At 44.0% G+C, this 223137-nt stretch overlaps 3 protein-coding genes across 4 annotated transcripts; all 3 read right to left on the bottom strand.

The window, feature by feature from the left end:
• Positions 1 to 3597: 3597 nt before the first annotated feature.
• si:dkeyp-114g9.1 (uncharacterized protein LOC555399 homolog) lies at positions 3598 to 17724 on the bottom strand. Its single transcript, XM_045210049.1, is given in 13 exon segments — positions 3598 to 3676; positions 3678 to 3748; positions 5332 to 5523; positions 7837 to 7889; positions 7892 to 7997; positions 12283 to 12392; positions 12830 to 12873; positions 12875 to 13101; positions 14347 to 14386; positions 14388 to 14442; positions 17052 to 17188; positions 17190 to 17326; positions 17458 to 17724. Coding segments are annotated over 13 exon segments (1518 nt in total).
• A 2433-nt stretch (positions 17725 to 20157) lies between these two features.
• Positions 20158 to 168974, bottom strand: slc35f1 (solute carrier family 35 member F1). 2 transcript variants are annotated; one of them, XM_041861148.2, is made up of 8 exons: positions 168529 to 168974; positions 103780 to 103955; positions 59162 to 59289; positions 54629 to 54788; positions 53238 to 53394; positions 51061 to 51113; positions 39704 to 39858; positions 20158 to 21017 (listed from the first exon to the last, which is right to left on the bottom strand). In XM_041861148.2, exons 1-8 carry the CDS (start codon positions 168636 to 168638, stop codon positions 20793 to 20795), a joined length of 1164 nt encoding a protein of 387 aa, XP_041717082.1. In that variant the 5' UTR covers positions 168639 to 168974; the 3' UTR covers positions 20158 to 20792. The 2 variants fall into 2 exon arrangements, with proteins under 2 accessions (XP_041717082.1, XP_041717083.1); XM_041861149.2 differs by lacking the exon at positions 20158 to 21017 and adding an exon at positions 21130 to 21171.
• Positions 168975 to 179218: 10244 nt separating this feature from the next.
• nus1 (NUS1 dehydrodolichyl diphosphate synthase subunit) lies at positions 179219 to 196986 on the bottom strand. Its single transcript, XM_041860626.2, has 5 exons — positions 196256 to 196986; positions 195023 to 195157; positions 183710 to 183862; positions 181108 to 181207; positions 179219 to 180230 (listed from the first exon to the last, which is right to left on the bottom strand). Exons 1-5 carry the CDS (start codon positions 196620 to 196622, stop codon positions 180140 to 180142), a joined length of 846 nt encoding a protein of 281 aa, XP_041716560.1. The 5' UTR covers positions 196623 to 196986; the 3' UTR covers positions 179219 to 180139.
• Positions 196987 to 223137: the final 26151 nt, after the last annotated feature.

Genomic DNA, 223137 nt, shown 5'->3' with positions numbered 1-223137 from the left:
TGTATGGGGCTTTGGAGACAAAACGGATGGCACTGTGATAGACTACATCCAATTTGCTGAGTAGAGTGTTGGAGGCTATTTTATAAATGACATCGCCGAAGTCAAGGATCGGTAGGATAGTCAGTTTTACGAGGGCATGTTTGGCAGCATGAGTGAAGGAGGCTTTGTTGTGAAATAGGAAGCCGATTCTAGATTTAACTTTGGATTGGAGATTCTTTATGTGAGTCTGGAAGTTGAGTTTACAGTCTAACCAGACACCTAGATATTTGTAGTTGTCCACATACTCTAGGTCAGACCCGTCGAGAGTGGTGATTCTAGTCGGGTGGGCGGGTGCTAGCAGCGTTCGATTGAAAAGCATGCATTTAGTTTTACTAGTGTTTAAGAGCAGTTGAAGGCTACTGAAGGATTGTTGTATGGCATTGAAGCTCGTTTGGAGGTTTGTTAACACAGTGTCCAATGAAGGGCCAGATGTATACAAAATGGTGTCGTCTGCGTAGAGGTGGATCTGAGAGTCACCAGCAGCAAGAGCGACATCATTGATATACACGGAGAAAAGTGTCGGCCCAAGAATTGAACCCTGTGGCACCCCCATAGAGACTGCCATAGGTCCAGACAACAGGCCCTCCGATTTGACACACTGAACTCTATCTGAGAAGTAGTTGGTGAACCAGGCGAGGCAGTCATTTGAGAAACCAAGGCTATTTAGTCTGCCAATAAGAATGCGGTGGTTGACAGAGTCGAAAGCCTTGGCCAGGTCGATGAAGACGGCTGCACAGTACTGTCTATTATCAATCGCGGTTATAATATCGTTTAGGACCTTGAGCGTGGCTGAAGTGCACCCGTGACCAGCTCGGAAACCGGATTGCATAGCGGAGAAGGTACGGTGGTATTCGAAATGGTCGATGATCTGTTTATTAACTTGGCTTTCAAATACTTTCGAAAGGCAGGGCAGGATGGATATAGGTCTGTAGCAGTTTGGATCTAGAGTGTCACCCCCTTTGAAGAGGGGGATGACCGCGGCAGCTTTCCAATCTCTGGGGATCTCAGACGTTATGAAAGAGAGGTTGAACAGACTAGTAATAGGGGGTTGCGACAATTTCGACGGCTAGTTTTAGGAAGAAAGGGTCCAGATTGTCTAGCCCAGCTGATTTGTAGGGGTCCAGATTTTGCAGCGCTTTCAAAACATCAGCTGTCTGAATTTGTGTGAAGGAGAAGCGGGGGGGGCATGGGCAAGTTGCAGCAGAGGGTGCAGAGTTGGTGGCCGGGTTAGTGGTAGCCAGATGGAAAGCATGGCCAGCTGTAGCAAAATGCTTGTTGAAATTCTCGATTATTGTAGATTTATCGGTGGAGATAGTGTTTCCTAGCCTCAGTGCAGTGGGCAGCTGGGAGGAAGTGCTCTTATTCTCCATGGACTTTACAGTGTCCCAAAACTTTTTGGAGTTAGTGCTACAGGATGCAAATTTCTGTTTGAAAAAGTTAGCCTTTGCTTTCCTGACTGCTTGTGTATATTGGTTCCTAACTTCCCTGAAAAGTTGCATATCGCGGGGGCTTTTTGATGCTAATGCTGTACGCCACAGGATGTTTTTGTGCTGGTCAAGGGCAGTCAAGTCTGAGGAGAACCAGGGGCTATATCGGTTCTTAGTTCTGTATTTTTGAATGGGGCATGTTTATTTAAGATTGAGAGGAAATTACTTTTAAGGAACAACCAGGCATCCTCTACTGACGGAATGAGATCTATATCCATCCAGGATACCTGGGCCAGGTCAATTAGGAAGGCCTCCTCGCTAAAGTGTTTTAGGGAGCGTTTGACAGTGATGAGGGGTGGTTGTTTGACCGCGGACCCGTTACGGACGCAGGCAATAAGGCAGTGATCGCTGAGATCCTGGTTGAAGACAGCTGTGGTGTATTTAGAGGGTATGTTAGTCAGGATGATATCTATGAGGGTACCCATGTTTAAGGATTTAGGGTTGTACCTGGTAGGTTCGTTGATAATTTGCGTGAGGTTGAGGGCATCTAGCTTGGATTGTAGGATGGCTGGGGTATTAAGCATATCCCAATTTAGGTCACCAAGCAGTACAAACTCAGAGGATAAATGGGGGGCAATCAATTCACATATGGGGGCCTTCCTCTGACACTGCCTGGTATAGAGGTCCTTGATGGCAGGAAGCTTGGCCCCAGTGATGTACTGGGCTGTACGCACTACCCTCTGTAGTGCCTTGCGGTCGGAGGCCGAGCAGTTGCCATACCAGGCGGTGATGCAACCAGTCAGGATGCTCTCGATGGTGCAGCTGTAGAATTTTTGAGGATCTGAGGACCCATGCCAAATCTTTTCAGTCTCCTGAGGGGGAATAGGCTTTGTCGTGCCCTCTTCACGACTGTCTTGGTGTGTTTGGACCATGATAGTTTGTTGGTGATGTGGACACCAAGGAACTTGAAGCTCTCAACCTGTTCCACTACAGCCCCGTCGATGTAGATGTAGTTCACTCCATCTGTTGGCTAAACCATAATTATTATTATTATTTTTGTTATCTTGAATGTTAAAACATACAATCTACCTGCAGTGAAGCCGCTCAACATTTACATTACATTCAGTCATCTAACAGACTCTCACCCAGAGCGGCCCACAGACACAACCAGGGTCAACGCCCTGCCCGAGGGCACGTCAACAGATCTCCCACCAAGTCAAAACGGGGACCTGAACCAGCGACCTATCGGCCACCGGCCCAAGCTCCCAACCGCCAGGCCACCAACCCTCCAAGATCCCCCCACAGTTCCCAAGAGCTGCCCCTCAACCATCCGAGACCCACCCCCTCCAAAAATAAATGAAACCTCACCCTCTATTCCCCACCCCCGAACCCAAAAAAATTAAAACAGCAAGACCAACTGAATACATTTGAGTGCATGTGTGGCACTATTTACGTGTGTGTGTGTGCACATGTGTGCGTTTGAATGCGAGTGTGTGTCTATGCATGTGTACACACGTACAAGCACCTGCACGGCATCAGCCTCAGGCAAACAGACATGGGATGTAACAGCATTGCCCCTCAGTGTCATTCAAACTTACTTTTTTGTTTTGTTTCATAAAACTTAATTTTTACTTTTATCTTTGACCGTCATTCTATCCCCCGCCCAGCAACTCCACTCCCACTTGTCTCCAGTTCCACATCCCAACCCTCAGCTTCCCATAATTGCCCATCAGCTGATGTATGAGGCATAAATTGACACGACAGCATAGGACTCTACAATCTAGGTTTCTACAAAGTACATGAATCAATCAATAGCCTACATTTCATAGGCCAACGTGTGAAATCAGAATAATGATTGATATTGATTTTAAAAAAGCACTATTGCCCATTTAGAAATTCGTCATGATTACAAAGTTAAAATAATACATTTTTAAAAAAGTGATCAATTGCACCTTAGCAGCTCTAGCTAAAATCTGAGGGGACATAAAATACAAGAAAAATATCTGTGATCTAAAAAGCTCAGTGGACACCGGATCTAGGTTAAATAAAAAAAAGGAGAGGAACTGTGTACAGCCATCTCTAAAACATCTCCAGAGTGGTCTGGGGGTCAGTCAGTCAGTGTGTTAGCCAGCTAGTGGAGATGGAGCTGCATGGGGAGCCCAGGGCCAGGGGAGAGTCTGCAGTAGTGACCCAGACTGGCCTGAGCACACTACCTCTAGGTAGAGCTTCTGTCCAGAGTGGAGGTACAGCCAGATCACCCTGCTCAGCTGGGCTGGCATGGAGTACAGACCACACCACAACCGTGAAGCACATCAGACAATGAGGGGATTCGATTAAGATGGACCGGATTTTGCACCGGTCTATGGCCCGTCACGTGACTGGGTGAAGCCGGTGCAAAGTGAGGGAGGCACGCCCTGCTCGAATCGAACAGTATTCTGCCTCGCTCAGTCATGTTGTCAACAAGGCAGCATGATGCTTTGTTCAGAAACATACATCTATTTTCCATAAAATATACACTACCGTTCAAAAGTTAGAAATGTCCTTGTTTTTTAAAGAAAAGCCATTTTTTTGTCCAATAAAATAAGATCAAATTGATCAGAAATACAGTGTAGAAAGTGTTAATGTTGTAAATGGCTATTGTAGCTGGAAATGGCTGATTTTTTATGGAATATCTACATAGGCGTGCAGAGGGTCATTATCAGCAATCATCAGTACAGTTTATCCTTTTAAAAGGCTAATTGATCATTAGAAAACCCTTTTGCAATTATGTTAGCACAGCTGAAAACTGTTGTGGTGATTAAAGAAGCAATAAAACTGGCCTTCTTGAGACTAGTTGAGTATCTGGAGCATCAGCAATTGTGGGTTCGATTACAGGCTCAAAATGTCTAGAAACAAATAACTTTATTCTGAAACTCGTCAGTCTATTCTTGTTCTGAGAAATGAAGGCTATTCCATGCGAGAAATTGCCAAGAAACTGAAGATCTTGTACAACGTTGTGTACTACTCCCTTCACAGAACAGCGCAAACTGGCTCTAACCAGAATAGAAAGAGGAGTGGGAGGCCCCGGTGCACAACTGAGAAAGAGGACAAATACATAAGAGTGTCTAGTTTGAGAAACAGACGCCTCACAGGTCCTCAACTGGCAGCTTCATTAAATAGTACCCGCAAAACACCAGTCTCAACGTCAACAGTGAAGAGGCAACTCCGGGATGCTGACCTTCTAGGCAGAGTTGCAAAGAAAAAGTATAGTGTATGTGTTCTTTTGCCCATCTTAATCTTTTATTTTTATTGGCCAGTCTGAGATATGGCTTTTTCTTTGCAACTCTGCTTAGGTCAGCATCCCAGAGTCGCCTCTTCACTGTTGACGTTGAGACTGGTGTTTTGCGGGTACTATTTAATTAAGCTGTATGTGTATTGATAGCACTACAGTTGCAGCAGAAGGAACACAGACCTGCAAAGCCATAATTTGAGGCTTGTAAACAAGACAAATGGCCCCTTTGGTTGTGTCCATCTATGACCATGGGTCAGTCAGCCATGGGCAGGCCCAGGTACTAAATCCAAATGTAAAAAATGTACAGCATGTTGACAACCTGTCATGGCTGGGGCCAGTGATGGATGGCTGTAGCACAGCTCAGGGTAAATTATGTCAAACCACTTATATACTCAATACCTCCCACCCTGGCTGCATGGAGGAGGGGATTTTCCCCTGTTAAATATTGACTACGATCAATATCATCATGGTATCATGGTAGTGCATTAGCACTACAAGTAAAACTAGTAAGAACCTAAATGAGAAAGGACAACATTGAAGAAATCAATAGAAGGAAAATCTTAAGAGAACCTGTAGCTGATAGGGTGGGTACATACTGGAGAACAGAGGTTCTACTGTACCTTGGGAGATCTTGGTGTCAAACTCCAGCAGAGGGTAAAGGTTGTCAGGCAGCACCCGTCTGACCCAGGAGTTCTGCTCCAGGAAGATCCAGTGATGGACCAGCCTCTTCCTTTGGAGGAAGCCCTGCATGCGCCCTAGGTACACCGCATTGCCTGACACTATGTACTGCCTGGGGGATGACCAGAAAGTTAAACTTCTGACATTTCTAATGGCCATCTGGCTAATATGAATGAATGACAGAAAATGCATGACAAAAATGTTTTATGAATTCCAAAATAGTCATGTTCCTGATACAAAAAAAGGAGCAATCTGTGTTTGCAACATCCATGTTTGGACTTTTAAATTAATTAAATGTCTCAAGAATTTAGTTCAACTGTCTAACCCCATCAGAACCCAAAATAAGCATTCACCTTTGTTTAAATTACATTGTTTACAAACACTGTATAATTACAAAACATGGTTTAAACTATAATTTTGATCTCATGGATTGTCCTTGCATTCATAGCTCTGTAGAGCTATGGTTACATTTCTCCATCCCCAGCCCTCAGCTGTTTGCCGAATCTGGCAGGGTGACCGGTTTGTTGTGGTTTGAACTGCACTTTAAGAAGGCAGGGGAAAAACACAATGAGCCTGGAAAAATGTCATTCAATTCTGGGGTAAAAGATTCAGGCTCTGAGTTTGAGTTATGTGCTTCTGTTGAACTCCTCTGTATAGGTTGAGGGGATGAGCAGTCTTGAAGTTCAAACATATCATCGACTGACAGTGGATAGCGCTGGGTGCTGCTCTGCAGGCAATGTCTTTGAAGCTACCAGCGGTGCGCCGATACACACTGCTCTCTCCACAGGCTTCAAAGCATATCTAACAAGTTTTTAACCAACTGACAGTATAGTTCCATATTCCCACTCAATATGATCTGAAACGCATAAGGGTCCATTCACCAATTTACCGCCTGGTGACGTCACTAGACAGGCCAAAACTCCATCCCACCAAAACAGGCAGAAATTTCAGGTGTTCTTTTCTAACACACTAAAAGGGCTTTATCATTTTCACAGTATTATTCCAACCTTATTTATTACTTGTTTCCCTCATTAAAATGCAAATCAATTTATAACATTTTTGACATGCGTTTTTCTGGATTTTTTTGTTGTTATTCTGTCTCTCACTGTTCAAATAAACCTATCATTAAAATTATAGACTGATCATGTCTTTGTCCGTGGGCAAACGTACAAAATCAGCAGGGGATCAAATACTTTTTTCCCTCACTGTATATGGAACAAAAATATAAACGCAACATGTAAAGTGTTGGTGCCATGTTTCATGAGCTGAAATAAAAGATCCCAGAAATGTTCCATACGCACAAGAAGCTTATTTTTCTAAAATGTTGTGCACAAATTTGTTTACATCCCTGTTGGTGAGCATTTCTCCTTTGCCAAGATAATCCATCCACCTGACAGGTGTGGCATATCAAGAAGCTGATTAAACAGCATGGTCATTACACAGGTGCACCTTGTGCTGGGGACAATAAAAGGCCACTCAAATGTGCACATAACACAATGTTACAGATCTCAAGTTTTGAGGGAGCGTGCAATTGGCAAGCTGTCCACCAGAGCTGTTGTCAGAGAATTTAATGATAATTTCTCTACCATAAGCCGCCTCCATCATTTTAGAGAATTTGGCAGTACGTCCAACCGGCCTCACAACCACAGGCAACGTGTAACAACGCCAGTCTAGGACCTCCACATCCAGCTTCTTCACCTGCGGGATTGTCTGAGACCAGCCACCCGGACAGCTGATGAAACTGTGAATTTCTGCACAAACTGTCAGAAACCGTCTCAGGGAAGCTCATCTGTGTGCTCATCGACCTCACCAGGGTCTTGACCTGACTGCAGTTTGGCGTCGTAACTGACTTCTGTAGGCAAATGCTCACCTTCAAATGCCACTGGCACGCTGGAGAAGTGTGCTCTTCACGGATGAATCCCTGTTTCAACTGTGACGAGCAGATGGCAGAGTGGATTGCTGATGACAACGTTGTGAACAGTGCTCCATGGTGGAGGTGGGGTTATGGTATGGGCAGGCATAAGCTACGGACAACGAACAGAATTGCATTTTATCTATGGCAATTTGAATGCACAGAGATACCGTGACGAGATCCTGAGGCCCATTGTCGTGCAATTCATCCGCCGCCATCACCTCATGTTTCAGCATGATAATGCACGGCCCCATGTTGCAAGGATCTGTACACAATTACTGGAAGCTGAAAATGTCCCAGTTCTTCCATGGCCTGCCTACTCAGACATGTCACCCATTGAGCATGTTTGGGATGCTCTGGATGGACTTGTACGACAGCGTGTTCCAGTTCCCGCCAATATCCAGCAACTTTATTTCAATTGACGGATTTCCTTAAATCAACTGTAACTCAGTAAAATCTTTCAAATTGTTGCATGTTGCATTTATATTTTTGTTCAGTGTAATAATCACATACTTGTAGTAGGGCAGTGTCTCGATTATCTTCCAGTTGATGGCAGTCTCTTTAGGGTGCACACTCGGGCAATCTGGACCTTGGCTACCTGCCAGAACCACTTGTGCTCCACAAGGGTCTCCTGCAGCAGGTACACGCCCTGCAGGGTGTCCTCGTACACCTGCACTCAGTCAATCACTAATCCATCAGACAATCATACAGTAGAATTTAGGAACATCAAACACTACAGCAGCTTATATACTATTGTCATCCAAGCTAATTCCTCATGCCAAAGTTAACAAGTGCTTTTCCAATTCTATACATCAAGTAAACTAGCTGAGAAAAACAATTCCATCCATAATTTCTTATACAAACCACTAATGTGCCAAAAGCCAATATGATTTTATCAATTTTCTTGGTAACACTGTCCTTGATTGTATTTCTGGCTATTGCTATAGAGTACAAGGCTGCAGCTAGCCTGTATTCACACATGAAGTGTAATTGAGTGGGACATGCATTGATACGTCTATAATCCATTTAGCAGTCCATTACATGGGACTATGCGCTTCCTGCAGCCTGCTCAAGCTGTGACCTGTGAAATCACCAGCACAGAGCTAATGATCTGGAGATGCTTAATGGAAGAAGATGCACACTGATGGAATACTAAAGACACCACTGAATCGATGCCAGAAATTCATTTGTATACAAGCAGTTTGGCAAAGGAAATGATCATTGTCCTCCATAATGTTGAAAAGTCAGGCATCTCTCATATTTTTTCCAATACAAGTCAAGTGTTGACAAAAACATAATTGTGCTGTCATTTAGGTAGGTACACTGCACATTACACTCCACTCATTTTGCCTGAAATGTAGTCATTTAAAGAGTGACTGCCCCTAAAAACCAACTAATCCCTTTGAAAACGACCTGTGCCATCGAGTCAGAAACATTTATTCTAGCGTCAAAATTGACTACAAAGTGTAAATAGGATAAATTTGGTCAAAGTCAGTCTAGTCTAAAACTGAGTTTGAAACCTCAGTGCGTCACAACGAGTAAATGAAGGTTGGGTTTGGATTACAATTAGCCCCCTTTTGCCAAGCTCCATGTGCAAATCACATGTCCGCCGACTTCGCTTCCCTTCATTAAATGGGGCTCTGTTGTTTCATCACCCCCAACCAACGTGTTCAAAGGATCACAGCCGTTTGAGACTGAAAAGCCCTATTTGGATTGACCATGCAATGCATGCTTCCAGCAGGATACACCAGCCTGGTCTCATAGACTAGTAAGATGGTGCCGACGGAGATGGCGGCCTCGCGACTAGCTCTTAGGAAACTTTGTGTATTTTTATTTTTATTTTTTTAAACTTTATTCGCTCAGGAAATATTTTGTGTCATTACATACAGCCGGGAAAAACTATTGGATATTAGAGCGGCGGTAATTCACCAGAACTACCAGCATTATGACCAGGAATACGACTTCCCCGAAGCAGATCCTTTGTTCGCTCTCCCAAGAGCAATTGAACTGATTCCAGAGGCCGACCCAAACATCGCCGGCAGAGGAGAGGCACTTGATGCGGCCTGCTGGTTCGACTTAGGAGGCGCGTACACCACCCACCGCTTACGAGTATATTACTCGCTAATGTTCAGTCTTTGGATAACAAAGTTGATGAGCTCAGGGCAAGGATTTCTTTCCAGAGAGACATCAGGGCCTGTAACATACTTTGTTTCACGGAAACATGGCTCTCTCGGGATACTCGGAAACGGTCCAGCCAGAGGGATTCTCAGTTCATCGCGCAGATAGGAATAAATATCTGTTCACCCCACTATCATCCAGAAGGCGAGGTCAGTACAGTTGCATCAAAGCTGGGACCGAGAGACTGAAAAGGCCATCAGACTGTTAAACAGCCATCACTAGCACATTAGAGGCTGCTGCCTATAGACTTAGACTATAAATCACTGGCCACTTTAAGAAATGGAACACTAGCACTTTAATCATGTTTACATATCTTGCATTACTCATCTCATATGTATATACTGTATTCTATACTATTCTACGGTATCTTAGTCCATGCAGCTCTGACATCGCTTGTTCATATATCTATATGTTCTTAATTAATTCCTTACTAAGATTTGTGTGTATTGGGTATTTGTTGTGAAATTGTTAGTTATTACTTGTTAGATATTACTGCACGGTTGGAGCTAGAAGCACAAGCATTTCGCTACACCCGCAATAACACCTGCTAAACATGTGTATGTGACCAATAACATATTATTTGATTTGATATAGTACATTTTAATTTGGGACACTAAAATTAGTATGATATGCTACATTTGGTTACTTAAGGCCACAACGAAAGTAAGGGGTTGGTCGGGGTGGATGGGTGGGCGTATATTGCGAACGTCTAGCAACCCAAATGTTGCGTGTTTGAAATCTCATCACGGACAACTTTAGCATTTTAGCAACTTAATACTTTTTAGCTACTTTGCGTGTTAGCTAACCCTAACCTTAACCCCTAGCCTAGCTAACGTCATCCACCTTGCTAGCGTTAGCCACCCTACCTAGCGTTAGCCTACCTCAATAAAACTCGGATTTGGCTTAGAAACACGATAACATTTAAAAAGGTAAATCATTTGTAGGAAAACCTTTTGTCATGATTGTGATGTGGCCAGATTGACTTTAGATACAGTAGCTATAACCTTAGCCAGCTAACTACGATAGAGGGGACCACCGTATTTTAGCTAGCTAACATTAGCATTGCTAGCTATTTGACAAACTTTGCTAGTAACAGCAATGGCAACATCGAAAGTAAATTTGACAACATAATATAGCAATTATTTCCATTCCACTCCAAGTTAGTAATTGTAATCTAGACGAAACAGTCACAGTGTACTAACTAGCAGCAGCAAACTCAAACCAACCCAGGACCATAGCAAAACATGTCACAGTTGGTTGCATAGTGTAACAGCGTCACTGGCCTGAATCTAATCCAATCTGTAAAGCATAGAATTAGCTTCCAAACGAGATCTCAAGCAATGTTTATAATTGAGGGATGATGACAATCGTTTAACCTGTTTTTCTGTTAGACAAAGTGGACAGTTGGGTGCCAGTCTGATCCCCTGGTCATGAACGGATGCTGGGACCTAACAGAAGCAGCAAAGGTGGGTATCATAACACGTCCAGCAATGTGATTGCAATGGTTTAGCAACCTCAAAATCATTTCATTCACTGTTCACTTACCATTTTCACAGCCTGTCAGGCAAGACCTCAGAATGAAAGTGTGTCATGCGACACAAGTACCCTTGTGACACCACCTCCCTCAACTCCTATGAAAAGGACACATCGTCATAAGGCCTCTGATAGTGACCAGAGTTACTGCCTTCATCAACAACAGATAGTGTGTTATGTGAAAAGTTGTATTCAAAAATACAATACCCAGCTTGATAAAATAATAGGCCAATTCCCCAGCCAAGCAGATACAACTAGTAGAGTCATTTTGGTTGTGAAGTGCATTAGTGTCGTCCTTTCTTTAGACCCAAAATGCAATTTACCACTTAGCTGTCTATTATAAATCACCCTGTCACAGGCCCTCCCAGTCAACACCACCTCATAAGATTGCCTGTTGCAGTTGTTCAAGAGATGTCCAGTTTGAGCAGAACATGAAGCATAGAGAAGACCAGCAAGGGGGCCCTCATCAGCATCATGCAGACATGCCCTCGCTGTGTGCATTCCTATGAATGTTGGCAAGTATCCGGCCAACGGCAACAGCTTTCACAGGCTCATCATTTGTAGAAATACAGAAGGTAAACCACTTCATTACTTTGATACATTTGAAAACCCAATTGTGAAACAATTGATGTAAACTGACATTTGTTGCTTATTTTCTACTTCTTGGATTCATATAATGTCAAGGGCATAACCTAGTCTGGCAGAACCAACCTGATCGCTGTGTTCACCATTCTATTTCACTGCACATTTATGATAACAAAGGTGAACGCAGCGATCAGGTTGGTTCCCCCAGGCTAATCATAACCACCAATGATAATGTAAATCAGTGTTCTGCCTGTCTGTCTGTCTGAGTGTCTGTCTGTCTGAGTGTCTGTCTGAGTGTCTGTGTAGTATCTTTGAAGAGGGGCAAGGAGCTGATCTATGCTGCTATAGCCATCACTGGGGCTCTGGCAAAGACCTAACCTCCAGCCTCAACTCTTGCCTGCTCACCAACGGTCGTCAAAGTCCAGACTGACAGACGGGCTTGATACCGATGTCTCTGAATGAACATAGACTTGGCATCACATTTTTACTAGACAACTTTTATTTAGTCTTTTTTTATTATTGAATTGAGTGGTATCAGTTAATATGGGGAGGGACAAACCCTGTGTATTCTGCACCAGGATCAGGGAACTCCTGTTGTATATGGGACACCACACAGGAAGGTATGACCACTGGCATGTTTGCCAAGGTAGCCCCATTACCACCAGACAAAATGCCGATAGGCACAGTATCTGTATCAGCGGGAATGCACTTAAAATTAAGGCCACCATTGATTTGCACATGGAGAAATAGTTCTCCACCGTCTGAATTCCTGGGAGGAAGGAGAATAGACACTTGGCATGAAAGCCAGTGGCCTTTGTTCAAAACCTCTTATAGTACAACAGACAGCAGAGCTGAACACAGGGTAATGCTCCATAGAAGAGCCTCAGTGTCGAGGGAGAGGCTTATTAATTTCCCTACTCACTGCATCCAATTAATAATGTATAAAGAAATGCTACCATTAACAGTCATTAGTCAAGGTGGTATGATATTATTCTTGTGGCATAGAAAATTAATATAACCATAATGAGTGAAGTGTATTTATGAGCACCCAAGAGTGGGCACCATTCTAAAACAAATCCAGAGTAAGCACAAGGTTTGATACACTCAGCGCAGTCAATTGAATCAGAGTGCCATGACTGTGCATAACATTAACACAAAGTAGAATAAAAGTATAGGGTGGGCGCAACATCTCAAAGCGTTACTCACCCACAGTCCCGTCACCCCGGGCCAGCTTGCCCTTCCAGTAGTCGGTGGTGGAGCGAGGCCAGGTAGCGGACGTCACACAGTGTGCCTCCCCAGGATGCCACCGTCCTCTTACTGTGCTTCCATCACTGTAGGTAGATGGCCCTGAGCTGCCTGTCGAAGGATGACGGCTGGCAGAACAGCCAGTAGGTAAAGAGCCACAGGAACCGATACTGGGTGTACTGACTGAACCTGGTCTCCAGCTCGCAGTGGTCTGGTAGAGGCAGGGAGAAAGGCTTCAGGGTAGAAACCTTTAGCACAAGTGGATGCACTGCATGTCAAGGGTGAAATTGCATTGATGCTCCAATACATGGATAACGCCACAACAGTCCCCATCTAAATCTAGTGGAGTCCAAAATATACGGGGAAAACTGGACTAATTTTTAAATGTACACAGATCGATTCATGTCACTTACAGAAGTTTGTAAAATGTATTTTGGGATCATGAAATGGAACATACAGTATATGAATAAGGGAGGCCTATAGGCCATTAGCTGCCATAAACATTGCCCTGCCTGTAGGCCTATGCAGTTGATTTCAGATGGTGTATAAAGGGTAGGACTAGTGCTCCAGTTCAGAGGGTATAACATGACTCATAATCCGGAGGGAGACAGCTCGGAAACTGAAACTATTTGTGTCTAAGTTTCCGCTCCCCATATCACCAGCCGATAAAAACACTTTGAAGCAACTCAGCAGTGCAAAAAATTGGATAACCTTTTTTACCTCGATGGCTTCAATCATAGACAGACTGTCTGTAATAAACCAGAATCCTGCAAGGGGATACAGCTCAAAGGTTTTCCAGAGTAAAATGCCAATGTCGTGCTTCCCAGTACAGCATTCGAAAGATTGGGTATGATGAGTCAGATGAGGGCTCTGCTTTGAGGATTAAATAAAGTCATTGCTTACAGGTGTTTTCTTTATCCATTGGGAACAGCCATGTTTCTGGCCAGTATTCACACATAACTTGGCCATTGCCACAGCACAACAGTCAAGAGCCTTCATCTGCACTGCCAAAAAGTCCATCTGTATAACAAATACGGCATCCAGCTCATAGCAGGCAATAAAGGACATTACCACCTTTGAATCCCATTGCGTTCACAGTGAAGAGACTAATTATAATTCATAACTGGCTGTGGAGAGCAGACTAGTCCTAAAATTGATCCCAGCAAAAGTAAAAAAAATAAAAAATGGTATGCCCCATATGACCTTGCCTAATAAATCAGACTGATACCAATTCACAGTCCAAGCCAGAATGTTGAATAAAATTACATTTGAAATTACTCTACCGGTTGTCTGCAGTTGGTCCGTCAGTATGTCAAAATTAGAGAGAAAATATCCACAGGAAAGTATAATTTACCTGAATGTTTTTAGAGCACCGGTACTGCTGTTGACATTTCTAGCACCTGGCACATGCCCAAAACCATGTGAACACCTGCAAAACTTTGTTAGTATGCATGCATCGCATGTAGTTGCTTGAGAACATGCTGGAAAACATTGGCAATACTTCCAGGATGCTCAAGAGGCATACAGCTTCTTCCATTCAAACTTCAGCATGTTGCCCTCATCATCATCATCATCTTTGTCTACCAAAGAAGAACAAAACACGGTTGCAATATTCAAGTGACAAACATTCTTCCACTACCTGCCAAACTTTCATTCAGGACAATATGTGTGGCAGCAGGGGCGTAGGCCTCTAGGGAGGCAAGCCCAGCCAATCAGATTGCTTTTACTTGTCAGTGTTCCAAACAGGACATTATACTTTTTACCTAAACATGCAAACACCATCAGATAGAATTCGTAGCAAGCAGTGCACTGGTTTAGTCAGATTAGATTAAATATAACAGAACAGATTAACATTCACTCTCACAGGATGGGTTGCCAAAAGTAACTAACTGAAAACCACATACAGTGCATTCGGAAAGTATTCAGACCCCTTGACTTTTTCCACATTTTGTTACGTTACAGCCTTATTCTAAAATTGATTAAATAATTTTTTCCCCTCATCAATCTACACCCAATACCCCATAATGACAAAGCAAAAACAGGTTTTTAGAAATGTTTGCAAATGTATAAAATAAAATGAAACATCACATTTACATAAGTATTCAGACCCTTTACTCAGTACTTTGTTGAAGCACCTTTGGCAGCGATTACAGCCTTGAGTCTTCTTGGGTATGACACTACAAGCTTGGCACACCTGTATTTGGGGAGTTTCTCCCATTCTTCTGTGCAGATCCTCTCAAGCTCTGTCAGGTTGGATGGGGAGCGTCGCTGCACAGCTATTTTCAGGTCTCTCCAGAGATGTTCAATTGGGTTCAAGTCCAGGCTCCGGCTGGGCCACTCAAGGACATTCAGAGACTTGTCCTGAAGCCACTGCTGCGTTGTCTTGGCTGTGTGCTTAGTGTCGTTGTCCTGTTGGAAGGTGAACCTTCGTCCCAGTCTGAGGTCCGGAGTGCTCTGGAGCAGGTTTTCATCAAGGATCTCTCTGTACTTTGCGCCGTTCATCTTTCCCTAGATCCTGACTGTCATGTGCCTTTTACTGAGGAGTGGCTTCCGTCTGGCCACTCTACCATAAAGGCCTGATTGGTGGAGTGCTGCAGAGATGGTTGTCCTTCTGGAAGGTTCTCCCATCTCCACAGAGGAACTCTGGAGCTCTGTCAGAGTGACTATTGATTTCTTGGTCACATCCCTGACCAAGGTCCTTTTCCCCCGATTGCTCAGTTTGGCCGGGCGGCCAGCTCTAGGAAGAGTCTTGGTGGTTCCAAACTTCTTCCATTTAAGAATGATGAAGGCCACTGTGTTCTTGAGGATCTTCAATGCTGCAGAAATGTTTTGGTACCCTTCCCCAGATCTGTGCCTTGACACAATCCTGTCTCGGAGCTCTACGGACAATTCCTTCGTCCTCATGGCTTGGTTTTTGCTCTGACATGCACTGTCAACTGTGGGACCTTATATAGACAGGTGTGTGCCTTTCCAAATCATGTCCAATCAATTAAATTGACCACAGGTGGACTCCAATCAAGTTGTAGAAACATCTCAAAGATGATCAATGGAAACAGGACGCACCTGAGCTCAATTTCGAGTCTCATAACAAAGGGTCTAAATACTTATGTAATTAAGGTATATCTGTTTTTGAAAAATTTCTAAAAACCTGTTTTCACTTTGTCATTATGGGATATTGTATGTAGATCGATGAGGGAAATGTTTTATTTAATCAATTTTAGAATAAGGCTGTAACGTAACAAAATATGGAAATAAGTCAAGGGGTCTGAATACTTTCCGAATGCACTGTATGTCACTGTCCTTCAATGGCTATATGTACCATGCCACTGCCTATTTCATTTGTTCATTTAGCAAACAAGATATCTCATAATCCAGTGCATTTTATCACAGTCAACACACCTGTATTTCAGCTTTAAAAATGCTAAATTTTCTCTCTGCCCCATGGCAAAATGTGTACTATTGCATTTGAGGATGTACATTTTGCCCACTAACATTTTTTTAAATTTAAAAAAAAATTTTTTTTGTCATTTAGCAGACGCTCTTATCCAGAGCGACTTACAGTTAGTGAGTGCATACATTATTATTTTTTCATACTGGCCCCCCGTGGGAATCGAACCCACAACCCTGGCGTTGCAAACGCCATGCTCTACCAATTGAGCTACATCCTTGCCGGCCATTCCCTCCCCTACCCTGGACGACGCTGGGCCAATTGTGCGCCGCCCCAACATGGGTGAACAGCTGCGATGATTGTTCTCTATCCAATAGCATAAACAGCGAGACAGACATGCCCAGCAGCCCGATTTTGTTTACATAAGACAACACATCGCAAATTTTTTTAACTTGAGAAATACTGCACCAAACACCTTAGATGTAAAATTGTGCAACTAAAATATACTTGGCAAAAATGTTAAATTTATTACAGATTTCTTAAGTTCTTAGATTCATTCTGGTGATTTTGAGGAAGTGAACTAGGCTTCCACATCTACAGTATCTCATGGGGGACAAACATTAACCAAAGAGGAAACACCTCCAAGACTAAAATCTTGTTTTTCTAATGAGCAACAAAAAAACATGTGCCAATCGGTGTGTTCAGTGGCTCTTTAACACAAGGGGTGGCATCTCTTCGGAGCCAAACTGCCAATTTAAATATAACTTTACAACTTCCAAAAAGAACTGAACTCACCTTGGACTGGACCTGCCAACACATCCTTCTCAATTCCCCATAAGCTCTCTATGTCAGCGCAGGGCAGCCTCACTGAGGGCAGAGGAACATTCTCCTCCAGAACCAGCCACTGGGTCCAGTACTTGTGTGGTGGGAATCTCTGCAAACAGCTTCTCCTAGAGTGACCGGTTACAGTGCAGATTTCTGAAGAGAGTTCTCCACATGAAGATCAAACAGAAGGCACTCTTGGCTGTGATGGAGCAGTTGGCGGTGGCAAACGGGACTCCAAACGACATCTGTGTAGAGAGGAGAAGCCTACAAGTGATGAACGTGAACTTTATTCATTCACAAAAAAGGATCAGCAAATCTCGGGTCCATCAAAAAAAAGTCTAAAACTACTAATAAAAAAACATATGTTTTACATTACCTGTAAGTGTCTTGTCCAGAGTGAGTTGCAGGAACAAACTCAAAACAAGGTTCGGCAGGTGCTCCCAACCCTCAAGAGAGACGTGGGATCCAGCTGCCATAAGTTGAGAATAAAGACTTCGTCAATCAAGTCTAGTATCCCCGTGTTTGAGCTTTCAAGTGTGTACTCCCATTGCCTGCTTTCTTCTTTGACCTCAAACGAGGTCGTGGATAAAAGAGAGCACTGTCCCTGCAACTCATTCTCTCAACTCCCGTCGTGCAGTGCCATGTTTGCCACCTGCCATAGTCAGCCATTCTTGAGACGGATTTAACATTGAAGAACGTACCATTGTTGCAGTCAAAGGGGAAGTAACCTGGGAATGTCACACCTGGGCACGAGGAACGCTTGATTGAGTTTGCCCGGCATGCCATGAGCTACACTACATGATCAAAAGTATGTGGACACCTGCTCGAACATCTAATTTCAAAATCATGGGCATTAATATGGAGTTGGTCCCCCCTTTGCTGCTATAACAGTCTTCACTCTTCTGGGAAGGCTTTCCACTAGATGTTGGAACATTGCTGCGGGGACTTGCTTCCATTCAGCCACAAGAGCATTGGTGAGGTCAGGCACTGATGTTGGGCGATTAGGCCAGGCTCGCAGTCGGTGTTCCAATTAATCCCAAAGGTGTTCGATGGGGTTGAGGTCAGGGCTCTGTGCAGGCCAGTTCTTCCACACCGATCTCGACAAACCATTTTTACGTGCTACACGCTTCAGCACTCGGCGGTCCCGTTCTGTGAGCTTGTGTGGCCTACCACTTCGTGGCTGAGCTGTTGTTGCCCCTAGACGTTTCCACTTCACAATAACAGCACTTATAGTTGACCGGGGAAGCTCTAGCAGGGCAGAAATTTGACGATCTGACTTGTTGGAAAGGTGGCATCCAATGACAGTGCCACGTTGAAAGTCACTGAGCTCTTCAGTAAGGCCATTCTCCTGCCAATGTTTGTCTATGGAGATTGCATTGCTGTGTGCTCGATTTTATACACCTGTCAGCAACGGGTGTGGCTGAAATAGCCGAATACACTAATTTGAAGGGGTGTCCACATACTTTTGTATATATAGTGTACCAAAAGATGAATAGGCTATTCCAAAAATCCTAACTGACCCGGGCCGGTCTAAATCAAGGGCAGCTGTTCAGGCTGTACCATTAGGCTCTGTTAGTTAAAACAATTTTCAACAAATTACGTGGTGATCATCATCATCAGGATGAAGCTTGTATAAATCACATAATTCTCTCAATACCTGTTTGACAAAGTATTTTATTTGAAAACAATTTACAGTTAATAGACATTACCACAGCCAATCCATTTAGAACATGCAAATATCAAAATGGTAATTTAACTGCAGATCTTTCTCTGTTTACATCATATGCCACTGCTCTATGAGGACTTAAGTTTCAGTTGAAGGTTTAGGCCTACCCATTGGGTACAATATATAATCAGTATGCTACTATTTTAATTAATCTAGGTGATTTAAACAAATTACAGCCTAAGTACCAACACATCTAAAGAATATTGATAGCACATATAGGCCTTACACAAGACAGCAACCTTTCCTTTAAACTTTTGGCAATGTTAAGGTTGTGACTTGTATTTGAAATGCAATGCGGTATGCTTAGTAAGAGATGCATGTGTTCCCTCTGATATATAGGTTGATTTTGGTATAACATCCTGCTGCATACTATATGTGCAGACCCACTTTACCATATCATATAACGTTTAGAAAAAAACCTATGAAATAAGATATTGCAATCTGGTCCCCTATGACCAAAGTACATTTGCTGAGTCTGGCAAAATGAACGTTACACGTTCCAGAATATAATGAAAATGAACAAGTAACTGTTTCAACATGACCTGCTCTTTTAGTGTTGTAGGTGTGGACCTGCACTCAGTAATGAATTGTGGATGTGGTTATCTGAGCAAGTGATAATATATGCATCTGCACAACCATTCTCTCACCAATCTTCAGTTGCAAATAGTGCTCATGTTTCTGTGTGTTTATTTTCTACAAATCTTCACCATGTTTTGAGTGTTGTGATATTTCTTAGAACCCATTCTCTGCGTTCCAGACAAAGATACTTTATTTTAAGCAACATTTCTGACAGCAAGAGCTCCAATACACCAACATCAAATAGAATACAAAAAACAGAGGATAATATTACTTTGAAAGAAATATGTTCCAAATCATTTCATTAATGTACTTTGGATGAAATCCAGCAGGGAATAAAAAGCAACACTTAAAATACAATCCAACAGCTGGGCAATCAATAAAACAGAACATCACAATTCTGGAATGACAAGTGCATTGTAATCATCACATTTTTTTCTTCTTCTATCAACTAGAGTTCAGTGTACTTATGAACAATGAAACAAATGTACAATAATCACTTCATTAGGAACCCTGATATATTTGTCTTTATACCCATTGGCCTCAGGAGATAATGTCTCCAACATGGAAAGTTGGATATATCTGTGGGTTAGTAAGTAGTTGTAAGGGCAGACTAAATGTAATGCAGAGAACATTTACATTTTAGTCATTTAGCAGACGCTCTTATCCAGAGCGACTTACAGTTAGTGAATACATATTTTTTTTATACTGGCCCCCCGTGGGAATCGAACCCACAACCCTGGCGTTGCAAATGCCATGCTCTATCAACTGAGCTACATCCCTGCCGGCCATTCCCTCCCCTACCCTGGACGACGCTGGGCCAATTGTGCGCCGCCCATGAGTCTCCCGAGCAATCCACAGTGTTCTAAATAGTTTATTAATATAAATTGAGGGGCCACATGAGTATCCAATGTCCACAGACAATTCTGGGCTTACAGGGAAGGGGCCATTTATAATGTGCAGCTCTAACACACAACAGTAATACATAGTAAGGCGCTGACTCATGGTAAGTCTGTGTATTACTTGAGCTTATCTCTAAGGGAACAATACAACACTGGAATAAAGTAAATGGGAGAGCTAGACCCACAGCTCAAATCTTAAAATCCAATAAAGATTTGTGCTGATGTAAAAAAGAAACAGTCACCATTTACACAAGTCTTTAACACAAAACCTTTTTAAACATGTCAAATGTACAGTAAGAGGGAACGTGATGGGGTATATTTCTATACATGAAACAAATCCTCAAAATCTGAAATAGTCACTGTTATCTATTCACAGTTTGTGATCACAGTGTACTTTTGCTTGTTTGCTACATGTTTTCGATTATATCTTTATCATTCAGTGATCATTATCATTCTCTCTGTACAGAATCTGGGAGGCGGGGCAGTGGCTCATTAGGCTCCACCCCCTCAGGCCACCCTGATGCGAGGCTCCTCCTCTATCTCCTGCCTCAGGCTAGTATAGGTCACCGAGGGTTCCAGGGGCCCCAGAGTGGGCGTGTCCGTAATGGGGTGGCCGGCGTTGCGGAACTGCTTGTAGATGCGCGGGTCCTGGGCCACGTAGGTAGAGGAAGAGGTGTAGAGGACCAGACCCAATACGATGATGACGAAGGACAGGAGGTAGAGCCCTGAAAACTGGAGCAGACACATACAAACACACTTAGTCAGGACAGGAGGTAGAGCCCTGAAAACTGGAGCAGACACATACAAACACACTCAGTCAGGACAGGAAAACTGGAGCAGACACATAAAACACACTTAGTCAGGACAGGAGGTAGAGCCCTGAAAACTGGAGCAGACACATACAAACACACTCAGTCAGGACAGCAGGTAGAGTCCTGAAAACTGGAGCAGACACATACACACTCAGTCAACTGAGAAATGGAAATGTGTTTTTACATATCCAACTCACCCTGAGACACCATCGGCAACCCTAGAGCAATTAGTGTTAAGTGACTTGCTCAAGGGCACCAACAGATTTTTCACCTTGTAGGCTTGGAGATTCGAACTAGCGACCTTTCAGTTACTGGCCCAACACTCTAACCGCTAGGCTACCTGCTGCCCCCAACAAACAAACCTCAATAATCTCTTTCTGATGAGATGAAACACATTGAGGCCGTTGTAATAGTAGTGTTCTGAGTTTCCAACAGGCTGCCTTGAGGGCTGCTCATGGCACAATTCTAATGACAGATATCATGGTACAAAAGCAAAGGCACATATTCCCCCAAGATGTACACTGAACAAAAATATAAACGCAACATGTAAAGTGTTGGTCCCATGTTTCATGAGCTGAAATAAAAGTTCCCAGAAATGATTCATATGCACAAAATTTGTTTTCATCCCTGTTAGTGAGCATTTCTCCTTTGCCAAGATAATCCATCCACCTGTCAGGTGAGCATATCAAGAAGCTGATTAAATAGCATGATGATTACACAGGTGCACCTGTGTGCAGTTTTGTCACACAACACAATGCCATAGATGTCTCAGGTTTTGAGGGAGCGTCCAATTGGCAGGCTGACAACAGGAATGTCCACCACGGGCCTCCCGAGTGGCGCAGCATCGCAGTGCTAGAGGTGTCACTACAGACCCGGGTTCTATACCAGGCTGTGTCACAGCCGGCCGCGACCGGGAGACCCATGAGGCGGCGCACAATTGGCCCAGCATCGTGAGGGTTTGGCCGGCCGGTATGTCCTTGTCCCACCGCGCTTTAGCGACTCCTTGTGGCTGGCCGGGCGCATGCACGCTGACTTCGGTTACCAGCTGTATGGTGTTTCCTCCGACACATTGGTGTGGCTGGCTTCCGGGTTAAGCGAGCAGTGCGGCTTGGCGGGGTTGTGTTTTGGCTCTTGACCTTCGCCTCTCCCGAGTCCGTAAGGGAGTTGCAGCGATGGGACAAGACTGTAACTACCAATTGGGGGGTAAAATTTTTTTATAATAAAGGAATGTCCACCTGAGCTGTTGCCAGAGAATTGAATGTTAATTTCTCTACCATAAGCTGCCTCCAACGTCATTTTAGAGAATTTGGCAGTACTTCCAACCGGCCTCACAACCGCAGATCACGTGTATGGTGTCGTGTGGGCGAGCAGTTTGCTGATGTCAACGTTATGAACAGAGTGCCCCATGGTAGCGGTGGGGTTATGGTATGAGCAGGCAGAAGCTACGGACAACGAACACAATTGCATTTTATCTATGGCCATTTCAATGCACAGAGATACCGTGACGAGGTCCTGAGGCCCATTGTCGTGCCATTCATCCGCCGCCATCACCTAATTTTCAGCATGATAATGCAAGGCCCCATGTCGCAAGGATCTGTACACCATTCCTGGAAGCTGAAAATGTCCCAGTTCTTCCATGGCCTGCATACTCACCAGACATTGAGCCTGTTTGGGATACTCTGGATAGCGTGTTCCAGTTCCCGCCAATATCCAGCAACTTTGTACATCCATTGAAGAGGAGTGGGACAACATTCCACAGGCCACAATCAACAGCCTGATCAACTCTATGCGAAGGAGATGTGTCACGCTGCATGAGGCAAATGATGGTCACACCAGATACTGACAGGTTTTCTGATCCACGTCCCTACCTTTTTTTTAAGGTATCGGTGACCAACAGGTGCATATCTGTATTCTCAGTCATGTGAAATCCATAGATTAGGGCCTAATTAATTTATTTCAATTGACTGATTTCCTTATATGAACTGTAACTCAGTAAAATCTTTGAAATTGTTGCATGTTGCGTTTATATTTTTGTTCAGTATAATTGGAGCACTGAGATTGTACAGTGATAACTACAGTATGTCTAGAAACTCAAGTTAAGAATTAGGAAAATAATGAAATGCACTTGGCAGAGGATGAGGTAATGAGCAGAACTGTACACTCGTCTATTTCTATTCTTAGTGAACATCTATTAAGAGTCACACTGGCATCACATCCTAGACGGGAACCTGTCACGTGACAATCAAAAAATAGAATCCCAAAAGACAGGGTGGTAATACCATCTCAAATCAAATCAAATTGTATTTTCCATATGCACCGAATACAACAGGTGTAGGCCTTACAGTGAAATGCTTACTTACAAGCCCTTAACCAACAATGCAGTTTTAAGAAAAAAAAGTGTTAAGTAAAAAATAGATAAGTAAAAAAAGATATATATATACAATTAACGAGCAGCAGTAAAATAAAATAACAGTAGGGAGGCTATATACAGGGGGTACCGGTACAGAGTCAATGTGTGGGGACACTGGTTAGTCGAGGTAATTGAGGTAATATGTACATGTGGGTAGAGTTAAAGTGACTATGCATAGATTATAAACAGAGTAGCAGCAGGGTAATAGAGGGGGTTGGGGTGGGGTGGGGGGAGACAATGCAAATAGTCCGGGTGGCTATGATTAGCTGTTCAGGAGTCTTATGGCTTGGGGGTAGAAGCTGTTAAGAAGCCTTTTGGACCTAGACTTACCGCTTGCCGTGCGGTAGCAGATAGAACAGTCTATGACTACAATTGGCTGGAGTCTTTGACAATTTTTAGGGCCTTCCTCTGACACCGCCTGGTGTAGAGGTCCTGGATGGCAGGAAGCTTGGCCCCAGTGATGTACTGGGCCGTATGCACTACCCTCTGTAGTGCCTTGCAGTTGAACGCCGAGCTCTCGATAGTGCAGCTGTAGAACTTTGAGGATCTGAGGACCCATGCCAAATCTTTTCAGTCTCCTGAAGCTTTGTCGTGCCCTCTTCACGACTGTCTTGGTGTGTTTGGACCATGATAATTTGTTGGTGATGTGGACACCAAGGAACTTGAAGCTCTCAACCTGTTCCACTACAGCCCCGTCGATAAGAATGGGGGCGTGCTCAGTCCTCTTTTTTTTCCTGTAGTCCACAATCATCTCCTTTGTCTTGATCACGTTGAGGGAGAGGTTGTTATCCTGGCACCACACGGCCAGGTCTCTGACCTCCTCCCTATAGGCTGTCTCATCATTGTCGGTGATCAGGCCTACCACTGTTGTGTCGTCGGAGAACCTAATGATGGTGTTGGAGTCGTGCCTGGCCATGCATTCATGGCTGAACAGGGAGTACAGGAGGGGACTGAGCATGCACCCTTGAGGGGCCCCCGTGTTGAGGATCAGCGTGGCAGATGTGTTGTTACCTACCCTTATCACCTGGGGGCGGCCCGTCAGGAAGTCCAGGATCCAGTTGCAGAGGGAGGTGTTTAGTCCCAGGGTCCTTAGCTTAATGATGAGCTTTGAGGGCAGTATGGTGTTGAACGCTGAGCTGTAGTCAATGAATAGCCTTCTCATGTACAGTGAGGGAAAAAAGTATTTGATCCCCTGCTGATTTTGTACGTTTGCCCACTGACCAAGAAATGATCAGTCTATAATTATAATGGTAGGTTTATTTGAACAGTGAGAGACAGAATAATAACAAAAAAATCCAGAAAAACGCATGACAAAAATGTTATAAATTGATTTGCATTTTAATGAGGGAAATAAGGATTTGACCCCTCTGCAAAACATGACTTAGTACTTGGTGGCAAAACCCTTGTTGGCAATCACAGAGGTCAGACGTTTCTTGTAGTTGGCCACCAGGTTTGCACACATCTCAGGAGGGATTTTGTCCCACTCCTCTTTGCAGATCTTCTCCAAGTCATTAAGGTTTCGAGGCTGACGTTTGGCAACTCGAACCTTCAGCTCCCTCCACAGATTTTCTATGGGATTAAGGTCTGGAGACTGGCTAGGCCACTCCAGGACCTTAATGTGCTTCTTCTTGAGCCACTCCTTTGTTGCCTTGGCCGTGTGTTTTGGGTCATTGTCATGCTGGAATACCCATCCACGACCCATTTTCAATGCCCTGGCTGAGGGAAGGAGGTTCTCACCCAAGATTTGACAGGACATGGCCCGTCCATCGTCCCTTTGATGCGGTGAAGTTGTCCTGTCCCCTTAGCAGAAAAACACCCCCAAAGCATAATGTTTCCACCTCCATGTTTGACGGTGGGGATGGTGTTCTTGGGTTCATAGGCAGCATTCCTCCTCCTCCAAACACGGCGAGTTGAGTTGATGCCAAAGAGCTCCATTTTGGTCTCATCTGACCACAACACTTTCACCCAGTTCTCCTCTGAATCATTCAGATGTTTATTGGCAAACTTCAGACGGGAATGTATATGTGATTTTTTGAGCAGGGGGACCTTGCGGGCGCTGCAGGATTTCAGTTCTTCACGGCGTAGTGTGTTACCAATTGTTTTCTTGGTGACTATGGTCCCAGCTGCCTTGAGATCATTGACAAGATCATCCCGTGTAGTTCTGGACTGATTCCTCACCGTTCTCATGATCATTGACTCGGTTAATAAGGAAGTGGTCAGATGACGCAGATGCTAAGCTACAGGACTGTTTTGCTAGCACAGACTGGAATATGTTCAGGGATTCTTCCGATGTCATTGAGGAGTACACCACATCAGTCACTGGCTTCATCAATAAGTGCATCGATGATATCGTCCCCACAGTGACCGTACGTACATACCCAACCAGAAGCCATGGATTACAGGCAACATCCGCACTGAGCTAAAGGGTAGAGCTGTCGCTTTCAAGGAGCGGGACTCTAACCTGGACGCTTATAAGAAATCCCGCTATGCCCTCCGACGAACCATCAAACTGGCAAAGAGTCAATACAGGACTAAGATTGAATCGTACTACACCGGCTCCGACGCTCATCGGATATGGCAGGGCTTGCAAACTATTACAGACTACAAAGGGAAGCACAGCCGCGAGCTGCCCAGTGACACGAGCCTACCAGACGAGCTAAATCACTTCTATGCTCGTTTCGTGGCAAGCAACACTGAAGCATGCATGAGAGCATCAGCTGTTCCGGATGACTATGTGATCACGCTCTCCGTAGCCGATGTGAGTAAGACTTTTAGGCAGGTCAACATTCACAAGGCCGTAGGGGCAGACGGATTACCAGGACGTGTACTCCGAACATGCGCTGACTAACTGGCAAGTGTCTTCACTGACATTTTCAACATGTTCCTGACTGAGTCTGTAATACCAACATGTTTCAAGCAGACCACCATAGTCCCTGTGCCCAAGAACACTAAGATAACCTGCCTAAATGACTACCGACCCGTAGCACTCACGTCTGTAGCCATGTAGTGCTTTGAAAGGCTGGTCATGGCTCACATCAACACCATTATTCCAGAAACCCTAGACCCACTCCAATTTGCATACCGCCCCAACAGATCCACAGATGATGCAGTCTCTATTGCACTCCACACTGCCCTTTCCCACCTGGACAAAAGGAACACCTATAGTGAGGGAACAAGTATTTTATCCCCTGCTGATTTTGTACGTTTGCCCACTGACAAAAAAATGATCAGTCTATAATTTTAATGGTAAGTTTATTTGAACAGTGAGAGACAGAATAACAACAACAAAAATCCAGAAAAACGCATGTCAAAAATGTTATAAATTGATTTGCATTTTAATGAGGGAAATAAGTATTTGACCCCCTCTCAATCAGAAAGATTTCTGGCTCCCAGGTGTCTTTTATACAGGTAACGAGCTGAGATTAGGAGCACACTCTTAAAGGGAGTGCTCCTAATCTCAGTTTGTTACCTGTATAAAAGACACCTGTCCACAGAAGCAATCAATCAATCAGATTCCAAACTCTCCACCATGGCCAAGACCAAAGAGCTCTCCAAGGATGTCAGGGACAAGATTGTAGACCTACACAAGGCTGGAATGGGCTATAAGACCATCGCCAAGCAGCTTGGTGAGAAGGTGACAACAGTTGGTGCGATTATTTGCAAATGGAAGAAACACAAAAGAACTGTCAATCTCCCTCGGCCTGGGGCTCCATGCAAGACCTTGTGGAGTTGCAATGATCATGAGAACGGTGAGGAATCAGCCCAGAACTACACGGGAGGATCTTGTCAATGATCTCAAGGCAACTGGGACCATAGTCACCAAGAAAACAATTGGTAACACACTACGCCGTGAAGGACTGAAATCCTGCAGCGCCCGCAAGGTCCCCCTGCTCAAGAAACCACATATACATGCACGTCTGAAGTTTGCCAATGAACATCTGAATGATTCAGAGGAGAACTGTGTGAAAGTGTTGTGGTCAGATGAGACCAAAATTGAGCTCTTTGGCATCAACTCAACTCGCCGTGTTTGGAGGAGGAGGAATGCTGCCTATGACCCCAAGAACACCATCCCCACCGTCAAACATGGAGGTGGAAACATTATGCTTTGGGGGTGTTTTTCTGCTAAGGGGAGAGGACAACTTCACCGCATCAAAGGGACGATGGACGGCGCCATGTACCGTCAAATCTTGGGTGAGAACCTCCTTCCCTCAGCCACGACATTGAAAATGGGTCGTGAATGGGTATTCCAGCATGACAATGACCCAAAACTCACAGCCAAGGCAACAAAGGAGTGGCTCAAGAAGAAGCACATTAAGGTCCTGGAGTGGCCTAGCCAGTCTCCAGACCTTAATCCCATAGAAAATCTGTGGAGGGAGCTGAAGGTTCGAGTTGCCAAACGTCAGGCTCGAAATCTGAATGACTTGGAGAATATCTGCAAAGAGGAGTGGGACAAAATCCGTCCTGAGATGTGTGCAAACCTGGTGGCCAACTACAAGAAACGTCTGACCTCTGTGATTGCCAAAAAGGGTTTTGCCTCCAAGTACTAAGTCATATTTTGCAGAGGGGTCAAATCCTTATTTCCCTCATTAAAATGCAAATACATTTATTTTTCTGGATTTTTTTTTGATATTCTGTCTCTCACTGTTCAAATAAACCTAGCATTAAAATTATAGACTGATCATGTCTTTGTCAGTGGGCAAACGTACAAAATCAGCAGGGGATCAAATACTTTTTTCCCTCACTGTACATGGCTACTGACCCTAATTAGAAGTTGTGAGAGACAGAAAGTGACACTCAAGTACAAACCAGTCAGTTGTGTTGACACAGCAGTACACAGTGAATACTAAAATAGGACAAATGCACACGGTGCATCTAAAAATGTAAAGGCCAGAAGCTCCAATGAGAACGTTACATTACACAGTCTGCATGTCAATGGAGCTTTATGCAATTTATCCATCAATAATATTACAACTACAAATTCACTATAGGGCCCCGTGTAGCTCAGTTGGTAGAGCATGGCGCTTGCAACGCCAGGGTTGTGGGTTCGTTTCCCACGGGGGGCCAGTATGAAACATGTATGCACTCGCTAACTGTAAGTCGCTCTGGATAAGAGCGTCTGCTAAATGACTAAAATGTAAAATGTATCCCAAACATTAGGAACACCTTGCTAATATTGAGTTGCACCCCCCCCTTTTGCCTTCAGAACAGCCTCAATTCGTAGGGGCATGGACTCTATAAGGTGTCGAAAGCGTTCCACAGGGATGTTGGCCCATGTTGACTCCAATGCTTCCCACAGTTGTGTCAAGTTGGCTGGATGTCCTTTGGTGGTGGACCATTCTTGATACACACGGGAAACTGTTGAGCGTGAAAAACCCTGCAGTGTTTGCAGTTCTTGACACACACCGGTGCGGCTGGCACATACTACCATACCCTGTTCAAAGGCACTTAAATCTATTGTCTTGCCCATTCACCCTCTCAATGGCACACATACACAATCTGTGTCTCAATTGTCTCATGGCTTAAAAACAGCTAAACCTGCTGCAGTGCAATAATGAACATTAGCAGGATGCAACATTATACATCTAAAACTTCCTCACTGTAAACATTCTTTGAAAATCATAAGAGGAACCTGCTAACATCAAAAAGTAAGACACTAGTTTACAATGCAATGCCTCTGGGATAATTTGATGCAATTTGGGATCAGTTTTATGTTCGGCCCCAGGGGCTGAATATGGGGCCTTCTTAAATATGCTAAGAGGCTGGGCCTCATGGGAGTAGCAGAAATAACATCCCCAGTCCCTCTGGTCATAACAGCCTTGTTATCACTATCAGTCTTCTGATCTCAAAACAAACACAGATATTATGTATTATTAAACATCTGTTTAAGATTTACATTCAGACCGCTGCATAGATACAGAACAGAGATATGGTAGATTCCTTTCCTCTCAGGGCTGCCGAAGCACCGTGTCAGTCTCCAGAGTCTGGGCGTTCATAGTGCCCATGTCGGTCCCCCTCTCTGGGCAGCGTGCAGTGGGCGGCAGCCCCTTCCCTGGGTTAACACGATAACCACACCATACAGTGCATTCGGAAAGTATTCAGACCCCTTGACTTTCTCCACATTTTGTTACGTTACAGCCTTATTCTAAAATGGATAAAAAAATAAATACATCTCATCAATCTACACACAGTACCCCATAATGACAAAGTGAAAACAGGTTTAGAAATGTTTGCAAATGTTTGCAAATGTATTAAAAATAAAAAACAGACCCTATGCTATGAGACTCGAAATTGAGCTCAGGTGCATCCTGTTTCCATTGATCATCCTTGAGATGTTTCTACAATTTGATTGGAGTCCACCTGTGGTAAATTCAATTGATTGGACATGATTTGGAAAGGCACACATCTGTCTATATAAGGTTGGCACAGTTGGCAGTGCAAGTCAGAGCAAAAACCAAGCCGTGAGGTCGAAGGAATTGTCCGTAGAGCTCCGAGACAGGATTGTGTCGAGGCACAGATCTGGGGAAGGGTACCAAAACATTTCTGTAGCATTGAAGGTCCCCAAGAACACAGTGGCCTCCATCATTCTTAAATGGAAGAAGTTTGGAACCGCCATGTTTCTTCCTAGAGCTGGCCGCCCGGCCAAACTGAACAATCGGGGGAGAAGGGCCTTGGTCAGGGAGGTGACCAAGAACCCGATGGTCACTCTGACAGAGCACCAGAGTTCCTCTGTTGAGATGGGAGAACCTTCCAGAAGGACAACCATCTCTGCAGCACTCCAACAATCAGGCCTTTATGGTAGAGTGGCCAAACAGAAGCCACTCCTCAGTAAAAGGCACATGACAGCCTGCTTGGAGTTTGCCAAAAGGCACCTAAAGGACTCTCAGACCATGAGAAACAAGATTCGCTGGTCTGATGAAACCAGGATTTAATTATTTGGCCTGAATGCCAAGCGTCACGTCTGGAGGAAACCTGGCACCATCCCTACGGTGAAGCATGGTGGTGGCAGCATCATGCTGTGGGGATGTTTTTAAGAGGCAGGGACTGGGAGACTAGTCAGGATCGAGGGAACGATGAACGTAGCAAAGTACAGAGAGATCCTCGATGAAAACCTGGTTCACCTTCCAACAGGACAACAACCCTAAGCACACAGCCAAGACAATGCAGGAGTGGCTTCAGGACAAGTCTCTGAATGTCCTTGAGTGGCCCAGCCAGAGCCCGGACTTGAACCCGATCGAATATCTCTGGAGAGACCTGAAAATAACTGTGCAGCGACGCTTCCCATCCAACCTGACAGAACTTGAGAGGATCTGCAGAGAAGAATAGGAGAAACTCCCCAAATACAGGTGTGCCAAGCTTGTAGCGTCATACCCAAGAAGACTCGAGGCTGTAATCGCTGCCAAAGGTGCTTCAACAAAGTACTGAGTAAAGGGTCTGAATACTTACATGTATGTAAATGTGATATTTCAGGTGTTTTTTTTTATGTTTGCAAAAATTTCTAAAAACAGTTTTTTGCTTTGTCATTATGTGGTATTGTGTAATAAGGCTGTAACGTAACAAAATGTGGAAATAGTCAAGGGGTCCGAATACTTTCCGAAGGCACTCTACACAATTATTCGGGCCCCTGGGTGTTGGAGCTGGCAGCCCTCAGTTATGTTGTGGTGGGGAGCAGGAAGGGAATGCTCCCCTTACCGGTGGGCTGAGCCACAGCTGCACGCCCCCAGAGACTGTGCCCCTGTGACTATCTACAGTTGAAGTTGGATGTTTACATACACCTTAGCCAAATACATTTAAACTCAGTTTTTCACAATTCCTGACATTTAATCCTAGTAAAAATTCCCTGTCTTAAGGCAGTTAGGATCACCACTTTATTTTAAGAATGTGAAATGTCAGAATAATAGTAGAGAGAATGATTTATTCCAGCTTTTATTTCTTTCATCACATTCCCAGTGGGTCAGAAGTTTACATACACTCAATTAGTATTTGGTAGCATTGCCTTTAAATTGTTTAACTTGGGTCAAATGTTTCAGGTAACCTTCCACAAGCTTCCCACAATAAGTTGGGTGAATGTTGGCCCATTCCTCCTGACAGAGCTTGTGTATCTGAGTCAGGTTTGTAGGCCTCCTTGCTCGCACATGCTTTTTCAGTTCTGCCCACAGATTTTCTATAGGATTGAGGTCAGGGCTTTGTGATGGCCACTCCAATACCTTAACTTTGTTGTCCTTAAGCCATTTTGCCACAACTTTGGAAGTATGCTTGGGGTCATTGTCCATTTGGAAGACCCATTTGCGACCAAGCTTTAACTTCCTGACTGATGTCTTGAGATGTTGCTTCAATATATCCACATCATTTTCCTTCCTCATGATACCATCTATTTTGTGAAGTGCACCAGTCCCTCCTGCAGCAAAGCACCCCCACAGCATGATGCTGCCACCCCCGTGCTTCACGGTTGGGATGGTGTTCTTCGGCTTGCAAGCCCCCCCTTTTCCTCCAAACATAACGATGGTCATTATGGCCAAACAGTTCTATTTTTGTTTCATCAGACCAGAGGACATTTCTCCAAAAAGTACGATCTTTGTCCCCATGTGCAGTTGCAAACCGTAGTCTGGCTTTTTTATGGCGGTTTTGGAGCAGTGGCTTCTTCCTTGCTGAGCGGCCTTTCAGGTTATGTCGATATAGGACTCATTTTACTGTGGATATAGATACTTTTGTACCTGTTTCCTCCAGCATCTTCACAAGGTCCTTTGCTGTTGTTCTGGAATTGATTTGCACTTTTTGCACCAGGTTGAGTGATAAAGAGAGAGGGAGAGAAGCATAGAGTGCTGAAGAGAGAAGCACACACACAGACATACAGACAGACGGACACCACCATTACCATGTGTCACAAGCTTTTGAGGAATGTGGATTAATGAGTAAAGCCAATGCTTTTATCTAGCCGCTCTGTTGCCTTTGGCCTGAGATAGTGTCTAGATGTGCCTTATGCTGCAGCAATATGTAGCAATCCTCTAGAAACCAGAAAAAAATAACAAACTAGAAAAGATACACAACCAAGGAACAAAACAGATGAATACCATACAATTAATAGAATACTGTCTCGGAACAATAACAGCCATACACAAAATAGAGTAGATATAAATAATACTTAGGAGAGGAGGAGGTTGTCGGGTGAGGTCGTCGGGTAAGCTTGGCTTAATACATAGTTTGGGCTTTGTCGAGTAAAGCTTAAACTATGTATTTAGATTGTAGTTAGGTATTGTAGGTAGTTATCGTGGGTTGTTGTATGTAATTATTGTAGGTTAGTATTGTATTCGGCTGAGCCCGGTGAAGCACGAAGCTAGCTAGCTAACCCACTACCTGGACTAGCTGGCGGGTAGCTACTGGCAACTATTAGCAACGGTATAGTTGTTTCACGCCTGAGAGTGCCTGTAATTACGCCAGCTGGCTGCCTACAATAATTACATACAATAATGCCTACCATTCAGCTGTTTTCTAACCTCATTGTCTGAACCGTTAACGTTAGGTAGTAAGTGGCTACTGTGCTTGAAATTTAGCTAGCTTGTTGCTACCTGGATAGCTACTAGTAAACAATAGCTGGAATGACCTAGCAAACAGACGCAAACTGGCTGAGTCAATTCAGTGGCTAGCTTTGCACCTGGCTAGCTAACAGTAGCTGCTAGGGGTAAGTCATAACCTACATTTGTGTTTTGTTTTTACATATTGGTAGCCAGAGTCGTTCAAGGAATTCGGGACTTGGGTGACTAGTTAACGTTAGCTTGGCTCTCTCTATGTGTTCGTGCCGTGAAAGGAGGGGTTTCTTCTTTGTCTGAAAGCAATGGCTAGCTAGTATGCTAACTATTCTAGCTAACTAACTGGCTGAATAAGTTGACGACGGACTCGCTCAAGCTGTCGGGACTAACCCACAACGTTAGACACGGACACGAACGATCTGCTTGGCGTGTTGACACTCTGGTGGTTTGTTGTGGCGGAGTATTGGTGCTAAACCGTGTTGTTGGAGTCCGGCATGCTAGCTGGCTGTGGCGTCTTATGACTAGGTGCCCTGGACGGTTTTCACGGAAGAATATTGTACCAAGTTAGCTAGCTGAATAAACTAAGTTAGTCTATTCCTAGAAAACATTGAACCGCTGTAGTTTACAACAATTATAGTTTCTGAGGTGGAAGTTGGGAGAGTTATATTTGGGAGTTCATCCTTGACCGCTGGCTATGTCCCTTCCGTCTTCAAGAGAGCGAGAGTTGCACCCCTTCTCAAAAAACCAACACTCGATCCCTCTGATGTCAACAACTACAGACCAGTATCCCTTCTTTCTTTTCTCTCCAAAACTATTGAGCGTGCCGTCTTTAGCCAACTCTCTTGCTATCTCTCTCAGAATGACCTTCTTGATCCAAACCAGTCAGGTTTCAAGACTGGTCATTCAACTGAGACTGCTCTTCTCTGTGTCACGGAGGCTCTCCGCACTGCTAAAGCTAACTCTCTCTCCTCTGCTCTTGTCCTTCTAGACCTGTCTGCTGCCTTTGATACTGTGAACCATCAGATCCTCCTCTCCACCCTCTCCGAGCTGGGCATCTCCGGCGCGGCTCACTCTTGGATTGCGTCCTACCTGACCAGTCGCTCCTACCAAGTGGCGTGGCGAGAAGCTGTCTCCGCACCACGTGCTCTCACCACTGGTGTCCCCCAGGGCTCAGTTCTAGGCCCTCTCCTATTCTCGCTATACACCAAGTCACTTGGCTCTGTCATATCCTCACATGGTCTCTCCTATCATTGCTACGCAGACGACACACAACTAATCTTCTCCTTTCCCCCTTCTGATAACCAGGTGGCGAATCGTATCTCTGCATGTCTGGCAGACATATCAGTATGGATTACGGATCACCACCTCAAGCTGAACCTTGGCAAGACGGAGCTGCTCTTCATCCCGGGGAAGGACTGCCCGTTCCATGATCTCGCCATCACGGTTGACAACTCCGTTGTGTCCTCCTCCCAGAGTGCGAAGAGCCTTGGCGTGACCCTGGACAACACCCTGTCGTTCTCCGCTAACATCAAGGCGGTGACCCGATCCTGTAGGTTCATGCTCTACAACATTCAGAGAGTACGACCCTGCCTTACACAGGAAGCGGCACAGGTCCTAATCCAGGCACTTGTCATCTCCCGTCTGGATTACTGCAACTCGCTGTTGGCTGGGCTCCCTGCCTGTGCCATTAAACCCCTACAACTCATCCAGAATGCCGCAGCCCGTCTGGTGTTCAACCTACCCAAGTTCTCTCACGTCACCCCGCTCCTCCGCACACTCCACTGGCTTCCAGTTGAAGCTCGCATCTGCTACAAGACCATGGTGCTTGCCTACGGAGCTGTGAGGGGAACGGCACCTCCGTACCTTCAGGCTCTGATCAGTCCCTACACTCAAACGAGGGCATTGCGTTCATCCACCACTGGCCTGCTGGCTCCACTACCTCTGCGGAAGCACAGTTCCCGCTCAGCCCAGTCAAAACTGTTCACTGCTCTGGCACCCCAATGGTGGAACAAGCTCCCTCACGACGCCAGGTCAGCGGAGTCACTCACCACCTTCCGGAGACATTTGAAACCCCACCTCTTTAAGGAATACCTGGGATAGGATAAAGTAATCCTTCTACCCCCCCCTTTCACAAAAACATTGTAAAGTGGTTGTCCCACTGGCTATAAGGTGAATGCACCAATTTGTAAGTCGCTCTGGATAAGAGCGTCTGCTAAATGAAGTAAATGTAAATGTGAATGTACTTCATTTTGACCATACATTTACAGAAACAACACCAAATACATGACACGACACATGAACGTCACATGTACGTCACTGTCACAGGAGCAGGCAGAGAGGGATTCATCACAAATACCGGACATAAATAATCCTTCCCATTTCGTGCCACTGAAATATGAATCATTACCCTGACAACCAGGTATTCTCTCTCTCTGGAGGCACACACACATCCCCCTATTGCAGCGCAGCTATACCTCACCTGCAGGGTTTCAATTTAGCATTTGCATATCAATGTAGACCAATTTAGCAAAACAATATCAATGTAGACCATGGGAAACAAATTAGGTAGATGGCTCTGTCAAGACTTTTATTAACATGTGGAGTAACAAACATGGAGACAGTGCTTTTGCAGGGAGGGAGAATATATGAGAGGAGAAAGCCATGAGGAATACTGAGAGGAATACATTCTACTTAGCATGGTGACATCTCCACATACGCTAATTTACATGTATCAACTGGAGCCACAGCTACAGCCCTGTAAACCGTAATAGAAACTCAGCCGTCTCAGAAGCGAGTACAAAAGGAGAAAGACTTTCACCACCACTGTTCCTCATCTAATGTAGTAAGTCACTTGGGGAGAATTAAAATATAGCTCTTTTCCTTTAAGCAGATTGTGTGTTATTGTTGGTTGCCCTTAGCCTCTACCTTTCCCTTTTGCTCTGTTCTGGGATTATGACTTGTGATTTGCATGAGAGTTTAGAGATTAGATTCCCATCAGGCCAAGGTTTTCTCCTACTGTGGTCACAGCAGGTAGAGATAGCATGTCATTACATCAGCCACAGCTCATTTGAATGCATCACAGTTAGTTATACTGTGAGGACAAGAGCCATTTAGAGAATATTAATCAAATATGACTGTCTGAGGATAGAGGTAAAGGATCTTGGTTTTATGCTCCTGCTGCTCAGAGCACAGTTAAACCAAACCATTAGCACTGCATGCTCAGTATTAGGACATCTTCATGATTGATGATTTCAACCCAAGGACAAACATATATTTTCTAAAAGTAATTCCGGATACCACTATCATTTCAACATTGGACAGCATGCTCTCCTGAGAATTGTATTGTACCATAAAGAACATATTGTATTGTGAACCTCTGACACAAGCATTCCATCACACCGATGCATTCATTCCTCATACTAGTCTGGTTGGAGGCAAAGATTACAGTTGTGGTCAAAGTGGTCAGGGGGCTGAGACAAAGTCCAAAGCCAAATCAATAAACGCTGCCTCAACTTCCCTGTTCCCACACCTTTCCCAGCAGTCGATTTACAGTACAACACTAATAAACCAACAATTACATATAGTATTGTTGTTGCTAATATCTTAAGAGAGAAGGATAGGGCATTTTCATTTAAATTGGCTCAGCTAAATGCTGCAAAGGTTTTAGCCAAAATACCAGTGTCTATCTATCACAGCCAAGGCATTGTGTCAGACCTTAATTCAGAATATTCCATCAATACTGAAACTAATTAGAGACCTTTACATTCTCCACTACCCTCCTGATGCTCTACAGTATAATGCTATTAATATTCATTCATCCTCCACTGTCAATAAATAGCACACAAGTCCCTACGGCTCCCCTTAGGAGTTCAAAAGCAATTTGTTCTGGCGAGGAACATGGATGCTTGTGTTGTTCCTAGGCAATTTGATTTGAACAAGATTTAATGTTGACTTAACGTTGACTGTAGCTGCAATAAGGGCATCAGACGACTACCAAAATGAGAGAATAAATAAATAAAAAGAAACTGCTATGATTAATCTTTGAATGATTCAGTCAGATACAGTAGCATTGTCCTATAGTAGAAACTCCAAAGGACAGATATGTCTCAGGTATTGAATGGAATCCTTTCTTCTCTACTAAGACTGGCAATTTGAATGACTTTGCTACCTTACTGTTTCAGTGTAGAAAAGACAGACATATTATCCAAAGTATAACTCAATCCCTTTCTGGTTCTTTGTGGATTGCTTCTCTCTGAGTCTGGTCAGTAATAGCTCTTGCCTTCAAAGCAGCAGAGACGCTGTAGAAATGCATCTAGGGGCCATGACAATATTGAGTTCACTTCTCTCTTTCTTCCCACACTGACTGCCTGCAATGGCCTCCAATGGATTACAGGTGCAGAAGAAGTCATTCATATTCCACACAGTGGGTAGGGGAACATGCATTATAGAGAGGGATCAGCGCTGGGCTGATTGGGGTGGTGGTCTGCAGTAGACGTGGCTATTTGTCAATGCAGGACCACCTTGAGGAAGCAGGGAGGGAGAGAGAGAGAGAGAGAGAGAGAGAGAGACAGAGAGAGAGAGAGAGAGATAGAGAGAGACAGAGAGAGAGAGAGAGACAGAGAGAGAGAAACACAAAAATACTGTTTATCTGTTCTCTTTCTCTGCATGTAGCCACAAAGGTAAAGTACAAGTGGCCTGTGGACTGCATATCCTTATCCGCTCTCCATTGCACTGGCTGCTGCTGGCCCAACATAACAAATGAGACAAGGTAGAGAAGGCCTAATCATATATTAGGAAAGGTTAATTTCATGGACAGACCGCAATGGATACTTCCTGAATTCTGCTACCGCTCGTACCATTTGGTAATAATCTCTCTAGCCTTTCTGAGCACGGCACAATGAAGTTGTTTTCCCCCAAACAAGGACAAGAATATAATGAATTACTCTCAACGTCGGTAATACCCCAGAGAATCTGGCATGGGGGCAAGCTAATACAAATGAACTGACAACAGAATATACTAGAGGTTTATGCTCCAGTTGTACAATTAAAATGATTGGGGTGAATGATTTAGTGAAGTACACCACAAAACCTTCCATTGAATGCTCTAACGTTATCCTCTTGGATTTGTGACCTATACAACAATACCCCAAATACCCGTTTTATTACAATTTCCCAATAAATTGCAAAAACAAAAAAGCCTCTCTCTGCCCTGTGATTTTATTGTGCCTGTATTACAATACTGCAAGGTCGACTCACTCTTGGCTTACCACCTCCAGACTGCTGATGCAAGGATCAGTTCTTATCAGAAGCTACCCTGCTCGTACTCAAGTGAGTGAGTGTGGGCCACCTTATCAACAGACAGCATCTCTTGACTGTGATTGGGGCAAAGTGATTGCGGTGAGGAAACGATGCCCCTTAGTGACAGCTCAAGGACCTTATTACAACGGTTAGAGAGATGGAAGGAACAGCCTTGAACTGCTGGGAGTGTGGTAGCTACTAGCTAGACCCTTCGCTCCACTTCACACTCTCCAATCACAGGGTAGGCTGGAAACATTGACACAGACCTCAGGACTTAATGGCATTTCTGTGCTGAAAGAGGCTGTCGCAGACATTGTACTGTATTTATTAAGGGGCCTGCCAACCCAAGAAGCACAGTAAAAATAAAACCAGTGGTGGGTGTTCTTTGATAAAGTGAAAGCACTCTATTCAGAGTGGTATCTGACTCACTTCCAGGTTACATACAGTACTTACATGTACTGTATATACAGTAGTCACCGTACAATACAGTGCAATCTGCCAGCCATTGTTGATGCTTTTATAGGCCATGGTTGACTTTGAAAAAGCTGCATTTTAAAGGTAACATAAAGAGAGGGAAATATCAGCCACTTTTAGAGTTAACACAGCAAAGGTTTGCTGGGGTGGAAGAGAGAGTGCAGAGACAAGATTACACGGCATAAAGCCACCCATTTTAATCTCTCTTTCTTTGTCTCTCACTTTAGCAGTGGGCAGTAATCAGCACTACATGAGTCAGAGCTGGGAAAGCGATTAGAGGGCTTTATTTATTGTAAGGCGTGACGAATGGCCAGTGTTTTGGTGGTCTAGCTGCTTTAACAGTAATGATGGCGATCAGCCCACCCGGCCGGACGGGACGTAGGAAGATGAAGGCCCACATTGTAGCCCAACCACCCTGGCACGCTGCCCTCGCTGACTCTCATCGTCCTCCTTTTCATCTTCCCAAATGACATCGATGCTCTGCAGAAATACACGCTGGTCCTCTCTGATGAACTGAATAGCCTTTCAGTGCAGCGTGAAAGCTGTGATCGATCACTAGCTCACAGCACGGAGAGAAAAAGCAAACCAAGAAAATGTCCAAACGATTGGCGAAAAACCGAAGGCAATATGTGGAATAGGATTGTCTAAGATAATAGCGATGCACAATCCCTTACAATCTGAATAATTATGATAGATGAAATACTTTGAGGGCAAATCATTTATATTTGTTCTACCACACAATTAAAAGAGAGAAGGCTTACTTAACATTCTCTCACAGTAAACTCTGCTTCACCTAAATCTCATTTTATCAGAGCTGCAGCAGTAAGAGATGATTATCTGCACAGGAGAATGGATGCTGGAGGCTTGTGGAAAAGGTGTGTGTGTGTGTGTAGCACTCACCTTGTACTGGAACAGTAAGAGGCCACAGAACAGACTATAGAGGTCAGCGGTCAGCAGAGAGAGGTTGACCGACGCGGCGCTGCTCCTTTTGATAACCACGGGCATGAAGCTGTACAGGCCAAACATGCAGGCACTGAAGCCGATGTAGAGCAACCCTGGGGAAGGCCACACACACACAGACACACAGAACATGATGAGTGACAGAGCCGCAGGGACAGAGACTGGACTATAATAATTAACTGTACAGTGCTCTCTAGAATACCAACTAGCCAGCTAGATATCATTCACCTGTCTGTCTATCAAGGGTTGCATAGAAGTGTTTTCTCCTTGTGATCATGCAAGGACAGAAGGACCTTTATGACAGAGTAGAGAGGGGCTCATCTTCCCCATTCATCTTCCCCATTTCCATATTACACGTGCAGTGATTTGTCCAATTATCTAACATTTTGTTGGATCCTGTGACATTCTTCCTGCATACCAAACAGATTAATCTCTCGTGGGCAGATTCTGCTTGTAGACCGAAGAATCTGTCGGGATTGAATGGGCTGCGCGCGGTAACGAGCAGCATTTGTTCAGTTTTGGGGGGCTTTGGCTAAGAGTTTCCTTTTGCGAGGGTGGAGACTTTGTTTTTGCCGGAACTCTCATTTCCTAACACGTATAGACACAGAAGTTAATCACGCAGCTGACCAAATTACGCAAGATTTTACTGCTGTTTTAACCAAGATTACAAACTGATATAAATGGGAATTTAGTCATGTCAGCATTTCCTCATTTACCAATCTTTCACCAAAAACATATATTATTATTATATATTATTAAGGGGAAGGAGAATACCGTTAAATATATATGTCAGGTCACTGTGAAGGTCAATAACAGTGAAACGACAGACATTAAGGAAGAAGTGGGCATCTGAGACAGAAGATGTCGACACAATGACCGACATATCAGAGAGAAGGTGGTCATATAGCGGACGAAGGACATTCTGATAATCTTTTGTCCTGCAGAAACACGGTAATAGGATTTAGTGTTGAAATATAATTACATTCTCATCTAGTTTCAGGATCGGCTTTTTGAAATGCATTCATGAAAGACAACTTTTACTGCCTCAGATGAAATGACAACACAGACAGGCAACGGTAATTTGTCTCAAAACTAAACGTAAATAGCATTTATCTGTCAGATTCTGCTCTCAGGCCTTTGCTGAGACCTGTACGCTCTTGTTGATTGGCTCAAACGCTTCCGCATTGTCTCCGTGCTGCTGTGCTGTTTGCTGCTACTTGGCTACCTGCCAAACTATTCACGTTTTACTTTTAATAAACGTTTAATCAATCTCTGTGTTCAACAAATTTACCAACTTTTTAGTTTTGTCCTCACTCATCTTTTTTCGTTAAACTTTTTCACCCCGGACGTTTTATCCCGAGACAGAAGAGTCATTTTCCTGTGCGTTTTTGCTGCCAACTTTACTTTATTTTCCTTTTTCCATCGCAACTTTTTTCCCTCATTCAACTTTTTCACTCCGGACGCTTTATCTGGACATGGTTCGTCAACATCTTCAACAGCCGAAGCTAAGTAGTAACATTAACATGATGTCTTCTAAATGCAGTCGCTGTACTCATAATATACAGGAGAACGATCGCCTTACGGCGAGAATAGCTGTGCTACAAGCCCAGCTTCAGACGCAATCGTTAGGCAAGGGTAATTTCAGTGTAGGAAAGGAAGAAACAGCGTCTGTGCCACCAGTAAGTACAGATAGTAACGTTAGTATAAATCCCCCCGCACAGTCCCCGCAGCCGGACAACTTTCTCATGGCTTCTGGAGGGAAATACTGTTGGAATGATCAACCGGTGTCGCTCATTCAGCCGACAGAAACTTTCAACCGGTTTTCCCCATTATGTAGCGAGTCGGAGTCTGAGTCTGAGTCTTCTCTTGTCTCTACTCCTCCCGTTACGGGGGTCTGAGACGCCGAAGGCTCCCACCATTAGCTCTGACAAATTGAAAACCCTAGTCATTGGCGACTCCATTACCCGCAGTATTAGACTTAAAACGAATCACCCAGCGATCATACACTGTTTACCAGGGGGCAGGGCTACCGACGTTAAGGCTAATCTAAAGATGGTGCTGGCTAAAGCTAAAACTGGCGAGTGTAGAGAGTATAGAGATATTGTTATCCACGTCGGCACCAACGATGTTAGGATGAAACAGTCAGAGGTCACCAAGTGCAACATAGCTTCAGCGTGTAAATTAGCTAGAAAGATGTGTCGGCATCGAGTAATTGTCTCTGGCCCCCTCCCAGTTAGGGGGAGTGACGAGCTCTACAGCAGAGTCTCAGCACTCAATCGCTGGTTGAAAACTGTTTTCTGCCCCTCCCAAAAGATAGAATTTGTAGATAATTGGCCCTCTTTCTGGGACTCACCCACAAACAGGACCAAGCCTGACCTGCTGATGAGGGACGGACTCCATCCTAGCTGGAGGGGTGCTCTCATCTTATCTACCAACATAGATAGGGCTCTAACTCCTCTAGCCCCACAGTGAAATAGGGTGCAGGCCAGGCAGCAGGCTGTTAGCCAACCTGCCAGCTTAGTGGAGTCTGCCAATAGCACAGTCAGTGTAGTCAGCTCAGCCATACCCATTGAGACTGTGTCTGTGCCTCGACCTAGGTTGGGCAAAACTAAACATGGCGGTGTTCACCTTAGCAATCTTATTAGGATAAAGACCTCCTCCATTCCTGCCATTATTGAAAGAGATCGTGATACCTCACATCTCAAAATAGGGTTACTTAATGTTAGATCCCTCACTTCAAAGGCAGTCATAGTCAATGAACTAATCACTGATCATAATCTTGATGTGATTGGCCTGACTGAAACATGGCTTAAGCCTGATGAATTTGCTGTGTTAAATGAGGCCTCACCTCCTGGTTACACTAGTGACCATATTCCCCGTGCATCCCGCAAAGGCGGAGGTGTTGCTAACATTTACGATAGCAAATTTCAATTTACAAAAAAAAAATGGCGTTTTCGTCTTTTGAGCTTCTAGTCATGAAATCTATGCAGCCTACTCAATCACTTTTTATAGCTACTGTTTACAGGCCTCCTGGGCCATATACAGCGTTCCTCTCTGAGTTTCCTGAATTCCTATCAGACCTTGTAGTCATAGCAGATCATATTCTAATTTTTGGTGATTTTAATATTCACATGGAGAAGTCCACAGACCCACTCCAAAAGTCTTTCGGAGCCATCATCGACTCAGTGGGTTTTGTCCAACATGTCTCTGGACCTACTCACTGCCACAGTCATACTCTGGACCTAGTTTTGTCCCATGGAATAAATGTTGTAGATCTTAATGTTTTTCCACAAAATCCTGGACTATCGGACCACCATTTTATTACGTTTGCAATCGCAACAAATAATCTGCTCAGACCCCAACCAAGGAGCATCAAAAGTCGTGCTATAAATTCTCAGACAACACAAAAATTCCTTGATGCCCTTCCAGACTCCTTCTGCCTACCCAAGGACGTCAGAGGACAAAAATCAGTTAACCACTTAACTGAGGAACTCAATTTAACCTTGCGCAATACCCTAGATGCAGTTGCACCCCTAAAAACGAAAAACATTTGTCATAAGAAACTAGCTCCCTGGTATACAGAAAATACCCGAGCTTTGAAGCAAGCTTCCAGGAAATTGGAACGGAAATGGCGCCACACCAAACTGGAAGTCTTCCGACTAGCTTGGAAAGACAGTACCGTGCAGTACCGAAGAGCCCTCACTGCTGCTCGATCATCCTACTTTTCCAACTTAATCGAGGAAAATAAGAACAATCCAAAATTTCTTTTTGATACTGTTGCAAAGCTAACTAAAAAGCAGCATTCCCCAAGAGAGGATGGCTTTCACTTCAGCAGTAATAAATTCATGAACTTCTTTGAGGAAAAGATCATGACCATTAGAAAGCAAATTACGGACTCCTCTTTGAATCTGCGTATTCCTCCAGGGCTTAGCTGTCCTGGATCTGCACAGCTCTGCGAGGGCCTGGGATCGGGAGAGACACTTAAGTGTTTTAGTACTATATCTCTTGACACAATGATGAAAATAATCATGGCCTCTAAACCTTCAAGCTGCATACTGGATCCTATTCCTACTAAACTGCTGAAGGAGCTGCTTCCTGTGCTTGGCCCTCCTATGTTGAACATAATAAACAGCTCTCTATCCACCGGATGTGTACCAAAATCACTAAAAGTGGCAGTGATAAAGCCTCTCTTGAAAAAGCCAAACCTTGACCCGGAAAATATAAAAAACTATCGGCCTATATCGAATCTTCCATTCCTCTCAAAAATTTTAGAAAAAGCTGTTGCGCAGCAACTCACTGCCTTTCTGAAGACAAACAATGTATACGAAATGCTTCAGTCTGGTTTTAGACCCCATCATAGCACTGAGACTGCACTTGTGAAGGTGGTAAATGACCTTTTAATGGCGTCAGACCGAGGCTCTGCATCTGTCCTCGTGCTACTAGACCTTAGTGCTGCCTTTGACACTATCGATCACCACATTCTTTTGGAGAGACTGGAAACCCAAATTGGTCTACACGGACAAGTTCTGGCCTGGTTTAGATCTTACCTGTCGGAAAGATATCAGTTTGTCTCTGTGAATGGTCTGTCCTCCGACAAATCAACTGTACATTTCGGTGTTCCTCAAGGTTCCGTTTTAGGACCACTATTGTTTTCACTATATATTTTACCTCTTGGGGATGTTATTCGAAAACATAATGTTAACTTTCACTGCTATGCGGATGACACACAGCTGTACATTTCAATGAAACATGGTGAAGCCCCAAAATTGCCCTCGCTAGAAGCCTGTGTTTCAGACATAAGGAAGTGGATGGCTGAAAACTTTCTACTTTTAAACTCGGACAAAACAGAGATGCTTGTTCTAGGTCCCAAGAAACAAAGAGATCTTCTGTTAAATCTGACAATTCATCTTGATGGTTGTAAAGTCGTCTCAAATAAAACTGTGAAGGACCTCGGCGTTACTCTTGACCCTGATCTCTCTTTTGACGAACATATCAAGACTGTTTCAAGGACAGCTTTTTTCCATCTACGTAACATTGCAAAAATCAGAAATTTTCTGTCCAAAAATGATGCAGAAAAATTAATCCATGCATTTGTTACTTCTAGGTTAGACTACTGCAATGCTCTACTTTCCGGCTACCCGGATAAAGCACTAAATAAACTTCAGTTAGTGCTAAATACGGCTGCTAGAATCCTGACTAGAACCAAGAAATTTGATCATATTACTCCAGTGCTAGCTTCCCTACACTGGCTTCCTGTTAAGGCAAGGGCTGATTTCAAGGTTTTACTGTTAACCTATAAAGCATTACATGGGCTTGCTCCTACCTATCTTTCCGAGTTGGTCCTGCCGTACATACCAATACGTACGCTACGGTCACAAGACGCAGGCCTCCTAATTGTCCCTAGAATTTCTAAGCAAACAGCGGGAGGCAGGGCTTTCTCCTATAGATCTCCATTTTTATGGAACAGTTTGCCTACCCATGTGAGAGACGCAGACTCGGTCTCAACCTTTAAGTCTTTACTGAAGACTTATCTCTTCAGTAGGTCATATGATTGAGTGTAGTCTGGCCCAGGAGTGTGAAGGTGAACGGAAAGGCTCTGGAGCAACGAACAGCCCTTGCTGTCTCTGCCAGGCCGGTTCCCCTCTCTCCACTGGGGTTCTCTGCCTCTAACCCTGTTACAGGGGCTGAGTCACTGGCTTGCTGGTGCTCTTTCATGCCGTCCCTAGGAGGGGTGCGTCACTTGAGTGGGTTGAGTTACTGACGTGATCTTCCTGTCTGGGTTGGCGCCCCCCTTGGTTTGTGCTGTGGTGGAGACCTCTGTGGGCTATACTCGGCCTTGTCTCAGGATTGTAAGTTGGTGGTTGAGGATATCCCTCTGGTGGTGCGGGGCTGTGCTTTGGCAGAGTGGGTGGGGTTATATCCTTCCTGTTTGGCCCTGTCCGGGGTTTCTTCGGATGGGGCCACAGTGTCTCCGGACCGCTCCTGTCTCAGCCTCCAGTATTTATGCTGCAGTAGTTTATGTGTCGGGGGGCTGGGGTTAGTTGGTTATACCTGGAGTACTTCTCCTGTCTTATCCAGTGTCCTGTGTGAATTTAAGTATGCTCTCTCTAATTCTCTCGTTCTCTCTTTCTCTCTGAGAACCTGAGCCCTAGGACCATACGTCAGGACTACCGGGCATGCTGACACCTTGCTGTCCCCAGTCCGCCTGGCCTTGCTGCTATTCCAGTTTCAACTGTTCTGCCTGCGGTTCACGAAACCCCTACCTGTCCCAGACCTGCTGTTTTCAACTCTTAATGATCGGCTATGAAAAGCCAACTGAGAGACCTGAGCCCTAGGACCATACGTCGGGACTACCGGCCGAGGTGACTCCTTGCTGTCCCCAGTCCGCCTGGCCTTGCTGCTATTCCAGTTTCAACTGTTCTGCCTGCGGTTATGGAACCCCTACCTGTCCCAGACCTGCTGTTTTCAACTCTTAATGATCGGCTATGAAAAGCCAACTGAGATTTATTCCTGATTATTATTTGACCATGCTTGTCACTTATGAACATTTTTGAACATCTTGGCATGGTTCTGTTATAATCTCCACCCGGCACAGCCAGAAGAGGACTGGCCACCCCTCATAGCCTGGTTCCTCTCTAGGTTTCTTCCTAGGTTTTGGCCTTTCTAGGGAGTTTTTCCTAGCCACCGTGCTTCTACACCTGCATTACTAGCTGTTTGGGGTTTTAGGCTGGGTTTCTGTACAGCACTTCTGTCACGATCGTCGGAAGGAGCGGACCAATACGCAGCGCGTGGAGTGAACATGATGACTTTATCTATAAAGCAACCACGAAAAAACAACAAAAGACGATAGTGACGTCCTACAGTGACAATATACTGAACTTGGAACAATAACCCACAAAACAAAGGTGAAAACTGACAGTTTAAATATGGCTCCCAATCAGAGATAACGAGCCGACAGCTGACACTCGTTACCTCCGATTGGGAGTCATTGACTACAACATACAACACCTAGAAAAACAACCCACAGACCTGCAAACATAGAAATACACCCGACAGAACTACCAACATAGAAAAACACCCAAATCCCCAACAAAACAACATACACTCTAGCTCACATACAAAAGTCCTAGAGCCAGAGTGTCACAGTACCCCTCTAAAGGTGCACACTCCGGGCGCACCAGCATACGCTCTAGGGGAGGGTCTGGGTGGGCGTCTGTCCACGGTGGTGGCTCTGGCCCCGGTCGTGATCCCCACCCCACCACAGTCACAAACTGCTTAGTAGGCAGTACCGGTCTAAGGGACAGCACCTGACTAAGGGGCAGCACCGGACTAAGTGGCAGCACCGGACTAAGGGGCAGCACCGGACCAAGGGGCAGCACCGGGCTAAGGGGCAGCACCTGACTAAAGGGCAGCACCGGACTGAGGGGCAGATCCTGGCTGGCTGGCTCAGGCGGATCCTGGCTGGACGGCTCTGGCGGATCCTGGCTGGCGGAAGGCTCTGGCTGATCCTGTCTGGCAGAAGGCTCTGGCTGATCCTGTCTGGCAGAAGGCTCTGGCTGATCCTGTCTGGCAGAAGGCTCTGGCTGATCCTGTCTGGCAGAAGGCTCTGGCTGATCCTGTCTGGCAGAAGGCTCTGGCTGATCCTGTCTGGCAGAAGGCTCTGGCTGATCCTGTCTGGCGGAAGGCTCTGGCTGATCCTGTCTGGCGGAAGGCTCTGGCTGATCCTGTCTGGCAGAAGGCTCTGGCTGATCCTGTCTGGCGGAAGGCTCTGACGGCGTTGGGCAGACGGGCAGTTCAGACGGGCGTTGGGCAGACGGACAGTTCAGGCCCCGTTGGGCAGACGGGCAGTTCAGACGGCGTTGGGCAGATGGACAGTTCAGACGGCGTTGGGCAGACGGACAGTTCAGGCCCCGTTGGGCAGACGGCAGACTCTGGCCGTCTGAGGCGCATCGTAGGCCTGGTGCGTGGTGCCGGAACAGGAGGTACCGGGCTGAGGACACGCATCTCAGGGCTAGTGCGGAGAGAAGCAACAGGGCTTGCTGGACCCTGGGAACGCACATGACGCCTAGTGCGGGGAGCCGGAACAGGGCATGCTGGACCCTGGGGACTCCCATAACGCCTAGTGCGGGGAGCCGGAACAGGGCATGCTGGACCCTGGGGACTCACATACCGCCTAGTGCGGGGAGCAGCAACAGGACGCACAGGACTCGGGGAACACACAGGAGGCTTGGTGCGTGGTGTAGGCACTGGTGGTACTGGGCTGGAGCGAGGAGGTGGCGCCGGAAATACCGGACCGTGCAGGCGTACTGGCTCCCTTGAGCACTGAGCCTGCCCAACCTTACCTGGTTGTATACTCCCCGTCGCCCCGACCAGTACGGGAAGGAGGAATAACCCGCACCGGCCTATGTGGGCGAACCGGGAACACCATGCTTAAGGCAGGTGCCATGTAAGCCGGCCCGAGGAGACGCCCTGGTGGCTTGATGCGTAGGGCCGGCTTCATGACCTCCGGCTCAATGCTCAACCTAGCCCGGCCGATACGTGGAGCTGGAATGTACCTTACCGGGCTATGCCTGCGTACAGGAGACACCATGCGCTCTACTGCGTAACACGGTGTCTGCCCGTACTCTCGCTCTCCACGGTCAGTCCAGGGAGTAGGCGCAGGTCTCCTACCTGACTTCGCCATACTCCCTTCTAGCCCCCCCCCAAGAAATTTTTGGGTAATCCTCTCGGGCTTCCAGCCTCGACTCCGTGCTGCCTCCTCATACCACCTCCTCTCGGCTTTAGCTGCCTCCAGCTCTTCACGAGGGCGGTGATATTCCTCCGGTTGTGCCCAAGGACCCTTACCATCCAGAATCTCCTCCCAAGTCCATGAATCCTTAGGAGGTGTCCACAAATCCTGTCTAGGTAGGTCCTGTTGCCGCTTGTTACGCTGCTTGGTCCTTTTACGGTGGGTTATTCTGTCACGATCGTCGGAAGGAGCGGACCAATACGCAGCGCGTGGAGTGAACATGATGACTTTATCTATAAAGCAACCACGAAAAAACAACAAAAGACGATAGTGACGTCCTACAGTGACAATATACTGAACTTGGAACAATAACCCACAAAACAAAGGTGAAAACTGACAGTTTAAATATGGCTCCCAATCAGAGATAACGAGCCGACAGCTGACACTCGTTACCTCCGATTGGGAGTCATTGACTACAACATACAACACCTAGAAAAACAACCCACAGACCTGCAAACATAGAAATACACCCGACAGAACTACCAACATAGAAAAACACCCAAATCCCCAACAAAACAACATACACTCTAGCTCACATACAAAAGTCCTAGAGCCAGAGTGTCACAACTTCGAGATATTAGCTGATGTAAGAAGGGCTATATAAAATAAAATTGATTGATTGATTGATTGCTGCAAAGGTCATTTCCAACTACCTCATTCCACTAAAATAAATCAGGATCCTATTCAATCGCTTTTCATTGTCATAGAGTCATTACATATCAGGAGATTTGTCCTCAGGAGAGACAACAAAAATATCCACTTGTTTATCTGTAGAGAGAAAGTACTGAAGGACAGCTGACTACTGATCAGGTGGGCATTGGATACATTTAAACACTGTTTAAATGCAGTGAAGATTACTAGTCCTAATCTGCATGCTCTGGTTTAGTGCATGAATTCATGACCGTCCCAAGCAACTGCATGTAACAGGATAAGACTATTTTTACCAAAACAAAGGTCTCCATTGAAGACCAGGAATTCTCACTGTATTCAGCATTATTTTTATTCCGATCCACTCAAAAAGACGTATGCCATTTTCTGTAAGGCCAAGCACAGAGACTTCCTAACCCTGTAAGTTTGATTTGACTTGACTTCCTCACAGGCTCACATGGTTTTCTCCAGGCTCTGTTGGTAGTTGGTGGAATAGCTGAACAGAAGGCCTCATGAGTTATTCAAATGCCTTGTTTACTTTGTCTGGCAGCATACCAGAGAGCAATATGGCCGGCACCTGCTTTCCTTAACTAAGTTGAAGTGTATCTCTGGGCTAAGTTTTAATGGTGTAGTAGTATGAGACTCTGCTTTTAGAAACACATCTGAATGCCATGAATATTCAAATCCCTGTTATTAGGAAGGATGAACTACTGTATATTTGTATGAGAGTTAATGACTACCACCCGAAGAGCATCTTTGAACTATTTTATGCCTTTGTTTTTGGCTTTCCTATGATCAATAACTGGTTATTAAGAGTAGAAAAAAACTGTGGTAAGCTTGAGGATGGAAGAAACAACAATTGATCCCACTAAGTCTTTGGAGGACGCTCACAATCCTACATTTTACATGACCAAGTCCTCATTATTTTTCTAGGGCAAAGCAATCTTGGCTGAGGAGATCCCTCCTTCTGGCGCCCGCTGTGTTGCTCGCCATGGCAGTGACAGATAATGGCGTGCCCCTCAAGCCACCGCAGACTGGCTAATGCCTGTGACAAGCCAAAATCTCCTGGGACGCTACCCAAACCCCGCTATTGGCACCACACGTCCTCGCTTGCTCAATCAAAAGAAAGTGGGTAAATCCAAGTGGATTAAGGACCTAGTCACTTGCTTTGGCTTTGGAGAGCGGCGAATTGCACGTCACAAATTGGGCTCCTGTATCAGTGTAAATGAAAATCGGGCATCTTCATGGGCTACTATATATCATGCTGTCTTGATCGTTTATCGTATTTGAAATATTCAGTGACCAGTTAATTGAAAATCAGTCACCTTAATGGGCTACTACATACTGTAATGTAGCACCCTCTCTGGCTTGTTTGTTGCAAATGAAATATTAAGTGAACCGTCCTTGTTTTAAGCAAATAAAGTGCATCCATATATCAGTTAGAGGACACCTTCATCTCCTACCTGTAATTCATGCGGCACAACAAAATGTTCGTAAAAGTTGACACCATGCCTTAGCCGGCATGTACATTTTGACTATACAGCGACGGCCCATCCATCTTAGCTCAGGGCCCCATCTCCTCGCCCCCCCTACTTCATTTGCAGAGTGATCTTCCAGTGACACCCCTTACAGCCTAACTGATTGTGTGAGCAGGATCTGACACAGCAGGGGAGGGGAGGAGGAGGTGTGGGAGGGCATCTCTGCTAGACAGGGCAATCAATTCCCACTCTGCCATTGTTTAATCATCCCTGTATCACCCGCTGCCTTCCTGCCAATCCCCCACACACACACACACAAACACGGGCTGCTAACCAACGGTGTGAGAGAGAGCAGCATGTAAATCCCAGTAACAGTAGCTTACCTATCTGCCAGTCCCAGGGCACCCTTAACAACTCCTTGTGTTCCATGATGGCCCTGGAACAGAAAGAAAAAAAACGATTCCCGTCAGCCAGAGGTGAGCTTTGTGAGATAGGGAATACAACAGAGTGACTGTTGGAGGGAGGAAAGTAAGACAGGAGGATCATAAGCAAGTCTCTTGACAGAAAAGCTCGGTTTTGACAGCTGAGCACCTGTGGTTCTGATGAGTCAGTGACAAATCAATCCAAGCAGAGCGAGGGGGGGTTTAACTCTCTGACCCTACAGAATAGATCCTGGGAATTCTATTGACGGAATCCTCTGACTCCAGAGGGGCACTAACAATAGAAACAACATGGTAGACCATTTTCCCTCCATCACCCCCCCTCCGTTCCAGACAAGAGGAATGGAAAACAATCCACCCAGGTCTCACTCTGTGACATCTCTGTGAAAAGCATCATTGACAAGGCGGTGCTGACGTGTTACCAAGGTTACGGTCTCGTCTGGTGCTCCCGTGTTTAAAATTAACATCAGCGAGAGACAGAAACAGAGACAGGTCCCCACGCTCCCACTGTCTTCCCCGGTCGGGATAATTTCATACATAACAAGTGGATAAATAAGTGGAGGGAAGACAGGCGATGTCTCATAACTAGGGTATTTTATCATTCCTCTTTAAGCCTCAGAATGAGCTCATTAAAAAGTAGTTAAACTGAACAAAAATATAAACGCAACATGCAACAATTTCAAAGATTTTATTGAGTTACAGTTTATATTAGGAAATCAGTCAATTGAAATAAATTCATTAGGCCCTAATCTATGAATTTAACATGACTGGGAATACAGATATGCATCTGTGGGTCACAGACACCTTTAAAGAAAGGTAAGGGCGTGGATCAGAAAACAGGTGAGTATCTGGTGTGACCACCATTGCAGCGCGACATCTCCTTCGCATGGAGTTGATCAGGCTTGTGGCCTGTGGAACGTTGTCCCACTCCTCTTCAATGGCTTCAATCTTGGCAAAGGAGAAATGCTCACTAACAGGGATGCAAACACATTTGTGCACAAAATTTGAGAGAAATAAGCTTTTTGCGCGTACAGAACATTTCTGGGATCTTTTATTTCAGTTCATGAAACATAGGACCAATACTTCACGTTGCGTTTATATTTTTATTCAGTACAGTATTTATTATGTTGTCTGTGTAGAGTTTGTGTATTAGAGTGTGTGTATGTTTTATCTGTTTGTTTTTTATCTGATTTTACAGCTCGCTTGAGTTACTTGATTTGGAAGAGAGTTCCATGTAGTCATGGCCCTATGTAGTACTGTGCGTTTCCCAGAGTCTGTTTTGGACTTAGGGACTGTAAAGAGACCCCTGGTGGCATGTCTTGTGGGGTATGTATGGGTGTCTGAACTGAGTGTTAGCTGTTTGAACAGACAGTTTTGTGCTTTCAACATGTCAATACCTCTCACAAAGACAAGTAGTGATGCAGTCAATCTCTCCTCTAGTTTGAGCCAGGAGAGATTGACATGCATGTTACTGATATTAGCCTTCCATGTACATTTAAGGGCTAGCCATGCTGCTCTGTTCTGGGCCAACTGTAATTTGCCTATGTCCTTCTTAATGGCACTAGAAGCGCTGTAGAAAGAAAAGTAGATAATATGACTGCATGGGGCTGCTAGCGAAGCCATCATCTGATCTGGAGAGAGAAAGGCTGAATACTATAGAGCATGCTGGTGGGTGTAAATGTTAAATATGGGGCATGTCTTTTGAGATATACTGTAATTAGCTGGCACCAATGGCTGTATCAGCTGGCAAATGCCACATAACGTATAAACGAGGTTCACTTTAGGTTTCCAGCTGGCTAATGTGCTGTATATGTTAGTGTGTTGGAGCAAACATAATGTAGCATCACAGTTCTCAGTTCCAACTGGCTGCTCCTGTGGTGTTGGTAGAAAGGGATACTGTCTTCAGTATAGTATAGATGAGGCTGGACACACCAGACCTGAGTTCAAATATTATTTGCTTTAGCCTGCCTGGAGTGCCTGATTGGCTGGGTGTGCCATTATGGGACTATTCTATTGGTTCCATTTAGCCAGACAAGCTCAATGAAGCACAGCTTAAGTATTTGAAATCATTTCCAATATACATTTTAACCCAGGTCTGACACACACACACAAACACTCACAGTTGAATGCCGCTGAAGAAGGAGCCAAACAGTCCCATCATACCCAGGAACTCCACCCTACTCATGTTCTTAACGATGAACTCCTCACACACATTAGAGATGCCGTACAGCGTGGCCCCTCCCAGCACCAGCAGGTCCCCCAGGAGCTTATGGTCCCCTATAGAGAGAGAGAGAGAGAGAGCGAGAGAGAGAGAGAGAGAGAGAGAGAGAGAGGGGGGTTGGGGGGATTAGAAGAGCACAATGTTCCAATATCCTGTCATACATTTACATTTACGTCATTTAGCAGACGCTCTTATCCAGAGCGACTTACTGTATGAAAGAGCCATTAGTTATCCATGACAAATAGATTATCCTATGAAACCCTCACCAGTAATATCAGACTAAGTGGCTATCCTATGAGAAAAAATATATATGACAATGAGGCAGTGAAAGACATTTGGTGTTTAAGAGGTACAGAAAGCAACTGGGCTTGAGTTAATATATTGAGTAAATTTAGGATTTTTACATTTTAACAGAAGAAAGAGTTTCATTGATTAATTAATCTTCTTACTGTTCACTTTACTGTGTTTAAAATAACTATTTTCACTATTTTAAGCAACATTATTGTGTAGCTGGTAAGACAAATAGGCATTATTGATTGGAACCTGACACCAAACAATTGCATTGTTCCTTTATTCCTACATGCTTAGTGCATACTGTATGCTGCAATGGGTTTCAGTAAGGTATGGATAAACTGTACCCAATCAAACAAAGATCTTACAGATGCTTAGCACATGCTTGAAGATTTTAAAATAATCTCACTATAATGTAACTATTCTGTCAATCATGAGACAGAAACACAACTACAGCCGTGTGTTTTCAACGAAACTCTAAACTCTTCGGATCCAGAACACGTAATATGATTTGGATCGTAACATTTATTATTCATATCGAACCAAAATGCAATATATCTATCTAAATCTTGTTGAGCTGGGGAAATCAAGGGGTACTTAATGCAATAGTGAGAGGGGGAGGCTGTCCATGGATGTGTAAGGCAAACCACACCAGGGACTAACACCGGGGATCTGACTCGGTTATTACTGAAGGTACTGTGAGGTGTGAACACAATGAGACCGTGATGGTGAACTGCACAGTGAGAACACTGTCTGTGTGTTGGAGGAGATGAGGGTGTTTGTGTGAAGGACACAGCAGACTCCACAATAGCAATCAAAATATGTTTAAAGCTAAAGCTCTTCAATGAGTCAGAGCTGTACACATTTGAGTCTTTGTAAAAGCTCAATTAATGTAGGAATTCAGATAATTCAATAACACTGTGTTAATGACCCATGGGGAAGTAAGGGTATTCTGTGTGTGTGTGTGTGTGTTTGTGTGTGTATGTGTGTGTGTGTTACCTAGGCCCTGTTGTCTTCCCACCAGGACGTCTGTCCCCACCATTAAGCCAATGCCCAGCAGACACACCCCGACGCCCACAAAGTGCACGGCCTTGTACCTCACCAGCAGGAAGAACCAGGACAGCAGCAGCACCACAGGGATGGTGAAACAGTCTAAGAGCTGACGGACAGAGCGGAGAGATACAGGGTTAGAACGGACACACTGAACTCTAGTTCATAGAGACACACAGAGAAAATAGTTGAAATGAAGTTCTAAGATACTGTACACCACATAGACAAAAGACACACCTAGATACCAGAGATGGTATCACAGCACCCACCACAGTCCTGGGGTGACACATAGGACAGCGGGGACACACGGTACTATAGAGGACGAGGTCAGAGGACAGTCCAACACTAATGGTGATGAGAGAGAATGAAAATGGCGAATTAGGGGTGATGGAGGGTGGCGTGTCAGGGAGGAGAAGGGGCCATGCGGGAGGGAGGAGAGGAAGGTTTATGATCGCCTAGGGGACCATCAGGCCTCCATTCCGGGAAGCCTCTCTGGCACTTAGTGGTAGCACTATGGGCTCACCCTCTGGGAAAGGTAGTGCACAGGAGAATGAGGGGCTAACTGCAGGACAGCAAAATGGCCCCCCATTACTGCTCACAGTGGCTCTCCTGGCAGCTCACAACATCGATGTATGCAATGAATGTTCTGACACCTAAGACAACCCTGGCATAATAATGTGTGGTTTTATCGATGTGTAAACGACAGCCCAGTATGTCTCACTCTCTCCTCTCTCATCAGGCCAGTGTGTTTCTGCCTAATGGAAGGCTTTTTCACCGCTTGGTTATATAAACCTGTCTGTTACTGTAGTGTAGCGTGCCCTTGAGCGAGAGAGAGTGGAGAGAGAGAAAGAGGAGGGAGGGAACGAGAGGGAAAATCACAGAGAGCAGGAGAGAGAAAAATAATGAAAGAGAGGGGAGAAGGAAGAGAGGAAAAGGAGCAAGAGAGAGAGAGAGAGCAAGAGGTGGTCCTCTGTAGCTCAGCTGGTAGAGCACGGCGCTTGTAACGCCAAGGTAGTGGGTTCGATCCCCGGGACCACCCATACACAAAAAAAAAAAAAAAACTTATGCACGCATGACTGTAAGTCGCTTTGGATAAAAGCGTCTGCTAAATGGCATATTATTATTATATTATAAGAGAGAGAGAAAGAGGGAAGTGGAGCAAGATAAATAAATAAACAGTGTGGAGTAACGATAACCCTGAAAGTGAGTGAGTGATTGAGGTTGAGTTCTGTGTTCACTCTCACCTGTTCTCTCAGTGCTATCTGGGGAACAGCTCTGGCATTAAGCTGACAACATTTACAGTGAATTACTGGCAAAATAATAGACCTGACATACCAGCAAACTAATGAAACCAATACAATTATCACAGGTCCTATGAGGTTTAGCCAAGTGAGGAGAAAGAATTATTCGATTTATTCAGTCCTAATAAGACTCTGCTTAACTCTGCCGAATAAATCTTCAACTAATTCCTTCGTTTTACAGTGGTTTGTCCCCAGGATCGCGGCTGGCTACCTGCATATCTTGAAATGGAGGACTGTGAGTAGCACACCCACAAGTGCTATCTATACCCATTATCACAACTTTGCTAAATGACTAAAATGTAAAATGTAGCAATTGAGATAATGTCCATTCAGATGTAGGATCTTAATTTGATCACTCTTTTGGCTAGCAGGAAATGCAAACGTAGTGTATTTGAGGTTTAAAAAGGCTTTTTAATTTCCACTTGGAAATGTCATACTTGATTTGCCCACATAATAATTCACATTTCCTGTTGCTGCAGGATTCTTTTCCTGCTGTAGCAAACTGGCTCAAATAAAGATCCTACATCTGTAGCTGCCTGTTGTAACGAGTTGATGAAGAGGAGCTTTCCCCGGATGTGCCCAGCCAGACACCATGACCATTCATAACAACTAATAATTTCCCCTTAATTGGAAAGTATTTTATAGCACCAATTGAGCCCTGTGTAGCTCAGTTGGTAGAGCATGGCGCTTGCAACGCCAGGGTTGTGGGTTCGATTCCCATGGGGGGCCAGTATGAAAAAAAAAAAAAAAATGTATGCGCTTACTAACTGGATAAGAGCGTCTGCTAAAATGACTAAAATGTAAAACAAATCTTATGCCCAGTTCTCTTCGTGCCTGCATATTAATATTGATGAGGCATTGTCTAACCTCGTTATAGTTTACATAAAACTGTTGAGAATTGGTATGCCTATTTCTCTCCTCCACCCTCCCAAAGGAATCAGTCAGTGAAAGCCAATTCAACTAAATAGCAACATCCCCTGCACAGAGGAACAAGAGGAGAATATGACTTGGCCTTAGAGTGAGAGAGTCCATTGATCAAGTCTCCAACTAACAACCAAACTTACTTCATTTGAGTTCACTTGACCTGAGCTGCTCTCTAAATATCATACAAACTTGCACAGCAGACCTCGAGAAATATCAATTTATTTTCAGAAATTACTGAGGAGTCCCAGTTTGAGTTATAGCTGTTTACTGAGTCAATATTTACTGTGATTCAATGAGCACCCCTTCCTCTGAATGTTTAATCACCTCGCCATATGCTCAGGCTGGGTTTACTTTGGAGAGAGAGCTGCTGCTGTACAATGCTACTCTCAAATATCTCTGTCTCAGCAATGTGGAAGAGAGTCACCCTATCACTCTCGTCACCGCCCGACCTAGTCACTCAGTGACAGTCACACCATGTAGATAGATCCATCGCTGTGTAAACAGTAGCTGCAGGCCACTTGTGTGCTTGTCACATCAGTGCGTTGGGCTGACTCTGGGTCAGCAGGGCATGGAGGTACTGATCAACTCGTCACTGCGTCATCCAGCCTGTCTGTCTGTCTGTCTGCCTGTCTGTCTGTCTGTCTGTCTGTCTGTCTGTCACAGGGCCAGACCACAGGGGAATGAGGTCTGTCTGTCTGTCACAGGGCCAGACCACAGGGGAATGAGGTCTGTCTGTATTTCTGTCACAGGGCCAGACCACAGGGGAATGAGGTATGTCTGTCTGTCACAGGGCCAGACCACAGGGGAATGAGGTATGTCTGTCTGTCTGTCACAGGGCCAGACCACAGGGGAATGGGAATGAGGTCTGTCTGTCTGTCACAGGGCCAGACGACAGGGGAATGAGGTCTGTCTGTCTGTCAGTCACAGGGCCAGACCACAGGGGAACGAGGTCTGTCTGTCAGTCACAGGGCCAGACCACAGGGGAATGAGGTCTGTCTGTCAGTCACAGGGCCAGACCACAGGGGAATGGGGTCTGTCTGTCTGTCTGTCACAGGGCCAGACCACAGGGGAATGAGGGGATTCTGGTACCTTTTACACTTCCCCTACTTTATTTCAACAGAACAGTCAGCCCTCCACCCCACTGGCCCTGACACTCCCACTCCCCCTGCTTCAGCCCAGAGCAGGACTCAGGCCCAGGCCATGGATTATCTCTCTCTGCCGTGAGACAGCGGTGCCGTGCCGGTCATCGATTCCACTTCCTGAAATAACGGTGAGGCGGAACAGTCTCGAGTGGCGGCCGGGGGATGATGTGAGCTGAGCGTTATCTGACGGATATATACCCTGACACTCCATCTGTTTTCTGTCTGGCTGAGTAGAGGCAGAGGCCCACGAGCCGACAGTAGGCACATTTACATGGTTCCCTCCCTACTTGCAAATGGAAAACGACAAATCTCCACTATGATCTGAAGAGGGAATTGATCTATTTGTTGCTGATACCTCATATTCTCAGGCTATCATACACTTGACGAATGAAAATGACACTGCAACAAGCTGTATAGACTACTGTGAAACTACTCAACTAATATGGTTGCAGTACAGCATGACACCACAAGTGCTATCTATACCCATTATCACAACTTTGTTTATCACAACTTTGCAGTTGGCACTGATCTAATTTCTCCTCTCTAATTCTCTCTGAGTGTGAGAGGCCTGTATGTTGGAGGAACTAGAAGTGTCCTGGTTAGCTAGTGGAGTGTTAATGGTACCGTCTGTTCCTGTTCAGCCCTAACTGACTACACTGAGAGGAGAGAGTTTAGGGGCCTGATTTATTACTAGAGAGGGGATACCGACACACTCCACACCATCTGTTTCCCCAAATCTCTGCAGCCACGGGGCCCCTGGAATTGATCCTGAGTCCTACCTGGGCTCTGGAGGAGTGGAGGAAAATGCCAGATTCAGGTGAGACTAGAGGAAATGGAGAGGATCTGAGTGGATCTGAGTAAGGCTCCTTTGGCACTAAGCACATTTGAATGAAGATGAACTGACACATGGGATGAGAGTCAGCCAGTGTACCTTTAATTAGCCATCTTATTATGTAGACTCAACAAAGGCCACTGCTGTATTACTGTCTTATGCCTGTTCAGTGGCCAGTCAAGGGAACGTCTAGGGACAGGCTTGTACCTACACATGCACCCATGCACCCCTGCGCACATACACGCACACCTATGGGTCACGTGATAAATGAAAACAGACTCACCTGTACGCTGGTTAGTGTGGTGTATTGGTAGGCTTTGATAACCAGGTAGTTAGCCTCGATGTCTATCAATCCCAGAATCATGTACTTCCACCATCGCCTTTTCAGTATTGCCAGTAAATTCTCCTCACCTGTGAAGAAAATAAGAGAGTTAGTTCTAAAAACGTCTGTTCCCACAGGAAATATAACTGTGCTCATGAGATGTTGTGGGTGGATATAATTGTCATTGTCTAGGGATAAGTGCGTATAAGCTCCTTATAAGCCTTAACATAATGAAAGTACCGTATATAAGATTTCCCTTTCAGCTTCAGTGTGTGGCTAACATTTCAAATTAATTAGAAGACAGATACAAAGAGGGAAGCAATTAACATGACAAAACAAACAGATAAACAAAACCACACATGAGAGAAGTCAGCCTTTCCCAGAGGATCATGGGAGGAAAAAACATTTCTGCAATCTCAAGAGAACAATGCAGTCACCGGCTAGCTAGTTATTTGTTTTCAATTAAACCCAGTTTCTATACAGCTAGCATTATGTGCAGTAATCTCTTAGCACAACAAGCCCAACATGAGAGTGTTCTAAAATGGCCGCCTTTCTTTATGACCATAATTGGCGAAAGAAAGCTCTCTAGGATCAGAGTGTGGGTAGAGAGAGAAAGAAAGTAAGGCAGGAGAGGAGGAATAATTGGAGACAACAAAGAAGTGCGTGCAGACTTTCAGCCCAACATTTCAAGAGGAGCGCGTGGGAGGCGTTCAAAAGGTAATTATTTTCAGCCTCAAAAACATCAAACTGTCAAACACAGGTTGGTGGGGTTATTACTATGGCAGCTATAGTGTTGTACACTGATACCTTTAGAACAATGATACATCTAAGCTAACTCTCTGTCTTTGTAAAACAAATTGAAATAATTCCCATACTCGAATAATTACAAAAACATGTAACAGATGCACTGAAGGAAATTGTCTAATTACCCTGCATTTGCCTATTGACAGTCTTTCTAAGCACACAAAAATACGCCACCAGTTGTGCAGCTGCCTAGAGTGAACACAAGTGTAGGACGAACAGAAACATTTGTAGGGAAATTGTTCGAAATGGCTTCCATTTCTTGACTGGAGGAAGTTTAGTATTAAGTATTTTATTAGGATCCCCATTAGCAGCAGCTACTCTTCCTATGGTCCACAGGAGTGCAGAGTGCAGTGCATTGATGGGGAGCCGTTTCCTTTCCCAGACTCTGATGGTTCTGTGCTCTACTAGCTAACAACCATATTCACTGATTTCCACTGGGACGTGTTCTAGCTAAAAAAAAAAAACACTGGGTACGGGTCACACAGCACAGCAAACATTACCCACCCAGCCTGCCTGCCAGCCAGCCAGCCAGCCAGCCAGCCAGCCAGCCAGCTAGCCTGCTAGCCTGCCACTGTTCACAGAGAAAGGTAAATATTTCCTAAAGATACAGTTGTATTTACTTAGCTATATGTCTGTGTCTAAGCGTCCATCTCCAAGAGCAGGTTATCTGTTAGGTTAAACAGGCATGTCATTGTATGGTCTTTCTCTATCAATCTCCTTATACCTAGACAGTGTAAAGTCAGTGAGGAATAGGTTTATCTTTTACCATTCCTCTCTACGACAAAGCTATAAAGATAAACAATCTACATATATTCTAAAGCATTACTGTTACTGTACCTCACATATCTACAGTAAGGATCCAAGTTCACATGTTGAGCTCAGATTCACTCAAGCAGCAGCATCATGAAAAAGCTTGTCCTCCCCGCAGCCGGCCGAAAACATAATCAACAGGAGGAAAAATCCATTAAAAAAGCAATCAAACACCTCTTATTAGAGCCAAGTGTCTCTAAGCATGGTATTATCACAGCTTGCCTGGCCCTCACACACTTTATTTGCTCGTTGGGTCAGTATTCCACTGCCATTTCCTTCATTTCAGACACCGAAAAGCAATTTAAATGTTTCCGAGGAAATCATAAAAACTCTCCAGACCTGGTTAGAGATGCAGAGGAGACGTGATGAGTATGGGATCAGGATATGTAGCAGGCAGCAGCTTTTAATAAGGCCGGAATAAGAGAACATTAACCTGTCTGGGTAGTGACAGTGAAAATGAAGCTAGCTAGCTAGCACAGGTGCCCTGGCACTCCTCTGGGTACACACACTGATTGGCCATGTAAAAACAATTAAACAATGCTACTATAGGAATAGATCCTTCAGAGCTCTGCATTTCAATTACTCTACCAATTAAAGCACTACTAGTCCTATAACTGGATCAGGAATAACAAGACCATTGGATGGTAATGGTTCCTTAGCAACCTCATTGTCCAAACAATTCTAAACACTGAGGTCTTTATACTGAAATCATTGCACATTTACAAGACTGCACAATGAGATATGAAATATGTGCATAAAATAAATGCACCTAAATGATCCAAAACATTCACTTACTCTACAACCAAAATTTCATTTTTAGAATCCTTGACATCTATCTTTTTCATTGCAGGTTACAGTCCCCAATTATCTCTTTTGGCCTGCTGCACCTGTAAATGTTAATGCGTGTGTCATTATAGTGACATTTACTAGATGACCAGGGGCCTGGGACGGAGCAGAGAGGTGTCACTACGGAGCTTGTTAAGAGAACTGATAAGGGCTAACAAGCTAATCACACTAGGCTGCAGCACAGACAACCACCTTTCAATATAGGGTTGTCTCCTCTGGCAAAGGATACATTCCTGTCACATACAACAGATCCCAGACCTGCTGAAGACATTATATGCATATGATCTGCATATGAAATCCATTTTGCATACAGTACAATGCTGATTTTGCATACATGTGGCCAGCTATTTCTGGAACAGAAAGCCCAGCAGCACATGGCAGATGACAGAGTTGTGCCAGGGAACAGTAACAGCAACAGCAGTAGACAAAGGAGACAGACACTGTGTCCATTCCAGCCCACCTCATCAAGCTCCGTGGCCAATGCCGGTGTCTGGGGACTCAGTGTGCAGGCTAATGATTGATCCTAGGTGCTTTATCAGTGCTCATCTACCAGACAGGCCTATCTCTCTCCCTCAGACACTAATTGGGATGCTTCTAAATCTGCTCTAATTTGGACTCAGGACTTTTCTCTCCTCCCCCTGTGCCTCTGCCAAGGGTACTTAGAGGGAACTTCTAGTACCTAGCTAAAATAAAAAAATAAAAAAGGTTAATCATTGTTGAAAATCAACGTTAAAATCACACCTTGCTTACTTGTCAACTTCAACATCAGCCAAGGTTAGAGAGGCGTCTTACTGCTTAGTGTTATAGTGTGAGTTATCGTCGTGAAGAAGGTTTCCCCGGTGAACCGCTGACTGTCTCAAACAGAGGAGGGAGATTGGGCCGCCCACGCCGTCGTTTCAAACACTGGAAGTCCCTTTTAATCAACGCACCGTTATTCGCCGAGGTGTGCAAATACGCTCTATCATTGTTTACACACAGATAACCACAAGAGAGCCCATCACTAAGTCACACAGATCATTGGAGCCCAATCACCTGGCCTTCTGTTTGCATTGTGTCTGATGTGATGCTTGTTGTCTCTAGTCTAGTCTAACAGACAGAGATCAGAAGCTCAGTGAAGGATGGAGGGGCAAGAGGCTGTAAGAGGGAGGGAGAGAGGGTGAAGGCTCTCTCACACACGCCAGGGTTGGGCTCAATGCAGAATTTTGGAATTCACTCCTATTCCGTGTAGCTCAGTTGGTAGAGCATAGCGCTTGCAACGGCAGGGTTGTGGGTTCGATTCCCACGGGGGGCCAGTACGAAAAATGTATGCACTCACTAACTGTAAGTCGCTCTGGATAAGAGCGTCTGCTAAATGACGTACATGTAAATATTCAACTCATGAGTTGAAATTCAAATTAAATTGGCCACACCCCACAGGATGTAGAATTTGAATTTTAGGTTAAATCAGTGTAATTCAAAGGAATTCCACTGTAGGCCGTCATTGTAAATAAGAATTTGTTCTTAACTGATTCTATTATTGACTTACCTTTTATCTAGAATCTCCAGTTGAAACTAGCTAGAAAGCTAACTAGCTACTTGCTATTAGCCACCGTTAGCGGTTTTCACCCAGAACATCAGATTTTCTGCCGGAATAACTGAATTCCACTGGACATTAACACCGGATCGCAACTAGCTAGCCGCAACCGGATGGATGTTGCTGTTGGCTAATCACCGCTGCCCCCGAAGCAAGCACCAGTTAGCCTCGAGCTAGCCTCGAGCCAGGCCTGTATCCCGGCTATCTAACTCTCTGTCTACCCGGACGGGAGTAGCCAGCTAACTAGCTACTTGCTATTAGCCACCGTAGCGGTTTTTTCACCATTGTCCGTGGCCTGCACTACCTACCAGCCAGCTCTAGCCTGGACTATTATCGGCCAGTCTGCACTGTCTGCACAGCGCGTTATCGACCCAGAACATATCGGTTTTTCTGCCGGAATCACTGAATCACTGGACCTTTAATACCGGATCATCGCAACTAGCTAGCTGCAACCAAATGGATGTAGTTGTTGGATAATCAGCCCTGAGCTAGCCTCGAGCCAGGCCCATCTCCCGGCTATCTACCTCTCTGTCAACCAGAAGGGACCTCCTAGTGTTGACACGGAGCCCCGCCGATCCAACACGACTGGTCTGCCGACGAAATCGTCTGATGTGGTTTCAACAGGCTTCCCGTTACGACGTCGACCACAAAGATCCATCTGCTAGCACACGCAAGCCGTGGCCTCTTGCTCGCCAGATCGGTAGAAGCCCTCGAACTACCTCCGAACTCTCCTATTGCTGTTCACCGGACCTTATGATAACTCAGCTATACAGCTGATGCCTGCTGGACTGTTCCTTTATACGGTACCGCATCCTGTTTATGTTTAGCCTCAGCCCAAACTTTGTCGCCATTACCAGCTGTTGTCTTAGTTCTCTCGAATAACACCTGTGATTGCTTTATGCCTCTCTCCCATGTCAATATGCCTTGCTTATTGCTGTTTCGGTTATTTCTTATTGTACTATTTCACTGTAGATCCCCCAGCCCAGCTCAACCTTCCTTAGATAGCTCCTTTGTCCCACCCTCCATACACGCGGAGACCGACTCAATCGGTGCCTCCAGTGATGCTATCTCTTTCATCGTTACCCAACGCTTAGGTTTACCTCCACTGTACTCATATCCTTCCATATCCTTGTCTGTACATAATGCCCTGAATCTATTCTACAACGCCCGGAAATCTGCCCCTTTTTTTCTCTGTACCCAACGCACTAGAAGACCAGTACTTAAAGCCTTTAGCCGTATCCTTATTCTACTCCTCCTCTGTTCCTCTGGTGATGTAGAGGTTAACCCAGGCCCTGTAGCCCCCAGTATCACTCCTACTCCCCAGGCGTTATCATTTGTTGACTTCTGTAACCGTAAAAGCCTTGGTTTCTTGCACGTTAACATCCGAAGCCTCCTCCCTAAGTTTGAGTTATTCACTGCGTTAGCACACTCCACCAACCCTGATGTTCTAGCAGTGTCTGAATCCTGGCTTAGGAAGGTCACCAAAAATTCAGAAATGTCCATCCCCAACTACAATATTTTCAGTCTCGAAAGAACTGCCAATGGGGGTACGGTTGCAATCTACTGTAGAGATAGCCTGCAGAGCTCTATCGTACTATCCAGGTCTGTGCCCAAACAGTTTGAGCTTCTACTTCTAAAAATCCACCTTTCCAGAAATAAGTCTCTCACTGTTGCCACTTGCTACCGACCCCCCCTCAGCCCCGAGGCTGTGCCCTGGACACCATATGTGAACTGAGTTCGTACTGCTTGGTGACCTAAACTGGGATATGCTTAACACCCCGGCCAACCTACAATCTAAACTAGATGCCCTCAATCTCACACAAATTATCAACGAACCTACCAGGTACAACCCTAAATCTGTAAACATGGGCACCCTCATAGATATTATCCTGACAAATTTACCCTCTAAATACTCTGCTGTCTTCAACCAGGATCTCAGCGATCACTGCCTTATTGTCTGCGTCCATAATGGGTCCGCGGTCAAACGACCACCCCTCATCACTGTCAAACGCTCCCTAAAACACTTTAGCGAGCAGGCTTTTCTAAATGACCTGGCCCGGGTATCCTGGATGGATATTGACCTCATTCCATCAGTAGAGGATGCCTGGTTGTTCTTTAAATGTACTTTCCTCTCAATCTTAAATAAGCATGCCCCATTCAAAAAATTCAGAACTAAGAACAGATATAGCCCCTGGTTCTCCACAGACTTGACTGCCCTTGACCAGCACAAAAACATCCCGTGGCGTACTGCATTAGCATCGAACCGCCCCCACGATATGCAACTTTTCAGGGAAGTCAGGAACCAATATACACAATCAGTTAGGAAAGCAAAGGCTAGCTTTTTCAAACAGAAATTTGCATCATGTAGCATTAACTCCAAAAGGTTTTAGGACACTGTAAAGTCCATGGAAAATAAGAGAACCTCCTCCCAACTGCCCACTGCACTGAGGCTAGGAAACACTGTCACCACCGATAAATCTACAATAATCGAGAATTTCAACAAGCATTTTGCTATGGCTGGCCATGCTTTCCACCTGGCTACCACTACCCCGGCCACCAGCTCTGCACCCTCCGCTGCAACTTGCCCATGCCCCCCCTGCTTCTCCTTCACACAAATTCAGACAGCTGATGTTCTGAAAGAGCTGAAAAATCTGGACCCCTACAAATCAGCTGGGCTATACCAACCAAAATTTCATTTTTAGAATCCTTGACATCTATCTTTTTCATTGCAGGTTACAGTCCCCAATTATCTCTTTTGGCCTGCTGCACCTGTAAATGTTAATGCGTGTGTCATTATAGTGACATTTACTAGATGACCAGGGGCCTGGGACGGAGCAGAGAGGTGTCACTACGGAGCTTGTTAAGAGAACTGATAAGAGCTAACAAGCTAATCACACTAGGCTGCAGCACAGACAACCACCTTTCAATATAGGGTTGTCTCCTCTGGCAAAGGATACATTCCTGTCACATACAACATATCCCAGACCTGCTGAAGACATTATATGCATATGATCTGCATATGAAATCCATTTTGCATACAGTACAATGCTGATTTTGCATACATGTGGCCAGCTATTTCTGGAACAGAAAGCCCAGCAGCACATGGCAGATGACAGAGTTGTGCCAGGGAACAGTAACAGCAACAGCAGTAGACAAAGGAGACAGACACTGTGTCCATTCCAGCCCACCTCATCAAGCTCCGTGGCCAATGGCGGTGTCTGGGGACTCAGTGTGCAGGCTAATGATTGATCCTAGGTGCTTTATCAGTGCTCATCTACCAGACAGGCCTATCTCTCTCCCTCAGACACTAATTGGGATGCTTCTAAATCTGCTCTAATTTGGACACAGGACTTTTCTCTCCTCCCCCTGTGCCTCTGCCAAGGGTACTTAGAGGGAACTTCTAGTACCTAGCTAAAATAAAAAAGGTTAATCATTGTTGAAAATCAACGTTAAAATCACACCTTGCTTACTTGTCAACATCAGCCAAGATTAGAGAGGCGTCTTCCTGCTTAGTGTTATAGTGTGAGTTATCGTCGTGAAGAAGGTTTCCCCGGTGAACCGCTGACTGTCTCAAACAGAGGAGGGAGATTGGGCCGCCCACGCCGTCGTTTCAAACACTGGAAGTCCCTTTTAATCAACGCACCGTTATTCGCCGAGGTGTGCAAATACGCTCTATCATTGTTTACACACAGATAACCACAAGAGAGCCCATCACTAAGTCACACAGATCATTGGAGCCCAATCACCTGGCCTTCTGTTTGCATTGTGTCTGATGTGATGCTTGTTGTCTCTAGTCTAGTCTAACAGACAGAGATCAGAAGCTCAGTGAAGGATGGAGGGGCAAGAGGCTGTAAGAGGGAGGGAGAGAGGGTGAAGGCTCTTTCACACACGCCAGGGTTGGGCTCAATGCAGAATTTTGGAATTCACTCCTATTCCGTGTAGCTCAGTTGGTAGAGCATAGCGCTTGCAATGCCAGGGTTGTGGGTTCGATTCCCACGGGGGGCCAGTACGAAAAATGTATGCACTCACTAACTGTAAGTCGCTCTGGATAAGAGCGTCTGCTAAATGACGTACATGTAAATATTCAACTCATGAGTTGAAATTCAAATTAAATTGGCCACACCCCACAGGATGTAGAATTTGAATTTTAGGTTAAATCAGTGTAATTCAAAGGAATTCCACTGTAGGCCGTCATTGTAAATAAGAATTTGTTCTTAACTGATTCTATTATTGACTTACCTTTTATCTAGAATCTCCAGTTGAAACTAGCTAGCCAGCTAACTAGCTACTTGCTATTAGCCACCGTTAGCGGTTTTCACCCAGAACATCAGATTTTCTGCCGGAATAACTGAATCACTGGACATTAACACCGGATCGCAACTAGCTAGCCGCAACCGGATGGATGTTGCTGTTGGCTAATCACCGCTGCCCCCGAAGCAAGCACCAGTTAGCCTCGAGCTAGCCTCGAGCCAGGCCTGTATCCCGGCTATCTAACTCTCTGTCTACCGGACGGGAGTAGCCAGCTAACTAGCTACTTGCTATTAGCCACCGTTAGCGGTTTTTCACCATTGTCCGTGGCCTGCACTACCTACCAGCCAGCTCTAGCCTGGACTATTATCGGCCAGTCTGCACTGTCTGCACAGCGCGTTATCGACCCAGAACATATCGGTTTTTCTGCCGGAATCACTGAATCACTGGACCTTTAATACCGGATTATCGCAACTAGCTAGCTGCAACCAAATGGATGTAGTTGTTGGATAATCAGCCCTGAGCTAGCCTCGAGCCAGGCCCATCTCCCGGCTATCTACCTCTCTGTCAACCAGACGGGACCTCCTAGTGTTGACACGGAGCCCCGCCGATCCAACACGACTGGTCTGCCGACGAAATCGTCTGATGTGGTTTCAACAGGCTTCCCGTTACGACGTCGCGCACGAAGATCCATCTGCTAGCCCCGGCCCGCTAGCACACGCAAGCCGTGGCCTCTTGCTCGCCAGTTCGGTAGAAGCCCTCGAACTACCTCCGAACTCTCCTATTGCTGTTCACCGGACCTTATGATAACTCAGCTATACAGCTGATGCCTGCTGGACTGTTCCTTTATACGGTACCGCATCCTGTTTATGTTTAGCCTCAGCCCAAACTTTGTCGCCATTACCAGCTGTTGTCTTAGTTCTCTCGAATAACACCTGTGATTGCTTTATGCCTCTCTCCCATGTCAATATGCCTTGCTTATTGCTGTTTCGGTTATTTCTTATTGTACTATTTCACTGTAGAGCCCCCAGTCCAGCTCTACCTTCCTTAGATAGCTCCTTTGTCCCACCCCCCCATACACGCGGAGACCGACTCAATCGGTGCCTCCAGTGATGCTATCTCTTTCATCGTTACCCAACGCTTAGGTTTACCTCCACTGTACTCATATCCTTCCATATCCTTGTCTGTACATAATGCCCTGAATCTATTCTACAACGCCCGGAAATCTGCCCCTTTTTTCTCTGTACCCAACGCACTAGAAGACCAGTACTTAAAGCCTTTAGCCGTATCCTTATTCTACTCCTCCTCTGTTCCTCTGGTGATGTAGAGGTTAACCCAGGCCCTGTAACCCCCAGTATCACTCCTACTCCCCAGGCGTTATCATTTGTTGACTTCTGTAACCGTAAAAGCCTTGGTTTCTTGCACGTTAACATCCGAAGCCTCCTCCCTAAGTTTGAGTTATTCACTGCGTTAGCACACTCCGCCAACCCTGATGTTCTAGCAGTGTCACCAAAAATTCAGAAATGTCCATCCCCAACTACAATATTTTCCGTCTCGAAAGAACTGCCAATGGGGTACGGTTGCAATCTACTGTAGAGATAGCCTGCAGAGCTCTATCGTACTATCCAGGTCTGTGCCCAAACAGTTTGAGCTTCTACTTCTAAAAATCCACCTTTCCAGAAATAAGTCTCTCACTGTTGCCACTTGCTACCGACCCCCCTCAGCCCCGAGCTGTGCCCTGGACACCATATGTGAACTGAGTTCGTACTGCTTGGTGACCTAAACTGGGATATGCTTAACACCCCGGCCAACCTACAATCTAAACTAGATGCCCTCAATCTCACACAAATTATCAACGAACCTACCAGGTACAACCCTAAATCTGTAAACATGGGCACCCTCATAGATATTATCCTGACAAATTTACCCTCTAAATACTCTGCTGTCTTCAACCAGGATCTCAGCGATCACTGCCTTATTGTCTGCGTCCGTAATGGGTCCGCGGTCAAACGACCACCCCTCATCACTGTCAAACGCTCCCTAAAACACTTTAGCGAGCAGGCTTTTCTAAATGACCTGGCCCGGGTATCCTGGATGGATATTGACCTCATTCCATCAGTAGAGGATGCCTGGTTGTTCTTTAAAAGTGCTTTCCTCTCAATCTTAAATAAGCATGCCCCATTCAAAAAATGCAGAACTAAGAACAGATATAGCCCCTGGTTCTCCACAGACTTGACTGCCCTTGACCAGCACAAAAACATCCTGTGGCGTACTGCATTAGCATCGAACAGCCCCCACGATATGCAACTTTTCAGGGAAGTCAGGAACCAATATACACAATCAGTTAGGAAAGCAAAGGCTAGCTTTTTCAAACAGAAATTTGCATCATGTAGCATTAACTCCAAAAGGTTTTAGGACACTGTAAAGTCCATGGAAAATAAGAGAACCTCCTCCCAACTGCCCACTGCACTGAGGCTAGGAAACACTGTCACCACCGATAAATCTACAATAATCGAGAATTTCAACAAGCATTTTGCTATGGCTGGCCATGCTTTCCACCTGGCTACCACTACCCCGGCCACCAGCTCTGCACCCTCCGCTGCAACTTGCCCATGCCCCCCCTGCTTCTCCTTCACACAAATTCAGACAGCTGATGTTCTGAAAGAGCTGAAAAATCTGGACCCCTACAAATCAGCTGGGCTAGACAATCTGGACCCTTTCTTTCTAAAATTAGCCGCCGAAATTGTCGCAACCCCTATTACTAGCCTGTTCAACCTCTCTTTCGTAACGTCTGAGATCCCCAGAGATTGGAAAGCTGTCGCGGTCATCCCCCTCTTCAAAGGGGGTGACACTCTAGATCCAAACTGTTACAGACCCAAGTTAACAAACAGATCACCGACCATTTCGAATCCCACCGTACCTTCTCCGCTATGCAATCCGGTTTTCGAGCTGGTCATGGGTGCACCTCATCCACGCTCAAGGTCCTAAACGATATTATAACCGCGATCGATAAAAGACAGTACTGTGCAGCCGTCTTCATCGACCTGGCCAAGGCTTTCGACTCTGTCAATCACTGCATTCTTATTGGCAGACTAAATAGCCTTGGTTTCTCAAATGACTGCCTCGCCTGGTTCACCAACTACTTCTCAGATAGAGTTGAATGTGTCAAATCGGAGGGCCTGTTGTCTGGACCTCTGGCAGTCTCTATGGGGGTACCACAGGGTTCAATTCTTGGGCCGACTCTATTCTCTGTGTATATCAATGATGTCGCTCTTGTTGCTGGTGACGCTCGGATCCACCTCTATGCGGACGACACCATTTTGTATACATCTGGCCCTTCATTGGACACTGTGTTAACAAAACTCCAAACGAGCTTCAACGCCATACAACACTCCTTCCGTAGCCTCCAACTGCTCTTAAACACTAGTAAAACTAGATGCATGCTTTTCAACCGAACGCTGCTTGCACCCGCCCACCCGACTAGAATCACTACTCTCGGCGGGTCTGACCTAGAGTATGTGGACAACTACAAATACATAGGTGTCTGGTTAGACTGTAAACTCTCCTTCCAGACTCACATTAAGCATCTCCAATCAAAAGTTAGATCTAGAATCGGCTTCCTATTTCGCAACAAAGCCTCCTTCACTCATGCTGCCAAACATGCCCTCGTAAAACTGATTATCCTACCGATCCTTGACTTCGGCGATGTCATTTACAAAATAGCCTCCAACACTCTACTCAGCAAATTGGATGTAGTCTATCACAGTGCCATCCGTTTTGTCACCAAAGCCCCATATATTACCCACCATTGTGACCTGTACGCTCTTGTTGGCTGGCCCTCACTACATATTCGTCACCAAACCCACTGGCTCCAGGTCATCTATAAATCACTTCTAGGCAAATTCCCGGTTTATCTTAGTTCATTGGTCACCATAGCAACACCCACCCGTAGTATGCGCTCCAGCAGGTATATCTCACTGGTCATCCCCAAAGCCAACACCTCCTTTGGCCGCCATTCCTTCCAGTTCTCTGCTACCAATGACTGGAACGAACTGCAAAAATCTCTGAAGCTGGAGACTCTTATCTCCCTCACTATATATATATATATATATATATATATATTGTGATGTCACGAGAGGCTGTGTCCTGGAGGGACGTTACATCCCCCTGAGGTGGCTGCAAACCCAGACAGCTATGGCTCCATCTGCTGGTATGGTCGGGAACTCCACCCCTCTATGGCCAATCTTCCCACGCAGCTGAAACAAATGAGGAGCTGATGAGCTGAAGGTTTGGGAAGGGAAGAGACACAGTCTCCAACCTGGGCTCTCTGGAGGACAAGAGTGCTGCACGTCCACTTCCAGGAGGAATATAAGGATTTGGAGATACTTACCTTTGGGGAAATACTCACCTTTGGATATATGCACCGGTGGAAATACGTGTGGGACATTTGGAAGGACGTTTTGCTGGGTTGGCCACTAGCTGCAACGTGGAAGACAGTAAGACTGGGGAAAAGTTATTTGAGCGAGGGAGAGCTACGATTTTGGATGTGGAAGAGACATCCCTGAACTGTTAACCCTTAAGAGCCACCAGAGAACAGTATTGTGTTATACTTTCGTTAGTTTCCCAAGACCTTTAATAAAATCCTTGTTTTGGTTGAACCTGGTCTCCTTGCACTACTTGAGCAATCCCGCTGAAAGCTGTGTAGCCTCTCGTGACATCACAGATGGTGGAGAATACAGGCACGCTCAAGCGTTAATAGTGCATGTCAGAGGAGGATACCGAAGGTTTGATCACCCAGTTTTCCAAGTTGGCCGTAGGCTCCCCGCCGACTGAAATGGAGGACATATTGAAAGCCCTTGTTGCTGGCCAGCAAGCCCAGATGCAAGCAAACGTGGCTCTCTTGGAGGAGCAAAAGAAAGCCAACCTTCTGAAGGCAGAGGAATTGCAGTTGCAGAGACAGAGGGTGGTCCAAAATACCCGCCCAATAAAGGCAAGTGACTTTATATCTAAGATGGGAGCTACCGATGACATTGAGGCATACCTGCATGCATTTGAGGCCACGGCCACTAGGGGAAGCCTGGCCCAAGCAACAGTGGGTTGGTCTGTTAGCCCCCTTTCTAACCGGGGAATCACTGAATGCTGTCCGGGACCTGGGCCCTGACCAGGTTACTGACTATGATGCCCTGAAGTCTGAGATCCTCAGCAGATATGGACTCACAAAGTTTGGTATGGCCCAGCGCTTTCACAGCTGGACCTTCCAACCAGACCAACCTCCTCGGGCGCAGATGCATGAACTTGTCCGAATCGCAAGGAAATGGCTGGATCCGCAGAGGAATACAGCAGCGGCGGTGGTGGAGGCCGTTGTGGTGGATCGTTACCTACGCGCCCTGCCTTATGAGGCAAAAACGGTTCATCAGTCAACAGGCCTTGACCACGGCTGATCTGACCGTGGAAGCTGTGGAAAAGTACCAGGCCACAGCGGAGATGCTGAATGCTTCCCGAAAAGACCCCAGGAGTGCGGCCCCACCACAAATGGGAAGAACCCGTCCAAAGGACCCCAAGGTCTCGAACCCAGCCACGTCAGGACTTATCCCGGCTCCAGGGGGAGCCAGAAACCAGGCGGGTCCAAGAAGAGTACACCAGGAGGGGGGAAACTCGACAGTGTTACCGGTGTGGGGAGATGGGACATATCTCCTGGCAGTGTGGGAAACCAGCCGATGAACCTATGCCCACTGCGGAGTCCTCCCGCTCAGCACCCACACACCGTTTTGCCTCACTCTTGGGAGTCGTAGATGGCGGCCCAGATCGACCCCCACCTGCCCGGTAACTGTGAATCACCATGATGTGGAGGCCTTACTGGATTCTGGTAGCCGGGCCACCCTGGTGCGTAAGGATTTGGTGGGCCCAACGTGTCTGACCCCGGGGAAAGTCCTCCCAGTTTCCTGTGTCCATGGAGACACCAGAGAATACCCCATTACTGAACTTACAATGACCAGCACACGGGGAACCATACACACGACGGCGGGGGGTGGTTGATTCCCTCCCCGTCCCTGTCCTAATTGGACGAGACTGCCCAGCCTTTTACCCACTCTGGAGAGAGTCTCAGGAGAGGATAACCCGAGTACCTCGGAAACGGAGAGGCAAGACTCATCCTGGGAAGGCTCCGGTGCAATCCTCCGAATTACTCACTCCCGCCCGGGCTCTGATAGGGGTGGCAGGTGCCCAGACCGACACAGAGACGGAGCTACAGAATCTGGACAAAGAACTGTCTGGTCTGAAGGGGACCGCTGAGAGGTATCGTTTGTTAAAGCAACAGTTAGACATGAAGACAGAAGAGTTAGATATCCTCCAGGCTAAACTCCAACAGAGCTCCTTCCATAAGCAACAGGAGGAGCTGGAGAGGCTGCGCAGGACCATCGAGGAGTGTGAGGAGACCCTGCGCAGTAGTAAGGAGGTCCAGAAGAAGGCAGAGGAGAAGTACAAGGTGTTGGAGAACAAGATGAAGAATGCGGAGGCAGAGAGAGAGAAGGAACTGAAAGCTGCTCAACAGAAGCTAAACTCTGCTAAAACCAAGGCTGATGCGTTCAGTAAGAAACTCAAGGAGAGACAACAGGAGGCTGAGTCCCTGGTCCTAGAGGTGGAGGAGTTGAAGAGAGAGCAGGCTGGCAAGCACCACGGCAATGCGGACGCCCTCTCCCGGCGTGATGCCTTCTTCGCTGCCTTTACCCCGACGAGGACGTCGGTCCCGAGGAGGGGGATGTGTGATGTCACGAGAGGCTGTGTCCTGGAGGGACGTTACATCCCCCTGAGGTGGCTGCAAACCCAGACAGCTATGGCTCCATCTGCTGGTATGGTCGGGAACTCCACCCCTCTATGGCCAATCTTCCCACGCAGCTGAAACAAATGAGGAGCTGATGAGCTGAAGGTTTGGGAAGGGAAGAGACACAGTCTCCAACCTGGGCTCTCTGGAGGACAAGAGTGCTGCACGTCCACTTCCAGGAGGAATATAAGGATTTGGAGATACTTACCTTTGGGGAAATACTCACCTTTGGATATATGCACCGGTGGAAATACGTGTGGGACATTTGGAAGGACGTTTTGCTGGGTTGGCCACTAGCTGCAACGTGGAAGACAGTAAGACTGGGGAAAAGTTATTTGAGCGAGGGAGAGTTACGATTTTGGATGTGGAAGAGACATCCCTGAACTGTTAACCCTTAAGAGCCACCAGAGAACAGTATTGTGTTATACTTTCGTTAGTTTCCCAAGACCTTTAATAAAATCCTTGTTTTGGTTGAACCTGGTCTCCTTGCACTACTTGAGCAATCCCGCTGAAAGCTGTGTAGCCTCTCGTGACATCACAATATATACAGGTAAAAGTCAGTAAATTAGAATATTTTGAAAAACTTGATTTATTTCAGTAATTGCATTCAAAAGGTGTAACTTGTACATTATATTTATTCATTGCACACAGACTGATGCATTCAAATGTTTATTTCATTTAATTTTGATGATTTGAAGTGGCAACAAATGAAAATCCAAAATTCCGTGTGTCACAAAATTAGAATATTACTTAAGGCTAATACAAAAAAGGGATTTTTTAGAAATGTTGGCCAACTGAAAAGTATGAAAATGAAAAATATGAGCATGTACAATACTCAATACTTGGTTGGAGCTCCTTTTGCCTCAATTACTGCATTAATGCGGCGTGGCATGGAGTCGATGAGTTTCTGGCACTGCTCAGGTGTTATGAGAGCCCAGGTTGCTCTGATAGTGGCCTTCAACTCTTCTGCGTTGTTGGGTCTGGCATTCTGCATCTTCCTTTTCACAATACCCCACAGATTTTCTATGGGGCTAAGGTCAGGGGAGTTGGCTGGCCAATTTAGAACAGAAATACCATGGTCCGTAAACCAGGCACGGGTAGATTTTGCGCTGTGTGCAGGCGCCAAGTCCTGTTGGAACCTGAAATCTCCATCTCCATAGAGCAGGTCAGCAGCAGGAAGCATGAAGTGCTCTAAAACTTGCTGGTAGACGGCTGCGTTGACCCTGGATCTCAGGAAACAGAGTGGACCGACACCAGCAGATGACATGGCACCCCAAACCATCACTGATGGTGGAAACTTTACACTAGACTTCAGGCAACGTGGATCCTGTGCCTCTCCTGTCTTCCTCCAGACTCTGGGACCTCGATTTCCAAAGGAAATGCAAAATTTGCTTTCGTCAGAAAACATGACTTTAGACCACTCAGCAGCAGTCCAGCTCTTTTTTTCCTTAGCCCAGGTGAGACGCTTTTCGCGCTGTTTCTTGGTCAACAGTGGCTTGACACGAGGTATGCGGCAGTTGAAACCCATGTCTTTCAAGCGTCTCTTGGTGGTGGATCTTGAAGCCCTGACTCCAGCAGCTGTCCACTCCTTGTGAATCTCCCCCACATTTTTGAATGGTTTTTTTTTCACAATCTTGACTAGGGCGCGGTGATCCCTATCGCTTGTACACTTTTTCTGACCACAGTTTTTCCTTCCCTTTGCCTCTCTATTAATGTGTTTGGACACAGAGCTCTGAGAACAGCCAGCCTCTTCTGCAATAACCTTTTGTGTCTTTCCCTCCTTGTGCAATGTGTCGATGGTCGCCTTTTGGACAGCTGTCAAATCTGAAGTCTTCCCCATGTTTGTGTAGGCTTCAGAACTGGACTGAGAGACCATTTAAAGCCCTTTGCAGGTGTTTTGAGTTAATCAGCTGATTAGTTTGTGGCACCAGGTGTCTTCAAAATGTAACCCTTACACAATATTCTAATTTTGTGACACACGGAATTTTGGATTTTCATTTGTTGCCACTTCAAATCATCAAAATTAAATGAAATAAACATTTGAATGCATCAGTCTGTGTGCAATGAATAAATATAATGTACAAGTTACACCTTTTGAATGCAATTACTGAAATAAATCAAGTTTTTCAAAATATTCTAATTTACTGACTTTTACCTGTATATATATATATATATATATACACAGTGGGGAGAACAAGTATTTGATACACTGCCGATTTTGCAGGTTTTCCTACTTACAAAGCATGTAGAGGTCTGTAATTTTTATCATAGGTACATTTCAACTGTGAGAGACGGAATCTAAAAGAAATCCAGAAAATCACATTGTATGGTTTTTAAGTAATTAATTTGCATTTTATTGCATGACATAAGTATTTGATACATCAGAAAAGCAGAACTTAATATTTGGTACAGAAACCTTTGTTTGCAATTACAGAGATCATACGTTTCCTGTAGGTCTTGACCAGGTTTGCACACACTGCAGCAGGGATTTTGGCCCACTCCTCCATACAGACCTTCTCCAGATCCTTCAGGTTTCGGGGCTGTCGCTGGGCAATACGGACTTTCAGCTCCCTCCAAGGTCTGGAGACTGGCTAGGCCACTCCAGGACCTTGAGATGCTTCTTACGGAGCCACTTAGTGTTGCCCTGGCTGTGTGTTTCGGGGCGTTGTCTTGCTGGAAGACCCAGCCACGACCCATCTTCAATGCTCTTACTGAGGTAAGGAGGTTGTTGGCCAAGATCTCGCGATACATGGCCCCATCCATCCTCCCCTCAATACAGTGCAGTCGTCCTGTCCCCTTTGCAGAAAAGCATCCCCAAAGAATGATGTTTCCACCTCCATGCTTCACGGTTGGGATGGTGTTCTTGGGGTTGTACTCATCCTTCTTCTTCCTCCAAACACGGCAAGTGGAGTTTAGACCAAAAAGCTATATTTTTGTCTCATCAGACCACATGACCTTCTCCCATTCCTCCTCTGGATCATCCAGATGGTCATTGGCAAACTTCAGACGGGCCTGGACATGCGCTGGCTTGAGCAGGGGGACCTTGCGTGCGCTGCAGGATTTTAATCCATGACGGCGTAGTGTGTTACTAATGGTTTTCTTTGAGACTGTGGTCCCAGCTCTCTTCAGGTCATTGACCAGGTCCTGCCGTGTAGTTCTGGGCTGATCCCTCACCTTCCTCATGATCATTGATGCCCCACAAGGTGAGATCTTGCATGGAGCCCCAGACTGAGGGTGATTGACCGTCATCTTGAACTTCTTCCATTTTCTAATAATTGCGCCAACAGTTGTTGCCTTTTCACCAAGCTGCTTGCCTATTGTCCTGTAGCCCATCCCAGCCTTGTGCAGGTCTACAATTTTAACCCTGATGTCCTTACACAGCTCTCTGGTCTTGGCCATTGTGGAGAGGTTGGAGTCTGTTTGATTGAGTGTGTGGACAGGTGTCTTTTATACAGGTAACGAGTTCAAACAGGTGCAGTTAATACAGGTAATGAGTGGAGAACAGGAGGGCTTCTTAAAGAAAAACTAACAGGTCTGTGAGACCCGGAATTCTTACTGGTTGGTAGGTGATCAAATACTTATGTCATGCAATAAAATGCAAATTAATTACTTAAAAATCATACAATGTGATTTACTGGATTTTTGTTTTAGATTCCGTCTCTCACAGTTGAAGTGTACCTATGATAAAAATTACAGACCTCTACATGCTTTGTAAGTAGGAAAACCTGCAAAATCGGCAGTGTATCAAATACTTGTTCTCCCCACTGTATATACTTTTTGGTTTTTTTCCTGGGGGTAGATCAGCTTAATATTGCAGATAGATTGTAACTTCAATCAATGTAATTGTCTGCATCACTTCCAATCCCCCATGTTTTTTATATATATACTCCCCTTTATTACTTTTCAACCCCGCCATCCTTTCCCTACTTCGGGTAAATTAGTGAACAACAATGCCCAGGCCTCTACTTCCAGCCTATACTTACTATCTACACCTTATGGACACAGTCAATTTTACAATAATTCTATTATATTTGTTTTTGCTCCTGAACTTCTTCTACTCTCAACCTCTCCGATCATTTTCATGATGTCCATCCGGTTTGCTTCTATATGCCATATCTTTCTAACTGTGCTCTTTCCCAAAAGCTCCCAACATACAACCTATATACTTATTATGGACACAGTATGCTTACATTATTAGTTATCTTGTTACCTCCATAACTTACTACATTCGCACACACTGTATATATATTTTCTGTTGTATTTTTGACTTTATGTTTTGTTTACCCCATATGTAACTCTGTGTTGTTGTTTTTATCGCACTGCTTTGCTTTATCTTGGCCAGGTCGCAGTTGTAAATGACAACTTGTTCTCAACTGGCTTACCTGGTTAAATAAAGGTGAAATAAAATAAAAATAAAATAAAAAAGTTGTAGTATATGAGAGTTTCATTGAATCGGAAAGATCACACTTCCAGATACCAAAGAATATATCACTTTTCTCTGGAAACAACGTTCATATACTCGTTTAACCATAGTGCTAAGAATAGCCAATTATATTTCCACCAAAGCCAAAGGGTCAACTTGAGTGTAAAACTAATGCATTCTGAGAAATGTTCCCCCTATATTGAACAAAATGTCAGTGATTCATGAAATATAAGAGTTTGTATGCATGTACAGTCGTGGTCAAAAGTTTTGGGAATGACACAAGTATTGGTCTTCACAAAGTTTGCTGCTTCAGTGTTTTTAGATATTTTTGTCAGATGTTACTATGGTATACGAAGTATAATTACAAGCATTCCATAAGTGCAAAGGCTTTTATTGACAATTACATTAAGTTTATGCAAAGAGTCAATATTTGCGGTGTTGACCCTTCTTTTTCAAGACTTCTGCAATCCGCCCTGGCATGCTGTCAATTAACTTCTGGGCCACATCCTGACTGATGGCGGCCCATTCTTGCATAATCAATGCTTGGAGTTTGTCAGAATTTGTGGGGTTTTATTTGTCCACCCGCCTCTTGAGGATTGACCACAAGTTCTCAATGGGATTAAGGTCTGGGGAGTTTCCTGGCCATGGACCCAAAATTTAGAATGTTTTGTTCCCGAGCCACTTAGTTATCACTTTTGCCTTATGGCAAGGTGCTCCATCATGCTGGAAAAGGCATTGTTCGTCACCAAACTGTTCTTGGATGGTTGGGAGAAGTTGCTCTCGGAGGATGTGTTGGTACCATTCTTTATTCATGGCTGTGTTCTTAGGCAAAATTGTGAGTGAACCCACTCCCTTGGCTGAGAAGCAACCCCACACATGAATGGTCTCAGGATGCTTTACTGTTGGCATGTCACAGGACTGATGGTAGTGCTCACATTGTCTTCTCAGGACAAGCTTTTTTCCGGATGCCCCAAACAATCGGAAAGGGGTTTCATCAGAGAAAAGGACTTTACCCCAGTCCTCAGCAGTCCAATCCCTGTACCTTTTGCCGAATATCAGTCTGTCCCTGATGTTTTTCCTGGAGAGAAGTGGTTTCCTCGCTGCCCTTCTTGACACCAGGCCATCCTCCAAAAGTCTTCGCCTCACTGTGCCTGCAGATGCACTCATACCTGCCTGCTACCATTCCTGAGCAAGCTCTGCACTGGTGGTGCCCCGATCCCACAGCTGAATCAACTTTAGGAGACGGTCCTGGTGCTTGCTGGACTTTCTTGGGCGCCCTGAAGCCTTCTTCACAACAATTGAACCTCTCTCCTTGAAGTTCTTGATGATCCGATAAATGGTTGATTTAGGTGCAATCTTACTAGCAGCAATATCCTTGCCTGTGAAGCCCTTTTTGTGCAAAGCAATGCTGACGGCACGTGTTTCCTTGCAGGTAACCATGGTTAACAGAGGAAGAACAATGATTTCAAGCACCACCCTCCTTTTAAAGCTTCCAGTCTGTTATTCTAACTCAATCAGCATGACAGAGTGATCTCCAGCCTTGTCCTCGTCAACACTCTCACCTGTGTTAACAAGAGAATCACTGACATAATGTCAGCTGGTCCTTTTGTGGCAGGGCTGAAATGCAGTGGAAATATTTTTGGGGGATTAAGTTCATTTTCATGGCAAAGAGGGACTTTGCAATTAACTGCAATTCATCTGATCACTCTTCATAACATTCTGGAGTATATGCAAATTGCCATCATAAAAACTGAGGCAGCAGACTTTGTGAAAATTAATATTTGTGTCATTCTCAAAACCTTTGACCACGACTGTATATAACAACATGTTTGATGTTTTATATACAGTATGTACACTGAACAAAAATGTAACGCAACATGTAAAGTTGTATGAGCTGAAATAAAAGATCCCAGAAATGTTCCATACGCACAAAAAGCGTATTTCTCTCAAATTTTGTGCACACATTTGTTTACATCCCTGTTAGTAAGCAATCCTGCTTTGACAAGATAATCCATCCACCTGACAGATGTGGCATATCAAGAAGCTGATTAAACAGCATGATCATTACACAGGTGCGCCTTGTGCAGGGGGACAATAAAAGGCCACTCTAAAATGTGGAGTTTTGTCACACAACACAATGCCACAGATGTCTCAAGTTTTGAGGTAGCGTGCAATTGGCATGCTGAGTGCAGGAATGTCCACCAGAGCTGTTGCCAGAGAATTTAATGTTCATTTCTCTACCATATGCTGCCTCTCCAATGTCGTTTTAGAGAATTTGGCAGTACGTCAAACCGGCCTCACAACCATGCCAGCCCAGGACCTCCACATCCAGCTTCTTCCCCTGTGGGACTGCCTGAGACCAGCCACCCGGACAGTTGATGAAACTGTGGGTTTGCACAACTAAAACTGTGGGTTTGCACAACAAAAACTGTGGGTTTGCACAACTGTCAGAAACTCTCAGGGAAGCTCATCTGCGTGCTCCTCTTCTTCACCAGGATCTTGACCTGACTGCAGTTCGGCGTCGTAACCGACTTCAGTGGGCAAATGCTCACCTTCGATGGTCTCAACTGTACCGGGCAGATGGCAGACAGCTTGTATGCGTCGTGTGGGTGAGTGGTATGCTGATGTCAACGTTGTGAACAGAGTGCCCCATGGTGGCAGTGGGGTTATGGTATGGGCAGGCATAAGCTACAGAGATACCGTGACGAGATCCTGAGGCCCATTGTCGTGCCATTCATCCGCCGCCATCATCTCATGTTCCAGCATGATAATGCACGGACCCATGTCACAAGGATCTGTACACAATTCCTGGAAGCTGAAAATGTCCCAGTTCTTCCATGGCCTGCATACTCACCAGACATGTCACCCATTGAGCATGTTTGGGATGCTCTGTATGGACGTGTATGACAGCGTTTTCCAGTTCCCGCCAATATCCAGCAACTTCGCGCAGCCATTGAAGAGGAGTGGGACAACATTCCACAGACACAATCAACAGCCTGATCAACTCTATGTGAAGGAGATGTGTTGCGTTGCATGAGTCAAATGGTGGTCACACCAGATACTGACTGGTTTTCTGAATCCACGCCCCTACCTTTTTTAAAAAGGTATAGTGGGGAGAACAAGTAGTTGATACACTGCCGATTTTGCAGGTTTTCCTACTTACAAAGCATGTAGAGGTCTGTAATTTTTTATCATAGGTACACTTCAACTGTGAGAGACGGAATCTAAAACAAAAATCCATAAAATAACATTGTATGATTTTTAAGTAATTAATTTGCATTTTATTGCATGACATAAGTATTTGATACATCAGAAAAGCAGAACTTAATATTTGGTACAGAAACCTTTGTTTGCAATTACAGAGATCATACGTTTCCTGTAGGTCTTGACCAGGTTTGCACACACTGCAGCAGGGATTTTGGCCCACTCCTCCATACAGACCTTCTCCAGATCCTTCAGGTTTCGGGGCTGTCGCTGGGCAATACAGACTTTCAGCTCCCTCCAAAGATTTTCTATTGAGTTCAGGTCTGGAGACTGGCTAGGCCACTCCAGGACCTTGAGATGCTTCTTACGGAGCCACTCCAGTTGCCCTGGCTGTGTGTTTCGGGTCGTTGTCATGCTGGAAGACACAGCCACGACCCATCTTCAATGCTCTTACTGAGGGAAGGAGGTTGTTGGCCAAGATCTCGCGATACATGGCCCCTTCCATCCTCCCCTCAATACGGTGAAGTCGTCCTGTCCCCTTTGCAGAAAAGCATCCCCAAAGAATGATGTTTCCACCTCCATGCTTCACGGTTGGGATGGTGTTCTTGGGGTTGTACTCATCCTTCTTCTTCCTCCAAACACGGCGAGTGGAGTTTAGACCAAAAAGCTCTATTTTTGTCTCATCACACCACATGACCTTCTCCCATTCCTCCTCTGGATCATCCAGATGGTCATTGGCAAACTTCAGACGGGCCTGGACATGCGCTGGCTTGAGCAGGGGGACCTTAGCGTGCGCTGCAGGATTTTAATCCATGATGGCGTAGTGTGTTACTAATGGTTTTCTTTGAGACTGTGGTCCCAGCTCTCTTCAGGTCATTGACCAGGTCCTGCCGTGTAGTTCTGGGCTGATCCCTCACCTTCCTCATGATCATTGATGCCCCCACGAGGTGAGATCTTGCATGGAGCCCCCAGACCGAGGGTGATTGACCGTCATCTTGAACTTCTTCCATTTTCTAATAATTGCGCCAACAGTTGTTGCCTTCTCACCAAGCTGCTTGCCTATTGTCCTGTAGCCCATCCCAGCCTTGTGCAGGTCTACAATTTTATCCCTGATGTCCTTACACAGCTCTCTGGTCTTGGCCATTGTGGAGAGGTTGGAGTCTGTTTGATTGAGTGTGTGGACAGGTTTCTTTTATACAGGTAACGAGTTCAAACAGGTGCAGTTAACAGGTAATGAGTGGAGAACAGGAGGGCTTCTTAAAGAAAAACTAACAGGTCTGTGAGACCCGGAATTCTTACTGGTTGGTAGGTGATCAAATACTTATGTCATGCAATAAAAAGCAAATGAATTACTTAAAAATCATACAATGTGATTTTCTGGATTTTTGTTTTAGATTCCGTCTCTCACAGTTGAAGTGTACCTATGATAAAAAAATGACAGACCTCTACATGCTTTGTAAGTAGGAAAACCTGCAGTGTATCAAATACTTGTTCTCCTATCTGTGACCAACAGATGCATATCTGTATTCCCAGTCATATGAAATCTATGGATTAGGGCCTAATTTATTTATTTCTATTGACTGATTTCCTTATATGAACTGTAACTCAGTAAATCTTAGAAATTGTTGCATATTGCGTTTATATTTCTGTTCAGTGTATAATAGGTAGAATACACGTAATATAGAAGAGGTATTTGAATTTAATTGAATTTAACTGAATTCAATTATATTTCCTTTCATTCAAATTTGAATTGCAATTCTGTGTCCTGTTTACTACTTCAATTCAAATTCAAGAATTGAATTGGAATTGATAAGGCATTCTCAATTCAATTCTAAATTGAGCCCAACCCTGACACACACAAACACACACACACACACACACACACACACACACACACACACACACACACACACACACACACACACACACACACACACACAGTGCCCTTGAGAAGGCCCACTTCACCTGGGCTACCTCAGTTACAACACACAGTCACACAGTGTGCGAGACACTAAAGGAAAGTGAACGTTAAAAAGAGGTATCGGCAAGCTAACAAAATATGACAAGATTATGACACCCCGCCCGTTGAGTGGTAGCACACCCACCTAGGGTGAAATAACACCTTGTGGGACTCCGAGAGGGCATACTGAGGCCATTCAGAGGAGTACTCAGAAAGATGGAGAGACTGAGAGAGGTACAAAACACACAGCCCTCTATAGCCATTGTATTCTACATAATCAACATGCTCTATGTATGCTGATGTTTTATAACACCTACTACCAGACAATACCATCACACCGTTCATTCAATACCAATCCATCCAGACTCAATGGAATGATAGATTTCATTGGCTTAGGGGCTGAGTGGATATCTCACAATGGAACAGTGGTGATTTTAGCATGTAAATCTTGGTGGGGCAAAAAAATAAAATGTTGATGCATGCCAGCAAAGCCATTACACAACACAACACAACACTAAACAATACATTAATTGCACTATAACGGTGACAAACGGTGCCCACAAACTGTTAGGGCCTACATAAAGCTGTCCCAACAGCAGAGCTTTCTTTTCAGCACCATGGAGTGAATCCTTACCACCACTACACCTGGCTATCAGCGGAGCCTTGTCTGGCAGCAAATCAGTTCATTCAGCCTTATTTACTGCCTTTTAAAAAACATAGCTGGTATGGGTGACTTGCTTAAACAAATGTGGTTTCTACTGACTATGGCACAAGGGGACAATGAGCGGATAAAGGGCAATCCGTAATTTAGATTAAGACATTAATGAGCGAGCTAGGACGGACGTAGTCAATATAACTATTTGTTCAGCACTTTCGAAATGTACAGCGACAGAATTCAGAACATGGGCCGTTCTTACAGTATTCTCCCTGTACACCAAGTCAGAACCGTAGGGTAAATAAAGGGGGCATATAAGCAGACAATGAAAGCTCTTACAATATTTGATGATTACATTTCTCTAAAACAGGCTATAGGTTACCAAGTCAGAACAGTAGGCTAAGTTATGAGGGGGAAAGGGACCAAATTATTGGGGTGAGGCACATGGGCTACTAACAGCTTACTACACAACATACACTTAGTATTACTTTCTTAGCTACAGTTTACATATCTCCCTGGCATATTACATAATTTATGAAGCAGCATACAATACATTTTTGGACTCACCGTTGTGCTGTGCTTGCCGATGAGCACTGATACGTTTTATCTATAATTTCTCATCATATGACATGGATTGAATAGGATTTGCCAGTAGATTGTCGACGTGATTCATGATGACTGCTTGTCTAGCTTGCTAGCTAAGATTTTGAAAGTATGATGTTGACTTGATCAGTCCAATCAAAGCTAAGGTAGATATAACGTCATTTGACGTCATTTTATCTGTGGCCATTGACCTTGAGCCTTCTTGGATGTGCACTTCTAATGTAAATCTATGGCAGCACCCAAGGTGGATTGAACTTTCTAGCTCTCCCTGTAGATTTTGCGGTGACGTAGTGTCCCCATGAGTGACAGAACACTGAGCCAATCACTGCGCCACTAGAGAGGATTACCAACCCCTAAGCTCTGTATTTTCTGCTGGCTGCCCCTCTACCACAGAAAGCACTGAGCTAGGCTGAAACACCTGCATTTTGGAGATGCCTTACTCAAGAAAGCAAAAAAGAGACCATGTTTGTATTTGGCTTTATTAATTCAATAACAATTGTTTTACATTGTTTGCAAACTGATATGTGACATGTATTAATACCAAAATAACATGCAAAACAGGCAACAACTGTAGCGGGTGAGTCGGACGGAGTCAGGCGCAGGAGGTGTGAATCACAGAATATGGTTTAGTCGTCCAATACAGCAGTTAGCAGCAATGCGTAAACCAAATGCAGTGCGCTTTCAATGCGTACTGGGAAAACAAAAACACATGGGTGAATATCCCGGCAACAACAGTACATAATGCTAAACCGAGCTAGCGACACCTCCACATGGAAACAACAACACACAAAAACATGGGGAGCAGAGGGAATACTTCTACAGCTTCGGAGGAAGTCATGACAGTACCCCCCCCCCCCCTCCCCTTGACCCGCAGCTCCAGCAGAATGCTGGCACCGGCCTCGGGGACAACCAGGAGGACACGGAGCAGGGCGATCCGGATGGCGACGGTGGAAATCCCGCAACAGGGAGGGATTGAGGACATCCTTCACTCCACAAGGTACTGAACGCCCCCCACCCAACTCCTAGAATCCAAGATGGAATGGACGGAGTAAGCCGGGGCCCCCTCGATGTCCAGAGGGGGTGGAGAGACCTCCCACACCTCAGACTCCTGGAGCGGACCAGCCACCACTGGCCTGAGGAGAGACACGTGAAACGAGGGGTTAATAAGGTAATCAGGAGAGAGCAGCAACCTATACGTAACCTCGTTTACTCTCCTCAGGACTTTGAACGGCCCCACAAACCGCAGGCTCAGCTTCCGGCAGGGCAGGCGGAGGGGCAGGTTCCGGGTCGAGAGCCAGACCCGATCACCCGGTTCAAAGACCGGGGCCTCACTGCGGTGGCGGTCAGCGTTGGCCTTCTGGCGACGCAAGGCGTGCTGGAGGTAGACGTGGGCGGCGTTCCACGTCTCCTCCGCGCGCCGAAATCAGTCGTCCACCGCAGGAGCTTCAGTCTGGCTCTGATGCCACAGTGCCAGGACCGGCTGATACCCTAAAACACATTGAAATGGTGACAGGTTAGTGGAGGAGTGGCGGAGAGAGTTCTGGGCATATTCGGCCCATGGCAAGAACACCGACCACTCCCCCGGCCGGTCCTGGCAGTAGGACCGCAGGAACGTACCCACATCCTGATTCACCCGTTCCACTTGCCCATTACATTCGGGGTGAAACCCAGAGGTAAGGCTGACTGAGACCCCCAGACGTTCCATGAACGCCTTCCAGACCCTAGACGTAATCTGGGGACCCCGGTCAGACACTATGTCCTCTGGCACCCCGTAGTGCCTGAAGACGTGAGTAAACAGGGCTTCCGCAGTTTGCAGGGCCGTGGGGAGAACGGGCAGAGGAAGGAGGCGGCAGGCTTTAGAGAAGTGGTCCACAACGACCAGGATGGTGGTGTTACCCTGAGAAGGGAAGATCAGGTAGGAAATCGATCGATAAGTGGGACCATGGCCGTTGTGGAACTGGTAAGGGATGTAACTTACCCGCTGGAAGGTGCCTAGGTGCCTTACTCTGGGTGCACACCGAGCAGGAGGAGACATACACCCTCACGTCCTTAGCCAAGGTAGGCCACCAGTACTTCCCGGTCAGGCAGCGCACTGTACGGCCGATGCCTGGGTGACCAGAGGTGTGTGCCCAATAGATAAGACGATCACGGACACTAGACGGCACGTACCGAAGCCCGGCTGGGCACTGAGGTGGAGATGGCTCTGTGCGTAACGCCCGCTCTATGTCCGCGTCCACTGCCCACACCACCGGTGCCACAATGCAGGAGGCCGGGAGTATGGGGGTGTTGATGAGGGCGGACACCTTCTCCCGATCTGATGGAGCAGGGCTGATGGTGTTGAAATAGAGGTCCAGCTGCAGGAGGAAACCCTGGCAGCGGGCAGCTGTCCCGTCGTATTCGTTCGGTCGAGACAGCTGAATACCACTGGGTGCTGGTATGTGGGTGGCTGGATCCGGTCGCTCAGCTGGTTCCGCAGGATCGGGTCCTCTCCTCTCCAGGCGCTGGACGGCCTGGAGAACCCGATCCATCGCTTCGCCCAAGCTGGCTAACATATTGGAATGCTCCCGGACCCACTCAAAGACTCCAGGAAGATTCCCTGCTCCTGCTGACTCCATTCTGTTGGGTGTGTTATTCTGTAGCGGGTGATTAGGACGGAGTCTGGCGCAGGAGGTGTGAATCACAGAATATGGTTTATTCGTCCAATACAGCAGTTAGCAGCAATGCGTAAACCAAATACAGTGTGCCTTCAATGCATACTGGGAAAACAAAAACACACGGGTGAATATCCCAGCAACAAACGTACATAATGCTCAACCGAGCTAGCGACACCTCCACATGGAAACAATAACACACAAAGACAAGGGGAGCAGAGGGAATACTTATACAGAGACTGATGAGGGGATATGAACCAGGTGTTTGGGAAAAACAAGACAAAACAAACGGAATGATGAAAAGAGGAGCGGCAGTGGCTAGAAGGCCGGTGACGACGAACGCCGAAGCCTGCCCGAACAAGGAGAGGAGGCAGCTTCGGAGGAAGTTGTGACAACAACAACCAAAAAATATATATATACACTACCGGTCAAAGGTTTTAGAACACCTACTCATTCAAGGGTTTTTCTTTATTTTTACTATTTTCTACATTGTAGAATAATAGTGAAGACATCAAAATTATGAAATAACACATATGGAATCAAGTAGTAACCAAAAAAGTGTTAAACAAATCCAAATATATTTCATATTTGAGATTCTTCAAATAGCCCTACCTTGTATACCCCTACCTTGTCACAACACAACTGATTGTCTCAAACGCATTAAGAAGGAAAGAAATTCCACAAATTAACTTTTAAGAAGGCACACCTGTTAATTGAAATTCATTCCAGGTGACTACATCATGAAGCTGGTTGAGAGAATGCCAAGAATGTGCAAAGCTGTCATCAAGGCAAAGGGTGGCTATTTGAAGAATCTCAAATATAAACTATATATTGATTTATTTAACACTTTCTTGGTTACTATATGATTCCATATGTGTTATTTCATACTTTTGATGTCTTCACTATTATTCTACAATGTAGAAAATAGTAAAAATAAAGAAAAACCCTTGAATGAGTAGGTGTTCTAAAACTTTTGACCGGTAGTGTATATATCATAAATTTTTTTGCTAAACAGGTGGGGCTCAAAACGCCCTGAATGACAGGTCGTCACTGCTATGAATATGGATGAACCTTTCTACATAGGCCTCATTCTTAATCAAGTCTTTTTAAACTCTATAATAAAATTATTAAAACACTCTTAGTAGGGCAAAGTGTGCGGTTAGATAAGCAAGCGTAGGCTTCTTAGTACCTCCTCTCTCCTCCTTCTACCCCCAATCCTGATATAGACATACGTTATTACATTATTGATTATGTGCTTATGGGAACAAAAGCACAATCAGCGGTGCATATTCTGCTGTGATTGTCCCTGCAGCAAGACCCCGTTGCTTAGTGGGTCTCCTCTGCTGTCAATAGGCTGGGATGGGCAGAACCTCTCTCCTAAAAAGCTATATAAGAGCTAGCTCTCAGAGGCAATCACCTACTGGGTGGACACAGGCATTGACCTGACCAAGTACCTGCAGGCTCCTGAAGGAAGATACCACGGGAGGTAATGAAGAGTACTGACTCAAGATAACTCCACCAAACTCTCCCCAAAACACACAGAGGCAGAGGCGCACCTCAGACACATACACACTGACTAGGGTACACAAATTGACTGACTGAGAGACACACATACACATACACACACACACAATATCTTATGGACACACACTCGCACACCACACTGAAGAGATAACTGGAGCATTCACCCACACATTTCTATTCAGTCCAATTCAATACAACTAAAAGCACTGAAATATAAAATGACTGATAAAATGAATGACAAAAACCTGAGTCGACAGTCCAGGGAGATAAAGAGATCATTGATTGAACATCCCATAGAGAAGTTAAAATATTGATGAAAAAAACAGAGGTAGGCTGTGGGTATTGCTACATTGTAATATACTGTAAGTGCATTAAGTCATTGCAAGTGCATTGCATCATTCAGCCTGCAATGTCAGGGCTGTTTTCCTTGAGGGCTAACACTTATTACGGTACACACTGAGAGAATGCTGCTGTGTTAAGCCTATTTCTGAAGAGAATGTTATTATAGTCCCTCTGTCTATGAAGATTTGGCAACTGGATAGGTGTTAGAGTATAGGCTTACACCACATATAACTACAGTGTACTATCACCTTGTCAGTCACCATATGCAGTATACTGTGGTATATTATGGTCACATGGTGTGAATCCATTACGGCCTTGACATTTATTCTCTGTCTGCATTTCTCTAGTAGAGACCAATAGTGGAGGCTTTCCCAGCTTTTTAGCCTTCATGACAGATACATCTCTTTACTTATGGTTTCCTGGCAGTTTTCTTCTGAGTACCAGTTCAGCACAGATGGACGAGACAGTTAGTGCAACAAAAATAGAAAGTGTTTCTGCACATTTCTCCCCACATCCTAAACTCACCCACAGGTTCTCCACCCTGCAACTGTTCTGAGCTTTTCAGAGATTTTAACCGTTATGGCTATTCAGTCATTTCTCTTGGACGGGCTCCACCTGGCAAAAGCCAGTCCCGCTCTCCGCTCTGACAGATTGGTAAAGAAGAATGCTGGCAGCCATTCCCATTAATCTGTTAATCCTGAAAAACAATGGCTGAGCCTGCTGGGCCATAAGCTTGGGCGCTGTTGTTGTGTCAGAGAAGAGAGGGCCTGCCAGGCATGTTGGTCCCTATGGTGGCAGATGAGAGATTCTGACACAAGGTGGCATTTGCTGTTTTGGGTGTCTGTATGAGTCACATTAGCACACATGGAGGCAGTGGAGGGATGGATCCCTCAGATATTAGATCATTCTGTCACCTACTGTGCCACGCCAAGACCTGTTCTGTTTTCATTAACAGTGGGCACAAAACATATCTCTACAACAGTAAAATATCTCATTTTAAAATCGATTTGACATTGGATGACATTTCAAAAACGTATCATCTAGATCGTCGTCAGTTACTCGAGTTAATAAAAATGCTAAACGCATTCTTTGGCACATTAAAACTAGCTCTGTCTGTCTGTATTTAATATCAGTGGGGCTCAGTGCTTGGTAATTGCTGTAATATGAATGTGGTTTAATAGGGAGAGGCAGCCACCACTGATGGTGCAGCCTGAGAAAAGCCCTGCTATCAGCCATCAGCATGAACCCAATGTAATTAATAATCGTCTCAGCGTATTAATGTGAATAATCACCTCGCCTCTCTTCCTGTGATAAGTCATGCACTTCTGAGAGAGGGAGGAGAAAGAGAGAGAGAGTGGGGGAGGAGAGAGAGAGGAGGGGATAGAGAGAGAGGGAGAGAGAGAAAAAGAGAGAGAGATGAAGAGAGAGAGAGATGAAGAGAGAGAGCGAGAGAGAGGAAGAGCGAGAGAGAGACGCCTTGGGGGAGTGCCAGCTCGGCCCTCTCCTGCTCTTCTCCTCCTGCTGACCCCAATTCATCTGGGCCACAGTATAAATCGAATTTGAGTGGGGACGAGCGGGTCAGGAAGCCCAATGGGGAGCAGAGAGGAAGGAGAAGGAGGGAGAGGAACTGAGCCCTAATTCATTTCAGTCAGGAACAACAGAGTAGAAGTGCTGCTGCTTACACTTACAGTAGGTGGTGTTCAGAGCCCAAGGCTAGGAGGAAATCTGTGGACTAGTGGATAGTGAATTCTGCTAATCCCAAACAAACCAGTGGGACGGTGTGGTGAAAGCACTTCAAGGTCAAAGTAACTAATGTGGTTGTACTTTAAAGGCCCAGTGCAGTCAAAAACGTGATTTTTCTGTGTTTTATATATATTTTCACACTATGAGGTTGGAATAATACTGTGAAATTGTGAAAATGATGATAATGCCCTTTTAGTGTAAGAGCTGTTTGAAAAGACCGCCTGAAATTTCTGCCGGTTTTGGTGGGATGGAGTTTTGGCCTGCCTGGTGATGTCTGACATCACCAGGCAGTAAATTAGTTAATCGACCAATAAGAAAGAGAGTTCCAAACCTCTCTGTCAATAACTGCTAGTTTTCCGTTTTCACCCTCCCCACTCAGACCACTCCCAGACAGTTCTAGCAAAATTCTTGCTTGAGAAATTGCTAAGAAGCTATTTTTGTTTCTTTTTGACCATTTTAATTGAAAACATTCACAGTAAGGTACTTAAGTATTACCCAGAAATTATTTGATATTGAGATAAAAACAGCTTCATTGGACCTTTAAGCACTGTTGGGTAGTCTATATGTTTGTTGTTGATGTTTTGGTTTTCAGTGCAGCTCAGAATAAACTGGTGGCTTGATCAAAAAATACACTGAGTGTACAAAACATTATGAACTTTTTCCATGACATAGACTGACCAGGTGAATCCAGGTGAATGCTATGATACCTTATTGATGTCACTTGTTAGGAACTCAATAGGAAGGTGTTCTTAATGTTTTGTACACTCAGTGTATAGTTGGTTATGAGAGGGTTATGAATTTATTCATAGCTGTTGATCTGTTACTGTACTCCATTCCAACTTTAGCTACAAGTGAATGGGACAACAGAACTGTTGGGCTGTTGGCTGCAGAGCCGGGGTGGGCAGCTGCTCCTGTTGTACTTCCTTCCAGTAAGGCACTCAATTATCACTATTCATTCTGTGCATGGTCATGCTCTCCACTACAGCCAGACCCTGCCTTACACAACACAGAATGGGACCAATTTGGCCAGGAGCCTCTTGGACAAGTAGCCACACTGTCTAACAGAGTACAGCTTGCTTTGAAATAATGAGTTTGCTTGTCTGTTAACAGCCTACATTCTAATTTGAGAGGATGACAGTTTTGTCTAATCAAAACATGGGTCATGCTCTAGTCTAACCCCTCAACATAGCCAATCCTGACCCAGGTATATTTGGGATCAAGTATTACTATACTATACTGAACAAATATATAAACGCAACATGCAACAATTTCAACGATTTTACTGAGTTTCAGTTCATATAAGGAAATCAGTCAATTTAAATAAATTCATTAGGCCCTAATCTATGGATTTCACATGACTGGGCAGGGGCAGAGCCATGGGTAGGCCTGGAAGGGCATAGGAGCCAGGCCCAGCCAATCAGAATGAGTTTTTTCCCACAAAAGGCCTTTATTACAGACAGAAATAATTTTCAGTTTCATCAACTAGAAGCCTGATGTGGAGGTCCTGGGCTGGCATGGTTACACATGGTCTGCGGTTGTGAGGTCAGTTGGATGTACTGCCAAATTATCTAAAACGACGTTGGAGGCGGCTTATGGTTGAGAAATGAACATTCAAGTCTCTGGCAACAGCTCTGGTGGACATTCCTGCAGTCAGCATGCCAATTGCACGCTCCCTCAAAACTTTAGACATCTGTGGCATTGTGTTGTGTGACAAAACTTTTTAGAGTGGCCTTTTATTGTCCCCAGTACAAGGTGCACCTGTGTAATGATCATGCTGTTTAATCAGCTCATGAAACATGGGACCAACACTTTACATACTGCGTTTATATTTTTGTTCAGTATATAATACGAATGACACCTGCATGTATGCTGGTCACGCAAAGAGAATACTCACAAATTGTTTGAACAACAGCTACCATTCCTATAAATTTTTAATGACACCTGTATGTTTCCAGTGCATTGCATCTGCTTCTTGTCAAGAACGAATCACCAGAGACAGAGCAGATCCTTCAAAGTGCCAAGCTAGCATAACCCAGAATATTCAGCCTTCAGTGATTCTGGCTGTAACAGACCTACATGAACAGAGTGATTGAAGCCAACACAGAGATAATTCAGAGAGGAATATTCAGAGAGGAATATACAGTGAGCTCCATAATTCATTGGACAGTGACCATTTTTTTGTTATTTTGGTTCTGTACTCTAGCACTTTGAGTTTGAAAGGATACAATGACAATGAGGGTGAAGTGCAGACTGTCAGCTTTAATTTGAGGGTATTTTCATACATATCGGATGAACCGTTTACGAATTATAGAAGCTTTTGTACATGGTCCCCCCCCATTTTCGGGCATCAAAAATCATTGGACAGTTTAACATAATGTAGAATAAAGTAATCATTGTTAATATTTGGTCGCATATCCTTTGCATGCAATGACTGCTTGAAGTCTGCGATGCATTGACATCACCAGACGCTGGGTATCTTCCCTGGTGATGCTCTGCCAGGCCTGTACTGCAGCCATCTTCAGTTCCTGCTTATTTTGGGGACTTATTGCCTTCAGTCTCCTCTTCAGCATGTAAAATGCATGTTCAATTGGATTCAGATCCGGTGATTGACTCGGCCAGTCAAGGATTTTCCACTTTTTGGCCATCAAAAACCCCTTTGTTGCTCTAGCAGTATGTTTAGGGTCATTGTCTTGTTGCATGATGAAGTGCCGTCCAATGAGTTTGGAGGCATTTGGTTTTATCTGAGCAGATAAAATATTTCTATAGACTTCAGAATTCATTGTTCTACTTCTGTCTGCAGTCACATCATCGATGAAGACAAGTGAGCCTGTTCCACTGGCAGCCATACAGGCCCAAGCCATAACACCCCCTCCACCATGTTTCACGGATGAGGTGGTATGCTTTGGATCATGGGCATTTCTTTTTTTTCTCCACACTTTCCTCTTTCCATCACTCTGGTACATGTTAATCTTTGTCTCATCTGTCCACAATACTTTTTTCCAGAACTCTTGGGGCTCTTTTTAGGTGCTTTTTAGCAAACTGTAATCTCGCCTTTCTGTTCTTCAGGCTTATCAGTGGTTTGCATCTTGTAGTGTACCCTCTGTAGTCCTGCTGGTGTAGTCTTCTACGTATGGTAGACTTTGACACATCTACACCTGCATCCAGGAGAGTGTTTTTGATCTGTTGGGCTGTTGTCAGGGGGTTTTTCTTCACCATAGAGAGTATTCTCCGGTCATCCACTACAGTGGTCTTCCTCGGTCTACCGGGTCTTTTGACATAATTGAGTTCACCGGTTGTTTTTTTCTTGTTAATGATGAACCAAACTGTTGACTTGGGCATGGCCAGGGTTTTTGCAATGTTCCTGATTGATTGATTTTCATTTCGGAGCCTTATGACGGCCAGCTTCATTTACATCGACACTGCTGTCTTCCTCATGTTGTCACACCACAACAACAACCTCCAAAGGCAATAGCAAAGTCTAGAATCAATGCTATTCATCAACAGCTCTCCTGCATTCACTAACGACACAAATGAATACACCTGCCTAACAACACACATCTGTGAAGCCAATTTAACAAATACTTGTAGTACCTTAAAATGGGGGGACCATGTATAAAAGGTGCTATCATTTCTAAACAGTTCATCCGATATATATGAAAATACCCTCAAATTAAAGCTGACAGTCTGCACTTCACCCTCATTGTCATTGTATCCTTTCAAACTCAAAGTGCTAGAGTACAGAACCAAAATAACAAAAAAATTGTCACTGTCCAATGAATTATGGAGCTCACTGTATATGTAATGCTACTGCTATTCAGCTCTACTATTAGATAACAAAACTACATTTGTCTCTCTCTGAGACCCTTACATGTTTGTTCTATTCTAGGATGTGTGAGTTGCAAATCCAAGCAAGGAAGCCTAGGAGATAAGGTGTGTAGAAAGATGGTGTGTGAGTGAGGTGAGGCCTGGCAAAGGTTTCACTATCTGCTTGTGGCAGGTTTTCCCATGCAGCATTGATACTCATATCTCACCCTCCACGCACCTCTACCTCAACATCCATGTCACTCTGAATCATAAATGTCAACAGAAAACTGAGGCTAATGATGACAACTTTAACACTAAAGCTGATACCTTTTACCATACTGAGGATACATCAAAGTAATGTTCATGGCAGAGCATATGAGCGGAGTGGAGCGGTGAGAATCTCAGCTCCTCGCTCACGGAGTTGTTCACCCCTCCGCTCCCCCCGCTCAAAGCCACATCAGGCCAGTCCGCTCATTATCGCTCAGCGCTCAACGCAGTTTGCATCGCGCTCCACTCAAATCGCCCCCGCTCACTCCAAAAAAGGAACGAAATCTGCATGTATTTCACTTTTAGCTTAAACCACAGCCTTACTTTATCTCCCGAATTTCTTGCATACAGACTCATCTCGGATTATCCATTCTGTCTTGAACGGGGATCTAACACTGACGCTAAAATGAGATGTTAATCAGTATAGTATATTCCATAGCGAATTGACACGTTGTTTGCCAATGTTTCTGCAAAAGCAGCGATGCCCATTGGAAGTGCAGCGTGAGTGTAATCGGTGAGCAGGGATTTGATTTCTGTGACAGCAGGGAGGATCATCCCCAGGTTCCCCAGCTCCTTCTGCATTTTGTCTGTGAGGTCTGCTAGTGGTGTCAGCACACGGACAAGGTGCGTCAGCTGCGGTACTTGATTCAGGGTGATGTTAGCAACATTAGACTTGAGTTTGTTTTGCCATAACGGGTCTTTTTGGAACAACCGGATGAACGACTGAATCATCCGCAGCTGGCTGCTCCATCGAATGGCGCAGGCATTTGTGGGGCGGACACCTAATTGGTCGGTTTCCTCTGTGCTCTTGCGTACACTTTTCACCAGGTGCCCGACTTTCACTAACAGCCTATTAATGTTGTCGTGCTCGTTAACGGCGTTTTTGATCGCCAGCTGAAGCATGTGAATGGGGCATCTCAGATGTAAATTTGACAAAGTAAAGTACTGATTTATCATCGTTTCTTGGGGGGGTGTAGCCCGGTTGAGCTGGCGAAGTGTTGCATCCCTTCGCGTTCTCCTTTACTCAGCGGTTCATAGTCCATGAAAATCATTTTTAAAAATGCTACATCCAGCTCTCTTTTTCTCTCCCTTGTTATGGTTGGGCCTTTGCCTGCAGTGAATAAACTTTTGAATTCCTCAACGCTTTTCTCTTGTTGCTGCTGCTGCTCCTCGCTCTATAAAATACAAATTCTTGGACGACACAAATTAAATTAAACAGATGGATTCTGGGTCAGGCTTGAGCATGCTTCAGACTCTTGGTGTGAGCGAGCGAAATTGGAGCGGGACATAGGGCGACGCTCCGTCCTTTTAAAAATGCCGCTCTGCGCTCTGTTCAAAATCCGTCCGCTCACGCTCCACGCTCGCTCCCGCTCCACGCTCGCTCACGCTCCCGCTCCACGCTCGCTCACGCTCCATGCTCGCTCCCGCTCCACTCCGCTCATATGCTCTGGTTCATGGGATAATAATAAAACTTCCTACACAGCATGAAACTGCAATGATGACAAAAAACACTTCAGTGTAGAGGGCTGCGGGTCCCGACAGAGATCATTGTGGCGCGGTCAGAATTTTTAATGCTGCGGTTCGGAGAGGAACTTTGGGATTCAAATATTTTGGTTCTCCTGCAAATTATTTGGAAACGGTCGTCTTTCTGCTTGGTATGCGTCAGCCTACCTGTTGTATTAAAAACACATCTTTGTCACATTATTCACACTCAGAATTCTCTGCTTCAAGTTAAGTTAACCTCTCCTCTCCTAGTTGGGCATGCGAGATCATAGCATGATAGCAAGATGGAGCCAACTGACATGGTCCCCCTGTTCATGGCTCCTAAGCAACTTTGCAGTATTTCGTTTTTTTGGTGTTATTTCTCATAGGTCAGAATGTCCTTTGCATTATTACATACAGCCAAAAATGATTTTTGGATATTAGAGAGAGAAATACGACTTTCCTGAATTGGATCCTTTGTTCGTACCCCCCAAGGCAATTCCACTTATCCCAGAGACTGCTCCAAGATGCCGCCAGCGGAGAAGAGGTATTGAGAGTGGACTTTTGGTCCGACTCAGGAGGCATGCATACCACCCATCGCTTCCGAGTATATTACTCGCTAATGTTCAGTCCCTGGACAATAAAATAGACGAGCTCAGGGCGAGGACCTCCTTCCAGAGAAACATCAGGGACTGTAACATACTCTGTTTCACGGAATCATACCTCACAATCAAATGCCGACTGCATTTCCTTCCGAGAGAATTCTCTTCGGTCATGGTCACAGCCGTGCATATTCCCCCTCAAGCCAATACCATGTACGGCTCTCAAGGAACTACACTGGACTTTGTGCAAACTGGAAACCGCATATCCTGAGGCCGCATTAAGTGTAGCTGGGGACTTCAATAAAGCAAATCTGAGGAAAATGCTACCAAAGTTTTATCAACACATCGCACTCTCGATCAACACTCTCGACCATTGCTACTCTCCCCTTCCGGGACGGCTACAATGCCCTCCCCCTCCCGCCCTTCGGCAAATCAGATCACGCCTCCATCCTGCTCCTCCCTTCCTATAGACAGAAACTCAAACAGGAAGTACCGGTGGTAAGGACTGTTCAACGCTGGTCTGACCAATCGGAATCCATGCTTCAAGATTATTTTGATAACCCGGACTGGGATATGTTCCAGGTTGCCTCTGAGAATAACATCAACGTATACATTGACACGGTGACTGAGTTCATCAGGAAATGTATAGGGGATGTTGTTCCCACTGTGACCATTAAAACCTATCCAAATCAAAAACGTGGATAGATGCTAGCATTCACGCAAAACAGAACCAGCGCATTTAACCACGTCAAGGTGACTGGGAATATGGTTGAGTACAAAGAGTCCAGTTATACCCTCCGTAAGGCAATCAAACAGGCAAAACGTAAGTACAGAGACAAAGTGGAGTCGCAATTCAACGGCTCAGACACAAGACATATGTGGCAGGGACTCCAGACAATCACGGATTATAAAGGGAAAAACAGCCACGTCGCGGACACAGACGTCTTGCCCCGGACAAGCTAAACACCTTCTTCACTCACTTCGAGGGAAACACAGTGCCACCGACGTGGGCCACCACCGCTCCCGTGGACTGTGAGGTCTCGTTCTCCGTGGCCGATGTGAGTAAGACATTTAAGTATGTTAACCCTCGCAAGGTTGCCGGCCCAGACGGCATCCCTAGCCAGAGTCCTCAGAGCATGCGCAGATCAGCTGGCTGGAGTGTTTACAGACATATTCAATCGCTCCATATCCCAGTCTGTTGTCCCCGCTTGCTTCAAGATGTCCACCATTGTTCCTGTACCCAAGAAAGTGAAGGTAACTGAACTAAATAACTATCGCCCCGTAACATTCACTTCTTTCATTATGAAGTGCTTTGAGAGGCTAGTTTAGGATCATATCACCTCCACCTTACCCGACACCCTAGACCCACTGCAATTTGCATACCACCCCAATAGATCCACGCATGACGCAATCGCCATCGCACTGCACACTGCCCAATCCCATCTGGACAAGAGGAATACCTATGTAAGAATGCTGTTTATTGACTACAGCTCAGCCTTCAACATCATAGTACCCTCCAAGCTCATCATTAAGCTCGGGGCCCTGGGTCTGAACCCCACCCTGTGCAACTGGGTCCTGGACTTCCTGATGGGCCGCCCCCAAAGGTGGTGAAGGTAGGCAACAACACCTCCACTACGCTGATCCTCAACACAGGAGCCCCACAAAGGTGCGTACTCAGCCCACTCCTGTACTCCCTGTTCACCCATGACTGTGTGGTCACACATGTCTCCAACTCAATCATGAAGTTTGCAGATGACACACAGTGGTAGGCCTGATTATCAACAACGGCGAGACAGCCAACAGGGAGGAGGTGAGGGCCCTGGCGGAGTGGTACCAGGAAAATCTCCCTCAACGTCAACAAAATGAAGGAGCTGATCGTGGACTTCAGGAGACAGCTGAGGGAGCACGCCCCTATCCACATCAACGGGGCTGCAGTGTAGAAGATGAAAAGCTTCAAGTTCCTCGGCGTACACATCACTGACAATCTGAGATAGTCCATCCACACGACAGTGTAGTGAAGAAGGCGCAACAGCGCCTCTTCAACCTCAGGAGGATGAAGAAATTTGGCTTGGCTCATAAGACCCTCACAAACCTTTACCGATGCACCATTGAGAGCATCCTGTCGGGCTGTATCACAGCCTGGTACGGCAACTGCACCGTCCGCAACCGCAGGGCTCTCCAGAGGGTGGTGCGGTCTGCCCAACAAATCACAGGGGGCACACTGCCTGCCCTCCAGGACATATACAGCACCCTGTGTTACAGGAAGGCCAAGAAGATCATCAAGGACCTCAGCCACCCGAGCCACGGCCTGTTCACCCCGCTACCATCCAGAAGGCGAGGTCAGTACAGGTGCATCAAAGCTGGGACCAAGACACTGAAAAACAGCTTCTATCTCAAGGCCATCAGACTGTTAAATAGTCACCACTAGCTGGCCCCCGCCCAGTACCCTGCCCTGAACTTTAGTCACTGTCACTAGACGGCAACCACCCGGTTACTCTACCATGCACCTTAGAGGCTGGTGCCCTATGTACATAGTCATGGAACACTGGTCACTTTAATAATGGAGCACTGGCCACTTTAAATTATGTTTACATTCTGTTTTACCCACTTCATATGTATATGTATTCTAGTCAAGGCCTATCCTATTTAACTATTGCCATACATATTCTTCAGATATACTACATATTCTATCCATATACTGTCCATATTGTCTACACATCCAATCACATACAGTGAGGGAAAAAAGCATTTGATCCCCTGCTGATTTTGTACGTTTGCCCACTGACAAAGAAATGATCAGTCTATAATTTTAATAGTAGGTTTATTTGAACAGTGAGAGACAGTATAACAACAACAAAAATGTTAGAAATTGATTAGCATTTTAATGAGGGAAATAAGTATTTGATCCCCTCTCAATCAGAAAGATTTCTGCCTCCCAGGTGTCTTTTATACAGGTAACGAGCTGAGATTAGGAGAACAGTCTTAAAGGGAGTGCTCCAAATCTCAGTTTGTTACCTGTATAAAAGAGACCTATCCACAGAAGCAATCAATCAATCAGATTCCAAACTCTCCACCATGGCCAAGACCAAAGAGCTCTCCAAGGATGTCAGGGACAAGATTGTAGACCTACACAAGGCTGGAATGGGCTACAAGACCATCGCCAAGCAGCTTGGTGAGAAGGTGACAACAGTTGGTGCGATTATTTGCAAATGGAAGAAACACAAAAGAACTGTCAATCTCCCTCGGCCTGGGGCTCCATGCAAGACCTCGTGGAGTTGCAATGATCATGAGAACGGTGAGGAATCAGCCCAGAACTACACGGGAGGATCTTGTCAATGATCTCAAGGCAGCTGGGACCATAGTCACCAAGAAAACAATTGGTAACACACTACGCCGTGAAGGACTGAAATCCTGCAGCGCCCGCAAGGTCCCCCTGCTCAAGAAACCACATATACATGCACGTCTGAAGTTTGCCAATGAACATCTGAATGATTCAGAGGAGAACTGGGTGAAAGTGTTGTGGTGAGATGAGGCCAAAATCAAGCTCTTTGGCGTCAACTCAACTCGCCGTGTTTGGAGGAGGAGGAATGCTGCCTATGACCCCAAGAACACCATCCCCACCGTCAAACATGGAGGTGGAAACATTATGCTTTGGGGGTGTTTTTCTGCTAAGGGGACAGGACAACTTCACCGCATCAAAGGGACGATGGACGGGGCCATGTACCGTCAAATCTTGGGTGAGAACCTCCTTCTCTCAGCCAGGGCATTGAAAATGGGTCGTGGATGGGTATTCCAGCATGACAATGACCCAAAACACACGGCCAAGGCAACAAAGGAGTGGCTCAAGAAGAAGCACATTAAGGTCCTGGAGTGGCCTAGCCAGTCTCCAGACCTTAATCCCATAGAAAATATGTGGAGGGAGCTGAAGGTTTGAGTTGCCAAACGTCAGCCTCGAAACCTTAATGACTTGGAGAAGATCTGCAAAGAGGAGTGGGACAAAATCCCTCCTGAGATGTGTGCAAACCTGGTGGCCAACTACAAGAAACGTCTGACCTCTGTGATTGCCAACAAGGGTTTTGCCACCAAGTACTAAGTAATGTTTTGCAGAGGGGTCAAATACTTATTTCCCTCATTAAAATGCAAATCAATTTATAACATTTTTGACATGCGTTTTTCTGGATTTTTTTGTTGTTATTCTGTCTCTCACTGTTCAAATAAACCTACCATTAAAATTATAGACTGATCATGTCTTTGTCAGTGGGCAAATGTACAAAATCAGCAGGGGATCAAATACTTTTTTCCCTCAGTATATATACACTACCGGTCAAAAGTTTTAGAACACCTACTCATTCAAGGGTTTTTCTTTATTTTCACTATTTTCTACATTGTAGAATAATAGTGAAGACATCAAATCTATGAAATAACACATATGGAATCATGTAGTAACCAAAAAAGTGTTAAACAAATCAAAATATATTATATATTTGAGATTCTTCAAATAGCCACCCTTTGCTATGATGACAGCTTTGCACACTCTTGGCATTCACTCAACCAGCTTCAACTGGAATGCTTTTCCAACAGTCTTGAAGGAGTTCCCACATATGCTGAGCACTTGTTGGCTGCTTTTCCTTCACTCTGCGGTCCGACTCATCCCAAACCATCTCAATTTGGTTGAGGTCGGGGGATTGTGGAGGCCAGGTCATCTGATGCAGCACTCCATCACTCTCCTTCTTGGTAAAATAGCCCTTACACAGCCTGGTGGTGTGTTGGGTCATTGTCCTGTTGAAAAACAAATGATAGTCCCACTAAGCCCAGGTAACTGGTAACTCTAATGAACTTATCCTCTGCAGCAGAGGTAACTCTGGGTCTTCCATTCCTGTGGCGGTCCTCATGAGAGCCAGTTTCATCATAGCGCTTGATGGTTTTTGCGACTAAGTTCTTGAAATGTTCCGTATTGACTGACCTTCATGTCTTAAACTAATGATGGACTGTGGTTTCTCTTTGCTTATTTGAGCTGTTCTTGCCATAATATGGACTTGGTCTTTTACCAAATAGGGCTATCTTCTTTATACCCCCCCCCCCTACCTTGTCACAACACAACTGATTGGCTCAAACGCATTAAGAAGGAAATAAATTCCACAAATTAACTTTTAAGAAGGCACACCTGTTAATTGAAATGCATTCCAGGTGAATAAAGAAAACCCATTGAATGAGTAGGTGTGTCCAAACTTTTGACTGGTACTGTATATTGCTGGGATCATGGCTGGCAAGTGAGCTGCGTCACATACGCCTAAAATAGCATTTGGGGACTGCGGTTGGGTTTGGGGCCAGTTCTTGCGGTAGCTGGTGGGAGTTGGACAGAAAGCCAGCAGGTGTGGGTGGGTGCGGTATGAAAAGCTGCGGGTGCGGGCGGGAGAGGGATGAATAAATCAGTCCCACGCAGACCTCTACTTCAGTGCTACGATAGTCAATTCAACTCCAAATCAGAGTATGTTTAACTTCTCCATAGGATGCCTCTTCCTCTGTGCAGTCTGTTGTCTAAAACCAAATCAGCTCACTGTTCTTCATCTGGAGTCTACAATCTACAGTTGTTAGGATAAACATTGTGACAACATGCTATGCTGAGAGTAAGTTAGCGAGTAAGGTAGCACTGACACCCCCCGCAGGTGTTCCACTCAGACGGCCTTTCAGTGTGCTCCACACACACACACACACACCATACACTCTTACACAACACACACAGGGATCATTTTTCACACAGCAACCTGCTGCTTGTTTTGAAATGTTCCCTGTAAGTACTCCGAGAGGTCACCCAGAAGGTCAGTAGAGAACAAGAGCTCCTCCATGTTTTCTTTCTTCAAACATAACATTAAGAACAAATATGTTTTTATACAATCCCAGCTGCAAACTGTCTCTAGTTTATACAGGTCCTATTCCATTCATCTCCAGCTCCAATGCCATAAAGCACAGCAAATGTATTACATTATGCAATATAGCTTGATTAGATTCAACGAGAGGACAGGGGCTTTTACCTTTCCCATCTCGTTGAGAAAGTGATGAGTACACAATATAATATTCACCTAGTAGGATTCAAACTAATCCTGTTTTAGTCTCTATTTGCACTCAGGTGTGACCTGAGCAACTGATGCCTGTTGTGTCCAGTTGCGTGCATGTGTGTGTGAGTGCGTGAGGGAGTGCATGTGTGTCCATTGTCGTACCTTGCCTGACGGCGAGCGTGGTGGTGTAGACCAGGAACAGTAGGATGTAGTTGAGAAAGCTCTGGAACACGGGCGTGTTGGCGTGGTAGTCATCAGCCAGGTACTTGCTGGTCAGCCCGATGCCACAGATGAGCAGAGACAGGACCTGGCCCAGAGCCAGCGTTACTAGAAGTTCCCTGGAGAGGAGAGGCAGGGAAGAAGACATTCTTACTACACACTGGTATTACAGCACAGATACTAAACCACTGACCGGAAAGGGCATTGGAACACAGCTAGTGTACTACAGTACAATACATTCGCAGCACTGTATGGCCAGAGAACAGAAGGTCACATGGTCATGTAAAACTCCTGTCCCTAGCTACAACAGCAGATCAACAGGTGTCCCCATCACCCACAGACCTATCTCTGCATCCCACTGACTCCCACAGAGTTGTCACCTTCTGAACTCATTATCCTCCAGTCTCTCTAGCAGTGTGAGACACGTCAAGGGCTTCCAGTCTGATTTATATTAGGACAGGATTTACAAACACCCTCCATCAGCCATTGTGATACTTGGCCTTGGCTCCTCTCATTCATCAACATGTGGTTAAGGACACTGAGCTTCCTCACTGGGCTTACTGTACAGTGCTGTACAGAGGATGTGTCTCAAATGACACCCCATTCTCCATAAAGTGCCCTATTTCTGGTCAATGACATCCTCCTTTATTCCCATATGGTGCTCTACTTTTTGCTATAAAACCCTATTCCCTAAGGAGCACTTTTTTTGGCCCAGTCCTGAACACACCCAACCTCTCAAGCCACCTGTGGAATCTGTCTCTTTGATTGTGTCTGTAGTAAAATACAATAGTGGGTGCTGTCAGTTCTGCCTCAGCTGGAAGAAAAAGCTGTCAATCAAGTCTAAACACACACACAACCCTCTCCCCCCCAGAGAAAGCACATACCAAATCAGCCCCATTCAATGCTCCCTCTACACCTATACAGAGGCACAGCGACAGGGGAGAACGCGCATGGGTATCTGCATATTCAGTACAGAGCTGTAGTAAAGGACCAACAAACAGGCATACACTCGAGCAAGTCAAGAGACATTCATATTCGTTCTGTTTACGCTCAGTTCATCTAAAATCTCATTAGGAATGCCTGGGAAATAATAGGAAGTGTGTGTGTGTCCATATAGAGGATAAGGTCAAAGGCCAGCATTTGAAACGAGGTACACAATAATATGACACAAGCACAAACATGAAGAGGTAAACCAGACAGATGCATGGCAAGCTCAGGGAAACCAATTAGATCCACTGTTACCCCTGGAGCCTGGACTGATCTTTCAGCTGGAGGGAATTACTATGCAAAGCTTTCAGTGGCACAGACAAGTTATTAACAAACTTCTGACCCACTGGAATTGTGATACAGTGAATTATATGTGAAATAATCTGTCTGTAAACAATTGTTGGAAAAATTACTTGTGTCATGCACAAAGTAGATGTCCTCACCGACAAGAAATGTGTGGAGTGGTTGAAAAACAAGTTTTAATGACTCCAACCTAAGTGTATGTAAACTTCCGACTTCAACTGTATACAAATGATAAACTGTCTGACACAAAAAGAGGGGCTGATTTCTCTCATACGGAAGATGGAGCCGGGGGACCCAGTCTCCCCAAAAAATGTATTGCTCATAGAATTAAAAATATTTTACTGGACATTCTCCATCATGATCAGACAGCATTCTAAAAAGGAAGATATATTGGAGATAACAATAGACAATTATTATAAATAATTGAAAACTACGAGAATGCAGGGAAACCAGGCATAATCTTTATAGCAGATCTTGAGAAAGCCTAAGATAAAGTACGGCTAAAATGTATTTATAAGTGTCTGGATTATTTCAACCTTGGAAAATCTCTTATGAGATGGATAAAAGTATGTATAACACACCTCCTATATGCAAAATTATATATAATGATCTTCCTCTGAAAATGTTTAATTGTCAAGAGGTATAAAACAAGGTTGCCCTCTATCACCATACTTACTTGTTATGGCCATTGAATTGTTAGCTATAAAAATCTGATCCAATAATAAAATTAAGGTGTTAGAAATTAATTGGTTAGAAACAAAGGTATCAATGTATGCTGATGATTCAAGTTCTCAAGTCCACAATCTTCAACCCTGAACGGTCTTATTGAAGACTTGGATAATTTCTCCAGTTTATCTGGATTAAAACCCAACTATCCTGAACAAAAATAAAAACCCATGTTTCATGAGCTGAAATAAAAGATCCCCGAAATGTTCCATATGCACAAAAAGTGTATTTCTCTAAAATGTTGTGCAAAAATGTATTTACATCCCTATTAGTGAGCATTTCTCCTTTGCTAAAATAATCCATCCACCTGACAGGTGTGGCATATCAAGAAGCTGATTAAACAGCATGATCATTACACAGGTGCACCTTGTGCTGGGGACAATAAAAGGCCACTCTAAAATGTGCAGTTTTGTCACACAACACAATGCCACAGATGTCTCAAGTTTTGATGTAACGTGCAATTGGCATGCTGACTGCAGGAATGTCCACCAGAGCTGTTGACAGAGAATGTAATGTTAATATCTCTACCATAAGCTGCCTCTCCAATGTCATTTTAGAGAATTTGGCAGTACGTCAAACCGGCCTCACAATCCCAGGATCTCCACACCTGGCTTCTTCACCTGTGGGATGGTCTGAGACCAGCCACCCAGACAGCTGATGAAACTGTGGATTTGCAGAACCGAATAATTTCTGCACAAACTGTCAGAAACCGTTTCAGGGAAGCTCATCTGCGTGCTCGTCGTCCTCACCAGGTTTTTGACCTGACTGCAGTTCGGCGTCGTAAGCAACTTCAGTGGGCAAATACTCACCTTCGATGGCCACTGGCACGCTGGAGAAGTGTGCGCTTCACGAATGAATCCCGGTTTCAACTGTACCGCGCAGATGGTAGACAGTGTGTATGGTGGCGGTGGGGTTATGGTATGGGCAGGCATAAACTACGGACAACGCACACAATGGCATTTTATCGATGGCAATTTGAATGCACAGAGATAGCGTGACGAGATCCTGAGGCCTATTGTCGTGGAATTTATCCGCCGCCATCACCTCATGTTTCAGCATGATAATGCACGGCCCCATGTCGCAAGGATCTGTACACAATTTCTGGAAGCTGAAAATGTTCCAGTTCTTCCATGGCCTGCATACTCAGACATGTCACCCATTGAGCATGTTTGGGATGCTCTGGATCGACGTGTACGACAGCGTGTTCCAGTTCCCGCCAATATCCAGCAACTTCGCACAGCCATTGAAGAGGAGTGGGACAACATTCCACAGGCCACAATCAACAGCCTGATCAACTCTATGCGAAGGAGATGTGTCGCGCTGCATGAGGCAAATGGTGGTCACACCAGATACTGACTGGTTTTCTGATCCACGCCCCTACCTTTTTATTTAAGGTATCTGTGACCAACAGATGCATATCTGTATTCCCAGTCATGTGAAATCCATAGATTAGGGCCTAATGAATGTATTTCAATTGACTGATTTCCTTATATGAACTGTAACTCAGTAATATCTTTGAAATTGTTGCATGTTTATATTTTTGTTCAGTGTATGAAGTGTACTATATCAAAAGACACAAACTTTAAATTGCTATGTGGTCTCCCGATTAAATGCACGGTTGGTGCAGTTGGTGTGCTTGGTGTACACATCCTGGAAAAGTTTTATGATCTTGCGACTATCAATTTTGAAAGAAAACTTTGCAAAATAGATAGGATCTTGAAACCATAGAAAGGGAAACATCTGTCCATCTATGGTAAAATTACCCTGATTAAATTCTCTAGTGATATCGCAGTTTACATATCTATTCATGGCTCTACCAACTCGAGGATAATATTATTTCAAGTTACGTGAGCAAAAAATTGCAAGCGCCATGCTCTATCAACTGAGCTACATGGGACCACTGGAATGGAAAAGCAAGTAAAGTTAAACGGGAATATTTATATAATGTATATGAGTTCGGAGGGCTAAAACTATTAAATATCAAAGCATTAAACCTCTCTCTTAAAGCTTCTACTATACCGAAACTGTATCTAAATCCAAACTGTTTTTCCATTAGTGTCACGGATTCAGCCGAAGCTGTTCCTCCTCCTTGCTCGGGCAGGCTTTAGCGTTCGTCGTCACCGGAGTACTAGCTGCTACCGATCCATGTTTCTATGTTCTACTGGTTTTGTCTGTATTGGTCTCACCTGTTTCCCATTATGTAATTATGTCTTCCCTATTTAACCCTCTGGCTCACACTGTGTGTTGTGTGTGTTTGTTCATGTTTTGGTTGTCGTATGTGAGCGGGTTTGTTCCTCCCTGCGTGGAGGTATGTTCATTAAGTTACCTACGAGTAAAGTATGTTTTTTGATTAGCTCTGTGTCCTGCGCCTGACTTCGTCCTACCGCATTACACTGACGCCTTGACAAGTAGGCTACTAAGATAGGCACATCCAATGGTTAAAAGGGAGCTCTTTGATGTCATACAGATTAAAACTATTAATTTCCGGTGGATTGACAATGGAACCCTGTTTAAAGTATCTTCATTTTTAAATGAAGCTATACAGAGTTGGCTACAATTCCAATTTTATCCTCCAGAAGAGGCAGAACACACACTACATGACCAAAAGTATGTGGACACCTGCTCATCGAACATCTCATTCCAAAATCATGGGCATTAATATGGAGTTGGTCTCTCCTTTGTTGCTATAACAGCCTCCACTCTTCTGGGAAGGCGTTCCCCTAGATGTTGGAACATTGCTGCAGGGACTTGCTTCCATTCAGCCCCAAGAGCATTAGTGAGGTCGGGCACTGTTGTTGGGCGAGTATGGTGTTCGATGGGGTTGAGGTCAGGGTTCTCTCAACAAACCACTTCTGTATGGACCTCGCTTTGTGCACGGGGCATTGTCATGCTGAAACAGGAAAGGGCCTTCCCCAAACTGTTGCCACAAAGTTGGAAGCACAGAATCATCTAGAATGTCATTGTATGCTGTAGTGTTAAGATTTCCCTTCACTGGAACTAAGGGGCCTAGCCCAAACCATGAAAAACAGCACCAGACCATTATTCCTCATCCACCAAACTTTACAGTTGGCACTATGCATTGTGGCAGGTAGCGTTCTCCTGGCATCCGCTAAACCCAGATTTGTCCATCGGACTGCCAGATGGTGAAGCGTGATTCATTTCCACTGCTCCAGAGTCCAATGGCGGCGAGCTTTACACCACTCCAGCCAACTCTTGGCATTGCGCATGGTGATCTTAGGCTTGTGTGGGGCTGCTCGGCAATGGAAACCCATTTCATGAAGCTCTCTACGAACAGTTATTGTGCTGACGTTACTTCCAGAGGCAGTTTGAAACTCGGTAGTGAGTGTTGCAACTAAGGACAGATTATTTTTACCCGCTGCGCGCTTCAGCACTCGGCGGTCCCGTTCTGTGAGCAGTTGTTGCTCCTAGATGTTTCCACTTCACAATAACAGCACTTACAGTTGACCTGGGCAGCTCTAGCAGGGCAGAAATTTGACAAACTGACTTGTTGGAAAGGTAGCATCCTATGACGGTGCCACGTTGAAAGTCAGTGAGCTCTTCAGTAAGGCCACTTTACTGCCAATGTTTGAATATGGAGATTGCATGGCTGTGTGCTCAATTTTATACCCCTGTCCGCAACGGGTGTGGCTGAAACAGCCAAATCCACTAATTTGAAGGGGTGACCACATACGTTTGTATATATAGTGTATATTACAGCAAATAATATGGCTAAACTCCAATGTACTGATAGTGGATAAACCAACTTTCTTGGAGAGAAAGAAGGTATCATGTTTATGAATCACATTATAAACAACGACGGTAGAATTATGTCACACAAGCAATTAATCACAGTATATGGAGATGTATGCATAATACAAAATTATAACCAATTCATCGCAGCAATTAGTTATTTTCAATTTAAGCTATTATATGCAATTCTAGCTACAAAAAGAATGCTCAGTATTTGGGGCATTGAACAGTCATACCAGTGCAGACTCAGAATCAATAGAGCATCTCTTTTGGTACTGTCCATTGGTGGCTTGTTTTTGGAGTCAGGTCCAGGAATGGTTGTTATGTCATAATATCAGGGTGCGGTTGGACCTGCAAACTGTATTGTTGGGGGATTTGAAGGACCAAAATCAAATCAAATCAAATCAAATCAAATTGTATTTGTCACATACACGTGTTTAGCAGATGTTATAGGGTGTGTAGTGAAATGCTTGTGCTTCTAGCTCCAACAGTGCAGTAATATCTAACAAGTAATATCTAACAATTTCACAACATATACCTAATACACACAACACTAGTAAGGAATGGAATTTAAGAAAATATGCATATATGGACAAGCAATGACAATGACAGAGCGGCATGGACTAAGATACAGTAGAATATTATAGAATAGAATGCAGTATATACATATGAGATGAGTAGTGCAAGATATGTAAACATTATTAAAGTGACTATAAACATTATTAAAGTGACTAGTGTTCAATTTCTTAAAGTGGCCAGTGATTTCAATAGGCAGCAGCAGCCTCTAATGTGCTAGTGATGGCTATTTAACAGTCTGATGGCCTTGCGATAGAAGGTGTTTTTCATTCTCTCGGTCCCAGCTATGATGCACCTGTACTGACCTCGCCTTCTGGATGATAGCGGGGTGAACAAGCAGTGGCTTGGGTGGTTGATGTCCTTGATGATCTTTTTGGCCTTCCTGTGACACAGGGTGCTGTATGTGTCTTGGAGGGCGGGTAGTTTGCCCCCGATAATGCGTTCGGCAGACCGCACCACCCTCTGGAGAGCCCTGCGGTTGTGGGCGGTGCAGTTGCCGTACCAGGTGGTGATACAGCCCGACAGGATGCTCTCAATTGTGCATCTGTAAAAGTTTGTGAGGGTTTTAGGTGCCAAGACGAATTTCTTCAGCCTCCTGAAGTTGAAGAGGCTCTGTTGTGCCTTCTTCACTACACTGTCTGCATGGGTGGACCATTTCAGTTTGTCGGTGATGTGTACGCCAAGGAACTTGAAGCTTTCCACCTTCTCCACTACGGTCACGTCGAAGTGGATAGAGGGGTGCACCCTCTGCTGTTTCCTGAAGTCCACGATCATCTCCTTTGTTTTGTTGACGTTGAGTGAGAGGTTATTTTCCTTGCACCACACTCCCAGAGCCCTCACCTCCTCCCTGTAGGCGGTCTCATCATTGTTGGTAACATTTTTTAATTTTAAAATTTTTAGTCATTTAGCAGACGCTTTTATCCAGAGTGACTTACAGTTAGTGAGTGCATACATTTTCATACTGGCCCCCCGTGGGAAACGAACCCACAACCCTGGCATTGCAAGCGCCATGCTCTACCAACTGATCTACACGGGGCCAGTAATCAAGCCTAGTACTGTTGTGTCGTCTGCAAACTTGATGATTGAGTTGGAGGCGTGCTTGGCCACGCAGTCATGTGTGAACAGTGAGTACAGGAGGGGGCTGAGCACGCACCCTTGTTATTTAGTTCAGTTATCTTTGCTTTCTTGGGTACAGGAACAATGGTGGCCATCTTGAAGCATGTGGGAACAGCAGACTGGGAAAGGGAGATATTGAATATGTCCATAAACACACCAGCCAGCTGGTCTGCGCATGCTTTGAGGACGTGGCTAGGGATGCCGTCTGGGCCGGCAGCCTTGCGGGGTTAACATGCTTAAATGTCTTAATCACGTCGGCAATGGGAAGGAGAGGCCACAGTGGCACTGTGTTATCCTCAAAGCGGGCGAAGAAGGTGTTTAGCTTGTCTGGAAGCGAGACGTCGGTGTCGGCGACGTGGCTGGTTTTCCTTTTGTAGTCCGTGATTGTCTGTAGACCCTGCCACAAACGTCTTGTGTCTGAGCCGTTGAATTGCGACTCCACTTTGTCTCTATACTGATGTTTTGCCAGTTTAATTGCCTTGCGGAGTGAGTAGCTACACTGTTTGTATTCTGCCATATTCCCAGTCACCTTGCCATGGTTGAAATGCAGTGGTTCGTGCTTTCAGATTGGCACGAATGCTGCCATCTATCCACAGTTTCTGGTTAGGGTAGGTTTTAATAGTCACAGTGGGCACAACATCACCTATACACTTCCTGATAAACTCAGTCACCGTTTCAGTGTATTCGTCTAAATTATTTTGGGAAGCTACCTGGAACATATCCCAGTCCGCGTGATCAAAACAATCTTGAAGCGTGGATTCCTATTGGTCAGACCAGCGTTGACTTGTCCTTAGCACGGGTATTTCCTGTTTGAGTTTCTGCCTATAGGAAGGGTGGAGCAAAATGGAGTCGTGGTCAGATTTGCCGAAAGGAGGGCGGGGGAGGGCCTTATAACCATCCCGGAAGTTCGAATAGCAATGGTTGAGGATTTTGGCAGCGCGAGTACAACAGTCGATATGTTGTACTCGCGCTGCCAAAATCCTCGATCACAGATAGTCATTAGGAAATATCATTGTGCTATTGGGTCAAATGTTTATTTTTGGGGCAATTTCTACAGGAATGTTGCAGATGGGGAGGTACAAGTCCCTAGTGAGACACCATGGTATAATGGAGGGATGTCTTGCAAGAGGAAATGGTAGAATTATGATTTACTGGGAAAGATGGGTTGATCTGCGGCTGTCTGAAGGTTGGAATGAATGAGTGTTGGAATAAATACATACACACATGCACAGTATAAATGTTTGAGGTCCTCCAATCAGGGGTGAGTGTGGGGATGTGACTGTATGTTTTTCGTTTAGTTATTTATGTTTAGTGTTGTGGTTTCACGCTGTGAACGGTGTGTGTGCTGGCCCTGGTGGTTATGGGTGCGCTCGCTTCCATGACTGCCCGGGCTTCGGATGGGGCTTGGTCCTTCCCGCCCTTGGAAAATACCTTTTGGCCAGAACTTTGCCCTGCCGGCATCTCGGGCGAGCGCACCCACTGACCAGAGCAAGTAAAAAATACTTTACTACTCTGCTAATGACACAACATGTACAGTTGAAGTCGTAAGTTTACATACACTTAGGTTGGAGTCATTAAAACTTGTTTTTCAACCACTCCACAAATTTCTTGTTAACAAACTATAGTTTTGGCAAGTCGGTTAGGATATCTAATTTGTGCATGACACGAGTAATTTTTCCAACAATTGTTTACAGATAGATTATTTCACTTATAATTCACTGTATCACAATTCCAGTGGGTCAGAAGTTTACATACACTAAGTTGACTGTGCCTTTAAACAGCTTGGAAAATTCCAGAAAATTATGTCATGGCTTTAGAAGCTTCTGATAGGCTAATTGACATCATTTGAGTCAATTGGAGGTGTACCTGTGGATATATTTCAAGGCCTACCTTCAAACTCAATGCCTCTTTGCTTGACATCATAGGAAAATCAAAAGAAATCAGCCAAGACCTCAGAAAGAAATGTGTAGACCTCCACAAGTCTGGTTCATCCTTGGGAGCAATTTCCAAATGACTGAAGGTACCATGTTCATCTGTACAAACAATAGTACGCAAGTATAACCACGCAGCCGTCATACCGCTCAGGAAGAAGACGCATTCTGTCTCCTAGAGATGAACGTACTTTGGTGTGAAAATTGCAAATCAATCCCAGAACAACAGCAAAGGACCTTGTGAAGATGCTGGAGGAAACAGGTACAAAAGTATCTATATCCTGTCACGGTTTCGGCCGAGGCTGCCTCTCTTCCTTGCTCGGGCGGGCTTCGGCGTTCGGCGTCTCCGGAATACTAGCTGCCACCGTTGAATGTTTCTATGTTCGTTTGCTTTTGTCTGATTGTTGTACACCTGTTTCTCGTTTAGTGTAATTAGTGTCCTATAAGTTCTCGTTGTGTTTTGTCTAGTGTTGTGTGTTATTGTTTTCACTGTCGTGGTTGTTGCTAGACGTATTTTGCATTTTGCTCGGTTGAGCTGTTCCTCCATAGTTTGGAGTGTTTTTGTCGCACCTGTTTGTGCGCGCGTATTTGTTTCGCCTGCGTGCGGAGTTTCGCCTTCGGGCTATTTAGTGTTTGCACTGTGAGTATTCACTAAAGTCTTTGGAATATACTTCTGCGTCCTGCGCCTGATTCCACCACCACACCCACCTACTACATCCCTGACAGAATAACACACCTTCAAGTATGGAATCAGCAGGAGCCGCAGCAGCCCAGGCGACGCTGGAGGAAAAGGTCCGGGAACAGAGTGACCAGATCCTGCAGATGGGGTCCGCCCTGCAGGAGGTGATCACCACCATCCGAGGCTGGGGGACGCCTCCACCGCCATCCTCTCTGCCAGCACCATCGGCCAGTCAGCCCGTTCCCGCTCCGGAACCCAGGGGAGTTCGACTCTCGCTCCCGAGAGCCTACGACGGGACCGCGGCCGGGTGTCAGGGATTCCTTCTCCAGGTGGAGCTGTACCTGGCCACCGTACACCCGGCGCCCTCGGGACATGAGAGCGTGTCCGCCCTGATCTCCTGCCTTTCCGGGAAGGCGTTGGAATGGGCCAACGCGGAGTGGAGGAGGATCGACGCGGACACCATCACCTACGACGAAGTTCTCCCGCCGCTTCAGGGCGGTGTTTGACCATCCTCCGGAGGGGAAAGCGGCGGGGAGCGTCTGGTCTTCCTCCGGCAGGGGAGGAGGAGTGCCCAGGAGTTCGCCCCTGAATTCCGTACTCTAGCGGCGGATGCAGGGTGGAATGAGCGGGCTCTCATCGATCACTACCGATGTAGTCTTCGCGAGGACGTCCGTCGGGAGCTGGCCTGTAGGGACACCAGCCTCTCGTTCGACCAGTTGGTCGACATGTCCATCAGGCTGGATAACCTACTAGCTACCCGCGGACGTTCCGAGGGGGGTCCATCCATTTCACCCTCCAGCGCCTCCGAGCCGTGCCCCATGGAGCTCGGGGGCGCTGGCGCTAGAGAGAGGAGGGGTCGGCTTACGAGGGGGTCCATCTCCTGCACCAACTGTGGTCGGGGAGGACACACCGCGGCTAGGTGCTGGGGATGGCCTCCTAGGGGAGAGGACGACAGGTCCCGCACTGGGGATTCCTTCCAGGTGAGTAGGCGCCCCACTCACCCAGAGCTCTCTGTTGCACATTTCTGTATACCTGTGCGTTTTCCACAGGTAGCACCTCATTCCCAGCATAAGGCGCTGGTAGATTCAGGCGCAGCTGGGAACTTTATTGATAAGAAGATTTGTTTAGCCTTAGGGATTCCCCTTCTCCCTGTTGATGTCCCTTTCCCCGTTCATGCCCTAGATAGCCGTCCGTTGGGTGCGGGCTTGATCAGGGAGGTCACTGCGCCACTTAGGATGTGTGCGCAGGGGGGTCATCAGGAGATGATTCAGTTATTTCTAATCGACTCGCCTGCGTATCCGGTGGTGCTGGGCATGCCCTGGTTAAGTACCCACAACCCATCTATTTCGTGGCGGGAGAGAGCTCTGATGGAATGGTCTGCCCAGTGTGTGGGTCGATGTTTGGGCGTTTCCGTAGGGGCTACCTCGGTGGAGAGTCCAAACCAGGTGCCCGCATTGCACGTTCCTCCTGAGTATGGGGATTTGGCTATTGCATTTAGTAAGTCGAGGGCGACGCGGTTGCCGCCCCATAGGCAGGGAGATTGTGCGATAGACCTCCAGGCAGGATCTGCGCTCCCACGGAGCCATGTGTATCCTCTGTCTCAGGAGGAGAAGAAAGCTATGGAGACTTACATAGACGAATCTCTGAGACAAGGATACATACGGCCTTCCACTTCCCCTGCGTCCTCAAGTTTCTTTTTTGTGAAGAAAAAGGATGGTGGTTTACGCCCGTGCATCGATTATCGTGGTCTCAATCAGATTACGGTGAAGTACAGTTATCCACTCCCGCTGATTGCGACCATGACTGAGTCATTGCATTGGGCGCGTTTCTTCACTAAATTAGATCTCAGGAGCGCGTACAACTTGGTGCGCATCAGGGAGGGCGATGAATGGAAGACAGCCTTTAGTACCACCTCGGGCCATTACGAGTATCTGGTCATGCCATACGGGTTGATGAACGCTCCGTCAGTTTTCCAATCATTCGTGGATGAGATCTTCAGGGACATGCAGGGGCAGGGGGTGGTTGTGTACATAGATGACATTCTCGTGTACTCGCCTACCCGTGTCGAGCATGTGGCCCTGGTGCGCAGAGTGTTGCGGAGGCTGGTGGAGCACGACCTGTATGTTAAGGCAGAGAAGTGTCTGTTTTTCCAGGAGTCGGTCTCCTTTTTGGGGTATCAGTTGTCTGCGTCAGGGGTGAAGATGGAGGTAGACCCGGGTGTCAGCCGTGGTAATTGGCAAACACCAACCACTGTGAAGGAGGTGCAGCAGTTTTTGGGGTTTGCGAATTACTACCGGAGGTTTATCCGGGGTTTTGGACAGGTGGCAGCTCCCATCACGTCTCTTTTGAAGGGGGGTCCGGTGCGTCTGCAGTGGTCGGCCGAGGCGGACAGGGCGTTTGGGAGGCTGAAGGACCTGTTTACCTCGGCCCCGGTGCTGGCGCATCCGGATCCCTCTTTGCCGTTCCAGGTAGAGGTGGACGCGGGCCAGAGGCCGGTATAGGAGCCGTGCTTTCACAACGGTCTGGCGCGCCACCTAAACTCCGCCCCTGTGCCTTTTATTCTAAGAAGCTCAGTCCGGCGGAGCGGAACTATGACGTAGGGGACAGGGAGCTGTTAGCCGTGGTACAGGCCCTAAAGGTGTGGAGGCACTGGCTTGAGGGGGCTCAACACCCTTTCCTCATTTTGACGGACCACCGTAACCTGGAGTACATCCGGGCAGCGAGGAGGCTGAACCCTCGCCAGGCAAGATGGAATATGTTCTTGACCCGGTTTACATTTAAGATCACGTACATCCCTGGGTCGCAGAACGGTAAGGCAGATGCACTGTCTCGGCGGTATGACACAGAGGAGAGGTCCGTGGAGCCCACTCCCATACTGCCGGAGTCGTGTCTGGTGGCACCGGTAGTGTGGGAGGTCGATGCTGAACTCGAGCGGGCGGCACGCACCGACCCTAGTCCACCGCAATGCCCTGAGGGTCGGAAGTACGTTCCGCTCGAGGTTCGGGATCGATTGATCTATTGGGCTCACACGTCACCCTCCTCTGGACACCCTGGTATCGGCCGGACAGTGCACTGTCTTAGTGCCAAGTACTGGTGGCCCACGTTGGCGAGGGATGTGAGGGTTTATGTTTCCTCCTGCTCGGTGTGCGCCCAGTGTAAGGCGCCTAGACATCTGCCTAGGGGTAAGTTACTACCCCTGCCTGTTCCACAACGACCATGGTCTCACCTCTCGGTGGATTTCCTTACTGACCTTCCTCCTTCACAGGGGAACACCACTATACTGGTCGTTGTGGACCGGTTTTCTAAGGCCTGTCGTTTGCTCCCCATGCCGGGTCTTCCTACTGCCCTGCAAACCGGCCAAGCACTATTCACCCATGTGTTCCGGCACTACGGGGTACCCGAGGATATTGTGTCTGATCGGGGTCCCCAATTTACCTCCAGGGTCTGGAGAGCCTTTATGGAGCGGTTGGGGGTCTCGGTGAGCCTCACCTCGGGTTACCACCCGGAGAGTAATGGGCAGGTGGAACGCGTGAACCAGGATGTGGGTAGGTTTCTTAGAACATACTGCCAGGACCGGCCGGAGGATTGGGCAGGTGCGTTCCCTGGGCCGAGATGGCCCAGAATTCCCTACGCCATTCCTCCACTAACCTAACCCCTTTTCAATGTGTGCTAGGTTACCAGCCGGTTCTGGCACCTTGGCAGCAGAGCCAGATCGAGGCTCCTGCGGTGGATGAGTGGGCGCGGCGCTCGGAGGAGACATGGAACGCTGCACACGTCCACCTGCAGCGGGCCCTCCGACGTCAGAAGGCGAGCGCCGATCTCCACCGCAGTGAGGGACCGGTGTACGCACCTGGTGATCGAGTCTGGCTCTCTACCAGAAACCTGCCCCTCCGCCTGCCCTGTCGGAAACTGGGTCGGGCGGTTTGTAGGGCATTTAAAGTCCTGAGAAGGTTGAACGAGGTGTGTTACAAATTACAACTACCCGTTGAATATAAAAGTATTAACCCCTCGTTCCATGTGTCTCTTCTCAGGCCGGTGGTAGCTGGCCCACTCCAGGAAAGTGAGATCAGGGAGACTCCTCCGCCCACATTGGACATCGAGGGGGCACCGGCGTACTCCGTGAAGTCCATCTTGGATTCGAGACGTCGGATGGGGGGTCTCCAATATCTAGTGGAGTGGGAGGGGTACGGTCCGGAGGAACGGTGCTGGGTGCCGAGGAGAGACGTTTTGGACCCGTCTCTCCTGACGGAATTCCATCGTGGGCACCCGACACGCCCTGCTCCGCGTCCTCCTGGTCGCCCCCCGAGGCCGAGTCGGCGCACGTCTGGAGCCGCGCGTCAAGGGGGGGGTACTGTCACGGTTTCGGCCGAGGCTGCCTCTCTTCCTTGCTCGGGCGGGCTTCGGCGTTCGGCGTCTCCGGAATACTAGCTGCCACCGTTGAATGTTTCTATGTTCGTTTGCTTTTGTCTGATTGTTGTACACCTGTTTCTCGTTTAGTGTAATTAGTGTCCTATAAGTTCTCGTTGTGTTTTGTCTAGTGTTGTGTGTTATTGTTTTCACTGTCGTGGTTGTTGCTAGACGTATTTTGCATTTTGCTCGGTTGAGCTGTTCCTCCATAGTTTGGAGTGTTTTTGTCGCACCTGTTTGTGCGCGCGTATTTGTTTCGCCTGCGTGCGGAGTTTCGCCTTCGGGCTATTTAGTGTTTGCACTGTGAGTATTCACTAAAGTCTTTGGAATATACTTGTGCGTCCTGCGCCTGATTCCACCACCACACCCACCTACTACATCCCTGACATATCCACAGTAAAACAAGTCCTATATCGACATAACCTGAAAGGCCGCTCAGCAAGGAAGAAGCCACTGCTCCAAAACCGCCATAAAAAAGCCAGACTACGGTTTGCAACTGCACATGGGGACAAAGATTGTACTTTTTGGAGAAATGTCCTCTGGTCTGATGAAACAAAAATAGAACTGTTTGGCCATAATGACCATCGTTATGTTTGGAGGAAAAAGGGGGTTGCTTGCAAGCCGAAGAACACCATCCCAACCGTGAAGCACGGGGGTGGCAGCATCATGCTGTGGGGGTGCTTTGCTGCAGGAAGGACTCGTGCACTTCACAAAATAGATGGCATCATGAGGAAGGAAAATTATGTGGATATATTGAAGCAACATCTCAAGACATCAGTCAGGAAGTTAAAGCTTGGTCGCAAATGGGTCTTCCAAATGGACAATGACCCCAAGCATACTTCCAAAGTTGTGGCAAAATGGCTTAAGGACAACAAAGTCAAGGTATTGGAGTGGCCATCACAAAGCCCTGACCTCAACCCTATAGAAAATTTGTGGGCAGAACTGAAAAAGCGTGTGCAAGCAAGGAGGCCTACAAACCTGACTGGGCCAAAATTCACCCAACTTATTGTGGGGAGCTTGTGGAAGGCTACCCGAAACGTTTGACCCAAGTTAAACAATTTAAAGGCAATGCTACCAAATACTAATTGAGTGTATGTAAACTTCTGACCCACTGGGAATGTGATGAAAGAAATAAAACCTGAAATAAATCATTCTCTCTACTATTATTCTGACATTTCACATTCTTAAAATAAAGTGGTGATCCTAACTGACCTAAGACAGGGAATTTTTACTAGGATTAAATGTCAGGAATTGTGAAAAACTGAGTTTAATATATTTGACTAAGGTGTATGTAAACTTCCGACTTCAACTGTATATTAAATATGTTCTATAGGCCTAAGAAATAATGCATATATTGACCAAAAACCCTAAACATCAATTACAACACTCAGTCTCACCACTCCCTTATCTTGTTTACTATCAATTGATGTTTAATGAGTTTTTCAACTCTTCACGGTTTCGGCGAAGGATGGCATTGATGGGTAATTCTGAGATAAAAACTTTATCTGATGGAGCAGAGATATCTAACTGCACCAAGCCTCTCTCTCCCCCTCCCTCTCTGCAGATAGCCTATTGTGGAGAGTTTATTTTCCCATTTTCTCCCAGACACGTTTAATTACAACCGTAGACTGTGAGCATCTCTGTGTGGAACCCAGAGTAATGAGTAGAATCACCACACCCATATTACATTATACACCAATAAATTGCAAGAAACAAATGTCCTCTGGTCTGATGAAACAAAAATAGAACTGTTTGGCCATAATGACCATCGTTATGTTTGGAGGAAAAAGGGGGTTGCTTGCAAGCCGAAGAACACCATCCCAACCGTGAAGCACGGGGGTGGTTTAATTACAACCGTAGACTGTGAGCATCTCTGTGTGGAACCCAGAGTAATGAGTAGAATCACCACACCCATATTACATTATACACCAATAAATTGCAAGAAACAAATCGCCTCCTCCGGCAAACAAATCCCCTCTTTTACACACTCTAATTTTAATCTTCTCCAGCACAATTACTACAGTACACAGGGTGGAGTTGCAGTCAATCTAAAGTAATCATTGATGCCCCCAACTCTTATTCAAGATCTAGATTCTACTAGGAGGAGCAGACATATTGATGAGTCTGGGAGGGTGATGTAATGTTTGTTATTTTTTCATAAATGGTACATAAACTGCTGTGTTAATCATACTGCAGCGCTAGGCCATTAGCAGCTGCTGATGAGGGGATTTCAAGTCATTCAACTAATGTTTGCTTAAATATGCAAATTCACAGGTAGGCCTACACGGGACTGAGAGTTACACTCTGAACAAATAGAGCAGTTCATACTATAGCGTATGATGGTACACCAACACCATATGATAACACACGTACACACACAGTTACTGCCAGAAGTCAAACATAATTAATATCTAAAGCTTAGCTATTATATGGCCAGAAAACGGCTTATTCCATACGTGCATATTTATGCAGGGTTTCATTGCGCCAAATACACAGAGAGGTAGACATTTGCATTTAGATGGAAACCAATTTACTTTCCTCTAAGGCAATCATAGTCAGGATTGAATATGGATGTATTTTTTATTTTTGTTCAATTACTTATTGCTCCAAGTAGTATTACCTTAGTCGAGACCTAAATTAATTAGGTTTAAATCTCTCAGAGTTTTCTCCCTCATAGAAAAGAGGCAGCAATGTACCAAGTCCATATCCCTCTCAACATATTCTCTAGGAGCCCCATGTTCCCCTTTACATTCCTCTCTACAAACATAGTCCCTACTCCCTACAGAAGCAAAATCATCCATGAGAAACAACCTTGAGCATCGCAAGTCCTTGAATAGCAAAACAAACATTGATTTCAACTCTATGCACAATAATTACTTTGAACAATTTACACTGAACATTTTACAAAAACACATTTATTGGAAGAACGGCACAGATGCAAAGTTTGGTAACAGAATTTTGGTAAAATCTCAGTTTTTTATGTGACCACGTTTTCCCAAAACTCTTAAATATCTGTTCCGAATTAAGATTCAAAGATGTCTGCAGAAAGAATGGGGTGTCAGGTATGACCTGACACCTTGAGTTTGAAAAAATCTCATTTGGTTATTGAACTACAGAAAGTGAAGTGGATTTACACCCGGTAACAGAACTGAATTTCATCATGGGTCCCCTGATCTATACCACATAGAAATGCATAATTATGGATATGAATGTCATTCTCTTCATGGTGATGTATCCTAAATAGGTACACAAAGGTACCTATTCTAATCTACATTATAAACTGGGCGGTTCGAGCCCTGAATACTGATTGGCTGACAGCCGTGGTATATCAGACCGTATACCACAGGTATGACAAAACATTTATTTTCTACTGCTCTAATTACGTTAGTAAGCAGTTTATAATAACAATAAGGCACCTTGGGGGTTTGTGGTATATGGCCAATATACCACGGCTAAGGGCTATATCCAGGCACTCCAGGCACTCCGCGTTGAAGAACAGCCCTTAGCCGTGGTGTATTGGCCATATTGGCCCCGTGTAGCTCAGTTGGTAGAGCATGGCGCTTGCAACGCCAGGGTTGTGGGTTTGATTCCCACGGGGGGCCAGTATGAATTTTTTTAAATGTATGCACTCACTAACTGTAAGTCGCTCTGGATAAGAGCGTCTGCTAAATGACTCAAGTGTAAAAATATACCACACTCCCTCGGGCCTTATTGCTTAAGTATAGTACAGGACTGTCCTATACTGTACTGTATTGAACTACACTCTATTTTTCTTTAATGTAGAGGTCTTCACGGGTCCAAATAGTGGAGAACAATTGGATCCGTGGCGTTCCCACCCGCATAAATTAATTCTCAAAAAACAGAAACCCGTTCCGAAAAGGGCCGTGGAAAAACAAACCCTTGCCGGTTCGGAACCGAGAGAACTGTTCAGATCCGAGAGAAGAAAGCCAAAACAAAAAGATAAATGCGGTCAGAGACCTACTAGAGCAGCACCGCCCACTCAAGATTCTGAGCCTGCCTGGCAGGGTTGGTCCTACAAAGCCAGAGCCCCCTGATGGGAGAGCATAATATACAAGGAAATTCTCAAAGCTGCTAATGAGAACCTTGACGACCTTGTACCTAGCCGGTGGGGTTTCCGGTGGGGTACCCCCACCCAGGTAGTGGCAGTGCTGGCAACACTGGCTGCAGTAACCCATGGGGAGGGGGTCACACTCTGACAATCAGAGAGGGGGCATATTATTGTGGCCCTGGTGGCACAAAATAATCAAAGGTCTGACTGCAAGGAGATGCTTGGGAAAATGGTTACAACGGGGGACCAGAGTTTTTGTGTTTCAGGGGAAGAGTGTGGATCTGATCTCCATCACCTAGGACTTGACATAGGTTAATCAAATCTCAAATTTCTGTCAATGTTTGCTCAATCTTGCATGCTTTCTCAAACAGCTGTAACTGTATATGCATTTGTAAATCAGGTCCTTTCTTGAGTTGGGCTCTGGGATGTAACAACCGTTGAGCATCTGAGCTTATGGATGATTGTGGAGGAAAGGGGTTGAGTGTGTAAGTGTGTGTGTGTGTGTGTGTGTGTGTGTGTGTGTGTGTGTGTGTACAGTGGGGAAAAAAAGTATTTAGCCAGCCACCAATTGTGCATGTTCTCCCACTTAAAAAGATGAGAGAGGCCTGTAATTTTCATCATAGGTACACGTCAACTATGACAGACAAAATGAGAAAAATAAATCCAGAAAATCACACAGTTTCTCAATACTTTGTTATATACCCTTTGTTGGCAATGACACAGGTCAAACGTTTTCTGTAAGTCTTCACAAGGTTTTCACACACTGTTGCTGGTATTTTGGCCCATTCCTCCTTGCAGATCTCCTCTAGAGCAGTGATGTTTTGGGGCTGTCGCTGGGCAACACGGACTTTCAACTCCCTCCAAAGATTTTCTATGGGGTTGAGATCTGGAGACTGGCTAGGCCACTCCAGGACCTTGAAATGCTTCTTACGAAGCCACTCCTTCGTTGCCCGGCGGTGTGTTTGGGATCATTGTCATGCTGAAAGACCCAGCCACGTTTCATCTTCAATGCCCTTGCTGATGGAAGGAGGTTTTCACTCAAAATCTCACGATACATGGCCCCATTCATTCTTTCCTTTACACGGATCAGTCGTCCTGGTCCCTTTGCAGAAAAACAGCCCCAAAGCATGATGTTTCCACCCCCATGCTTCACAGTAGGTATGGTGTTCTTTGGATGCAACTCAGCATTCTTTGTCCTCCAAACACGACGAGTTGAGTTTTTACCAAAAAGTTATATTTTGGTTTCATCTGACCATATGACATTCTCCCAATCCTCTTCTGGATCATCCAAATGCACTCTAGCAAACTTCAGACGGGCCTGGACATGTACTGGCTTAAGCAGGGGGACACGTCTGGCACTGCAGGATTTGAGTCCCTGGCGGCGTAGTGTGTTACTGATGGTAGGCTTTGTTACTTTGGTCCCAGCTCTCTGCAGGTCATTCACTAGGTCCCCCCGTGTGGTTCTGGGATTTTTGCTCACCGTTCTTGTGATCATTTTGACCCCACGGTGTGAGATCTTGCGTGGAGCCCCAGATCGAGGGAGATTATCAGTGGTCTTGTATGTCTTCCATTTCCTAATAATTGCTCCCACAGTTGATTTCTTCAAACCAAGCTGCTAATCTATTGCAGATTCAGTCTTCCCAGCCTGGTGCAGGTCTACAATTTTGTTTCTGGTGTCCTTTGACAGCTCTTTGGTCTTGGCCATAGTGGAGTTTGGAGTGTGACTGTTTGAGGTTGTGGACAGGTGTCTTTTATACTGATAACAAGTTCAAACAGGTGCCATTAATACAGGTAACGAGTGGAGGACAGAGGAGCCCCTTAAAGAAGAAGTTACAGGTCTGTGAGAGCCAGAAATCTTGCTTGTTTGTAGGTGACCAAATACTTATTTTCCACCATAATTTGCAAATAAATTCATTAAAAATCCTACAATGTGATTTTCTGGATTTTTTTCCCTCAATTTGTCTGTCATAGTTGACGTGTACCTATGATGAAAATTACAGGCCTCTCTCATCTTTTTAAGTGGGAGAACTTGCACAATTGGTGGCTGACTAAATACTTTTTTTCCCCACTGTATGTTATGTCGGAAAAATTCAGTTATAAAAACAAGTTATCATCCAATAGGCTTTGATTACATTTCCAATATCCTCGCCCACGTGGAAATTCAGTAAGAGTAATGTATATGCCAATTATATGATGGTCCGACCGCATTCAGTCCCCTATCAACACTTTTTAAACTTTTGGTGCCAAGGAGAATGACATAAGAAAGAAGTCAAGACGACTAGCTTGATTGGGTCTCCGCCATGTATATCTCACTAGGTCAGGATATTTAAGCCTCCATATATCCACTAGTTCTAATGTATCCATGACATTCATGATTTCCTTAAGAGTGTGAGGGTGAAAGTTTGTAGTGTGATTTCCTTTACGGTCCATTGAGCTATTTAAAACAGTATTATAATCTCCCACCATAATAATAAAGTATTGTATTGCTTGCTGGGTTGATAATTTATTATATATATTGTCAAAGAAGCGTGGATCATCATTATTTGGTCCGTAAAGGTTAATGAGCCATATCTGTTTATGGTCCAATAACATATTTAAAATAATCCATCTACCTTGCGGATCTGTTTGGACAATTTGCACATTCGGATCATAATTACTGTTAATTAATATCATCACCCCTTTTGAGTTTCTTTGCCCATAGGAGAAGTATATTCCGCCCCCTTTTTTCCACACAACTTCATCTAGAATTGTTGAATGAGTTTCCTGTAAACAATAGATATTATATTCCTTCTCTTTGAGCCATGTAAATATTGTTCTTCTTTTGTTATTATCTGCTAAGCCATTACAATTATAACTGGCTATACTTATTTCACCACTTACCATAATGAGATACAAGTTTCAAATCTATTTATCATAATATATGTTTGTACATACTGGCCCCGTGTAGCTCAGTTGGTAGAGCATTGGCGCTTGCAACGCCAGGGTTGTGGGTTCGTTTCCCACGGGGGGGCAGTATGAAAATGTATGCACTCACTAACTGTAAGTCGCTCTGGATAAGAGCGTCTGCTAAATGACTAAAATGTAAAATATTTACATTTACCAATAAAAAGTACCATAGTGATTGAGTGTCCATATAGCTGTACCATGATATTTGCATTGCTACTAAGTAACCCTCCAATTGTTCTCCACTATTCCCCCCGCTAAAGCCCCTCCCCATCCCAAGTTGGGTTGTCATCACAGTGATCAGCATACCACCCCCATCCCCCTGGATCCCTAGGCCCCCCGAGAGGCCAGGACCCATCCTTCGAAAACAGCACACAGTGCCACCCACAAAACAGAAGCAGGACAACCACCAAACCAAAAGCATTTCCAATGCTCTCACATCAATTTGTTTTATATATATATATAGCTATTAAAAATATGTATCTATTCAAATATCTTGCATATCTTAATTTCCAGCATTATCCATAAATATGCGTAATAATGTCGGCAGGATTGTTACCTACAGTGGGGAAAAAAAGTATTTAGTCAGCCACCAATTGTGCAAGTTCTCCCACTTAAAAAGATGAGAGAGGCCTGTAATTTTCATCATAGGTACACGTCAACTATGATAAACAAATTGAGGAAAAAAAATCCAGAAAATCACATTGTAGGATTTTTTATGAATTTATTTGCAAATTATGGTGGAAAATAAGTATTTGGTCACCTACAAACAAGCAAGATTTCTGGCTCTCACAGACCTGTAACTTCTTCTTTAAGGGGCTCCTCTGTCCTCCACTCGTTACCTGTATTAATGGCACCTGTTTGAACTTGTTATCAGTATAAAAGACACCTGTCCACAACCTCAAACAGTCACACTCCAAACTCCACTATGGCCAAGACCAAAGAGCTGTCAAAGGACACCAGAAACAAAATTGTAGATCTGCACCAGGCTGGGAAGACTGAATCTGTAATAGGTAAGCAGCTTGGTTTGAAGAAATCAACTGTGGGAGCAATTATTAGGAAATGGAAGACATACAAGACCACTGATAATCTCCCTCGATCTGGGGCTCCACGCAAGATCTCACCCCGTGGGGTCAAAATGATCACAAGAACGGTGAGCAAAAATCCCAGAACCACACGGGGGGACCTAGTGAATGACCTGCAGAGAGCTGGGACCAAAGTAACAAAGCCTACCATCAGTAGTGTTTGGAGGACAAAGAATGCTGAGTTGCATCCAAAGAACACCATACCTACTGTGAAGCATGGGGGTGGAAACATCATGCGTGTAAAGGAAAGAATGAATTGGGCCATGTATCGTGAGATTTTGAGTGAAAACCTCCTTCCATCAGCAAGGGCATTGAAGATGAAACGTGGCTGGGTCTTTCAGCATGACAATGATCCCAAACACACCGCCCGGGCAACGAAGGAGTGGCTTCGTAAGAAGCATTTCAAGGTCCTGGAGTGGCCTAGCCAGTCTCCAGATCTCAACCCCATAGAAAATCTTTGGAGGGAGTTGAAAGTCTGTGTTGCCCAGCGACAGCCCCAAAACATCACTGCTCTAGAGGAGATCTGCATGGAGGAATGGGCCAAAATACCAGCAACAGTGGGTGAAAACCTTGTGAAGACTTACAGAAAATGTTTGACCTGTGTCATTGCCAGCAAAGGGTATATAACAAAGTATTGAGAAACTTTTGTTATTGACCAAATACTTATTTTCCACCATAATTTGCAAATAAATTCATTAAAAATCCTACAATGTGATTTTCTGGAGAAAAAAAATCCTCATTTTGTCTGTCATAGTTGACGTGTACCTATGATGAAAATTACAGGCCTCTCTCATCTTTTTAAGTGGGAGAACATGCACAATTGGTGGCTGACTAAATACTTTTTTTCCCCACTGTAGGTACAGCAAATCCCCTTATTGTATGGGACACTTTTAAATGTGCCTTTAGAGGCCATGCAATTCAGTACTCATCTCGAAAACAAAAGCAATTTAGGTCAAAAGAGTCTATACTAACAAAGGAAATAGAAGGTCTAACAGAACAGATAGATAGCAATAAAAACTGTAACATAGAGGCTCAGAATAAATTAGAGGAAAAACAAAAAAAATTTGAGAAACTTATTCAAGAAAGATCAAGTGTAATATATTACAAAAAATAAAGCAAACTGGATGGAATATGGGGATAAATGCACCAAAATATTTTTTAATCTTCAACATAGAAATGCTACCAAAAATAATTGACTGAAACTGGTTACAAATGATGGAGTCACCCATGATTCACCAAATTATATTTTGAAGGAGGAAGCAAAGAACTTTAAGCACATGTTTTCGTTTCAGTCGCCTCCATCTCCTCTAACTGAAGCTATTTATAGGGATTTTTTTTCTATTGATAATGTAAAATTAACAGCCATACAGAAAGACTCATGTGAAGGTGAAATTACAGAGGAGGAACTTCTGGATGCAATTAAAGACTTTAAGTCCGGGAAAACGCCAGGGTTGGATGGCATACCATTTGAGGTATACCAAACCTTTTTTGATATACTCAGAGGACCGTTATTAGCATGTTTTAACCACTCCTATGTAAATGGTTGATCATCAGACACCCAAGAAGAAGATCTCATTATTACTGAAACAGGATACAAGTGGGAAATATAAAGATCCAGTCCATTAAAAAAATTGGAGGCCCCTTACACTTCAGTGTTGTGATGCAAAAATTCTAGCAAAATGTATAGCGCATAGAATTAAAAAGTTATTGTCGGATATTATTCATTCTAATCAGACAGGTTTTTTACATGGCTGATACATTGGAGATAATATAAGGCAAGTACAGGAAACAATAGAACACTGGGAAACCAGGCCTGCTATTCATAGCTGACTTTGAAAAGGCATTTGATAAAGTATGACTGGAGTTTATATATAAATGCCTGGAACATTTCAATTTTGGAGAATCTCTTATAAATGGGTTAAAATCATGTATAGAAACCCTACGTGTAAAATAGTAAATAATGGCTATTTCTCCAAAAGTTTTAAACTGTCAAGAGGAGTAAAACAAGGTTGTCCACTATCGGTATATCTATTTATTATGGCCATTGAAATGTTAGCTTTTAAAATCAGATCCAACAATAATATAAAGGGATTAGAAATCCAGGGCTTAAAAACAAAGGTGTCATTGTACGCGGATGATTCATGTTTTCTTTTAAATCCACAACTTGAATCCCTCCACAGCCTCATAGAGGATCTAGATACATTTCCTAACCTCTCTGGATTACAACCAAATTATGAAAAATATACTATATTACGTATTGGATCACTAACAAATAAAAATATTACATTACCGTGTAGTTTACCAATAAAATGGTCTGATGGTGATGTGGATATACACGGAATACATATCCCAAATGAAATAAATGATCTCACTCCAATACATTTTTATAGAAAGTTAGCAAAAATAGATAAGATCTTGCTACCATGGAAAGGTAAATACCTGATTAACTCTTTAGTATTATCCCAGTTTACCTATTTGCTTATGGTCTTGCCTACGCCTAGCGAACAGTTTTTAAAATTATATGAGAAAAACATATTCCATTTTATTTGGAACGGCAAGCCAGACAAAATGAAACGGGCCTATTTATATAATGAATATGAATTCGGAGGACAGAAATGATGAAATATTAAAGCTTTAGACCTATCACTAAAAGCTTCAGTCATACATAAGTTATACTTAAATCTGTACTGGTTCTCTAGCAAATTGTCTCACCCCATGTTCAAGAATGGCTTTTTCCCTTTATTCAGAATACAACCTCTCACCTTCAGTTATTTGAACTGTTTGAACACTATTTCTAAAACAAGCCATAGAAAGTTGGTTGCAATTTCAATTTAATCCTCCAGAAACGACAGAACAAATAATGCAACAAATATTGTGGTTAAACTCAAATATACTTATTGATAAAAAACCATTATATTTTGAATTTTTAAAAAAAAAAGGTATAATCTTCGTAAATTATATTATAGGTAGGACTGGTGGAGTTATGTCGCACATGCAGCTAACAAAAACATATGGAAATGTCTGCTCTACCCATAATTACAACCAAATAATTGCAGCATTACCGCAAAAATGGAAGAGGAAAGTGGAAGGGGGAAAAAGTAAGGAACTTGTCTGTCGGCCCTGCATTAATTACCAAAATTGGTTAAAGAAAATTGTGATAAATAAAAAAGTATACCAGTTTAATTTAAGGACCAAAGGATTGACAGCCGTCCCATATAGATTGCAAAATAGTTGAGAAGAGATTTTTGACATACCGATTCCATGGCAAATTGTTTATGAACTGATACGCAAAACGACGCAGGATTCAAAACATAGAATTGTACAATTTAAATTATTATACAAAATTCTTGCTACCAATAGAATGTTATTCATATGGGGGATACAATCTTCCCAGCTCTGCAGATTTTGCTGCAAAGAGACAGAATCATTAGATCATTTGTTTTGGTACTGTCCATTTGTAGCTTGTTTTTGGTCACAGGTCCAGGAATGGCTGAAGGATTGCAATATTTACGTACCTGGAGCTAACCCTGCAGATAGCACTACTGGGTGATCTGAAAAGTCATAGTCAATCAATCAATAATATAATAATAATTTTAGCAAAAATGTTTATTTTCAATTTACAGTCTGTAGAAACAATGACAATAGGGTTCAGAACTTTTGTGAAACATCACAGTACAGTTGAAAAAGATATGGCAAATAGAAATCCAATATGGATGGTGTTAAGAGATAGATGGGAGATGTTGAATGGAGCTGAAGGATGGGACTAATGACAACTAACAACAACATAACTAATGTGAAGCATACTGTGTCCATAGTAAGTAAGTATAATAAGTATATAGGTTATAGGTTACTCCAAATATATTTTAAAAAAAGATATATATGTATGTACAGTGAGGGAAAAAAGTATTTGATCCCCTGCTGATTTTGTACGTTTGCTCAGTCTATAATTTTAATGGTAGGTTTATTTGAACAGTGAGAGACAGAATAACAACAAAAAAATCCAGAAAAACGCATGCCAAAAATTAACAAAATTCATTTGCATTTTAATGAGGGAAATAAGTATTTGACCACCTCTCAATCAGAAAGATTTCTGGCTCCCAGCTGTCTTTTATACAGGTAACGAGCTGAGATTAGGAGCACACTCTTAAAGGGAGTTCTCCTAATCTCAGTTTGTTACCTGTATAAAATACACCTGTCCACAGAAGCAATCAATCAATCAGATTCCAAACTCTCCACCATGGCCAAGACCAAAGAGCTCTCCAAGGATGTCAGGGACAAGATTGTAGACCTACACAAGGCTGGAATGGGCTACAAGACCATCGCCAAGCAGCTTGGTGAGAAGGTGACAACAGTTGGTGTGATTATTCGCAAATGGAAGAAACACAAAATAACTGTCAATCTTCCTCAGCCTGGGGCTCCATGCAAGATCTCACCTCGTGGAGTTGCAATGATCATGAGAATGGTGAGGAATCAGCCCAGAACTACACGGGAGGATCTTGTCAATGATCTCAAGGCAGCTGGGACCATAGTCACCAAGAAAACAATTGGTAACACACTACGCCGTGAAGGACTGAAATTCTGCAGCACCCGCAAGGTCCCCCTGCTCAAGAAAGCACATATACAGGCCCTTCTGAAGTTTGCCAATGAACATCTGACTGATTCAGAGGAGAACTGGGTGAAAGTGTTGTGGTCAGATGAGACCAAAATCGAGCTCTTTGGCATCAACTCAACTCGCCATGTTTGAAGGAGGAGGAATGCTGCCTATGACCCCAAGAACACCATCCCCACCGTCAAACATGGAGGTGGAAACATTATGCTTTGGGGGTGGCCTAGCCAGTCTCCAGACCTTAATCCCATAGAAAATCTGTGGAGGGAGCTGAAGGTTCGAGTTGCCAACGTCAGGCTTGAATCCTTAATGACTTGGAGAACATCTGCAAAGAGGAGTGGGACAAAATCCCTCCTGAGATGTGTGCAAACCTGGTGGCCAACTACAAGAAACGTCTGACCTCTGTGATTGCCAACAAGGGTTTTGCCACCAAGTACTAAGTCATGTTTTGCAGAGGGGTCAAATACTTATTTCCCTCATTAAAATGCAAATAAATTTATAACATTTCTGACATGCGTTTTTCTGGATTTTTTTTGTTGTTATTCTGTCTCTCACTGTTAAAACAAACCTACCATTAAAATTATAGACTGATCATGTCTTCGTCAGTGGGCAAACGTACAAAATCAGCAGGGGATCAAATACTTTTTTCCCTCACTGTATATGTATTTATATGTATGTATGTGTATATGTATGTGTATGTATGTATATGTATATATATACATTTGCGGAAAAAAAACATATGGGGGATTGGAAGTGATGCAATTACAATTACATTGATGGAAGTTACAATCTATCTGCAATTTTAAAGCTGAAAAAAAAGAGAGAGAGAAAGAAACTTCCGACCGGGCGCTTCCAGCGCCATCAATAAACAAGCGATATTGGCCAAATAATCTACAGTTACATGTCCTTGAAAACGACCTATAACAAATTACTATGTGTAGCATATACAAAACTTTATAGCCTACTGTTTTATTGGTTTTTACTTTCCTAAAACAATAATTGTCCACCTCATTATTCAACTGTCTGAGATTTGAGCGCTAAATGCATACAGTGCATTCGGAAATTATTCAGACCCCTTCACTTTTTCCACATTTTGTTACGTTACAGCCTTATTCTAAAATGTATTAAATTGTAGAATTTAATTGAATACCCCACAATGACAAAGCAAAAACTGAAATATCACATTTACATAAGTGTTCAGGTCCTTTACTCAGTACTTTGTTGAAGCACCTTTGGCAGCGATTACAGCCACTGGAAAACATCCCCACAGCATGACGCTGCCACCACCATGCTTCACCGTAGGGATGGTATTGGCCAGGTGATGAGCGGTGCCTGGTTTCCTCCAGATGTGACGTTTGGCATTCAGGCCAAAGAGTTCAATCTTGGTTTCATCAGACGTGAGAATCTTGTTTCTCATGATCTGAGAGTCCTTTAGGTGCCTTTTGGCAAACTCCAAGCGGGCTGCCATGTGCGTTTTACTGAAGAGTGGCTTCCTTCTGGCCACTCTACCATAAAGACCTGATTTGTGGAGTGCTGCAGAGATGGTTGTCCTTCTGGAAGGTTCTCCCATCTCCACAGAGGAACTCTGGTGCTCTGTCAGAGTGACCATCTGGTTTTTGGTCACCTCCCTGACCAAGGCCCTTCTCCCCCGATTGCTCAGTTTGGCCGGGCAGCCAGCTCTAAGAAGAGTCTTGGTGGTTCCAAACTTCTTCCATTTAAGAATAATGGAGGCCACTGTGTTCTTGGGGACCTTCAATGGTGCAGAAATGTTTTGGTACCCTTCCCCAGATCTGTGCCTCGACACAATGCTGTCTCGGAGCTCTACGGACAATTCCTTCGACCTCATGGATTGCTTTTTGCTCTGACATGCACTGTCAACTGTGGGACCTTATATAGACAGGTGTGTGCCTTTCCAAATCATGTCCAATCAATTGAATTTACCACAGGTGGACTCCAATCAAGTTGGAGTGGAAGGGTTCTGAATACTTTCCGAATGCACTGTAGGCGTACAAAAGGAGGCATTTTAGTACATTTTCTATCAGAATATTTTTAATAAAGATAAGCATTATATTGTTAGATTAAAGGAGTAACTCTGGTTGACCTAAAATATTATTCCTCACCTCAAGTTCAACTGTCTTCATAGGCCTGCATAGCTAAGCCTAATAATAGCAATACCAGACCAAACCTACACAAATGTTTCTTAACTTCATTAGGGTAATACCAAAATTAGGCCTAAGTCAAGTCATTGTTTATAAGGAAAATACACACAGGTTATTATATTGCGGCATTAAATAAAGTTTAGCATCTCGCCCTCTTTGGTTTTTCCTTTTCATGGTTTGAGTGCGAGTAGCCCTGTAGGCTTATCGGTAATTCTATTATATTGCGGCAAACACAACATGAATTTAATTTGGCTCAACAGAATGAAAGAAAACACTTGATGCATAGCCTATTTAAAGAACTGGTTGAAACCTTCAAAAGTTTTGAACAGGCTAGGCCTATATTGCTAAAATTACCAACAAAGGCGAGTGCCTACTGTAGGCCTACCCAACAAATGACAGCAATAAGTTAATGCTATTTATTTTACAACAGGCCTATTTTTTACCCATCTTCAACGAGTGTGAGTTTTGGTAAAGTGGGACACTTTCTGAAAATGTGCTTTCCGGAACACCTTCCAGAATCATCCCATTGTCTTAACCCCCAACATGATACCATTCTAAATAGCTTAAGAACTCTACTCTACTACACTATACAAAAGAAAAAAGAAACAAACAAACACAGGATGGATGACTATTCTTCAAACACAAATTGTCCTGAGACCACATTTTGGGACACCCTGATTGGCAAAGTGGGACACTTAATTATTAATGTAAAGAAGGACAATGAGAGATAATATGAGTAATTTCAATATTTTAATGATAACTTGAATTATTCATACAAATGAAATGTATTAAAACATTCTTTAGGCATTTTTATGGAACATTAATAATTGTCATGTATTATTATTATTATTATTATTTATTATCAATATCATCACACTTCATTTTAATTATGATTTAGCCTATATGTAATTGTATAGCCTGTAAATAAAATAAAATTAACTACATCTAGGCCTATCAGCTCAACATAAAAAGACAGTGAGAACTTAATTTAGCCAACAAAAATGTCTGAATAGGCCTACAATAATAATGATAAAACAAATTATTATAAATATGAAAATAAATAAAAGTGGCAGACACAGTCCATTTGGCCGCGCCAACGTTCTTCTCATCTTTGTCCACAAAAACTTGTCCCTGAGGACATTCCCTTTGTAGGCTTCTTTCTGTAACGATCCCGGCAGTCTGAGTCGGGTCCTGTCTGTGGACTAGTTTTTCTGCTCGTGATCTCCAGTTTCCCGAGGGTTCTGGAACGCTCCGGGGAGCTCTCTTGATTTCCGCACCTGCATCCCATCAGCAATCTGCACACCTGGTCCTGATCATCACCCTTCTTAGGCTCTGGCCTAACATCCATTCCCTGCCGGATCGTTAGCCATGAACAGTATGTTTGTCAGTGTATCAGCCTTGGAGTTTCTAGCATTAGTTTTGTTGTTTTGCACCTGGTTGGCTTGCCGTGTACTTACCTCCGTTTTGTTTCTATCTGCAGTCAATCTCCCGGAACCTTCACCCAACCCCTGCCTGGTTGTCGGCGGCTGCCGAGCCATTCTTGGATCTACCACTGCACCTCCACCAACTCATCTCCACCGTCCGCTCTGTCCCCTGGATTATTCTACATCATTTTTTGAAGCTGTTAAATAAATACTCACCTTCGTTTCAACTCACCTTGTCCTGGTCTGCTTCTGGGTTCTGGCTTAGTAAACCGTGACACTTTCACTATATTCTTTCTCCTCTAACTACTTCAATGAAAAAGGCCTCCATCTTCGCAATCAACAGAAGCCTAGGTCAAAGCTCCTTTCACTCGCTCTCTCTCTCCTCAGCAGCCGGAACCAGTTTCAGCTGGACATAAGCTAAACGTTTTATTGAGTTGAAATTGGCTGACACATATAACAAGCTCACGTAGTTCTCATTGTCTTCACACATTAAATTAATAGTCCAGTCAATAAATCAATTTTAATAGCACATACCTGAGACTCATGTTAATTATATCAGGACTCGTGGGTCGGATGTTGTAATTTTGCGTCTGTTGGACCCGTGAAGACCTCTACTGTACTGTTCTGTACTGTGAAACATAGACGTCTATGATTGGTTCAGATTTGGACCGATCCGGACTGGCCCAAATCTGAACCAATCACAGATGTCTATGTTTGGACCAAATGAAGGCCGGTCCAGATGTCTGTGGACGTTGAAAACCAGACCAAAAAACTCCTTCTGTGGACGTTGAAATGAAGGCCAGGGCAGACTGACCAAATGTAAAATACTTTTCAATGTCCATGGGGCTCATGGGTAGGTGTCAGTAAGAGCCGGGAGACCTGCTCAGCAGCTCTGACTGTTTACATAAGACAACACGTCACACATCTTTTCACTTGAGAAATACTGCACCAAACACCTTAGTTAGATGTCAAATTGTACAACTAAAACATCCCCGGCAAAAACCTCAACATTTAATATTAATTTCTTGAGTTATCTTAGAGTCATTCTGGGGATTTTGAGGAAGTGAAATAGGCTTCTATGAAAAATGTATGCACTCACTAACTGTAAGTCGCTCTGGATAAGAGCGTCTGCTAAATGACTAAAATGTAAAATGTAAAAATGTACAGTGTCTGATGGGGGACAAACATCATTAACCAAACGCAGAATCGGTCAGGAAACACACCTCCATGACTGAAATCGTGGAAAACACACGCGCCAATCAGGTGTTCAGTAGCTCTTTAAGGACTATCCCAGACTTACTGTTAAGGTCTAACACCTACACTATCACTGTATTATGTAGTCAGCTTAGTACCGATGAGGCAGCATGCTTTTAACGGAATATAACAATATACTAAAATTGATTGCCTCAACTATGCTGATGTCAAACAAATTCATACAAATCTACACGCATATCTTGAGTGGCCTGTAATTTATGTAACACAATAAAAACACATTTTCCAGCAAAACTTTGCTCTGATTCCTAAGGGTCATTGATTTATAGAACACACTCAGAGAGAGAGAGAGAGAGAGAGAGAGAGAGAGAGAGAGAGAGAGAGAGAGAGAGAGAGAGAGAGAGAGAGAGAGAGAGAGAGAGAGAGAGAGAGAGAGAGAGAGAGAGAGAGAGAGAGAGAGAGAGAGAGAGAGAGAGAGAGAGAGAGAGAGAGAGAGAGAGAGAGAGAGAGAGAGAGAGAGAGAGAGAGAGAGAGAGAGAGAGGAGCTGTTTTACAAGGCATTTTTTGATGGATTTAACAAGGGAAAAAAATTACATTTCTTCAAATCATTTCAATGTTTTGTGTTCTGACAATGACCCTGTCTGTGTTACAAAGATGAGTTGAAGAGCATATAAAATAAATAAAAAGTAGTGCTTTCAGGTGGATTTGATGGATGAGACTACAAAGGAAGGAGGTCAGGGGCATTTGAAAATGATTGCTATTGAATGAAATCCAACCTGTTATTCAGCAAAACATAATGTTTCTGTGAAATGTTATTGCAAGAGGGTGCATGTCATTAACAAAATAGCTACAACTTCAAAAACAACACCAAAAATTGTAGATTTGGTAGCCTCTCTTTTAAAAACAGCAATTAATTATGGGGAGAATGGGCCTTTCAAGTGATTCAGCCTGGCCTTTAATTTTCCCTGAATCAAATCTAGAGGCAACAAAGGTTCATTACTGTTCAGCTCCAGCCCCAGAGAAGCCCCCAGCCTCAGCTCTATCCCAGAGAAGCCTCCAACACCAGCCCCAGCACCATCCCCAGCTGCAGCCCTAGCTCCAGCCCCAACCCCAGGCCTAATGGACAGGGGTGTTTGGGGGCTGACACTGAGAGGACAGGAGAGACATTGTTTACAACCATTGATTTTCCTCTCACCATCCCTCCCTCACTCACTCTTCTCCATATCCAGGCCTCTCACCATAAGGGATGTTTGTGTGCGCCAACCTCCACATCTCCCACTCTCCATTCTCAAAGCCCAAACAAACACCATTTCCCCCCAAATTACTCCAGTCTGCTTCAGTCGGGATTAGCGTGATGGCCTACAAAGGCTCCATCTTCTTCCAGGAGTAAATATACATTGAGGGCTAATTTAATTCCCTCCCGTTTGAGACGGGCAGAGAGAGTGGCTCCTTCTCAGTAGACACTGCCTCACTCTGCAGAATACTAAGACACCTCCACCTCCACAGCAGGGGACAGAGAGAGAGAGAGCTGGATGGGAAAGGGAAAGAGAGAGAGAGAGAGAGAGAGAGAGAGAGAGAGAGAGAGATTGGGAAAGGGATGGATAGATGAAAAGGGAGAAAGAGTGGGGGAGTCAGAAAGAAAAAAGAAGGCAGAGATAGAGAGAAACAAAGGAGAAGAGTGATTGTACTTTGTACCGATTTCAATCACTATTTGTAGTGGCATGATAGCAAATAGCATCCCAGTAAATGCCATAGACTTGATGTTTTTACTAAGCAGTGTTCCCAGACCCTCTCCTCTCACAGCTCCATCCGAGGCCATGTTGTCACTCCCTGTTTGGGGAATCAATTCAGTGAAATGTGGCTCTGGTCTGGTCCTGGGGTTCTGCAGCTATGTGGTAATTACTTGTGTTTGAGAGAAGAGACGTGTTCAAGAGAAGAAAAACACCCCAGAGGCAGCAGCCCTTTGTTCGCATTGATGGCTGGAGAGGTTGACGCTTTTGATCTGAAGGGGGTTTCTGGTGGCACGCTTTTCACAGTCTTGTTGGTCTATATAACACTGTATGCTTTAATCAAACTGTGCTTTTAGCCTGAGACTGAAAACCGTACTGTATCTGAGAGATTTATTAATAAATCTGCATGTCATGGCACATCCTGACCCCTTCTCACCCTGTTGTCCTGCGGTTCTGGTCATAATGCAGCTACTTCATAATAACTACCTTGCTACTCCAGTCATTGTTACAGTGAGGGAAAAAAGTATTTGATCCCCTGCTGATTTTGTATGTTTGCCCACTGACAAAGAAATGATCCGTCTATAATTTTAATGGTAGGTTTATTTGAACTGTGAGAGACAGAATAACAACAACACAATCCAGAAAAACGCATGTCAAAACTTTTATAAATTTATTTGCATTTTAATGAGGGAAATAAGTATTTGACCCCCTCTCAATCAGAAAGATTTCTGGCTCCCAGGTGTCTTTTATACAGGTAACGAGCTGAGATTAGGAGCACACTCTTAAAGGGAGTGCTCCTAATCTCAGTTTGTTACCTATATAAAAGACACATGTCCACAGAAGCAATCAATCAATCAGATTCCAAACTCTCCACCATGGCCAAGACCAAAGAGCTCTCCAAGGATGTCAGGGACAAGATTGTAGACCTACACAAGGCTGGAATGGGCTACAATGCCTATGACCCCAAGAACACCATCCCCACCGTCAAACATAGAGGTGGAAACATTATGCTTTGGGGGTGTTTTTCTGCTAAGGGGACAGGACAACTTCACTGCATCAAAGGGACGATGGACGGGGCCATGTACCGTCAAATCTTGGGTGAGAACCTCCTTCCCTCAGCCAAGGCATTGAAAATGGGTCGTGGATGGGTATTCCAGCATGAGAACGACCCAAAACACATGGCCAAGGCAACAAAGGAGTGGCTCAAGAAGAAGCACATTAAGGTCCTGGAGTGGCCTAGCCAGTCTCCAGATCTTAATCCCATTGAAAATCTGTGGAGGGAGCTGAAGGTTCGAGTTGCCAAACGTCAGGCTCGAAACCTTAATGACTTGGAGAAGATCTGCAAAGAGGAGTGGGACAAAATCCCTCCTGAGATGTGTGCAAACCTGGTGGCCAACTACAAGAAATGTCTGACCTCTGTGATTGCCAACAAGGGTTTTGCCACCAAGTACTAAGTCATGTTTTGCAGAGGGGTCAAATCAATTTATAACATTTTTGACATGCGTTTTTCTGGATTTTTTTGTTGTTATTCTGTCTCTCACTGTTCAAATAAACCTACCATTAAAATTATAGACTGATCATGTCTTTGTCAGTGGGCAAACGTACAAAATCAGCAGGGGATCAAATACTTTTTTCCCCTCACTGTATGTGGTACAACATTACTACCACTCGTTTCAGCTTTCACTCTTTCATTTTCTATAGAGACTGTGTGTGTCACGGTTTCGGCCGAGACTGCTCCTCCTCCTGGTTCGGGCAGGCTTCGGCGTTCGCCGTCCCCGGAGTACTAGCTGCCACCGCTCTATGTTTCTGTATTTGATTGCTTTTGTCTGTCTGTCACACCTGTGTCTGTTTGGGTGTTGATTACGTGTCGTATAAGTTCCTTGTTTTGCTCTAGGGTATTTGTGTGTTGTTATTCTGTTGCCACTTTGTCTATGCTACGTGTTTGTATTCCGTTTCATTTCATGTTTAGTGTTTTACGCGTGTGCGTAATTTTCCCTCGCCACTTCGTGTTTTTTGAGGTCGGGGTTTTCCACTCGTGTGATTGAGACTATTAAAGTCTTGTTGGACTAAACCTCTGTTTCCTGCGCTTGACTCCTCCAACACATCCACATCGGCTTAGTGACAGAACAACACACCATCATGGAGTCAGCAGGAACAGCGGCGGCACCCGAATCCCTGCTGGACCGGATCAACTTCCAGGACGCCATGATCCGGCAACTCGGGACCGCCATGGACGAGGTGTCCAACACTCTGCGCCGATTGGTGAACCCTGAGGTGGCCAAGGACCCTTACAACATCTCATCACCAACGGCCAGTCCTCCTCTCTCAGCACCGGAACCCAGTGGCATTCGGCTCTCACTCCCGAGGGCATATGACGGTTCTGCAGCCGGGTGTCAGGGATTCCTCCTGCAGGTGGAACTTTACCTTGCCACCATACACCCGGCGCCCTCGGGATACGAGAGCGTCTCCGCCCTCATCTCCTGTCTCTCCGGCAAGGCGTTGGAGTGGGCCAACGCCGAATGGAGGGGAATAGACGCCGCAACCATCACCTACGCGGAGTTCTCCCGGCGGGAGAGCGTCTATTCCACCTCCGACAGGGGAAGAGGAGCGCACAGGAGTTCGCACTGGAGTTCCGGACACTAGTGGCGGATGCGGGGTGGAATGAGAGGGCCCTCATCGACCAGTACCGGTGTAGTCTACGAGGGGACGTTCGTCGGGAGCTGGCCTGCAGGGACACCAACCTGTCGTTGACCAGTTGGTGGACATTTCCATCCGTCTGGACACCCTGCTGGCTACCCGCGGGACGTCCCCGAGTGGGGGTCGTCAGTCCACCCTCCAGCACCCCCGAGCCGATTCCCATGGAGCTCGGGGTGCTGGCGCTAGAGAGAGGAGGAGAGGGAACCCGAGGGGGCCATCCCCTGCACCACCTACGGTCGTGGAGGACACACTGCGGCCAGGTGCTGGGGAGGGTCTCCTGGGAGAGGTGACAACAGGCCACGCACTGGGGAGTCATTTCAGGTGAGTAGGCGCCCCACTTACCCAGAGCTCTCTGTTGGTCACATGAGTATTCCTGTGAGGTTTCCACAGGTGGCACCTCATTCCCAGCATAAGGCGCTAGTAGATTCAGGCGCAGCTGGGAACTTTATTGATCGGGCATTTTGTAGTAGGTTAGGAATTCCCCTTCGGCCGGTAGAAGCTCCATTTCCTGTCCACGCATTAGACAGCCGGCCGTTGGGGTCGGGCCTGATCAGGGAGGTCACAGCACCACTGACGATGACGACGCAGGGGGGTCATGAGGAGATCATTCAGTTTTATCTGATTGACTCTCCTGCGTACCCCGTGGTGTTGGGCCTTCCCTGGTTAAGCACCCATGATCCTACCATAGCGTGGCAACAGAGGGCTCTTATGGAGTGGTCTGCCCAGTGTGTAGGGAGATGTCTAGGTGTTTCCGTAGGGGCGACCTCGGTAGAGAGTCCGAACCAAGTGCCCGCACTGCGCATTCCCCCCAAGTATGAGGATTTAGCACTCGTGTTTAGCAAATCGAGGGCAACACGGCTACCTCCTCATAGACAGGGGGACTGTGCGATAAATCTCTAAACAGGAGCGGCTCTTCCACGGAGTCGTGTGTATCCCCTGTCTCAAGAGGAAACAGCGGCTATGGAGACATACATAGCCGAGTCCTTGGCACAGGGATACATACGGTCCTCTACTTCCCCAGTCTCCTCGAGTTTCTTCTTTGTGAAGAAGAAGGACGGGGGATTGCGCCCGTGTATTGATTATCGTAGTCTCAATCAGATCACAGTTAAATACAGCTACCCACTTCCACTGATTGCGACGATGACGGAATCATTACGCGGGAGCGGTTCTTCACAAAGTTGGATCTCAGGAGCGCGTACAATCTGGTGCGCATTAGGGAGGGGGATGAATGGAAGACAGCATTTAGCACCACCTCGGGTCATTACGAGTATCTCGTCATGCCATACGGGTTAATGAATGCTCCTTCAGTCTTCCAATCCTTTGTTGACGAGATTTTCCGGGACATGCATGGTCAGGGGGTAGTAGTTTACATCGACGACATCCTAGTGTACTCTGCTACTCGAGCCGAGCATGTAGCCCAGGTGCGCCGAGTGTTGAGAAGACTGTTGGAGCATGACTTGTATGTCAAGGCAGAGAAATGCCTGTTCTTCCAGGAGTCCGTCTCCTTTTTGGGTTATCGTTTGTCCGCGTCTGGTGTGGAGATAGAGGTAGACCGGGTATCGGCCGTGCGTAATTGGCAAACTCCAACCACTGTAAAAGAGGTGCAGCAGTTCTTGGGTTTTGCTAATTACTACCGGAGGTTTATTCGGGGGTTTTGGACAGGTTGCAGCTCCCATTACGTCCCTGCTAAAGGGGGGTCCGGTTCGTTTGCAGTGGTCGGCTGAGGCGGACAGGGCATTTGTCAAACTGAAGAACCTGTTCACCTCGGCCCGGTGCTGGCGCATCCGGATCCCTCTTTACCATTCCAGGTTGAGGTAGACGCGTCCGAGACCGGTATTGGGGCAGTCCTGTCACAACGGTCCGGCGCGCCACCTAAACTCCGCCCCTGTGCTTTCTACTCTAAGAAGCTCAGCTCGGCGGAGCGCAACTATGATGTTGGGGACAGGGAGCTGTTAGCTGTAGTCCAAGCCCTAAAGGTGTGGAGGCATTGGCTTGAGGGGGCTCAACACCCTTTCCTCATTCTGACTGATCACCGTAACCTGGAGTACATCCGGGCAGCTAGGAGATTGAACCCTCGTCAGGCTAGGTGGAATATGTTCCTAACCCGGTTTGTTTTTAAGATCACATACATCCCAGGGTCCCAGAATGGTAAGGCAGACGCCCTGTCCCGGCGGTATGACACGGAGGAGAGGTCCAACGAGCCTACTTCCATATTGCCGGAGTCTTGTTTGGTGGCTCCGGTGGTATGGGGAGGTCGATGCGGAAATCGAGCGGGCACTGCGTACCGACCCTCCTCCCCCCGAGTGTCCTGTGGGGCGGACGTACGTTCCGCTCGAGGTCCGTGATCGTCTTATTTATTGGGCTCATACATCACCCTCCTCTGGACATCCAGGTATTGGCCGGACCGTGCACTGTCTTAGCATGAAATACTGGTGGCCAACGTTAGCTAGGGATGTGAGGGTTTATGTCTCCTCCTGCTCGGTGTGTGCCCAGTGTAAGGCGCCTAGACATTTGCCCAGGGGTAAGCTACATCCCCTGCCCGTTCCACAACGACCATGGTCCCACCTATCGGTGGATTTCGTAACAGACCTACCCCCTCCCAGGGGAATACCACCATATTGGTCGTTGTGGATCGGTTTTCCAAGGCCTGTCGTCTCCTTCCCATGCCGGGTCTCCCTACTGCCCTACAAACCGCTGAGGCCCTATTTACCCATGTGTTCCGGCACTATGGGGTCCCCGAGGATATTGTGTCTGACCGAGGTCCCCAGTTCACTTCCAGAGTTTGGGGAGCGTTCATGGAACGGTTGGGGGTCTCAGTAAGCCTTACCTCGGGGTACCACCCAGAGAGTAATGGGCAGGTGGAACGTGTCAACCAGGATGTGGGTAGGTTTTTGAGGTCCTATTGCCGGGACCGGCCGGAGGAGTGGTCTAGGTTCATCCCCTGGGCAGAGATGGCCCAGAACTCTCGCCGCCACTCCTCCACCAACTTAACACCTTTCCAGTGTGTTTTAGGTTATCAGCCGGTCCTGGCACCGTGGCACGAGAGCCAGATCGAGGCCCCTGCGGTGGACGAGTGGATTCGGCGCTCGGAGGAGACGTGGGGACGCTGCCCATGTCCATCTGCAGCGTGCCATCCGTCAACAAAAGGCGAGCGCCGATCGCCACCGCAGTGAGGGACCGGTGTACGCACCGGGAGATCGAGTCTGGCTCTCGACTCGAAACCTGCCCCTCCGCCTGCCCTGCCGGAAGCTGGGTCGGCGGTTTGTGGGGCCCTTTAAAGTCCTGAGAAGATTGAACGAGGTGTGTTACAGGTTACAACTGCCTATTGAGTATAAAAATATTAACCCCTCGTTCCATGTGTCTCTTCTCAGGCCGGTGGTAGCTGGCCCACTCCAAGAAGATGAGATAGGAGAGACCCCTCCGCCCCCTTTGGACATCGAGGGGGCCCCGGCGTACAGGGTCCGGAACATCTTGGACTCGAGGCGCCGGAGGAGTGGTCTCCAGTATCTCGTGGAGTGGGAGGGGTACGGTCCGGAGGAACGGTGCTGGGTGCCCAGGAGGGACATACTCGATCCATCCCTCCTGACTGAGTTTCACCGGGGGCATCCCACGCGCCCGGGTCCGCGTCCTCCTGGCCGTCCCCGAGGCCGGGGTCGGCGCGCGGCTGGTAACGCGCGTCAAGGGGGGGGTACTGTCACGGTTTCGGCCGAGACTGCTCCTCCTCCTGGTTCGGGCAGGCTTCGGCGTTCGCCGTCCCCGGAGTACTAGCTGCCACCGCTCTATGTTTCTGTATTTGATTGCTTTTGTCTGTCTGTTTGGGTGTTGATTACGTGTCGTATAAGTTCCTTGTTTTGCTCTAGGGTATTTGTGTGTTGTTATTCTGTTGCCACTTTGTCTATGCTACGTGTTTGTATTCCGTTTCATTTCATGTTTAGTGTTTTACGCGTGTGCGTAATTTTCCCTCGCCACTTCGTGTTTTTCGAGGTCGGGGTTTTCCACTCGTGTGATTGAGACTATTAAAGTCTTGTTGGACTAAACCTCTGTTTCCTGCGCTTGACTCCTCCAACACATCCACATCGGCTTAGTGACAGAGTGATTATGGCTATACAGAACAATGAGATTTTTCTGGTCAAATGTTATGTACTTTGTGACATCCTCCTCAGGGAGTGGGCTGAGTTCAGCAACAAATGTTCCATTAAAGGGTACATGCTCATTTAATGGGAATAATTGACCATTAAAGTGGGGTACCTCACATCCACCACAGTGGCTAAACCATTCTGTCTAAAACAGAATTATACAGGGGGGGACGTGAACGATGGTTTAATCAGAACTAGGTCACCTCCCACTGGAGACAGCCAGCTTACTCCATTCTCATTTGCACAGAAAATGTTTCTGGGAATAAAACCGCATTCAATGGACTTGCATAATGAATGGGTAAATACCATATAAAACAGATTATATTTCTGTGCTAGCTGTGCTAAAGTAGCAGCAGCTCCCTTATGGCTGCTCGCCATTTCCCTGCCTGGCTGTCCAGGGTGGGGCTGGGGAGCAGAGCAGACAGGGCTGGGGTGGGGTAGGGGTGGCAGTGGAGGGCACCTGGGCACCATCTGGCCAGTAGCAGAAAGACCCCTAGGAAGAGGCCTGGTCCACACCCTTACAACTTACCCCCTCGCCTCCTACACACACACACACACACACACACACACACACACACACACACACACACACACAGTGTAGGGCAGCGAGTGGTGATTATCTAAGGAGATAATGACTGTGCTAAACACACTCTGATGGTGCTGTGACACCTGCTGGCCTGTCCTGTCTGCTCTGCTGTCTGGGCTCCCTGTGATGAAGAGACTCCCTGAGTCCTTGGTCCAGCTCCCTACACTGGTGACTCACTCTCTGTCCCTCTCCACCTCTCTCACTCTCTCTCTATGCATTACTGTGGGCAGACTGGTGCAAAACAGGTCACTGAGTTGTGATTGGAACAGTAGAGGAAATTATACAACTGATAAACCCATGCGTTTCTTCAAATTACATCGCTAACCCTTCTAAAAAACCTTTCTAGGCATCATGGCTTTGTGTTTCATGTCTTGCTTGACTTAAATACCGCTTACTCAACAGATTTCATTCAAACCTTCAATGCATGGTGAGAATAATGTGTGGTTAAAAAATGGACTGTGAACCTGTGGCTGATGTCTTTGATGAGAGAGACCTATGTTCCTCCCTCCTGTGCCTTGGGAGTGCAGGGGCCTCTCTACCTCAGTAGGGTATCAGTCAGGCTTACAGTAGCTATGTGTCAGAGGACTGTATGCCTAATTCACTGAGTGGGGGATTAAGCAACTGCAAAGTGAATTTGACACAGAGGGCAGGGAGTTCAGTCACTGTGTGGCCATTTTAATGATCACAACTCCATTAAGATTTAACAGGGTAATACTGTAGCATGTACTCAAAGAGTAAAAGTCAGCCAACATCAACTGACAATGACGTTTAAGAGTAAATGGACTTGCGGTATAGAGATCATTAACCGTGACAAGATTTTGTTATATGTCCAATAACATATAACCACCTTTGACTATGTAACGATGAATTTCCTCTAGCTTAGTCCTGTTCCGCTCATCAAACAGTACACTGAACTCACACCCTCTTTTTCACAGCTCATCACATAAAAATATTCCTTGAAGCATAGTAATTATTTCAACAACAACAATAATTATGGACATTAATATCATAATTGCTTGTTTAAATTCATGCTCTAAAATTACCTTTCTGTACAGTGTAATAATACCATAATATGCCTATAGGCCTATGTATCAGACAGTTTACTGCCTCCCCAACAGAGGACAATGATCCAGACACCATTTCCGTTCAGTGAAGTCCAACGGCACATTCCCTCAAAGAGCCAGACAACGCTGCCTGTGTTCAATATGCGTGCTTGGGAGCAGTGGTCCATTGTGAAGGACTGCCTACCGCGCCACCCCTGAATAACTCAACAGTCACTTCACTGGAACAGTGCAGCAGTCATGGAGATGAAATACACTGGTGTCCATATACTGTGATATGGATATGCTTAGCTCAGCTATATATATATATCCTCCCAAGAATATACAGAAAAACAGGTCTAGAAGAACAGCACAGCATATAAAATAAAATACCATGTGTGTTGTCAACGGCTCGTCACGCTTCAATGTCTTCTTCCTGTTTTGACATTGCTAACACATAGGTAGGTACTGCTCATCGGTTGCCAATCAGGCTTTGCAGAGATAAATGTGTTATCGGCTGTTATCTTTAATTGGTAGCTGTTCCAGTTAATTGCTTTAATAAACCCCTTGAGGGAACATGAAGGGTTAATTTCTAATGACCTTGTCAATATGACAAATGAAAAGCATCAGTCTGAGAGGTATACAGACAGATAGAGGCAGGCTGGGTTGAAGAGATGGAGACGCACAGGGCATCCATAGACAGACGTGTTTTCCCAGTCGCACACTGATATATATTACGACAGTAAATGGCACAATGAATGGGCGTCAAAAAGACATGGTTATTATTCAAAGACGTTGAAGAGCATATCTGAAAACAGAAGAAAACAGAATGGAGGCAAAAAGAAAGAGAGAGGGGGGTGATCTCTAAGGTAACACAAGCATGGTCAATTATTCCCATTAAATGAGCATGTACCCTTTAATGGAACATTTGTCGCTGAACTCAGCCCACTCCCTGAGGAGGATGTCACAAAGTACATAACATTTGACCAGAACATTTCCATTGTTCTGTATAGCCATAATCACACGGTCTCTATAGAAAATGAAAGAGTGAAAGCTGAAACGAGTGGTAGCAATGTTGTACGACATAACAATGACTGGAGTAACAAGGTAGTTATTATGAAGTTGCTGCATTATGAACCGCAGGACAACAGGGTGAGAAGGGGTCAGGATGTGCCATGACTTGCAGATTTATTAATAAATCTCTCAGCTACAGTACGGTATTCAGTCTCAGGCTAAAAGCACAGTTTGATTAAAGCATACAGTGTTATATAGACCAACAAGACTGTGAAAAGCGTGCCACCAGAAACCCCCTTCAGATCAAAAGCGTCAACCTCTCCAGCCATCAATGCGAACAAAGGGCTGCTGCCTCTGGGGTGTTTTTCTTCTCTTGAACACGTCTCTTCTCTCAAACACGAGTAATTACCACATAGCTGCAGAACCCCAGGACCAGACCAGAGCCACATTTCACTGAATTGATTCCCCAAACAGGGAGTGACAACATGGCCTCGGATGGAGCTGTGAGGGGAGAGGGTCTGGCTGTCAGGGGAGGATCAAGTGTATCAGGCCTGAGATTACCTCATACTATCCTGATCTTCGTTCAGGTCCAGAGCACCAAGGACAGGGGAGACGGGGAGACTTTTTCACCCCTCTCCAGTAATCTGTTTCTCTCATAATCGCCCTGTGGTAAAATTTTTGGGAGGTTTTCTACCAGACAAGGAATATCAGAAACTTCACTCCAGCGGTTCATGGATACAATCTGAAACTCTCCAGGCCATGCATAATTAATGTGCTCCCACAGTGTAATAAAAGGGTACTCAGGCGAAATCATGAATATTTCAAACCGATAATACCATACGACCAGATTGTTACATTTTGAAGTCCTCTGGGTGCTGGCAATTGAGTCTATGGTATGATTACTCTGACAATGAGAGTAGAGCATGACAAGCACATCTGGGGTTTGATGTGAGAATGTAATGTTGTAAAAGGAAAGTTAAGTGTCAAGAGTTTTTATGGGGAGAAATTAGCTCTGCATCAAGAATGGACTACTGGTCGCTGGGATGTCAAGAGCCGGGTCCATTTCGGTCACTAAGTCTCTGCCTCTCTCCCTCACAGTAAATTTTTTTGCTCCATTGCCTCTGTTTTCCTCAGACAAACAGCCGCTTTCCCCGCGAGGGCAGAGGGAGCGGGCTGGAGTGCCCTGGCTGTCTCTCACACTCTCACACCCGCTCCCCTCGGCTGCGGCTGACTGCCTGTCTGCTTGTCTCACTCCCCCCACACACACACACACACACACACTGACACATTCTCTCCTGACTGGCGTGGGAAGTGGTAGCACCACTAGGTTCCTTTCATTTCTGTTTACTTATAGGGAACCAATGGAATTGTGATACTGTGGAAGGTGTTTGCAACTGCATTATTGTCCTTTCATTGAATCCGGTGCACTAGTCACCAGGTCTGAGCTTCACAAGTGGTGTCTACTGATGGGATGTCCTTGCAAGGATAGGGTAGTATAGGGGTGTCGGTCTCCATGGTGTGCTGCTGTAGATGGGGAGACTCTGATAGGCTGGTGGGTTGGAGGCTGGGGGCTGGAGGCTTTGGGCTAGAGGCTTGGGGCTGGGGGGTGGAGGCTGGAAGATGGGGGCTGGAGGCTTGGGGCTGGACGTTTGGGGCTAGAGGCTAGAAGATGGGGTCTGGAGGCTTGGGGCTAGAGGCTGGAAGATAGGAGCTGGAGGCTGGGGGCTGGAGGCATGGGGCTAAAAGCTGGAGTCTTGGGGCTGGAGGCATGGGGCTGAGGGCATGGGGCTGGCAGCTGGTGGCCTGAATTAAGGTCAGAGGATAAACAGGAAGTCTTAGTGGGGGCACGAGCAGCAGAGGGGCTGTAAACATCTGCCAAAACTCAGCATCTCCTGACACCAGGCAAAGGAGGATGAATCTCAGAGAGCTCAGTCTCCCCCATTGCTTCTGCTCTAGTACTGTATGCATGCACCTATAAATTCAGAGCAGAAGGTATTGTAGGATAGATGCAGTTAACATGCAAAGTTCCCTGGTGCTTTCTGAGCCCCATCCAGATAAACCTGAACTGTCCTGCTGAGGACCGGGAGGCAAGAACACCAGTTTCCATTTCAATTGACTCTCTCTCTCTCCCTTTCCCTCTCTAATGTTAACCCAGTGAGCAAACTGCCTGCGGACATAAAACGAACGATGACTGCCAAACCTGCATTATTTATCCCCAAAATACATAAACTACAAACAAAAACCCACAGCCTTGGCATTTGAGGTGCAGCCAAGACAGTTCAAATGGAAATTATTTTGGCTCCAAGTCATCTAACACCGCAGTACTGATAATCATTACTCACTATCGCTGTGAAGAGCAAACACGTCGAGGCACAAGGCACTGGAGAGCTGTGCTTGGGCAGGAGACGTGTGCTGAATATTTGCTAGTTTGACAACCATTTTTTTCTTCTTTCAAAGATGTAATGTGTCTTGACAAATGTACAGACACCTGAAGCAATAAAAGTTATGCTTTCAACGTGTCAAAAGGAATAGCAAATGCACTTAGGATAAGGCTGAAAAAAGCACCAGAGATTGTTGATAACATGTAGACAACATCGTCTAGCACGCAGGCAGAATGAAACCATACAAATTGCTTTTTTTCTCCTCATGAAAGAAGTTACCAAGCCAGTGTTTTTGTTATCTTCTTTCAATATTTAACACCTGTCCTCCACTTGTGGTGACAGGAGAACTGCCTAGATAAAAAAAGCAGACAGCCATAAAAAACAGCTACTGCTGAGACAAGCTGTTCTTAAAAGCGCAAAGTCATCTGCGGTGGAGAAAACACGACTAGAACTCGTGAATACGAATGTCTGTACACAATGTACTGTATGCATGTATATATGTATGTATGTATGTATGTATGTATGTATGTATGTATGTATGTATGTATGTATGTATGTATAAATGCAGTCTCTCCCCTCAGATGTTTTCACTGACAGCGCTACTATGCCTTGGGGCCTCGGAGTTGTAGGATTATGTACGTTTTTCCTCAGTCGGACTGAGTCAAACAGAAAGTCAGCAGCACTCAGCACTCCTCCACTGTCCCATCAGTCAGTCATCCTCCTGGCCTCCTGTCAGAGTGGCGCCAGTCTTGCGTAGAGCCCTTCATCTTTCTACCTGCTTTAGGAAATGCGTATTTTAATCCACGCACTGGCAGCTCCTTGAGTCCTACAATACATCACTGTTCCAACAGCAGCCACAGCAGCCTGGTATGCAGGTCTATGATGGTGCACATTTCTAGCATATTCAACTGCCAGTCATGTGTCACAGACAGTCACACTACTGATTATTTTGCGATTCCACTACATCTAGGCTACTAGTCTCCTTTGAGTACATGGTACTCATGATGCATGGTCGAGTACATGGTAAAGGTCCTGAAAACCTAAAGTGAAACTATTTATACAGTACTTCAGTGTGATGGGATAAGTGCTCCTAAAAAACAAAAACGATCCAAGCAAAAGAGTAATCAATAATTCATTCAAGACCCTTAAGGCTATGTTTTAGCTAATGGCTGCTTACAGTAGAAGAGTATTGGAGACAACACCAACAGCTTGGGTGAGAGCAGAGCACATTCCACGTTCCCCTCTTCTCTCTAAATGAATCTCCCGCACGTTGATTTCCAAAAGCAGCACACCAACAGTAACATCCCCGGCTGTAGAGAGGATGAAAAGCCTTTGAAGTCACCCTCAGAGAAAATGCTGTATGGTAATGAGTTGGGTATTGATTTGACACCCTGGGATAACTTCACGTCACCTCAAAAACCTTCACACTCAAAAGGGAATGAATAAAGAGGCCAAGGCAATCGTTTTCCCAGGTAATCAATAGGCTCGGCCACACAAACAATACGACCAGTCCCAAGAAAAATGCATGCCACAAACGTACTATGCGTCCTTCCTAATACATTGCATTGTCAACAACAGTGCTGGGCGTCAAACAGTTTGCTATCGAGTTGTGAATTGGTGAGATACCAGCACACAAAGGTCAGAAATAAATAAGCATGAGGAAGTTCCCTCCTAATGAAATGCATTGTCATCAAATGGGCTGTAATCGCTATCAAACTTTGTGTTGCAGTGTATAAGCATGCAAAGGTCTGAAATAAGCAAGGCAATGTTCCCTTCCAAACATTCGGTACCCTAAAATAGCCAGAATAATGGCTCCCATAGGATGACATTATAAGAAATAAATTCACATAACACAGCAGGGCTTTCCACATCTCAGTGGTATGTGAGAGAGGGTCTGATAATGGCGCATGGTAAAAAATAACCCAGAGTCATGATTTAGTCATCACTTACCTAACCGTAACACAATGCTATGTGTCAAAGATTACATTTAAAAGCTAGGCAGAGTATGACAAATTACCTCAGTTACTGGGTTTGAATCCACAATATCTCAAACACAAAAAATGTATATTGGAAGAGATACATTTATTTTTATATCACACTGAACATAAGGTAAAACACTAGTGGCCTGCGGTATTCAAGAACAGAGCCATCACTGCTCAGTGATTTATTTGAAGATGGGTTTCTTATCAGTGGAGAGAATCCTTCCATTTCTAGTATCTCCTCATTGCCATTTGCCAATGCTAGCTACCTTCTCTCCTGTCTGACTAACAGACAGACATGCAGAAGCAGGCTACACAGCCCCCTGTACTGCTGCAGGCTATATTCTAGGCCTGAGGCCCTGTGACTCAGTCGCCTCAATGTTCAGTGCCCTAAGAATAACCATCAGGGACAGAGCTGGTGTGTCCTATGTGTGATCTCATCATTGCGGCCCACAGAATCCCTCTTTGTTCCTCCTTATCCCGAATTCATGACCCCTAGTGCACCAGTATTTTGGGGGGGATCACTTCCTCACACACATGGCCATTCATCGCCTCTGCGTGAGGAAACTTGTATGGAACAAGTCCTTATTGAGACGCGGAAGAAAGATAATGCCGTGTTCTCTCTCCTTTCTCAGTCTCTCTCGCTCCATTTCTTCTCAAAAGCCTAAATATTTTTCTCTCTCTGCCCCTTTGTCCCTCCATATTGTCCTTCCCCTCTCAACCTCCCTCTCCTTCTAGCTATCTTTCCTCTCTCTCAGTTTCCCTCTTGGTCAAGCCCTCTGTCCCTCTCTTTCCCTCTCTTTCCCTCTTCCTCCCATTGTCTCCCCTGTCTGTTCCGATGAGGGCTATTCCGCCAGTGTCTCAGGGGATGGACTGACTGGGTCCATGGTGGCTGGCTGACTGGCTGACCTACAGTACTTCACTAAGCCCAGCCTCATTAGTTGGGGAGCACTGTGGTGTGATGTAATGTGCCGGGGAGACACTACACTCATGAGCTTCCCAGGCCCAACTAGCTAACACACAGCCAATCAGCAGAGCGTAATCATCCAGTTTAAGGCTAGCGCCACTAGCTAATTAGATACATCCAGACAGTCAGGGATTCTACCCAGCGCTCAGCTCTCTCGCCCACAGATTCCTATTCATCAGTGGGGCTGTGTGCTCGGCTGAGCCTGCTAAACTCCCTGGGTCCTGGGGGACTGTGGGAGGCCTGGTGTGGCTGTCTGAGAGAGTGGTCACTCTGCTTTTCAAAAAAGCTCCAGCCTGGTAGGATGGGAATATCAAATATGGAAGTGGTGTAATTAACAGACTTCCTCAGCAGTTAGTCGACAGTTCTTCTCCAGCACTAGATAACAGTGTGTCATGTGATGTCTGGCACCAGGGGCACTTAAGGTTTAATAGTGCATATGACATGATGAATCTGTGCAGTCTGAGGTTTCACTCTGACAAATGTGCATCTCTGGTTTTCTCCATATGCTGGCTGGTATGGATTTACAGTCTGTGGTGCAGCTGCAGTGGCAAATTGTATGTTGTTGCCAATTCCATATGGACGTGCTCAAAGTGAGCAATCACAGGCGCTTAGATCAATAGTAACCTATCGTCAATAAAATATGACAGTTAACATTAACTCATTGCGTTAAATAGATGTCTCTGAGCATATCATTTTGTTTACTTACAAATCTCTGTCAATAAGGTTTGATAGTATGAAACTACATCTACTATCTTCTAGAAATGGATGACTGTTCTCCGTTGTTGGTGCAGCATATTGTAAAGATGGAGGAGACCTAGTTATTGTGTGTCCCTCCTCGACCCTTTCCACACTATTCCTCAGGAATCACAGTGACATTTTTCAAAGATAATGTCCCTACCCCATCCTCAGGCAGCCAATAGCAAACTTCAACATTCCTGATCGAGATTGGATTTGCTGCAGGAGTTCCTTAATGCTACAAGCCTAGGCACTGACACAGAAGTGCCCTCATATTTCCTTCAGTTCCCAGAACAGTGTTCTCTAGTAACATACTGTACTGTGCCAACACACATCAGTACAAGACAACACAGGAACTGACAGAAGACCTCCATGATGGTGAGATAATGTCTTTACCACCCCCTCATCATACTCTCTCTGTGTTGATTCCCATGTTCAGCCTTAGAATAGATGTAGCATGTCTTATACATTGACTGATGGCACTGAAATTATTTAAAATTAGTGTTTTGCTATTCTTAGTAATGTAAATTCTGCATTTCTTCAGTTTTATCTGTGAGCAAGAATAAATCAACTCAAACTCAAAACTCAAATCTCCCTGGCGTACACTCTAAGCTACGCCACATCATCCCAGACTGAGTGGAAGCAGGAAATGAAAAATCACTGCCATTTCCCTTCCTGTCTTTGCCTGTGGAGGACAGTGGAGAGCGTGTGCTACAGTAGTAAGGTCCTGAGAGTCAATCCCCCAGAATCCACAGCAAGATGGGCACGGATGATCCAGCCCTTTTAATGAACCCCTGTGCTGTGTTAACGTGCTCCCTCTCTTTTCTCCTCGTCACCCCTCCCCCTCTCTCTCTCCGCCTCTCTAATCTTTCCTTGTTGCAGTTTGAGAGTGGCTGCCAGCATGAATACACTGGGGAGGACTGTCTCTCTCAAATTCAGATGACAGCAGCCGACCAAAAAAGCCCATTTCCTTTCTCTTCATCTCTCTTATCTCCCTCACTTTCAAACATGATGAGAAAATGCTGTGTGTTGGTAAGATCCTCTAGCAGGTACCGTACTGGTATACTTCCAAGACAAGGATGAAGCTACAGTTAGAAAATCTGTATTCCATCGCCAGCTATAGTTATTGGAGCATGAAAAATAAAGCTATAATATTCTTAAAAAGAGTTGCCTGTAGGAATGCTTTTTAAATGTGCAGGGGCTGAATTTCCACATATGTTCTGATTCTATTGGTGCGAAACAGACCAAAGCACAATTACCACACTGGGGAAAAAGCATCAGTTCACTGAGCCATACCCCCAAGCTATCTGCAAGGCATCAGCAGTGTTGAAATGCACTGCAATGTCTGATTAGCAGAATATTACCACTTCAAAACAACCTTGGATTAATTTTTTACTTCCATTGTAAAATAGCTGCATTAGCGGCCTACCATCAAGCTTCTTGGTGAGCTTTGGAATACACTAACATGGTAAGTCTAGGCTACTAGCCTGTTGGACCAACCTGTTGGTTTAGGTCAGTAACCTAAGAATGGCACCAAGCTATATGGTAAATCCATTTGAATTCAATCACTTTTTGACAGGACCCCTTTTGATTTGAACAAAACCTTCCATACATATTTGCCCAATTTTAGAAGTGTCAAATGTCTATTTAGAAGTATCAAATGTCTGTTCTCTATCTATATTTATATGATTTCAATAGGTTTCCTATGGAGGATTGACAGTATAATTTAAAACAACAGATATTTCCATTCAAGTCAACATTCTCTGATGTGTGGACCTCCAACCATCTTTATGGTACCATTTGAAAGTTGAAATTTCAATTTTATTCCCATTTTAGTACATTTATCAGCCAAAACATGACACCCACCCTGTATTCAAGAGCATGTTGTGTCTCAACCGATGGCGGGCACAACACAAAACCTCTGATGATGTGAAATATGGTCTAAGCTACAACATATGCGAATATGAAAAAAGTGTGTTTTTAGATAATTGATGTTAAAGGTAAAAACAAATCTGGATTTTTATTAAGAAACATGTCAAGAAATTATACAATAGTTTAACAACCCTGTTTGTAAACTTTTAAATTATATCAAACTCAACCGTTGATCTTTTCCAGTGATGAAGACATCGATGTCTCATGGTATGGTGTGGTATGCAAAATGGGTCAACTTTGAGCACCTTTATCTCCTGACTGTTTTGGCATTCAGGTCCAAAAAGTCCCTTTCTGACCACTTCTTCCATGGGCAAACATGTATTGAAAGTTTTGTTTAAATCAAAAAGGCATCCTGTCAAAAAGTGATTGAATTCAAATGGATTTACCTTATACCAATATACAGGCATCATGGTTGTGACAATGGTTGGGGCCAACTATGCCCTCTTCCCATAAGCTTTAGCAATGCTATGCTACCGTAGTTTGAGTTAGTCAGATACTGAGTGATACACATTTTGAATGAGTGTGGATATATTGAAGAGATATACTGTCAATTAACTGTTGTATAGTGGCATGGCTGACAAGACATGGGCCATGTCCGAATACCCATACTTGCGTTCTAAATAGTAGGCTTTTGTGGTATATGAAATAGAACGCTTTATAGCATGTACAATTTTGAAAATATATGTATGCTTTAAATGCCAGGATGTCATACTCATTTCGGGTTTTCATCAAGTAGATTTCGCTCCACACTATTGAGGAAGAGAATTGTCTTTTCACACACGTGTTTGACAACAGCTAATAGTCAGAATTGGGGACACACTACAAAAATGAACAAATGGTGGGGAACAAGGGCGATTGTACTTTAGATGACGCCTCCTCCGTACGGATAAAGTTTATGTTGATATTTGTTGCTTATTGCATACGTTTTTACTTAACAGTATGCTCTAAATAGTATGTAGTACTATTTTACACAGTATGTAGTTTTAGTAGGCAAGACAGATTTCAAACACGGCCATGGTTAATTTCAGAGACAAATGCAGATGGAAAAGACAGCATCCTTAATTTATTACCAAACTGGCAGTGATGCGACCATGGACCTCATAGATGCGACAGTCTTTTCCTTAACTCATATTTTCTTTGAAGGAGTGTAGCAGCCTGTGAATAATGAGCAGTGAAGTAGGTAGACTAGACAGTGATGTAATGCAGCATTTGCCAGTATCAAACACAAACAAGACATTGTTCATCTTTGAAACTTGCGGGAGTTAGCCCAGCTGGGACTGCATGCCCTATTTTCAGTTTAAACTGAACAGTTTGTCTGACTCTATAGGATTTAATTTGACATCACAGTGCCTCTCCAGAGTGCCAACTTTGGTTTCTGATGAGCCATGTATGGCTCTGTGGCCTGACTCACATTTTAATTACACTCAGAAATTAAACTCCAAAACTGCAAGTGTCAGTAAAGAGCTGTAGTATTGTTTGCAGAGACAATGAGTAGTCTATCAATATCATGTTGAGTTGAGTATTTCAAATATTTCACAAAATGTTGTCAAACTATTTCAAATCGATGTATCTTAATTCATTTTAAATTAACAGTACACGGGTAAAGATGGAACTAGGTGAAACTGGGCCGACATTCTGCTCATTTTCTCATTGATTAAACATCTGATCCCCATAAAATCTGTGTCCCCAAAACTAGAATATGTTACGAACACAGTGACCTAAGTTTTATAGACTTGACACTTTGTCAAAGTTTAAAAAAATGGTGTTGTTTAGAAGGAGTGCAAGGTCGAATTGAGTTTGTGCACACGCGCACTTCACAGAGGCATTCCCTAACGGAAATATGCAAATACATGCTACAACAACCAATAGGATATCATTAGCTGGTGCTTGGCCTTGCCCACCTCCTTGCTTGTTCTGCCCACTATGCTTCATTGGCTCCCACTGTAAACAACACAGATAAACTATCTTGGGTTAGTTATAAATACCTTTGGTTGTGCATGTGAATGGCTTGGATGCCCAGAACAACGCTCTCCGCCCGCCGTTTCCTCAGACAGCCGCCCAAATTCCATGCATTATACCCCAGGTTGCCCAGGACCTCTCCTATTGGAGCCTAAATCACACTTCAAAACCTGCCAAAAGGCATTGGTTTAAAAGCCATGAAAATAACATGTCTACTACATTTTAAAAGCCACCATTAATTTCTAGCTATTTCTAACAAATAGCCTTTTATTTTGCAATGCTGGAACCTGGAAAGTCCAATGTTTGCTTTAGCACACAAAATTATTGATCCCTTTATCATTATTGTTGTGTGAAGTGGTGGAACAAGTTTGTATTTATATTACAGCAAATTTGCTATTTTCAGGAGTTGAAAAGATGAATCTCCCTTTTCAAGTAAACATGCTCTACGTGCTTGACTTGCACAAGGTTGAATGAAAACAACTAATGAGAGAAAGAGACCCTCAGCCTGGCAGAATCTGTGCTTACTATTTATTTCCTCTATTGGGATAGCTTCCCAATGAAAACATGACACGTTGATTAGATCTCCATAATATCATTCGTTTTCATAAAAGCACAAAACATCCCCTGAACCTATTGATTGTGGAAGCTTGTAGTACTTTATTAGACATTATGTAAGGGTACAATTACATCTGTATTATAATTGAAAATGAGATCGCTCTCTCAATCCTGCGTTTTATGGCTCACAACCTAAATTATTTTAATTACAGATATACAGTGAGGGAAAAAAGTATTTGATCCCCTGCTGATTTTGTACGTTTGCCCACTGACAAAGAAATGATCAGTCTATAATTGTAATGGTAGGTTTATTTGAACAGTGAGAGACAGAATAACAACAAAGAAATCCAGAAAAACGCATGTAAAAAATGTTATAAATTGATTTGCATTTTAATGAGGGAAATAAGTATTTGACCCCCTCTCAATCAGAAAGATTTCTGGCTCTCAGGTGTCTTTTATACAGGTAACAAGCGGAGATTAGGAGCACACTCTTAAAGGGAGTGCTCCTAATCTCAGTTTGTTACCTATATAAAAGACACCTGTCCACAGAAGCAATCAATCAATCAGATTCCAAAATCTCCACCATGGCCAAGACCAAAGAGCTCTCCAAGGATGTCAGGGACAAGATTGTAGACCTACACAAGGCTGGAATGGGCTACAAGACCATCGCCAAGCAGCTTGGTGAGAAGGGAATGGAAGAAACACAAAAGACTGTCAATCTCCCTCGGCCTGGGGCTCCATGCAAGATCTCACCTCGTGGAGTTGCAATGATCATGAGAACAGTGAGGAATCAGCCCAGAACAACACGGGAGGATCTTGTCAATGATCTCAAGGCAGCTGGGACCATAGTCACCAAGAAAACAATTGGTAACACACTATGCCGTGAAGGACTGAAATCCTGCTGCGCCCGCAAGGTCCCCCTGCTCAAGAAAGCACATATACATGCCCGTCTGAAGTTTGCCAATGAACATCTGAATGATTCAGAGGAGAACTGGGTGAAAGTGTTGTGGTCAGATGAGACCAAAATCGAGCTCTTTGGCATCAACACAACTCGCCGTGTTTGGAGGAGGAGGAATGCTGCCTATGACCCCAAGAACACCATCCCCACCGTCAAACATGGAGGTGGAAACATTATGCTTTGGGGGTGTTTTTCTGCTAAGGGGAGAGGACAACTTCACCGCATCAAAGGGACGATGGACGGGGCCATGTACCGTCAAATCTTGGGTGAGAACCTCCTTCCCTCAGCCAGGGCATTGAAAATGGGTCGTGGATGGGTATTCCAGCATGACAATGACCCAAAACACACGGCCAAGGCAACAAAGGAGTGGCTCAAGAAGCAGCACATTAAGGTCCTGGAGTGGCCTAGCCAGTCTCCAGACCTTAATCCCATTGAAAATCTGTGGAGGGAGCTGAAGGTTCGAGTTGCCAAACGTCAGCCTCGAAACCTTCATGACTTGGAGAAGATCTGCAAAGAGGAGTGGGACAAAATCCCTCCTGAGATGTGTGCAAACCTGGTGGCCAACTACAAGAAATGTCTGACCTCTGTGATTGCCAACAAGGGTTTTGCCACCAAGTACTAAGTCATGTTTTGCAGAGGGGTCAAATACTTATTTCCCTCATTAAAATGCAAATAAATGTATAACATTTTTGACATGCGTTTTTCTTGATTTTTTTGTTGTTATTCTGTCTCTCACTGTTCAAATAAACCTACCATTAAAATGATAGACTGATCATGTCTTTGTCAGTGGGCAAATGTACAAAATCAGCAGGGGATCAAATACTTTTTTCCCTCACTGTACCAATGTACAGTGAGGGAAAAAAGTATTTGATCCCCTGGTTGGATTTTCTCACCTCATAATAAGATGTATTACTTTGACTGTCTTGCGATGGGGCCCTGTTGCACCATCGCAAGACAGTCAAAGTAATACATCTTATTATGAGGTGAGAAAATCCAACCAGGTTGGTAATTGAAATAAAAGAGCTCATTGAACAGGACATAGCCTCCATTTTCTATAGTGAAACATAATTGCGCTGCTAAAATCACTCTGGTTTATGGCCTGAAGCCAGACTGGGATGGATGAAAATAACTAAAGCTAATTGATTCAGAGGACATGTCCCTTTTCATCCATCTTTCAACCCACCATGGAATGAATGTTATTACAGTTCTTGTAATATTTAATGAAAAATAGAAACAGTGTGACAGGCAGCCAGGAAAAGCTCAAAAGCTGTGTGAAGATGGATGGATAATTCCGGTAAATACATTGTTCTGGGTAAATACCACAGAGCCAGAGATTTGCTTTGTCAGCATAAAGTGGAGAATGAAATCAATGGCAAAGTTTGGTGATACTCTATTGTTCTCTGTTGTTGTGTTGAGTTCCCTCAAGTTAGTCTGTAGCATGCTGCAAAGCAATAAAATAGCACAGTCCATAAAGGGCAAAGCAGTTCATCAACTTGTATCGTTTGTAATTGTCCACCATTTCCCTTTAGGATAGAGTATGCATTTACATAATGTATATACTGCTGTTTACGAAGCTATTCAAATGTTGATTCACAGTAACCTTTTAGCCTTACCAAAACAAATAGATCCTGAAGCTGCCATTAGCCTATAGCTAAAATGTTAGAGAGATGATAATGCAAAACCCCTAACAGGCACACAGTGCTGTGTAATGTCTCTTCATCAGTGAGTCTATCAAGTAGAGTCGCAGACTCCCTTTAAGTGATAATGCCTGAGAAGCCGGTGTTTGGAGGATATATTGACATGGGTGTTGTTATGCCCAAGACGAAGTCGAGGACCGGCAAACCGTGCCAATATATTCGAGGGCATTATCACTTTTATACAACGTGTTACCAACATATTCAAATAATGATTTACATATTTTCATTAAAAACATTATTTTGATGAATTTGTTCATACTATTTCATCCTTCCACACGATATAGTCCCGACACAAATCTAGGGTCGCTACCCAAGCTGGCTGGTCGTTCGTTCTATCTGTTCGGTTGCTAAGAGATGCAACCCATTCATTACGAGGGGTTTTTCATACTGGCTGGCAACGTTCTTCCCTTGCTTGCTAGCTAGCCAACTACGGCTAACTCACAGTCACGTCAAACAGTGCAGCCAGAATAACAACAAAGTATCATAATTTGAATTTGTTTAAGCTGTTTTCTAGTTACATTTATTTGGACACATCCATAATAATGAGCTAATGATGCGCAATTTCACCTGGCATAGAAAATGTGCTTTCTCTTCAGGACAGAGGAGTTAGCCAACGACACAGCTAACACAATCACTTCAAACTGAAGCTGGAAAGACTGCACTTTGTTTCGTTTTACCTGTTTTCTATTGACATTTCATTGTATATATCCATAAAAATTATGCTTATTCATGATTTTGCCTGGCTGAGAAAAGCTGCCTGCCTGTCTGTCTCATCTCGACTCCCGACCCCTACACGTTCATTACTATGGGACAGCTGGAGATCAAATTTCAAAACTGAAACAGTGTTCCAAATGTCAGAGTGACAGACAGCAAGGTGTCACGATCGTCATAAGAGGCAGACCAAGGCGCAGCGTGATATGCGTACATCTTTTAATGAGTACTTTAAACACGAACAACAAAACGATACGTGAAGTCCTAAGGTTAACAAACACAAACCTCTCCGGAACAAGATCCCACAAATGACAAGTGCAAAACAGGCTGCCTAAGTATGGTCCCCAATCAGAGACAACGAGCCACAGCTGTCTCTGATTGGGAACCACCCTGGCCAACATAGAAATAAACGATCTAGAAAGAAACACATAGAAAACAAAACATAGACACTACACACCCTGGCTCAGTCCCCAGAGCCAGGGCGTGACACAAGGTTTATACAAATCTCCGCTAACTGCTAGTCTAAAAGAAATGGGAGATAATGTCTAGATGCTTTTTACAGTGGAGATCAAGTTTATAAATAGTCTGGCTGGGCTGATGAGACAGTGGATTGCGTTGTGAGATGAAACAGAGTACATAGGCATTTCAACATCATAGCTTTAGCCGGTGGTAATTTGTGGAATAGACACCGGCTGGAATGCGGTTTTAACCAATCAGCGTCCAGGATCAGACCCACCCGTTGAATAATTTATATTATAAACTGGGTGGTTCGAGCCCTGAATGCTGATTGGCTGACAGCCGTGGTAAATCAGACCATATACCATGTGTATGACAAAACATAAAACATTTTACTGCTCTAATTACGTTGGTAACCAGTTTATTATAGCAATAAGGCACCTCTGGGATTTGTGGTATATGGCCAATATACCACACCCACTCGGGCCTCATTGCTTAAATATTCCATTCCATCACGTCATGGCATCAGCTAATCCAAGCTTCTGCAAACATAACACTTCACAACCCTGATATACAGAAACAGATACAGATATATACAGTACCAGTCAAAAGTTTGGACACACCTACTCATTCAAGGGTTTTTCTTTATTTTTACTATTTTCTACATTGTAGAATAATAGTGAAGACATAAAAACTATGAAATAACACATAAGGAATATCTGGAATAGTATAACAGTAATCCTTCTACCCGCCCCTCCCCCACCCCCCATTTAAAAAAAAATATGTGGAGTGGTTGTCCCACTGGCTATCCTAAGTTGAATGCACCAATTTGTAAGTCGCTCTGGATAAGAGCGTCTGCTAAATGACTTAAATGTAAATGTAAATGTAGTAACCAAAAAAAGTGTTAAACAAATCAAAATATATTTGAGATTTGAGATTCTTCAAAGTAGCCACCCTTTGCCTTGATGACAGCTTTGCACACTCTTGGCATTCTCTCAATCTGCTTCATTGGGAATGCTTTTCCAACAGTCTTGAAGGAGTTCCCACATATGCTGACTACTTGTTGGCTGCTTTTCCTTCACTCTGCGGTCCAACTCATCCCAAACCATCTCAATTGGGTTGAGGTCAGGTGATTATGTAGGCCAGGTCATCTGATGCAGCACTCCATCACTCTCCTTCTTGGTCAAATAGCCCTTACACAGCCTGCAAGTGTGTTTTGGGTCATTGTCCTGTTGAAAAACAAATGATAGTCCCACTAAGAGCAAACCAGATGGGATGGCATATCGCTGCAGAATGCTGTGGTAGCCATGCTGGTTAAGTGTGCCTTGAATTCTAAATATATCACCGACAGTGTCACCAGCAAAGCACCCCCACATCATCACACCTCCTCCTCCATGCTTCACGGTGGGAACCACACATGCAGAGATCATCCATTCACCTACTCTGCGTCTCACAAAGACACGACGGTTGGAACCAAAAATCTCAAATTTGGACTCATAAGACCAAAGGACAGATTTCCACCAGTCTAATGTCCATTGCTCGTGTTTCTTGGCCCAAGCAAGTCTCTTCTTCTTATTGGTGTCCTTTAGAAGTTGTTTCTTTGCAGCAACTCGACCATGAAGGCCTGATTCACACAGTCTCCTCTGAACAGTTGATGTTAAAATGTGTCTGTTACTTGAACTCTGTGAAGCATTTATTTGGGCTGCAATTTCTGAGATGCAATTAACTCTAATGAACTTATCCTATGCAGCAGAGGTAACTCTGGGTCTTCCTTTCCTGTGGCGGTCCTCATGAGAGCCAGTTTCATCATAGTGGTCCTCTGTAGCTCAGCTGGTATAGCACGGCGCTTGTAACGCCAAGGTAGTGGGTTCGATCCCCGGGACCACCCATACACAAAAAAAAAAATATATGCACGCATGACTGTAAGTCGCTTTGGATTAAAGCGTCTGCTAAATGGCATATTATTATTATTATTATTATTATTATAGCGCTTGATGGTTTTTGCGACTGCACACATTTTCTGGATTGACTGACCTTCATGTCTTAAAGTAATGATGGACTGTCATTTCTCTTTGCTTATTTGAGCTGTTCTTGCCATAATATTTTACATTTACATTTACGTCATTTAGCAGACGCTCTTATCCAGAGCGACTTACAGTTAGTGCATACATTATTATTTACTTTTTTTTCATACTGGCCCCCCGTGGGAATCGAACCCACAACCCTGGCATTGCAAACACCATGCTCTACCAACTGAGCTACCTCCCTGCCGGCCATTCCCTCCCCTACCCTGGACGACGCTGGGCCAATTGTGCGCCGCCCCATTCGTCTCCCGGTTGCGGCCGGCTACAGCAGAGCCTGGATTCGAACCGTCTCTCACAGTTGAAGTGTACCTATGATAAAAAATTACAGACCTCTACATGCTTTGTAAGTAGGAAAACCTGCAAAATCGGCAGTGTATCAAATACTTGTTCTCCCCACTGTACATACATACATATAAATACATATACAGTTGAAGTCGGAAGTTTACATACACTTAGGTTGGAGTCATTAAAACTTGTTTTTCAACCACTCCACAAATTTCTTGTTAACAAACTATAGTTTTGGCAAGTCGGTTAGGACATCTACTTTGTGCATGACAAGTAAGTTTTCCAACAATTGTTTACAAACAGATTATTTCACTGTATCACAATTCCAGTGGGTCAGAAGTTGACATACACTAAGTTGACTGTGCCTTTAAACAGCTTGGAAAATTCCAGAAAATTATGTCATGGCTTTAGAACCTTATGATAGGCTAATTGACATCATTTGAGTCAATTGGAGGTGTACCTGTGTATGTATTTCAAGGCCTACCTTCAAACTCAGTGCCTCTTTGCTTGACATCATGGGAAAATCAAAAGAAATCAGCCAAGACCTCAGAAAAAAGATTGTAGACCTCCACAAGTCTGGTTCATCCTTGGGAGCAATTTCCAAACGCCTGAAGGTACCACGTTCATCTGTACAAACAATATTACGCAAGTATAAACACCATGGGACCACTCAGCCGTCATACCGCTCAGGAAGGAGACGCGTTCTGTCTCCTAGAGATGAACGTACTTTGGTGCAAAAAGTGCAAATCAATCCCAGAACAACAGCAAAGGACCTTGTGAAGATGCTGGAGGAAACATGTACAAAAGTATCTATATCCACATAAAACGAGTCCTATATAGACATAACCTGAAAGGCCGCTCAGCAAGGAAGAAGCCACTGCTCCAAAACCGCCATAAAAAAGCCAGACTACGGTTTGCAACTGCACATGGGGACAAAGATCATACTTTTTGGAGAAATGTCCTCTTGTCTGATGAAACAAAAATAGAACTGTTTGGCCATAATGACCATCGTTATGTTTGGAGGAAAAGGGGGCCGCTTGCAAGCCGAAGAACACCATCCCAACCGTGAAGCACAGGGATGGCAGCATCATGCTGTGGGGGTGCTTTGCTGCAGGAGGGACTGGTGCACTTCACTTCACAAAATAGATGGCATCATGAGGAAGGAAAATTATGTGGATATATTGGAAACAACATCTCAAGACATCAGTCAGGAAGTTAAAGCTTGGTCGCAAATAGGCCTTCCAAATGGACAAGCATACTTCCAAAGTTGTGGCAAAATGGCTTAAGGACAACAAAGTCAAGGTATTGGAGTGGCCATCACAAAGCCCTGACCTCAATCCTATAGAAAAGTTGTGGGCAGAACTGAAAAAGTGTGTGCGAGCAAGGAGGCCTACAAACCTGACTCTGTTACACCAGCTCTGTCAGGAGGAATGGACCAAAATTCACCCAACTTATTGTGGGAAGCTTGTGGAAGGCTACTCGAAACGTTTGACCCAAGTTAAACAATTTAAAGGCAATGCTACCAAATACTAATTGAGTGTATGTAAACTTCTGACCCACTGGGAATGTGATGAAAGAAATAAAAGCTGAAATAAATCATTCTCTCTACTATTATTCTGACATTTCACATTCTTAAAATAAAGTGGTGATCCTAACTGACATAAGACAGTGAATTTTTACTAGGAATAAATGTCAGGAATTGTGAAAAACTGAGTTTAAATGTATTTTGCTAAGGTGTATGTAAACTTCCGACTTCAACTGTACATATCCTTTTTTTAAATATATTTCCCTTTATTACTTTCCAACCCCACCACCCCTTCCCTAATTGGAGTAAACTAATGAACAACAACACTTAGGCCTCTACTTCCAGCTTATACAGTGGGGAGAACAAGTATTTGATACACTGCCGATTTTGCAGGTTTTCCTACTTACAAAGCATGTAGAGGTCTGTAATTTTTATCATAGGTACACTTCAACTGTGAGAGACGGAATCTAAAACAAAAATCCTGAAAATCACATTGTATGATTTTTAAGTAATTAATTTGCATTTTACTGCATGACATAAGTATTTGATCATCTACCAACCAGTAAGAATTCCGGCTCTCACAGACCTGTTAGTTTTTCTTTAAGAAGTCCTCATGTTCTCCACTCATTACTTGTATTAACTGCACCTGTTTGAACTCGTTACCTGTATAAAAAGACACCTGTCCACACACTCAATCAAACAGACTCCAACCTCTCCACAATGGCCAAGACCAGAGAGCTGTGTAAGGACATCAGGGATAAAATTGTAGACCTGCACAAGGCTGGGATGGGCTACAGGACAATAGGCAAGCAGCTTGGTGAGAAGGCAACAACTGTTGGTGCAATTATTAGAAAATGGAAGAAGTTCAAGATGATGGTCAATCACCCTCGGTCTGGGGCTCCATGCAAGATCTCACCTCGTGGGGCATCAATGATCATGGGGAAGGTGAGGGATCAGCCCAGAACTACACGGCAGGACCTGGTCGATGACCTGAAGAGAGCTTGGACCACAGTCTCAAAGAAAACCATTAGGAACACACTACGTCGTCATGGATTAAAATCCTGCAGCGCACACAAGGTCCCCCTGCTCAAGCCAGCACATGTCCAGGCCCGTCTGAAGTTTGCCAATGACCATCTGGATGATCCAGAGGAGGAATGGGAGAAGGTCATGTGGTCTGATGAGACAAAAATAGAGCTTTTTGGTCTAAACTCCACTCGCCGTGTTTGGTGTAAGAAGAAGGATGAGTACAACCCCAAGAACACCATCCCAACCGTGAAGCATGGAGGTGGAAACATCATTCTTTGGGGATGCTGTTCTGCAAAGGGGACAGGACGACTGCACCGTTTTGAGGGGAGGATGGATGGGGCCATGTATCGCGAGATCTTGGCCAACAACCTCCTTTCCTCAGTAAGAGCATTGAAGATGGGTCGTGGCTGGGTCTTCCAGCATGACAACAACCCGAAACACACAGCCAGGGCAACTAAGGAGTGGCTCCGTAAGAAGCATCTCAAGGTCCTGGAGTGGCCTAGCCAGTCTCCAGACCTGAACCCAATAGAAAATCTTTGGAGGGAGCTGAAAGTCCGTATTGACCAGCGACAGCCCCGAAACCTGAAGGATCTGGAGAAGGTCTGTATGGAGGAGTGGGCCATAATCCCAAAATTGGCAGTGTATCAAATACTTGTTCTCCCCACTGTACATACTATATACATTTTATGGACACAGTCAATTTTCCTCTCTTTCTTATTTCTCATGTGTTTTTTCTAATTTTTTCTTATTAATTATACTTTTTTAATATTAAATACTGCACTGTTGGGTAGGGCTTGCGAGTTAAGCATTGACAAATAAAACTTAAACTTGAACTTTATGTCAGGGATGGTCTATTTCATATCTCTAAGAATAGAAAGAGTTATTGTACTCTCGGACAGCTCAGTACAGTAACTTCCAGCTGGTCCGAGAAGCCTTGAAGCTTGATTCTTTGTGCAGCCCTTGGCAACAGCCCCGTTAAGAGATACAACAGGGAGTGACAACAATAGCCCCAGAGCAGCACAGTGGGCAACCCGATCTGAGTCTGCACAAATTACACCTTGCAGGACATTGTTCTCTGGCTAAATGGGAGAACTAGGAATGAAAGGGCCAGCAGATGGCAAGGAGAGGAGGAGAGTAAATAGCAGGCCAACCAAGACAAGAACACCAGCTGTCATCCTCCACTGTGCCCTCTCATTGTTGCAGCTGGACCTCCATTACCCCGTCTGAGGCTCAGAGGTACACACAACAAGCTGATACACAAGTACATGCCACACACATTCCACAAGAGAGGAAACTACCACTTGCTCAAGTCTAGAGTGTACACCCACACACACTTCTTAAGGTGATATGGCACTGGTAAACACACACACACACACAGCGTTGATCCAAACCAAAGTTTAGGAGAGAGAGGAATAAAAGCAAGCAACAGAGAGTATTCATTTAGCCACTTAAGACACTCTGGTCCTGGGGTGTGGTAATGAATGTCTGGTCTTTTCTGTCTAGGGGTGTCGATGACTCAAGTAAACCATTATTTTCAACCTATGAGTCTCCAACAGGTTTTATACTAGAACACTTGAATAGGCTTTGCTGAAAGACCCCCACGGGCACAAGAATACAAACTCATTATGGATGGGGGATACACACAACAGTACAAAGACCATCCACTGGACATTACTCTGATGACCACTCTTAAAGAATTTGCAGAGACTAGTAGCTTAATCACTATTATTTTCTGACCAGTGAATAGCCTACAATTGTTCATTTGAACCCCCAAGAATCTGGAATGTTGGTTTTGGTCTTTTGGACATAATTTGAGAGAAAAAGTAACACCCTTTAAATGCATCAAACAAGCAGGATGAAAAAACAAACATTTCATAGGCTATAACACATTATCCATCATTATGAGGCCAGACAATAATAAATAAGCTAGGTAATTGTGATTTACGCTATTGTTTCCATACAAATATAAAAAAACACATAGCCAAAAACAATATTTCAATATTGATTGAAAAGTGATAATGTATTATAAAACTGTATGTATTCACACACTATGCTGAAATATGTTTTCTTTCTCTGACCAATGCTCTACTGTTTCAGAAGATGATGACGTTTTGATTAACGTGCACTGAATTTTTAAACTTGACAAGTGGTGCTTTCCAAAATAACCGAATGAATCAACAATCATAGGCTATGTCAAATGATTCTGAATAGTATGCATTTTTTAAAATCCCATTTGGTCCAGTAGCATAACATGTATCATCCTTACCTGCTAAACACTTTTCTTATCCTTTGAACCATGGTCGGCGATGACGTGATGGTTTCAGGAGGCATAGTCTCAATAGTGGTGACAACATGATTCTGCTGTGAGGGTATCATTTCTGAAGTAAAGATTTAACTATCAGAAACCAGGGCGCATTCTGCTCGGTGCAAGATGACTTAGGCTCGGGCTACTCCACGAGGGTCGAGATCCGATTCTCCGAGCGCGCGATTGACAATCTCAGCATTCCATAATTCACACAGGTGAAGATGATGCTGACGATATTAGTGTATTTCCAGAGTGAGGAATGTGTGTTGGTCCCACAGCCTTTGGCGCGCGGGGGGCTCATGCAAGATGCACCTGTTCCCCAGTGAAAATGTTTGCAGAGGTACCCCGGTTCGTCAGTGTGTATTTTCTAAATGCCTTCTCCGGACTGTGCCGTGATTCTGAGAGGCGACTCGTTTTGGATGAGACGTACCTTTATTAGCCACCAGGGGGAGTGCTTTCACCACAGATACTGGTGTTGACCCAGTGTGTCGAACCTGAGGAATAAGCCCACTGATTTAGGCCTACCTGGAATGTAACAGCAATGTAAATAGCCTCCAGAAGTCAGATAATTGTGCTCTATGTAAATAGTCCCTACTAATAGTCTGGTGTGTGGTTATAACAGATAAGCAATGCATGTGTAAATGGTTAAAAATAAGCTTATGGAAATGACAATTTAACATCATTTCAGTAATACCTGATGTAAACCTAGGCTTTTACTTTTTCAGTTTCAAAAGGGTCTGGACTATGAATATTCTGCAGGGCCTAATTATTATTTTAAAGGAAAATAAGAAGGAAATATTTGTATATTCATTTCAATAATTGTCATCATCCATATCAGTTGAATCATAGCAATGTTTCTAGTGCCTATGAATATGTCTACTATATTCACTATACCTCGCTATATCTCGCTACCTTGAAGTCAAGTTAGCTGTCGCATAGTCTTGTGTGGCCAACCTTTGAAATCCTGTCTCGAAGCCTGAAGCCAGAGGTCCAAGGCTGCTGTCAGAGAGTTTGTAACTAAAGCACAATCAAAAACAGAGAGCTGAGCTCTGCTTCCTATAGTCAGAAAGAACCTCAACACAAACCTAGTCCTTTTTTCTCTCTCTGCTTGTCTCTTCCCACACAGGGAAATATTCTCAGCCAGTCAAGACAGGCTTTATTTGGAGCTGTCAATCTTCTGGTTGAAACCCCATGAGTCGGAGTCACTTGTGAACTGTTCTCCACAATCACACTGTTTGCATCTTTAACAGGAAGTGTGTTATCAAAGGCTTCCAAGATTAAACTCCATGTTCTATGAATGATGAAATGTCGTCTGAACAGCAATGGGATGAAAGGGTCTCTTCTCTCGGATATAGAGAGGTGCCATGTGTAATTCTGCAGCAGCACAGTGTATGAGAATCTGGAGATACTGTGTTGAATCATCGTCATCATAAGTCATGATTGTAATTCAAATGGCCATGCTACACCTTGTCAGAGGAACTACAGCCTCTTATTTAAAAAAAATAGTAATTATCTCCAGCACCACCCCAACATCAACATATGTAAAAATGGCAAGTTTCTATCTTTTGTGGAAAAAAAAGATACAGGAAGATACGTTTTTTTCAATGACATCATCGATGTGCATCATGTGATTTTAACCAATTATGAGTATGAATTGCCTACTAAATGCCTACTAATTGGTTGATGTTGTCATTGGAAACACATCTACAGCTATCTTTTTTTTACTACAAAACCGAAACGTGCCATTTTCACTTACAGTGCCTTCAGAAAGTATTCACACCCCTTGACTTTTTCCACATTTTGTTGTGTTACAGCCTGAATTTAAAATAGATTAAATTCATATTGTGTGTCTCTGGCCTACACACAATACCCCATAATGTCAAAGTGGAATTATGTTTTTAGACATTTTTACAAATCAATTACAAATGAAAACCTGAAATGTCTTGAGTCAATAAGTGTTCAACCCCTTTGTTATGGCGAGCCTAAATAAGTTCAGGAGTAATAATGTGCTTAACAAGTCACATAATAAGTTGGATGGACTCACTCTGTGTGCAATAATAGTGTTTAACGTGATTTTTGAATGACTACCTGATCTCTGTACCCCACACATACAATTACCTATAAGGTCCCTCAGTCGAGCAGTGAATTTCAAACACAGATTCAACCACAAAGACAAGGGAGGTTTTTCAATGCATTTCAAAGAAGGGTAGATGGGTATAAAAAAAAAAAAGCATGGTGAAGTTATTCATTACACTTTGGATGGTGTATCAATACACCCAGTCACTACAAAGATACAGGCGGCGTTCCTAACTCAGTTGCCAGAAAGGAAGGAAATTACAGAGTTTAATGGCTGTGATAAGAGAAAACTGAGAATGGATCAACAACATTGTAGATACTTCACACTACTAATTGACAGAGTGAAAAGAAGGAAGCATGTACAGAATACAAATATTCCAAAACAAGCATCCTGTTTGCAATAAGCCACTAAAGTAAAACTGCAAAGAAAATGTGGCAATGAAATTAATTTCATGTCCTGAATACAAAGCGTTATGTTTGGGGAAAATCCAACCCAAGACATCACTGAGTACCACTCTTCATATTTTCAAGCATGGTTGTGGCTGCATCATGTTATGGGTATGCTTGTCATTGGCAAGGACTAGAGAGTTTTTTATGATGAAATGAAACAGAATAGAGCTAAGCACAGGCAAAATCCTAGAGGAAAACCTGGTTGTCTGCTTTCCAACAGACACTGGGAGACAAATTCACCTTTCAGCAGGACAATAACCTAAAACACAAGGCCAAATATACACTGGAGTTGCTTACCAAGACGACATTGAATGTTCCTGAGTGGCCTAGTTACAGCTTTGACTGAAATCGGCTTGAAAATGGCTGTCTAGCAATGATCAACAACCAACTTGACAGAGCTTGAATAATTTAAAAAAGAATAATGTGCAAATATTGTATAATCCAGGTGTGCAAAGCTCTTAGAGACTTACCTAGAAAGACTCACAGCTGTAATTGCTGCCAAAGGCGTTTCTAACATGTATTGACTCAGGGGTGTGAATACTTATGTAAATTATATACTTTTTATTTAAGTCATTTTAATGGCTCAGCTCAGCAGTCCCTCTGCCCTGGAGAACTGTGGTGGTTTCTCTAGCCTGGAACACCCTGTGGATCAGTCAGCCTGTGTCATACACACACACAAACACACACACACACACACACACACTCCCTTGTGATTTTCATTGGCCAGCGCTACTTTACTTCTTCTGTTTCCTGAGGGAGAGATCAAACAGGTAAATAAATAATTAATTAGAAGCAAACAGTAAAAATACCTTAGAGTCGATGTCCAGAAATCGAATTAGCATAATACAAAAATCCCCATCAAGATCCGTCTGTTTAAGATAGCGATATCTTTTTTGCATGGGCTGCGTCTCAATCCACCATATCAAGAAAACGTCTGTAGCGTCCAAATGGTTAGGGCTACAAACTAACATGACCTCTCGTAAGATTCACACAGACCCCACACAAGCGTCATGGGATTTGTCTGAAGTCGGTACCACCAATGTGCCAACTTCTGTCTGTAGCGTCCTAACTGTTTGGGCTACATACTAATATGACCCCTCTATGGAAAGTTGAGACTTTCACAAACATGATAGTGTTCTCCGTCTCTGACAAATGTCAGTATGGGCCGAAAGGTTCATGGAAGTGAATGGGGCATTTCCATGTCAAAGATATACGGACAATTCAACGATTTAAATATTAAGTTTTTTTTTCTGAGCTTTCTTATATCTCTCAGATAGACACTTAACATACTTCCTTTTGATTTATTTTTGGACTATCTATTTTTCCATGTATGAATCTGTTATTCAATGCATTTCTATGACCTAATAGCAGTAAGGCCAAATTCAATGTTTAATCAAAGCTTTTGTAAAAAAAATTTAAATGCATACCTACAGGGGTCCTAAAATTCAAAATAAAATAGCTAAATGATCCTTGGTATGAACATCTTAAAACAATTCCATATGTTAGGCCCAGCAACGGGCGCTTAAACCTTACTACAATGAATATCAAACCCCACTCACATGCGCCACTGCAGACGGCAGGGGTTTCTTGGGGTCGTTGCAGCCCCTATCAAGTGCTTCCACAGCCTTTATCAGTTTGAGGCACTTTATTACCTGTGCATCTGGAAACAGAAGTAACTGTACTTTCCTGTCAACCTGCTGCACAATTCAGGTTGACTAATTCTTACTCATCTGTTAATTAAGCACAATGAAACAATTAAATAAAGGGGTGATTGGCAGGTAAATTGATCAAGTAAATGGTTTCACCCTGGCAGAGATTTCAGTATTCTGCCACATTCACCTGGAATTGCCAAAGGTGTGCCAGAAGGTTAGAGGATGATTTAGATATTAGTTGTTGAGGTTGTCAGCAGAACCACAGCCATGATAGGAGAGTATTGCAAGTATGTATGAGTATTTCTGCACAACAATACAGACGTTCCGCTGTGGCAGTGGCAGTTCTGAATGGCCATTATATCTCTGTTGCGATAACATTTTGCAGTAGCCTATTCTTTATGTGCTTGATCATGATCAAAGTGAATAAAAGAGAAATACCCAAAATGTCTCCCAGCCAAAGTTTGACTTTCAGTGATCCCAATAAGCTCTTTGTGTGAATTATTAGTTTCCGCAGACTTCCAGAAGAGAGATGGTCAATAGTGACTGTTGGAGAACTGGGGTCACAGAATTAGCTGAGGACAACTGGAGCAGAGACGAAGCTCAGGCTAGCTGTTAGCAGCTATGGATTTAGCCCATCCTAGACCGCCGATAGAGGCTGGGTTCTGTGAGACCTTACAGAGACAATGGAACAGCTTTGGACTTAATATGGGGAGTAATCGCTGGACTATGTGTGTACAAATGGGCTTACATTACTTTAGAAATGTCTGACTATATTTAACTATGCTGGGTGTTCTCCTTCCTCTAGTTTGGTCTCAGCATGAAATTCTGAAAACAGTAATTTCTCAGAATGTAAGCTAATTAAGTTCAATTCTATTTCATGATGTGATTAAGAGAAAGTAGTAATTTCATTGTGATGAATCATAGTCTTTGTTTATGGGCTGACCTGATGACACACACCTCCACTGTCTGTCTCAAATCCTAAGACCCATAGCAGATTGTTATTACAGCAAGAGAAAGATGCAGTCAAGGATGTACCTTGTCAATGTATTGACCTGTGTTGCTCCCAACAATACACCTGTGGATGTAATGAATCCATCCAACTGTTTGGACCGAGGCCAGTTAGAATACTCCAGCTATTATCTGATAACACACACTTTAATTAGGCTACATATTACGTTATTATTATGTAGTCATTCAGATGTGGTTTATTTACATTTGTTGGTACATGCTGCTTCCTACAATTATGTAGACATGGTTTTGGAATAAAATATATATGCTTTTATTATGGCATTGTCAATGAGATTTTATGTTGGGACTATTATTCTGAAAATATCCTTCCCAGACTCACCTGCGTGTGAGGAGGATTCACAGGAGATATGTGTGACAGATAAGTGAAGTGATGGAGATGTAACCTGTTCGTGCTGCTGCTACTTGGAAGGATTAAACTATAGAAAATAACTTGATTGTAACCCGACTCTTTATCATGGAACCCACGGGTCCTTCGGAGGTGATAGATAATAATTAGGGTTACAATTACATGTTTCTAGACACAGCTCTAATCATCCATCAGCTGGAAGTTGAAAAGGTCCTGTGAAACATTTTCATGCACCAATACTCCGGCTCTCACGTATCAGAGTTGTCATGGAAACATATGACGATCAGGGGGGAGCTGTAGTATTTCTGCCACACACACACAACACAGCCAGACGCACAGGCACACTCTCTCTCTCTCTCTGGTCTCTGTGTGTCTGCTCCACTCAAGAGTCACTTTCAATACAGGAGGGAATCCTCAGACACCCTTAGTTATTTTGTGGCATGTACTCTACACACATGCAGCCTTGTACATGTTCAAGGACTGATCATTGCTTTCAACATGTTGTTGTAGTACTATGCTGCTGTCTCTTCATATTTAGTAGCCTACAATCCTTTTGAGTGCCAGTCTTTAGCGTTTCTCAAGGCAGCCCTCGAGGTACTCATAGATTAATCATGATAACTAGGCATTAATAAAACAAATCAGCCAAGGACAAATCGTAAGCTGAGATGCATCCTAACCTTTGGGACAGAGAGAGCGAGAGCGAGAGATGTCGTTATTAGAGGAATAAGCACACATAGCGGTATCAGTCACTGTCAGATAATTGGGGCTCTGTCTGAAGGGCTATCAGTAGCCAAACCCTATTTCCAATTTCAAACCCAGTGTGGTGTAATGATCCATCAGTGGGACATTCATCTTAGCTGGAGTGTGTTAGTGGAGCATGGCTTCCCCAGCTACAGACAAACACCCTGAAAGCAAAGAAATAACAACTCAAGTGTCTACACTAAATATAGCAGGCTACAGCATTCAAATCAATAAAACAGGCAACTAGCGGGTCTTAATAAAACAAAGTCCGTGGATGTATTTATGTCTTCCCTAATGTGTCCCGACTAGGCTTGTGGGTTATAAAGGGATCTGAAAAAAATTAGAAAGAGGAAGCAGCCCGCACACTGCTCTTGGTAGTATCACTGCTCTTTAATAAGATTTACGTATCGGCCTCAAGGCCAGCAGCTCTGATGAAGGCCTTGAGGCAGATTCGTAAAGCTTATTAAAGAGCAGTGATACTATCGAGAGCAGTGTGCGGGCTTCTTCTTTTTTCTCATCTTATTCAACTGTTACCATGCACCTGCAAAAAAGATAGCTCAGATGTGCGAGTGCCTTTTGAACTTATAAAGGGATCTGAAATTATGATTTAGCCTTGGCTTCAGGATCTTATTCTGAATCAATGTGCTGTGAATAATTAATGTAGATTTACTGACACTGGGATTGGGCTTTGCTCTTTTAAATCGATTGATCGGTTACTATTCATAGTCCCAACATGCTGTGATATTTGTCAAACAAACCCCAATGGGTATTTACTGCAGTTTACTGTCAATACTGAATCAAGTCACAATGTGGGACTGCCACAGGTTCTAAAAAAATGAATGCTGTGTACTGTAGTAGACCAAGGTATGTTAATGCTGTTGAGTGATTGATCTTATGAGGATGAAACTATAGACGTGAACATATAAGATCAGCAGTTCAGTTTATAACCAGTTTTCCTTTTAATGTTCCATCTTCATTTTAAATAGGTATACAGGTCATTTGTTTATATCATTTTTCTGGATCAATAAAAACAGTTTTACACATTATTTACAATCATACACAGATGAACAATGTGGTTGCCGTGGTTATTTCAGCACTACACAGGAAACATATTATTAAAAATGTGAAAACCCCGACCAGCCCTTACCCCAGCTCATAGTGGCTTTGGCACCGTTTAAAACTAGAAAGTCTGTCTGTCTGTGTGTGTTATTTCCCCCTGCAGCAGACTGAAAATGAAAATAAAAATAAACATTCACATATGAAGTACAAGCCTCCTACAAGGTCACATCTTCATTATGTTTTTTATTTCACAGCTCTATTTACAGTTAGCTGCTCAGTCAGAATACGGGGAGCCACCAGTGCTTTCTGGCATCCCCTTCTTGATCAATCAGCTGGGAGACCAGAGAGCAGTTATTGGGAAGGAAAGAGTAATGAAAATATGCTTTTGTTGTTCTGCCTATACATCATAACTGTACAAACTATGTTAATATCTCATATAAGACTTTCTGTTCAGTGGCACAATGGTATTGCATTAAAAAATCAAACAAATGTGAATCTAGCACTCATGCACTGCAGTCATTGATATTCCAGAAGGTTGGTTCTAGAATGGGTAGGAGAATATTGTCAGCTTGGCTTCCCAAGCTGTGTCAGCAGAGCATGTGCAGACCAGCTGGTATTCTCATGTAAACGTCTGTAGTTTCCGAACGGTTTGACCTACAAACTATTATCACCACTCTATGGAAAGGGGAGACTCTCCCCTTTGTTCTACGTCCCCCACAAGTGTCAGGAGACTCGTCTGAAGGTAACCGGTACCGGTTAAAAAAAACGAATGGAAGTATGAAGGTAGTTTTGTGCCTACCCCAAAAAGGGGTTAAATATGTGTAAAAAAAAAAATATATATATATATATATATATATACACACTACCAGTCAAAAGTTTGGACACACCTACTCATTCAAGGGTTTTTCTTTATTTTTACATTGTAGAATAATAGTGAAGACATCAAAACTACGAAATAACACATATGGAATCAACTTTTGACTGGTACTGTATATTTACAGAAAAATATATGGGGGATTGGATGAGATGTAGAAAATTACATAGATTATAGCTTCCATCAAACTCCAATATTAAAGCTGATCTACCCCCTAAAAAATTAATTAAAAATATAAACAAGTGACAATAATAGCTTTCACCTGGATGTCATGGCAAGAGCAGGTGTTCTTAAAGCTGCAATATGTAACTTTTTGGGAGACCCGACAAAATTAACATAGAAATGTGAGTTATAGATCTGTCATTCTCATTGAAAGCAAGTCTAAGGAGCAGTACAAAACATTAGGAACACCTGCTCTTTCCATGACAGGCTGACCAGGTAAAAGCTATGATCCCTTATTTATGTCATCAGTTAAATCCACTTCAATCAGTGTAGATGAAGGGGAGGAGACAGGTTAAATAAGGATTTTAAGCCTTGGGACATGGATTGTGTATGTGTGCCATTCAGAGGGTGAATGGGCAAGACAAAATATTTAAGTGCCTTTGAATGGGGTATGCCAGGCGCACCGGTTTGAGTGCGTCAAGAAGTACAACACTGCTGGGTTTTTCACGCTCAACATTTTCCCGTGTGTATCAAGAATGGTCCACCACCCAACTTGACACTGTGGAAAGCATTGGAGTCAACATGGGCCAGCATCCCTGTGGAACACTCCATGCCCCAACAAATTGAGGCTGTTCTGAGGGGAAAAGGGGGGCGCAAGTCAATATTAGGAAGGTGTTCCTAATGTCAGAGTCCAGAATGTATGTGTGTATATATATATATATATATATTCTGGACTCTGACATTGCTCGTTCTGATATTTAATTAATTGTTTTACTTTTTGGATTATGCGCATATTTTTTGTATTGCTAGGTATTATTACTGCACTGCTGGAGCAAAAAAGACAAGCATTTTGCTGCACCTGCGATAACATCAGCAAGTCTGCGTACGCGACAGAGATAACCAGAGTATAGCTATGGAGATGACAGTAGGTAACAGGGACCTTCCCTACTTTCGCAGTATCTTATCCAGAGCGACTTACAAATTGAATACCGTATTTTCCGCACTACAAGGCGCACCGGAGTATAAGCCGCAGCAGCTAAATTGAATGATATTGAATGATGTGTACATATATAAGCCGCACTGGACTATAAGCCGCAGGTGTTTTAATGTTTAATTACCATATGTAAGGGTTCGTGCACAGAGGGGATTGTCGGGAAAGAGACAAACTGTCTCGCTCTCGTAATGTCTGTCTGTCTTGCTCTCGTTCTGTCTCTCGTACCACTCTCGGTTCCACTTTTACTTTTGCGCGCTACCTGTCTCACTCTTTTCCGGCCTCCAGCTTTTCCTGCTGGAGCCCGCCGCTTAAAGGGGGGCGCGGAGCGGTCATAGAGCCCATAGTGTTAAAGTTGGTGGACTGTAACCTGTAAAATCCATAGATTTAGGAGGTCTTCTAGTGGCCGTTAGCTGTAAAAATCCATAGATTAGCTGCACCGTTATATAAGCCGCAGGGTCGAAAAATTTGGAAAAAGGCGCGGCTTATAGTCCGAAAATTACGGTACATTTTGTAATACATAGAAAACATAATGTAGAAAGGGTTGAGGGTGATGTTTAGATTTGTGTAAAGTGCTGCATCTGAAAGGGAGTGGAGTAGCAGTAGTGGTTGGAGCTGCTCTCAGCTGCAGGTGTGTAGGCCAGTCTGTCTTATCTAAAACACAGCATCAGACAGCATCCAGGGAGATGCAGCTCTCCTGCACACCTCAGACAGTTATGAAGCGTTTCAAGTTGCTTTCCCTTTGAATGACGGTGTAGTCTTTCATGCATTGGGATGATTGCTGCATATAAAAAGGTCTAGAAACCTGCATCGGAGTCCCTCGCCCGAGTTACACAGCTCTCAACTGGTGAAACACTTACTTAGTGATATGGGTTGGGACGCAATGACTAAGGAAAGGCAGACCCCACCAGTGGCAGTGCAAATTATTATAATTTTTTATAAATAATGATCTAACAAATCCAAGGTGACAACAGCGTGACTCTTTCAATTGTTCAATAGCTGATAATTTGAGATTTAAAAGCCACCAGGCCCTTGATACCTCTTGCTGCATATAGAACAGGGGATATAACACTTGTTCACCAAAGAACACATTACATGTGAGGGGACATGCATAAAATGAGGTCATACAACACAACTCTATAAATCAACCATTTACATCGGTTCCATTTATCTCAAAGGAAGATTACTCAAAAGACACATTATTGGCAGTCCATTCTGTCTTCAAAAGAAGCTGAGGGAATCCAATCCAAACGAAGCAGGTACTGTATATATGGGGTTTTCAGTAACATTTATTGATCATTTACACTGACAGGCTCCATGTGGAACAACCCATCAAAACTTCCTATGACAACCCAACCACTGGTACCTTAGCTAGTGAAGGTCTGGGAGTTTTAGTCCCACAAGTACTAAGAGTTAGCATTATGGTGTAAATACTACAGTATGCCGTCTAACCAAAGAGAAAGACAATCTCTGAGTTTTAAATTAGATTAACGAAATAGCAGCCCAACAACACTTTAATACAAGAGTTAGTCAATCTTCACATGGACGAACAACAGAAGGCAGCACTGAGGATTATTAAGGGGCTCTTTCAATATGCAATCATCTTCACGTTATGGACGGAGCAATAGAGTCAACACCAAATGAAAGAGTAGTGATGGTCATGGGGGAAATTGTATACTTGCTGGCTGATTTTCACACAGGTACACAAGCAGACACACACAGTCCACCAATAGTAACTTTGAATAAAGACAAAGTACAACCATGTATTCAGACATCCTTCAGCAGGTGTAGGATCTACAGCAAACAGAGAGAGAAAGAGAGAAGAACACTAGATTTACACCATACTGCTAACCATGTCCTTCAGGTGATGTTGGTTCCTCGTTAATCCGGCTGACGCAGGGTATTGTCGGATCTCCTCCAAGCTGGCAGATGTTCAGTGCGTGCCGCTACCTTGGCAGGGCCCGTACTACCCAGCATGCCTCAGAGGCGGCCTGGCGAGCGTTGCGGATGAGCAGAGAAACAGTGAGTGAGTGGAGATGCAATTCGATTTGATGCGTCGGTACGCTGTCTGGCTGGCTGCTTGTTCTCTAGTGCCTGCACTTTAAACATAGCGACCCGGACGGAGGAGGGGCTAGGGCGGCCCCTACCCCACCCGTCGTTCCCCTTCCTCTGGAGGGGGCGTGGCCAATCACTCACTTCCCCAGCCGCTGCTCACAGGAGGCGTAGTGCTGAAGGGCACTGAATAAGTCCTCATAGGAGACATCCACATGGGAGGGTAAGGAGCTGCAGGAGAGAGGGAGGATGTTAGAGACATATACTAGAGAGACACCTCTAGCCTACTTCAGATGGCTGTAGTTTATCTGCTAAATAATGTTGTTAAAATAGATACCAAGCAATAAGGGATCAACAGAAATGTCATGTTACATTTGTAAAAAGGCTCCCTGCAAATACAATTATGTACTTTACGATGGCTGTCTAAAAATGACCGAAAGCTGCTGCTTGAGCTACAGTCAAAGCAGTTCCAGTACTATACCGCCATCTAGTGTTTGGTAGAGGTAAGTCTAAACAGTCCTTCCAAATACAGTATATGTCAAATAAAATGTTGCTTTGTAAACACTGATTACATACAATAATGTGGGCCATTCTGACTGAACTTCATGACTGCCAAACAATGACACATGTCTAAAAATAGGATTTATGTAATTGTTAGTGATGCATCATCATTTGGTAAAGTCTAATTGCATATCTTATGTAGGCTGAACTGCAACATTTTCTCTATGTATTTCCATTATCTTTAAAATAGCACTACTACTTCTACTTGGTTACACAGCAGCATTTTTTAAAGTGTTGCAAATCGGTCAAGCCGGGAGATAAGTGAGGCAGCAGAGACAGGTTTACCAGTTAATTTCCACAGATGAAAACAGGCCCATATCAATTCTACTCAGGAGGTAAAGCATAGGTACGCACACACTTTCTCTGTCTCCCACACACACACACACACACACACACACACACACAGAGAGAGAGTGGCTATAAATCGGACAGGATTAAGAGAAGAACCTCTGTCATTCCTGTCCAGCTCTACAGAGCAGCAGCTCTCCAAGCAGTCTTCTACACATGAGTAAGGCAGCCTCATCTAATACACACACGCAATACTTACATGAACTCTGTCAGTCTGATGTGCCAAGGCAGGAACCCCAGGGTGCTTTCTACTGGGCCGAACTTCAGAACCAGGTCTGGATCTGGTGTACTCTTCGACTCTGCACAAACAGAGAGAGCATGGACAGAGGTAAATGAAAAACACAATCAATGGATATCTCACACAGTGGCCTCTGCGGAGCATTTAACCCTCGAGTCAATTTCTGCGGCCCTGCGGAAATCAAATTAGCATAATAAACAAAATCCCCATAAAAATCCACCTGTTTAAGCTAGATATCAGATTTTTTTTGCATGGGCTGCGTCTCAATCCACCGCATCTGCCAATGGCGGCATTCCGCATCTGCGGCGGAAGGTGGCTGAGCTACAGCGGTGTTTGTCAGACCATGAGACATCCCGAAAAATCTGTCTTCTCCCGAAAACGTCTGTAGCGTCCGAACGGTTTGGCCTACAAACTCTATGGAAAGATGACTCACGAACATGTCAGTTGTTTTGCTCTAAGACCCCCACAAGCGTCACGGGACTCATCTGAAGTCGATACCACCGATCTGCCAACTTCTGTCTGTAGCTTCCGAACGGTTTGGCCTCTCACGAGCATGTCGATTGTTTTGCTCTAGGACGCCCCCAAGACTTGCCTGAAGACAGCCCGGTACCAGTTTTAAAAAATGAATGGAAGTATACAGTGCCTTCAGAAAGTATTCACTTTTTCCACATTTTGTTGTGTTACAGCCTGAATTTAAAAACTGATACATTTAGATGTTTTGGTCACTGGCATACATACACATAATACCCCATAATGTCAAAGTGGAATTATGTTTTTCCAAATGTTCCCAAATTATTTACAAATGAAAAGCTGAAATGTCTTGAGTCAATAAGTATTCAACCCCTTTGTTATGTCAAGCCTAAATAAGTTCAGGAGTAAAACAATTTCCACCAGACACTGGGAGATGAATTCACCTTTCAGCAGGACAAAAACCTAAAACACATGGCCAAATCTACACTGGAGTTGCTTACCAAGAAGACAGTGAATGTTCCTGAGTGGCCGAGTTACAGTTTTGACTTAAATCTACTTGAAAATCTAAGGCAAGACCTGAAAATGGTTGTCTAGCAATGATCAACAACAAATTTGACAGAGTTGAAGAATTTTGGTGTGGAAAGCTCTTAGACACTTACCAAGAAAGACTCACAGCTGTAATCACTGCCAAAGGTGCTTCTACTGACTCAGGGGTGTGAATACTTATGTAAATGAGACAGTATTTCTGTATAACAAAAAATATATAAATTTGCTAACATTTCTAAAAACATGTTTTCACTTTGTCATTATGGGGTATTGTGTGTAGATGGGTCAAAAAAATATTAACAGAACCTTTAAAAAAAATACAAAACAATTATTAGATCAAACACTGAATTTATTACAAACACTTACTGCTATTATCCCATTGAAAAATTGAATAACTGATTCATACATGGAAAAACAGATAGTAAAAAAAAATCTAAAGGAACTTTGTATTGAAGTGTCTGTCCTATATCTGAGAGATATAAAAGAGATCAGGCTTATTTTTTGTTGTTGACATATTTAGGAGGTTGGTTTTCATAAGGACTGTTGAAAAGATTGAGAGAAACTAGCTATCTGAAATGACAGTTCAATTTCTTGAATGTTAGGCTGCATTTACACAAGCAGCCCAATTCTGATCTTTTTGTCACTAATTGGTCTTTTGATCAATTAGATCAGATCTTCTGCCAATAGTTTGGCCAAAAATCAGAATTGTGGTGCCTGTGTAAACGCAGCCTTACAGAACTACAGCAGCAGCTTGCCAAGCCCCTTAGATAGTGAGATGATTAGAGAGTCCCTTTCACTGTGCTACCCCTGGATCCTGACAGCTGTAGAGAGAGGGTCTCTGACATCTGACTGTACTGAAGAACAGCTGCACTTACTGGGCTTGAGAGGGAAACACACCATAACTTCACTGTACACTGGACTGGACTTAACTGCACAGAAGTGAACTCTGCTATCCTCTGTAGTTTATATTCTTTCTCATTAGTTTGTTCATACTCGTGCCTTGGGTCTCATCCATCATCTTCTACTGAGCGAGTGCAAATGGATATGTTCCACTGAAGTACTCGTGACGAGATTTAGAGCTGGTGAGGGTGATTAGTCTTAGCCAGGGACTAACGATGGGCAGAGCCGGGGTGGGCAGAGGGCTCAGGGAAAATAACCCACTTTGAGAGAAGAGCTCTCTCTGGCACAGACTCCCAGTGCTTCATGTTTCCTTCATCTTTTGATCAAACACTGTTGGAGCTAGTCTAACAGGGGGCTCCTTGACCTTTACTCAATCCCTTTCCTCCATCCTTGCTGAGCTTCAAATAGAGTGAAATGGCTACTCTGAACATCATGCCAAAGGAGAGCTGGTGAGCTAGACTTCACTGACTTTACTCCAGCTTGTAATACGGATATGATCAATATAATGTCTGTGGTTTATCCTGATAAGATAAAACAATTAAATAAAAGGTATTGTCCACCGCCAATAAATAACAGCACTAAGGACAACAGTGAGAACCAATGTCCTGTCCTCCTCCTGATCATGGAGCAGGGACCTCCTCCTCACCTCTGAGTAGAGAGTCAAGCACAGTGACGTTGATGTCTTTGGATGTCTTCTCCATCTGTTCCACAGCTCTACACAGCTGCTGTGCTGCCTGGACGATCCTCAGCTTCCCATCGTCGGGAGACAGCACATTCACCACCGACTGACACGACAGCACTGTGGACACACACAGGAATACGGTCATAATAAGACCACAAACACAAATACCGGTACTCAGGCACACACACAACCACAGTAATAACACCAATCATTGGTAAACGTGTCAGGTTTCTTTTTGACTAAAGGTCAGCAGGTGGTAACTTGGAAATCCTGCTTCACAATCCTGCTGTTGCGCTTGAATATCGCATTCATAAACAGGTGTTTTTTGGATTTGAAAACAATGACGAACAGGAATCACAATGAAGAACAGGATCATATCATTCATAAGTTATATTAGTGAATTATAGGGTCTCTGTGTGAACAGGAATTTATTTTTTACATTTGAGTCATTTAGCAGACGCTCTTATCCATAGGGTTAAGTGTCTTGCTCAAGGGCACAGACAGATTTTTCAGCTAGTCTGAGAACTTTTCGGTTTGCTAGGCTACCTGCTGCCCAATTTCCTTGGTGAAGAGAATTCTTCTGTGTTGTGTTCTCCATATGGTGGAAGTGTGACTGTATGTCATAACAGATTGACTTGCTCTGGGGATAAAGGTGGTGCCAAGAGCAGATGGCGAGTAAAACTACACAATAAATCTTAAAATCAGCCCATACAGGCTGGCTGCAGTCCACATTCCCTTTAATAAACACACGCCACAGAAGCTATAAACAAAAGCCTGGTGGAACTGGAATCCATCTAAAAATAATAATAAACTATAATCTTCATAATGAGTTTCAAACTTCATTCAATAAGTGATGAATTGTGAATATTGCACTCCAATGAAGCCTCAAAGTGTTTGTGTAGTATCCAATAGAATTGAATGATTTATTCATAAATGGTAATTAACAACCAAATAGCCTACACATAGGAGAGTTCTGAATGCTTCTCTGTTGTAGCCCTTCCAGCTTTTCAGGCTATGGTGTAAAATAGGCTTGTTGAAGTGATGTCCTTATTTTATTAGTTATCGTTAATGCAGTCTGTGTGCTTATCAATGCACAAGCACCCCCCCCTCCTATCAATAAATTAACATTTTCCAAAATAAAGTCATACACAAGTTTTGGTGTGCGTGAAGTTTCAAATGCATTCTGTCATTACTAAACGTGTAATGTGATAGGAATTTTAAAATGACTGTTTAACAAACAAAAAAACATTTGATTAGCCTAATAAAAATATTGAATCAGTAGTCTTCCTCAAATGAAGGGGATGATGATGCAATCTTTGCGAAAGGTAGGGAATCTGATTTCATTGGTCAACTCGTGGCTCAGACACTTAAAATGGAGTTAGCCCTAAGTTAGACCCTTTTCACACTATGATAGATTCTGTAGAGCAGGGTTCCCCAACTGGCGGCCCACGGCGGTTGTATTTGGCCCCTCCTGTTTTCAGCACATTTTGTTTTTCATGGTTGGACATAAAAGACTAAAAAACAGGAAATCAGCTCCAAGTTATTTACATTTTGGAAATCTGTTCCCAAGTATTCCCACACACAAGAGAGAGACATGATCGTTTCCAAGGTTTGAAATGATTATGTTTTAGTCAAATATTTGATCTGTTTGGGCTTCTTGCTGTCAATTTGCAGTCTACAAATTATTTATAATTATGTTCCGGCCCCCCGACCATCCGCTCAAGAAAAAAAACGGCCCGCTGCTAGTTGATGATCCCTGCTCTAAAGGCGTCGAGAGAATATCCTCAGCTATATATTTTTATACAATGTGAACTTGCTACGTCTCTACTGCTACCTCCAGAGGTAGAGTGCGACACTCGACCGACAGTTGCACCCCCTCAGAGCAGGGTAGTGTGAACAGATTTGTCTCGTTCAACCCAACACTCCTACAGTATAAATGGTAATAGCTGAGCAATAATTCTGAAACAGCTGAACTGTATAGACATTAGGGCTGTCCCCGACAAAAAAAAATCTTTGTCGACCGAGAGTCGTCTGTTCTTTCGAACCAATCGATTGGTCAAAATGTTAAAACATGTATTTTTCCATATATTGACACATCCTATGAGTTTTAATCAAATCAACTACATGCAGTGAGCTTGTCTGATGGTTTAAGCGCACTGTTTGATGAAATAATTAAGACACACAAATTACTAGAGGGAGTCCGACCATAATTGATCAGATTTTGCCGGGCCAGGCTCAGACTTGCTGCGCTGTTAGAAAAAAATGACAGCGAGTGACTGTGACAATAGCACCTAGGGCTGTCCACAACTAAAAACAATCTTGGTCGACCGAGAGTCGTCTGTTCTTTCGACCAATCGATAGGTCGACATTTTCTCACTTGTATTTTTATATTTATAGACACACCCTATGTTTGAATCAACTATATGTAGGCTACTGAGCTTGTCTGATGCTTTAAGCACTGCGATTAAAAATGAAGGCACACAAATTACTAAAGAGAGAGCGAGCCAGAGATCAATATAGCCTAACCAGAAGAACAAAAACCTGTTCCCGACCCTCCTCCCGCTGCTGCTGGCCTTCGCAGATTCTGCCATTATGCTCCTGAAGTTGCCGGTAATAGGCTACACCAGCGGTCAGCAACCTTTTGCATTTGGAGTGCCAAGTTATTGTACCGTTTCTACTGATCTGCGTCCCAGTTATTATTTTCATATGCACATTAAACGTGGAACAGTTTAATTTAATTTATAATATAGTCTTCATATCTCAAAATCAATGTCATGTGGTTAATCAAAATTCAATCTAAATGAAAATGACACAAATCTAAAAATAACTTATATTGCCATTGCCAATATGTAAAAATAGCCTACATAAAGCCAACAAAATAAAAACAATGCAGCCCACAGGTAGAAAATATCCTGATAAAAATAGATATCCTATAAATCACATTGGCTATGCATTGTCTGCAACAAACTTTAAACACTGCATCGACTATTGTATTAACTTGGTACAGCCCGGAAGCTCGTGCTAGCAAACATGCAACATTGTATGAAATATTTCCCAGCCAGTGAGCTACGGACAGACAGACACAGCTGTAGGCTATTTGCGCAAGGGATAAGAAGTAAAAAGACAATTAACATTGACAACTCGTAAACGTAATGAAATAAACCAAAACTTTTTTCTCACAAGTGCAGCCTAGGTTGTACGCTCTGTAAACAACGTGTCCACTCCTACAATTACAACGGTAAGACTTTAATAATAATATATTTAATGAATTAATTAACAGAAATTACCGTAACCAAACAAACATTGTAGATTAGAAATTATGGGAATTAACAGTAAATGTACTACTGGTGATACTGGTGTGCCATCACCTGCATTAAAGAATTCTCTGCAATGGATTAGTCCACTCAGACAGGAGTCTCGTTTTTATATATATATATTTGCCACTGCTCGACTAAAAAAATCTCAGTCGACCAACAGCCTACCGACAACAACTAATAACAACAAGATAACTAATGTAAAGCATATTGTGTCCATAATAAGTATACAGGTTATAGGTTGAGAGATTTTGTGAATCAGGAGTAAAAACAAACAAAATTGAAATATTGTCAAAATTGACTGTGTCCATAAAATGTATATAGTATGTATAAGCTGGAAGTAGAGGCCTAAGCATTGTTGTTCACTAGTTTACTCCAATTAGGGAAGGGGTGGTGGGGTTGGAAAGTAATAAAGGGAAATATATTTTTTTAAAGGATATGTACAGTGAGGGAAAAAAGTATTTGATCCCCTGCTGATTTTGTACGTTTGCCCACTAACAAAGAAATGACCAGTCTATAATTTTAATGGTAGGTTTATTTGAACAGTGAGACAGAATAACAACAAAAAAATCCAGAAAAACGCATGTCAAAAATGTTATGAATTGATTTGCATTTTAATGAGGGAAATAAGTATGACCCCCTCTCAATCAGAAAGATTTCTGGCTCCCAGGTGTCTTTCATACAGGTAACAAACTGAGATTAGGAGCACACTCTTAAATGGAGTGCTCCTAATCTCAGCTTGTTACCTGTATAAAAGACACCTGTCCACAGAAGCAATCAATCAATCAGATTCCAAACTCTCCACCATGGCCAAGACCAAAGAGCTCTCCAAGGATGTCAGGGACAAGATTGTAGACCTACACAAAGCTGGAATGGGCTACAAGACCATCGCCAAGCAGCTTGGTGAGAAGGGAATGGTAGAAACACAAAATAACTGTCAATCTCCCTCGGCCTGGGGCTCCATGCAAGTTCTCCCCTCGTGGAGTTGCAATGATCATGAGAACGGTGAGGAATCAGCCCAGAACTACACGGGAGGATCTTGTCAATTATCTCAAGGCAGCTGGGACCATAGTCACCAAGAAAACAATTGGTAACACACTACACCGTGAAGGACTGAAATCCTGCAGCGCCCGCAAGGTCCCCCTGCTCAAGAAAGCACATATACAGGCCCGTCTGAAGTTTGCCAATGAACATCTGAATGATTCAGAGGAGAACTGGGTGAAAGTGTTGTGGTCAGATGAGACCAAAATCGAGCTCTTTGGCATCAACTCAACTCGCCGTGTTTGGAGGAGGAGGAATGCTGCCTATGACCCCAAGAACACCATCCCCACCGTCAAACATGGAGGTGGAAACATTATGCTTTCGGGGTGTTTTTCTGTTAAGGGGACAAGACAACTTCACCGCATCAAAGGGACGATGGACGGCGCCATGTACTGTCAAATCTTGGGTGAGAACCTTCCCTTAGCCAGGGCATTGAAAATGGGTCGTGGATGGGTATTCCAGCATGACAATGACCCAAAACACACGGCCAAGGCAACAAAGGAGTGGCTCAAGAAGAAGCACATTAAGGTCCTGGAGTGGCCTAGCCAGTCTCCAGACCTTAATCCCATAGAAAATCTGTAGAGGGAGCTGAAGGTTCGAGTTGCCAAATGTCAGCCTCGAAACCTGAATGACTTGGAGAAGATCTGCAAAGAGGAGTGGGACAAAATCCCTCCTGAGATGTGTGCAAACCTGGTGGCCAACTACAAGAAACGTCTGACCTCTGATTACAAACAAGGGTTTTTCCACCAAGTACTAAGTCATGTTTTGCAGAGGGGTCAAATACTTATTTCCCTCATTAAAATTCAAATCAATTCATAACATTTTTGACATGTGTTTTTCTGGATTTTTTTGGTCGTTATTCTGTCTCTCACTGTTCTTCAAATAAACCTACCATTAAAATTAGACTGATCATGTCTTTGTCAGTGGGCAAACGTAAAAAATCAGCAGGGGATCAAATACTTTTCCCCCTCACTGTATATACAGTGGGGAGAACAAGTATTTGATACACTGCCGATTTTGCAGGTTTTCCTACTTACAAAGCATGTAGAGGTCTGTAATTTTATCATAGGTACACTTCAACTGTGAGAGACGGAATCTAAAACAAAAATCCTGAAAATCACATTGTATGATTTTTAAGTAATTAATTTGCATTTTATTGCATGACATAAGTATTTGATACATCAGAAAAGCAGAACTTAATATTTGGTACAGAAACCTTTGTTTGCAATTACAGAGGTCATACGTTTCCTGTAGGTCTTGACCAGGTTTGCACACACTGCAGCAGGGATTTTGGCCCACTCCTCCATACAGACCTTCTCCAGATCCTTCAGGTTTCGGGGCTGTCGCTGGGCAATACGGACTTTCAGCTCCCTCCAAAGACTTTCTATTGGGTTCAGGTCTGGAGACTGGCTAGGCCACTCCAGGACCTTGAGATGCTTCTTACGGAGCCACTCCTTAGTTGCCCTGGCTGTGTGTTTCGGGTCGTTGTCATGCTGGAAGACCCAGCCACGACCCTTCTTCAATGCTCTTACTGAGGGAAGGAGGTTGTTGGCCAAGATCTCGCGATACATGGCCCCATCCATCCTCCCCTCAATACGGTGCAGTCGTCCTGTCCCCTTTGCAGAAAAGCATCCCCAAAGAATGATGTTTCCACCTCCATGCTTCACGGTTGGGATGGTGTTCTTGGGGTTGTACTCATTGTTCTTCCGCCAAACACGGCGAGTGGAGTTTAGACCAAAAAGCTCTATTTTTGTCTCATCAGACCACATGACCTTCTCCCATTCCTCCTCTGGATCATCCAGATGGTCATTGGCAAACTTCGGACGGGCCTGGACATGCGCTGGCTTGAGCAGGGGGACCTTGCGTGCGCTGCAGGATTTTAATCCATGACGGCGTAGTGTGTTACTAATGGTTTTCAGACTGTGGTCCCAGCTCTCTTCAGGTCATTGACCAGGTCCTGCCATGTAGTTCTGGGCTGATCCCTCACCTTCCTCATGATCATTGATGCCCCACGAGGTGAGATCTTGCATGGAGCCCCAGACCGAGGGTGATTGACCGTCATCTTGAACTTCTTCTATTTTCTAATAATTGCGCCAACAGTTGTTGCCTTCTCACCAAGCTGCTTGCCTATTGTCCTGTAGCCCATCCCAGCCTTGTGCAGGTCTACAATTTTATCCCTGATGTCCTTACACAGCTCTCTGGTCTTGGCCATTGTGGAGAGGTTGGAGTCTGTTTGATTGAGTGTGTGGACAGGTGTCTTTTATACAGGTAACGAGTTCAAACAGGTGCAGTTAATACAGGTAATGAGTGGAGAACAGGAGGGCTTCTTAAAGAAAAACTAACACGTCTGTGAGAGCCGGAATTCTTACTGGTTGGTAGGTGATCAAATACTTATGCCATGCAATAAAATGCAAATGAATTACTTAAAAATCATACAATGTGATTTTCTGGATTCCGTCTCTCACAGTTGAAGTGTACCTATGATAAAAATTACAGACCTCTACATGCTTTGTAAGTAGGAAAACCTGCAAAATCGGCAGTGTATCAAATACTTGTTCTCCCCACTGTATGTATGTATATGTTTGTATATTCATATACATACACATATGTATGTATGTATGTATGTATGTATGTATGTATGTATATGTAATACATATATAATACACACACATTTATATATACACACATATACACATATATATATTTGCGAGGGAAAAAAACATATGGGGGATTGGAAGTGATGCAGACAATTACATTGATGGAAGTTACAATCTATCTGCAACATTAAAGCTGATCTACCCCCTCCCCCCAAAAAAAAGAAAACAGCCTATCGACCAAACAATCTACCAGTCGACTAAATGGGTTCAGCCCTACTAGTACCCGTTGTCTCTCTCCTCGCTGCTGCAGCGACCACCACATAACATCAACATTGTTTATCGCGCTGTCCGTGTTGCTGAAGCTGCAACATAATTACAGCCAATTCATGACTGAAAAGTTCTGTTACCGAAATCTTTCATTTGTTTAGGAAAAACATTTCCTATTCCCTCAACCCTTGCTCTCTTTACGTGACACGTGTGCATCGCATGCACGTGACGAATAGGGCCTGACCTATAGCATATCACAATCACATCAATAAATTGGTTATTGCGAACACCGTAACGCATGTGATGAGCAAAATGGATGCAGAAGACTTAACAAATTAACTGTAAACGGGGGAATGTTTACTGGTTGCACAGGTGGTAAAGGGAAAGTCAGAATGGAATAAAGTTGCCTAGTTGTGGAAAATACTGGAGATCAAGAAAAATAAGGTAAGGAGCAAGCGCTGTGTGCATATTATGTGTGCCAAACAGGTGCTGTTAGATTACAATATCATTTCTGACCGTTTGGAACAATGTAAACACAAAAATTATAAGCATGCCAGAGTGTGTAATATTTTTATTTTTTCTTCACCTTTATTACAGCAAAGACTAAAATCAGTTGCATTCATTCGTGAATGCAATTTCCAAAATGGAACAGTTTATTTATTATTTACGCTAATTATTCAAGGTTCGCTTTATTTTATTTTAAAACTAAAATCCTTGATTGCATTTTAAATCATGAATGACTCATATGTTGTGTGATGACACGATGAATGAATGAATGATTGATAGATACAGTACTGTAGCTTATATAAGTATTGAAATATAGGCCTAAGTAAGTTATGGTATTAAGACTAAACAGGATGTGCTCTTAGGCTTAAAGCTCGATGGTGGTTATACAAGGTTGCTATACTAAGCCTACTAATGATAACGACATTGCTTATTATAATAATAATAATAACAATAAGAAGATCAAGACAAATGAGGGTTATTATTATAATAAATATAATTTCTGACAATTTGGAACAGTGTAAACACTAAATAGTACCAGAGAAGCTGTTCTAAAACTAAATAAAAAAGTAAAGCCTTTATTACAGCATAGCGAACAGACAAACTTGTGAAATTGTTTATCCGACATGTTGTGGTTGGTGCTCACGAAATCAGTAGGCTATAAAACAAACACTCAAACAGGCAACAGAAGCAGGATCTGTCTTATTTCTGTAGATATACACTACCGGTCAAAGGTTTTAGAACACCTACTCATTCAAGGGTTTATATTTATTTTTACTATTTTCTACATTGTAGAATAATAGTGAAGACATCAAAACTATGAAATAACACACATGGAATCATGTAGTAACCAAAGAAGTAGCCACCCTTTGCCTTGATGACAGCTTTGCACACTCTTGGCATTCTCTAACCAGCTTCCTGAGGTAGTCACCTGGAATGGATTTCAATTAACAGGTGTGCCTTCTTAAAAGTTAATTTGTGGAATTTCTTTCCTTCTTAATGCGTTTGAGCCAATCAGTTGTGTTGTGACAAGGTGGGGGGTTTACAGAAGATAGCCCTATTTGGTAAAAGACCAAGTCCATATTATGGCAAGAACAGCTCAAATAAGCGAAGAGAAACAACAGTCCATCATTACTTTAAGACATGAAGGTCAGACAATACAGAACATTGAGGACGTTTGAAAGTTTCTTCAAGTGCAGTCGCAAAAACCATCAAGCGCTATGATGAAACTGGCTCTCATGAGGACCGCCACAGGAAAGGAAGACCCAGAGTTACCTCTGCTGCAGAGGATACGTTCATTAGAGTTAACTGCACCTCAGATTGCAGCCCAAATAAATGGTTCACATAGTTCAAGTAACATACATCAACTGTTCAGAGGAGACTGCGTGAATCAGGCCTTCATGGTAAAATTGCTGCAAAGAAACAACTACTAAAGGACACCAATAAGAAGAAGAGACTTGCTTGGGCCAAGAAACACGAGCAATGGACAATAGACCGGTGGAAAACTGTCCTTTGGTCTGGAGTCCAAATTGGAGATTTGCGGTTCCAACCGACGTGTCTTTGTGAGACGCAGAGTAGGTGAACGGATGATCTCCGCATGTGTGGTTCCCACCATGAAGCATGGAGGAGGTGGTGTGATGGTGCTTTGTTGGTGACACTGTCTGTGATTTATTTAGAATTCAAGGCACACTTAACCAGCATGGCTACCACAGCATTCTGCAACGATACGCCATCCCATCTGGTTTGCACTTAGTGGGACTATCATTTGTTTTTCAACAGGACAATGTTCCAACACACCTCCAGGCTGTGTAAGGGCTATTTGACCAAGAAGGAGAGTGATGGAGTGCTGCATCAGATGACCTGGCCTCCACAATCACCCGACCTCAACCCAATTGAGATGGTTTGGGATGAGTTGGACCGCAGAGTGAAGGAAAAGCAGCCAACAAGTGCTCAGCATATGTGGGAACGCCTTCAAGACTGTTGGAAAAGCATTCCAGGTGAAGCTGGTTGAGAGAATGCCAAGAGTGTGCAAAGCTGTTATCAAGGCAAAGGGTAGTTACTTTGAAGAATCTCAAATATAAAATATATTTTGATTTGTTTAACACTTTTTGGGTTACTACATGATTCCATGTGTGTTATTTCATAGTTTTGATGTCTTCACTATTATTCTACAATGTAGAAAATAGTCAAAATAAAGAAAAACCCTTGAATGAGTAGGTGTGTCCAAACTTTTAACTGGTACTGTATATATATTTTTTAAACCAGGATTATTGAAATTCTCCCGCGACCCCATTTTCATATCGGGCGACCCCACATGACGTCGCGACCCCTAGTTTGGGAACCACTGCTGTAGTTGTTATAGGCTGCAGTTGATCAGACTGAAACACAGATTAATTGTGCACAAGTTCACAAATCATGAGGCATTTCAATGTATTTATTTTTGGGGGTGGCGGGTATGGGCTTCCATATAAAAACAGCATGTCGCAACTCCCCAGTGAATTCACATATTTTATACCCAGTCGCAATTTGCTTTTACCACATGTAGGCCAAATGATTTGCATGATATTGATACAAAAATGAAGCCTGACTTGTAATGTTGTAAAGTAGGCTTACTGTATTTCTATATTCATATCAAGTCAAAAGTTATTTGTCACATGTGCCGAATACAACAGGTGTAGACATTACAGTGAAACGCTTACTTACAAGCCCTTAACCAACAATGCAGTTTTTTAAAAAGAAAATAAATAAAAAGTGTTAAGTAAAAAATAAATAAAATAACTATACAGGGGGGTAACCGGTACAGAGTCAATGTGCGGGGGCACCGGCTAGTCGAGGTAATTGAGGTAATATGTACATGTGGGTAGAGTTAAAGTGACTATGCATTTTACCTTTATTGTATGCACGTTTGTGAATGAGAGGGGTAGTAGGCTTAATCGTTCATTTTTGATAGGCTAATGTTGCTTGATGAAGACATGGTGTTAAAACTGTCCTTTTGAGGCTAAAATGTAATGAGTGTAGCATACAGACAAAAACATTTTTCCTTTATTGTCTGTACGTTTGTGAATTTTTGCATTATTCAAGAGTGTAATGTGGTTTGGTTCCATTTTTCAAATGTGTAATATAGTTATAATAGAAAAGTCGCTTGCATAGTTGAAGCATGCTGGCTAGTGGCTATACTGGGATATTTCATAGGGATATTTACGCTAAATGCCCTTTGCCAAGAGCCGAACCCTCTTGCGGCACATGATGTTCCGTTGCTAATGTGAATTGAAAAGTTAATGTACTTTAACACTGCCTCTCCTTCAACTTTCATCAATGAGAAAAGCCCCTTAGCCTGCCCGGGAGAAGGTTACTTCTGAAGGATTCGTTGGCATAAAAATGTACCTAGCTAAAAGGTGAGCTACTTTCGTGGTACCGGTTATCCCGAGTTGACCAAAGTTACTAACTCCTCAAACCACAAACTTAATATAGGGCTCAGTTCTTTAGACCAGCACTCCAAATCTGGGAAGCTTGATACATACGGCCCCTGGTGTTCAGTAGTTCAATTGTCTCACCTTGATGGTCCTGTTTGTCAGTGCCATTGTTGAGGAACTCTACAGAGTGCTGCTTGGAGCCTTCTAGACCCAGGAGCTCCTGCTGCTGCTTCAGGATCTCATCCATCAGCCTGGAGTTGTTCCTCCTGAACACACCTGAGAACCAAAAGGGATATGTGAGCAATCCAATAGCCTATATCATATGGGGGACGTACACCCAATCTCAACAACTGAAAGACAAGAAATACAAACATTTGCTGTCTTTTAGAGCAGAGATCTTAAATTAACATCATGATATAGCTAGTAAGGCTAGTCATTAGGGGTGAATAATGTGTCATATGGCAAATTGGCAGTGAGAGAGTGAGGACACCAGTCAGCAGACATTGAGGAAAAACACCACACCACCAAGCACTGAGACGGCCATCAAGAAGGATTAAACAATATTTTCCAACAACTAGCCTATGACCCAGTAGGAGTGGCTGTGGTGAAACAGGAATAGAAATACTATGTGTGTAACCTTTCAGTTAAGACAATTCCTTCTAAGCTCAAATAATTAATTAGCTGAAAAAGCCATTGGGCAAACCTTGAAAGCCTATTGAGGCTTCTCTGTCTGAAATCATCTATGTAGTTATACAACATTGTTAGATAGTTAATTAACAATAAAGTAGCTTTTGCACTGCAGAGGTTTCTCTAATGACAAGACATGTCATATTGGGGAGGAGGGCAGAGCCTAAAGACAATGTAAGCACCAGGAATATGATCTGTGTAGTCCCGTGTGGCTCAGTTGGTAGAGCATGGCACTTGCAATGCCAGGGTTGTGGGTTCGATTCCCACGGGGGACCAGTACAAACAAATATGAAAATGTATACACTCACTACTGTAAGTCGCTCTGGATAAGAGCGTCTGCTAAATGACTAAACTGTAAACTGAATGGATACTGATACAGGGAAGTATTACTCGTCTTTCACACTGAAATGGGGGGAGGGGGAAGATACATTAGTAAGCTGATATTGCATAAGTGGGCTGTTAGATTTCTGAAGCTATTTGACTATCAGAATGTATATTTTGTATAAGTTATCAAAGATATTTAAGCACCAAAATAGAAAAATTCACGACTTGCTTCATCTGATTACAAAAACAGATGGGTAGCTAGCACGTGACTGTCTGCTGGCGTTGTATTTAGCACTTCCTGGTGTGAATTTTTTATAAGTAATACAAATAATGAACACATTCTATAATCAAATGATATCTTACCGTGGTTATCGTACACACTGACATAAGATATGCCGACTGCCATGCACCACACGACAAGGTTGGCAATGTCTGTGATTCTCGGCTCCTCTTCCACTATCAACAAGCCGATATGGTCAGGCAGCTTCTCCAGAGATTTCCCATCCGCCCCCCAGCGATACCGACGACCAACGCGTTTACCGGGTGCTGGAACGAGATTTTTCTGTTTGGGAAACGAGAGAGCTATCGGCACAAGAACCGCTGTTAAGGCTCGTGACCATAGCCGCCCATTCCAATTCCGAAGGCGGATTCGGAACAAAGTGATAAGCGTTCTATGAATGTGGAGAAGGACATGTAGAACCCGCCACACGAACTCGTAAACGAGCGCCATTATGTAGCCCTCCTCGACAAAATCTCTAAATACAATAATTATCAGAAATGTATTGAGCGCTGCATTTCAAGTCTAGTAATGATGGCTGTACACTAATCTAGTACTGTGAGACATTTCGCTTCCTGCCAACATCACCGTTTGCCGGCTGCCATCTTCATCCAACCCTTACACTTTGAACCCGGAGATACACGTAGCTCAGTCGAGCTCAGTGATTGGACGAGTCAGCAAACATGAAATCATGCGAGATCTAGGGTTGCACTTTCTGTCGCGGCCTAGAGGTAATGTGCAGGTTTAGCACCCTAGAAGTGCAAGTCTGTCTGTGTATTCTACTTATACCTATTTACTCATGTATATTGCAGTGGCTGTTAATACAATAGTTCAATATTTTTTTTATAGGCTACACCGCTAAAGGTAACTTCCGTAGTAGTCAATGCCAAACTACACTAATACATGTTAAAACATTCAAAATACAAAAAATACCCAGTATGTTCAGCTAAACATGATATGCCCCCGCTACATCTATTTTCTCCAGCTAGGAATCATAATCATAATACTCCTCAGTGTCGGTCTGCTCCACTTGGTCCTCAGGTGTGGTTCCACACCTGTCTAGGGCCATCAGGTACGCTCTCCAGCTGTCCCCTGACACACTGACTGGCTAATTACACAGCTCGTTAGGGATCTCCACCCTCCTGGCCAGCAGGGTCCTCTTGACCCTCAGGAGCTCACAGCTGCCGTTCCAGGGATTCCCATCCAAGTAGATGGTCCTCAGCCAGGGCAACATGTCCAGGGTGATCTGGGGGAGGGAGGTCAGCTTGTTCCTCCGGAGGTTCAACACCTGCAGACACTTCAGGGACCTCAGCTCCTGCTCTTGGATGGCCTCAATGCAGTTCCCTTTCAAGTCCAGGTGGATCAGACTCTCTGGAAGCTCTCACCACAATAAGTGTTTATCTATTGCCTTTTGGTTTTATACTCAAATTTGTTTACCCAAAGACCTAGAATGTGGTCAGGCCACTATTCTACCAATGTATTGTACAAAGTATTAGTAATACTTAAGTGAATGTATAACACATATATAATGTTATTCAAGTGTGGTGTACCACTTAAAGTGCATTTAATTGATTCATTAATGTTATTACAATCATTAGTCTATAACATGCTACTGAAGCACCATATCAAAGGGATGAAATACATACATACCCATCTGGAATGGATGAGAGGAGGTTCTGTTCCAGTGCCAGGTTGGTTAAGTGAACGCTGTTCCTCAGAGCATTAGCTTCAAAGTTCCACATTGTGTTATTCTCCAGGAAGAGATGCTTCAGCTGTTTCATTCCAGACAGGTTCTGGAAGGTGACTTCCTGGATGGAGTTCTGACTGCAATCCAGTCTCTCCAGTTTGGGGCTCAGTCTACTGGAAAGCACCCTCAGGTGGTTTCTTGTAGCTCCAGCACTGTGAGGTTGGGAAGGCAAAGGCCACCATCCAAAGAAACCAACCTATTGTAGGACGTAGATAGAGACGTGAGGTTGCGGAGTTGGCCCATCTCTCGGTTCCTCAGTGCTCGTATTTGGTTCCTGTCCAAGTTCAGGTGGGACAGGGCGTGAGGGAGATTGTGTGGGAAACTTTATAGGAGGTTCCCTGGCAAACACAGTGTCATCAGGGACTGTAATGATGTGAAAAAGGCTGAGGGAAAAGAGGGGATCTTGTTGTTCCCCAAGCACAACAGATTCAGTCGGGGGAGTCTCAGAGCGACTTGCACCGTCTCAATCTTATCTCCATCCAGGTAAAGGCACTCCAACTTCACCAGGGTGGAGAGGGTGTTGGAATGCAGGTTGGTGATATGGTTGTTCTGAAGATCAAGCAGACGTAGTTTACTCAGCCCCTTAAAGACAGACTCCTGGAGGCCCACATTTAGTCTCCAAGCTTGGTGAGAGACCACAGGGGATCTGACGCAGTTTGTTCTTCTATAGATCCAGGCTTCTTAGTGCCCCCTGAGCCCTGAAAGCATTGGCCTCCACCACCTTCACAGGATGAAAGGATCACTTCCTCCAGCCCTGTCAGGCCAGATATGTCTCTACCCTGGAAAGGACAAACATATCAGGAGAAGATATGAACTAGTGTGCACCATTTATACAAACAATATGCTATTGATCATACAATGCATTCGGAAAGTATTCAGACCCCTTCTCTTTTTCCACATTTTGTTACGATACAGCCTTATTCTAAAATGTATTCAGACACTTTGCTATGAGACTCGAAATTGAGTTCAGGTGCATCCTGTTTCCATTGATCATCCTTGAGATGTTTCTACAACTTGATTGGAGTCCACCTATGGTATATTCAATTGATTGGACATGATTAGGAAAGGCACACACCTGTCTATATAAGGTCCCACAGTTGACAGTGCATGTCAGAGCAAAAACCAAGCCATGAGGTCGAAGGAATTGTCGAGGATTGTGTCGAGGCACAGATCTGGGGAAGGGTACCAAAACATTTCTGCAGCATTGAAGGTCACCAATAACACAGTGGCCTCCATCATTCTTAAATGGAAGAAGTTTGGAACCACCAAGACTCTTCCTAGAGCTGGCCACCCAGCCAAACTGAGCAATCGGGGGAGAAGGGCCTTGGTCAGGGAGGTGACCAAGAACCCGATGTTCACTCTGACAGAGCTCCAGAGTTCCTCTGTGGAGATGCGAGAACCTTCCAGAAGGACAACCATCTCTGCAGCACTCCACCAATCTGGCCTTTATGGTAGAGTGGCCAGACGGAAGCCACTCCTCAGTAAAAGGCACATGACAGCCCGCTTGGAGTTTGCCAAAAGGCACCTAAAGGACTCTCAGACCATGAGAAACAAGTTTCTCTGGTCTTATGAAACCAAGGTTGAACTCTTTGGCCTGAATGCCAAGTGTCACGTCTGGAGGAAACCAGGCACCGCTCATCACCTGGCCAATACCATCCCTACGGTGAAGCATGGTGGTGGCAGTATCATGCTGTGGGGATGTTTTTTAGTGGCAGGGACTGGGAGACTAGTCAGGATTGAGGGAAAGATGAACGGAGCAAAGTACAGAGAGATTCTTGATGAAAACCTGCTCCAGAGCACTCAGGACCTCAGACTGGGGCGAAGGTTCACCTTCTAACAGGACAACGACCCTAAGCACACAGCCAAGACAACGCAGGAGTGGCTTCGGGACAAGTCTCTGAATGTCCTTGAGTGGCCCAGCCAGAGCCCGGACTTGAACCCAATCAAACATCTCTGGAGAGACCTGAAAATAGCTGTGCAGCGACACTCCCCATCCAACCTGACAGAGCTTGAGAGGATCTGCAGAGAAGAATGGGAGAAACTCCCCAAATACAAGTGTGCCAAGCTTGTAGCGTCATAACCAAGAAGACTCAAGGCTGTAATCGCTGCCAAAGGTGCTTCAACAGAGTACTGAGTAAAGGGTCTGAATACTTATGTAAATGTCAGATCAGTTTTTTTTAAAAATACATTTTCAACAATTTCTTAAAAACCTGTTTTTGCTTTGTCATTATGGGGTATTGTGTGTAGATTGATGAGGGGGGGAAAAACGATTTAATTTATTTTAGAATAATAAGTGAAGGGGTCTGAATACTTTCTGAATGCACGGTATATTTCCACATTGAAGCCATGCAATTACTTAGAACAATGTTGACTGCAAACAGATTCAAGTTAACATATTTAGCAAAGATGGGATGGGTCTACATTTTGTTATTTTGTTTCTATAAGCTGTTTAACAAATTATAACGGACCAACATTGGAATTGGAGTTGATTCCAAGGCAATACATAAAATACCATAAATACACAACTTGAAGCAACCACATACAGTATTTAGCCATGGAGCATGTTCTGATTCGCCAGTGAGGGGCCAAGCCTTGACACACCCACAACTGGTTTATTCTGCAAAACCAAGCCCTCTTTGGTTGTGAAAATAGCTACAATATTTCTGACCCCCAAACCTCTAGCTCTACCACCAGCGCTTAGATTGACCATTGCGTTCGGTTTGTTCAGGGGTGCAACTTTCCCTGGTGACATGTCCCCTCCACATTCTGAAATGGCATTTTTGTCCCCCCCAGTTTTATCATTGGAATGTGATGCAAAACAAGGCAACTGTGTGCTTTAGGACCATGCGGACGCCTCCGAGCGGATGGGTAGGCTGTTTGGAGTGTTTATCCGACCAGATAAAAATATATATATAAAAAAAAGGTTATGACCCCCCACTTCTAAAACCAAAGTTGAGCCCCTGGGTTTGTTAATGATTGCAAATTATGTGACCCTCCCCTGGACTAAATTTTAAAATACTAACCTCCCCCTAACTCAAATTGAAAAAGCATTACCCTCCCCATTTTCCTCCAGGTAACAATTGTGTACATTTCTGTGAGCACTGTGTGAAGTGCTGAAAGATTAATTTTTAGAAGCAATATGCACAGGCATAAAAGTTGGCCTAATTTACTCAAACGTCTACTAAAATGAGACTTTGTCCTCATGTTTCTTAGCTATTTACATTTTTGTTCACAAGCTAGGTTGCTTTTCAATGTTTGAGTTTGCTTCCACTGCTAGCAAAAAGAGATATGTTGGCCTCTACTAGTGATATTCTCACAGCACAGGCACACCTGATGACTCAAGTGGCCCTGTTACCAAAGTAACCTTAAAAGGGCAGCTGAACATTGTTTTTTTTTTTTGGGGGGGGGTCTTCACCTCAATGTTGAAGGTTTGGAAAGTCAATTATACCCAGCAAACTTTCAACATTGCCCAGACGTAGTTTTGTGGTCTTGGCTGTACGTTGTCACATCGTCCAACTAGATTTTATTTTTGTCATTTTAGTACAATTTGCTTACTTCAAATGAGAGGTTTTTGGCTGGGATCCTTGATACATTATATTTATTTTCTCTCTCAATACCTGTTATAATACTGGAAATATAAGTTTATACATCTACAAGTGGTGCTTTTCTAATTTTGTTTGCATATGGGGTTGCAATTTTAATATATTTTTTAATTTAAATTTTATATTTTATATTTTTTTGTACTGCTTGATTCACTAACACAGAATGCTACTTTAAAGGGTGGGACTGTGGGTTTGGGTTTAACACCGCACTCTCACAGACATACCGTGTGAAGAAAACATGTTCTATTTAGGCTTGTATCTCGTTTGCGGAGGTATTGTCTGGTGTGGGGGGAGGTGGATGGGGGAGGAAGGAGGTTGAATTGTTCAGTTCTATGTTGTCATTCTGTCTTCTTTTCAGTTTCTTTTTCCATACTTTTTCCAAGTATCTTACACAGTACATTATTACTCTGAGACAAGTTATCCTGGGGTTTTTGGGTATTCATTGCTTTTCCACTCTATGCTCTAATGACAGGGTTGTATAATGGGTGCTCAGGGCGGCCGAAATAATACCATCAAGTACAGTTCGTGGAACAGCAACAGGGCTAACAACCCTGTGAAACGTAATAGGGTCCTGACACATTTAAAGGGTTTGAACGCAAATTTTGCGTTTCTACAAGAGACTCACCTGAGGACTTGTGAGCACTTTAGGATTCACAAGGACTGGGTTGGTAAATTGTTCCACTCTAACTTTCATAGTTAATTAAGAGGTGCTGCCATACATGTCCCGTGTAGCTCAGTTGGTAGAGCATGGCGTTTGCAACGCCAGGGTTGTGGGTTTGATTCCCACGGGGGGCCAGTATGAAAATGTATGCACTCACTAAACTGTAAGTCGCTCTGGATAAGAGCGTCTGCTAAATATGTAAAAATGTAAATTTTGGTTGATAAATCTACTCCCTTTGTCGCTTCTGAGGTTATTGCTGATCCTAAGGGACGATACGTCAGAGTAACTGGTAAACTGTTTTCTACCCCTCTTGTTTTGGCTACTGTTTATGCTCTCAATTGGGATGACACAAGTTACATTTCTACCTTTTTATCTGCTATACCCAATTTAGATTCCCATTTGTTGATTTTAGGGGGTGATTTCTACTGTACAATGTCCCCAGTTCTTGACAAGTCCTCACAAAGAGCTACAGGCCCATCTAAATGTGCCCTACTTATTTAATATTTTCTTCAGAAATATGCTATATGTGAGGCTTGGCGTTTCCGACACCCTACAGATAGACTATATTAATTTTTTTCTCATGTTCATCAAACATACTCCCGCATTGATTACTTCTTTTTGGACAAAAAACTTCTGCCTAACCTTCGAAGGTGTACGTATGAGAGTATTGATATATCTGACCATTCACCATTAGTGCTTGAGCTAAAGTTTCCCCAGCAACCTCCTATGTGTTACCAATGGTGTCTTAACTCCATTTTACTCTCAGATAAGGAGTTTGTCAATTTAATTTCTTCTGAAATCACCTTGTTCCTAGAAATTAATTCAACCCCAGGTATGTCCTGCTCTTCCACATGGGAGTCCCTCAAAGCATACCTACGTGGCCAAATTATTTATTATACAGCCAACAAAAACAAAGTTCGCTCTCAGCGACTTCGAGACCTGAGCGAAGCCATAGCTACATTGGATGAAAAGTATGCTACAGATCCTTTCTCTGATCTATATAAAGAACGCCAGCTACTCCAATCAGAATTTGACGAGCTCTCTACCAGACAAGCTGAACAATTACTCTTACGAGCGCGATACAGTTTGTATGAGCAAGGCGACAAGGCCAGTAAACTCCTTGCACATCAGATCCGTAAATCTGAGGCCTCACGTTTAATCCCACAAATAAGGACCCTGTCTGGTGATACCACAGTTATACATAAAGAGATAAATGATCAATTCAAACAATTTTACTCTGCGCTATACACCTCTGAATCTCCTCAAGACCCTTTGTTGATTGATTCGTTCTTCGATGGTCTGAATATGCCTTCAATTGATACAGACTCTCATGACGGTTTAGAATAATAATTTACACCTGAGGAGATTGCAACTGCAGTGTCCGTGATGAAAAGTGGTAAATCACTGGGTCCGGATGGTTTACCAAACAAATTTTACAGGACGTTTTCCGGTCTGCTTTGCCCATTCCTGTCTCGATTATTTGCAGAGTGCCTTGATACATCAAAGCTACCGCCTACTCTTTATCAGGCTTCAATTTCATTACTATTAAAGGACCCCCTGGAATGTGGATCTTATCGCCCAATCTCGCTTTTAAATAGTGATTACAAAATCCTAGCCAAGCTCTTAGCCATCCTGTCATGAGAATTTTGTTATCTCAATGGTTGAAGTCAACTACTTCTTAAATCTCTGAATAATTCCCAAAAGGTTGTAAATCTCTTAGTTTAAATAAATTAAACAAAGACTCAATCCTGCAATGGTCAGCATATTTATTCATGAGAGCGCTCTGAAACAAAATGTCGTACGATATTTTTATACGCACACGTCAGAGGAAAAATCCCACTTTCCACTGGAAAACTGCTCTCCTGACCATCAGGTCACACACACACACACACACACACACACACACAGACATGTTCTTATCATAGGCTGCATTCCTTAGTTATCACATTATCCTGCAAGCCTTTCACTCCCCTTTCCCTGTGTGTTTTGGAAACCAGTCTATACTCTTGCTGGGATATAAACACATTTGATTAATTAGTCATACATTATTAGTTTAACTGAGGGTGTGACATTTTAGTCATATCTCACTCACACATTTCTTTATCAATCCACCCTTTGACTAAATTTCACACACACATTTAAAATACATTCTTATAAAATGAAACACACAACAAGGCATATAACTTGTTTTGCATATTAAATGAATCACTAGTACAAAACACACTATAAAATACAACTTGTCTTGCATTGCTACCAAATTTTACTTCCAACCATAACTCACTCTCCTTGTTAGGATTTTCACTATAACTTTCATTGAAAAGATAGTATACTAAACATAAAAAATTGTCTCATTTAATACAGATTCATCAGGATTGAAATGTTCTGCATCTTCCACTAGAGCAGGAGGATATAGGTCATCGTTCCATCAGTCTGAGTTTGGGACAGGTCCACACCTCACCATCTGCAGTGACACTGCCTTTTCCAAAGACCTTAACACAAGACCTCGCACACACAGGATTAAACAGCATCCACATAACACCAAACTTAACATTCCCACCAGAACTGCCCCCACCACTGTTGCCAAAATCTGTTTCCATTTTCCAAACATATTATCAAACCAACCAGTTAATGAGTTGTCAATGCCAGAGTTCTCAGCCAGTTCCTTTGCCAGCGTGGTGAGTCCCTGGAGGGCCTTAGTCACTGACCCATCAGGTGCTGTATTATTGGGGATGAAAGTACAGCACATAGATCCAAACAAAACACAAACCCCGCCCCGTTCAGCCAAAAGCATATCCAAAGCTATCCTATTCTGCCATGCCATTAAACTAGTTGCCGCTGTCTGCTCAGCCAATCCCTTTATTGCATCACGAGTGTGATTAACAAACCTCTGTTGGTTATAGTAGATGTAGTTTATCCAATCCACATTCTTATTAATTGTTGACCACCAGAAAATACTTGATTCAAAACCAGCTGCAATCTGATTCCTAGCTATGAATTCTTCTGGAACCACTCGAGGTACTCCTATCCCATCGATATACACCCTCTCTACGTGACAACCCACCAGTTTTTGACATGTTGGATCATTTGATGAGAGTGAAAGGCATTACCAGCTGGGCCAACGCACAGGTTCCGGTCAATTCGCATGTAGATTAGGCCATAATCTGTTACCACCACACAACCACCAGATGTCAGCACGGGCCTGATTTTGGTTCCTAAAATCCCCTGGCTGCAACAAAGAGGAGAGATTGGTCATGGTCTCTTTAGTTGTGACATTCTCTATGTGGGAGCAGGAGCTAAGATGCCCTACCCTGTATCCTATCTTGTCAATCCTAGAAAAACAATAATAAGATTTCCCTGAGACTTCAAACGGAGGTAATGTAGGTCGGGGGGATGTCGTTACCGGGGGATACAGATAGTGCAAGTCAATACAAGACTCCTTCACCACATTCCCAGGTGACTTGAACAATTTAACCATGCAAGATAAACCTGACGGAGAGTTAAGGCCCGTCAAGGGGAACGGAGTAGTGGTCAATCTAGGTTTAGCTGTCCCACAGGTTTAACAGTCCTCTTGGGACATTGTTCTTGCCGTATACTGTATCCATTCCAGCCATAGGTTCGGATCCCTATACCCAGTTTCCACCTCCACTACTTCCTTCAAATCTATAGTTTGCACTATCTTCACCACAGCCCCAGTCTCACTCACCTCAGTTGAAGGAGATAGTTCACTGGTCAGGACTGTAACATCCGCTGGGTTGATCTCTACCCGGAAAGCCACTAATGGATCTTCACAGCATTTGCGGTCAAATCCAATATACCCTCATCAGTAGCCTTTACCTGTTTTAGCGTGATTCGGAATTCAGACAGTACTTACCCTTTCCCTACGTTAAGCTGCCTTCTCTGCCTGCTCTTACCTTCCTCGGGCCTGTCCTTACTGACTTGAGTTAGATTAACTACCACTTCTGGCTGGTCGGTGGGTTTGAGTGTGCTAGGAGTATGGCCCCCACAATCAGACAGCTACCTACCGTCAGCATACCTGTGAATCCCCACCCTCGCCCTGCGAACATGTCAGACGCCAGAGGCCAACCCATTGCTTTACCTTTGTAGTATCTGAACAGTTTATAATTTTGGCTGACGTTTGCAAATGGTGTGTTAGATTAACTTTACTCTGCCTTGCTGAAACATCTGGAAAGCATTACTATAGGGGCCCCCTGAAACAGAGGAGACTTGGATATGTGGAAGCCAGGGATTGGTCTATTCAAAACACCCATCTTATGTTACATAGGATATATACCAGGTTTTCAACAAAGGACGGGGAGAATAATCATATTTGAGATTGGGTTAGTTGTTCTCCAGATTCTGCAGAAATCTGTAAATTGACGCTGAAATCTTTTGATATAATAAACCTTTATAATCAAAGTACAGTGTCAGCGGATTCCTTGTCAACACAGCATATCAGCATCGTTGTTCGGCCACCACAGAAAATTGGCGACGAGGATTTTGGGACGTGTTGCGTCTGTTTCAGCGTTCCATCATGGGCTGCGAGCTGACTCCCGCTACAGAGGCCGGCAGATAAGGTGAGCTTTCTCACAACTTTGGGCGCTGGTCAGTTCGTGTGACTGTGTGTGTGTTGGGGGATGCACCGTTTAGAACTTGTGTGTGCGCCTTGCTGTTATTTGCTGTGGGATGAGAATCCATTCAAAATTTCTAAAGTTGTTTGCGTTGAAAACAACGCAAACAGGGGGGAGTGAGAATATAATACAGGATAAAAGTGTCTATAGGAATTGATAACACCGGGCCCAGGGAAATTTGGCTTGAATAGAATTAAAGAGAAAAAGGAATAGAATGAAGAAATAAGGAACAAGGAACTAAGGAAAAAAGTATACTGTTAGGACGTCGCTGATCTACAGAAGCCCTCAAACGAGGCGATCATTAAGATGGGCCATAAATCCTGGAGAGTCACTAGGTGAATTTTTAGGTCAGTTCAAGGAACTGTGAGGTTGTAGAATATACATTCAATTGTATGTTACCTCTCAGTATATAGTTGACGAGGTATATGTCCGAAGTAGCCTCTCATTAAATATCTGCAACTCAAGGTAGCACAAATTTAGGAAGGAATATAAAGGAAATAGGAGCGACGGAAGCATGCGGTATGAATGGATGCATTCTTGTTGATTATGTGTGTGTGTGAGAGAAAGAGAGCGTGTGTTTGTGTAAATAAAGAGGTTTCTGCTGTGTTTCAGCTGTGTGTTGACTCATGCTATGATAAGATTTATGTTAGATATATATACAGTGGGGAAAAAAAGTATTTAGTCAGCCACCAATTGTGCAAGTTCTCCCACTTAAAAAGATGAGAGAGGCCTGTAATTTTCATCATAGGTACACGTCAACTATGACAGACAAAATGAGAAAAAAAATCCAGAAAAATCACATTGTAGGATTTTTAATGAATTTATTTGCAATTTATGGTGGAAAATAAGTATTTGGTCAATAACAAAAGTTTCTCAATACTTTTGTTATATACCCTTTGTTGGCAATGACACAGGTCAAACGTTTTCTGTAAGTCTTCACAAGGTTTTCACACACTGTTGCTGGTATTTTGGCCCATTCCTCCATGCAGATCTCCTCTAGAGCAGTGATGTTTTGGGGGCTGTCGCTGGGCAACACAGACTTTCAACTCCCTCCAAAGATTTTCTATGGGGTTGAGATCTGGAGACTGGCTAGGCCACTCCAGGACCTTGAAATGCTTCTTACGAAGCCACTCCTTCGTTGCCCGGGCGGTGTGTTTGGGATCATTGTCATGCTGAAAGACCCAGCCACGTTTAATCTTCAATGCCCTTGCTGATGGAAGGAGGTTTTCACTCAAAATCTCACGATACATGGCCCCATTCATTCTTTCCTTTACACGGATCAGTCATCCTGGTCCCTTTGCAGAAAAACAGCTCCAAAGCATGATGTTTCCACCCCCATGCTTCACAGTAGGGTATAGTGTTCTTTGGATGCAACTCAGCATTCTTTGTCCTCCAAACACGACTGAGTTGAGTTTTTACCAAAAAGTTCTATTTTGGTTTCATCTGACATTCTCCCAATCCTCTTCTGGATCATCCAAATACATTTTAGCAAACTTCAGATGGGCCTGGACATGTACTGGCTTAAGCAGGGGGACACGTCTGGCACTGCAGGATTTGAGTCCCTGGCGTAGTGTGTTACTGATGGTAGGCTTTGTTACTTTGGTCCCAGCTCTCTGCAGGTCATTCACTAGGTCCCCCCGTGTGGTTCTGGGATTTTTGCTCACCATTCTTGTGATCATTTTGACCCCACGGGGTGAGATCTTGCGTGGAGCCCCAGATCGAGGGAGATTATCAGTGGTCTTGTATGTCTTCCATTTCCTAATAATTGCTCCCACAGTTGATTTCTTCAAACCAAGCTGCTTACCTATTGCAGATTCAGTCTTCCCAGCCTGGTGCAGGTCTACAATTTTGTTTCTGGTGTCCTTTGACAGCTCTTTGGTCTTGGCCATAGTGGAGTTTGGAGTGTGACTGTTTGAGGTTGTGGACAGGTGTCTTTTATACTGATAACAAGTTCAAACAGGTGCCATTAATACAGGTAACGAGTGGAGGACAGAGGAGCCTCTTAAAGAAAAAGTTACAGGTCTGTGAGAGCCAGAAATTTTGCTTGTTTGTAGGTGACCAAATACTTATTTTCCACCATAATTTGCAAATAAATTAATAAAAAATCCTACAATGTGATTTTCTGGATTTTTTTTTCTCAATTTGTCTGTCATAGTTGACGTGTACCTATGATGAAAATTACAGGCCTCTCATCTTTTTAAGTGGGAGAACTTGCACAATTGGTGGCTGACTAAATACTTTTTTCCCCCACTGTATATAGATATAGATATAGATATATATATATTAATATATGTTTTGGTTGAGAACAGGGGTTTTAGTTTTTGTAAGGAAATATGTTAATTACGGTTAAAACCCTATGAGTCTCCATTTGAGAGAACGTTTTCAAAACATTGTTAAAATCTATGATTCCCCGGGAGGACGTTATGATTGTATAGAGAGGATTTGTAATGGATAAGAAAATAACTATAAATCTGCAGATTAGAATAAGTGAAGATAGTAAAGTTAAGAAACTTCAAAGTAGGATTTGTGTTCTATGTTTTGTGTTGGTTTATGCGTTTTGTTCAGTGTTACTGTTTGTCTGTGTTGGAAAGAACGGAGGGACAGCTGGTCTGTCTGCTGTCTGACTTAGAGAAAAGTTACTGTGGGAGAGCTCCTCTCACCTTGAAATCGCACTAGTAAATGAGCTGCGCATGTGTGGGATTTTATGAGTTTAGAGTTACACAGAGCAAATATGCCACTCCCCTGCCTGCACTGAGCTCATGGGAGACGCAGACTTAGAGTTGAAAAAGAAGTAGGGGGTCTTTGAATACACACGAATAAAGTATTCTGTTTGTTAAGTGGCTGTTGCTTAATTATGAAACTATTTGATTGAGATCCATTGAATATAAATAAGACTTATGTTGACGGATTAAAAATAAAAATACATAAATAAAATAAAATATTATTGCGCTATTTATAATATTCCTGAGTTAAGCTGTTTGCTTATTTCTTAGCGCGAATGTGAACATAGGTATGTCTAAAAGGGTATTGTATGGTTGAAATAACCCAGTGAGTGCATAAAATATTAAATTAATTCTTGTCTGTTTCCTTTGTTCTCCTGTGATGTGAGAAACGAGAAGGAGGAGACAGAGAGAGAGGAGGTGCTGACCAGTGCGTCACGCGACAGCGTGTGCTTCCCCGGATCCAGTCCAATTAAGGCCAGTACTGTTCTATCCACAAACTTACTTTCCCTTACAGGATATAATAGATACATTGTGTATGCATATAATATTTCATGTTGTGACCATTTGACAGGGACTTGGCAACAGACTGATCAATTTATGTAATTGAGAATTGCACATTAGGGTTATTTTTTTTGTGCATGAGTTGTTTTGATTGGAGTTGTGTTGGAAATCCAGCACTGAGATTATTCTGTAAAATTAAAGTGATTGGGTGCTTATTAAGCAATTGGTTTGTGGGTGCTGTAGTGTTGCTGGATTGCAGGTCTTTCTTTTTTGATTGCTCTGAAGTTGACTAGTTTCCTTTACTTTTCTTTATCGGATGTGGTAAGATTGCCACTAATCAATAATTTGGTTTAAAAAATAATTAAAAAAAATAATAATTAGATGAGCTACATAGCTTAAAGTATTTTTTGGTTTACAAATTAATTAGTTAAAAATAAATAATAATAAAATAAATAAATAATTCACAATAAAGGAATATAAAAGAGTTGTTACAATGGGGAAAAAGGACATCAAAACTACGAAAGTAATTACTCCTGTTGATGTAGTACAAAATAGTAATCCTCTAGTTAATGGTATTGCAAGGTTATCTGGAAAATGGAATAAACGTTGGCCTGACATTGAACAACCATGGCCAGTGGAAGGGACTCTTAACCCAGACGTAATTAAAATAATGCAAGTGCTTGTGGCCACATATAAGGCAGATCAAAAGAAGGGGAAAAAAGGGAACAACATAAAGAAAAGAGACAAAGAGAGCTGGGTGTTCTTAAGTTGTTTGAAAATGAGGGACAAAAACTGATAAAAGATACAAAAGATAAAAGAGACAGAGGTATAGAGAAAATGGCAAAAGAGGCGAAGGTAACAGAAAAACTAATGGCAGAAGTCAATGCACCTTTCTCACATACGGATTCAGCAAAGAGGCCCCCACTTTACGAGGAAAACGTAGAGTTTAAGAACGTCTATCCTCAACTTCCAATGATCATTCAGGAGGGTGATTATTGCATCAGAGATGAAGATGAACGAATAATAGAGAGAGGACCAGCAGAAACAACCATAAAGATCAATCCAAACTCCAAAAGTAAGAAGAAAATGACATGTCTGGAAACTAAGGGTAGAGTGAGGTTCAGGAGGATGGAATTTGAAGATGATGATGATGATGATCAGAATGATTCAGAAGAGATCATGGGTGGATATGACCCTGTGATCAAACAGAGGTTGGCCAGAGCGGAAAGAAGGGGTGATGGAAGTTAGAAGAAGAAGGATACAAGAGATCCGAGCTCTGATGAAAGTCAAGATGAAGACAGCGATGAAGATTTGGAGATTAAAGGTGCTTCATGTTCAAGAGGATTTTATTCTACAATGACTAGCACAGAAGAAAAAGAAAGAGATATGGATCGATGCATATCATGCTTGGATAAGGCAAATAATTTAGAAGAAGTAAGAGAATTGGAAGAACAACTCAAGAAGCTGAAGATACAGAAGGAAAAACTGCTGAAAAAAGGATCCCAAGAATTGGGGAGGAGGTATACATTACGGCCAAGAAAAGGGAGCACAAGTAAGAAGATGATGCCAGTGATAATTTGAGGACAGAATCTGGAGTATAAGCCTTTGCAGAATACCGATATGTCAGATATACTTGAGAAGCTGCCTACTCTTCAAGATGGAGCATATCCTTGGATTTCTAAGTTGGAAGAAATTACGGTGGGAAAACAGTCTGCCATAGGAGACATTAAGAGACTTTTGGCTAATCTCCTTGGGATTCCAGGTATGGAAGACATTTTTCAGAGAGCTGGACTTAATCGATATGTGGGGACTGCAGTGAATGATCCTGAGTTGTTAGCTGCAAGTAGAAAATCGGCTGTGGAGAGCACTAAAAGATACGTTTCCAACAAACGTGCATCCTGACAACATTCTGATTGACCCACTAGGACAACAAGAAAATCAGAGAGCCTATGTGTCAAGAGTTCATCAAGTGTGGAGAAATATTACCGGAAATGATCAATTTTGCGAGCTAAACTGCAGATGGGGCTGCCCTCACCAGTAAGGAGCAAACTGGCAGAGGTTGTTGGACTTGGAAGCATGACAAAAGGTGTCTATACAGATCATATAGCCCATCAAGTGGATCTGTACCGGAAAAAGGAACACAACCAGAAAGAACAGGACCAAGAAACTCTCAGAAAACTCAATCAAATACAACTGGTGGAGAATAAGAAGAAGGAGAAGAAACAGGCTTTGGTTATGCAGAATCAGTGTTCACCAAATCAACAATCACTGCCACAGCTTCAACCGAACCAGGTCCAACCGCAATTGTACCAGCCACCATTAGTGGGATCAGTTGTTTCATATCCACAGCCAGTTTTTTTCAGAGAGCGGGACTCAATAGATATGTGGGGACTGCAGTGAACGACCCTGAATTGTTGGCTGCAAGTAGGAATCGTCTGTGGAGAGCATTGAAAGATACGTTTCCAACAAATGTGCATCCTGATAACATTCTGATTGACCCACTAGGACAACAAGAAAATCCGAGAGCCTATGTGTCAAGAGTCCATCAAGTGTGGAGAAATATTACTGAAAATGATCCAGATGTGAGTCAAATTGAGCAGTCAATTTTGAGAGCTAAACTGCAGATGGGACTGCCCTCACCAGTAAGGAGTAAACTGGCAGAGGTGGTTGGACTTGGAAGCATGACAAAAGGCGTCTATACAGATCATATAGCCCATCAAGTGGATCTGTACAGGAAAAAGGAACACAACCAGAAAGAACAGGACCAAGAAACTCTCAGAAAACTCAATCAAATACAACTGGTGGAGAATAAGAAGGAGAAGAAAAGCTTTGGTTATGAAGAATCAGGGTGAACCAAATCAACAATCACTGCCACAGCTTCAACTGAACGAGGTCAAATGCAATTGTACCAGCCACAACTAGTGGTACAAGTTGTTTCATATCCATAGATAGTTTCTGGACTGTGAAAGAATTGGAGAGGAAGGAGGACAATCTGTCTGAAAAATCATGTTAAAAGGGGTGACTGTTATTCTTGGTTATATTCCTACACCAAGAGGTGCATAAGATGTCAAATTAGGCTAAATGATGCTCAGTCATTTGCCAAGTCTGTGTGTAAAGAAGTCATAAGCAGGTGGGGACTTCCCGATCACATATTCTAAAATTAGTGCGAAAGGATTTTGTGGATAAATCAGTGAAATGGTTTTTAAAAGTTAGGAGAAAAAGTCATTAAAAAGTTAAGAAAACTAGGGTTGAAGGAACTCTAGGACAGTAAACTAAGCTCCCATGTAAGTGCACGAGAGAGAACAGTGGTGAAGGGAAATTTAGAGTTCAGTGGGAAGATGGATATGGCAGGAGTTTAGATCTGTTAGGAGCAGTTGCATTGAGAAAATATGCATTGCTGAATGATGAGAGAAGAATGAAGATTGAGGGTGATTGCGGTATCTATATTTACAATTCCCAGCAGGAAGATCAAGGTGATTATAAGTGTATTTTTTTTTATAATCAACAGTTTGAAAGTGAGGGATTAGAGTTAGGACTGAGAGTTAATGTAGTGACACTAGTGGTGATAGATGGAAATACAAGTCAAGAGTTCAAAACCTTAGGGAGAATGGATGAATTAACAACAATGACATCAACACTTCAGCCTATTATAACGACAGTGAGAGGCAGTTTAACTCTTTCAACATTGATAGTTATTAAAGCTATAAATATATCACATTTGATTACAAGAGAGCCAATCGCTGTTATTAGGGTTAGGATGGGTGATGCAGCTCATCTTCCTTGTAGATGTGAGAGATGGAGTGGGGGTGGTGACGTTCCTCCCACATGGAGAGATAATTATGGAGAAGAAGTATTGTTATCAGGACCAGAAGTAGAAGCTGTTTCACCTAGTCAAAGGAAGTATATTTTGTACAACGATATGAAGTGGAAGAGGGTTATGAGTGATTGCTCACTTATTTTGCGTAATGTTACATGGAAAGATCAGGGAGAATATATGTGTACTTATTTAGTGCAAGCATTAAAGTTTGTTCCGGCTAAGAATTATTGGTTAAAAGGCTATGTAACTCGTAAGGTGACGCTTATGATGGAAGATTTGAAGTCTGTTGAAGCTTCCACAGTCACCAAAGGAGTTCAGGAGAAGTATATTACAGTAGCCTCTCCAACAGTAAATACTACACAGAGGATATCTGTAAATTTCCCACTGGAAATAGTTAAGAGTGTTAATACATCAACTAAAGCAACTATTTCAATAGTAACTTTGAAAGAGATTAATGGTACGACGGCAATAACAAATGTAGGCAGTATGACACAGACACCAACAACAACTTTTCTGAAACTAAAGGATGTAGCAAGAGTGACTCAGGAGATTATGATACGGATGGAGAGTGCTGTCAATGGTAGTAAGGATAGTGTTGAGATAGGAGCGCAGATGGTAGTAGAGAATGATGCAGATTAATCTGAAATAGTGCAGGATACTATCATGGAGGTACAGGATGAGTTCTTTGATTTTAATGACAGACAAGATATATTTGATCAGTACCGCTCGTTAGGGAAGAGAGAAACTAAATGGAAGGCATATGGATTTGATTCTTCTGTTTTGAAAATTAAAGATGGATGGGCAGGTAGGAATCTTTGGTTCCAGCAGTTAACTCATTCTGTAAGATCAGTGAGGAATCTTGAGGGTCCATGTCTGTTGAGAATTCCAGCACCAGGCATATGGGGTTCTATTTTAGAGACGGTCGCTAAACCTTTATCAAGTACGTGTCAATCTTATGCTTTATCATGGCTGTTGTATGAGCAACAATCATTAACGGATACAATAATGTCGTTGTCGAAACATTTGTTTAGGCCTAGGTTTAAGTGTTCTTGGTTAAATGAAATACCCTATGTGAATTTGTTGGATGGGAAGGAAAATCAGTTAACAGCGACTGAAGCGTTGGAGGTGAAACCAGTGAGGGCTAAAAGCTGTTTTTGTTCTAATAAAACATATGATGGAAAGGGTATGTTTATGGGAATATCAGATTGTGATGATTATATGATGACTTTGGGTAAGCATGACCTTAAGGTTAGTAATGAGAAATATAATGTAACTTTTTATGTTCCAGTTAGTAAGAAGAGCAGGACTTTGATGGTGAAAGATCAGCTTTTGCCTGGCAATGTGACTATTGGGAATTTTAGAGATATTTGGTGGGTTTGGGGTGATAAAGCGTATATATTCTTACCCTATGGATGGACAGGATGTTGTTACATGTCGACGTTGAAGCTTCCATATGAGGTTTTTACCATTGAAAGAGGGGAAGCACCGGACACAGATAAATCTGAGTCTAGGTTTGGAAATAGGGTGAAAAGGGACATGGCGGAATTTCATAGTCTGGAAGCCTACCATTGGAGGATAAGTCTAGGAGAGAAGTGGGGACTGGGACTTTTTCCATGGTATGGTGTAACATTTTTGGCAGATCATATTGATAATATTACCTATACTTTGCAGGGTTTTGCAAATGAAACGATAAGAGGGTTTAACCTTCTGTCGAATACTCAAAGAAGTCACAGACTGACGCTGTTGAAACATGACATGGCTCTTGACTATATTTTAGCAAAACAAGGTGGCTTATGTTTGGCTATGAATTTGACGGGGGATGATTGTTATTCTTTGATCCCAGATAGTTCCGATAATATCACTAGTGTTATAGATGCATTGAAGACTATAAGGGATGCATTTGGTAGATCTGAAGGAGCTGGATGGTCAGCGAAGACTTGGTTGCAAGATCAGTTAGGCCCAGTGGGAGCAGTGATGGTTCAGATTTTAGTAGCAGCTCTGATAGCACTGTGTGTGATGTTTTGCTTTTGTACTTTGTTACTGACCTTTGCGAAGGCTATGATATTGAGATGGGTTGGAGTTGTGATGCCTGGAGACAACACTCAGATGCCGTTGTTGACTGTTACTGATCTGGATGAAGATGGACAAGTGGAACTGGATGGAGTATTGATGGATAAATATCCATTTTGATTATCTGATCATTTTTCAAATGTTTTTCAATATTAGTGTGATTTTAGTATTTTGTTATGAATCAAAGGGGGGAAATAGAATGTGATTCATTTTATATATCATTTTTATATTCTTAGTTGATATTGATGTTTTAATTTGAATGTGTTGTTTTGCAAAAGATACTGTTTGGTCTTTTCTTTTCTTCCAGAAGCATTTGGGGGAATATGTAGAGGGGATTCAAATGCTCAAACAAGGACAATATGAAAGGACTGGAGGAGATGGAACAAGGAAGGTGTGGAAATGTTCCGATTCCATCATCGACGATGCATTGGAAGTCGACACTGCTGAGGAGATGAAGTGTAGTGGACTACATTCCAGTGTCTGCAATGATATATAGACATATTTGCATGTGTAATACATAATTTGTGTCATATTCTTTCTGTATACATTTTTGTAGAATGATATTTGCTTTTATTGGGTACATGTGGGGATCTCAGATGTTTTTGTTTATTTCGTGGATGCTTAGGGATATTGGGTCTAGGCAGGGATAGAGAGAATCCACAGTAGGGTCCGATGGGTCGACCAGCCTGAGTGTGGACAATTGATAGTATTTTGTTTGCTGAGGCTTTCATGTGTATTTAATTGCATCATAGTTTCAAATGCATTGATAAAGATTTATGAATTGATCTGGAGTACTTAGGTGGTTGCCTGGGGCAGAGGGGCCGTGAGAGAATTTTACTGTCTTGATTGATGGATGGATATTTGGAAAGAAGGCTGCCAGACAGGTTTTTCGCTCTCACACTCCATAGAGATCTGTTCATATTTCATAGAAATGTATTTACACTCCATAGAAAAATGTGTTTTTGGTTTATTGTTAAAGATACTCAATAAGATAAATTGTTACTTGTCATAATCCTATTCTGTTTGTTTTCGAGACTTAATTTGTCTCGAAGGGGGGAATATGTAGTGTCTGAGGGATTATGACTTTGCTAATGTTTTCAAAGTGGAACCTGAGAGGATGTTTATTCAGTTTTAGGGGGAGCAGTTTTAGAGGGACACCCCATAGAACAGAGGAAGTCTGTTGTGTGGAGACAGGTGATTGGTCAGTATGGGAAACCACCCATATCCTGGTAAAGATTATAAGTACTGGTTTGAGACAAAGAAGATCAGAACAGACATATTATTTTGGGACACTGTTCTCCAGATGCTGCAGACGTCTGTAAACTTATGCTGAAATCTTGTGATATAAATAAAACTTATAATCAAAGTACAGTATAAGCGGGATCCTTGGTTTCACAGCATAATTAGCAACGTTTACTCGACACAACACTAGCTAACAAGCTTGAGATAGCTAGCTAACAAGCTTGAGCTAGCAACCTAACAAGCTTGAGCTAGCAACCTAACAAGCTTGAGCTAGCAACCTAACAAGCATGTGTATGCAGAGCGGCACCAGAATTAAAAACACGTCTTGCCTTTTTTTTTAAACAACGTGAAACATTTACATTTTACATGTGATAACTAGGCCTATAGCATTGAAAAAGTTAATCCATTCTTCTATCTAATAAAAAATATCTCCCCATCTTCTCACGCTTCTAACATCAGTACAGTAGCCTATGCTTCGGAGGGGGGAGGGAGGTAGGTATCCTAAACATGCACACAGTGGTGTAAAGTACTTATGTAAAAATACTTTAAAGTACTACTTAAGTAATTTTGGGGGGTATCTGTACTTTACTATTTATATTTTTGACAACTTTTACTTCCCTACATTCCTAAAGAAAATAATATACTTTTTACTCTATACATTTTCCCTGACACCCAAAAGTACTCGTTACATTTTGAATGCTTAGCAGGACAGGAAAATGGTCCAATTCACACACATATCAAGAGAACATCCCTGGTCATCTCTACTGCCTCTGATCTGGTGGACTCACTAAACACAAATGCTTTGTTTGTAAATTATGTCAGTGTTGGAGTGTGCCTCTGGCTATCTGTCATTTTTAAAAAATGTAATGGTGTTGTCTAGTTTGCTTAATAAGGAATTTGAAATAATAACTTGTACTTTTGATACTTAAGTATATTTTAGCAATTACATTTACTTTTGATACTATATAGTATATTTAAAACCAAATACTTTTAGACTTTTACTGGGTGACTTTCACTTTTACTCGAGTAATTTTCTATTAAGGTATATTTACTTTTACTCAAGTATGACAATTGCATACTTTTTCCACCACTGCATGCACACCCTGGCAAAGATTGTCAGCTTGCAGGCAGACACTGGAATAACGGTTCTGTTCCAGAACAGTATGGATCACTTTCGTTCCCGGTTCCTTAAATAATTTAGTTATTTTATGGTTTTTCGGTTCTGCTCCCTGAACAGGTTCCAAACCCTGTGCAATATGTACATTTATGGGTGACCCGACCAAATTCACATCGAAATGTGAGATATAGATCTGTCATTCTCATTGAAATCAAGTGTAAGACGCAGTAGATCTCTTCTATGTGCACTATTTGTATGCTTCCCGTTCTTAAGTTTTGTTTTTGCGTCTTACTTTCGGTTTGTACGCCAACTTCAAACAGCTGAAAATACAATATTTTTGGTTACGGAAAATATATTTCACAGCGGTTTAGATGGTACAATGATTCTCTACACTATACTTGCTTGTTTTGTCACAAACTGAAATTAGGCAAACTATTAGTATATTAGCAACCAGGAAATGCCGGAGCGATTTCTGCATAGTGCATCTTTAAATTAAATTGAGCAATATACCACATTTCATCTTACTAGTAATACATGTATTGTTTTAGAAACATTACTAAGCATGCTCATCTGTTTTTCGGTGTAATTTTTGCACAAACAATATTTTACCTGGTAAAAAATATATGTTCTAATCTACCTGCCACAGTGGCTGGTATACAAAAAAGTTCATTTTAGGCCCTGCTCCCAGTGCAAGGAGTGGCAGAAGAGATACTGTATATAATAACGAGATGGTCTCCGCCCTAACAATGGACACTCATCACAGATCAAGGACTTGATCAAGGACTAGATCAAGGACTTGATGTCCCTGCGGCCCAGCTGGACCTGAATATCTAACCCCTCTCCTCACAGCACTCTTAACCGCCACGAAGGAACATTCCCCAATGCAATTGCCGGCCCTATCTCTTTCTCCCCCAGTACATATTCTACCACCTTCTGTCCGATTGTCCACATACACGCCCTCTGCTTACCCCCTCCTCGCTCCCAGCATTCCCCAGTTGCTGTGACCGCAAGATGTCCTTCTGAACTCCCTTTCAACCTCGCCAAGTACGCTAATGCAAGTTTGTCCCGCCTTATCCTCAGTGGCAGTTCCCCACTATCCACCTACAATACCTCAACAGGTGTCGCCCTGAAGGCACCCACAAACAATCTCAGGGCACTTGACTGTGTCCTATCCAGGCACTGTAGTACTGTTTTGGCTGCCGATCCATATACAAAGCACCCATAATCCAAAGATGACCTGATCAATGCCTGGTACATATACAGTGTTTGTCTATCCGACCCCCAATCATATCCTGCCACTGCCTTCATAAGGTTCAGCACCTTCCTACACTTAATTTCAATATACTCAACATGTCTCTTCCACGTAAGCCTCTCATTAAACCACATACCTAAATACTTAAACTCAGACACCCTACCTATATCCTGACCATATATTCACGCAAATCTGAAAGTGCGAACCACCGCATTTAACCATGGCAAGGTGACTGGGAATATGGCAGAATACAAACAGTGTAGTTATTCCCTCCGCAAGGCAATCAAACAGACAAAACGTCAGTATATGGACAAAATGGAGTTGCAATTCAATGGCTCAGATGCGAGACATACGTGGCAGGGTCTACAGACAATCACGGACTACAAAAGGAAAACCAGCCACGTCACGGACACCGATGTCTTGCTTCCAGACAAGCTAAACACCTTCTTTGGCCGCTTTGAGGATAATACAGTGCCACCGATGCGGCCCGCTAACAAGGACTGTGGGCTCTCCTTCTCTGTGGCCGACGCGAGTAAGACATTTAAGCGTGTTAACCCTCGCAAGGCTGCCGGCCCAGATGGCATCCCTAGCCGCGTCCTCAGAGCATGCACAGACCAGCTGGCTGGTGTGTTTACGGATATATTCAATCTCTCTCTATCCCAGTCTGCTGTCCCCACATGCTTCAAGATGGCCACCATTGTCCCTGTACCCAAGAAAGCAAAGGTAACTGAACTATTGCCCCGTAGCACTCACTTCTGTCATCATGAAGTGCTTTGAGAGACTAGTCAAGGATCATATCACCTCTACCTTACCTGCCACCCTAGACCCACTTCAATTTGCTTACCACCCCAATAGATCCACAGACGATGGAATCGCCAGCACACTGCACACTTCCCTATCCCATCTGGACAAGAGAAATACCTATGTAAGAATGCTGTTCATTGACTATAGCTCAGCATTCAACACCATAGTACCCTTCAAGCTCATCATTAAGCTCGAGGCCCTGGGTCTGAACCCCACCCTGTGCAACTGGGTCCTGGACTTCCTGACGGGCCGCCCCCAGGTGGTGAAGGTAGGAAACAACACCTCCACTTCACTGATCCTCAACACTGGGGCCCCCTCCTGTGCTCCCTGTTCACCCTTGACTGCGTGGCCAAGCACGCCTCTAACTCAATCATCAAGTTTGCAGACGACACAACAGTAGTAGGCTCGATTACCAACAATGACGAGACAGCCTACAGGGAGGAGGTGAGGGCTCTGGGAGTGTGGTGCAAGGAAAATAACCTCTCACTCAATGTCAACAAAACAAAGGAGATGATCGTGGACTTCAGGAAACAGCAGAGGGAACACCCCCCTATCCACATCAACGGGGCCGCAGTGGAGAAGGTGGAAAGCTTAAAATTCCTCGGCGTACACATCACTGACAAACTGAAATGGTCCACCCACACAGACAGTGTGGTGAAGAAGGCACAACAGTGTCTCTTCAACCTCAGGAGGAAAATTTGTCTTGGCACCTAAAACCCTCACAAACTTTTACAGATGCACAATTGAGAGCATCCTTTCGGGCTGTATCACCGCCTGGTACGGCAACTGCCCCGCCCGCAACCGCAGGGCTCTCCAGAGGGTGGTGCAGTCTGCCCAACGCATCACCGGGGGCAAACTACCAGCCCTCCAGGACACCTAGAGCACCCGATGTCACAGGAAGGCCAAAAAGATAATCAAGGACAACAACCACCAGAGCCACTGCCTGTTCACCCCGCTATCATCCAGAAGGCGAGGTCAGTACAGGTGCATCAAAGCCGACTGAAAAACAGCTTCTATCTCAAGGCCATCAGACTGTTAAATAGCCTTCACTAGCACATTAGAGGCTGCTGCCTATATACATAGATTATCAATCACTGGCCACTTGAATAAATGGAACACTAGTCACTTTAATAATGTTTACATATCTTGCATTACTCATCTCATATGTATATACAGTATTCTATACTATTCTACTGTATCTTAGTCTATGCCACTCTGATATTGCTCGTCCATATATTTATTGATATATTCTTAATTCCATTGCTTTACTTAGATTTGTGTGTATTGGGAATACAGTGGGGGGAAAAAGTATTTAGTCAGCCACCAATTGTGCAAGTTCTCCCACTTAAAAAGATGAGAGAGGCCTGTAATTTTCATCATAGGTACACGTCAACTATGACAGACAAAATGAGATTTTTTTTCCAGAAAATCACATTGTAGGATTTTTAATGAATTTATTTGCTAATTATGGTGGAAAATAAGTATTTGGTCAATAACAAAAGTTTCTCAATACTTTGTTATATACCCTTTGTTGGCAATGACACAGGTCAAATGTTTTCTGTAAGTCTTCACAAGGTTTTCACACACTGTTGCTGGTATTTTGGCCCATTCCTCCATGCAGATCTCCTCTAGAGCAGTGATGTTTTGGGGCTGTCGCTGGGCAACACAGACTTTAAACTCCCTCCAAAGATTTTCTATGGGGTTGAGATCTGGAGACTGGCTAGGCCACTCCAGGACCTTGAAATGCTTCTTACGAAGCCACTCCTTCGTTGCCCGGGCGGTGTGTTTGGGATCATTGTCATGCTGAAAGACCCAGCCACGTTTCATCTTCAATGCCCTTGCTGATGGAAGGAGGTTTTCACTCAAAATCTCACGATACATGGCCCCATTCATTCTTTCCTTTACACGGATCAGTCGTCCTGGTCCCTTTGCAGAAAAACAGCCCCAAAGGATGATGTTTCCACCCCATGCTTCACAGTAGGTATGGTGTTCTTTGGATGCAACTCAGCATTCTTTGTCCTCCAAACACGATGAGTTGAGTTTTTACCAAAAAGTTATATTTTGGTTTCATCTGACCATATGACATTCTCCCAATCCTCTTCTGGATCATCCAAATGCACTCTAGCAAACTTCAGACAGGCCTGGACATGTACTGGCTTAAGCAGGGGGACATGTCTGGCTCTGCAGGATTTGAGTCCCTGGCGGCGTAGTGTGTTACTGATGGTAGGCTTTGTTACTTTGGTCCCAGCTCTCTGCAGGTCATTCACTAGGTCCCCTCGTGTGGTTCTGGGATTTTTGCTCACCGTTCTTGTGATCATTTTGACCCCACTGGGTGAGATCTTGCGTGGAGCCCCAGATCGAGGGAGATTATCAGTGGTCTTGTATGTCTTCCATTTCTTAATAATTGCTCCCACAGTTGATTTCTTCAAACCAAGCTGCTTACCTATTGCAGATTCAGTCTTCCCAGCCTGGTGCAGGTCTACAATTTTGTTTCTGGTGTCCTTTGACAGCTCTTTGGTCTTGGCCATAGTTTGGAGTGTGACTGTTTGAGGTTGTGGACAGGTGTCTTTTATACTGATAACAAGTTCAAACAGGTGCCATTAATACAGGTAACGAGTGGAGGACAGAGGAGCCTCTTAAAGAAGAAGTTACAGGTCTGTGAGAGCCAGAAATCTTGCATGTTTGTAGGTGACAAAATACTTATTTTCCACCATAATTTGCAAATAAATTCATTAAAAATCCTACAATGTGATTTTCTGGATTTTTTTTCCTCAATTTGTCTGTCATAGTTGACGTGTACCTAT

This window comes from Coregonus clupeaformis, chromosome 33 (assembly GCF_020615455.1).
Source record: "Coregonus clupeaformis isolate EN_2021a chromosome 33, ASM2061545v1, whole genome shotgun sequence".
Lineage (NCBI taxonomy): Eukaryota > Metazoa > Chordata > Actinopteri > Salmoniformes > Salmonidae > Coregonus > Coregonus clupeaformis.
This window is presented reverse-complemented; position numbering and strand designations above follow the sequence as displayed.

Bases quoted from the DNA above. Each gene is read 5' to 3' on its own strand.
- nus1 (XM_041860626.2), bottom strand. From the start codon at position 196,622: ATGGCGCTCGTTTACGAGTTCGTGTGGCGGGTTCTACATGTCCTTCTC. The intron at 195,158-196,255 runs GTAAGATATCAT...TTTGGTTCTCAG, and splicing joins CAGTGTGTACGATAACCACG to GTGTGTTCAGGAGGAACAAC. The intron at 181,208-183,709 runs GTGAGGAGGAGG...CTGTTTGTGCAG, and splicing joins GCTTGACTCTCTACTCAGAG to AGTCGAAGAGTACACCAGAT.
- slc35f1 (XM_041861148.2), bottom strand. From the start codon at position 168,638: ATGATACCCTCACAGCAGAATCATGTTGTCACCACTATTGAGACTATG. The intron at 103,956-168,528 runs GTAAGGATGATA...TCTCCTCTCCAG, and splicing joins ATAAGAAAAGTGTTTAGCAG to GGAACTTCTAGTAACGCTGG. The intron at 51,114-53,237 runs GTGAGTGTTTGT...TTTCTGTTCCAG, and splicing joins TTCTTCAGCGGCATTCAACT to GGCCATCATGGAACACAAGG.